Below are 204,251 nucleotides of genomic sequence, written 5' to 3' on the forward strand. Positions count from 1 at the left end.
AAGTAAGTAGAGACGGGTGGGGTTCAGTTGGCCCCCAAAAGGTCACAAATGACCGTTATTTTCAGAGCGGGAAATATTTTTTGAATGGAGCGGTTTTTCACGGACTTATTTCATTTCATCATCAATATCAAAACAACATAAAATTTTTATTACTAGAGGTTGTGGTGGGGTGTAAGTACCCGAAAATGAAGTCATAAATATTGACAGTGTTTAATCCGTCAATATGAAACTTTCAGGTATAAATCCGGATTAGTTTGGTTCAAAGACGTAAAAATAGAATATATAATTCTGATAATGGGCTAAGTTATTACCTTTTTAGCCACGGGGACCTTGCTAGATTCCAACTCTAAAGAGTCATGTCGTTTTAACGTTTTGCCAGAAAGTTTCTTTCCTTTGAGTTGTTGTTGAAGAATGTCTTGATTTTGCTCATTGCCTGACATATCTTTAATCTATAAAAAATAAATTATAATAATTTCCCTTTCTTTTGGAGAAAGTTGATTATTTTTTTTTACAATTTGAGTAATCAAAAGTGGGAATTTCCTCAACATTTTGTATGGAAGAAAATGATGTTCCTTCAATAGTCTCACACGTAAATGGTTACATAGATATATTAACAACAAACATGTCAATAGACTGCCGCAACTCACGCTTCTATGTGTATCTTGATGATCCATTTAGTTAAATTTGGAAATATATACATTATTTCTATTAATGGAGTAAAAAATAGATGATCCATTTAGTTAAATTTGGAAATAAATAGATTATTTCTATTAATGGAATAAAAAATAGATTGAATTATTTTTGCATTTAGTAAACAAATGTAGTTTTATGTGGAAATAAAGGTGGATTCAAGATTAGGAGTGTGGGGTTCTAAATTTTAGGATAGAAGAGAAAAATATTACAAAACATGCTCTTAAACTTTTGTTGATATAGTGGGGTTCAAACCCATAACACTAGTGTGGAAAGCATTTTCACAACCCCTTTCTTACGAAAAGTATAGGACCCATAGTTTTTTATTGAGATTCATAAAATTAAGACACGAGAGAGAAACAACAATATTGAATAGAAAAGGTGGGATCAATGGGTGCGTAGCTAGTGGTTTACAGGTTAGAAACCTTCTTGCCCCAGGAATATTCCAAAAATAGGAGGTTATTTCGAATAGAAGAGAGAGAGCTACACATTTTTTTATTCAAAAATAATCCCTCACATACCAAGTCATACTTCGCATCTCCCACCGGAAAAATTTTCTACACATAAGTTCACATGAATTTTGTTGGCAGTAGTAGAGGTTTTGAGTCTTTTGACTCCATTAAGATTCGTAAGGTCAGGTCTAATCTCCCTTATTTATATTTATATTTTTATATTAATAAAATTGTCATTCGGATAAATACTTGAATGGTTCAATATTCGCTTAAGAAATCTCCCTTATTTATATTTATATTTTTTATATTAATAAAATTATCATTCGGATAAATACTTGAATGGCTCAATATTCGCTTAAGAAAATAACAGGGTAAAAAAAAAAAAAAAAAAAAAATAAATAGGGAGAATGTATTAAGAAATAGGTCACTCTTATCTAGATACTAATTTGGGCTTTAGAAAATATTGGATATTAATTTAAGTACTATTTATATGAGGATTATTCGAAATGTTATACTATCATCTCTATTATAAACAAAAAAGTTTACAATATACAATATATGCTATAACTTTTTAAGAAAGTAATCTTATAACTACAACTAAACAAAATCCAGACGATAACTCTCTACATATTCCCAAGACATTAATACTGAAATTGTTCCTGAGACATTAATACTGAAGCAAAAATAAACACGAAATGGAGAAAGCAAAGATAAGAAAGGAAAAATTTGGACAAAAATATTATATTGGTTTAGTACTCATCTGTGTATAAATATGTTCCTAATATTAATTTTTGTGCTATTTCTAGAATTATGTGATAATTTTTGCATGGTTATAAGTATCACTTAATGTGTTCAGTAATCCTCCATATTAGGGCAATTCCACCTCCCTTCACCGTCTCCACCTCCTTTCACCACTTTCGGTCAATCAAAAGGCCACTTCCGGTCAATCAAAGGAAGGCCATCATTTATTCACCACTTTCAGTCAACCAAAAGGCCACTTCCGGTCAATAAGAAGAAATCCGTCATTTAAAAGTAGATAAGTTTGTATTTACAGCTGATATGTGGTATTGGACTGTGAAATCGAGGTTGAAATTTGGTAGGCTATTCTTAGCTACCGAAAAGGCTTTAGTTGATGAAAGGGATAGACTTGAAATTAGGTTAAAGCCCGATGTTGAAATTCACCATATACAAACAGAAGTTGAAAAAAATATTATTTAGAATTCACCGAGTATTATTAATTTCTTATATTTTTAGTGAAGACTTTTATAAGGCAAAATATTACTATTTTATTTTAGGATTTTCTATAATTTAATAATTAGAATTTTAGTTGATTTCAAAGTCCTAAATATTATAAAAGTAATTAAATAATAATTTGAGAATAATAATAATGACATTTTTGTCTATTGTGGAGCGTCTTAATGAAGGAGAAAAAGTTAAATCAATATTTTTTAATGGAGTATTTAACGAAGGAGAAAAAATTCAATCAATATTTTTAAGGAAAAAACTTACCTACACCAGGTGTATACACCAAATTAATGCAATTTTTATTATTATATGATTTAATGAAGAAAAACACATGTTAATTAATTAAGGTTAAGTAAAATGAACTATAAATTTAAACACATGGCATGCATGTATTGAATTGGTGTATAAATCTGGTGCGGGTAAGTTTTACCCATATTTTAATCCTTGTATGTAGTCCGAGGTTTGTGAAGTGGCCAATTTTGCTCTTCATACTAACTGGTTTATGGAGTCGGTTTAGTCCGGAACCTACGTGTCTATGACTTTGTTTCTCAGGAAATTCCACAGCGAAAGATCCCGAATTTGAGACTTTCTATACCAAAAGTACTCTTCTAAATAAAGGTATTCACGCTTGGATGGCGGCTCAATATAAGCCTCGTGAAAATCTTATATTCCCTGAAATGGTTTTACCACGTGGAAAGGCTCTTTAATGAACTTTAGCCTTAGTTCATACATTGACAATGTTAAATTTTTAATAATGTTTGCAAAAGACAATTTTGCACTTCATAGACTCATATTGTGGTAATAAGCCAGCTTTATGGTACAAGCACAAGTGCATTATATATAGTTTATTTTAATATTTCAAGCATTGTTTAAAGACATGTGGTTGCTAAAGCTTGTGGAAAGGCGATTAAACATTTACAAGTAGCAAGGGAGAGGGGAGGGAACCATTTGATCCATATAATTCACTAAAGCAAAGTGCATTCAATAAAGTCTAATATATACTAGTAATACTTTTATTTGTATAACAAAATGACCTAAATTTGTACTGGATACTTTAATATATAGTAGAATCTATCTTTGGCAATATCACGCTATATTATCAACAATACTTGATTCTAAGTTAGCGTAAAACAGACGAATTGATACTTATAAAGAGGCAAATAATACGCAAAATGAAAAGCAAAACATGTTTGTGTCTGAGAGGATCGAGTTTTTAGGTTTCCAAAATGGTTGATAGCAACAAAATATAAGGGTCATTTGACTCGAGTGAAGAAGGTGGAATTAAGGAGCAAGATAGGTTATTGCCAATAGCTAATGTGTGGTGAATTATGAAGCATATTCTTCCTCAAAACACCAAGATTTCAAAAGAGGGGAAAGAAACAACGTCGCTAATCAAAATAAGGTTGTTACTAGAAAGTAGAAACATTACTGAAGAAAAGGAAATCCGCAGCAACTACCTTCAGACCCACTAATCAAACCAAACATTGAACTGGAGGAATACAAAACAAAATGCTATACTAATTCTCTCTCTACATTGTCACATTCTGTCACGCCCCGAGCCTACACCCTGGGCGGGACCGGCACCCGGAGACCATTTCTAGCCCCAAGCGAACCCTTGGCCTGGCTTTCTTAACTCAGCGGAAACCTCAACAGAATAACTCAATGCAATGCAATATTACAAAACAACTTAACTTATAAAATATGGCCATAAAGGCAACTCGAATCTCAAAATAGAATATTTACATATATATAGATGAGAGACTCAAAACTAACTGACTGACTGTCTGTCTATGAAGCCTCTAAAATACTGAGATGGATGTTGGGACAGACCCCGCAACATCCTAATAAAACAAAAACTAAGAACACAAAATAATTGAGTCCTCCGGAATGCAAGGAGGCTCACCACTGACTCTGGAGTGCTCAGCTGGATCAACGACGTGCAGGATGCTGATCCGGGGTACCTGAATCTGCATCATCAAACGATGCAGGCCAACTGGCATCAGTACATGGAATGTACGAGTATGCAAGCTGGAAAACTAAGCAACAAAGGCTAGAAGGAAAACTGGAAGAAACTGAATAGCTTACCTGGCTCAACTTAACTCAACCTGACTGACTTCTTTCAATATAAGGCAATTTAAAACAAGTGCGATATAAAGAAAGATTGCTTAAAACATGCTATGAACTCTGTGTGTATACAAGGATACAATAAGCCTGAAATGTGTATAAAAATACAATGAACTGATGTATATAAAAAATACAATAATCTCTGTGTATGAAAAATACAATAACTGCTGTGGGAGTTTCTCTAACCGACAACCATCACATAAGAGCTATAGTGATGATACAGCGATCGACCTCACGCTGCCAGAGCATCTTATACCCGGCCAAAGGTATAAGACCTGAACTGCCTAATGGATCCACTAGTCTAATCTGAAAAGGATTCATCTAAAAAGTATGATCCTTTTCTACCCATGGTGGCTAACATGGTTCTATGGGGGCTGTGGGTTCTTTGAACGCTCCCCCAATTCGGTGCTCGATACTACTCCCAAAAATGTACTGGCTCTTATGTTTTTAAAACATATTTCTTCCTGCTGATATGAGATAATTACTCAAAAACTAGCCCGAAGGCTTTTTGGAAATCTCAGTTTCCAACCTTGTTTAAATGTAAAAACATTTCTTTAAAACTTCTTTGGGAATACATAGTTCCCTAATAACTTTGAGAAAAGAACTCAACTTTAAACTCTTTACTTTACTTGAACTCTTGGCTTGATGTGAAACTCTTAACTTAACATGAAACTCTTAACTTTTGACTTGACTTGAAACTCAATACTTAACTTGGAACTTGAGCCTTAGAATGAAGTTAAAACGCTCAATGAAGACTCTTGGAAAACCTTAAAGACTTGCTTTGACTTACTTACTTCTAAGCTTGACTTCACTTGACTTGGAAACTAACTTCACTTGAATTGGAAACTAACTTCACTTGACTTGTAGTTTTACTTGACTTTTGGAAGTACCTTGGAGTGTTGGAAACAACTAGGAAACATAGGTATAATACCTAGGAACATGTATAAAAAAAGAAATGGTGAATGAAAGGGAAGGATTGGTGTCCTTGGCACTAGGAGAGGTGCAACAGCCCAGCCCCTTTTTCCCCAAAAATCCGACTTTTTCCCCTTGTTTCTTTCCAATTCTAAACCCTCTCAACCTCAAGGTTTCAGCAGCAACACTTAGAATCATAAAGACCCTTATTATACAATAGATTCAACTCAAAAATCACAGCCAGAAATCTGTACTAAATCAGCAAGAACTTCAACACAACACCACTACAACTTCAACAACCAATAAATCTTCTCTTGGAATTAAAAACGAGTTGGTGTGTGGGGGTATGAACCAACCAACACTAAGGATCATAAAATCCCTCAATATACAATAGGTCACAACTCAAATACACAGCCCAATCCTGTCCCACAACCAACAATAACTTCAACAACACAACTAACAACATCAACAACAACTAACAACTTCAACAACTTCAACAACAAATCCAATCTCTTCTCAAATCATAAAAACGAGCTTGGTATGTGGGGGGAAAGGATAAACCCACACTAAAGACTCACATACCTTGATAGGGATCACCCCCGACGAAAATCCACAATGATCTTGACAAATCTTGTTGATCTCCTCTTTCTTCTCTTCTTCTTCTCCTTCTTCTCTTCTTCTTCTCTTGAACCCTAACTCTTTCTCTTTCAAAATGGGACAAAATGATCCAAATATCAGCCTAATACAACAATATAAGCTCAAAAGAAATTATTTGTGAAAAGACCAAAATGCCCTTAAATTTCCGGAACGGAATCCCTGCCAACTGCCCAACTTTCAAAGATCATAACTCGCTCATACGAACTCGGAATCGAGCAAACTCAGTGGCGTTGGAAAGATCGTTCCACAAGCTTCGAAACCATAACTGGAACTACTCCTAAATCATCCTGAGCTAGGAGTTATGACTGCTCAAAGTTGGCCAAAAACTCACTGATTTCCACACTTAGCCAAATTTTCCAGATTTTAAATTTTTCCAAAAATGACTATTTCCAAATTTCAAGCTTCTTCATATTCATTTTTAAATTGTCGGATGTTACAATATCTCCCCCTTGGGAACATTCGTCCTCGAATGAGGTAACTCTTACAAAGCTAAGGGTGTAACATCAACTCAACACCCAACAAACAACCATGCAAACACAACAACAATAACGACATGCTCATTATAATTTATAGAGCACTAAGAAGGAAATTAATACCTTAATCTGCGGATTCAAAGAGATATGAATATCTCTTCTTCATGTCTTCTTCGGCTTCCCAAGTTGCTTCCTCAACAAATTGGTTCCTCCATAGGACCTTAACTGAGGCTACATCTTTCGTTCTCAACCTACGAACTTGACGATCCAAAATTTGAACAGGAATCTCCTCATAAGATAAGTTATCCTTGATCTTGATACTTTCAGTCGGTAGGATCAATGAAGGATCGCCTATGCACTTCTTCAACATGGAGATGTGAAATACCGGATGAACCGCTGCTAGTTCCTGTGGTAACTCCAACTCATAAGCAACATTGCCAATCCTCTTGGCTATGCGGTAAGGTCCAATATACCGGGGACTAAGTTTCCCCTTCTTACCAAACCTCATAACGCCTTTCATGGGTGAAACCTTCAAATATACCCAATCGTCTATTTCAAATTCTAACGCCCTTCTCCTAACATCGGTGTAGGATTTCTGACGACTCTGTGCCGTTTTCAACCTCTCTTGAATCACTTTCACCTTCTCCATAGCTTGGTGAACTAAATCTGGTCCTATCAACTGTGCTTCACCAACTTCAAACCATCCAATAGGAGATCTACATCTTCTCCCATAAAGAGCTTCATATGGAGCCATCTGGATGCTAGAGTGATAACTGTTGTTGTAGGCAAACTCAATGAGAGGTAGGTGATCATCCCAACTCCCTTTGAAATCGATCACACAAGCCCTCAACATATCCTCTAAGGTCTGAATAGTGCGCTCTGCTTGCCCATCCGTCTGAGGGTGAAAGGCAGTACTTAAGTTCACCTTTGAACCCAAGCCCTTCTGAAAAGATTTCCAGAACTGTGCAGTAAACTGTGCACCTCTATCTGAAATAATGGAGATTGGGACTCCATGAAGTCTCACTATCTCTTGAACATACAACTTGGCATAATCTTCTGCTGTATTGGTAGTCTTTACCGGTAGAAAATGAGCTGACTTTGTCATTCTGTCGACAATCACCCAAATAGAATCATGTTGTCTGCGAGACCTTGGCAACCCTGTGATGAAATCCATATTGATCATCTCCCACTTCCACTCTGGAAGTTCTATCCTCTGAGCCAAACCACCGGGCCTTTGGTGTTCAACTTTCACTTGTTGGCAATTTGGACACTTAGCAACAAACTCAGCAATGCCCTTCTTCATGCCATTCCACCAATAAACTTCACGCAAATCACGATACATCTTGGTGGAACCCGGATGAATAGAATATCTGGAGCTGTGAGCTTCATCCATAATCTTCTCTTGGAGTCCATCTACCATAGGTACGCACAATCTACCTTGAAATCTCAAAACACCATCTCCCCCTTGTTCAAAAGCTAATACTCTTTGCTTTTGAACATTTTCCTTCAACTCGAGCAAAATGGGATCTTGATCTTGCTTCTCTTTCACTTCTGACATTAATGATGACTCGGCCCTGCTCGTCACCGCTATTCCTCCTTCTATGGAATCTGTAAATCTGACTCCCAGGCATGCCAGTCTGTGCACATCTTTTGCTAACTCTTTCCTTCCTTCTTCAATATGGGCGGTGCTACCCATAGACAACCTGCTCAAAGAATCAGCAACAACATTAGCCTTACCTGGGTGGTAAAGAATACTCAGGTCATAATCCTTGAGTAACTCTAACCACCTCCTCTGTCTGAGATTAAGCTCTTTCTGAGTAAGCACATATTGAAGGCTCTTGTGATCAGTGAATATGTCGACATGCACACCATACAAGTAATGACGCCATATCTTCAAAGCAAATACTACAGCAGCTAGCTCTAAGTCATGGGTTGGGTAGTTCTTCTCATGAACCTTTAACTGTCTGGAGGCATAAGCTATAACCTTGCCATTCTGCATTAAGACACAACCCAAACCAACTCTAGATGCATCACAATACACCACAAAACCTTGAGTACCTTCTGGTAGCGTCAAAACTGGAGCTGTAGTCAATCTCTTTTTCAATTCTTGAAAGCTTTTCTCACAAGCTTCAGACCATTGAAATTTCACTGTCTTCTGAGTCAACTTTGTCAAAGGAGATGCAATAGTCGAGAACCCTTCAACAAACCTTCTATAATAGCCAGCTAATCCCAAGAAACTCCTAATTTCAGTTGGAGATGTGGGTCTAGGCCAATTCTGCACTGCCTCAATTTTCCGAGTATCAACTTTAATTCCATCACCGGACACAATGTGGCCTAGGAATGCCACAGACTTAAGCCAAAACTCACACTTAGAGAACTTAGCATACAACTCCTTGTCTTTCAAAGTCTGAAGAACTGTTCTGAGATGACTAGCATGATCTTCTTCATTCCTTGAATAGACTAGTATATCATCAATAAAGACAATAACAAACATATCTAAATAAGGTTTGAAGACTCTATTCATCAAATCCATGAAAGCTGCAGGCGCATTAGTCAAACCAAAGGACATGACCAAAAACTCATAATGACCATACCTGGTTCTGAAAGCTGTCTTTGGGATATCACTTTCCTTTACCCTTAACTGATGATAGCCGGATCGGAGGTCAATCTTTGAAAAACAAGTGGCACCCTGAAGCTGATCGAAAAGATCATCAATCCTCGGAAGAGGGTACTTGTTCTTGATGGTAACCTTGTTCAACTGGCGGTAATCTATACACATTCTAAGGGAACCATCTTTCTTCTTCACAAACAAAACCGGAGCACCCCAAGGTGAGACACTCGGTCGAATGAAACCCTTCTTTCCTCTTTCACTCTGTGGTGCCATTCTATATGGCGGAATAGAGATAGGACGAGTATCTGGAATGAGATCTATGCCGAAATCTATCTCTCTCTCAGGAGGAATTCCGGGTAGATCATCAGGAAACACTTCTGGAAACTCTCTTACTATAGGAACTGACTGGAAATGAGGTATCTCAACACTAGAATCATGAACTCGGACTAAGTGATAGATACAACCCTTCGAAACTAACTTTCTTGCCTTAAGGTACGAAATAAAACGACCCTTAGGCACTGCTGAACTGCTACTCCACTCTATGACTGGCTCATTCGGAAACTGAAACTTGACTGCTCGAGTTCTACAATCTATCGATGCATAACAAGCATGAAGCCAATCCATACCTAGAATGACATCAAAATCTACCATGTCTAACTCAACCAAATCAACCATGGTGCTCTTGTGATTGATAGAAACAGGACAATCACGATAAACTCTTTCCGCTAGAATAGACTCCCCAATAGGTGTAGAAACACAAAAGGGTTCACAAAGTCTTTCAGGAAGAACCTCAAACTGATTTGCAACATAAGGAGTTACAAAAGATAAACTCGCTCCTGGGTCTAGCAAAGCATACACATCAAAAGCAAAGACTTTGATCATACCAGTGACAACATTCGGAGAATTCTCTTGCTCATGGCGACTGGTGATAGCATAAAGGCGGTTTGCTCCTCCACCTACACTAGAAGTAGCTCCTCTAGGTGCCGTCCTGTCTGGTGGAACAACTGAAGAAGACTGTGCTTTATTGCTTCCATTACCCTGCCTATTCTTTGGACACTCTCGCATGAAATGTCCATTCTGACCACACCTGAAACAACCAATGGAGCCATCTCGACAAATACCTGAGTGGTTCCTACCACATTTGGCGCAAACAGGAGGCTTACTACTCCCTTGCGCCACACTACCCGAAGATTGTGCTGGTCTAGCCCTGAAGTCCTTCGAATTCTGAACATTAAATTCACCTCTGTATCTGGGTGCAGGTGCTCTAGCAAATGATGGAGCAGGTCCCTTTTGCCTTTGCTGAAAGGAGGAACGGTTTGAATTACCTCTCTGCTGCCCGGACTCGTTCCCGATCTTAGCTCTCTTATTTCTGAACTCTTCTCTGTCCCTCAGCTTCTCTTCCTCAACCTGCTGCACATAAACCATCAACCTTGATATGTCCATGTCCCCGATAAGCATTGCAGCCCTACCTTCCTTGCTCGACAACCGAGACAACCCAGCAACAAACAAGCTCATTCTATTCCTCATGTCCGCAACCATCTCCGGAGCATAGCGGGATAATTGTGTGAACTTCAAACTGTACTCATGAACACTCAAGGACTCCTGCTTAAGTGTGAGGAACTCACGTACCTTGGCCTCTCTCAATTCTCGAGGAAAGAAATGCCCCAAGAAAGCTTCCTCAAAATCGGCCCAACTTGTAGGTGGTGCATTCTCAGCTCTGCCCCCTTTCCACTGGTCGAACCAAGTTCTAGCAACATCCTTCAATTGATAAGCAGCTAGTTCAACCCGCTCAATATCTGCCACATGCATCACATCAAAAATCTTCTTCAACTCCTCAATGAAATCCTCTGGATCCTCAGTAGTGCTCAAACCCATGAAACTCGGAGGATTCATCCCCAAGAACTCACGAATCCTTGAAGTGTCAGCTCCTTCATGTCGAGCTCCTCTTTGCTGACCAATCTGATTTGCTACAGCTTGACTCAACATTCTAATTGCCTCTCTGAACTCGGCATTAGAAACTTCCCCTTGATCTTGCACTCCCGGTGCATAGGGTAACTCTTGCTCATCAACATAACGTCTAGGAAGACGCCCTCTACCAACTCTTCGTGGAGGCATGACTATCTGAAACACGCGCAAGCATGGATTAGAAAGAAACTTTTTAGAGATCAACTCTAACGCATGAAATGAGTGTGAAAGAAATGAGAAATCTTCCTAAATGTTGCAGCCTCCCAATTATAGATGTGGCGCGCTTCACACCGATAACTAGGACTCTACAGACACGGCTTCATAGACTCCCTAGGACTCCTGAACTCTGTGCTCTGATACCAAGTTTGTCACGCCCCGAGCCTACACCCTGGGCGGGACCGGCACCCGGAGACCATTTCTAGCCCCAAGCGAACCCTTGGCCTGGCTTTCTTAACTCAGCGGAAACCTCAACAGAATAACTCAATGCAATGCAATATTACAAAACAACTTAACTTATAAAATATGGCCATAAAGGCAACTCGAATCTCAAAATAGAATATTTACATATATATAGATGAGAGACTCAAAACTAACTGACTGACTGTCTGTCTATGAAGCCTCTAAAATACTGAGATGGATGTTGGGACAGACCCCGCAACATCCTAATAAAACAAAAACTAAGAACACAAAATAATTGAGTCCTCCGGAATGCAAGGAGGCTCACCACTGACTCTGGAGTGCTCAGCTGGATCAACGACGTGCAGGATGCTGATCCGGGGTACCTGAATCTGCATCATCAAACGATGCAGGCCAACTGGCATCAGTACATGGAATGTACGAGTATGCAAGCTGGAAAACTAAGCAACAAAGGCTAGAAGGAAAACTGGAAGAAACTGAATAGCTTACCTGGCTCAACTTAACTCAACCTGACTGACTTCTTTCAATATAAGGCAATTTAAAACAAGTGCGATATAAAGAAAGATTGCTTAAAACATGCTATGAACTCTGTGTGTATACAAGGATACAATAAGCCTGAAATGTGTATAAAAATACAATGAACTGATGTATATAAAAAATACAATAATCTCTGTGTATGAAAAATACAATAACTGCTGTGGGAGTTTCTCTAACCGACAACCATCACATAAGAGCTATAGTGATGATACAGCGATCGACCTCACGCTGCCAGAGCATCTTATACCCGGCCAAAGGTATAAGACCTGAACTGCCTAATGGATCCACTAGTCTAATCTGAAAAGGATTCATCTAAAAAGTATGATCCTTTTCTACCCATGGTGGCTAACATGGTTCTATGGGGGCTGTGGGTTCTTTGAACGCTCCCCCAATTCGGTGCTCGATACTACTCCCAAAAATGTACTGGCTCTTATGTTTTTAAAACATATTTCTTCCTGCTGATATGAGATAATTACTCAAAAACTAGCCCGAAGGCTTTTTGGAAATCTCAGTTTCCAACCTTGTTTAAATGTAAAAACATTTCTTTAAAACTTCTTTGGGAATACATAGTTCCCTAATAACTTTGAGAAAAGAACTCAACTTTAAACTCTTTACTTTACTTGAACTCTTGGCTTGATGTGAAACTCTTAACTTAACATGAAACTCTTAACTTTTGACTTGACTTGAAACTCAATACTTAACTTGGAACTTGAGCCTTAGAATGAAGTTAAAACGCTCAATGAAGACTCTTGGAAAACCTTAAAGACTTGCTTTGACTTACTTACTTCTAAGCTTGACTTCACTTGACTTGGAAACTAACTTCACTTGAATTGGAAACTAACTTCACTTGACTTGGAAACTAACTTCACTTGACTTGTAGTTTTACTTGACTTTTGGAAGTACCTTGGAGTGTTGGAAACAACTAGGAAACATAGGTATAATACCTAGGAACATGTATAAAAAAAGAAATGGTGAATGAAAGGGAAGGATTGGTGTCCTTGGCACTAGGAGAGGTGCAACAGCCCAGCCCCTTTTTCCCCAAAAATCCGACTTTTTCCCCTTGTTTCTTTCCAATTCTAAACCCTCTCAACCTCAAGGTTTCAGCAGCAACACTTAGAATCATAAAGACCCTTATTATACAATAGATTCAACTCAAAAATCACAGCCAGAAATCTGTACTAAATCAGCAAGAACTTCAACACAACACCACTACAACTTCAACAACCAATAAATCTTCTCTTGGAATTAAAAACGAGTTGGTGTGTGGGGGTATGAACCAACCAACACTAAGGATCATAAAATCCCTCAATATACAATAGGTCACAACTCAAATACACAGCCCAATCCTGTCCCACAACCAACAATAACTTCAACAACACAACTAACAACATCAACAACAACTAACAACTTCAACAACTTCAACAACAAATCCAATCTCTTCTCAAATCATAAAAACGAGCTTGGTATGTGGGGGGAAAGGATAAACCCACACTAAAGACTCACATACCTTGATAGGGATCACCCCCGACGAAAATCCACAATGATCTTGACAAATCTTGTTGATCTCCTCTTTCTTCTCTTCTTCTTCTCCTTCTTCTCTTCTTCTTCTCTTGAACCCTAACTCTTTCTCTTTCAAAATGGGACAAAATGATCCAAATATCAGCCTAATACAACAATATAAGCTCAAAAGAAATTATTTGTGAAAAGACCAAAATGCCCTTAAATTTCCGGAACGGAATCCCTGCCAACTGCCCAACTTTCAAAGATCATAACTCGCTCATACGAACTCGGAATCGAGCAAACTCAGTGGCGTTGGAAAGATCGTTCCACAAGCTTCGAAACCATAACTGGAACTACTCCTAATCATCATGAGCTAGGAGTTATGACTGCTCAAAGTTGGCCAAAAACTCACTGATTTCCACACTTAGCCAAATTTTCCAGATTTTAAATTTTTCCAAAAATGACTATTTCCAAATTTCAAGCTTCTTCATATTCATTTTTAAATTGTCGGATGTTACAATATCTCCCCCTTGGGAACATTCGTCCTCGAATGAGGTAACTCTTACAAAGCTAAGGGTGTAACATCAACTCAACACCCAACAAACAACCATGCAAACACAACAACAATAACGACATGCTCATTATAATTTATAGAGCACTAAGAAGGAAATTAATACCTTAATCTGCGGATTCAAAGAGATATGAATATCTCTTCTTCATGTCTTCTTCGGCTTCCCAAGTTGCTTCCTCAACAAATTGGTTCCTCCATAGGACCTTAACTGAGGCTACATCTTTCGTTCTCAACCTACGAACTTGACGATCCAAAATTTGAACAGGAATCTCCTCATAAGATAAGTTATCCTTGATCTTGATACTTTCAGTCGGTAGGATCAATGAAGGATCGCCTATGCACTTCTTCAACATGGAGATGTGAAATACCGGATGAACCGCTGCTAGTTCCTGTGGTAACTCCAACTCATAAGCAACATTGCCAATCCTCTTGGCTATGCGGTAAGGTCCAATATACCGGGGACTAAGTTTCCCCTTCTTACCAAACCTCATAACGCCTTTCATGGGTGAAACCTTCAAATATACCCAATCGTCTATTTCAAATTCTAACGCCCTTCTCCTAACATCGGTGTAGGATTTCTGACGACTCTGTGCCGTTTTCAACCTCTCTTGAATCACTTTCACCTTCTCCATAGCTTGGTGAACTAAATCTGGTCCTATCAACTGTGCTTCACCAACTTCAAACCATCCAATAGGAGATCTACATCTTCTCCCATAAAGAGCTTCATATGGAGCCATCTGGATGCTAGAGTGATAACTGTTGTTGTAGGCAAACTCAATGAGAGGTAGGTGATCATCCCAACTCCCTTTGAAATCGATCACACAAGCCCTCAACATATCCTCTAAGGTCTGAATAGTGCGCTCTGCTTGCCCATCCGTCTGAGGGTGAAAGGCAGTACTTAAGTTCACCTTTGAACCCAAGCCCTTCTGAAAAGATTTCCAGAACTGTGGTGCACCTCTATCTGAAATAATGGAGATTGGGACTCCATGAAGTCTCACTATCTCTTGAACATACAACTTGGCATAATCTTCTGCTGTATTGGTAGTCTTTACCGGTAGAAAATGAGCTGACTTTGTCATTCTGTCGACAATCACCCAAATAGAATCATGTTGTCTGCGAGACCTTGGCAACCCTGTGATGAAATCCATATTGATCATCTCCCACTTCCACTCTGGAAGTTCTATCCTCTGAGCCAAACCACCGGGCCTTTGGTGTTCAACTTTCACTTGTTGGCAATTTGGACACTTAGCAACAAACTCAGCAATGCCCTTCTTCATGCCATTCCACCAATAAACTTCACGCAAATCACGATACATCTTGGTGGAACCCGGATGAATAGAATATCTGGAGCTGTGAGCTTCATCCATAATCTTCTCTTGGAGTCCATCTACCATAGGTACGCACAATCTACCTTGAAATCTCAAAACACCATCTCCCCCTTGTTCAAAAGCTAATACTCTTTGCTTTTGAACATTTTCCTTCAACTCGAGCAAAATGGGATCTTGATCTTGCTTCTCTTTCACTTCTGACATTAATGATGACTCGGCCCTGCTCGTCACCGCTATTCCTCCTTCTATGGAATCTGTAAATCTGACTCCCAGGCATGCCAATCTGTGCACATCTTTTGCTAACTCTTTCCTTCCTTCTTCAATATGGGCGGTGCTACCCATAGACAACCTGCTCAAAGAATCAGCAACAACATTAGCCTTACCTGGGTGGTAAAGAATACTCAGGTCATAATCCTTGAGTAACTCTAACCACCTCCTCTGTCTGAGATTAAGCTCTTTCTGAGTAAGCACATATTGAAGGCTCTTGTGATCAGTGAATATGTCGACATGCACACCATACAAGTAATGACGCCATATCTTCAAAGCAAATACTACAGCAGCTAGCTCTAAGTCATGGGTTGGGTAGTTCTTCTCATGAACCTTTAACTGTCTGGAGGCATAAGCTATAACCTTGCCATTCTGCATTAAGACACAACCCAAACCAACTCTAGATGCATCACAATACACCACAAAACCTTGAGTACCTTCTGGTAGCGTCAAAACTGGAGCTGTAGTCAATCTCTTTTTCAATTCTTGAAAGCTTTTCTCACAAGCTTCAGACCATTGAAATTTCACTGTCTTCTGAGTCAACTTTGTCAAAGGAGATGCAATAGTCGAGAACCCTTCAACAAACCTTCTATAATAGCCAGCTAATCCCAAGAAACTCCTAATTTCAGTTGGAGATGTGGGTCTAGGCCAATTCTGCACTCCCTCAATTTTCCGAGTATCAACCTTAATTCTATCACCGGACACAATGTGGCCTAGGAATGCCACAGACTTAAGCCAAAACTCACACTTAGAGAACTTAGCATACAACTCCTTGTCTTTCAAAGTCTGAAGAACTGTTCTGAGATGACTAGCATGATCTTCTTCATTCCTTGAATAGACTAGTATATCATCAATAAAGACAATAACAAACATATCTAAATAAGGTTTGAAGACTCTATTCATCAAATCCATGAAAGCTGCAGGCGCATTAGTCAAACCAAAGGACATGACCAAAAACTCATAATGACCATACCTGGTTCTGAAAGCTGTCTTTGGGATATCACTTTCCTTTACCCTTAACTGATGATAGCCGGATCGGAGGTCAATCTTTGAAAAACAAGTGGCACCCTGAAGCTGATCGAAAAGATCATCAATCCTCGGAAGAGGGTACTTGTTCTTGATGGTAACCTTGTTCAACTGGCGGTAATCTATACACATTCTAAGGGAACCATCTTTCTTCTTCACAAACAAAACCGGGGTGCCATTCTATATGGCGGAATAGAGATAGGACGAGTATCTGGAATGAGATCTATGCCGAAATCTATCTCTCTCTCAGGAGGAATTCCGGGTAGATCATCAGGAAACACTTCTGGAAACTCTCTTACTATAGGAACTGACTGGAAATGAGGTATCTCAACACTAGAATCATGAACTCGGACTAAGTGATAGATACAACCCTTCGAAACTAACTTTCTTGCCTTAAGGTACGAAATAAAACGACCCTTAGGCACTGCTGAACTGCTACTCCACTCTATGACTGGCTCATTCGGAAACTGAAACTTGACTGCTCGAGTTCTACAATCTATCGATGCATAACAAGCATGAAGCCAATCCATACCTAGAATGACATCAAAATCTACCATGTCTAACTCAACCAAATCAACCATGGTGCTCTTGTGATTGATAGAAACAGGACAATCACGATAAACTCTTTCCGCTAGAATAGACTCCCCAATAGGTGTAGAAACACAAAAGGGTTCACAAAGTCTTTCAGGAAGAACCTCAAACTGATTTGCAACATAAGGAGTTACAAAAGATAAACTCGCTCCTGGGTCTAGCAAAGCATACACATCAAAAGCAAAGACTTTGATCATACCAGTGACAACATTCGGAGAATTCTCTTGCTCATGGCGACTGGTGATAGCATAAAGGCGGTTTGCTCCTCCACCTACACTAGAAGTAGCTCCTCTAGGTGCCGTCCTGTCTGGTGGAACAACTGAAGAAGACTGTGCTTTATTGCTTCCATTACCCTGCCTATTCTTTGGACACTCTCGCATGAAATGTCCATTCTGACCACACCTGAAACAACCAATGGAGCCATCTCGACAAATACCTGAGTGGTTCCTACCACATTTGGCGCAAACAGGAGGCTTACTACTCCCTTGCGCCACACTACCCGAAGATTGTGCTGGTCTAGCCCTGAAGTCCTTCGAATTCTGAACATTAAATTCACCTTTGTATCTGGGTGCAGGTGCTCTAGCAAATGATGGAGCAGGTCCCTTTTGCCTTTGCTGAAAGGAGGAACGGTTTGAATTACCTCTCTGCTGCCCGGACTCGTTCCCGATCTTAGCTCTCTTATTTCTGAACTCTTCTATGTCCCTCAGCTTCTCTTCCTCAACCTGCTGCACATAAACCATCAACCTTGATATGTCCATGTCCCCGATAAGCATTGCAGCCCTACCTTCCTTGCTCGACAACCGAGACAACCCAGCAACAAACAAGCTCATTCTATTCCTCATGTCCGCAACCATCTCCGGAGCATAGCGGGATAATTGTGTGAACTTCAAACTGTACTCATGAACACTCAAGGACTCCTGCTTAAGTGTGAGGAACTCACGTACCTTGGCCTCTCTCAATTCTCGAGGAAAGAAATGCCCCAAGAAAGCTTCCTCAAAATCGACCCAACTTGTAGGTGGTGCATTCTCAGCTCTGCCCCCTTTCCACTGGTCGAACCAAGTTCTAGCAACATCCTTCAATTGATAAGCAGCTAGTTCAACCCGCTCAATATCTGCCACATGCATCACATCAAAAATCTTCTTCAACTCCTCAATGAAATCCTCTGGATCCTCAGTAGTGCTCAAACCCATGAAACTCGGAGGATTCATCCCCAAGAACTCACGAATCCTTGAAGTGTCAGCTCCTTCATGTCGAGCTCCTCTTTGCTGACCAATCTGATTTGCTACAGCTTGACTCAACATTCTAATTGCCTCTCTGAACTCGGCATTAGAAACTTCCCCTTGATCTTGCACTCCCGGTCATAGGGTAACTCTTGCTCATCAACATAACGTCTAGGAAGACGCCCTCTACCAACTCTTCGTGGAGGCATGACTATCTGAAACACGCGCAAGCATGGATTAGAAAGAAACTTTTTAGAGATCAACTCTAACGCATGAAATGAGTGTGAAAGAAATGAGAAATCTTCCTAAATGTTGCAGCCTCCCAATTATAGATGTGGCGCGCTTCACACCGATAACTAGGACTCTACAGACACGGCTTCATAGACTCCCTAGGACTCCTGAACTCTGTGCTCTGATACCAAGTTTGTCACGCCCCGAGCCTACACCCTGGGCGGGACCGGCACCCGGAGACCATTTCTAGCCCCAAGCGAACCCTTGGCCTGGCTTTCTTAACTCAGCGGAAACCTCAACAGAATAACTCAATGCAATGCAATATTACAAAACAACTTAACTTATAAAATATGGCCATAAAGGCAACTCGAATCTCAAAATAGAATATTTACATATATATAGATGAGAGACTCAAAACTAACTGACTGACTGTCTGTCTATGAAGCCTCTAAAATACTGAGATGGATGTTGGGACAGACCCCGCAACATCCTAATAAAACAAAAACTAAGAACACAAAATAATTGAGTCCTCCGGAATGCAAGGAGGCTCACCACTGACTCTGGAGTGCTCAGCTGGATCAATGACGTGCAGGATGCTGATCCGGGGTACCTGAATCTGCATCATCAAACGATGCAGGCCAACTGGCATCAGTACATGGAATGTACGAGTATGCAAGCTGGAAAACTAAGCAACAAAGGCTAGAAGGAAAACTGGAAGAAACTGAATAGCTTACCTGGCTCAACTTAACTCAACCTGACTGACTTCTTTCAATATAAGGCAATTTAAAACAAGTGCGATATAAAGAAAGATTGCTTAAAACATGCTATGAACTCTGTGTGTATACAAGGATACAATAAGCCTGAAATGTGTATAAAAATACAATGAACTGATGTATATAAAAAATACAATAATCTCTATGTATGAAAAATACAATAACTGCTGTGGGAGTTTCTCTAACCGACAACCATCACATAAGAGCTATAGTGATGATACAGCGATCGACCTCACGCTGCCAGAGCATCTTATACCCGGCCAAAGGTATAAGACCTGAACTGCCTAATGGATCCACTAGTCTAATCTGAAAAGGATTCATCTAAAAAGTATGATCCTTTTCTACCCATGGTGGCTAACATGGTTCTATGGGGGCTGTGGGTTCTTTGAACGCTCCCCCAATTCGGTGCTCGATACTACTCCCAAAAATGTACTGGCTCTTATGTTTTTAAAACATATTTCTTCCTGCTGATATGAGATAATTACTCAAAAACTAGCCCGAAGGCTTTTTGGAAATCTCAGTTTCCAACCTTGTTTAAATGTAAAAACATTTCTTTAAAATTTCTTTGGGAATACATAGTTCCCTAATAACTTTGAGAAAAGAACTCAACTTTAAACTCTTTACTTTACTTGAACTCTTGGCTTGATGTGAAACTCTTAACTTAACATGAAACTCTTAACTTTTGACTTGACTTGAAACTCAATACTTAACTTGGAACTTGAGCCTTAGAATGAAGTTAAAACGCTCAATGAAGACTCTTGGAAAACCTTAAAGACTTGCTTTGACTTACTTACTTCTAAGCTTGACTTCACTTGACTTGGAAACTAACTTCACTTGAATTGGAAACTAACTTCACTTGACTTGGAAACTAACTTCACTTGACTTGTAGTTTTACTTGACTTTTGGAAGTACCTTGGAGTGTTGGAAACAACTAGGAAACATAGGTATAATACCTAGGAACATGTATAAAAAAAGAAATGGTGAATGAAAGGGAAGGATTGGTGTCCTTGGCACTAGGAGAGGTGCAACAGCCCAGCCCCTTTTTCCCCAAAAATCCGACGTTTTCCCCTTGTTTCTTTCCAATTCTAAACCCTCTCAACCTCAAGGTTTCAGCAGCAACACTTAGAATCATAAAGACCCTTATTATACAATAGATTCAACTCAAAAATCACAGCCAGAAATCTGTACTAAATCAGCAAGAACTTCAACACAACACCACTACAACTTCAACAACCAATAAATCTTCTCTTGGAATTAAAAACGAGTTGGTGTGTGGGGGTATGAACCAACCAACACTAAGGATCATAAAATCCCTCAATATACAATAGGTCACAACTCAAATACACAGCCCAATCCTGTCCCACAACCAACAATAACTTCAACAACACAACTAACAACATCAACAACAACTAACAACTTCAACAACTTCAACAACAAATCCAATCTCTTCTCAAATCATAAAAACGAGCTTGGTATGTGGGGGGAAAGGATAAACCCACACTAAAGACTCACATACCTTGATAGGGATCACCCCCGACGAAAATCCACAATGATCTTGACAAATCTTGTTGATCTCCTCTTTCTTCTCTTCTTCTTCTCCTTCTTCTCTTCTTCTTCTCTTGAACCCTAACTCTTTCTCTTTCAAAATGGGACAAAATGATCCAAATATCAGCCTAATACAACAATATAAGCTCAAAAGAAATTATTTGTGAAAAGACCAAAATGCCCTTAAATTTCCGGAACGGAATCCCTGCCAACTGCCCAACTTTCAAAGATCATAACTCGCTCATACGAACTCGGAATCGAGCAAACTCAGTGGCGTTGGAAAGATCGTTCCACAAGCTTCGAAACCATAACTGGAACTACTCCTAAATCATCATGAGCTAGGAGTTATGACTGCTCAAAGTTGGCCAAAAACTCACTGATTTCCACACTTAGCCAAATTTTCCAGATTTTAAATTTTTCCAAAAATGACTATTTCCAAATTTCAAGCTTCTTCATATTCATTTTTAAATTGTCGGATGTTACACATTCTCTCAAATTATACTAAATTCAAACGTACAAAAAATGATTCAAAAAACCAAAAATCAAGAAATTTTCGAGTCCAAGATCTTTGGAGGGATGGAGATTAAGGGAGGAGCATACATTACATGCTTCACCATTATCTCCTTAATTCAACTAAAAATTTAAACTAAATCCTACTACTAGCATGCTAAATCTCATATATCATTCCTACTTTCAACATACGCTTATGAGGTATGTCGAAAACTTTGCTACTTTGCCTCAAATTTCTCTTCAAGAAATTAAAAGCATAATCGACACCACTCTCTTCACAATATTTTGCTAAACTGATAGTTTTATACAGGCAACAACATTTTGCAGTTGTTATCATGCTTTGGTGATGGTGCGAGACAACGTAATAAAGTTATGTTTTTTACATTTTATTATTCGGATGTACAGAACTGTCCCTGATAGTGTGGTAACAACAGAACCATCACTAGCATCAACAGAAAGTCTGACTCAGAACTGTCACTAGCAGCAACACAACTTATATGGCCCTTCAATTACCAAACAAACTCGATACACCCATATTGGACCTGTGCTAGCACGGGCCATGCTCATCTAGTCATTTCTACAAGCATTTGTGTTTAAAGTGTGCAGCCTACACATATAAGTTCACATGAATGATGATTCATGAGCTCCTTCTCTTCACCTATTTGTCGACTTAAATCTCTGACTTTCCATCAATGTAAAGTAATGTGGAAAAATGGAGACAAGGAAAATGGAGAGCTAGGGAGCCGGATCCATGTGTGTTGGTATATAGTAGTAGAGGTTTTGACTCCATTAAGATTTATAGGGTCAGGTCTAATCTCCCTTATATATATACACACACCTATGCAATCTTCTGTATTGCGGTTCTGATGGAAGTTTGTTTGAGATTAATCCTGATACCTGTGTGTTATCAGTTATTTATATATATATATATATATACTAGTTTCTGGACACGTGTGTCTCATGCAATATGTTATAAATTCGTTAGGACGATTAAAATTCAATAAAAACATGTGTGTAGTGAGTACTTAAATGCAACAATCTCAAATAAATGTTATGATAATAATTTATAGAAAATTAAATTAAAGAAGACTAATAGGGAAATATAAAAAAAATAAACATAGAAGAAAAAAATAACATACGCATCATTCTTAAGACTTTAATCATAACATCATATAAAGGAAAAAAGAAATACAAAATCGGTACATAATTTTCCAAGTTTTTATCGACACCTTCTCTCATATCCAATCAAAATTCAAAAGTCTTCTCCATCGAGTCAAACTAAAGCATGAATCAAATAGAAAAATCACTTTATTTTCGTAAAGTGATATATAATCAGACTAAGGTAGATATATCATATATTTAAATGTTGATGGCTTCACTACTTTAACTATAAAATGAAAGGATAATTTTGGATGTGAGTCTCATGAAACAAAAAAGATGAATCTATATTAGATAAAAATAGAGGAATACCAAAAGACATCTTAAAGTTTTAAATTAAATAATACTATTCGAAGGTTTCAAAGGGCCAAAATATATAAAAGAGAACAACTTTAAGAATATTAAATATATGCAATAAACCTCCATTAAAATCTGGAAGAGTAAACAATCCTCCTTTGAACACATGAACTCTCCATTTACTCAATGTAATAATTGATTATCACTACTATTTAAACATGTATTTAACTAAATATTTATAATATTTTAATCTAGTGTAGGGGCAAAATGGTATTTCAACTTTCAACTTTTTTTTGTTCCACTTTGAGTAATATCTGATGATATGATATACCTCAATATAGTTATGTATATATGGAATTAACTCACACTTATGTTTGTGTATAATTAATAACTAATAAATATATAAGTTGTTATATATATTTAGGGTATATACGAATACCTTGATTCTTCAGATTTATCCAGACCTAATGAACCACCTCTTGTTTCCTCCTTCAACTATTTTGATGTCGCGTGCCTTAGCATTATTCATAACTTGTTACAATGTCACTGGGTCATTCTTTTTCTTGTATTTCAACTCTTGAATATATTTTTCCTCTTCAATTTCTCTAGGTTTTGCAATAGAGCCTTTATTGACTCCAAATCTTGTATTAAACCCAGCGAAAATTTGGACGGCTACCTGCAAAATCTTGTGTTAAACCCGATGAAAATTTGGATGGCTACCTGCAATAGTGAAATGACTATTAGGAAGGAGAGAGTAAATTTTGAAATTCAACTAGGATGTGTATGAGTGATTTTAGGAGAGAATTAGGGAGCTAAGAGAGGAGAGATAAAATTGTGTTAGGATAAATGAGTATACAAAAGTAGGAAGGCTATTTTTGTTTCGGTATACAAAGTAGGCATGAGTCCCATATTAAATAGCAAATATATTAAATTGTAGTAATTAAGAAATAAGTCATTCTCATCTAGATACTAATTTGAGCTTTAGAAAATATTGGATATCAATTTACTATGTCTATGAGGATTTTTCAAAATGTTATACTATCTCTATAAAACTCATCTCTATTATAAAAAAGTTTACATGATATGCAATAACTTTTTAAAAAAGTAACCTCTTAACTACAACTAACGAAATCCAAATGATAACTATCTTGTTATTTCATGAGACATTAATATTGAAATTGTTGTCACAATGAGCAAAGATAAACACGAGTAACACTTTTCAATATGGAGAAGTCAGAAATAAGAATTGAAAGATTGCTTTGGGGTCCTCCTCAAGGACCCCTTTGGTTGGTCCTTGGGGGATCGTACCTCGACGTTTAGCCCCTAAAACCTCCATTCTAAGTACGGGAGTCATTTTATGATTTTTAATCCTCATACCACACTCCAAAACTCTTACAAAAAGCTTTAGAACTCTCTAGTTCAGCTTACTATTTTTCGAGGCGTTACAATTTCTCCCCTTTGGGATGTTTCGTCCTCGAATGACGATTCTAAACACTTCTTAAAGTCACAACGCTAAGCTAACAGCCCATCACGCATGCACTACATCTAAATGCACAAAACCAAGGAAGAAAACTTCAATTCCAAACTAATCATATTCAATGCAACACAAGGGAGTAGGAACTACATCTACCAACCTAAAATGGATGAAATTCTATATTTTACTCATTTCAAGGAGGAACTAACATCTCCTAACTAGAACATGCTTAATACTCCCTCATGGAGCCTAAATACATTTATTAAAGGAGGAATCTTTCAACTCCAAAACTAAGGCATGCTCATATAATCATCTCATGAAGTCTATATGCAAATTTACTCAAATGCACTACAACATGAGGAATACAATGCATATAAGTCATTTCTAACAAGAATATTATCTTGGTTCAGTACTTGTATACATATATGCCTAATATTAATTTTTGTGCTATTTGTAGAATTATGTGATAATCTTTGCATGATTATAATTATCACTTAATGTGTCTATTAATCCTCCATATTCGGACAATTCCAACTCACCCCAACTCTCCTCCACCTTCACCGTATCGCTTCACCTTCATCACCTCCACTCACACTTCCACCCGCTTCACCACCTCCTTACCTCCCTGCACACACCTCCTTAATTGTTTATCTCGCTTTTCATAAATATTGTATATACTTAATTATTCATCTTGCTTTTCATAAATATTGTGATTTGTGTACGACAATAATATTGTGATTTGTGTAAGAGCAACAATAATAGCAAAAAGTAAATAAGATTCAATTACATTGAAACAACCTTACATTGCAAAATAATAAAATTAATAGGGATGAGAATAAAAAATATAAAAGAACAAAAAGGGTTATGATGAGCTTGAGTCGAGTCACAAAAAAGGGTATGATGAGCTTGAGTCGATTATTTCCAAGATCGAATTCCAGCTTTTTCTTATGTAGTGTATTATTATTTTGCCTTTTTTCTACCCTTTCTATTCGAGGAGTCAAAACAAAGAGTATAAAATATCTTTTGGTATTCGTTCTTCTCCCTCTCCTAATTCTGAATTATTATTCGGGCGGGGCTCTTGAAGGCTTCCTTGCCGCGTGCGACACGGGAAGGGGTTCCCCGTATATATATATATATATATTGCACAGGGCCGGCTCTATGCTTTGGGAAACAAGGCTTAAAAGCCTTAGGCCCCCAAATTTCGGGGGCCCCAAATTTTTATCAAGAATAAATTATGTGTTAAAAATTCTATAGAAAATATTGATTATTTATGATAAAAGTATAATTTTTTAAAAATGTATTATTTTACCCACTTTAACATATTTTATACTTTGTTAAAAATAAGAATTAATAGTGAAAAGTGTTGAACAAAGTGAATTAAAAAAAATTTTATTTCTTTTTAAATTTTAGTTTCAAGCATTACTACAAGCATACTAAAATGGGGTATACCAAGTCATCAACTTGTTGCGTCAAATTTTATGGTTCTAACTCTTATCTTTAATTAATATTTGTCAACAATTCTTATCTTTAATTAATATTACTTATATAATTATGTTAACAATTCATATAATAATTGTCGAAAGGATATTTTTCAATGTTGAGTTGATAAAATCTTACCTAAAACTAATAACTGAAAAAACAATATTAAAATACTAATAATTTTCATCTAAATAGTGTAAGCAAAAGAAATTTTGAATTAAATATGTATATGGAGTTTGTTTATATTTTAGGCCCTGAATTGAAATTTCGCTTTAGGCCCCCAATCATGTTAAGCCGCCCCTGATATTGCATGTATGAGGATTATTACAAACCTTTGACAAAGCAACACCATATGAAACAAATTAACCTAAATATAGATTGCTTTCATTCTGTTCTGTATGTCAAGGTTAAGGTCTAGTTCCCCTGTTATTATGCTTTCATAATGATATGGGACACTCCAAAATCTACCCCTGTAACTTTTAAATAATAAATAAATCCTTGTATGTAGTCCCAGGTTTGTGGAGTGAACAATTTTGCACTTCATATTAACCGATTTATGGATGAGTGCTTTTGGAGTAGTCGGTTTAGCTCTGAATCTACGTGTCTATGACTTTGTTTCTAAGGAAATTTGCGCAGCGGAAGATCTTGAATTTGAGACTTTCTATCTCAAAAGTATTCTCCTAAATAAAGATATTCGCGCTTGAATGACGGCTCAAGAGCAGCCTCATGAAAATCTTATATTCCTTGAGGAGGTTTTACCACATGGAAAGACTCTTTAATGGAGCTTTAGCCTTAGTTCATACATAGACAATGTTGCATTTTTAATAATGTTTGCAAAAGACAATTTTGCCCTTTATACTCTAACAGGAGTCATATTCTGGTAATAAGCAAGTTTTATGAAGCATATTCTTCCTCAAAACACCAAGATTTCAAAAGAGGGGAAAGAAACAATACTAATCAAAATAAGGTTGTTACTAGAAACAATACTGAAAAGAAAATCCGCAGCAACTACCCTTTAGGTGCACATTGACAAACCCTCTAATCAAGTCAAACAAATCGAAACAGAGAAGTACAAAACAAAATGCTATACGAATTCATTCTCTACATTCTCACATTCTCTCAAATTATACTAAATTCAAACATAAAAAAAAAATATTTTGAAAACACGAAATTTTTGAGTCCAAGATCTTTGGAGGGATGGAGATTAATGGAGGTACACATATTAGATGCTTCGCCATTATCTCCTTAATTCAACTAAAATTTTGAACTAAACACTACTACTAACTTGCTAAATCTCATATATCATTCCTACTTTCAACATACGTTTATGAGGTATGTCGAAAATTTTGCTACTTTGCCTCAAATTTCTCTTCAAGAAATTAAAAGCATAATCGATTACCACTCTCTTCACAATATTTGATCCTTTGCTTGCAATCACATCTTGTTCTCCAACTAAATGAACAACCCCAACACTATAAGCTCTCTCCACCACTTGTATATCTCTCTCCATTGAACACGTCGCGACCTCTTGTATTTCACAATCACTCTCCAATTCCACATTGATACTCTGTTCTGTTGATACTCTGTTACTCTTTGCTGCATTCATCGAAAGAATGGAATCGTCTCGTATAAATTCCTTCAGCCTCTCCACTAATAATCTCTCGAAAGGCTCTTCCTCATTGCGCACATCATTATATCCGTATCTCACTGCACATCGAAACACATAGAGATCACTAGGCTTCACCCTCCGGAAGAGGAATCTTTCTTCTACGGGTACTTTGCTTATAGGAAGTGATTTAACTGAAACAAACACGAGAACAGAGTGTAACGCGGGCACATTCTCCACGTAATGTTTGAAGATTGGTGGAATTCCATGGACAAGTTCAGAATAGAAAATTGCAAGTCCGGGTAGACGATGGGAATTTGTTTCATCCACTGTTTCTTTAACTTTTAAGGGAGAGATCTTGTGTTCTAGCTCGAAATGATACTTCTTTCGATACACATAGTTCCATACGTACATGATGAACATTAGGAACATAGCGAAAGCTAGTGGAAGGTAACCGCCTTGAGTGAACTTGTAAAGAACCGAGCTTAGGTAGATGAGCTCAATCGAGCCAATGATTAGAACATACATGATTACGAAAAGAATGTGAGTTTTCCAAATCATGATCATAACTAGCACGAGGAAGCCCGATGTTAGAGTCATCACAAACACCACCGCTATTCCTGTGATCAAATAGTTTTGTGTCACGTGTTAGACACCATCGATAAGAAGGAAGGATTTAAGTCGTATACACTGACATGTAAGAAATGCTTACCATATGCATTGCTTAGCTTTTCAGTAGTCCTGAATGCAAGCGTGACAATGACACAAGCTAACATGAGAAGGTTATTGACTTCAGGAATGTAGATTTGTCCATGATACTTTGTAGACGTGTGCACGATTTTAACATGAGGAAAGCATCCTAACGCCAGGGATTGCTGGATTATAGCGAAAGTTCCAGAAATCAAGGCTTGACTTGCAATGATGGCTGCTAACACTGCCACTGCAAATACTGGCCAATATAAACCATCTGCACATGTAAAACAGAAAATGCAGCATCAGATGTTCATTTTCCCCCTCATGAGGCATAAAAGATTTAAGTTATATGAATCGACAATGTAAAGAACTTTCATCGTAGTTTCCCCCCTTAATGCTGATTATAGAGATGTGATACTTCTTCGTGATCTGATTTGGACATTAGTTTTTAAACCGTCATTGCATAGAACTTGAACTCCGGAACAATGTTATACTTACTAGGTATGGACTTGTAGAAAGTATCAGAAACATCATCAATGTTCTTTCTTAAAAAGGCGGCCTGACCAAGATATGCCAATATGAGCGCGGGGTATGTCACACAACACATACTTATCTGTATAGATCGAACACTAAAATGACCAACATCTGCAAATAGTGCTTCTCCTCCTGCAATTAATTATTCAATTATTTTACTCCAAGTAAATCAGAAGTTTCTCAGTACGTTTAAGAGTGTAGGATCAAAAAACACATCTAAAGTATCCCATTTTTCGAGTTCATACCTGAACTATCAGATGTACGAGTTTTCTACCTGAATGATGGTGATAGTTCAGGTAGAAAAAAGGAATAATTGATAGTTGAGTTGTGTTTTGATAAATAGTTGGTGATAGTTCCGGTAGCAAACTTGCACAACTGATAGTTCAGGTATGAAATTGAAACAATTGGACTACTTTAGGTGTGTTTTGACCATTAACTCTACATTTAAACGCTATTGGAAGGAAATGAATACCTGTTATGCACATAACAACCCCACCAAGTGAAATCCAAGCATTCTTTTTGTTTCTCTTGAAGTAATCTATAATGTATTTAGGATTAAGAGCTCTGATTACAGTTGGATCGTATTTGGCAAAGTTGTAAAGGCCAATACCAGCAATGAAAATGAACCACAAACAAAGTATAGGCGCGAAAGTGTTGCCCACTTTTTCAGTTCCAAATCTTTGAAACATAAACAACAATAATAATATGGCTACTGCAATCCAAACAAGTCTTCCTGCAAAACACAATATAAGCTAGCGTTAGTCGAGGTGTGTTTTGCTAACTATTAGATGATAGTTCAGGTAGGAAACTCCGACCCTAAAGTCATAAGTAGCCCCCTAAATTTATATGCATCTTTTACTTTGGCGCCTTATGTAAGACGTTCTTTCTATTGAACATTTATACTAAAAATATATATTTTTTGCTGACATGACGTTTGTAATACACCAAAATTCAGCGCATGAAGGGGATTTATTTAGCCAAATAATATGCAATAGATACCTTCAGTCAGCTGCGATGGAGCTGCTTCTTTGAGTCCTCCAACAGCAGACAAAACTGACCAAATTAAATGGAAAATTCAAATTAGTATCATAAACTCATTTATAATTATAGAAAAAAAAATAAAAAACAGAAATATTATTATTTTACTAAAATCTTCATTTTTTACATAAGAGAAGTAAAAGATCATTTTCTTCAGTTCATTTTGTAAGTGGTCAGGAGATCTTAATTTTGCTTGTGTTGAAACATATTCCATGTATTAAGGCAATTTTGACATATTCATAAAGACTCAAGAGATCTTTTAAGAATACACGAAAACATGTATCATGTATTTTATTAGATTAGTATAAACATCAAATACGAATAAATTTTTACGTGCCTGAAATGCAGGGAGTGAGGATACCATCCCCAATAACCATGGAAGTACCAAGCATTGTAGCAATTAGCAGAACAAACTTGGCAAAATTGCTGCTTTCTAGATTTGACTTAAGCTTTGAAGCTCGACGAGTACGTCTATCTGGTAAATCAAGTTTAAAAGTCGACACATCTTTGTCTTCTGGTTGTTGACTCGGAATTAATCCCACTTTTGAATATCTACATATCAATGAATATAAAGCAAATGTACCTCCTGCAATAAAAAGCAGAGTACTCTGTTTTAAAGTACTACTTTAAATATACTATCAAAGATAAAAAGACATTTTTATCATTTTTCCCTAAATAAAGTTACCATCTCCGTTGTCATTAGCTCGAAGAACAATGAAGACGTATTTGATGAGAGGAATCAAGGTGATAGTGTAAAATATAAGAGACAATGCACCAAGTATATCTTCGTCGTATGTTACACCATTTGGAAAAATAGATGAAAACACATACAATGGTGACGTTCCAATATCTCCATACACCACTCCTATGCTTTGAAACGCCAATTTCAATATCACTGTCCATTCTAATGCCTGGTCAATATTAAAAAAAAAAAAAAACATAAAATCATCAATTACAATCCAAGGTTACGTTGTTGTTGTTAGGACCAAAATAATCAGATGTCATGTGGAAGCTAGCAAAGCAAATCTCGAAAGACCATGAGTAAGAAGACAAACGAGAAATATACCAAAAGACACAGATATTTAACATGGTTCGGTCAATCGACCTACATCCACAAAGTAGATGAGAGTACAAAATATAGAGAGAAATAACATCAATTGATTCACTCGGAATACAAGGAGGTTCACAAATTCTCCGCCATAAGTAAAACTCTCAAAATCCTAGGACTACATTGTGAATGTTGATTAAGTTAGAAGGAACAAGTCCTAAACCTTTTTACTACAAGAAAAAGACTAGTCAAATCTTAAACATTTTCTTAGAAGGAAAACTTATTTATGATAAGAAACTCAGGACAATTAATACCCAACAGTTGTGAGGTGTTTGGTTCAAGCCCTGAGAAAGGAAGACACATATTTGATAGCTAGGGAGCATTTAATCTTTAAATGTGATACTTCTAGGCACGAATACTCATAGAGGATACCAGACATCTAACGCGGAACAAAAATAAAATCGTAAAAAGATTCAAATAATTTGGGTAAGTTAGGACCTTTTTGGCTCCGGGGACCTTGCTAGATTCCAAGTCTAAGGAGTCATATCGTTTCAACGAGTTGCCAGAAAGTTTCTTTCCATTGAGTTGATGTTCTGGAACTTCTTGGTTTTGTTCATTGCTGGACATATCTTTAATTTATAAAAGATTTATTTAGGAGAAAAAAAAAAGATCAAAAAGTGTAATAAAAAATGGGGAAATTCCCCAACATTTTGTTGGAACAGATTAGTTAACTAAGAAGAAGAAAAGTATTTTGAATAATAGAAGAACAGGTAGAGATTAACTCAATTTGTTTTAAAAAATTTAGAAGAAAATTTCAGAGTTAGATAGAAATGAGGTTTTTATTTGTATGGAAGAAAAACATGTTAATTCCTTCATCTCACACGTAAATGGTATAATTAGCAACTTGCCGCATCTCACGCTTTTATAAATAGAATTTATAATTTTATTTATTTATGATGTGGACGATTACATGACATAAAAAAAATGTATTTGTTGTGTTAAATTTATTTTAATAATAAATATAATTAAGTAGTTGAGTGACTTTTTAAGATAGATCAACGGATAAAGGATTGTCTAGATATATTAGCAACAACATGCCAATAAAGTATATATGTTGACTTTGATCCATTCGTTTATTTATGTAACATAGAAAAAACAATTTACTATTTCTGTTAATGGAATAAAATTGAATTCTTTTTGGCATTTAATAAACAAACAATTACATTACAAATAAGCCAATTTAGTCCGGACTTGGTTAAAGTAAATAGAATAAGTTCAAAAATACTTCTGAATTATGGCAAAAGGTCTAATATACTATTTATCTACCTATTTTTCTAGAGATATTTTGCTCATTTTTTGTCCCACTTATGTCATTTGACTAATGATAATAAAAAATATATATTTAAATTTTACGTGACATTTTATGATTGGTTTGATTTTAAAATCAGGCCCCAATTAAATAAATTTAGTACCCACCCAATTTTCTTACTTACTCGATCCAAGATCTAACCAAACATTTTTTTAATTTGTACTCTTCAAAATTTTATTTTTCGAACCTTCGAATGTTTTTATTTTTCGTAAAAAAAAAAAAAAAACAATTAGTATCAATGTCATTTTTCACCTTCATAAAATACTTCGTAAAAATAAAAGTTCAAATGAAGCTTATGAGTCATTCATAAAACCATAGAAGTGACCATTATCTCCAAAAGCGAGTTAGGGTCTTGCTTTATCCATAAATAATAAATAAGAACTACAAGCTTAAATATGGGTAAAGCAGGACCCTAATTAACTTGCTTACATACTGTCTTGCGTCTTCACCTATTTATCAATTGTAATCTTTAATTTTTCATCAATTTAAAAATACTACAAAATGAAATTTAGCCAATAAATAATGTTTGTCAGTAGTAGTAAAGGTCTCGACTCCATTATGATTTATAAGGTCAGGCCTAATGTTTTTTACTTGTACTCATTTTTTAAAAATTTCTTTTATTATTAATAATAATTAAAAAAAAGTCATTCAGGATAAAATTTGATGGTTCAACATTCACTTAAAAAAACAATCGTCAGAAAAATAATAGAGAGAATGTGGAATTAATATCTCATGTGGTCACTCAACTATGCACTTTTCTCTTAGAAAGTCACTCAACTTTGAATATTAACTCAAAAGTCATTCAACTATGCTTTTTTTTCTCAGAAAGTCACTCAACTTTGAATTTTAATTCAACAGTCACTCAACTATCCATTCTTTTCTCAGAAAGTCACTCAACCTATTTAATTGATATTTTAATTAAAATTTACTGATATAAATTTTTTATTTTAAAAAAAAAAAAACTCTAAAAAATAAGAAAATACCATTTAAATCATTTAGTGACCCATTTAATCAAAATTTGCTGCTTAGTTGTAGGACATGAAAGCTAACAAGCTAATTGAATTTGCCTTTCAAATTAAGAAGAGAAGTGTGATTACATCGTAGAACAGTGTTTTTCATCATCTCTTATTTTGCTGTGTTTCTGGCAATTCTGCTTTGATTGTGAAGAAGACTGATCAAAGTATCATCTAGTAGCAGCTAATTTTGCATCTTATTGATTTGATGGGTAAAATAAAATTAAATGGGTCACTAAATGATTTAAATGGTATTCTTTTTATTTTTTAGAATTTTGGTTTTTAAATAAAAAATTTATATCAGTAAACTTTAATTAAAATATCAATTAAATAGGTTGAGTGACTTTCTGAGAAAAGAATGGATAAGAGTGACTTTTGAATTAAAATTCAAAGTTGAGTGACTTTCTGAGAAAAGAGAGCATAATTGAGTGACTTTTGAGTTAATATTCAAAGTTGAGTGACTTTCTGAGAGAAGAATGCATAATTGAGTGACCATCTGAGATATTAACTCAGAGAATGTGTTAAGAAATAGGTCACTCTTTTGTAAATGCTAATTTGGGCGTCAGAAAAATATTGAATATCAATGTACTATTTGTATCAGAATTATTCTAAATGTTATACTATCTCTATAAAAGTTATCTCTATTATAAAAAGTTTATATGATATAATTATAACTTTAGACGAAGAAAGTAATCTCGTAACAACAACTGAACAAAATCCGAACAGTTAATTTATTCTTATTCATGAGACATAAATATCAAAATTGTTGTCACAACACTTTTTAGTTGGGAGAAATCAAAGATGAGATAAGTGCAAAAATTGAAAGACTGGGACAAAAACATTATATTAGTTCAGCCATTTGTATAACAGTAACGGTATATATGAGTCACTTTCTTCACGAGAGGCATATCAGCTCCAAACAACAAAATGGAGGGATGTATCAGATTTTTTTCCCAAAAACAATAATTAAAATAAAACATACTAAAAACTATGACGCAACTATCACACAAATACAAAAGAAGTTGCAAGGCAGAATAGAACGAGTACAGGGGTCTAGAAAGGCAAAAAATTGTCGAGGGTTGATACATAGGGTATGTCCAAAAAACTATGGGTATATCCATGAGCTAGATTGTAAGTATCTAGTTGTAGTTTCCGAGGTAGATTATAAGTAGCTAGTTGATGTAGTTTATTCTTAACACTCTTCTGCGAAACTCTGCTCTGCGAAGGTGATTAAGAGTCTAGATGCTCCATAATTTGTATTATTTTGACTTGACATGGTAATATTCACAGTTTATTGCCAAAAAAAAAATATAACGCATCTCACACTTACATACTAGAGTTTTAGTTTTAAGATAAATACATATGACGCTTCTATAATAGTGTTTTAATTTTTGAAGACTAACTCAATTTGTAAGTCGTTATTTGCAGTAGCTATGATTACCTGACATAAAAATATAGATAAATACTTTAAATTGAACGATTTTATTAATATAAAATAAAATTTAATAACCTTACTAGATAATTTCTCATCATAATTTAGTGATCTTTCAAGATATTAACTATGCTCCTTTATATATATATATATATATAGACGATCCATTTGGTAGTATATAGAAATAACTATGAGAAGAGCATTTTCAATATCAGTTAAATTGAACGATTTTATTAATATAAAATAAAATTTATTAACTTTACTAGATAATTTATCATCATAATTTAGTGATCTTTCAAGATATTAACTCTACTCATATATATATATATATTATTTTATTTTTTGATGATCCATTTGGTAGTAGTATATAGAAATAACTATGAGGAGGGCATTTTCAATATTGGTTAAATTGAACGATTTTATTAATATAAAATAAAAATTTAATAGCTTTACTAGATAATTTCTCATCATAATTTAGTGATCTTTCAAGATATTAACGTTGTTCCTCTATATATATCGATGATCCATTTGGTTGTATATAGAAATAACTATGAAGAGCATTTTCAATATTGGTGGACTCAAGTATAGTACACACCGTTTTATGATGACCGAACTTGATCCACGGGACTATTTACTACTATGGTAAAGTATTAAGAAGGGAGTGACGATCCATGGGACTATGGTAAACTATTGAGAAGGGGTCAACTTATCATAATACATTTACTTAGGGGTGTACATGGTCGGGTTGGTTCCGGTTTTTCAAATATCAAATCAAATTATTTGTGTCGGATTTTAAAATTTATAAACCAAACCAAACCAATAAAAGTTAGGTTTTTCAAATATTTTTGGGTTTTTTTGGTAAAGTATTCATACAAATATATAATTTACTTGTACTTCAAATATTTCTTTAGTCCTACCAAAATACAACTATCTAAGGTGTTTCTTAAAAAAATAACACAAAATATGATATGATTAATGACACTAAAATATCCAACAAAAATAATAATAATGAAATCGCGTAAAACAAATCTTGCAAATTAACAAGTCATAATGAAAATGATCATAATTTAAAAGTACTAAATCATGCTAAAATAAGTTTAATAAGTATTAGTTACATGACTAAATATTAAAGGAAATTAAAATTAGATTATGTATTTTAATTGTCTAAATCAATGTAAAACTAAAGAACAAATATTCAATATTATTGTCATTCTTAGTGTTGAATTGATTTTCTTTTTGCATTAGTATTAATTTGATATTGATTATACTTTAATAATTACCATCATGTGGACTGTAATCTTTATTGGACCATTCAGAATTCTAAGTTTCAAACTTGAAATAATATATTAAAAGATAAAAACTATATAAAAAAAAAAGTATAAGAAATATTTAAAAATTAGATCAAAGTAAATATTTTTATGTATAAAATAAAATTTAAAAATTATATATATAATGTCAGGTTGGTTTGGTTTTTTTAGTTAAAATCAAACCAACCCAAATATAGTCGGATTTTTTTTTCAATACCAAAACCACTAGTCGGGTTTTTTTTTCAATTTGACTCGGTTTTCGGTTCGATTTTGTACACCCCTACATTTACTTATGGTGGAAGTTGGAATGTCAGTTGACAATTTTATTCGAAAATCAGTTTATTCATATGTGTTTTTTAAATCGAGATCGAAGGACTATGAGTTTAGTTTCCAACTCACTAAACTGTTTGTCTATATGACTTCTCCGCTTCTCTCGCGCTTGCTTGCGTGAAGGCTTAGAGCCCTTTTCGCTAAGTCCAAAAGCTTCCCAAAAGATCTTATCCAACAGAAATCCCGCATTGAACGTAGCTGATATGCGGCTACGGCTAGCCGATCATATCATTCCATAAAAAAAATCTATATGTATAGAGAGATCGGGATATTCACGTTTTCCTCCCTACTTCTTCCAGAGCTTTGGACATAACATTCGAAATTGGAGAATCAAATTAAAAATACTCTTATTTTATCAGTAGGATAATACATATTTTTAGCCACACTTTTTCATCAATCTTCTGCACTACTAATGAAGAAAAAGGACTACGTACATTTTGTGTGAATTATAGAAAGTTGAATGAATTTACCATCAAAAACAAATATCCAATTCCCATTATTTACTTGTTAAATTTCGAATGAACAATGACCGCAATTAAATAATTTAATAAATAAATTTTAAAAGCTCGATCAACATGTCAATTATTGCCCTAAAAAAATGGGGAAAAATATTGTAATGCATTATATTAAATATTAGATAATGTAGACCCATCATTATATAAATTGACTGTAAATTGGAACAAAATGTCTGAAAAGGTTATCAAATTCCAGGTTTTATCTCATCCTATTATAAATTAATATTTGTCCCAGATAGTCGTGGCATAACAAAATAATTAATACACATGCAATGTATCTTCTAGAAAACACTTGAAATTATTTAATAAATTTCCTTAACTTCTTGAATTGTATTGATTATGAAAAAGAAAAAAAAAACACATATAATAACACTCATAACTCTTTTGCACCTCACCTAGCTATATTATTATATTTTACTTATTTCACAATTTTATTCTTTTAGTGTTTTCTATTTCTACTTTCTGAAAGGAAAAAAAGAATATTTATTAAAGAGGTATTTTTTATAATCTTGTTGACAAAAAAACTAGGCACGAAAATACAACTTTGTACATTGCATTCAAGGGATTGCTTAGTGAATAATGAAGCGAAAAGAAAATTACTATATCTCGATTAAAATTTTAATAGGGGAAAAAGTATATATTAAGTGCTTTTTTTTTCATTTTTAAAGTTTTAATAGGCAATATTACTTGATATCTATATTAATGAAAAATATAAAATAGAGGTTGAAATATCTAACTTGCTTACTTAAGCATCATAGTCATAAAATAAATTAAGAATCTTTGGCAGCTAGGAAGTTTATGCCAATTTAGATGCAAATGACTAACCAAAATACAAAACCAAATAAAATAAAGAGACAACGTCACAACTAAGCTTGTCAGATGTCAACGGACCCGGATCAGCCCAGACTTAGCTCATTGAACTCGATAAAGCCCGTTTCAGCCCGACCCAATTGGGGGTGTTTGGCGGGAGGGAGTACAGACAAGGGTCTGGGCCGGTCAGGCCAGCTTGGAGTTCGATCAATTTGAGGTCATATCTAATTCTTACATTGTCAATACATTTTAGGAAAAATTAGAGAAATCTCACATTTTGGTTTATTTATTACCATTATCTCCTATAGGTTTTATAAATCTCCAAAATCCCTTATTTTCGTGCATCAGATTAATGTATCAACGCTTATTTTATTGTATCTCGCACATCAGATTAGTGTATCATGTATAAAATATAATGTATCTTACTTAACGATTAATGTATTTCGCGCACCAAATTAAATGTATCAACGCTTATATTATTGTATCCGTTTGAAGGATTTCTGTAATTATAAACTTTTAAGGGATAGATTGTAATTTTACCTTAAAAGTATGTGATTTCTGTAATTTGCCCCACATTTTAATCTGTTGATCATAACTTACTTTTTAGATAATCTAATGATATAAATACTATTCTACGCTCTGTCAACATCTATAAAGTATTAAAAGAGTGAAGCTAAATAAATTAAAAGGCTAGTGTGAAAGCAAATGGTGGGACCAGAAGCGTAGATATTTTTTTTTATATATATATATTTTTTTTTACCCTCCAGGAGCTCTCACCCTTTTGCTCCCTTGGTGACTTGAACTCGCAACCTTCGAGTTGAAAGTGAAGGGTGATGTGAATTATATAAAGTATCTTTAGAAGAATATACAAGAGTTGGATAATACAAGAAAAAATATTATTTCATTGGATGATCAAAACAAAAGTTCAACAATTATTCGTACTTTTCAGCAAAATAATAATTGTGTCACAGTGAATAAATGTGAAGATGGTATGGAGATTTTGCTTAATGTCAATAATAGCCATAAAGAGGAAATATTTTCTTTGTCCAGAAGCGTAGATATGAATAGGTACCATTAATTAAAAAATCAAATAAACAATTAGTGTATTATATATCTTCTTGTTTATGAAGATATTAGGGAGATCTCAAAACCCTAACTAACGTATCTTCTTCTTTATCATCTTTCAATTAAAATACCAAAAAGAAGATCAAAATATATCCATTAGAGCATAATTAATTCAATGGACAATAATTATCTTTGGGAGATCTTCACTAATAACAAACAAAATATTAGTGAAGATCATGTTGATCATCACCACCACCTACTTCAGATTCAGATTCCTAATTTCCAATTAAATGGATTTTCCCAACAAGATAATCAAGATCTCATAAAGGATCATGTTGGTTCATCAGTTATTACGTCTCAATTCCAAACAAGTTGTGATCAGCTATATAAATCTTCAACCGTCAACACAAATACTTCAACTATTACGCCTCAACTCCAAACAAGTAGTGATTGTTTATGTAAATCTTCATTCAGTACGAAAAGTACAATTACGCCTCAGTTCCAGACAAGTTGTGATCGGCTGTATAAATCTTCAGTCAACAGAAGTAGTACATCAATTATTACGCCTGCTCAACTCCAGACAAGTTGTGATCGACTATATAAATCTTCAGTTGATACTGAAAGTACTAATCTTGATAGGACTAAGGAGGGGTTAAGAAGTCATGATGAATCAAATAAGCTCAAGAAAGCTGTGCATAGAAATACTGAAAGGCATAGAAGACAAGAAATGGCAAATCGTGTTACTTCTCTAAGATCTCTAATTCCCATTGAGTTCATCAAGGTGAGATAACTACTCCTTCCCTATTCACTTTTACTTACCACTTTAGACTTTGACGTTACGTTCCTTAAGAAACAATGATTAATATAGGTATTTTATGATAAAATTCATATTAATTGATGTATACTCTTTGGTCTCGAGAAATGATTTGGGAATAAGTAATTAATGTTAAGGTAAAAAAATTATTTTTTCTTGATATGTTATCAAAGTGACAAGTAAAAGTTAAAATCTATTTTGAAATATTGGGCATACTTTCATTTCCCTCTCCTCTTTTCCTTATAATATTTATTTTTTTGAAAAAAAATGTTGAATATATATGATCATTGAGAAAAGAAAAAAAAAAGGTTTCCAAGATTAAGTATATATATCAGCTTGTGTTATATATTAATACTAGTTTCTCTATATGTCGTTCTTTCTATGTTTTGGAAGGGTTTTATTGAGTAGAAAAAATAGAAGAACTTTTGCTCCAATAATATAAATTTTTACATTCAGTATAATTTAACATGTTATTTATCATTTTTTATCAACGCTTACTACTAAAATTATTTGCAATTACCTTCTAATTATACTATGTTATTTATCATTTTTTATCAATGCTTAGTGCAAAAATTATTTGCAATTATCTTTTAAATGACTTGATTGTATGAATATCTTTTACCTAGTCTGTGCACAGACCATGAACATTTTTATTTTTAAATCATAATATGATGTGAATTTTTGTTATAAATATAGGGTAAACGTTCAGCATCAGATCATATGCATGCAGCTGTGAATTATATAAAGTATCTTCAGAAGAATATACGAGAGTTGGATAATACAAGAAAAAAGATTATTTCATTGGATGATCAAAACAAAAGTTCAACAATTATTACTACTTTTCAGCAAAATAATAATTGTATCACAGTGAATAAATGTGAAGATGGCATGGAGATTTTGATTAATGTCAATAATAGCCATAAAGAGGAAATATTTTCTTTGTCCAAAGTGCTGAGATGGCTACTTGAACAAGGGCTAAATGTGGTTAGTTGTGATAATTCCAAACAAGATGAAAGGACTTTAATCAGGATCCAATGTCAGGTAAGAAATATTTAAGACATAAATTATATATTTCAATATTGCAAATAATAGCTTGGTTATTAGTATTTGATATACTAGTAAAATATACTCTTTTTGTTTCAATTTATACTACTAAAAAAAGACTGGAATTAACTACGAACTTCGTCACTGATTCATCATTATTTTACTTGTAGCTAATGAAAATATACCGTTAATTCGTCGCTAAGTAAGATTAGCAACAAATTTTTCTGTTTAGCTAAAAAAAAATTGTATGTCGCTAAATCCTGTTTTTTAGTTGTTATGTGTTATTTATTTTTCTTTTTTGTCTATTGAAAAAATATCACATTTTTAACTCAAGGCTTTCATTCTACCTTAAATGGCTTTAGATATAGAAATTGCATGACAATTGAGATGTTTCATACAACAAGATTCAAAAGATAGTTATGATATGTTATAGCATAAATGATTATAGTTTAACATTACAAGATAACAATCCCAATACAAGAATTCTAGACTTAGCTTGAAGACTGTAATCTTCCAAATATTCTTTTTAACTTCAAATATTTTATTTTATTTTTTCACTTTAACCAAAAATTTATCCAAATCTATAGTAAATGTACAGAATGAATACCCCACGAGTAACTTTGTTTAGGGTTCTTATCCGAAGTTTTCTCATTTACCGTCAAATCTCTATAACAGTCATTCTTTATAGTAATAATATTTCAGTATAACAAAAAAAAAATTAAAAACAGTATTTTATTTTATATTATATATTCTCTAAAATAATCAAAAAAATATTTGAATCAACGAGGCCATTATAATTTATAAAGAATTTTTGTGTTATATACCTTTAGAATTAAGGAGACAACTTGTTGTGCTCATTTATAAGGAATATATTTACTCTTCAAAAAAATTAATTAATCATTTTCTTGCAGGTGAGTGATATATCATCAGGTCTCACTGTAGTTGGGCTGCAAAAGAAACTGACTGATGTGATTAATTAGCGCAGAAAAAAAGGCGGATTCAGAATTTTAAATTTGGTGCGTTCAATTTTCAAAATTGTTAGCACTGATTTAGCTGTATTTTTTAAGTCATGAGTTCAATATCTATATTCCTTATCATTTGCTAAATTTTCATAGTTTTCACGTAATTATTGGATTCGATTCATAATTACGTGTGTACATTTAGTCAGTGGCGTATCCAAATGCAGGTTTGCGGGTTCAACAAAGAATCAGATCGAGATTCTAAATTAGTGTTGTATATATGTGTGCGAAAATTATAAGTATGTGATCGTTAATATATTAGATATGTCGTTTTTTTAACTTATAATTCAATAGCTAGCACCTAAATTGTGAATTCGTCACTATTGTATTTAGTTTGTCAGGGTGAGGACTCTACACTCAAAAAGTATTCAGTTGAACACCCTTTGTCAAAAAAACATAATGTACATTTAGAAAGTTTATAATATATATAGAGAGAGAGATAAAAAAATATTGAAAACTCTTGACAATATTCTTGATTTTTCCACTCACCCTTAGGGCTCCTTTGGTATATGGGATAAGTAATTTCTGTATTAATTTTAGGATGAGTTTATTTCATGTTTGGTTGGTAATAGAATTACGGGATAACTTTTTCGGAACTGTAATGTTATTTTTATCTTGAGAGTATGGGAACTAATATCAAGACAACTTATTCGTCAACCAAACGTTCCCTTAGTGTTATGTGTGTTAGTATTTGGACCTATTGTGGCATGCAGTTTTTTTTTTATTATTATTATAAGGACTTGATTTTAGTGCTAAAAATCATTGAAAGCATCTTGCTAAAAGTAAGACACCTCCTAGCTGGCTAACGTCCCTGCTTGCTTGTAAAGTTATATGAATACCAACTATATCTCTTAGAATTATTTGATTGCATAAGATATGGGCATATGAAAAATTAGTGGCGCACGCAATATTTGAAGAAGTGAACAACTCAATAAATCACTATAATGATAAGCGGTGTCATTTGCTATATTATTTATATTCCAATATTTTCATTTGGTACCAGCTATCGCGACCTGTTTGCACGGAACATAACTCTATGTTGCTCAGACTCTCCCCAAAATTGTTGCAGTGCCCTTGTCCGGCCCTCCAAAAATGTACTACTTTTGGAGGACCTGGCATGCATGCATCTGTCGATATTTTTGAAGAGTCCGAGCAATAGAAGATAAGATATCTCAATTCAAATTAAGATTGGTTCTAAACCAGTGAACGTGAATGAACGAAGCTGAATTAATACAAAATCTCCATTAACAAGGAGCTAACATTGAAGGAGAGAAACTCTCATTGTTTGAGCTCAAAGACTAATTGTTACAATTCTGAAAAATACAATTTATAGATTCTATCTTCTAACTAACTAACTTGAAAGGAATTAGTTATAACAAACAATACAAAATGTCTATACTACCCTTGATCATCTAGTGAATTAACTAACTACTCACTACATCACACTCATATCTCATCACTCCCCTTCAAGTTAGGTGGGGCAAAAATGTTCAAGACACCTAACTTGGATAAGAGATATTCATGTTGATATTTTGATAGCCCTTTTGTCAATACATTTGCAAGTTGCTCTTGTGTAGGAAGGTAGTTAACCTTGATCAAACCTTGTTGTAGTCTTTCCCTTATAAAATGACAATCGATCTCAATATGCTTTGTCCTCTCATGATATACCGGATTTGCAGCAATCTGTATGGCAGCTTTACTGTCACTATACACTTGCACTGGTAGCTGCACTTCAGCTTCTATTTCTTTAAGTAATCCAAGTAACCAAATTAACTCTGAAACAGTGGATGCAAGGCTCCTGTATTCAGCTTCAACTAAGCTCTTGGACACTATAGTTTGCTTATTTTCCTTCCATGACACCAAAGAGTTACCTATCTTAACCACATAACTTGTTACTGATCTTCTGGTAAGTGGACAAGATGTCTAATCTGCATCACAAAATGCAGTGACTACTTCATCAGAAGATCTAGAAAACAATAACCCTTGTCCAGGCTGTTTTTTCAGATATCTCACTACTCTTAAGGTTGCATCCATGTGGGATTTCTTTGGTTGTTGTAAGAACTGGCTCAGGTTCTGTGTGCTGAAAGACAAGTTTGGTCTTGTCATGTTCAGATACAACAATTTTCCAATTAATCTTTGGTACATTGTCTGATCTACTAAAGGATCTTCAGAAGCTTCATGTCCTTTCTCATGTTCATCATACTGTTTTGAGGTTAGCTTAACATTAACATCAATAAGGGTACCTGCAGGCTTAGCTGCTGACATCCCAACCTCAATTATAAGTTCCAAAGCATACTTTCTTTGATGCATTAATATGCCCTCTGCTGACCTAGTAAACTCAATGCCCAGAAAATATTTCAGTTCACCTAAGTCCTTCATTTTAAAAGCCTGCTGCAACTCCAGTTCTGTCTTTTCTATTAACTTCAAATTGCTGCCTATAATCATCATATCATCCACATATACTAACACCATAATAATACATGTTTCTGACTTATTGACAAATAGGGAATGATCATAATGACTTTGTTTGAAATTGAGGATAGTAAGAGCCTCAGTCAGCTTGTGGTTCCACTGCCTTGGAGCTTGTTTTAGCCCATATAATGACTTTGTTAGTCTGCATACTTTCTCCCCTTGACTAACAAAGCCTTGAGGGAGCTGCATATAAATCTCATCATCAAGATCACCCTGCAAAAAGGCATTGAAAACATCCATTTGATGAATGTGCCAGTGTCTTGAAGCAGCTAAAGACACCATTGTCCTCACAGTCACCATCTTCACAACAGGTGAAAAGGTTTCTTAATAATTTATACCTTCCAGCTGACTATACCCCTTACCAACCAACCTTTCTTTAAACCTTTCTATCTCTCCTGTGGACTTGTATTTAATCTTGTAAACCCAGCTGCAACCAATAGGTTTCTTTCTTGTTGGCGGATCAGTTATCTCCCAAGTCTTATTATCTTCAAAAGCCTGAATCTCAGCCTTCATAGCATCTACCCACCTAGTGTCCTTCACAGCCTCTGAATAGGTGGTAGGTTCTCTAACTAAAGATGTAGCAGCAATATATGACTGATAAGTAAGAGATAGATGATTGTAACTGATATAATTGCACACATGATAATTCACTTCTGAATGCATTTTTTAGGAGACAAAATCTTTGAGCCATGAAGGGGTATGTTTGGTTCTTGTAGATCTTCTAGGATCAACTGGCATAACAGTTTATGTGAGTGCTGGAACTGGTTCCTCAACTGGAGCAGAAATATCTGAAGAGATAACCTCAATATTTGGTAACACAGATGAACCTTCAAGACACGATAGTTCATCATTGATAGAACTAGGTGTTTGAAAGAACTGAGTAGTGGAGGTATCAAATAGAACAGCTGAGTCTGGTAGTGGATTTTGAAACAAGGAATGACTTTCAGGCATCTTGATCTGTGAGAAAGGAAACAGATCTTCTCTAAATATAACATCTCTGCTCACAAAGAATGTCTTAGCAGTGAGATCAAATAAAACATAACCTTTCTGTGTCTTTGAATACCCCATATGTACTGCAGACTTAGATCTTGGCATCATCCTGTCATGTTCAACTAGATTTTTGGCAAGACACAAACACCCAATAGTTCTTAAGTGTGTCAATCTAGGCTTACTTCCATATAATCTTTCAGAGGGACTTTGATAGTTAAGAACACCACTAGGAACTCTATTGATGAGATAGGTTGCAGCTAGAACACAATGTCCCCAATACTTCAATGGAATCTTACCCTGAAACCACAATGCCCTTGTCACTTCTAGTAAGTGTCTATGTTTCCTCTCTGCTACCCCATTTTGCTGAGGAGTATCAGGACAAGACCTTTGATGAATAATACCCAAATCCTAAAACATTGTAGTACAAACTGAGTTTACAAACTCAGTACCATTGTCAGATCTTATCACTTTGACTTGTTTAGCAAATTGAGTCTTAACATACTGTAGAAAAACCTTTAATGCCACACACACATCAAACTTGTGTTTAAGTAAGAAGAGCCAAGTCATTCTGGAAAAATCATCAACAATGGTAAGGAAATACTTGTTGCCATCAAAAGTAGATGTATTGTATGGACCCCAAAAATCAACATGAATCAAGTCAAAGTTGTTACGACTTTTGATACTACTAGATGGAAAAGTAAGTCTAGTCTGTTTTGCATAAGGACAGACTAAACATTTGGAAACTTTACACATACTATTGATATTCAAATCAAACATTTTTGCTAGTACTATAAATGGCACATGTCCTAGCCTTTGATGCCACAATTCCATATCAGATGATACTTGAGCTACTGTCAATACAGTATTCTTTTCATCACTTTCAGGACCTTGAGTATACAGACACCCTGCTTCTTTACCAACCACTATCACATTCCCACTGTAAAGCTCCTAGAGAATACAAAAGTTAGGGAAGAATGTAACTGAACAACCAAGTTCCTTTGTCAACTGACTTACAGACATCAAATTATACTTGAATTCAGGTAAGTAAAATACATTGGAGATAACACTCTTATCTGTTAATGCACAAGAACCAACATGAGTGACCTGAGTAGTACCCCCATTAGGCAGATATACAATTTTAGGAATCTGCAATTCTGACACAGAACCCTTTATAAACATGTTCATCTTAGAAACCATGTGATTTGTTGCACCAGAATCTACAATCCACACTTCATTGTTCTCAGAAATAAACAAGGATTTACTTGCAGTGTGAGCAGCAAAAGTGGTATTGCTCTCATATGTTGCAGTGCCTATGATCATATTGTTCTTTTGTGAATGTGCAACCCTTCAGTAATTGTTTCACATTCATCTCTACTTGACTTGTTGCTTTTCCATGCTCACTTTGTGCAGTAGCAGACTTCAGATCCCATCTTGCTTCATGCACATTAGTATTCAAGCCATAAGAAAAATGAGCCTGACCTAAATGAACACCTCCTGGAGCAGGACTGTTGTAGCCTAAAGGAACACCTTGAACCTTCTTTTTGGACTTGAAATCAGGAGGATACCCAACAATTTTGTAGCAAAATTATTTACTATGACCCTTACATTTACAGAAATTACAAATGAGAAGGGAGTTTCTTTTAAACCTTTGATTTACTCCTGAAATAGAACCAACAACATATTTAGAGTACATTGCCATAGAATCCATACTTTTAACACTCATCCCCATGTTGCTAATGTGTGAAACCACAGCCTTTTGACTCTCATCTCCTACTACCATGGCATAAGCATGATTAACAATTGGTAAGGGATTCATCATTAAAATTTGACTTCTAGCCTAATTATAGTACTCATTAAGCCCCATTAAAAACTGATACAATTTTTGTCTGCTCAGGTAACTTACAAAATCTTTCGACTTAGCACAATTGCATTCAGGAGAAGGAACTACAGCCTCAAACTCATCCCACAAGGTCTTAAGTTTAGTGTAATACGCAGAAACAGAAGCAGTCCCCTGTTGTAGTGACACAATGTCTTTATGAAGACTATAGGTTCTCGACCCATCTACTCTATCAAATCTCTCTTTTAAATCACTCCAAACATGAGAAACACTTGTAGCAAATACAATTCCACTTAGTAAACTTTTTGACACTGAATTCATCAAACAGAATAGTACTACAACATTCACTCTCTTCCATTGTCCCCACAATTCTTCACTGAACATCTCTTTACTACAGGTTCCATCAATTAACCCCAGTTTATTGCGCCCTAACAATGCTAGTGTAATCTATCTATTCCATAGAGAGTAGTTCTCAATTCCAAGTAATTGAAATGAAATAAATTTCACTCCACTTAAATCTGTAGGACTAAGAAAAAGAGGATGATTGTAGTCAATACCTTGCCCAATTACAGAATTAGGTATCGACATTGATACACCTGTGTTTTCACCATTGTTGCCTTGAATCGAATCTGCAGTTGTTCTCTCATTCGTCATCCTGATTCACTGTTGATCAACAATTGTTTGCGGGAGCTAATTACTCATCAATTACCTACAGATTTCACCCAAGAACTTGCGTAAAAGCTGTAGATCAACTGACGAACTGATGAATCTGTAACTCGATTCTATGATCCTCGATTGAAATCGCCTATCACAGTAATTACTGTGTGTGGCTCTGATACCATGAACGTGAATGAACGAAGCTGAATTAACACAAAATCTCTATTAACAAAGAGCTAACATTGAAGGAGAGAAACTCTCATTGTTTGAGCTCAAAGACTAATTGTTATAATGCTGAAAAATACTATTTATAGATTCTATCTTCTAACTAACTAACTAACTTAAAAGGAATTGGTTATAACAAACAATACAAAATGTCTATACTACCCTTGATCATCTAGTGAATTAACTAACTACTCACTACATCACACTCATATCTCGTCAACCAGCAATTGCAGACAACTTTCAATTTACACACAGAAGCTAGAAAAAAAACTATCAAGTGGTCGTTACAATACAGAAGAAAGAGTGCTACGCCCTTGGAGGACTTTCAAGGACTAGGGAAGACGGGTGGATTATAGAGCTACGGTAAATAAAAGGCCCATTGGGAATGCATGTATGACCCTCAACTGTACCAACATTGATGAAAAAAGAAAAACTTTCCCCATTGCATCATTAACCGATGTAGGATTCAAGATCAAGTTCAGGATTCGAGTCAAATCAACCTTTCCACTCATCTTAGGGCGAGGCAAGGAATTGTTTCAAATGTTTGTTGTTCAATATCTCGGTTGTTCAACAGAGAAAAGAAACCATTTGCACAACACAAAACAAGTTAGAAGCCAACAATTGTTCTAGCACATATTCAAAGGGGCCATAGTTCTATCTGAAAAACCAACCATGCAAGGACATACATAGAGCAAAACAGAGAAACATTTTTTTCTTAAAGATCTATCAATAGAGGGATGTTAGGTCAACATGCAGGAAATTAACACCTATCCCATCCACGAAAGTGATTCGTACAACTACTAAGATTAAGAGTCTGGCGCTATACAGGAGCGAACTAATAGGACCAGGTTCTTTGCCTTGCAACAACTACCTAACACAATTTCATCATGTTTGTTAATCATCAAAACTCAATTTTTAACACACAAACTTTGACCAGTAACTACTTGATCAAAAGTTACATGAATCTATGGTACTTATTTAACCTTAGTATTAGAGACAACTCTGTAGTTTAAACCTAAAGTCAACAATGATAGAACATTATAATAGAATCAAGTTTTTTCAATGTTTGAGTACTATTACTTCAATAAAATTTCAAATTACTTGCAACAAAGTGACAAATTTTGGAGGATTATTAAGTTTCTTCTTCATAACTTAAGCAATTCCATTAAATGAAGTTGAACTATCATCATATAAATAAAACAATACATGTTCTTCAACAGAAATAGAAAGTACACAATATAATTTTCCGGTAAATGATGTTTGTCTAACCACCCTTGTCACACTGTAGCTCCGCCCCTGTGCATTGGGGGAAAAATTAGTAAGGAAAAATTAGAACATACACATTACACACTAAGAGAAAAACACAAAGAAGATAGTATTTCTATAAACGATTTATTCTTAGATTAATTATCATATAGAAACGGACAAACGTTTACAAGATAGTACAAGATAATAACAAAAATGTTTTGCTAGCCAAAAACAACTACACCTATGTTGTTTTCTTATCTAGACATATCTTGATCTTCTCTTTTCTTTGAAACAAGAAAAAACAAAATACAAATACTTAGCTTATTCTCTTACAAAATCTCATAAGTACTTAGCTTATCTTAGCTTATCCCATACAAAATCCAAACAAACAAACAAATTAAAAACTAAGAAATTAACAAAAACATTATTTTTTCTTGTGCAAGCACCTTTTGATGATGGAAGTTGAAACATGTATGGTGCCATTCCTTGTTCTCCTTCAACTGAATGCACATTTATTTCAAACCTTTAACTTTTTTTTAGAAAAAAATCATCCTAAAGCTCACATGTCATTCCAACTTTCAGCATGCGTTTCGTTGGGATATCGAATACTTTGTTACTACTCTCTCTTAAGTTCCTCTTGAGGAAATTGTATGCATAATTGATCACCATTCTTTTTGCTACACCAGACCCCTTGCACGCGACAACGTCTTGTTCTCCAACCAAATGAACCACTCCCATGTTAGAAGCTCTCTCAAGTACTTCGACGTCTTTCTCAATTAAGGAAGCAGTCTCTCCTTGATTGCCTCCATTTGCTGCAATTGAGAACATGTAATCTTCCTTGATGAAGTTCTTTAGCCTTTCTACCAATAACTTCTCAATTGGCTCTTCCTCATTGCGCATATCATTGTATCCATAACGTACCACACAACGGAACACGTAGAGATCATATGGTTTCACCCTTCTGAAGAGGAACCTTTCTTCTAGTGGCACTTTGCTTATGGGAAGTGATTTGACAGAAGCGAACACGAGGACAGAGTGTAAAGCAGGTACATTCTCAACATAATGCTTGAAGATTGGTGGGATTCCGTGTACTAGTTCAGAGTAGAAAATGGCAAGACCTGGAAGGCGATGTGAACTAGTTGCATCCATTGTTTCTTTAACTTTTTCGGGAGAGATCTTGTGTTCTAGCTCGTAGTGATACTTCTTACGGTACACATAGTTCCATACGTACATGACAAACATTAGGAACATAGCAAGAGCCAGAGGAAGGTAACCACCTTGTTCGAACTTGTAAAGGACTGAGCTTAGGTATACAAGCTCAACCGAACCAATGATTAGAACATAGGCGATAATAAGAAGAATGTTAGTTTTCCATATCAAGATCATGACTAGTACGAGGAAGCATGATGTTAGGAACATCACAAACACCACTGCTATTCCTGTAATAGAACAATAGAGAGATCGAGTTAATAATTAATATGGAAAATAAGGCAAGTCCCCTGCATTTACATGTTTAGTTTACACTGTCAGTGTATATAAGTTAAATCCGTAGAAGAAATAGAGTTAATTAGTTGCCTTACCATAAGCATTGCCAAGCTTTTCAGTAGTCTTGAATCCAATAGTGGTAAGAACACAAGCGATCATGAGAAGGTTATTGATTTCAGGAATATAGATTTGTCCATGATGCTTCTTTGATGTATGCACGATTTTAACACGAGGAAAGCATCCTAACGCCAGAGATTGCTGGATTATAGCGAATGTCCCGGAAATCAAAGCTTGACTTGCAATGATGGCTGCTAATACAGCTATGACAAACATTGGCCAATATATAGTCTCTGCATTTATAAAGCAGAAAAACAAAGGAGCACGAGATGTTAATTCATTTCCCTTCATGAGAGAAACATAACTACACACAAGTAACTAAAATTATAAAGAACTTTTACACTATCAATGCAATTTTACTTACTTGGTATGGACGCGTAGAAAGTATTAGCAACATCATCGGCATTTTTCATTAAATAGGCACCTTGACCGAGATATGCTAATATGAGAGCCGGGTATGTGACAAAGCACATACTTATCTGAATAGATCGAACACTAAAATGACCAACATCAGCAAATAGTGCCTCAGCTCCTGCAAATTTTTTTGTTCAAATGTCATTTATTTCTCTTCTCAATTGATACTCGTAAAAATTTCAAGGTTGTTGGAAGCAAATTGTTACCTGTTATGCACATAACAACTCCGCCAAGGGAAATCCAAGCGTCTTTTCCATTTCTTTGGAAATAGGATACGATGTACATAGGATTAAGAGCTCGGAAAATAGCTATATCATAGATCACGAAGTTGTAAACTCCAATACCAGCAATCAATACAAACCATAAACAAAGTATAGGTGCAAATGTGTAACCAACTTTTTCAGTTCCAAATCTTTGAAACATGAACAGAACTATCAAGATGGCTACTGCAAGCCAAACAATCCTGCCTGCATCCCACGAAAACAAAACAAACGATTAGTAAATCGAGAATAAAAACAGATAAAGAAGTTGCAATTTTCATTAACAGATGCAAAATTTACCTTCAGTCATGGCTTCTGGAGCAGCTGCTTTAACTCCTCCAATTGCAGACAAAACTGATCACATCAATTGGAAAAATGAAAAAAAAAATTAGCTTATTAGTATCATAAACTCTGTAACGTTCTGTTAGAATAAAAGAGAGGGAAATCAACGACGTGCCTGAAATACAGGGCGTTAGGACACCATCACCAATAACCATGGAAGTACCAAGCATTGTTGCAATTAGCAGAAAGAACTTCGCGAATTGGCTGTTTTCTAGCATCGACTTAAGGTGTGATGCCCGACGTGTACGTGTATCAGGAATATCAAGTTTAAAAGTCGACACATCGCTGTCTTCTGCCATTGTACTCGGAATTAATCCCACCTTGGAATATCGGCATATCAATGAATATAAGGCGAACGTACCACCTGAAATTAAAAACAAAATCATGAGTTAAAAAGGAAATTAAAGCATTGTAAAAATGTGTAGGTGAAAAGTACTTACCATCTCCGTTGTCATTAGCTTGGAGAACGATGAATACGTACTTGATGACAGGGATCAAGGTGATCGTATACAAGATGAGAGATAGAGCACCAAGTATATCATCTTCGTGTTTTACTCCTTCAAGAAAGATGGATGAAAACACGTACAATGGTGATGTTCCAATATCTCCATACACCACTCCTATGCTCTGGAATGCAAGTTTTAGTAGCACAGACAATCCCACTACCTGCTCAACCACAAAAACATAAAGGGCTAAATCTCAGTGGATCATAACAGCAAGGCCACTCTGCTACTTACAATACCATTTCTCATCTTTCATTTCATAATGGATTAGGAAGGAGGTAGCTAGCACACCTGTTTGGCATTGGGCATCTTGCTAGCTTCGACATCTAAGGAGTCATGTCGTTTCAACTTCTGGCTCGAAGCCTTCTTTCCCTTGAGTTGTAGCTCCATAGGAACATCATCTTGGTTATCCTCAATGTTGCTCCCCATTTTATTTTTTTTAATTTATGAAAAAAAAAATATTTTTTTTCCTTTGTTTTGAAAACTGATCAAATCATGCAAAGTTAAAATTGGTTGAGTTCAAATCAACATGTAAACTTAATCACCAACGAATTGGCTGCTTAAAAAAAGAGAAGAGAAAGAAAAAAACGAAGAGAAACGTAGGTGGGAGACACCAACGAATTTTTTTATGAATGATTGATTGAGTTTGAGATCAAACACCTCAGAACTCAATCAATTACAAAATTTTCGCACAAGCGTTTCCCAACACTACAATTCTCTTATTACACCGATCTAGGAAGTTGATACCAAAATCGACTTATTTAAAATGTGTGAAAAATGTATCTTATTTATAAGAGAAGAAAATGGCCTAAGAATCCATATTGATCAATAAACATATCAATGGACAAACGCGTCTAACGCATCCTCTCTAATTTCTCAAACCCACATATGTCCTGTTTTTTCGAATCTCATCATATGTATTGTTTGTTAACTAATGATCAATATACGTAACTAAACTTTGAAAAATAACTAACTTATTTCTGTAAGGATGTGGTTGGGTCGATAAAAGGAGATAATTTCGGGATAAATTTTTAATACCATTTAATATATTGTTTGATTATAAAGTTTTGGATAACTTATTCCATGATTAATAATTAGTACAGTCTTTGGGTAATAATATGGGATATTATCTGGCAAAAATACCCCTTTAATTCTTTTTATACATCATTTTTCACACTTATGGTTATGGAGGGTATTTTTGTAAACAAACAACTTACTCTTAGAAATTATGCAAGTTATATTATTTTTCATACAACAACCAAACATTCACTAAAAAATAATACCCGGATACCTAATCTCATCATAACTAAGTGTTGCATAATTAATCTCATCGTAACTTGCATTCAAACCAAACAACCCCTTAGTGGTATATATTCTAGGTAGAGAATGGGCGCGTTTGACTGAATTTGGGCGGGTCATGAAGATGGGATTGAGTTTATAGATGGACGGGTTATTGACCAACCCAAAAGCTACTTGAATCGAAATGGGTTAAAATGTGAGTCAAAACTCAATCATGTCAATTCTTATTAAGTTTTAATTTATTTATTTGTGCTTAATTGTTATATATATGATTTTTAGTACCTAACATATAATTTTTTTCGTTATAATGACTTTATATAGAACATGTCAAATATAAAAGACCTACTCTAGGGGTGGACGTTTGATTCTTCGGTTCGATTTTGTTAAAGTTCAAATCGGTTCTTCGATTTTGAAAAAACGTGCACCAAACCCCAAACAAAACTAATTCGATTTGATTCAGTGCCCTTATGAAAGTAATATGTTTCAAATAATGAAAATATTAAACTTTCAAATATCTCTTCTTCTTTAAAGTAGTTGTGAATTACAAATTCTTCACGTATATTGTGCATTATTTGCGAAATCTTTAATTGTCCAATTAGGTCCATTTATTTTAGCTAGCACTTTTTCATGTTCTTCTTCTTTCTCATCAAAATAATAATTGAGGTAATTAATTGTATTGATTAAACAAGTCATCAAGTTCGTGGTAATTATCTAGATGCCTTATAACCTCCCCATAACCAAATAAACACAACAACAAACATCTCACATGCATTAAGGTTTGTTAAAATTAAATTGAAAAGGTATCTTTAATCAAATCAAATTTCACACATAACTAATATTAAAAGTGTCACAGCCAAACTAGAACCCTCATCTAATTACATTTTTTTTCACTTTGCAATTAACACATTACAACTAATTAAGAAGTTCAAGCACTAGAACATTACAAGATTGAAAACAAAAAAGATCACCTATTTAACATAATTTAGAAAGAAAAACAATGAATACTCATATAATTAAGAACACTAATATCCTCAAAAATCAACACTAAAGAAGTTCATTTTAAAGTCTCTTTTAAAAATAGTACAGAACAATAGAATCAACTTTACTAGTTATAAGCAAATAAGCACAAGTAAACAAAAAATAGAAAACAGAAAGAAAAAAAAATCACAAAATATTTGAGATATAAATAGAATTGAGAAAAAACACTGACCTATTATGCCTATATATGCTATGGTGGAGTTGTTGCAAGGAAAGTTAGAAGTTATTTTTTACCCTTTTTTATACCAAGGTAGAGGGCTCAATTTATATATATTTGTTTCCTCCTTCTCCTTCTTTTTTCCCTTTATCCACTCTAGGTATTTTGAGATATTTTTGTTAAAATATTAAAAAAGTGATCAATTTATAGAATTTTGTGGGAAGTAATAACGCGTATTGTTTTAAATAAGTTTGAATGGTGTTAAGACTGTGTGTTACATTTAAGGAAATAAAATAAATGCATGGTTAAACCTTAATAATTAAGATTCAGATCATAAAACAAACACATTAAATAAGTTGAATCTTAATAATTAAATTTAAAACCTCTATTAAATACAAACAAACGAGGCCTAAGCTCGAGACTATGTTCAATTCATGTGTGACAATTTTGTTTTGTTTTATTTCCTTGAGCTAAAAATATTCCCTTGATAAATGAAATCTTTTACCTATAAAAAAAAAAAGGACCATGTAGACAAAAAATGTCCTTGCAACAACGAGTGCATATCATACATCCTTGGGTTGAGATCGTTAAAAGGAGGTAAAAGCTATGAAATAGTCAAATATATGGGATAATTAGGATAAAATTTAATTAGGTATATGTCGAAATAAAAGGTGTAAAGTTCATGAGAGTCGAGAAATATTATATTTTTTCTTAAATATAAAAAATTCGTAAGTGGTAAAATTATTAAAATTGTCCTAATTTTTTATACAATCTTTACCAAAATAATCAAAAGTTTATAAAATTGCATAATACACTATCACAATGTTATTCTAAAAATATACAACATTTATTAATCAAACTTTAATTCAATAAAAAATAAAATTGAACATAAATTGTAGTGTACTAGTCTTTAATATAATCCTCTCACATAGTACAAACTATCTTCTCACGTTGAACTTGCATTTCTCGATTATATGACTGAGAATATAAACCAATGTTGTTACTTTGAGTCATTTGTTGATCAATTTGGTTGGTAAATAAATTTGACAAAAAATAATAAAATTGGTGAATATAAATGGTAAAGTAGAAATTGATTTGAAATAATAATAAATTCTTTGTTAATCGTTATATGAGATATAAATGGTTTAAAAAGTAATGATATGAATTATAAATTTTATTTATATATGAAATAAATGGTTAGTAGATATAAGAGTTTGTTTGGCATTGCTCTTGGGACGCCAGAAATACTTATTTTGAGGGGGGAAAAACACTTTTGTTGAAAAATTAAGTGTTTGGCAAATCAATAATAGTGTTTTTAAATGGCGGAAGCAGTTTTTCTGTTGTTGGAAAGAAGCTAACAATTTCTGCTTTTTAAAAAAAGCAGAAGTAGAAAAAAAATTATTTTTCTCAAGACTAAAATATCATTTTCATATATACATATTTACCAATATATTTCTTATTAATTAAGTAGCATATTTCCTAAATTTGGTCAAATTTCATTTAAGAATTTTATTTTTATCTTTATATAATAAATCTTATAATTTATTTTACGTTTATATATTATTATTTAATATATTATATATTATTTTATAGAATTAGAAAAAAGGTAACAACAATATTTTTTCAAGCTTAGAAAAAAGAAAAAAATAACAATTAAAGATTTCAGCCTCTCAAAAAGGTATAATATTGATTGAAAATTTAAACATGTAAATTTTAATTTAAAAAAATAAAAAATTAATTGTATTTTTATAATAGATATTTAAAATAGTTTATCTCTATAAAATAATTTTAATATTAGAAGTACATTAACAGTTGTCTTTTTTGTAATTTGACTCTTAAAAGCATTTTTTTAAAAAGATTAGTCAAACACAATTTGCTTATGAAAAACACTTTTTAAATGAATTAGTCAAACACAAATTGTTTTTTTTCTAAAGCACATTTTTAAAAGGCATTTTAAAAGAGTGCTTCTAAAAGTAAGTTGTTTTTTAGCAGCAATATCAAACAAACTCTAAATGTAGGGTTGTTTTTATAAAATATAAATTTGTGGGTCAATTTTTGGAAAATTCATTTGGTATAAAATCATGAGATGAAATCAATGTGAAATTACATATCTAAACGCTGATTTCATTTCATGATTTCATATCGATTATATATCACAATATGAAATCACATGTCTAAAAATAAATACTATGATTACATAAACAAGTATATTAGTTAATTTTTATTTTAATATATTTATAAAATTAATGAGTTTCACAGCGATTTTAAATGTGAAACTGTAATTTCCTGTTGAATTTTGTAGTATTTTCCATCTTGAGAAATAGCAAGTGAGTCTAAACTTGCCATGATTATGTAATTATTTTACTGGTGATTAATACAAATGTGAGTTACCAAAACCAAAAACCAATACTGAATTAATCAGCTTAAAACCACCAAATACCATATTTTGACATACAAACCACAGTTTGCAGGTCAATTAGGATACAACATTTCCTCTTGATACAATATTTGGCAAAAGTAGCACCATCAAAATGGGAAAATTTGGTGCATGAGGCTTTATCTTTATTAACAGATATGGCTATAGGTCAACACCAGAATGCTGCATGAGAAACTGCAGCTTTGGCAAAAGTAGTTCTCGACAAATCCGAGAAAACAGTGATTTACATGGATATCTACTTGTTAGCATTTCCTTGCCATCTTTCAAAGATTGGATTATCCACAAGGCTTTTTGCAGAAGGACGGCGTGTTGGATCTGGGTCCATCATTGCCTGAGAACATTTACAATTTGAACATACAGAATCAGCAATTGCTTCTACAGAATACTATGGATTAGCTTTATCATACATGGACACAGACAACGAAATATATCATCTACCTAATTACAGCTTAATTATATTGAGATATACTCGAATTAAAATATATGGTATATTGTGCAGATTACAGTTGATACCTTCAGGTACCATGCTGGTTGTACAATATGAAAGATGATCAAGTCATATGAATATGAAGCATATAGGAAAATACCATCTACGGACTTCTTAACATAGTAAAAGGGAAGAAGTTAGCACCTTGAGTAGATTCTGAAATTGCAAGGAGTGACCCGGAAGAAGAGGCAATTTCCCCTCCCTAAGGTTTAGAAAATGAAGGCCTGATTCTGGCAGTGAAGACCCTCTAATAAGTTCATATATTGCAGCGCCCAAGGAGAATATGTCAACTTTGTCAAGATGATCATAGTTCTCATTAAGTATTTCTTGGGGCATATAACGTGCATCACCCTCTTCAATAGGCTGGCTCTTATCAAGAAGAGTTGCACATCCAAAATCACCAAGCTTATATACACCATTTTTCACATAAATATTATCTGGCTTTACATCTAAATGAGCTACCCCTCTCTGATGTATAAACTGCAATGCCTTGGCTACCTGCATATCAGAAAGCATCTCAAGTATCAATATTTTGACCTCAATTTGAAAAACCATTTTTCCTCAGCCTTCCCACCCCACAAATAAAATACCCAGATACACAAACAAAAACAAGCAAAGGGAAGTCAACAGCAAAATGTGGTTAGTAGACAAAGAGTGAACTCTAAGCATTTCGAAGAAGATCAGGACTAAAAGCTCAAAATATTTTACTATACAGGTCTTCGGCATCTCAAAATTGAAAGCCAGTTCCAGTCATATCTCAAGCTAGAGGATAGTAATAAATCCCAGGATACATGATATAAAACAGCTTCCCTACCACCTAAAAGGGGGTTATTTGGATCACATATACAGTCAATGGTATCAGCTTCTATAACAGATATAAGGCTGATCCTCTCTTCTTTTTTTAACAGCCTATAGTCTGATCCTCTTTTCTCATGTGAAATCAACAGGCACTAACTCAATGCAGGATATTTGGGGAACATTATGCATTTGAATGAGAATCAAGTTACAAAAGTAACACCCTTCCAGTGTAAATAACAAAATGGAACTAGATTTGAATATCGTATTTCCATGAAACGCCTTAAAGCATTATGAAATGTTGCATGTTGTATGCTGCATGTTGCAAGTATTAGGAGGGTGGATTAGGTACTGACTTTGCTACAGTTGCTTCCCCTAAATAACAGATGGAAACCACAGTTATTTTAGCAGTTGAAGTTTCATAATTGGTGATATGATCATTGTTTATGTATATAGTCAAAAATTATCTCTTTGGTCGATGAAGTATAATTGGTTTGCAAGATATATATCTTCCTTCTAACTTTTTTTCACAGACTTATAAGACGGTCATACTCAGTACATGACACAAAAGTAGCTCTTAAAGATTCCAACAAGAGCCGCACCTGATACATGGCTTCCAAAACTTCTACCTCCGAAAATAGTTCAGAATATTTTTTGTTGGATAAGCTGTGGTCACAGAGCTCCATTTGGATGTAAAGGTGTTCATTTTCAAACCAAGATGAATAATAGCCAACTACGTTCTCATGAGGTCCTGTAATATAAAAGCAAAACATGTTGAAACAATAATCTCTGGGGTAGTTCAAATGATAATATCAGCAACAAAAGTAGACCAGCATGCTACCTAAAGCAGCCAATGCTTGCACTTCCATCAAAGCCTTTCTCCTGGAAGAACACAATTTAGATGCATAAATATGGCTGAACTATATTGAATATAAACAGCATGTTTGGCATCACATAAGATTCACCTTGTGAAGACATTTTCCAAAAATATGTGCTCAAATCTATTGAAAATGTCATCTTGGAGAAAATACGGTATGACAAATGTAAGAAACAGTACACATACACTATGGACGTAGGATATTTTCTATTGCATTCTTAATTCGTATATCATGAAAACCCCATAGCAATACCACTCTAGCCTCACCCCAAACTTCCACCGCTATTAGATGCTACCAATTATATGGCCAACAGGATATCAGAAAATAACTAAGGAAATGTTTCTTTTAGTTATATGATATGTCAAGAAAAATACACACTCTGATTTCATATCATAAAGGCCAGAGTGTTGAAAGAAAGGAAATATCACCTATCTGTGTCTTGATGTAACTGTTTAGTGCTATGTTTCACTGCATACATACATCCATCAATTCTCTTAAAGACTTTGAAAACACGGCTGAAGTTCCCACTACCAATTTGCTGAAAGAATAAAAGGGTCTTAGATAGGTCCAGAAAAAAAATTAAGAAAGTATTAGTAGGAGTCAAGAATACAAGCATCAAACATACCTCAATTTCATGGAAATCAGTCCGATACCGTGACAGACCATCATTACCAGAAATTGCAGGGTTAAAACCTACAGATCAAAGAAAGAGTACCATTAGGAATTTAACAGAAAACAACACAATGATTCTGCCACGAAGAACAAGAGATCACACTCTAATTTTCTTTTGAAGTACTAAACTGTTCCAAAGAAAATAGAATCCACCAATTATTCAAATTCACTGACCAGTACCTGGGTATTTGGATCTCCTGTTCCCAAAAGGATCAGCATCTATCCCGGAAGCATCCCCGAGATAAGGGTTTCTAATGCATGGAGGAGGCATGACTCGATATCTTAAAGCAATAGCAGATTGTGACACATAACTGGGACCCTTTTCTGACTCACTTATCTTTTCTGATTTCGTTTCGTCTGTCCCAAAAGTATCTGTAGGAATATCTACTGGCTGCTGCTGTCCAGATAAATCGGAACTAAAAGGCCTTACCGACGCTGTAAAGATGGGCATCATGAAAGGAGACCATAAGAAAGTTAATTTACAATTTTCCGATTAATTATGGAAGATAATTGTGCAAACAAACTTCAAAACATGCTAAAGTGGAAAGAGAGAGAGAGAGAAAGAGATCTCGAGATTCAAAGGTGTCTGACACTAACAAAAAGAACGGCTAAAAATAGAAGCTTGATAATGCAAGGGATATTCATACACATTATAGTGTCTTAAACTTTCAAAGATTATTCTGTTCTAATTTTCTTCAATATCCGAATGTGCTATTAGTTTGTCACCTCACCTTACTCAACGCCTTTGTTATGCCTCAATAGTAGAACAAAAATAAGAAAAGAAAGAAGAGATTTTGCATGATAAAAGTTAAAAACTTGACAGAGCCAGTAACGATTCCACAAATGAAAATTGAAGTGAAATGGACACCAAAGAACGAATTCATACCTAGTCGCGGCCTCTTTCTTGATACACTTTGAAGCTTCTCGGGTGATTTGGGACAAGGAGTATAATCTTCCTAAAAAAATAGAGGGAAGCGCACAGTATGACATACTGAAACAACAGCCTGTCATAGAGAAAAAAAAGTCACAATTTTTAACACACTCTGGTAAAGAAATTACCTTATCACCATCAAGCCCATTACAAATTGCAGGTGCATCTGGCGTTAGGTAATCCGGGGTACTGCATTCCAAAAAATTAATTATAAGTAGAAAACAAAACTAGAGGATACAATGTGAAGATATGATCTTTTATATTTAAAAAATCGGGGGAGGGGATTACAAGTTGGGGAATCAAACCCTTACCAACAAGGTGCGAGTTAAGTTAGGCAACCAACAAAGCTACTAAGATCCCCAATACAAAGATATGATCAGGAATTAGATGTAAGAGTTTAAAAATCAAAACCTAACTAATGTAAAAATTTGGGCAGTAAGCAATCAATAAATTACACCATAATCAGTTCCCCGTCCCAATTGGAACATCAAGGGACCAAAAAGGGCACAATCGGAACCAGTTCAAATCCCAGTGGCTACTCTACATCTTATTCCATTCAAACCCATATCTTTCTAATCGAAAGAAAAAAAAAGGAAAAAAAATTTACCAGAAGAAATCTTGACTGAGAATGAAATCCTTTTCAGCAACATCGGCAACATCAGCATCAGCATCGAGATTCAACGACAAAACTGAAGAGAACTGAGATTGAGCTGGCGGAAGGTCATCAGAATCCTGAAGTTTCTGGAATCGAGAAGGATTCGGTAAAGTAACATTAGAAAATAAGGAATGAAGCTGTTGTTGATTAGGAAGCGGAGGTTTGGCAATCCCAACAGTGAAATGCCTGGAAAGTGAACCCTTGTTCATCCTCTTCTTGCTTTTTTGGTTGCTTCTCTGCTTCCTCCTTGTTCTATTTGGAGTTTTCCTCTCCATCAGCTGGAAATGGAGCTTCTTGTAGAGAGAATCTGAAGAGAGTTCGTGCTCGGTGCTTCACCTCTGTAATGGTGTCAGTGTTTTGCTGAAAATGGGGATTTGGGAGATTTCAAATTTGAGCGGGTTTATATATTTGGGCTACTATAGTATCTATGGGAGCCAGGCGTGCTGTGTAAGCTTTTTTCATGGGCCAGTAAAGCAACTTTTAGGCCCAAGGCTTCGCTTGGGGCCCAGTACCCACTACACCTTGTCTTGATTTCAAGTTTTGCACAAATTGTCCTTATTTCGGGGTGATCTTTAATTTTAATCTCTTAAAGTTGTGGTCTTTAATTTTGTTCATTTGGTTGATGTGTTGTTGAATTACCAAGAAGTTTTACCGAATTAACAAGATTTTCTTGAGTTTTTTTTTTTTTGTCTTTGTTGCTCATTTGGTCGATTTGTTGTTGTATTACCTTGAAGTTTTATCGAATTGACAAGATTATTGTTCAATTGTTCACAATATATATTGATTTTTCAAGTCTTGTAAATGTTTATAACATATGTTTATAAAGTGTCTATCTTGAAGTCATGTTAATTATCAAAAATTACTTGTAACGCTTTACAAATTACAATGCATATTATTGAGTTGCCTTTAAATTCAACTAGATTATCAAGACTTGTAATTATTTACATTAAATGTTGTGAATTAACTTGAAATCTATCATATTGGTAAGACTTTTAGTGCTTGCTCATTTTGTTCATAGAATTTGAATTGGTAGGATTTGTGTTTTCTATATATTACTTATATTGTTAACTATTCACAAATTCTATCGAATAAGTATAACTTTGTGTGTTATTGTTATTCAATAAGATATTGTTTGAAAGTTTGATTTCAATGTTAATAAAAATATTTCAAAAAAATTCAAAATCTACTTCAAATAAGCTCACATTTAAAACAAAACTTTTGCACACCACCATTAGAATGCAAAAGCAATTTCTACATATAATATAACACAAAGTGAGGGAGGAGTAGGTTTTAGAAACTTTTGAATATCAACTTTTTATGTAAAAAATTTGAATGTTGGATTGAGTTTAGAAGTTGAAATTTTGTGTAATCATCTAATTACCTCAGTTGATATGTAAATCGAGATTATGGTATTGTTACATACTTGAAAAGTTTAGTTCTTAACTCTCATATTTAAATGCTCGAAAATTGGAAGGTTTAAATATGTTCAGATTTGAATTTTTTTTTACTTAAGCTGACTCTAACTATCATTTGCTGGTGCTGTTTGGAAAACTAATTTAAGAAGAAAATATTATATTTTTCATAGGAAGTGTTTATGTTATATTGGATAATTTAAGTGTCCAATTTGATTATATTATATTCAACAAAATCTCTTCACTACTTGGCTTTATTTAACAAAAAAAAAAAAAAGTAAATTACAGTAGTAGTATCAGTATATATACAGTTCAACTCCACTCCTCACTCTTAACTTCCCGCCACTCTTGCCCCAATTAGCTCCGTAAAATTGCTTCTCTGCCTGTTACCGGCTATGGAAGAGAAAGGCTCAGCTGCCACTAGAGTTTATCTTCAGGTATTCCAGATTTTCCGAACAATTTTCATCATTTAGCTCAAAGATCGGAGATTATCTCATCAGAATTGTAGTTTTAGGTTACCTGCAATTGTTCAGACGATTTTTGTGTTGATTTTGAATGAATTTCGATGTTTTCCGTAGAATTGAACTTGATTTCCTCAATTATAATGTAGGAAAAGCAAGATTCGGACCAGAGTTTTTCCGGTACCTTTCTTCTCCTTGAAGGAAAGCTTCCCAGTAATAACCTAGGTTTGTTTGTTTGTTTGCTTTAATTGAATCTTCTTTGCCTTGTTTGAAATTGTTAGAAGAGGAAGAAATGGACGATGACAAATGGATGACAAATGACAATTGTCTTAGTGGATCCTTAGAAAACAAGGTAATGCCTAGTTAATTTTCTTGCTTACATTTTCAAATTCCTCGAGTTAAAACTCCAGCTGCCTTATATAATGTTCTTGGTAACCCGTACTATATCTTTAATCTAAGACAAAATTTGTTTACTGTTATAGTGAAAATGAGCCTGAAGAATTGTCTTATTGGCTGATTGATTGTTAAAATGTTATGACATAATTGTCTTGCTTACTATTCGTAGAAAAACAAATTTCAAAATGCTTTGGAGGGTAAGGGTTTATGTTTTGGCTTTGATTGTTAGCAATTAAATTATAGTTATGAGATAAAGTGTTTAGTGTTTATTCACACAATGCAGGCATGTTCACTGCACAAATTTTCTAGTTATCGGTGAACTCCCCCTTATTTTGTATATGAATTTGCTGATGAATACTTTATAATGCCCAAGAGTTTGATGTTGCTTGTTTGTCAGGGAGGTTTAGGAGTCCTTTCCCAGCTTGAACTGCTCACAGGTATTCCCAATGAAACTTCTCCACTTGAATTTTCATTCATCAACACCCCCATGCAAAATATTCAAAAAGTTAAGGACATTTGAGAAGTTATCCATGTTAATCTTCTGCAGATGTCAAAAGACTTCATCATTCAACCGATACAGTGAACTCTGATATGCTGGTACTGGTTTGAATTCACCTCCTTTTTTTTGTCATACGACCTACCTTCATTTCTTCTTTCTATTGTTCCTTTGGTCCTTGTCTTTTCCTCTTCTTCTTTTTTTGTTGGGTTAAATATGTCTCAAAAAGTTCCTAGTTGACTTTAATGGGTCATGGTGGTTAAGAATTCAACATGGAAATTGACTTTTTGATGGGGAGTTCAACAAAAAATTGCTCTCCACTTTTCCCATTTCTCTGGAATCGTTCAGTTTAAGGAACAAAGTGTTGGGCTAAAATAACCTGAAGATACTCTTAGCATGGTGTGATATTGTCCGCTTTGGGCCAAAGTCGCATGGTTTTCCCAAAAAGGGCTCACACATTAAGAGTATCCATCCCTATACCTTTTATGTAGCTTCTTTTTCCTTTCAGCTACCTATGTGCAACTACCTTATCAGAAAAAAGAAAAAAAAGCTACCAACGTGGAACTTTGTTCTCATACGCAACACATAGCTTATTAATTGATGGGGGAGGCCTGTATTATCATTATGTGTATCCCATCTACAAAAGGGATCTATTACTAAGTGGAGATAGACAAAAGTGATAAGCAGTAGAAGGTTCAGATGACGACTTCCTCTTACAGTTGCGGTTGCATTCTTGTCAGCAGAGGCGGACAGGTTTATGCGAAGAAGATGACGTTGAAGTTCCTTTGTTTAAGAGTCAGGATGGTAGCTTCATCAACAAAAATGATCATCGGATGGCGTTGTCCTGCTCCTTAGATGACGAATTTTGTCACGTCAATAGAATGGCATCCACTTGTAATTCAGAAGAGGAAATTTTGTCTGATGATGAGGTATGACTGCTGATCTCTATGTCTGCAAAATCGATGTCACTAGAATACTTAATATTTTGTCCAACCAATACTAAGTGGATCTTTGGAGGTTAAAAATCTGGCAGATGAGGCCTTCTACTGATGGAAATTTTAAAAGAGATGGTAAAAGTACAATGCCTAAAGTAAGTGCAGATTGCAAATCAGGAGCTTTCTTCAATAAAGATGCTGGGTGTTCATCGCAATATGGGGCCTCATCAAAATTGAACAGATCATCTAAAGGTATTAGTATTTCTGTTGACTTCATTTCCATATTTTGCATTCTTTGTCTTGATGCTAAAGATGTCGTCAACTCCACCAATGAGAAGAATGATCTTAATCAAGCATTTTTCATCATAGTTGGTTAAATTGTCTTGGACTAAGCTGTTACTGACTAGCATAACAATGTAATCCCCCACCCCACCCCACCCCACCCCCACAAAAAAAAAAAAAAAAAACTAACCAGCATAACATGTGTAGTAGTAGTGTTTCTCAGGAACAAGTGGACTCCAAGTAAAATAGAAAAGAAATGGATGCATCTCAATATTGAATCCTCAAATCTGACATCTCTGATGGCTCTTTTTCTTTACTTGAGATCTGTGATTGAGTTTTCAAGCTGTAAATTTGAAATGACTTTTGATATCAACTGCAGGAAGCTCGGGCAAATCTAAGCCCAAATTTTTGTTCCAATCCCGGCCACAGAAGAAAGATTATGCTTTGGTTGTCCATGATAATTGTGAAACCTGCACACCCTTATCTGTGCTTCCCCTAAATGCAGAATTAGACATGCAAAGAAAAAATATAGAGTCACTGGATGACTTATTGGAGAATTATGGTGGAAAAGAAGTACAACAGTTCGAGGAGAATTTGGTCTCATCTGAAGTAGCAGTTGTACATGATCCAAATGAGCATTCCATGGCTGAGGTTCTGGATCACTTTCAGCATACAAGTTCCTCACGAGGCAATCCTAAAACGGTTTGCTTTCTTCTTCTCCAGATCTCTTTTCTTAAAGATCTCAGTAGCGCTTCCGTATTACCATTTTTACTATTTCAATTATGTTTTTGTATGTAAGAATCATGCTTATCCAGCAGCTGCAAACAAAAAGACAAGGATCACGGTTCTTACGGAAGAGAAACTTATTGCTGCTTGGTGACAGAAACATGAGCAATGGCGACCAACCTGAGGAACTAGATAGTGATCCATCTAGTGATGAGGATGTAATATGTAGTTAATCTTTTATTGCGTAATCATCACGATCAATTGCCATATGTAGTTCTCTGAATTCCTTTCTTTTTGTTTCAGGAAGTTCCCCAGATTCTGAAGTCTGCTATACCTCAGAGGACCATGGCTGACCAATTTCATCTAGCGTTAGGAGCTGTATGCACAAATGAGAGGCTATCTATTGCAAGGCCTAAGCAATTCGGGTGAGTTATGGAACTAGAACGTATCAATTATGAGCATATTCTGCATGTTTTCTAGGAACAGAAACAGAAAAATATTCTTCAAAGTTTATCTTTTCTTACTTGTATTGATAAGTCATGCAGGTTATCTGGAAGGTTGCAGCACGTGATGCAATGTGAAAAGGACAGAGATACATATTTCTTGGAGAAGTCACAAACACATGCTGCTTCAAGTGGTAAAAGGCCAAACTGTGTATCTCCTGTCTCTTGCTTGTTTCTGACCTTCTCCTCTGCTGTTAATTCAGGTGAAGAAAGCTTCATTGATGTGAGAATTTTGTCAAGTTCTTTGGAGGCCAAGCTGACTGTTTGTTTTTGTGCTTTACATGGAGATGAAGAGGTACTTGAACTAACTATTGTACATTTGCTAAACAGAAGGTTAAAAGTATGAGTATGTCTACTTTATTGAGGATACAATGTTGCTTTCAACTTTTTGAAGGTCATGAGCGTGCTTTTCTTGCTCTCACTAGTTTCTGAAGTAGAAATTCCCAGTACTTGTTTTGATGATAGTCCAATTTTTACGTGGTGCCTGGGACATTTACCATTCTCATATAAATGGGCAACTTTTAGAAATTCAGCATGTTGCATGGCACAGAAAGTCGGGTAGGGTGCCTAGGACCATGGATACTGCAGGTGGAGAACTTTTACTTTCCATTATAGGTGGTAGCTTTTGGGTGAAGTGTCATAGTTTCTCAACTTTCTATACACCATTTCCCTCCGAAGCAACAAGCCCTGCAGATTAAACAAACAATGTGGTAGTTGGTTTTTTTGAAGTGTGTAATCAGTAAGGAACTCCCGAAATTATATTCATCACAGTGTTTTCATTTTTTCCCGATAATTGCTGTCGTTTAATAATATGGTGTTTACTATGATCTGTGTAAACTTATTCAGAAATGTATTCCTTGTAGTATCTACGACTTGACCCTTAGGAGATTCAGATAACTGAGGGACCATGGAGACATTTATTTGTTCTATGATTTCTTTCTTCTTTTGTTCTTTATCAATATTTTTCATCCTTTGTGCTTAAACCACTTCTTCGTTTCTTCTTTACTTCTGCTGGAATCAAAATGTTCATCCCTGGGCAGTTGATTTGGGTGTTAGACCCTCTGGCTGTATCTATCAGTCATCCTGGCTGCAGAATCAGCAGAATCTTAATTGGGAAGTGAATTTGGGTTTTCTGATACTGAAATGTGTACAATATAGTCTTATCAGTCTTAGTTTGGCAGATGGAATGAGGATCATAAATTCAGTATGAATGGCTATATGGGTTTGGTTATGCAATTATTAGGGTTGACACATGATGGTAAGTTTACACAGAGACTTAAAATGAACTGTGTAATGTTTTTTTTCCTGGTGTAAAGAGAACCTTGTAGAGGATGCTGAATGTCTGTTAGATTTTTTGGAATCAGTGTAAATAGTTTTGTATCATTGTTGTTACTGCTCTCATTTTTGTATTCTCTTTTTCAAGAAGCTTGGAAATGCTTTATTTTAAGCCGAGGGTCTATCTGAAACAACCTCTCTATCTATACGAAGTAGAGTCAAGGTCTACATATACTCTACCTTCCGTGTGCTCTACTTGTGGAATTACACTGGGTATGTTGTTGTTGTTGTAGTGTAAGTAGTTTTGTGTCTATTGGAAACAACCTCTCTACCCCACAAAGGTAGGGGTAAGTTCTGCTTTCCCTCCCTCGACCCCACTTGTGGGATTACACTGGGTATGTTGTTGTTGAGTATAAGTAGTTTTCGACTTTGGTAATCTAGTAAGAAGAGCAAGTTTTTGTGTATGGAAACTGTAAATTTGCTTTCCAGCATTTTCTTAGTGCTCTAGCTGGATATTTTCACTTTGGTCATGACGCCAGCCTTAATCACTTCAGCATGTAAACCAGTAATTTTTAAAGATCATAACTCTCTTGGTCCAAATATTCATATTTATACTTGGCATTATCTGACGCATGGAAAAAATTGTATTGTTTGGCAGGTTGAATCTTCTAAGACGTTAACCTATTTTTCTTTTGAACACTGACGGGAAAGTAGGTCTATTAAAAATTTCACAATCATATGGACATATTATAAAATATCATTCTCAGTAAAAGAAGGAAAAAAAGAGATACATCTTTTCTTCCAAGGAAAGTGATTAATTTATATAGTCCAATAGGAAGAGGTGAAAATCCTTTTGGGACGAGGGAGTACATATTTAGATCATTGATATTTTGACACTTAATTATTATTTTTTTAATTCACAAAGAAGCTTGCAAATTTAGGGTCAGAAATTGTCCATGATCCAAATGTCTAACCAAGGACATTCACTGTCACTTATGATCCATGTACGTTGTTTGTACTGGAGGATTATCTAATGCAGATTGAATAAATTGATATATATTTATGTTTTACCTGCGTTGTTTATATACAGGAGGGAAAAAAGTGATCTCGAAAAACATTAATCAGTACTCATTCCCCAAGCACATAGGTCTAGAAGGGGAAAAAAGAAGTTCCATACCATCTAGCTAGTCATTTCGTCGTATGGGAATGTTTAAGAATGAAAGTTGGGGTCTAACATTTATTAACTGTTTATTCCTACTCTTGCTGGTGTTGATGGTTTCATTTATCAAACAGAATAGATCTGTGGTGTTGGGTGAATGCGATTGTCAATTTTATTTTTTTTGGCAGGGTTCTGAGTGCCTGAGCAATCCTCGAGAAAGGAAGGGTACTGGTAGAAGGAAGTTTACTATCATTTTTAGCTCGAGAATTTGTAAAGACGTCGAACTTGAAATAGGGAATGTTATCCGCATACATCAACCTTGGTAGGAGCAGCTCAAATATTTTCTTTTTTCAATATTTGTTGTTTTTGTTTGTTTGGAATAATACTCTTTTCTCGGTACCCGTTTGAGTAAGATGGCTCTTGGCACCCAACCTAAACTATTGTGATTGAAATGCCTAGAACACCTTTTTGGTAGAAATGGAGTAACTCTATACTTAATTTATAAAAAAAAAAAGAAGCAGACAAAGCTAGATTGATTTTATCCCCTCATAGCCCGGAGGAAAGTTCTGATTCTGTCCTTGTAAATTATTCTTTATACCATTGTTGTGCATATGCCAGTGTCTTCAAGTTGGTAAAAGCTGTACCTTTTACTAAACTTTCTTGTATTGCTTAACAAATACTAAGTGATTCTTTCCCAGACTGACTTTTTCTGGTGCAGGAAGGAGGTACATGTGAACGCGAAAGACGAGGCCATCATTTTGTGTGCATATTTCTCTCAGATTTAGTCTTTGGATCACATTTTATACCAAGGTAATAGCAAGGTTTCTAGAGAATTCTTTATTGTTGTACTTTGCACTTGCCCTATATTTTCCAAATAGAAGTCTAATTTATCCCTTTTCGCTACAAATTTCACTCAAGACTACTGCAAAATATATGAATGCAATCAGATCACTTTATTTGTTCTGGAGCCTCATTGGATTGGTGGATTTTTAGTTGACTTCCTATGCTCTTTAAGTAGTCTCATGATGGATCTTACTCGGTACATTGCCTACATACACAGAAAGGTCAATAAAATGGCCATCATGCCTGTGGATGGAGTTTGAAAAAACAAAATTTGATCCTGTTGCTTCCAAATGGTGACGGACAATGCAGCTCTAGCAGAGAATGAAGACAAACTTGGAACTATTTTTGATGTATACTAGGTGACACTGAGGGAATGAAAATACTTGGGAGGAGACAGTTTCACCCGGGCAGGTTTGCACCATATTCCAATTATGCACTACTGATGGGAATTATATATATGTTTTTCCAGAAGCATTTGTGTCTTAATATGTTGTGTTTTCTGTCTGAAGTTGTTGTCTTAATATGTTGTGTTTTCTGTCTGAAGTTGTTGTCTTACTATGTTGTGTTTCCTGTATGAAGTTGTTGTCTTGCATTACAATAAACAGTGATCAATATCTATGTGATTTACTAGTTGTACTGATATATATTTATATATATATATATATATATATATATATGGTACATTCAAGTCATTTATAAAATGATTATATGCTAAATCTCTTTGATAACATTTCTTATATTGTCAGTAGATATAACTTAATTCTTATAATCATTGGTGTTTCTAGACTCAACCTCATATCCTTCCCCTTTCCCGGTAAACAGACCAATTGTTAGAGTTGGTTATAGTCCCACATTGGTTGAGGAATGGATGGGTAATTTGTTTATATGTACTTGGGCAATTCCCTCCACCCCCCTCTCATGTCCCTCACACACAACCCAATGAGCTAGCTTTTCAGGTTGAGTTAGACCAAACTACCATATCTTTACATGGTTACCAAGTTAGGTCCTTCCCCATTTGGACTTCTGGTCCACGTTCCATTCAGGTCTAGACGTAAAGAGGGTGTTACACTTGGTTACAGTCTTACATTGATTGGAAACCGGTGGTTTTGCTTATATGGACTTGGACAGTCCTCCCCTCATGAGCCAACTTTTGAGATTTCTACCTCTATCCACTTTTAATTGTCATAATTTTCTTTTTTAGAGTCAAACGATAATAACTTTGACTAACATTTTACGGTGTATTTTTTGGTCATATTGATATGCAAAAAATTGGAATATATAGTACTTTTCGTATAGTTTTTGAATATCTAATTTTTTTTGTTTAACTTTGAAAATTAGTCAAATTGACTTCGAAAAGCGCAACGTGACAAATAAAAGTGGACAAAGGGAGTAGTTATCTAGTGGTAAAACTGACTTTGTAACCCCTGCTCGAAGTGTTTTTGGTTTTGAACAATACTAAGGGTTCGTTTGGTTGGGAACAAGTTATCTGGGATTAATTATCTTGGGATGGGATAAGATATCATGTGATAAGTTATTCCACCATGTATATGAGATCACTTATCACATCACTAAGATATAAATAGTAGGATAAATAATTCCAGAATTGCCTAATACCTCCAATCAAACACAAAATTTTATCTTAGTATTATAATATCTTACACCGAACGACTCTTAATCAGTTAGTTTACTCAACATAGAATTGACAACTGTACTTTTTTATTAGAAAAAAATAATGTAAGTGTTGAAGTTTACACATCTCCCATAGTTTGAAGTGGTCAGTCTGTACTATCCAACCTGTTTGTTCAACTTCAAAATACACTTAACAAATAGGTTTAGTCAACATATAAGAATAGTTGTGAGGTCATTAATTACCTAATTAGATTATTAAATTGTTCTTTCTCCATCTTAAAATCATGGTATTACTTAGCCTCTAATCTTAAAGCATTAAAGGGTTTGCTTCGGAGCCAAGACTTTTTGGATATATTGATTTTTTTAAGAAAGAAATCAAAGAAAATTTTACCCTATATATACCCCTCCATATTTCTTCATTTCATCAACTTGAAGCAATCCATCATAATCCTAATTTATTAGTATTCTTGAAATAATGGCAATCAAAGTCCATGGTATCCCCTTGTCAACTGCAACCATGAGAGTTGTTTCTTGCCTTATTGAGAAGGATTTGGATTTTGAGTTTGTCTTTGTTGATATGGCCAATGAAGAACACAAGAAGCACCCTTTCCTTTCACTCAATGTAAGCATAATTAATTAATTATTAGTCTATTTGATCAAGTTTTTGAGAAGCTAGAAGTATTTTTTTTTTAAAATGTTTATTTAGAAATTTGAGATGTTTTAGTGTTTCAGTAGTAGCTGGATCTGAAAAAAATACTTTTTGTCTTTCAAAAACCACTTTTTAGACTTTGGTCAAACACAAATTGTTGCTCTAACACTGACAAAAATATTTGTCAAATTAATGGCAAATTCAAATTGTCATTGTCCAAAATATTTTTTCGACAAACACTTTTAACAAATACAATACTTTTTAAAATTAATGATTTATAAAAGTTTGGCTAAACAGACTATAAATCTATTTGATAGTGATTTTTACACATAAATAAATTTATATTTCGTGTCAAAAATACTCAGATCGGTTGACTTATGCTTATTATCAGTCTAGGTTTTTTTTTCATATTGCAATTTGAAATCATGGATACATATGGGATATTAAAATGACATTTTCAACAATTGGTGCAGCCTTTTGCTCAAGTACCAGCATTTGAAGATGGGGACTTAAAGCTCTTTGGTAAAGTGTTTTAGCTATTCTTATAATTTGTAGTATATGTCAGCACCAAGGTGGTAAATTTGAAAAGATTTGAGTCATACATACACGGATATTGTAAATAATTTTTATATTATCAGTGTAATTTATCATGTTATAGTAACTCATTATACTTACTAGTTTACTAATTATTAATGCTTATAATCGATTTTTTTAGTATAATACATAAAAATGTCCTTTAACTTGTCCTCATCTGACATATGCTCTCAAATTTGGGATGTGCACAAATAGACACTTAAACTTGTATATAATTGAATATGAAGACACACACTACCTACATGACAATTTGCAGTCTTACATGGTGTCCTACGTGTATTATGTCACGTAGGACATGTGTGTCTACTTGTTTAACTTTATACAAGTTTAACTGTCTATTTGTGTACATCCAAAATTGGAGGGTACAAATATCAGTTGAGTCCAAATTAAAGAACACTTTTATGTATTGTGCCATTTTTTTTACATTATAATACAAGTTGGGCCAGAGCTAGTAATACAGAAGGGGTTCAACTAAATCCTCTAGTCAACAACAACAACATACCCAGTGGAATCCCACCAAGTGGGGTCTGGGAGGGTAAAGTGTACGCAGACCTTACCACTACCTCGTGAAGGTAGAGAGGTTGTTTCCGGTGGACCCTCGGCTCAAGTACATCCAAACCAAGTAAGAGAAGAGGAAACATTATATAAAACATAACATCCAATAAGAAAACTAGTGCATAATCAACAACGGAGACAACTAAATCCTCTAGTCGAATAGTTATATTATGCAAATAGGGTAAAAACAATTGTTATATCCAACCTTAATCCCCTTGACATAAAGGGAGATTTTACTAGTGGTAAAATGGTTCATAAGTTCAATCTTTAACTTTGACATCCTGATATATATTTTTGAATCCTCTTTATATATATAAAGAAGAATTAATTTAAATAGTCGTCACTTTAACTGTTTAAACTAATAGTCAGCAGATGTATAATACGTTTATAATCACGTATAATTTATGTATATCGGCTAGAAAAAGTAAACAAGTGAATCCAACTAGCTATTTATGTAAGTTTTTTTTTTTATAAATTCTTGATTCCACCACTACTGATAAGTGACCTGTTTTTTTTAAAACTATCAATTTGATATGATAAATTGTGCACTTGTAATGCAGAATCAAGGGCAATCACTCAATACATTGCTCATACTTATGCTAGCAATGGCATTCAACTAATACTCCAAGATCCAAAGAAAATGGCCATTATGTCAATATGGATGGAAGTAGAAGGCCAAAAATTTGAACCACTTGCTTCAAAACTAACATGGGAGCTAGTCATAAAACCAATGATTGGCATGGGCAGTACAAATGATGCTATTGTGAGAAAAAGTGAAGAACAATTGTCTAAGGTTCTTGACATCTACGAAACTCGATTGACAGAGTCAAAATACTTAGGTGGTGACTCCTTTACACTTGTTGATTTGCATCATATACCAAATATATACCATTTGATGAATACAAAAGCTAAGACAATGTTTGATTCGCGCCCTCGTGTGAGTGCATGGTGTGCTGATATATTGGCTAGACCAGCTTGGGTGAAGGGCTTGGAGAAGCTGCAAAAATGAAAAAAAAAATGAAAATAATGACCACATATATCCATGTTTTTTCAGAAGCATTTCTGTATTAGTATGTTGTGTTTCCTGTCTGAAGTTGTTGTCTTGCAATACAATAAACAGTGATCTATATCTATGTGATTTTACTAGTTGTACTGATGTATATATGGTACATTCAAGTCATTTATAAAATGATTGTGCGCTATATTTTTGTGATAACATTTTTTACACTGCCAGTGTATATAACTTAAATCTTATAATTATTTGGTGTTTTTAGACTCAACCTCATCTCTTTCCCTTTTTCTGAGATAAATAGGCAAACTTTTAGAGTGGGTTACAGTCCCGCATTGGTTGAGAAATGGACTGGTAGTTTGTTTATATGGATTTGAACAATCTTTCTACATAAGTATATTTTAGAGTTGAGTTAGCTCAAAGTAGCATATTTTTATATGATATCAGAGCCAGATACTTCACCGTTTGGACTTCTGATCCACATTCCAATCAAGCCCGAAGCCCGAATATGAAGGGGATGTTAGAGTGGATTACAGTCTTTTGAGATTATGCTCTTATCTGGTAGTCAGATCTGGTGGAATCTAATCCACAACAGCATCAATTGGAAATAATATTCTTGTTCCACTAAAAGTACTTTTCCTCCAACTTTGTTATCTGGAATCCAATATGTTAAAGCAACTAGACAAATAAATCATCTAAATTTATTGCTTCGAACTTATATTATTTTGCTCAAACACTCATCAGAGGAGATGGGATTTTTCCGATCGTAAATCAATAAGAAATTTATGCTATAAGACATAATTTTTTCACCGTACTTACTCATTAGGAAAAATGCATGGTGGAATATTGAAAAACTTTCTTTTTTCTACGTGGAAATACTACTATTTTTTTTCTCACTGAGCTCAATCCATGGAAATGCCCCTTAAAAAAAAAAATCAATGGGAAATTATAATCCCAATGATAAAATAGTGATTTTTTAGTATTGATAAAACAAAAATTTTCCGACGAAAGAGGTTCGAAGACTAGTGATACGAGCAAAAGCTGATATATACACCATCCACATCAACAGACAAAAGGAATATATGCTTAATAAGTGGACATATCTATCATATATGCCATCTCTAATGCTATTCTCATTTCATGAAGTTTTTTTTCTATAAATTTGCTTGTATTTTGTCCTCAATTTATAAGAAGCTTCAATATCTTGAGTAAATATTTCAACATACCAAGATATAGAATGAAGCCTCACCATTTCTCTGAAGATAATAAATCTTTGATTCACAAATCAAAGAGAACAACCATAGAAAAGCTCTCAAAATCAAAGCAAACTTCCAAAGAAAATCAAAATCAAAGAAGAAAGAGTTCAAACATGGAAGATCCCATTAGAACTATCATGTTCTTGGGGTCTTGGACCCATTCTTAAACACATCCCCTTTTCACACTGTATTGCCACCATCCAAAATAATAATCTGCAAAAGTATAATATACGATAAATTATACATTATTAGTGTATAATTTATGTATATTTATAAGTTGTAACTAACAGATGTAATTATTTTCGGCCTGTATTCAAAATCTGTACTTCCACTTCTATTTTGTACAGTAAAACTGTGTTCATTTCTTAAAAACACTCTTTCTCTGTAATTTTCAATAAAAAATTCATTATACAGTGAACATATAGACTTCCCATCCTGCTATGACAAACAAGTGAATAAAGCATACAAAATCAGGAAGCTCTAAAAAATCAATAAGATATCAACAGATTAAAAATAAAGCACCTAAAAGAGGGTAAGAAACCTTTGATTTGTTATCACAAGTCAACTAATACAAAAACCTAATTATTCCATAAAAATTACTCCATCTGTTTCAATCTACTTGTCTTGTTTGACAAAAAAGGGAATATAGTTTCTTTTTTAAACAGATAAAAAAAAGTAAGACAAACAAATTAAAACAGAGGGAGTATGAATATGATAAAGTTGCCGCATGTTTTTGATTACGCATAGATTAACATGTTGTAGTGTTAGGTGAACACTCCATCAACCATTTCACGGGATACCTATTACCTCTCCATCAGCCAAATAAGAAGACAGCCCAGAAGAAAACCCACAAATACAGTGAGGAACAGCATGCAGCTTAACACTAGCAGTTGACTGCACCTTCACTTTTGTCTACTCTATAACTCATTTAGCAATATTATCTACCTAAAGGGTTGCATGCAAATTTTAATGCCAACTAATTCAGGACTATTAACCACAAAACAACCAAAACTATGAAGAAATGAGCTTAAATAAATCACTGATTTATGACATTTCCTCCCACAAAGAAATTAGGGACCTGGGAGCATATGACAGCGCAAGAGAGAACAAAAATCTGGGAACAACATCCGCGGGATTTTCAATCATTTGACCAAATAAAAGTGTCCACAAAATTTAACCCACAAGTATCTTTTATTAATCACTTCTTAAGAATGTGCATAGTACAAAATTTTCCATGCGGCAACTAAGTTGATTGAAAGGATTGCAAGTCTGTAGCACAGGCTTCAACAACGAAAAAGCAAGATAAAATCGCAATGGATCAACAGCTTATATCCTTGCTACTTGAGTTTTACAAATAGCTTTGGGGCAACCTGTGTAACAATTCCACAAAAAGATCAGAAAACAAGAAACAGACAAAGGTTACACCCCCACCCAAAAAAATGAAGAAAATGCTTAACAGAGCAACAAGGGAGAGTAGAGAAATAGAGCTTACACATTTGTCAATGCATTGCCAATAATCAAAATACTGTCCAGTGCAATGCTTGCTCCCTGATTCATCACCTTCTATCCTTCTAGTACATGCCTGTAGGATGCAAAATTCCCAAATAAGAGCCACAAAGTGAGAAAACCACTACAAATTTTGAATACATTTGCAAAAATTCAGAACAAATGAACGAGACATAAATGTTCAGGAAGTGCACAGAACAGTTAATGCAATTGTTCTGAAGATCAAACGAATGCTACTGTACAGTTATCTAAGGTGGCAGTTGTCACAAATCAATTAGATATCATCCTTCAAGCATAACACACAAGAAACCCAGATTCCCCATGTCCGAAGCACATCCTTTACACAAACAATTAAGTTGATTACAAAGATATAGGCAGAGGGAGTAGATGAACAACAAGAAGTTGAAAGCCAAAAACTAACTCGGAAAAGGTTTAACGGGATCGAAATTAGAACTCGGAGTCTTTGATAATGAAAATCTTACAGCACAGTGTTCTTCATAAAAAAAGGTTACAGCAAATTGTTGGCAATACAAAGAACAATGGACCCGATAGACAGCTATGAAACAGAAAAATGAGCAGAGGAAACAAAAAAGAGCATACAAATACTAGCATTCTGCTGACCAGTTGAATCTGGAGAGCCAATATGAGAGGAGGTCGGGGGGTGTACTTGGAGGCCCATAAACATGCCTTTTTGGCTACTTAGAAAGACCAAGCAGTTTCAAATTAAGTCCCTTAGTCACTTGTTGGTTCATCCCATTAGAGTGACATAACAAGAAAATTCTCCTGACTTACTATATTAGTTGATTTGGTAATTAGAGTAGCTGAAAGTTTAAGTGATACATACTATGTTAGATTGTTAGGTCATATGTCGGCCATACTATTTGATGTTTTCCAAATTTACAATTTTCAGGTCTAACATGACATCGCCCAAGACATTTTTGTGTCACTCTGAGTTCTTGTGGAGACCGTACATGATAATGTTAACAATAATAAAAATTAGCCTTCCACCACCGTAAACAATCAAGTCCAGGTTACAGCTCACCCAATAATAATTATATAAGAACGAGAAAATCCCTTTGATATAACTGAAAGGCTGTTTTATTATGGTGGGAATCACCTGATAATCCTTTAGTTGCCTTACACACTTAGGCTTGCAAGATACTTCCATTGTCACCTTTGGGTCAACAACTTCCTCGTCCGACCTGAACAAAGGAAACCATCAGCAATTTATCTTCAAAGAGATGGCAATATTAGCATAAGCTCACACTTTCTTATTTTATTTTATTTTTGTGTGTGGGGGGGTTGCTGGGTGTTACACTTGTCATTAATTACAACAGTCTAACTCTGTGTTTGTAACATGAGCTCAATATTTGTAAGTCATTGAGATGATTATCGTCTAAGAATATTATCAGATGCTTCTGACATAATGGTTATTAGGGAAAATAGCATGAAAATGTCTCTCCACCTATTCGTCTGCAAGGAATACAAGCTTACGAAGAGGGCCAACACTATTCACAAACATCTCATTGCAGTGCTCCTTCGTTAAACTTAATGTAATCTAAGTAAAAATGGACAATGGTGTTTTTCGCCAACTAGTTACATCAACAGGCACACTGAGAAGAATAGGGTATATCAAAAGCAAATACTTGTGCATAAAACAATATTTAAAAAAAAAAAAAAGCAATTAAAGAAGTTGAGCCTTTGACAAAGCACTTATGGAAGGTTTCAACACGGAATGTACACTCGAAACCTTTGCTTTACACTAAAAACACTATAATACTATCCACTACGGGCTAATAAATGGATAGAGTTGTAAACCAATCAAATAGGGTAGAATATGTAGTTGCGTACAAATTATTAGAATTGAAACATGAAAGTATTCTTTGATACATGAAGTTGCACCAATGAACGAATAAGGTTAAATAATTAGCTGTTGCATTAGAGGAAGGATAAGGATTGTGTCAAAGGCTCAAAGCACTTCTGATTAACACATGAAATCAAGTAGAATTTGTAGAAGTTCGGTAAGTGTGCATTTGCTCAGCATAGCGCCATATACATGCAAATTGCCTGATATGCGCGCGCATACACATATATATGTGTTGGAATCTGCGGCACACTTGAAGGCTGTGCATATTATTAAGGAACTTCTAAGTATTTTTCATTTTTAAAGAGAAATGTCTAAGATCTAGAGAATTGAAATTTTAAAATGATTTATGCAACAAAGAAATAGAAGATAGCAAGCTAACATGGTTGAAGACTTTAGTCCCATGACATTGATGTTGGAAGTTTAGTAACCGAATCCAAAAATAACAGAATAAATTGGTTCTAGGACGCTCACACCCACTCTCCAATCAGATCCCACGAAGGTATTTCAATAAATGACGTATTGCTTCTCGAAGAGATACATAATTCAACCGTCTACTTGGGAATATTAGCTCGCTAGTCAATGTGTTTTAAACATACATACTAAAAATGGTAATTCATTGCACATTAGAAAGCTAACAACATTTTGAGTATAATCAAACTACTACTTCCTCTCCTTTTTGTAGCCGCAAGCATAATTGAACTACTATTTTTCTACATTATATAAACAATGGGAAAAATCACAAAAAAAAATAATAATATTACAATAGGATTTCCAGAAACTTCATTTCTCTCAACATAGGGGCCTAGGGGTTCATTAACACTTTGCTCTTTGACAAAATAAAGATGACTTCTATTTCTGTTTTTTTACTGTTCCAGATAGGATTTACAGCAACTTCATTTCTCTCAACATAGAGGTCCAACTAACACTTTGCTCTTTGACAAATTAAAGATGACGATTTTATTTCTATTTTTTTACTGTTGCAGATCAAAATTCTATATAAATTATTTAGGAAATCTCAATTTCCAGTGTATAATTGAAAAACTAATTAAAAATCACACTCACATATATAGTAAGGAGAACACCATCATCTATAGTAAAATTCAATAAATTACTCGTAAACAGTGAAATCCTATCGATTGTACAGACGAAATGAGACACATAAATCACATCAAAATTAAATTACTTTAATAAAGAGAGAATAGTTTCATTATCAATAGATCAACAGTACTCACATGGCAAAGAGATATTGGATACGAAGACTTTGATTCTACAAATTCACCTGCAAATGCAATTTTTACACTTATCAATACAAAATTAACCAGAGAAAAACATCCATAATTCTCCATGACAAAATAAGCAGATCGGAAGAAATCAGAAGCAGATCAAATGCGTAGAAGAGGAGCAACCTGACTTTTCTTAGAATGAGGTGGTGAAGAGGAGACAGAAGAGGAAAGACATAAATTAAAAAGGCTTTTCTATTGGGCTTTTTGAATTGGTCTTCTAGCTTTACCCATGAAATGAGGCATGGTGTACAAAAAGTGTCCAATTTTGTGTTTTTGTTAAATTCTTAAAAATATAACTTTAAGTTCAAAAAAAATTGCAAGGAAGAATTTTTGTTGCCTATAAAGTCAAATTTATGGTCAATTGAGCATGTTCACTATTTTGAAATAAAAGAAAAGGTTATGGTCAATTGAGCACATTCACTATCTTGAATTAAAAGGAAAAGTTGGAACTTTTGATGGACAACAAAAGTTTTATCTATGTTGTCTATCAGACATAAGTTTTAACTTATGCCTGTAAGACACAACTTATGATCAACTTAAGTTCATTGTCCTGAAATATAATAAACTTACTAATTTATGTCCGATGAGCAACCGAAACATTGCCTAACGAATTTTCTAAAGCAAGAGTTCTTGAACTTCTTATTATATGGGGTTAAAAAATCAAGAATACGTTACGAAGACCATTTGTGAACTTAATCCTTTATCGGGTATTAGAGGACTAGACTGGTGACTATTGCGGTTATTGTCTGCAAGGTATGTGATAACCAACAAATTGATTAGTATTGAATGGTTCAAGTAGAAGCGAAGAGATAAGAAGTAGAAAGCCCCATATCAGTCCATCTCCATGGGAGACAATAGTGCATTCAAATCATGGCCCAATTAGGATTGTTAAAATGTATGGTTACTTGTTCTTTTTAGGTATCTAAACAGAGATCATTTGCGTTGTACTAACGATGTTACATTACATCAATAGTCTTGTCTAAAGATTTAAATTATTTTTGTAACACCCCGACTTTTAAAAACGTCTAAATTAACTCGTATCTTCGTGGAAAGACAAGGAGGGTAAGTAATAAATTAAAAATGATGTGTTATGTGATATTTTAAGTGTTCAATTGTGGTATCTCAAGTTTTGAGGTTAGGTAAGTGACAAAATAAAAGTTGGCGAAAGTTACCGTAAATTCCTTTTTAAAGATTTGTCTGAAATTTGAGTCAAATGTCTCGGACGTTTTCTCCCAATCTATTAAGAGTTATGGAAGGTCTACGAGTCTAGTTGCCAACGCATCAAACCGTTCGTTCATACGACTTCAGAATAGAGAGATATTCACATTTTCGTGGGACTGCGCAAGCAGGGACGTGAGGTGGGGCCCTAAGTCGGTGGAATGTTACATATATCTTCTCCTTCGACCTTTTTCACCATTTTAAAGCTAAAAAAACAGAGAAATTAGAGAAACCCATTTCTAGGATCAAGTAAAATATAGATTTTCTCGACTTAAGTCCTTGACGAAAGTTGTTCTACGCGTTGGGCTCATCATTGTGGTATAATTTGTTTTATCAATTGCGTAGCATATCACACTTTAGTGTTGGGACAGCAAGGGTTTGGATATATTTGAAGGTTTTGAAGCGTATTACGACCTTAAGATCGAGGTAAGACCCTTCTTTCATTGACTCTAGCTTTTATAAGCAGCAAATAGCAATTTGCAACAGAAATACATATATTTTATCGTATTGTCATGGTATCTTTTATTTTTGTGTGTTGATTATGGTCCTACCTTGTTGTAGTATCGAGGGAGTATTGAGTAAAAGTCATTAGGCCACGTGAATTTAGCGAAAAAGGTATTTTAAGACTATTCCCTACTTACGACATGTTTCCTTAAACCGTGATTGTTGATTGTTGGCTGCTCGAGTTGATATAATCCTCCCTTGTCAGTATTCTTATTCAGTTAGTAGCGTCCCTATGTTGGACACGACTTAGAGGCTATTTGTATATGTTGCTTATGACTAAATTGCTCGCTTTTAGCGGTTGGATTGTTATTATTGTCGTTGGGGCTATTGTGGTTAGCTGCAGGAATGTGATATATGCCTAGAAGGGCTATGTTCTGCCTACAGGGCTATATGGATGCCTAACAGGGCTATGAGTTACCTATAGGGCTATATTGACGCCTAAGAAGGCTATGTGCTTCCTACAGGGTCATGTTGTTGCCTAAGAGGGCTATGAGTTGTTTATAAGCTACGTTGATGCCTAAGAGAGCTATGTGCTACCTACGGGGCTATATTAATGCCTAAGAGGGCTATGTGACTGCCTACGGGGCTAGGGGACTACTGATAGGGGTATATAGACTGATTGGCACCTTCCGGGCTTATGGGGGCCTGAGTATGTGGTCTTGTGTGCTGTTTGTACCTGTCGAGCTTATGGGGGCTTGGTTAGGTTGTTGTTTTATTATTTTTGATAAGTTTAGATTTAGGAGCAGGTCAGTACACTTATCTTAGCTTTATTTATTTATTAGATTATTCCAGTATATCAGGATACCTCATCATAGTCTATTGCCTTTCATACTCTGTACATTATTTTGTACTGACGCCCCATGGCCTTGGGGGCGCTGCATTCATGCATGCAGGTTCTGACAGATGATTGAGTAGACCTCCTCAGCAACAGGATTGACTTTTATCCGGTTGGCTAGCCCCTTTCCTCCGGAGCTGCTAGAGTTGGGAGATTTGTTACCTTTTGTTGTATATATCTTTATGGGTAAGCTGGGGCCCTGTCCCACCAATCTTTACTACTCTTAGAGGCTTGCAGACTAGTGTGTGGGGTTTATAGCTACGTTATGGCCATGCTGGCCTATGTTGTTGGTTTGCGGAAGCTTGTGAGCTGTTTGATGTATTGTATTGATATATACCTGCTTTAGTTTTGGTATAGATATCATGGTGGAATCGACGGCCCAATTAGAACTTCTGTGCTAGTTGACTATTTATTTATATGATCTCCTGGGAGTAGCTATTTCTTTTATAGATCAGTTGACAGGAGCCTTGCCGGCCGATGGCTTAGTTTTAAGCCGAGATATACTTGTTTGATTTCTTGATTGCGTGTGGCTGCCATGCGCTTGTAGCAAATGGTTCAGCAGGGTCGGCTCGGGGTTGAGTTTTGGCATTAGGAGCCAGTTGCGCCCCTCGAGTTTGGTGCATGACAATTTTATCAATTAGAGACGAGACAATTTTATTTATTGATTTGCCACAATTGCATTTCAAAACCTATCATGTGAGGTAAAGTGGATGTCCGTTGAAATTTGGTACTTCTTAGGCGTTTATATGTATTTCCTATCAATTTGCACTTTTCAACCATTACTTCAATATTTTCCTTTCCAACATCAGTGAAGTTAGTACGTAGGCAAAAAAAATTATTTTTACCTGGCCATATTTTTAGCCATTTTTAAGACAAGACTGAACTGATTCATTTTGGATAAGATGTCTCCTCTCTCTTCATAAACTCTAATGGCCATACCCCTCCCCAGCATAGTGAGTGAACATAATCACATAATCATTTCGCTCGATACTTGTTACCTCTCCATCGACCAAATAAGGAACATACAGTACGAGTAAAGTCCAAACGAAAACCCACAAATACAGTGGATAGAACAAGCAGCTGACTGCATTTGCACTTCTGTCTACTCAAAATAACTCATTCATCAATATATGCGCAGGATTCAGTGAGCACCAGACAAGACGTTTTCCCCCATGAAGCCATCAGGGAATAACATCCGAGAGATCCTCAATAATTCGAACAAATAAAGGGTTCAAAAAATTTAACCCACGAGTATAATTTATTAATCATTTTTTTAAGATGTGCATAGTTCAAAATTTTCCATGCAGCAACCAAGTTGATTGAAAGGGTTGCAAGTCAGCAGCACAGTGAGGAATAATATGGTAATGACTTGTTCAACAACAAAAAAACAGATAAATTGCAAGGGATCAACAACTTATATCCTTGTTACTTGAGGTGGTCAAATAACTTCGCAGCAACCTGTACAATCCCACGAAAAGATTAGAAAACAACAAATAAAAAATGGAAAGAAACAAGACGCAGCACACCCTAGAAGGGAGCTTACACATTTGTCAATGCAGTGCCAATAATCAAAATACTGTCCAGTGCAATGTTTGTGCCCTGATTCATCACCTTCTACCCTTTTAGTACATGCCTGTAGGAGGCAGAATGAGAGCCATAAAGTAAGAAAACCACTATAAATTTTGAAGCAACGAAAGCTTGCCTTCTTCAGCATTCATTAACCCCCCCCCCCCCCCAAAACAAAAGACAAAGAAAAAAGGGGGGGTTGTAACAAACAGAAAGATGAAAATAATCAAATATTGCAAGTTAAAAATTTATTGTGACTGCAACTAATGACAAACTGCAAATAATCTTGTCCCATTTAATAAACATTAATGTGACATTCGCCCAAAAAAAGAATTGTCAGATCAGATAAATAAAGCAGATCAACAGTTAACCATCATAGAGCAGTGGGAACGATGTGCACCCGGGAAATAACAAGCTCTAACTAGACAGTCTCCAACACTTAATGTGTTTCTCAACATAGAAAATGATACACCAAGTGGACTAAATATGCATCGTTCTTAATCCACAAATAAAGTCCCCTCTGCCTGACAAAACAAAAACGCAAAATATACATGTATGTCTTGATGAAAGTAATATACACATCCCAGGGAGGTTAGTGAAGGAATATCACCTTCATTCTAAGGTGCAATACTTCCACATCCATTAGTTAAAATCTAAAAAACAGATCAAACGCAATTGTTCTGAAGATCAAATGTGTTACTGTATTGTTATCTTAGGTTGCACAGTTGGCACAACTGAATGAGACATCATTGCTCTGGAATCCTTCCAAAAAGAGAACTTTTTCACTTTTTACAGAAAGAGAGACCAAAATCCTTCCAAAAGTTAGAAACTCAGACTCCCCATCCGAAGCACATTCTTTGCACAAATAATTAAGTTGGTTACAAAGATGTGGGCAGAGGTAGTAGATGAAGAACAATAAGTAGAAAACTAAAATGGGCTTGGAAAATGTTTAATGGCATCAAAATTAGAAATCAGAGTCTTGGAGAAAGAAAATCTTGAAGCAACACTCTTCTTCATCAAAAACTCTTACAGCAAACTGTTGGCAATACAAACAACAAAAGGACCCCATAGAAAGCAATCAAACAGAAAAATAGGCAAGGTTGAAGTAAAAATCTGATTGAAGTTTCCCAGTTCCTCTTGGATCTAAGAACATGCTACACACAAAACAAAGAAACAGAAAAACATACAAATACTAGCAACCTGCTGACCAGCTGAAATCTAGACTGCCAAGGTGAAGTAGAGAGGGAGAAGTATTTGGAGGCCAGAAACATGTTTTTTTTTTTTTTTTTGGCTTCTTAGAGAGACCAAATCACAGATTAAGGCCCTATGTTGGTTCATCCCATCAGAGTAACATGCAAAGAAAATTCTCTTGACATGCTATTTTAATTGATTTGGTATTTGGAGTAGTCGATCCTGGAATCAGTACATATTATGTTAGGTTAGGTCGGTGAATATAAATAATATTTTCCAAATATAAAATTTTCAGGTCTAACATAACATAATCCAAGACATTTTTTGTGCCACTCCGAGTTCTTATGAAGATCATAGACCTTACAGTATAGAAGAAATAAAAAATGAAACTACACTAGATTCATGAAAAATAGAAATGGTATTAGCTTTCTTAATTACAGATTGGTGTTTTTGTTAGAAAACACTTTGTTTTCTTTGTTTTGGGGAGGATTGTTTTAGGTCTGATTTTTGGAAATAATGGGTTTGGGATTCTTATTTTTAAAAAAATTATGTGTGTTTGGATTAGTTCAGAAGAAATGGTTTTAAGGGAAAAGTGAACTAAGAACTAATTTACAAAAATTGAGGCAGAAAAGAATTTAATAAGTTTGTTGTCTTCCATTTAAAAAAACTAGAGGGTAGTTGACATAAACAGGCCCACTTACGACAGCGAGCCCAGAGCTCAAGGACTGCAAATCCTTTTCTCCCTGTTCAAATCTGAGTGTCGCATGATCAATGAAAATTTGTCCACAAGCAGTCCATGTGATATCCATAACTGCCCAGTAACAGTCGGACAAATGGGGAATGTTGGAATGATCGGAATGGAAACAAAGGATTGGGCCGAACTCTTCTTTAATGTCAAGGTAATAGATATGAATAATCAGACTTCTGGAGAAGAGCAGAACAATGAGACCTATTATGGGACATACAATGCACTACAGACATATGATCATTACACTTCAACCGAGTTGTTCTATTAGGATCTTTTAAAGATGAGTCAATTTATAGATCTAAGATGTGAACAAAATTTTGGGAAAAGAAAGGAATTTATACCATAACATCTATGTCAGCTTTTGGCCTGAATACACTTTAAACGAATAGCTTTGTAGATGATCCTTCTAGAAGAAGGGGATTCTTACAACCTTTCTAGTTATTTTTTTTTTTTTGTTGTTCTATGTTTCTATTTAATAGGATCCTGAGGGAAAAGATTTCATTTCCACCAAGCTAAACATTATGTTGATGTCTCTAATAAACGATGGTTTAAGGCTAGACCAACTATACCAAGAGCACTCATCCATAACCGAGATTACTGATACATTAATTCATTCTTTTTTTTTATAATGATGACATTGGTTCATTCTTAAGTTCTTGAATCGAGTGTAGTGGAATGATGATACAAATATGTAAAGAAATGTAACCAATATTTATTGAAAAACGCAACCCAGAAAAGGCGACACAGATAAATTCATCATTCCACTATACTCAACTCAAGCACTTAAGAATGAACTAATGTCTTCATCATCAAAAATAAGAATGAACTAACTTGTTCAGGTATCTTGATTGAAATCCTCGTAAATAGCATTTTTCGTTGAAATAGTATTCTTGCATATTTCAATGATCCTTGATACATAAGAAAGAGTTTAGGCATTACTAAATCGTGAAAAAGCTCGTCCTTGTCAATATAGGATTGTCTTTCATTCTTCTTTTTACTAATTTTTCAGAAAATCTCTCATTTTCAGATTTTTTTCATTGAACGTTTGTTATGGAACCTTTGAATTGTAGTAAAAGGTCATATGCATTGTTAAGAAACATACCATTGTGTTCCATTTGAAGGCACTTATCACTAGAATGCCCCGAATTCTCAAACAAAAAGAAGATTCAACTGCTATACCCATCTACGAAACAGTGCATGATGATGCTAAAAATTACAAAAAATAGCCTTTCACTAACATAAATGATGTTATAGCTCATCCTGATAATTAGCTTAATCAGTGGAAGTGTTGAACACCCAAAATAAAGGAGATAAGTAATAGTTCCAATAATTAAATTAGAACCAAAAGCTTTTGAAATAACTGAAAGGCTATTTCATTGCATAGGGAATCACCTGATACTCCTTTAGTTGCCTTACACACTTAGGTTTGCAACTTACTTCCAGTGTTGCCTTTGGGTCAACAACTTCCTCGTCCGACCTGAACAAAAAAAAACCATCAGCAATGTCTCTTCTAAGAGATGACAATATTAGCAAAAGCTCAAATGGAAGAAACTATCCTACATGTAACTATTCTTTCATGCAGGATTATTTTTTTTGGTGCATATTAAAATATCCTGCATGTAAATCACAATATAAACCAAGACTTGAAGAGTGAAGCATCCTTCAAAAATTTCTTACCCATATAAAATTACAGATACAACTAGAGAAGTGGTATTAGAGGATTGTAGCCTAATCAAATTTGCATTAAAGCTTTTTTCACATATCTTACCAAAAAAAATATAAAAAAATCAGCAGTGACTGAGTTGTCACTTGTCATTAATTACCAAAACAACGTCTTAATTCCCATTTTGTAACAACGGCTTAATATTTGTAAATCATTTAAATGATTATAGTCTAAAAGCCTGTTTAGATGGGCTTAGGCTTATAAGCCAAAAATCATAAGTTAGGAGTTTTAATAATGGCTTTTTATTTTACTGAAACACAACAAAAGTGCTTAAAAGCACATCAAATAAGCAATTCAAACAGGCTCTAAGAATAATATCAGATTCTTCTGACATAAGTTAGTTATCAGGAAAGCAGCAAGAAGAAGAAGACTCTGACAAAGCATCACTAATAGATTTATCGGAAGTTTCAATATGGAGTACACTAGAAAACGTTGCCTCTCACTAAAAACCAATAAATATAATAATATCTACTAGATAGGGGAATCATAAACCAAACCAGACCCAATCTAATAGGGTAGAATAATATGCAGCTGTGTCCAAAATATTAGAGTTGAGACATGAAAGTATTCTTTAATACATGAAGTTGCACCAAAGAAAGGATAAGTTTAAAAATAAGCAGTTGCATCAGAGGAAGGATAAGGATTATGTCAAAGCACTGCTGTTTAATACATGGAATTAAGTAGAACTTGTGTTTTCAGTAAGTGCTGCATTGGCACAGCAGTGCACCATATTTCCTGATGTGTATACATACATACAGATGCACGCACCGGGGTTTGTGGCACTCTTCTGTGCATATTGTTACAAAACCTTTTAAGTATTTTTCATTTTAAAAGATATATAGCTAAGCATTTAGGCCAAATTGAAATTTTAAGATGTTTTATGTGACAAGAAATAGGAGCAGGCTACCATGGTTGAAAGATTTTACCCCAACAACATTGATATTGAAAGTTGAATTTTGAAAAAGATTTGACCTCTAACATTTACAGATAACACCAAGTTAGTTAATACAGTCACGACGTACAAGCTGATAATTATAAATTAAAGGTAAAGTAAGTTAAGCTTCTAATTGTTGAATGCTATGGTGAAGTCCTAAAACTAGTAACAATCCAAATACAACAGGATAGGTTCGGGAATAGGACACTCACACTCACTCTCCACTCAAACAATTTCCATCCATGACAGAGAACATAATTCATCCATCTACTTAGGACTTGGCACTCCTACTGCTTACAAAGGACATGACTCTAGATGGGAAGATATGAGGTTAAGGGTAGAAGGTAAGTAGGTGGTCTAACGTTGTCTAATTCCCTTATCTGTATTATTATTATTACTTTCCTATTTTTCGATTGTGGTATTATTGTTATTTCCTTTGCTTCAGTTATCATATTAATTGTTGTTGTCTCTTGTTCTCTTCTTAATTGTTTTTCAGCATGACCTTTCGCTATTGTATTTGTCTTATATACTTGCTTTGATAAGGTTGTGTAAACATCACCCTCCTAGACCACACCTATGGGATTACACTGGTTATGTTGTTTTTGTTATTAGGAATATAAGGTCACTAGTAAAGCTTAAATAAATGTGTTAATCTGGTAAGTATTTGCACATTGGAAAACTAACAACAAATCAGTATAGTCAAACTGTTGGTTTTGCTATATTATATAAACAATGGGAAAAAATCACAAAATATTATAATATTATTGGATTTCCAATAACTTCACTTTCTCTCAACTTATAGTTCCAATCTACAATAAACCTCAAGTTGATTAAGTCAAGCACTTCACTCTTTGGAAAAATAAAGATGAACTAATGATGATGAGCTTGTTATCTTTTTAATTGCTCCAGATCAAAATTTTCTGTATTATTTTTATTAGAATCTCAATTTTTAACAACCTAAAAGCCGCAGCCCACAGTTTAAAATTGAAAAACTAACTAAGACATATGGTATGGAGCAGTGGCGGACCCAGGATTTTCACGAAGTGGGTTCAAGATATAAAAAATAAAACTAAAATGTGGCAACATGGATTCGAACTTGGGCTGGCCGGGAAAATTGAACCCTTTTCACCACTCTGCCAAGGGTCACACTTGTGTTAGTGGGTTCAAAAGTTAATATATACATATAAAATTTTAAAAACTGATCAAATATATATATATATATATACGGTGTTATTTTTCAACGAGGTGGGTTCCGCCCCTGGTATGGAGAACACAAGTGATATACTATTTGTAACTTACTATTAGAGTAAATCGATTGTACAAACTAAATGAGACACATAAATCACATCAAAAGTAAAACTAAAATCAAATTACTAATGAAGAGGGAATAGATTCATTATCAATAGATCAACCGCTACTCACATGGCAAAGAGATATTGGAAACGAAGACTTCGATTCTGCAAAATCACCTGCAAATGCAACTTTTATACTAATCAATACAAAATTAACCAGTTAAAACACCAAAAATCCTCCATATGTACGAAATAAACAAAAATATTGAATAACAAAACCTAAATATGCAGATCGGAAGAAAAAGGTAAAGAGTAAACAGATCAAATGCAGAGAAGAGGAGCAACGGGTAAACCTGACTGTTCTAGAATGAGCTGCGGATGGCGAAGAGGAGACGGTAGAGAACAGAGAGTTTTAAAAAGGCCTTTTCCATTGGGCTTTATGATAGTCCGTTTCTAACTTGGGGCAGGTAACGCCGGGTTTATTCCTTTATGGCCCAAATTGTTGTAGGATATATATAGGCAATTTACATAAATAATACTTATACTATATAACTTTATTTACGAATTATAATATATCTTTTACTCTTACACAGATTAACCTTACTTTTCTTACCACAAATAACATGGCCACTATCACTGTTTTTTTATACAACTTTAATACAGATTTTTCAGAGCTTCACCTTTTCTTTTTCGGTAAATCACCACCTTCAAATTACCGATTGTTTATATTTAATATAGTTTTAATATAACTTTAATACAATTTAACTTCACCTAATATATAACTAAAGCATTTCTAATACAAATATATTATATGTAAATTTCAAACATTCTGGTACTATTTAAATTAGTTTACATTGTTAGAAATGTAATATATTTGTCCTGAATAATAATTATCAAATTTATAGTAATGTATATTATCAAATTCGAATTGTATTATAACTATCGTTTATATTTATACAATTTTAATACAACTTTAATACAGATTTTCAGAGCTTCACCTCTTTTTTTCGTAATCACCATCACCAGACCACCGATTGTTTATATTTAATATAATTTTAACACAACTTTAATACAATTTTCAGAATTTCACCTAATATACAACTTTAATACATTTTTATATCAAATGGCTATTAAATCTAAAATTATGCCATACATGGTAATTAAAATAAATTAGCACTTAATAGCATAATTAATCAAATAAAATATATTATTTATGTAAAAATTCCTATATATTAGGTGTGGTCGAGTCGTAGAATTATCCAAAGTTATAAAAAAATGATTTGATTCCAAATAGCTACATCTTTTGCATGAGTCAAGCGTCTTTTGAAATAGTTTCTCTACCTCGAGAGTGATAACAATAGTGTACGTTATATCCTCCTCAAACATCGTTTTTAGAATTATATAAGGTTGTTGTCGTCCTCGGATATCTAACAAGAACATTGAAAATTTTCTTTTAGACATGTGTATTACTCTTTTCGTTTACTTTTATTTGTTCACTATTTAAAAAATATATATATATATATAGCAAAGCAAACATGTGATATATATTTACGATAAATCACTATAATTTAAATAATTACAATTGTAGCTATAAGTATGGTCTTATAACAAATTTATCTCTCTTCTCTCCCTTGCCTCTCTCCTTCCACTGCCCTCTTTCTCTCGTTCTCTCGTTCTCTCGCCCTCTATGTCTATCGCCCATCCCTCTCTCCATCCTAAACAATTACAACCCAAAAAACATTCCACAAATATGACAATTGTATTTTGTATCATGTATCAAATGTATTTGTATTCTATATCAACTGTATTTGTACTATGTATCAATTGTATTATGACAATTTATATTTTTCCAATTGTATTCGTCGATTATTGTGTTCGTTAATACAGTTGATACAATTATATTTGATATATGATACAAATCAATTGTATTTGTAATATAAAAAAAATGATACAACGAATACAATATGCATTCATCCTCTTTGTCAAATCTAAAATGTATCAATTGTATTCAACCAAATATATGTGAGAGATTTGTATTAAATCAATTGTATTCAGATAACTATATTTGTATTTTGTATCAATTGTATTCGCGATACAACAAATATAACACGTATTCATCATTTTTCCTCCCTAACTCGATATCGCTCGTCTCTCCTCCTAATATGTAGCTAAATACAATAGTTTTTGATACACTTGTATTCATTTTGATAAAAATTAGTTGTATCAATTGTTTTCGTGATACTACATAATACGACAAATATATGAGATATTCAAACTCTCTTGCCTCTCTCCTCTCTATCCCATATCTCGTTTCTCTCTCTCTCACCTCTCATATTAGGTTGTTTATTGGTCGGGTCAGCTAGATAATTATGCTTAATGGTTTAACTTATATCGGATATCGGATTTTAAATATACTAATCTGTTAGTCAACTAATAAGCTATCGGTTGATACATTATCAGATTAAGAATTAACGCACGGTTATCGGATGGTGTATTGGATCCACTATTCCATGCACCCTTCTTTCACTTTCACTCACCAATATATTAATCTCTATCAAACAAAATATTTTTTCTAGCCCTACTTAAGATGGTAATTTAGTAATTGTAATAAATCATAGTGAGACATAGGAATGTGCAAAAACCGAACCGATAAAAATGTTATTGATTTATTGTTATTGGGGTATTGGGTTAACGGGTTTTTAATGGTTTTATAAAAAAAAAAAATTGGGTTATCGGTTCGGTATTGGTTTTTAATGTTGGGTTATTGGGTAAACTGATAACCCATTAAGACTAGTAATTTACTACTTTTACTTGTACATAAATATTATATATTAATCTCAATATCTTACTAGTTACTATCTTTGTCCTTTAGCCTTCAATTCACACTTCACAATGACTTTGAGTTCACAATTTCACATTATACAAAACGTTAAAATCTAAAGTAAGAACCCTATTCTTCTTAATTTCTCTTTGTGTTGCACATGTATAGTTCGTTTCATGTTTGTTATTATTGTTCTATTTTATGAGCATTTGTAAAGTTACATTATTGGTTTTTCACATCAAATTTATTAGAAAAATCATATATTTATTTTATAAGTATTTTCTTATTGGTTAAACCGAAAACCGAATCGTTAAGGACCAAAACCGATAAACCAAAAACCGATTAAAAATATCTTATTGGTTTGGTTATTGGTTTAACATATTTTAAAATCGAAAACGATAAATCGAACAAATAATACATAAAACCGAATCGAACCGACTGTTGCACACCCTTAGTGAGACATATATGAAAGTTTAAATTTTGAGGGTGTATGCACATAAGTATTTACTTAATAAATATACTTACTGTAAAAATGTAACTACAATAAATCTTAACGTGTTAACGGTTTACCCAATAAGGAAATTGAGTAATCTGCCCCCACATCGATAAACTGTTAACTATGAATTTAATCCATTCACCAACTGTTAATCCGAAAATCCAATACAAAAAGTCAATAAGTCAATTTTGCAGTTGACTTGGACCAAGTGAAGTGTATCAAGGATGAGGAAGGCAAAGTATTGGTGGAAGAGTCCTCAATCAAACAAAGATGACGAATATACTTTCACAAACTTTTAAATGAAGAAGGGGACAGAGACATGGTGTTGGGTGATTTGGCGCACTCTGAAAGACTTCGGGACTTTGGGTACTGTAGGTGTTTTAGGATCGAGGAGGTTATACGTGCTATTAGTAGGATGAGCAGGGGAAGAGCGACCGGTCCCGATGAGATTCCGGTGGAATTTTGGAAGAGCACGGACAAGGCAGGTATAGAGTGGTTAACTGGGCTGTTTAATGTTATTTTTAAGACAGCAAAGATGCCTGATGAATGGAAGTGGAGTACAATGGTTCTGTTATACAAAAACAAGGGTGATATCCAAAACTGTAACAACTACAGGGGTATCAAACTGCTAAGCCATACTATGAAGATTTGGGAAAGAGTGGTGGAGATGAGGGTGAGAAGAGGAGTGTCCATTTCTGAGAACCAGTTTGGATTCATGCCGGGACGATCGACTACCGAAGCCATTCATCTTATGCGAAGAATGGTAGAAAAATATAGAGAGAGGAAGAGAGACCTACATATGGTGTTCATTGACCTTGAAAAGGCCTATGACAAAGTACCGAGGAATGTCCTCTGGAGGTGCTTGGAGGCTAAATGTGTCCCGATGATTTATATTAGGGCGATAAAGGACATGTACGGCGGAGCCAAGACTCGGGTTAGAACGGTTGGAGGAGACTCGGAGCATTTCCCAGTTGAGATGGGGCTGCATCAGGGATCAGTCCTTAGCCCTTTTCTATTTGCTTTGGTAATGGATGAGTTGACGCGGTCTATTCAGGAGAAGGTCCCATGGTGTATGTTATTTGCGGATGACATAGTACTGATCGATGAGACGCGGGACAGAGTTAATGCGAGGCTGGAGGTGTGGAGACGAACGCTGGAGTCCAAAGGTTTCAGGTTGAGTAGGACCAAAACGGAATATTTGAGGTGCAAATTCAGTGATGCGTTGGATGAGGCAGATAGGGAAGTGAAACTTGACACACAAATCATTCCTAAGAAAGAAAGTTTTAAGTATCTTGGGGCTGTAATCCAAGGAAGCGGTGACATTGACGATGATGTCACACATCGCATAGGGGCTGCTTGGATGAAATTGAGGCTTGCTTCTGGAGTCTTGTGTGATAAGAAAGTTCCACCTAAACTTAAAGGTAAGTTCTATAGAGTGGTAGTTAGACCGGCCTTGTTGTATGGAGCGGAGTGTTGGCCAGTCAAGAACTCACATGTTCAAAAATTGCATGTTGCGGAGATGAGGATGTTGAGATGGATGTGTGGGCACACTAGGAGCGATAAGATTAGGAATGAGGTTATCCGGGAGAAGGTAGGAGTGGCTCATGTGGTGGACAAGCTGAGGGAAGCGAGACTGAGATGGTTTGGGCATGTGAAGAGGCGGAGCGCAGACGCTCCAGTGAGGAGGTGCGAGGGGCTGGTGGTAGAGGGTACGCGGAGGGGTAGAGGTAGGCCTAGAAAGTATTGGGGAGAGGTGATTAGACAGGACTTGGCTCAGCTTCACATCACCGAGGACATGACTCTAGATAGGAAGGAGTGGAGGTCGCGTATTAAGGTTGAAGGTTAGTAGGGTTAGCGGGTTGTCTTTCCTTGTGAGGGTATGGGTTGGTAGGGTTTGTAGTAGTCATAGCCTGGCACTCGTAGTTCTTGTCTGTGATCCTATAGTCATATGTTGTTTACTGCGCTTCGCCTCTCACAATGTCACGACCCAAATTGAGTCATGAGTGGCACCCACACTTAACCTCCTAAGTGGGCGGACCAAGGAATCTAAACCCCAACACATACCAATAATTCAACTACTAATAGCAACAATAACGCGGAAGCTCCAAAACTTATTAAAGTAACCAATCAAATAAACCTCTAAAGTCTATTACATATTATCCCCAAAATCTGAAAATCATCACATCAAGGACATCTAATCTCTAAATACTAAGTCTAAGAGTATCAAAGACACCGAAATAAATGAAATAGAGCAATTTGTGTCCGAAAACTATGGACATCAAGTCATGACTGAGAGAATCCAACACAAGCTCGAATGCATAGCTCACCCTTAAACCCGATATTCTGAGACTGGCTAGAGCTGAGGGCTAGTCAAATTTGCTGGTACACTCGCTGCACTCCATAAAAGGAAAACAAAGAAAAATACAAGTAGGGATCAGTACGGGGCAACATGTACTGAGTAGGTATCATCGGCCAACCCAAAATAGAAACTAATATACAATGAATAATAGTATAAAGTCAACTATAGCACTGAGCAGGTGATAAGAAACAACAACATGAACAAGTGACAGTTAAAACAAGTACGTAATCAATCACAATATCAAGCACACACGCGAGGACTCATGCCTCCACATCACACTCGTTTGGGAAATGCGTTCATTGAGATTGAGTACATTAAGTTAATTCAATATCTTTTTCCTTTAATGTTACCGTGTCAGAACGTGACACTCCGATCCAAAAATACCGTGTCGGAACGTGACACTCCGATCCAATAATATTATTAATTTATCATTTATTATCACCACTTTTCAATTCATTAATAATATTACATCATGCCTTCTTTATTCAAGGCATCACTTCGATAGAAAAGTTTTCAGATTATAATCTCACGGTCTCAGGATTTTAGACCAATCACAAACCACACAACCAAGCTACACAATCACACAATCAAGTACATAGAGAACTTCACAGTATCATTCAATGCATATCAATCGCTATTAAGAGTTTATCTATCAAATAGAATAAACCATAACCTACCTCCACCGAAGAACTGACGTCAGGCAAGCTACTTCTCCAATGCCTTTCCTTTCCTTAACACCTTCGAACGTTTCCAATCTATCAAGTATGCATAATTTGTAAGTTAACGAATCTATAGACACCACCCACGTTACTATATGTCTAGCCTAGACCCAAAATTTCACCCGATTCCATAATCAATTTTCCTCCAATTTGCATAACTTTCAATTAATATATTATGCCTTATATTTAATTACCTATCTCAATATGTCGAATTATAATTTATAATACGAGAACACAATACTAATATTAAATGTTTGAAGCCACCTGTTACGAAACCAGTGGCAGCCAACCCTCAACCATACTCCTGCATAAATATTGCACGATGGCAATACCCAGATTCCATGATGACCTTACTCCTATAAAATATTCTCACAACCAGTACTCCAATCAGTTGCCCCAATTAGGAACTTTAGTTACTGATTATATTTTCCATTAGTCATATCAATACACACACCCTTATAAATACAACACCTCAATTTTCTTGCCCCCAACATTATAATAATAATAATAATAATAATAATAATAATAATAATAATAATAATATGAATTAGCGCCTAACATTTACTAAAATTGGACAACAATAGAATTGAATATATAAGACTAATGAGTAATTAATGCATTCCAAGGATTTCCACCCAACTTTTCCTATCATTAATTACCACCCAAGTTCAAAGCAGCACCATCTATATATCTGTTTCTGATTCTTTCACCCCATTATTAAATAATTAATCATACAATCTATGTTCATACATAAAATACACAAGAGTTATGATTTGGTTGATTCTTTACCTGATTCGCTGGTACTTCTTCGACGCCGCAGGTAAGGATTCGCTCGGTTGTAAGTCTTCTTTTCTCCTCTTTTAATTATTTAGGGTTAATAATTATCCACTAATTAATAATTACATAACTACTAAACCCTATAATTTATTTCTACAGAATATTTACTCCTTAATTATTATATAAGACCAACTATAAAAGTGTGAAAGTGACCCACTATAAATTTTAATGTTATTTTCTTTAACCACCAACTAAATAAATTATTAAAAGCACCCCATTAATTCTATAATTGTAGTTATGAATAGTCCAAAATATCCATTTAGAATCTATCGAAAAGTATTTTTTGAAATAAAAAGCTCTAGCACTCAAAACGACCAAATGGGTCGTTACACACAATACTTGCTTGATGTTATTGCCGCCGTTGTTGATTATGCACCTTTTTCCCCTTATTGGATGTTATGTTATATATAATGTTTCCTCTCCTCTTGCTTGGTTTGGATGTACTTGAGCCGAGGGTCCACCGGAAACAGCCTCTCTACCTCCACGAGGTAGTGGTAAGGTCTGCGTACACTCTACCCTCCCCAGACCCCACTTTGTGGGATTTCACTGGGTATGTTGTTGTTGTTGTTGTTTTACTTATCGATTACGGTTCGATTTTGAACAACCCCATTTTCCTAGTCTCGCTTGCTCTCTCCTCCCCCAAACATGTAGTTGTAATTCATAAAGCAAACTATAGCTATAGATCTCTAATCATTTTTTAAATAGATTTTCATTTTTTCTCAATACTTTTGACATATCAAGAAAAAAAAATCATGTTTTATCCTTAATATTAATTACTTATTCCTCAAATCATATTCCAAGATTTAGTAATAAACATCAATTAATATGTGTATTATGGTCAGTGGCAGACCCATGATTTTCATTCAGGGGGTTCGAAAAATAAAAGTATAAACGTGTAAATAAGCCAACAATTTTTTTTCAAGGAATGGGACCCTTGAATTCTCTTGGCTTTAAAACCACACTTTTAGCATGTTTTATTTATATATATATATATATATATAACGTAAAAAAGGGAACTAGAACTTAAAAAAAAAAACTGAAACTAAAAAAAGTAAAACGCTAGCCAGGGGATTCGAACTCTGGACCGTCACGCTTAGTTTTGAAGGAACTTGCCGCTGGGCTATCTATTGAGGGGGTTCATTATATATATAAATACATAAAATTTACCTTATATATACAATGTAATTTTTTAACGAGGGGGTTCGGGTGAACCCCTGGAACACATGTGGGTCCGCTCCTGATTATGGTTAAATACTCATATCAATAATCATTTCTTAAAAAGTGTGCAAAATCTAAAGCGAACGAAGAAAGTATTTTGTATAAAATAAACAGACTTATTACAATACATAAATAAAATAAATATTTAATAAAGAAACAATCAAACATTCTTTTAATTGATGTTTTTAAAAATGGCATGTAAATGATTTAACACTAACTCTAAAAAAAGTCCATATTTTAAAGCCTTTTATGAAAACCACAAGAAGTGTAAGGCGTGGTGCGAATGGATAAATCTTGACATGGCCATTGCAACTCTTCCCTCCTCCCATCACCTCCTTTTCTGCTTCTTCTCTTCAGCATCTTCCAAATTCTCAATTACTACACAACTATGCCTAAATTCCCCCCCAAAGAATCGTATTTCACTTGTCATTTGTTCTTCTTCTACTTCGCCCCCTCCGCCATCATCGTCGTCGCCCCAAGTCAGTGAACCCACTCCCACTGCTGAGTCCTGCGTCAATGCCGGCCTCGACCTCTTCTCTAAAGGACGGGTATTTTCCTAATTCTCTTTCAATTTCATGGCAGCAGAACCTCCTTAATTATTTTATGATTGCATTGTTTTTCAGGTCTATTAGAAACTATGATAAGGTATACACATTATGCTTTATGAGACTACACTAAGTATGTTGTTGTTGTATTGTTATTCTTGTTGATTTAGACAGAGAGAAGGTGGATTGAGGTTCGTGACCATAATTCTTTTGGTTTATTTATAGATATTTTTTTAACACAGATATACTTCATGTTGTAGCTCCGCCACTCGTTGTAGACATCAAATAAATTAAGCTAGTAAATAAAAGGGATTTCTCTTAATTCATGCAATTTAATTTGATAAATGACAATAGAAGTTTTGATTTCAAGTTTTAATAGCCCCATCATTTGATCATTTGCAGTCATATTATTCCCTTGTATTTGTTACCTAAGTTTCCTCAAGTGTTCTCCAAGAGTCTGCTGTTGGATATTTGACTGAGTTTCTTATCATAAATAGGTTTATAAAGTGTCTCCATATTTGGCTAGTCCTTTTCTTGTAGAAAAATGTTTAGGATTCTATAAATTGAGGCTCGTTCCTTCTAACTTAATCAACATTCGCAATATAGTCATAGGGGCTTTGAGAGTTTTGGTTAGGGCAAGTGTTCTCCAAGAGTCTGCAACTTGAGCAAGTTTACTTGTTTGACATGTATATTAAAAAAATTTCATGTTTTGAGTAAATCTTATGGTAACAATTGCACTCAGAGGTGGAGCTAGGATTTAGGATTTTTAGTTTATGAGTTTTGAATATATTATTTATACATAGCAAATGAACTTTTTAAACATAACTATGAGGTTTGAGCCAAAGCTACTGGGTTTTGTCGAACCAATAGCTGAAGGGGTGGCTCCGCGCCTCTGCCCCTACACTTAACACCCGCCCTAATCATGCTTTGTTGGAAAATGGCCGAGAGTGGACTTTTGACAGTGACTTGAAAAATTGAAAGGTACATTCAGATTTTATCTGCAACAACAACTAGATTTCAAAATGCTTATGACTGGAACTTTATAATAATGCTAAGATTGTAAAAATGACATCAAACGAGAAAATGTGTCACATAAATTGAGATAGATGGACTAGGAAGAACTACAATCGGAAAGAAAATTACAGTAAGCTTTGATGTCTCTTCCTCAAATAATATTGTTGGTGTTTTGTCACAGTTTAACGTGGCATCCACATTAAGCATGCTTGTTTTTGCTGCAAACCGTACCACTATCTGTTTCATATAATGGAATCAAGAACACATGTGCACCATGAGATTATGAACTGTCATTTCTGTTGTTTTACCTAGTAAACAGTCACAGCATTTTCTCTAACCTTTATGGATTTGCTGCAAATAGTTCTTTGCATTCATCTTTATTTTATTTTATTTTTCACTACATCAAGCACACTCTGTCTAAAACTAAAAATTTACCAAAAGATTGATGATTCGAAGATTTTCCTACTCAACGAGTTTTTCTATTTATAATCTTGTACACGTCAGAAGCTTGAATGTCTGAGTTATAGTTTCTTGTGTATCTCTATTTGATCCTGCATAGCAAGCTTAAGGATAGCCGATAGCATCTAGTAGGTTGAATCACAATTATTACCGGAAAAGGCTATCGATTTGTTAATGTCTGGTCAATTATTTAATCAATTTTTTTTTTCTTTTTAATCAACAATATTTCTTTTCTGAAATTACCAATTTAAAATCTGTTCAGTTGGCTTTTCTTGTTATTTCTCACTTACTTATGTTTCCAATAATCTGCATTTTGGTTTGTGTACAAACCTCCCACAAGTTGGTTACGATTTCAATCTGCAATATGGGCAAAATGCACTGTATTGTTCATTAAATTTGATATTTTCCAGGTGAAAGATGCTCTTGTGCTGTTCGACACAGCACTTACTTTAAATCCCAACCCTGTGGAGGCTCAAGCTGCATTTTATAACAAAGCATGCTGCCATGCCTACAGGTATATTTCTCCTTTGCCTCTTTCATGGTTGAATTGATTTAGCTGGATAAAGACAAGTAGTTATTTGCTTGAAACCATGTTGAGACATGGAGGAAAAAAACATATTTGTGGCTTTCTTCTCGTGTAAAATGCAATATTGAAACTTTAATGAGCGTCACAAAGGAGCTATATGTACTTATTTATTCTTCTTCACTCGCTTATTACTTCTCTATTTGTTTATTTATTTTCTTTATTTACTTAAGGGGGGAAGGAAAGAAAGCTGCTGAGTGTTTACGCACTGCTTTGAAAGAGTATAACCTCAAGTTTGGCACAATCCTTAATGATCCGGATTTGGCTTCCTTCAGAGCATTGCCTGAATTTAAGGAACTACAGGAAGAGGTTTGTTTCCAACTGAGGGTATAGTTCTTTAGTTTTCGTCATGCTTGGATGTCTAAATTTAATTCAGCTCCTTACCACATTGACTATGTTACAGTATCTTCAGAACTTTGCAAGGCTCTAGCTTTGCTTCATTGTTTCTGAATCTCATAGTCTTCTATTTACCTCACAGGCTAGGTTAGGAGGGGAAGACATAGGGTACAGTTTCCGTAGAGACCTTAAGCTCATCAGTGAGGTACAAGCACCATTTAGGGGGGTCAGAAGATTTTTCTATGTGGCATTCATTGCTGCTGCTGGAATTTCTACATTTTTCACTATACCCAGGTTAATCCGTGCAATTCAAGGTGGAGATGGTGCTCCTGATTTTGGGGCCACTGCAGGAAATGCTGCTATAAATGTCGCTGGTAAATAACGACTACCTTTGCTACGAATCATTTAGTTCACTTCTAAAGTTTGGTAAATTATATTTGCTGGCTATATTAACTTACGCTTTTAAATGAAAAGAACTATTTCTCAAAAATGATTAACCTCTTGAACCAGCACTCTGCAGGTATTGTTGTTTTTGTGGCGTTGTTGTTTTGGGACAACAAAAAAGAGGAGGAACAGCTTGCACAAATATTGCGTGATGAAACACTATCAAGGCTGCCTTTGCGCCTTTCAACTGATAGGATTGTTGAACTCGTCCAGCTAAGAGACACCGTGAGGCCTGTTAGTGAGACAACTTCCCCTTTACTCTTCCTGTTTTCAATTTCCAGAAGTTGAGTGGAAAACGTCAGGAGTCCTTCAATTTTACCTTGAAGAATGAGATGTCCTGTATAACTTTTACTGGTGTCACTTGTCTAGTTCTCGTTGCCATGTATTCTGCTTAATAGATCAAAAGATATGGTTTACCTCCCTCATTAGAAGAATCCATTTCCATCACATTTACATTGTCGGAGGGATGATTGAAGACAGAAAGTTAGTAGCATTTTTTGCTAGGTTTGCAACAAATGCCTATATTTCATGAGAAAAAAGATATCCCTTTATTTGTTCTCTCTGTATCTCTATTTCTTTTTCTAAAATGCCTGACTCGAACATATTGTCTCCTCGTATTTGGAGTTTGACCAGTTGCTTGTTGTTAGGTTATTTTGGCTGGAAAAAAGGAGACAGTCTCTCTGGCTATGAGAAATGCTGAGAAATTCCGTACTGAGCTTCTTAAACGCGGAGTCCTTCTAGTTCCTGTTATTTGGGGTGAAGGCAGGGAAACAAAAATAGAGAAGAAAGGTTTTGGTCTTTCGCAAAAGGCAGTTGCTTCCCTCCCATCCATAGGGGTAAGATTGAAAGTAGCACTTAATGATCATTTTTAAACAACATGATGCTATAGCATGCACGTCAAGTTCATGATTCTGCTTTCTATTTGCTCAAAGTCCAAAATATATTTTTTACATGCTACAGGATTACTGAAAGTCGTTTCTTGTTGCTCAACAAGCATAAGACAATAATCTTAATGGTGCATGTATCTCGTTCAGGTTTTCTTATTTTTGTCCAATCTGTAGGAAGATTTTGACCAAAGAACTCAGTCAATAATTGCAAAATCAAAACTGAAGTCAGAGATCCGGTTCAAGGCGGAGGTCGTTTCACCTACAGAGTGGGAAAGGTATATCTACCTGTTCCGCTTACACTTGAAAACTACTCATCACATCATAGTCATGTGCATTTATGTTTGTGCCACTTTAATTTTTGGACATCCTATCACACAGTTTGATCGACTGAAATTTTTTCCCTTGTACCAGATGTATTGTTTGACTTCAAATCTATTTCAGGTGGATAAGGGATCAACAGAAGTCTGAAGGTGTGACTCCTGGCGAAGATGTCTACATTATACTTCGTCTAGATGGTCGTGTTCGACGATCAGGAAAGGTCAGTACTTGTTTAAAAAGAATTGCTGCAATTCTCTTCTTTGCTCCATTAATCTTGACTCAATGATGTGCTTATATGCACACATAATCAGCACATAAATTGCTCATGACATGACATAGATGACTGTATCCAGAAAAGTATAATTTACTATTCTTATGGGTTAATTCTTCGATTTTAATATTGACCAACTCTGCAGGGAATGCCTGACTGGGCTCAAATTTTAAAGGAACTGCCTCCAATGGAAGCAATATTAAGCAAGCTAGAAAGATAATACAAGTTTCTCTTGCTGAGTGCTAAAATCTTTTCACTACCTGGTGTATTTTCGGTCAGTCTCCTTACTTGAAATATAAAAGGCACTAATTGATGCCTGTCGAGCTTGTCTGTTTTACGTTCCATTTTTTCACGAACATATACTGTACTATAATTCTATAAATTGATATTGATATTTGCCAGATGAATATCCAAAGGAAATGAAATTTCATAGGAAATAGAAATCCAAACAATGGAACTAATAGTTATTCATCTATTGTTGAAGCTAAAGGTGGAGTTACCACTATTCGTCACTTTTTTATGACACGATCAGATATGTAACTTTGGTTAGCACTTTTGTCATACAAGCATAGGCCTATGTATGCAGAAGGATGGTCAGTTGAACCCCTTCACCGGAAAATTATACTGCATATGTAGGTCAAAGATAATCAATCTCACACACACAAAAACACGCATTAAATCTTGAACATCCTTACTGGAATTTCTAGCTTCACTACTGCATACAACTTTGAAGTCTTGGTTTTTGTATCTTTATTGAATGTTGGGACAATCAACTGGACAAAGAAGGAAAAACAAGAGAAAATATTTCTAATGAGCTGGGAAGTAATTTCTGCTATGTAGTTGACTTCTTTGAGAAATAATATTATTATTTAGTTTCTTGCAGACGTTCAAACTGAGTTTTAGTTCATAATTTGTTAATGGATCCATCTGTTTCTAATATTAACCTAAGTCTTTTTTAATAAAAACGAGAAAAGAAAAAACTATTTAAACTGGAATGGTTCCAACGAGAAAGATATTCTAAACCTACTCCAATAAAAAAATACTGTAATAACTTTGCCAGGAAGACTTTTGCATATTAAACTACAGTATAAGGTGAAGGCAGACCATGAATTTCAATATATCGAATTTTAGTCTTTTTGAGTTACTGAATTCTAAATTAAAAATCTAGACGTATTAATAAATTGTTTAAAATAAATATAACTTTAAACCAAAATTACTGAATTCCGTCGAATTGTCTTGGTTGAAGAGACCAAGATGATTGCGCATTATTTTATTCCTTAGAAAATTTGAGTCCCTCCTTTGCCTGCACGGTCACTCTGCTTGATGCATTTTTTTTTAAAAAAAAAACTTGTGTACTCAAATATTTGTGTAATTTTTATTAGATTATGAAAAATTTAAAATCTCGAGAATAGATGTGATGATTTACTATTCTACAAGGCACCTAGACATATTTTCTTTCAAGGATTTCTCCTGGGACTTTATTCTAAAGAATAGCCATGGTATCAATTTCTTATTTTTGCTTTAAGTAACATTTGACATATTTTAGCCTATATAAAAAGTACTACTATTAATCATAACATTATTTAAAACATGTTTGAAGTCGGTCAATTTCGGGAAAAAATTGTTTGACTCGGTAAATAATATAGTGTTTTTTTTTCCGGACAAACTTTCTCGTACCTTAATTAATTTTACGGGATATCTATCACATTCCACCATAAACAAATATCAGGTAACGTCCACCAAAATTAAAACAAATGGGAAGAATTTATTATTGAAAAAACCAATTTGCCCTTGAACTATCCAAAATTAAGCAATTTTGCCTTCTCTTTGATTTTTGGCCTAATATTCCTCACTATTTGAAAAAGTTTTTACCTCAGACCCTTTATAGGACTCTTAAGGATAATTTTAAATCATAATTAAAGTTAGGGAGAAATTAAGATTTCTTGACCATTTAAAACGAATGGAAGAAAATGATTTTTAAAAAATGTTTGTGTAAAAATGAAAATTTCTAGAAGAAAAAATATGCTAGTGAATTACAAAATCAACTCTCCTTGAGTTGAATTTTTTCGTTCTTTTTTAATTTTGAAAAATTTAGACACATGGAGTATCTATTTTGCATTGGAGCTACGTATATAACAAAGGATAAATACGAAACAATTTGCTAACTACTAAAGTATGAAAAGACCAAACAATTCTTTAGAAGAAAAATTTTATAACAAAGAAAATATAATAAATTAATCTATAATAATAATAATAATAATAATATAGAAAGATTGGCATCATTTTCTTTGGTAGGTTTTGAAAGGTTCATCTATTTTGATGATGACTTGAACTTTCCAACAGCAATGAGTAACGCGTTTGAACTGGTAAATAAACGAAACCCATTACCAAAGAAGCTTCATTTTTCATTTGAATTAATATCATATTATTATTATTATTATTAGTAGTATTATTATATCCATTGAAATTAATATTATTTCTTCTCCGACCACCATAATCCTTGATTTTCCTTACGTCCACTATCATTATATATTATGATTAGGTCTAAGATTAGGACAACTAAACTCTTATACTAAATCAATATGACCATATACTTCTAATAATAAACTCTACTTTCCCCTAAATTTCATTATATTTTATTTTTCAAATTATAATGAAAATAAATTTTAATATAAAAAAAGAAATTGTTCACATTCAATGTGTATGCTACATGCATGAGAATACACATTATTCAATATTTGATATCTGTGTTGATGGGAGAAATCAAATAATTGAGATGTACATAAAATGATCTGAACAATATTAATATAATAAAATTACGTAGAAGACATGATTTGTGTTTTTTTAAATCATGAGCAGCTCATAATTAAGTTGGTGCAAACACCAAATGTAGATAAATGATTTTCTTTCATATACCCTTAATCTTGGATTTTTTATTTTATTTTTGTAATTAGTAACACGTTAATTATTGATACAAGTGGTTCATGTGCATTCATATGGTGAAATTGTTTTCGAGAATGTTGGGATTATAACTATGACGGTGAATCCTTTGGATCACAACTATTAACTATTTTCCCACTATAAAAACTCAACTTTACACTTAAAAATCCTTCCCACATAATTATATACTTAGGAAAATTAGTTTTATAAATTGAGAAAAATGATTTATTTTTTCTAATGAACGTAGATAAAATAAGTTTTACGCAAGTAGCATTTTACATAATGTCCTCCCCATCATCCAACACAACTCATCTTCACTTCACCCCATAGCCCCTATCCACATCATCCCCACCTTCACTGGCGTAGCTACATGTAGTGATGGATGGTCAATCGAACTCTCTTAATCGAAAAATTATATCGTGTATATAAAAAATGATAGAAAATATATAGGTAAAAAATTATGTGTTTTATGTGCACACCTTCAATGAAATTTTTAGCTTCATCACTATCCACCTCTCATAATATTTATCTAAATTATGGTATGCAAATGTTTATTACCCTAAAAAATATTTTCCTTCCTACCAAACACATCTTAGCATATGGGTGTGCATCGGTCTGTTCAGTTCGGTTTATCGGTTTTCGATTTTAAACTATGCTAAACCAATAACAAATCAATAAGATATTTTTGTCGATTTTCGATTTATCGTTTTTGGTCATTAACGGTTCGGCTTTTGATTTACCTAATGAGTAAATACTCATAAAATAAATATACGACTTCTCCCTTCTCTAACAATTTGGCGCGATACAGTGAAACAAGCAAATAGTTGTAAATGCTTTGATATAGTGAAACAAACAAATCAGTTGTAAATGTTTTGATATAGTGAAAGTAGAAAGATAATATTTAATTATGTAGATTGTAGAGAGAGTGAACACTGATATAGTGTCTAGTTATGTTAATAATTACTCATATTTAATATTTACGAAGGGTAGAGTAAGAAATTACTATCGCCTTAATAGGTTTACCCAATAACACAATATTAAAAATCGAAACCGAATTAATAACACAATAATTTTTTTATATATAAAATCATTAAAAATCCATTAACTCAATACCCCAATAAAAAAAAATTTGTTCGATTTTTGCACACCCTTACTTTAGCACTAGAGTCAAATATATTTTGGACATGCATTAATTTTGAGAGTGGCACTTTGGTAAATACAGACAACATGGACACCGTTTCACAAAAAAGGCAAAAAATACTTTAAAATCCATATAGTATCCCAATCCCGCCCTATTGTCGTTGAGCTAAAAACAGTGAGAATATGGTAGCAGTAGCAGTAGTAGTTAGAACTTACAGAAAAAAATAAAATAATCCAGTTGTTGTTTTTTTTCTCTATATATATTGAGTAAGAGAGAAGGAAGATAACGCACCGATCAGCATTGAAAAATTTATCAACAATGGCGGTGAATTCCTTTTCCTCCATTTTCATCATCTCTTCATTGTTGATCGCAGCTTTGATTATCCCCGGCGATGCTACCGGCGGTGATTTCGACGTGAGCGGTTGGGTTCCAATGAAATCCGCCGACAGCTGTGAAGGTTCGATAGCGGAGTGTATGGCTGCCGGAGAATTCGAAATGGATTCGGAGAGCAATAGGCGTATATTAGCAACTACTGATTATATAAGCTATGGTGCGCTGCAGAGTAACAGTGTTCCGTGTTCTAGAAGAGGTGCGTCGTATTATAACTGCAAGACGGGTGCTGAAGCTAATCCGTATACACGTGACTGCAGTGCTATTACTCGTTGCCGGAGTTAAATTAATTAATGGTCGAATTAATCGATGTTAATTAATTATTAGTAAGTGTGATTGCTTTGATTAATTTGCTGTTTTGAATAATTTCGTAGTGTTTATATATACTTAAGTAGAAGTATTTTCTTTTCAGTTGCAATTCCAATGAAGTGATAGTGGTGCTTTGGCAGTGCTTTATGGTTAATAAATGAATTATTATGGATTCGGCTCCTCTCCATTTCTCTTCTCTTCATTTACCCCAAGCTCCTATTTGGATTAATCACACATGACATAGGTTAAAATAAATGGTTAAGATTTAATTTTTCAAAGTAAATCTCTAACCATGATTTAACTAATAAATACAATATATATTTAGTATTAAAAATTATTATAATCTCACAATCTTAGCAACATATTATCTTGTCCATAAATATAGGGAAAAAAAGTTCTTCCTAATTACTTTTTTTTTACGTGGGATCTTTTTTATTTTTCTTTTAAATATTGAACTGCTGCCAAATATAGCTAATGTTAATTTTGGAGGAAATAGAAAAAAAAAGGTGAAATAAAATAGAAAAAATAATACTCTTCAATAGCTATTGGTTAAAAAGAAAAATTCAAGGAAAAAATGCAATAAAAATATTAACTTAAAAATAAAATAAAATTAACATCCTAAGTAAAAAAAAATTAGGAAGAAAACTTTTTTCTCCTAAATTTATGAACAAGAATAATATGTTAAGATTGTGGGGTTTATAGTAATTTTAAAATTAAATATATAATATATTTATTAGTTAAATCATGGTTAGAGATTTACTTTGGAAATTAAATCTTAGCCATTTATTTTAATCTATGCCATGACCCATGTGTCATTAATTCAAATAGGAACTTGGGAAAAATGAAGAGAAGAGAAATGAAGAGGAGCAAGATCTAATTATTCTCTACTTGTTTCTGTTTTACTATATATGTACAAATATTGTTGCAAACTAAAGGGAAACATTGATGCAATTGATAAATTTGTTGTTATGTGACTAGAAGGTCATAGATTCGAGTTGTTAAAACAACCTCTCGTAGAAATTACGAGAAATGTTGTACAATGGACCTTTGTGGTCCAGGCCTCTTTTCATGAATCCCTCATGTAGCGAAAACTTAGTTTATTGATCCTTTAAAGATTATGGCAAACTAGTAGTACATCTTATCGAAAAGATTAATGGCAATATTTTCTTTTGACTACGATTTTTCCGGTAATTTGAACTAATAAGATTGTCATAGTACTATATAGTTTATGTAGTTATGAATATGTAGAACTCTCTTCAAGAAAAAATCAAATAAATTGTCAAAATTAGATAGGATAGTTTGCTAATTGAGACGGATCGACACGGAAAAATGAGCTAAAAATGCCTTATAGGTTTCCAATTAAAAAAAAGGGACAAGTGACCTCCTTTACTTTTTCTCTACATTTTTTTATTTTTAATATTAATAAAAGGACTAAATTAATAACATATTTCGTAGTTGTCAAGTTGTTTGGACAACTATTGAAGTTGTCACAACTACGATAGTTATTGGATAAAAGTGTAAAAGTTAAAAGTTTGGGACTACTGAGAAAACATCTTTTAACCTAATTAAATACTATTTGTCACTTCTACCCAATTTTTAAGACTTGAATAACTCTTACCTAATTGACTGACTAGTTTGTCCCTTTTTAATAGACCTTCCCGAGGTTCTCTACCCGATCCTATTCAATTTTATTTCAACCGTTTAACGAGTGGTATAAGGATGCTAAGAAAAATCTTCTATTTCAGTGGGATTTCAAATACCCTACAGACACGTCAAATTCAAAATCTGATGAATCGTGAAAAGGACGGTAACTCTATGTTAATTATACGTTGAAGAATGTTTCCGTGAGCAGTAAGCAGCGTTCTTGCTTAACTTCTTAGTTGGTGCACGCACAAACGAACAGCTAACCTCGACGAAAATGACTAAATGTCCTTAAATCAACTAAATCTCAATATCAACGACGTACAACATATTCAAGTCTAATTCAGATTTGTGCTAATGAAATCCTCAAATGTTGAAAATTAATCCTTGATGCCATGGGGATGATCTCTGTGTGTGGTTGTGACCAGCTTTCTGGTTTTGTATACCATCTAAGAAATGTAAGCATTATCACTACAAATAGAAACAGAAACAAAAACTACTCTCAGTATAATCAGACGACGCCTCTTGATCAGATCATCAGAGTTTAACACAATGGTGGTACGAGATGAGGGGAGATAATATTGTCATTCGCATGCATAACGAGTTCTCGGGCAATAGAAAACAAGTAGTGTTTTATCTGGCCTTCTTCTTAGATGTAGATTTATCAGTTGTTTTTTCTACATATGGATATTCTGGTGAACTTATCCATAGACCGCCCAATATGATCAAATGGACACAGAGGAGGACAAGTGATGAGTAAGTGTTGGAGGGGAAGACATTCCAGCAAAACTCTACAGCTGCAAACAAGAATAAGCTGCAGTACGACACAAAAACTTGTCAACAGAAAATACCATACAACTAAAGAAAACAAAGAAGTTTTGAGTATTAAATTGAATACCGTAGGAGGGTTGGAAATGGTATTTTCCACAATAAATATGGTAAGCAATAGAAGTACCTGCAAACAAGATCTAGGACATCAATGGTTTTATCTTAATTCAATTGAAACTTTGACACAGAACCCAGGAACACAGTGAAAGAGCAAATAATTTTCCAAATTTCCATTTGCTTGGCAAATGTTAGTCAAGGCCTTTATGTCTTGCTTTGGTGCCATGCTAGCAGCGGAGAGGAGCTGATTTTTGTGATCTTCACTGACTCACCGGGAAAAAAGTTCACACAAAGAGGTTGACAACGTTGACTCAATGAGCATTTTATATTTAAATACACTTCTCCCTTTAAGTACATGCTGCAGTCCGGTGAACTACTAACAAAATTCATCCCAAAATTCTCTGTTCTTCAATGAGATGCTGAAGCATCTCAAGTTATTACAAGGTCCGTCTGGAATGCATTATTTATTTTAGTGTGTCACAATGATTAAATTGGAATAAGACAGTTTATCATTTTTATAAAGTTCTGATTAAACATTTCAATTATGTCCTCTTGAAATATTTGTGGTACTTTTATGTGCAGTTACCACCAGAACTGAGCTCAATACAAACATAAGATCATAAAAGCATGCATCTATCTCAACCTGAATATTATGTTAACTATTCCAAGAATCAAAGTAAAATTATCATTTACTAAAGCTTTTCAAATGTCTAAAAATATGGAAAGTTGCATATTGAAATACTTAATGTGGACAATTTGATCTTTTTTTAATTCACTTTGAGAATTAGTTTAGCCAACCCTTAATAATCACATCAAGACATTTTTGTTGAGAGATGAGGAGTATGAGATAGAATCCATGACCTAAAGAAAGAAATAAGCTGCAAAACTTACCAAGAATAAAATTGGTAATGGAGGGATCGGGCACATATAACACTATTTATTTATTTGATATAGTGAAACAAGCAAATCAGTTGTAAATGTTTTGATATAGTGAAAGTAGAAAGATAATATTTAATTATGTAGATTGTAGAGAGAGTGAACACTGATATAGTGTCTAGTTATGTTAATAATTACTCATATTTAATATTTACGAAGGGTAGAGTAAGAAATTACTATCGCCTTAATAGGTTTACCCAATAACACAATATTAAAAATCGAAACCGAATTAATAACACAATAATTTTTTTATATATAAAATCATTAAAAATCCATTAACTCAATACCCCAATAAAAAAAAATTTGTTCGATTTTTGCACACCCTTACTTTAGCACTAGAGTCAAATATATTTTGGACATGCATTAATTTTGAGAGTGGCACTTTGGTAAATACAGACAACATGGACACCGTTTCACAAAAAAGGCAAAAAATACTTTAAAATCCATATAGTATCCCAATCCCGCCCTATTGTCGTTGAGCTAAAAACAGTGAGAATATGGTAGCAGTAGCAGTAGTAGTTAGAACTTACAGAAAAAAATAAAATAATCCAGTTGTTGTTTTTTTTCTCTATATATATTGAGTAAGAGAGAAGGAAGATAACGCACCGATCAGCTTTGATTATCCCCGGCGATGCTACCGGCGGTGATTTCGACGTGAGCGGTTGGGTTCCAATGAAATCCGCCGACAGCTGTGAAGGTTCGATAGCGGAGTGTATGGCTGCCGGAGAATTCGAAATGGATTCGGAGAGCAATAGGCGTATATTAGCAACCACTGATTATATAAGCTATGGTGCGCTGCAGAGTAACAGTGTTCCGTGTTCTAGAAGAGGTGCGTCGTACTATAACTGCAAGACGGGTGCTGAAGCTAATCCGTATACACGTGACTGCAGTGCTATTACTCGTTGCCGGAGTTAAATTAATTAACGATCGAATTAATCGATGTTAATTAATTATTAGTAAGTGTAATTGTTTTGATTAATTTGCTGTTTTGAATAATTTCGTAGTGTTTATATATACTTACGTAGGAGTATTTTCTTTTCAGTTGCAATTCCAATAAAGTGATAGTGGTGCTTTGGCAGCGCTTTATGGTTAATACAATGTTCATTTGGTGTTTGTTATTTGTTAATTGGTATGATACTTTGCTTCATCTTTTGGGTTAGAAACACAGAGAGATGCATGAATTATTCTCTACTTGTTTCTGTTTTATACTAGTACTATATACATACAAATATTGTCGCAAAACTAGTACTATATTCGTACAAAAATCGTTGCAAACTAAAGGGAAGCACTGACGCAATTGGTAAATTTGTTGTTATGTGACTGAGGGGTCATAGGTTCGAGTTGTGGAAACAACCTCTCATTGAAATGATGTCGGGGCTCCTTTCATGATACCCAGCATAGCGAGAGCTTAGTGCATCGAATTGTCCTTTGAAGATGAAATGATGTCGGGGCTCCTTTCATGAATCCCCCACTTAGCTAGAGCTTAGTGCATCGAACGGTCCATTGTGATCAAACTAGCAGTACATCCCTATCGAAAAATATTAATGGCAATATCTTCTTTTGACAACGATTTTCCGGTAACTTGAACTATAAAGATTGCCATGGTACTATAAAAATTGTATAAAATAGCAAATTATTAATTCAAATTAAATGCTATAACCACAGTTTGATTTAATTGTAACCCGTAGCAAATAGTTGTCATTCGCCTCTCCCTGAATTTCTTGCTCGCCACTCTCGATTTCTCGTTGAGCAGTCTCTCCCTCGCCTCTCTCACTTTATACAAATACAAATGTATAAAATGTGTTTGTGTTTATATAAAGTGAGAGAAATATGTATATATACATATCTTTTCGTTTGTCTCTCTCCCCAGAGAATCTCGTTCTCCACTGCTTCTCTCACTTTATACAAACACAAATGTATAAATTGCGTTTGTGTTTGTATAAAGCGAGAGAAAATTGTATATACAAATACATATATTTTCATCCTATACACTTATAATTATACAAATACAGATCTTCCCTACCCAATTTTCTTTTGTCTGTCTTTCTTTCTTTCTCGCTTTATACAAACACAAATTATACAATTGATTCTTTTGTATATGTATACCAAAACAGATTATACAATTGATTCTTTTGTATATATGTATACCGAAATATACATATTAATAGTCATAGCAAACATAAAATTTGCTATGAAACACAATTATACAAACTATAGCTATAACATACAAATATGATTTTTGTGTTTGCTAAACCTAAAATTAAAATTTACTTGTATGTAGTTATAAATATGTAAAATTATTTTCAAGAAAAAATTAGATATGGTTGTTTGCTAATTGAGACAGATTGACACGGGGTTTTCTAGTTCAGCACTAGTTAACTTGTAAGATTTCAATTTTCAAATACCCTACAGACACGGTCAAATTCTAAATCTGACGAATCATGAAAAGGACGTTAATTATATGGTAATTATACGTTGAATGTTCCCATGAGAAGTAAGCAGCGTTCTTGCCTAACTACTTAGTTGGTGCACGCACAAACGACCAGCTAACCTCGACGAAAATGACTAAATCTCCTTAAATCAACTACACCTCAATATCAACGGCGTACAACACCATGCTATAAGTAGTCCAAATCTGAGTTGGACAATAAATAGTACACCATACAGATTTAGATAAGTAAAAAAGGTTGACCTCCTAAAATATTCAAGTCTAATTCAGATTTATGCTAATGAAATCCTCAAATGTTAAAAACCCCATAAAATATTAATCCTTGATGCCATGGGGATGATCTCTGTGTGGTTGTGACCAGCTTTCTGGTTTTGTATACCATCTAACAAAAGTAAGCATTATCACTACAAATAGAAACAGAAACAAAAACTACTCTCAGTATAATCAGATGACGCCTCTTGGTCAGAGCAACAGAGTTTAACACAATGGTGGGTAGGAGATGAGGGGAGGTAATTTTTCCATTCACATACATCACGAGTTATCGGGCCAGAAAAAACAAGCAGTGATTTAACTGGCCTTCTTCTTAGATGTAGATTTATCAGTTGTTTTTTCTACGTATGGATATTCTGGTGAACTTATCCATAGACCACCCAATATGATCAAATGGACACAGAGGAGGACAAGTGATGAGTAAGTGTTGGAGGGGAAGACATTCCAGCAAAACTCTACAGCTGCGAACAAAAATAAGCTGCAGTACAACACAAAAACTTGTCAACAGAAAATGCCATACAACTGAAGCAAACAAAGAAGTTTGAGTATCAAATTGAATACCGTAGGAGGGTAGGAAATGGTGTTTTCCACAATAAATACGGTAAGCAATAGAAGTACCTGCAAACAAGATCTAGGACATCAATGGTTTTATCTTAATTCAATTGAAACTTTGACACAGAACCCAGGAACACAGTGAAAGCGCGAATAATCTTCCAAATTTTCATTTGATTGGCTAGTGTTAGTCGAGGCCTTTATGTCTTGCTTTGGTGCCATGCTAGCAGGGGAGAGGAGCTGATTTTTGTGATCTTCACTGACTCACCGGGAAAAAAGTTCACACAAAGAGGTGGTCAACTACTCAATGAGCATTTTATATTTAAATACACTTCTCCCTTTAAGTACATGCTGCAGTCCGGTGAACTACTAACAAAATGCATCCCAAAATTCTCTGTTCATCAATGAGATGCTGAAGCATCTCAAGTTATTACAAGGTCCGTCTGGAATGCATTATTTATTTTAGTGTGTCACAATGATTAAATTGGAATAAGACAGTTTATCATTTTTATAAAGTTCTGGTTAAACATTTCAATTATGTCCTCTTGAAATATTTGTGGTACTTTTATGTGCAGTTACCACCAGAACTGAGCTCAATACAAACATAAGATCATAAAAGCATGCATCTATCTCAACCTGAATATTATGTTAACTATTCCAAGAATCAAAGTAAAATTATCATTTACTAAAGCTTTTCAAATGTCTAAAAATATGGAAAGTTGCATATTTAAATACTTAATGTGGACAATTTGATCTTTTTTTAATTCACTTTGAGAATTAGTTTAGCCAACCCTTAATAATCACATCAAGACATTTTTGTTGAGAGATGAGGAGTATGAGATAGAATCCATGACCTAAAGAAAGAATAAGCTGCAAAACTTACCAAGAATAAAATTGGTAATGGAGGGATCGGGCACAAATAATGCCAATGAAATTCCCAACAAACATAGTCGTCACAATATCTGAGAATGAAATAGACACAGACCAATTCAGCAACCATAGATCATGCCAAATCAAGACAAAACTAGTGACAGTATAACGCTTGACAGCCTTTTTTAAGTATAGAAAATCACAAAATAGATTGTGCATGTTGCTTACGGTCAGCTTGAAGGACTTTCTTGGTTGAGGAAGGATTTCTCTGAGAAACTCTGAGCTTCAGTTGAATGATTTTTGAACGCACAACAGCAAACAGTCCCCCTTCATGCCTGCAAAAGATGAAAAAGGAAATATGCAGCCCAGTGGCCGCTAACTCATTACCTTCGTATGTAGAGAGGAAAATGATATAGTTATCATGATATGACTTTTCTTTTCCTACTTCAATACTGGAATATCAACGCCACTACACTAGATGTAATGATAATATGAGAAATACTCACCTGCACCATCTGTAATGAGCAAAGACCAATAGCAGACTAAGATGAGCAACTAGCAAAGAGAGAGCAAAAGCTTTAGAAACAAAGATGTCTTCAGGAACAAATTTGAAGTTGACAGACCTGCAACAAATCAGTGTGTTACGATAAACTGTTCTTTGTAAAGGATAGCACAACATCATGACATGAGCATAATGTTGCACTAACACAGTTGATAGAAATACAGTTTTCAGCGAATCAGATTATTCTAGAAGGCATACCAAATACAACTTAAAATTCAAAAGGATCTGACAAAACTTAGTTTAAAGATCAGAGTAGGCTTAGGGTCAGAGTGGATATTCAAGGGATATAGGGAAAAAAATACTTTTCTGTCTACGTCCACTGAAAGAAAACGAGCCCACTACCCACCCGAACTCCCAAGGGATGAGACAGAGAACAAACTACAGCCAGCAGTAAGAACATGCATCTCCTACATTTAGCAGACACCACCAAATACAAATGTATTGTTTGATGACATTTGAGGTAAAAAGTGCATGATAAATACAATAATGTTGTTTCATGTGATGATAATGCACGTTTATACAACATTGTGTCAAGTGAATAGATACACAATCTCTTATCACCATATTAATGCGGATTTCATAAATATCAGGGGTATAATGTTTATTTATTTTGCACATTAAAACAATTTTACCACAACATAAATAAATCAAGAAAGAGGGATGACAGCAATGTTAAAGACTTAAAAGTTGCTTGATATTTTTGACATGGTGCCTCAGAGTACCAATTATGCACACATTGTGTTTAAGAAAGTACCAGAAGTGGATGAAAACCCGACCAAGATTGAAAGCGTTCGATAAATATGAAGCTGGATGCAACAGGATAAAAGGAAGCCCTATAAGAATCTGCACCAATCACCAATCATCATGATCATTGGTAAACAATTTGATCAGAAGAAGCTCCATTCAACAGAAGTATACTTGTCACCCAACTCACCTATGCATATAAACCACAAATTCATCAGTCGATCTCTGAGGAAAGAATAGAAAAAATATTGTAACAGTTAAAAGAATGCCCAAGAGCATCAAGGATTGAACATATAGATCACCCAAAAGTTAAAACATCATGTGTTATTGAGTACGCAGAAGAAAGTGATGCCTTGATCCTGGAGCAACCATAAACCTTCCCTCCCCAACTAACGAAACATGCTTAAACTATTTTCCAAAACAACATTAATAAAGAACACAATTGCAGTCATGAAGACAATAACAAAAGTAAAGATAAGAAAATCATGCCGCCCGCTGAACATCATTGCATTAGAAATTAGAAAGGGAACTTGGAGATTACCCACCTGCACTAATGCAGCCCCTGCTAAAGCAGATATCACTCCAACAATATCCATTGCCTGTATTTCAAGTTTCCACCATATATCACAAAAGGTAATCAGAAATGTAATTCAACTTCCTACGGAGATTATTAATAACCTAAACTGTCCCAATAGTATACCTTCACCATCAGGAGCAACAGAGGTGGTGCATACAGGAGCACATTCATCTTTATGGAAACAGCTCCGCTGTACTAAAGAGAAGACCATTGATCAATCTTAACTGATGGTTTTTAATCAATGATATAGAGCAAAATTAATCCAACAATAAAAATGTCTAAGCAAGCAAGAATATACCTGAAAATTACCAACCCTAGATGCCATTTTTGGCAAATAATTGAGACCAATGCAGCATGGAGGAGAGTAGTGGCAAAACAATCATTAAATAATCGAAGAACAAAGATAGAGTGAACTCTTTTCGACAGAGAAAGCAAGGAGAGAGCCCACCAAGGTACCTGGAAAAATTATGTTTCCAATTACTCATAGCATATCTTAACTCCAAGGAAAAATGGTTTGTCCATTTAAAAGATTTTCTACTTAGTACAAAGTGGTCGAATTCTGAATATTTACTGACAGAACATAAATTAGAAGTTTCAACGGTAAAGCTAAATCAGAAAGAGAAATGGTTATCAGAAGAAGTAAGACATATTGCAGACATTCTTCTCTTGCTACAGTTGAAAGCCAACCTTGATTCAGTGTGAAAGATATACAAATTCCCAAAATTTTGGTCGAGACTCCGTCTTTTTAGAGATGCTCAGACAATTTTTTACAGATGTCCTCAATTACACATTAGAACTTCCTCTGAACCACACGTAATTATTTGAGCAAAATTCTTGATCTCCTAGGCATAAAATTTGAATGATATCGATAAATGGTCTAACTACAGTCCCAAGATTCACTGTTTTCTTTTATTTCTTTGTTTAGAAACACCTCCCAGAAACATAATAACTTCTCAGCTCCATCATATTTTTCCTCCATAAATCCCGTTGAAGTTCAATTTTGATTTATCGTTTACCAAGATACCTCCTTTAAATAAAGCTCATTTGTGTAAGCTTAAAGAAGGTGCATTCTGTCACCAGGTCTAAATTGATGTCTACCCTTCGGGGTGGCCCAGTGGTTTGAGCTTGGGACTTCCATGTTGGAGGTCTCAAGTTCAAAACCCCTTGCCAACGAAAGCAAGGGGTTAGCCTTCTGGGTCGAGCTCATCACACCAGGCTTGCCTGTTGCGGGTTACCTCTCCTATGTGGTTTACGAGCTATTGCATAGGAGTGGGGGTTTTACTGTAACACCCCAGAGAATTTTTCTAACTAAGACTCGTGCCGTCCTTCATGTGGAGTGAGATTTTACCGAGGAATAAAAAATTCTTGAGTGTTAAGTTAAGGTCCCTAGATGTAGTACATTGAGTTCCAAGAAGAGTTGAATTGGAAATAGTCATTTTTGGAAAGAATTCAAAAATCTGGAAAGTTTGGCTAAGTATGGAAAAAAGGTGAGTTTTTGGTCAATTTTGAGCAGTCGTAACTCCTAACTCAGAATGATTTAGGCGAATTTCCAGTTATGTCTGGAAAGCCCTTGGAATGATCTTTCCAACGCCGCCGAGTTTGCTCGATTCCGAGTTTGTATGAGTGAATTATGCCCTTTGGAAGTTGGCACAGGGCAGTTTAGTCCGAAAATTTTAAGGGTATTTTGGCCTTTTCCCTAGCCAATTCTTTTGGTTATATTGAGGTGTTAGACTGATTTTAAATCAGTTTTCCCTTTTTAAAAGTGAGAGTTAGGGTTTTGGAGAGAAGAGAGAAAGAGAAGAAGAAGCAAGGATTTCGTCAAGGTCGTCGTGGTTTTCTTCGGGGGTGATCCCTATTAAGGTATGTGAGTTCATAGTGTTAGGTTGGTTCTTTCCCCCACACGCCAAACTCGTTTTATTTCCGAGAAAAGATTGGTTGTGTTGTGATTGTTGAATTCTTGTGGTTGTGTTGTTGAAGTTTCTTGCTGGTTTAGTACATGTTTCCAGTTGTGATTTTGAGTTGAAATCCACTTTATGTAGAGGGGTTTATGATCCCAAGTGTTTGCTGATGGAACCTTTGAAGTTAAGAGGGTTTAGAGTTGGCAACATGAAGGAGAAAAGTCGAGCAGCTTGCATGATTGGTTCCCTCTGTGAACAAAATCTGCTCCGCGTCGCTGATAGGACGTGGACTCCACTGTTTTCAGAATTTAATTTCGTAATTCTTCTTAAGTTTAGTTGTCCTAAATTATTCCTAAACATCACGGGGTCCTTCCAAACCCAAATCATTACTCTTGAATCCATAATTCAATTCAAGAAAGTTTGGATCCAAGTCAAGTGAAGTTAGAGTCTAGTTTAAAAGTTAAGAAGCAAGTCTTTAAAGGTTTTTTTGCAAGAGTCTTTATTGAACATTTTAACTTTGTTCAAGGCTCAAGTTTCAATTTAAGTAAAGAGTATTGAATTTCAAGTTAAGTAAAGAGTATAGAATTTCAAGTTAAGTAAAGAGCATAAAGTTGAGTCCATTTCTCAAAAGTTATTAGGGAACTAAGTATTCCCAAAGAAGTTTATAAATGTTTTTACATTTGAAGTAAGGAAGGAATTATGATTTCCAAAAGAGCCTTTGGGCTAAGCTTTGAATAATTATCTCAAACTAAAGAAAGAAGTTGTTTTAAAAGCATGAGCCAAAGTATTTTTGGGAGCAGTATTGAGCACCGAATTGGGGACACGCGTTCATATTACCCTGGCTCTGATACAGTTTGTCACGCCCCGAGTCTACACCCTGGACGTGGCCGGCACTCGAAGACCATTGTTGGTCCCCAAGCGAACCCTTATCCTGGCTGCCTCCAAGCGGAAGACTAACTTAAGCATACAAGAGCTTAAAACTGAATAAGAGTTCTTTACAAATCTTTAACTCAAAAGAAAACTCTGTATACTAGAATATATATACAACTCGCCATAAAAGGCAACTTTAGTCTTCAAAACATTTAACAAAATAAATGAAAAGACTTCTGAAACTCTACTGTCTATCTATGAAGCCTCTAACTGATAAAGATGGAAGCCGAGACAAGCCCCACGACTTCCTAACAACTGATGCAACTGAAAGGTAAATGAAATCCTCCGGAAGCAAGAAAGCTTGTCATAGCTAACTGGAACTCCCGGATGTATCAACGAATCTTCTGTTGATGATCCTGAATACATGTGTTTGCATCATAAGAAGATGCAGGCCAAATGGCTCAGTACGTGGAATGTACGAGTATGTAAGCTGGGAAGCTAAACAACATAGGCTAGAAGAAAAACTGGAATAAACTGAATAACTTACTTCTTTGGGAATACTTAGTTCCCTAATAACTTTTGAGAAATGGACTCAACTTTATGCTCTTGACTCAACTTAGAACTCTATACTCTTTACTTAACTTGAAACTCAATACTCTTTACTTAAATTGAAACTCTATACTCTTTACTTAAATTGAAACTTGAGCCTTGAACAAAGTTAAAATGTTCAATAAAGACTCTTGAAAAAAAAACTTTAAAGACTTGCTTCTTAACTTTTAAACTAGACTCTAACTTCACTTGACTTGGATCCGAACTTTCTTGAATTGAATTATGGATTCAAGAGTAATGATTTGGGTTTGGAAGGACCCCATGATGTTTAGGAATAATTTAGGACAGCTAAACTTAAGAAGAATTACGAAATTAAATCCTGAAAACAGTGGAGTCCGCGTCCTGTCCGCAACGCGGAGCAGATTTTGTTCACAGAGGGAACAAGTCTGCGACGCAGACTTGTTTCATGCAAGCAGCCCGACTTTTCTCCTTCATTTTGCCAACTCTAAACCCTCTTAACTTCGAAGGTTCCAGCAGCAAACACTTGGGATCATAAACCCCTCTACATAAAGTGGATTTCAACTCAAAAATACAACTGGAAACATGTATTAAACCAACAAGAAACTTCAACAACACAACCACAAGAATTCAACAATCACAACTTCAACAACACAACCAATCTTTTCTCGAAAATAAAACGAGTTTGGCGTGTGGGGGAAAGAACCAACCCAGAACTCACATACCTTAATAGGGATCACCCCCGACGAAAACCACGACGATCTTGACGAAATCCTTGCTTCTTCTTCTCTTTCTCTCTTCTCTCCAAAACCCTAACTCTCACTTTTAAAAAGGGAAAACTGATTTAAAATCAGTCTAACACCTCAATATAACCAAAAGAATTGGCTAGGGAAAAGGCCAAAATACCCTTAGAATTTTCGGACTAAACTGCCCTGTGCCAACAACCCAACTTTCAAAGGACATAATTCACTCATACAAACTCGGAATCGAGCAAACTCGGCGGCGTTGGAAAGATCATTCCAAGGGCTTTCCAGACATAACTGGAAATTCTCCTAAATCATTCTGAGCTAGGAGTTACGACTGCTCAAAATTGACCAAAAACTCACCTTTTTTCCATACTTAGCCAAACTTTCCAGATTTTTGAATTCTTTCCAAAAATGACTATTTCCAATTCAACTCTTCTTGGAACTCAATGTACTACATCTAGGGACCTTAACTTAACACTCAAGAATTTTTTATTCCTCGGTAAAATCTCACTCCACATGAAGGACGGCACGAGTCTTAGTTCGAAAAATTCTCTAGGGTGTTACATTTACCCTGTGAGCACCCAAAGGATAACGGCTGCGGGTTTCCCTTGTCATCAACAAAAAAAAAAAAAAAAAAAAAGGTCTCAAATTGATGTCTAGAATCTTCCTTCTTTTTAAAATGATAAGGTTTCATTCATAAGAGCACTAAGATTATGCTAGAGATCAGTCTATCGTGGCAAAAGTGAGAAGATAAAGTATATCCCTGTCTAAAACTATATAGAGGGACCTAGAAACTCAATCTTTTGAAAGTGTACGCAGACCTTCGCTCTAAACACTCTACCCTCCCCCCCAAACCCCACTTTGTGGTAATACACTGGGTATGTTGCTGTAGTCAACACTAACAAATTTCACCACTGGATCCAGTCTTACAGCAGTCACAATACAACTCTTTTTAATGATATATTAGCCTACAACATTATCCATAAAATTCAAATGAATAGGACGCCTACCACATCAGTCTTCAAGTAGATGAACACGACAATTGCTAGATCCAGTATGTAGAGGAAGCCAAAGAGAATCTGCACTGACATGAGAAATAGAAATCAACAACTGGCATGCAAGTAACATGACCTTATACCGAAGGACATAATAGAGTGTACGGATTATCCAATGAACCAGCTGAATATGCCCACATTATTCAAAAGTCACAACTAGTTAACTAAACAATTGCCTACACCTTATTCTGTATCGTGTGAACCCTCCAGAACATGCAAAACCCAGCAAAAGGATACTAATTTTTTTCTCATGCTGGAATCTACTTTAAGCTTACACCACCCGCACAAGCATAGAAAGTCTTACCATTGCAATTTTTTCTAGTTAGTATAAAGTTAGAGGAAAAGAAAATATTTGCTTCAGATTGTCATTATTGGGAAAGAAACACTCCAGAAGATGGTATACTTCCCAGAGTAGTAGGCATCTTCAAAGAAAAATGCATCACGGGCATGAAGATCTAGCTGGAGTTCCAAAAATTATGAAACAGGGTCGAAGGAAAGCAAGAGTTAAGATTGTTAACGTAACTGCTTAGAAATCAAGCCCAGCATAGGAAAACACCTATCATCAATACAGATGCTATGCTTCCATTTTATTATTTGTCAACACATAAAACAGAAAACATGTATGTCTTATTGTTGTTTCTAGTGTATAGTCTCACTTAAAATTCAGTAGCAAAATCTATCAAATTTGGAAGGGGACAACCAATTAACTGCATTTACGTGCTCTTTCAAATCTAATCAAATTTGAAAGTAGACAATCACAATCAATCTAGCAACTCCTTATGCAAGTTCACTGGCGATCACCGCAAAAAAATGTACCTCCCGGAAATGGAAAAAGTAGGAAAATTACCTGAGCTGGATAGACTTGACCTCCAGTAACATATTGTATAGCAGAGTAAATATAAAGAAAGCCTGCTGGGTAAACTAGAGGCCCCGTGTCACCTTTCAAGTTACTGTAATCCCTCTCTCCTTCGAGAAAACCAGTAACCTATTAGACCAAAAATAACCAATCAATCAAAACTATATAAGCTGGATATCAATCAACCACACTATAATGTCAAATACTGGTAAATATTTTGCCTTAACTTGTCATTTACGCCAAATTACTGATCAAACTGAATTCAACTCAAATCTTTGTTACATTACTGAATAAGACAAACATACAGATCAAAATGTTGAACTCTCACCTGAGACATATAAGCATCCCAATCAATTTTCGTATCTAAAAAAAGAGAAATTAAGGAATTTCACAATTAATGAATTTTATGATTATAAGAAAACAAAAACTGGAAATGAAGTGTGGAAAAACTGAAACTTACATGGAACGTAAGCGATAATCAACGCGACGAGGATCGAATCAGCGATGAGTAATGCAATAGCAAAAGGTATTTTAGGATTTTTAACGAGTTTTTGAATGAAGTTTTCCGATCTATGTGAAGTCTTGCGTATAGCAGCTGCTTTGGCTGCCATGGCTGCCGGAGCAGGAGAACAGACGATCTCGGCGAAAAGACGACGTCTTAGGAATTTGGGAATTGAGATTTCTTTTGCTGTTTAAAACGCAGCGTTTCGTGGTTCTAAAAATATGGCGAAATAACCCTGATCTATTTGAAGTAGAACAAAGAGGTCCTATATTTGGTTTTGTGTTTAAAGAGGTCCCTGAACTATTAGAAATAGAATTATAATGCCATAGCTGTTAGCAAATAGCACAATTATGCACCTAATTCTAAAAATTAGACAAAAAGGACCCTGATCTATTAGAAGTAGCACAAATACGCCCTCTATTTGCTTTTTTGTTTAGAAAGGCCCATGAACTACTAGAAATAGCATTAAGCTGTTATACTAGTTGTTTAGCAAATAGCCCATTTATGCACCTGTCATGTTAGGGACCTTTATGTCCAACGCATTCCCTTTAAATATTAGTAACTTTTTCCCTTGATATATAACTAATCTCTTAAACTTATCACGATTTTTTATTTAGATAATTGAATTAAAACTTGTTTCAATTAAATATATCTCAACTACTAATAAACTATTTTAGTTAGATACTTTCAAATTAAATTTTAGAAATACTTTTTTCAAGTCAAAATTTGTACATCTTTTTTTTTTTAATGTTAGGAATGCATTTTTATTTGTATATTAGATAGTTAAGTTAACTATATAAAATATATATCATTTACTTTTATTATATCATTTGCCTCAATAAGATGTAAAAATTTCACACATATTATTTAAAGCTAATCTATATAACTAAAAGAAAAAATAAATTTTACTTGATTAATTTAACTATATAATAGACAAATAAGAATCCGCAACAATCTTTATTAGAAGTTAAGATATATAATTGAACATAAATTAATTTGAATATCTAAATAAAATATTCTAATAAATTGAGGAAACTAACTACGTTAAGTCTTAGTTTTTCAATTTTTTTTATTGTATTCGACACATTTACAACCTACTCATATCCAATCCATTAATCGTATACGATAATTGATGATAGGTACAAGTTTTTTTTTTTTTTTTTAATAACAGCAGCTATCAGTGTTGGCAGTGACTTCTGCCCCACGTGTACTACTCCTTTCCACTCTTCATAACCTCTTTCTGCCATATGTCAATTTTCTTATACTAGTCTTCATCTTTGCTTACACATATTTCACGCCTACAAGGGATCGAACTTACATGTAACAAGTGCGTTCTTATCACATCATAATTATTACTCTCTATTTCATTCTCTATTTAAAAAAGAATGATTTAATTTAATTTAATACGGAATTTTAAAAAAAAATAAAGACTTTTAAATTTTATGATCCTAAATTAAAGTTATGTCAAATGTATAAAATTGTCCTTTAATTTTGTGATCTTAAACATGTTACGTGAAAAACTGAAAGTAAAATGTTACCAAAAAAAAAAAGATCATTCTTTTTTAAACAAAATAAAAAGGTAAGGAGATCCGTCTTTTTTAACGGAGGGAATAACATTGATGAATAGCTTGCCTATATTTTTTGACATTTCATATTTGAATTATTGAGTATGTTTGTCAATTATTGAAATTAGAATTGTTATTATTTTAAAAGTAAAAATATTCTCGTTAGACTTGTGAAAAAATAATTGTGATAATTACTTGAGATAAGTAAGAAATGAAAAAAATACTAATTCATCCAGCACAACGAATTTAGGAGTATAATACTCACAAGACATAATTAATTTAGTGGGATTTTTATTATTCAAATAAATTTTAAATCTAATAATCCTATGTGATTAGTAGGTCATGTATTTCAAGCCATGAGTATGAAATAGTTTCCACTAAAGCAAAATAAATTTGTGTACCATAGAACCGTTTAGAGTTTGAATATTTATATTGAAATCTAATCAGTTTGAATTTGTGTTGCATAAAGTTCATTTAGGAGAATATATATGTTTTTTTATTTTTCATCAGGTGTTCAATATTAATATTAGAGTTAGATTATTTTAAATTTGTATCACATAGAATTTATTTGGAGTATTTTTTCATATCCAAAATTTAAATTCGAGACATCTGATTAAGAAACGAGCAACCCATCTGTCACACAACTTGCGTGGGTGATCAAACTTTATATTATAAAAAAAATTAAACTACTACTCCCTCTACCCCTAATTATTTGTTCATATTTTCTTTTTAGTTATCTCTAATTACTTGTTTATTTTGACAAATTAAGAGAGAACAATTTTTTTCACCTATTATACTCTCAATGAATTACTTTGAAAAAGGTAGAACTTCTTGAAAATCTTAAGTTTTTAATTCATCCACTTCATAATTAATATGGATAAAATGATAAATTCACTATGTCAATTATTGTTTTCTTAATAGATATGGTAATTAGGTACAAAGGGATATATAAAATTGCATATACTTTCTCTGTCCCTAATTACTTGTCCACTTTAAAATTGACACACCTATTAAGAAAATAATTGATATAGTGAGATTGCCCTTTTACCCATATTAATTATGAAGTGGATGAATTGAAAACTTAAGATTTTCAAGAAATTTTACATTTTTGAAAGTAATTAATAGAGGAAATAATAGGTAAAAATATTTTGTTCTTTCTTAATTTGTTAAAATGAATAAGTAATTAGGAACTAAAAAAAAATAGACAAATAATTAGAGAGGTAGGAGTATGAAAAATAAGAGTATGGATATAAATAGCGGATCCGTCTTGTTTCAAAATCATTCCATCACCTGAAATTCCTCCTGACCCTTCTTCTTCTCGAATCTACTTCCTTCTACCGTTTGCACTCAAAACTCTTCACTTTTCTAAAAGAAGAAAAAAAAAAGAGACAAGCTCTAATCGGAGATCATGGCTTCTCAACAAGATGAGCTAAAACACAGAATTACTACAAAATCACAACAAAACGAACCTCAACAAACAGAGCAACACACAAAATCTGCTCACGATAACGATTCAAAAACGAACAAAAACATCAACAAATCAACAAGAAAACAGATAGCCAAACGAGGACTCAAATCATTAACAATCGCTTTAACGATTCCACTTTTATTAACCCTTATAGACATTTCTCTTTTCGGATCAAGTTACCAGTACGTTTCAATGGAGAAGCCTTTCTGGTTCCCACGTTTATGGGCTTTACATTTAGCCTGTTTGGGTTCTTCTCTTCTTATGGGTCTTTCTGCTTGGCTTGTTTGGGCTGAAGGTGGGTTTCATCGTCAACCTATGGCTATGCTTTTGTATTTAAGCCAATTAGGGTTGAGTTTGGCTTGGAATCCAGTTGTGTTTAAAGCAGGTGCTACTAGAATTGGGTTGGTGTTATGTATGGCTTTGTTTGGAGTGTTGATTGCTTGTTTTAGGGCTTTTAAAAATGTGAATCCTATTGCTGGGGATTTGATTAAACCTTGTTTTGGATGGGCTGTGCTTTTGAGTCTAGCAAATCTTAAGCTTGTGTACCACTAGGAAGAAATAAATATATAGTTGACATATGCACTTGTTTTGTTTTGTTTTGGCTTGTGAGGCTTATGTACTGTAAATTTACATGTATTAGTGTTCTATATTTCATGTTCTAATGAAATCGCTTTTACCTCTTCTATTATATGGTTATACAACAAAGCAAATGAAGCAACAACTTATAGTGGATATGTTGAGTAAAATCTGTAAAAATGTGTTGACGCGTGTGCTTCAATCCTTCAAGCAACACGAATAATATAAGCCTCGGCTCTTGCTTAAGCCCTAGAAAAGGATACTTTAGCAAGAAATTACTGATGAGCAAATGTGTTGCAGCAGCAAAATTGCTAGTCAGTGCGACCGAGTTTCCTCAGTGTCACTGATATCCTCTTCTTCTGATCAATCTCTTGGCCTTCCCATATTTGGGACCCAGGTTTTCGATTTATTTCGTGTTTCCAAAGGTAGCGTGCTTCTCCCCACATCAAAATAAGACATCCCGGTGTCAAAAGCACAGGCGTTTTGTGTGGTGGATCTTGGCTGCATGTTTCATTTCCGACTCGAGAAAAATGCATCACGCAGGATGACTCTAGAGAAACGATAGCTATTCCATCCTCAAACCTCATTAGATCAACATGTGGACAGATGCCCTGTTATAAAGCAATGCAATAATTCATCACCACTAAAAACAGTTTTTAACGCTGAAAAAACAGTTCTGTGAAAGGATAAAGTCGCACCTCACCTGGTTGATACATGTTAGCTATAAGTTGATCAAATAGAGGTTCTCTCCATAACAGATCTTGTGGAAAGATACATGCTTCCTTGCCCTTTTCACAGTTTTCCAACTCTGCAGCATAACTACCGAAAAGAATCACCTCATGGATAGACCTGGAGAGCTCAACCGCCCATCCTGGTAGGTCACCAAATCTCATAGCCTGCAAGAGAAGAAAATACATGTGATCAAGTGCATTGATCAACAAACTACAAGTTAAAAGAGTCAAACAGGATGATCTAATTATGATTTATGAGAAATTCAAAAATTTGTAGTTGGTTTACAAAAATGCTAAACTAGTCACTTAAACAAAGGAAAAGAAAATGTTAAACAGAACCTACGGCCCTGCTGTCTTTCTTAGAGAACTGCAGGATGAACCTTTCCATTGTTCAAGTACATGACAGATATGCTTTGCAGTATGCTCATTCCAAGGCTATTTAACAACTATAGGGTAAGAATATTGTCTTTGATTAAAAGATAATGAGATTACTTTGAAGAACTACTACAAGGAGAATGGAGAGTCTAAAGTTTTTGAATTATGAAAGAAGGATATTTGGTTTGATGCACACCGTCGAAATAGCCTACGAATCACCATGGTGATGATTTGTACTTCCAGAATCTCTTTTTTTAAAAAATAAATTCTTCAGCATCCAGCACTTTTGGCTAATATATATTTATTTATCAAAAATCTCTTAGGGATTATTTGGTAGGGGATGGGATAGACAAAGTTATCTCATGAAATTAGTTATCCCACCATATAATGTGATAACTTATCTCATCATAGCAGTATAAATGGTGGGATAAATAATTCTGAGACTAACTAATACCCCTAATCAAACGCATGTCATCCCTTATCCCTCATACCAAACAAGTGAACAACCCCTTAGAATTCAAGTCCTTGTTTTGACAAGTCTCCCCAGAATGAATATTAATGTACAATTATAAACGGCATTCAAATAAATGAAAAACATCAAGATTATTCCATTCACGATATTCAGAGAGATATGAAAAACATCAAGATTATTCCATTCACGATATTCAGAGAGAAGTGTCACAAGTACATCTTTTGCCTCAAGTGGTAGTCATAGTATTCTTCAAGATTTAGTGCCAGTAAATAGAAAAGTTCACATTTTGACATAAAAATTACTCCTACATGCTACAACAATCATCTTATTTCAAATGAAACATATATACATTTTCTACACAGCTCAAGGGCATAAGTATGAAAACTAAAGATTTAACATATAGTGATAGTTAGGCAATATATCCTTCAGCCAAATGACACACAAAAGATTATTGATCCCACTTAATGAATGTACAATTTTCAAGTTGATATATAAGGGAATAAGAAATAACAAGTTAAAGGGAATAAGTGAATTATACAAGAATACTCTGAAGGTTTGAGGATCAAACAAAACCTGATTGCTTGAAGATTCAGCAAACCATCCTTCTGCAGCCACAACAATCAAGAAGCAAATATGAGAGCTCTGCCTGATCAAATACATTTGTCTTAATCCTTCGCCATAAGAACCATTGAAATCTCACTGATAAGACATGCACAACAGTAAATTTACAGGGAAACCCGTGATAAGGAGCTCCCTGATGACTGCTTAAACTGTTTTCTCTCAAAAGAATTGAGCTATAATTGAAACAAAAGGCAATTCACTACATTATTATGCTGAAACTTTATATACATATAGTTGAAAAATTCTTTAACATGCATGGATATATTATATATAGTTCAAAGAATCTTTAAAATGTGTGTGTATATGTGTTTGCGTATAAGTAAATTTAGAGGCAGGGCTAGAATTTTGAGTGTGTGGGTTCTCGATTCTAGAAAAGACGAGTTTGTTGGGTTCTGAATAAATTATTTATACATATTAAGTGGACTTTTGAACACTGTTTTCCGGAAAACCGGCATTCAATCTTTTTTTTTTTTTTTTTCTGATGACAGGGGAAATCCACACCGCTATCCTTTGAGTGCGCACAAGGTAAAACAATTGATCCTATGCGATAGCTCGCAAACCACACATGAGAGATAACTCGCACTATGCAAGCCCGGTGCGAGCTTGACCCAGAAGGCAAACCCCTTTGCTTTCGCTGGCAAGGGGTTTCGAACTTGAGATCTCCAACATGGAAGTTGAACCGGCATTCAATCTAATAATTGAATTTGTAAAAAAGGGTCAAAGGCAAGTGAGTCAAGGCCAATCAAGTTCATTTCCCTTATTACTAAAACGTCAAAGTCGTGATTTTTTACAAGTAAATAACTTCCAAAATGGGAAATGGAATGTGCAAGTGGGAGAGGTTCTAAGTCCTCTTTCATGGAGATGCTAAAATGGGGGAGAATTATCAAATAACTAAAGCTTCTTGGGGTTTTGTAAGAAACTATGCCTTCTATCCCCGCAAAACCTACTTTATAGGCCAAAAAACTGAATCGTCACCTCAATGTGAAACGATAGCACTCTTGGATACTGAAAAGACTATTTCATAGCACATGCGTATGTTCTAACTTCTCGCTTGAAGCTGATTGTGAGGCATCTTTTGGGTGTCCAGTCGGTCCCAACCAGGTTAATGTTCGAGGCTTCCTCCGACATACCGGGGAGAGCCTCACCAATCACCCATAGATGTTCCTTCGTATTTGATCTTACCACCTGTAGCGACGTGATTTCGCTCATTTATTAAGTCCAATTTTTCCCCATACAAACACAAATACAGGGTCTAGGCTAAAGCTACTTGGTTTCTCAGAACCCGTAACCGCCTTGTTGCTCCGCCCTGTGTATATGTAAGGCCCGCACACTAGTCTAGAAGAGTAGTAAATGAATTATTAAAAATTCTAGGTCTTTGTATGCCAATGGGTGGAGAACCAGAGATAACTCATGAACTATAACAATGGATTCAGAACGACTGCTATCTAATTATACATACATTTTACTTAATTTCATATAGATTCATAGTTTGAGCCGAAAAAATGAACCACAAAATCCGCCGCTTAAAAACAGAATGAATATGAGCAACACAGGGAGGGCTATTACCTTGTTGGATTGATGATAACAACTTTGATTGTTGATCAGGAGATAAAAAGTCTTTGCACAGCCAAAGGCCATCAATTTCACTGATTCTTTCCCAGTTATGAGTTTCTCCAAACACTGACCCGGTTAGGGCTTTTCCATTAACCTTATTCTCAGCAGAATGAACATGGAGAAATTGTTCTTCTTCTTCGCCTTCGCTGTTTGATGAATCGCCAAATGCTTCTGTTAGAATCGTCTGCAGCTCATCCATATTGTTGTTAAAATCTGCGGCTCTTTACAGTTCAATTTTACCTTGCAGTTTGCTGTTTGTTTATTTAATATCTATATTATAAAATTTAAATAATTAAGTATTTTATTTGAATAGATCTTAAGTAATACTTATGGGCCTGAACAATGTTTTAACATAATTAAGAGGTATTTTATGTGGAAGTTATGAATAAATATGAAAGTAACTGTTTCTATTTTGAAAACTAAGTTTTATAATTTCTTAATAACTTTCTGAAAATTCTTATGCTATGAATCCTAGAATTATGATTTATCAAATTACCTAAATGTAAATCTTATGATGCTATCTTATGTTCTTTAATTATAATATTATGATATGATAAATGTCTTTTATGAAATGTAAAATTGTGATACATAAATATAATTTTATGATATGATATGATGATATGAACTATGTTTCTTGAAAGTCATGAATATGAGTTTTTTGGGTAATCCGTGAACACATGAGCTAAAGAGAGTTAAATAGTTAATCGAGAGGGCATGAATCTAAATGATGAACGTATAAAACTACATTTGCCAACGCTATGTTAAGGATTATACCATTGATTTGGCGGGGGGGGGGGGGGGGGGGGGGGTATGTCCCTGGTAAGGGATAGTTATACTTATGGATCCACATGATATGTACACATATGTCTCACACCCAACAAGGTATGAGATATCTTAGTTGATTGGGTCGAGATCAAACTTCATGCACTCACATAGTATTTTATGTCGATTATACTGTTAGACTCTCATTATGATAAACAAATATGATAAAAAGATGTACCATTAAGGCAGTGTTAACGACCTTATCTCTTAATCTCCATATGTTATGACTATGATATATGCTTTTATTGATCTGGTATGTACCGATATGTTTCATTCCACCATTTTACATACAATACTATTTAATACGTACTTACGTCCCTTTTATAGAGAGTGTTGCATCTTTTTATTGATGCAAACTCAGATACACAAACACGTGATCAGATCGCTCACTAGGTCCCATATTATTTGCTATTGGGGACCCCTCTCTATTTCCTAAGACAGTCTACATATTTCTAGTACTTTATATTTATGTATTTAAGGTATACTAGGGGCCTTGTCCTAATAAATACTTCTCAGTTATGTTTAGAGACTTCATAGAGAGATACATAGTTATGTTTCAAATTGAACCTCCATGTCCTTTTTTAACAATTTCAATTCTACGACTTATGTGTTATACATGTGTTTTCTTTTACAAGTCTTGTCTTTTTGAATGCTTTTAAACTGCACTTATGTTTTGATGTATGCTCATGTCTAATGCCACGTTATGGGTACGCTCAGAGCAGCAATGACATTGAGTCTCGGTCATGTCTAAGGTGTAGGCTCGGAGCGACATGTTGAAAAATAAATAGTCTTAATTATTCAGTATTCAAATCTATATACATTATCTTAATTATTCAAATAAGTATATTAATATTCCGACATTTTCATCTTAGTGAAAACAAATGAGGCCTTAGTCCATTGTCCTAAATGTAGATGTCCACTTTTACTTGTTAAGTTTGAAAAATCAAGAGATAATTTACAATCTTCTTATGTTTAGTATGGAGGAAAATATTTTTCAAAAATGATATCCAATTTTCTTATGTTTGGTTGGTCAAAATATTTGAAAATATGTTCTCTAGAAAAATAAGTTCTTTAAAAATGAGAAAAGTGACTTCTCTAATGAAAGCAGAAAAAACTAGTTACACAAGTGTTATTCCAAATTTATCGTCTCCTCCCCGCCCATTCAATCCCCCAACTCCCACCCCTTAATCATCCCCCACCCCCCAAACACCAACCCATTCAACCTCTATCGTATTTTGCTAAATAACATATAAATGCTCTTTTGGATAATATTTTCTTGCTTAATTACCGACCACTAAAGTAATCAATTTTACTTGTTTTTCAAGATGACATTTGCTGGGAACAACTTATTTTTCATACCAAACACATTTAACCTGTTTTTCTAAGCATTATAGAAGCGTCTACATTACAATCAAAAGGTGGACTTATACAGAAAGAGGCCCTCCCAAACTTGAAAGTATTGGGTCCAACAAAGGCACAAAGCCCATATACTGGAATTTCATAAATGCAAGTGTGGTTGATAAAAGTACCACATCGTAATGTAAGTGAGTAAACGAACAGCTAGAAGCAGTATATAAGAGGCTCGTGCTGAATAAGGAAAAATCACGCAGCCACGCAGTGAGCACATAGCGAACTATTCTTTCGCCTTTTACTAAAGAATACCGTGTGCGCGCTGCAATTAGTGGCATATGCCAATTTTTGGAGGGATATTCTTAATTGAGAATCCCACAATACTAATACCAAAATTTTCTGGGTTGTTTCTAAAAGTAAGTTTAGCCCCCTCTAAATGTGGTTAAATTACTGTTTTCCTGCATATTATGTTGAACTACTCTTACCACTTTCTAGTGTAAGAAAGAGTATTGAGTAAATTTTAGAAACCACTAACATAATAATAGAAAGGTTCTATCACATTATAGTTTTGATTATTATAATTTTTCATAAATTGTATACAATTTAGCTAGGATAAGCATATAAATAAAAAATTCTGAGGCTCAAACCATTTCTTTTGACTCTTTTCAAATTCGATAAATATTGCCTTTGGTGTTCTATGATTCACCTCCGAATAATGAGTAGGTAGTTCGATTCTTTTTATATACAATCAGAAATCGAATTATATAATTTCAACATTTATACAAATCAAGCGAAATTATAAAAAAAATTAGGCGAATAGCAAGAATTGGGAAAACTATAGCTGCGAATTACAATTTTCTTAAACTATAGTTGTAGCACCTAATATAGGCTAAATGTTTGCTAAAGTGACAGGTAAATAATTCAATCTGATAACTAATTTTAAGTTAGTGTTATTAATAACCCAACGAATTGCGTTATTAGAAACTTAAATAAGACAATTTCAAAACTTATATACATGTAAATCTTTTTAATATTTGCCTTGATAGGTACACAAACCTTCATAGTTGAACCTATCAACAAAATTTAATTGACCCTCTACACCCTTATACCTATCAACATGATTAAAAAATTGAAACCATGCATCGTTGTAATTTATAAAGTTATCATTGTGATTAGAAATTAAGAGTTTGAATCGTGAAAATAACTTTTTGCAGAAATGTAAGATAAAATCGCATATAATAGACTTTTCCTCAAATTTCACATATAACGAGAGTTTAGTACTCTAAACTATTTTATTTTACCCTTATGTATCTTGACCTGCCAGCGACAATTGAAGTAAAATAAGAGTTTTTGCACGAAAAAATATTTCTTGAATCTTGCTAACTTAGGAGTTAGGTGCATGTGCATAATTCAACACAACTACCAAAATTAAATTAGTATGTCAATAACCCCAATTTTAAATTAGTGTTACTAATTAGTAATAATCAAACGAATGGCGTTATTAAAAATTCAAATAAGAGAACTAGAAACTTATATACATGTGAAAAATCTAATTATTTTTGCTCTATTATCAACCCAACTAAAGAATTGAACCCTAATTGTTTTTAACCAGTGGTGAATCTAAAGGTAAAAAATAGGGCATCAGAATCCGTGGTCTCTTCATAAAACTAGCTATTTTATGTATATATTTTCTAAAATTTGTATATTATTATAATCTGGCACTCGTACTATAAGAAATCTAGTTCACATGATTAAATGTTGAGCTTTTAACCTTGAGAATTAAGAATCAATTCTCACTTAATACATTTTTCTTGGTGCATCCATGTTTGGATCAATTCCCACTTAATACATTTCTCTGGAAAAATCCTACATTGGCCTCTATTTTTAACTATCAACAAAATTAAATAGAGCATAGGTAAAAAATAGAGCATCAGAACCCGTGGTCTCTTCATAAAACTAGATATTTTATGTATATATTTTCTAAAATTTGTATATTATTATATTCTGGCACTCGTACTATAAGAAGTCTAGTTCACATGGTTAAATGTTGAGTTTTTAGCCTTGAGAATTAAGAATCAACTCTCACTTAATATATTTTTCTTGGTGTTTCCATGTTCGGATAAATTCCCACTTAATACATTTTTCTGGAAAAATCCTAAATCCGCCTCTATTTTTAACTATCAACAAAATTAAAGAATTGAACCCCCTGCATCCTTATACCTATCAACACATTAAAGAATTGTCCCCTTGTGCCGTTATGATAACTAATAAAGTTGTTATCACGTAATCAGATGTCACATTTCAAATCATGAAAATAACCTCTTGCAAAAATACAAAATAAGATTGCATTTAATAGATACTTATGATTTGATTTGTCCTCATATTTCACACATAACGAGAATTTAATGTACCTTTTTTTTTTTACCCCTTTCACCCTTATGCGTTTTGGCCCCACCAATGATGATGATATTTTAACCTAATCGACATAACTAAAAAACTGGAAAGTGTACAAGACAGACAAAGAAAGAGATAACCTTATCGCTATCCTATGAGCAAAGAAAAGTTGGAAATGATCAAAATGAGCCCATAACTCTCCAGTAGGACATAATTCAAATACTCCTTCCGTTCCATTTTAGGTGTCACTTTTTAAATTTTGAGATTCAAATAAATCTATCTTTGTCCATAAATTTTTCATATATTTTTAAATATTTTGAATTGCCAATTATTATAACTTATAGTATTTTTTACGTAGTTTATAAATATATAAATTTCATTTCAAAAAATTTAAAAATTTCATACACAAATTTCCGATCAAACATAAATTATTTGACTATCGAAAAACGAAAAGTTTCAATTAAAAAATTAAGGAGATGGTGAGACATACACCAACCTCGATCACCGTGCCACGGAATTATATTCTACCCATTGTTCAATTTTCTCATCAATCAGTAGAGTACAGAAGCAGGTGATATATAGTATTCCCTCTTCTTTAATTTATTATTATATAACTTTGATGATCCCTCTTCTTTAATTTATTATTATATAACTTTGATGATGATCCATTTTAACCTGACATTCCTTTTAAAATAATATTTTTTTTCATAGGTATATTGTTAAATTAATTATATTTTGAAAACTTTAATTTAATTGTTAATACTTTATGCAGTCATTTAATAATAAGAATTGTATCTTTGATTTACTAAAATCTATAGGTAAATAATATTTTTTTTAAAACTTTAAGGATTAAATAATATAAAATAAGAGAGTATATATGTATACCATCTCATGTTCAAAATTATATTAGGGTTTAACTAATCTAAATTCACACGAAAAAGTCATGCATTAAAGAGTAAAACGCTTCAGAAGCATTAGAGTCTCATTAAATCCAAATTCACTTCAAATACTCTCTACCAAAGGTGACTCTGGATATTCAAAGAGATTCGAATCCGAAATCTTTGATTAAGAATGTAGAGCAAACGAAATCAATTAATCCCTCTGTTCTATATTAGTTGTCTGTTTTTTCTTTATACATACTCTCTTAAGAAATTATATATAAAAAAATGATGTCTTTACTAATTTACTCCTTAAGATTTTTTTTTGGAATTTACAGCTATTTATATTTTCAAAAAGAATTAATTTTAAGAATAAAATGATAAAAAACAATAATTACTTTTTTAATAAATTAACAAATAATTTAGGACAACTATTTTTAATAAGTCGGATGGGCTATAAATCTAGAGAAACTAAAATGAATACTAATATAAAGTTTTTTTTTTTTTTGGTTTCCCACTCGGTGTTTGGAGCCCACATTGGAGCTCCGACTAAATTCGGATCGCGCTTTGCAGGGCCCATTCGGGGGTGACTCTCCCAACAAGATTTTCTCCATATCCAGGGCTCGAACGCGAAACCTATGGTGGTGAAACACTCCCACCAGTGCACCACAACCCATGTTAGTAGTATAAAAATTAAAACCCGGGATCCGATCCTATTAAATTTAAATATTTCAATTGATAAACAAAAAATTAAAATAAACAGGTTATATACGTGATTCTGTCGAGATTTTGGAACAGCTAGCTAATCACGTGAGAATAACCTACTTACTGAAAAAGTGACATGCATTATGGCGTGACTGATAATAATTAAAAGGGTTAAAGAATAATACTCCTTTTGTTTTAAAAAAATGATTTAAAGAAAATAAAGAAGACTTTAAAATTTTATAGTTTTAATTAAAGTTATGTCAATTGCATCAAAAAAAAATTTGGTCTCGTGGTCTTAAACGTGTCGCGTGGAAAGTTGAATTTAAAGAATTGTCAAAAAAGGGACATTTTTATTTAAATAGACCAAAAAAAAAGTAGGTCATTCTTTTTTAAACGAAGAGAGTAAGTAATATTTTAAAGGGAAAAGAACATTTGTACCTAAAAAAGAAATTATTTACAAGTAACTATCCTCCTTACTTTCATACCCTTTATTTTTAACTACTATTGCGCGTTTACCTTTTAATACCATCAAAGTACTTCCTATATCCAATAATAGTTTTTTATTATTGACTTGGCATATTCCTTAAGAAATAATAAATAATAGGGGTAATATTACTATTGTATCCTTTGACTTTATTAAATTTAATGTTTTGAAAAATGTGTTAAATGATTAATATTATTTAATAGCAAAGGTAAAATAGATACAAAAGCTAAATTGTATCTTGATTTTCTAAACTAGATAAGTATCATTGAACAATTATTTTTAGTATAGTGAACAACTATTGTTGGACTGAGGAAATATATATACACTCATGGTATCAAAGAGGAAGAAGTGTGTAGTGATTCAATGAAAACACTACTAATTTACTCCTTGATACCATTAGAGTATATGAAGAAGAAGAAACAGTGTTTCAGTGAAAACACTACTCAATTAGTCTTTGATATCATTAGAGTGTATATATATTCTCGTGACATCAAAGAGGAAATTGCTCAATTACTAACTGATACCATCAGAGTATACTCTGATGATATCGATGATGAAGAAGAGTAGTTCAGTGAATAGAACAAGAAGGGAGTCAAGTAAATAATATGGACCATGAGTTCAATCAAAATAAATATATTGGGTTAAGTCTAATTTGAACATTTATATTTGTCTAATGAGTCTAATTTGGACTCTCTTCTAAACAAGCCATGGTTATTCGTGATACCTCTTTTGATGATTTAAAAGGAGAAATTGAACATTTGAAAGAAGAAATTAAATTTCTTAAATAAAATCATATTATTTATGATTACCGTCTTACTCAAATTGAGTCTGCTAATAGCAAAGGAAAAAATAAGACTGATGAATCTACTGCTGAAGAAAATACTCTTGCCAACACTTTGAATATTGATCCGAAACAAAATATGTTTTTAGGAATGATGCAAATTGTTACAGCTCATAAATGGTATGTTAAATGTACTAAATTAATTGATAATACTTTTTCTATAACTAACACTGTTATGATTGATAGTGGCGCTGATGTGAGTTGCATTCAAAAAGGTCTTGTACCTACTAAATTTTTTGAAAAAACAACTCATATGGTTAAATCTGCATCTGGTCATGCTTTAGATATAAAGTATAAATTATCTAATACTCGTATTTGCCAGAATAAAGTTTGTATTCCTCACTTCTTTTTCTTAGTAAAAAATCAGTTATACCCTCCTATTATTCTAGGAACTCCTTTTATAAATGCAATTTATCCTTTTACTAATATAAATGCTAAAGAATTTTCTGCTACTTATAAAAATCAAGATATTAGTTATACTTTTATCACCGAGCCTATTTCTAGAGATATTAATGCTCTAATTGAAATGAAACAAAAGCATGTTGATTATTTACAGTTTGAGATATTTAGTATGAATATATTCGATACTTTAAAATCTGCTAAAGTACAGGAAAAGATTAAACTCATTTCTGAAAAAATGGCCATTGATATTTGTGTTGATCATCCTAGTGCCTTTTGGAATCGAAAAAAGCATATTGTAACTCTTCCATATGAAGATGATTTCTCTGAGGAAAATATCCCTACCAAATCACGTCCTTGTCAGGTGAATACCGAATTGGTTGAATTCTGCAAAAAGGAAATTGATAATTTATTACAAAAGGGTTTGATAAAGTCTTCCAAATCACCATGGTCGTGTACTGTTTTTTATGTTAATTATGCAACAGAAAAAAAACGAGGTGTTCCCAGGTTAGTTAAAAATTATAAACCTTGAATAAATTTTTAAAATTGATTAGATATCCTATTCCAAATAAAAGAGATTTATTAACCAGATTATATAATGCTAATATCTTTTCAAAATTTGATTTAAAATCTGGATATTGACAAAACCAAATATTTAGAGACCATTCATTTAGAACGGCATTTAATGTTTCGTTTTGACAGTACGAATGGAATGTAATGCCTTTTGGGTTAAAAAATGCTCCCTCAGAATTTCAAAAGATAATGAATGATATTTTTAATCCATATTTGGATTTCATCATAGTTTATATTGATGATGTTTTGGTATACTCAAAGACTCTTGAAATGCATATTAAGCATTTAGACATTTTTAAGAAAATAGTTATTCAAAATGGTTTGGTCATATTTAAACCTAAAATGAGTCTTTTTCAAACAGAAGTTAGATTTTTGGGTCATTTGATTTGTCAAGGAAAAATGACTCCTATTCAGCGATCTATTGAATTCGCATCGAAATTCCCTGATAACTATTACAGATAAGACGCAATTACAGCAGTTTCTGGGAAATTTAAACTACATTTCCCCATTCTACAAGAATTTGTTTCGAGATTTAGCTCCGTTATATGACAGGCTAAAAAAGGATCATAAGAAGCCTTGGACTAATAGTCTTACAGATCTTGTAAGGACTATTAAAGAAAGAGTTAAATTTTTACCTTGTTTAACCCTTGCTAATCCTGCTTGACCAAAGATTGTAGAGACGGATGCGTCTAATATTGGTTATGAAGGTATATTGAAACAAATTAATCCGCATGATAAAAATGAATATCTTATTCGGTTTCATTCAGGAAAATAAAGCGATGCTCAGAAAAAATATGCAACGGTAGCTCATGAAATGTTAACTATCGTTAAGTGCGTTTTAAAATTTCAAGATGATTTATATAATAAAAAATTATTGATAGAAACTGATGCTCAGTCAGTCAAGTATATGTTTGATAAAGATTTTAAACATGATGCGTCTAAGTTAATTTTTGATAGATGACAGACACAATTATCCCCTTTTGATTTCGAAATTCATTATTAAAAGGGAAGTGATAATTCCCTTCCAGACTTCTTATCAAGAGAATATCTTTCTTCTGATGGGTTTTCTTGACCTCTTTCCTGATAAAGATTTGGTTACGATTTTGAAGACAGTTCCTCTTAATAGAGATTTAAAGGAACTTATATTATGGAAAATTATAGACGGAATGGTGATAGATATCGTCAATAATGACATGATTGAACAAGAGCTTTATGAAAGATTTTATTGTAATGAAGTTTATAACCTCTTGAATGATTAAAAATATAACCTCTTGAATGATTAAAACTAATTGCTATGTTTGAAGGATGGATCCTCCTTGGATAACCAAGGCTAGGGGAAAAGGCAGTTATACTCGCGGAAGGGAAAGATCATCCCCAAGTTCATCAAGATCATCATACGGATCTTCATCATCTAGTACTCCAATTATACAAAAGGGAGGAATGAGTTTATATAACTTAAACTCTAGAGCACAAGAAAAAGCTTCCTCATCAATACATCTGGAAGATAATCCAGAAAGTGATCCATTATATGCTAAACTACAGGAGTTTCTAACTCAAAAACAAGGTGATTCTTTTGCTTCAATCGCCAAAGAAGAAGTTGATGATATCAAAACATATGAAAAGGTAGAAAAAAGAGAAATGATATTTCTCTTAGAAAACTCTGACATACAGAGAAAAGAAGAACTTTGGAAGATATTCTAGAGATATTTAGTTAATGGGTTTTATTTCCCGGGTGAGTCATGCAAAACTCAAAAATATTATGAGACTCTGCTGATAAGCACAGGTGTTGAATTTCAACACTTTTCAGGATATAATACAAGTGAGAATGTTTATAACTTCTCTAAAATTATTATAAAACACTTCATTCATATTGAAGATTGGGGTATTTTCTCAATGACTGAAAGACAATTCAGTCTGAACAAAGTCATGATAAACTTTACCTATTGGGATTATATTCAGGCATTTAATAAAGTCCTCTATTATAACAATGAGAGGCATAAACATACTTGGTTTATAAAAGTATGTGCCAAGATATTGCTAACCCTATACCAAATTGGTTTTTAAACTGGTGGTCATACCACGGGCCAATCATAAAAATATTGCCCGAACCATTTCTCAAGTTATACAAAGAATGGGTCAAGATTTCCCCAGATCTCAACAAGTTATATCATCAAGAACGTATTTGTTATTTTCAACAAATTGAACATATATACTTTTTTATAGAATTCTCTGTTCAATGGATTCATAAATGGGTTCCGAAAGTAGATTTCACTGAGGAACAAATCCCTTGCCTATACAGAACTTATTATAATAATTTTTGGAACAAGTTGATGAATAAAGATCCTCAAACAAAGTCTTTATACATACAAGAACTGTTGGATCTAATAACAAAAATCATACACGATTATAAATCGATTCCTAATAAAGGAATTATGACTGATGACTCAACCTCCGTAAAACATATGGCTAGAAAAATTTCTAATCATGATGAAGGAGAACAAAATGAAATGATTATGAAGTATCTAGAAGAAGTAAAGAAAAAGATTCTTGTAAATATAAGTCATTACGCAAAATCAGATTCATCAATCCGTAGTGAAACAAGTGAAGATATGCACGAAGCGTAACCATATGAAGAAGAAGCACCGGTGGATACACTGAAGAAAGCCGAAGATTTTTTGGCAAAATTAATGGACAAGATATAAAAAGAAGTGCAAAGCTTATCCGCATCGGTAGCAGGCCCGCACTACTGTAGCAACACTGTTCACCTACAGTAAATACATTGTTCACCTACAGTAAATACACTGTTCACCTACAGTAGATACACTATTACCAGGACCCAGTATCCTGTACAAAGATGTTTTTTTTTCTATAAATAAGTTTGTTTTTCTTTAATTGAGGGCAGGTTTTAGAAACCACCTCTTCTTGTTTACATTTCTCTCTCTCTCTTGTAAAATCTTCTAAGTATTATAAGCTTGCCGGACTTTGGCCGGAGCAATAAAGAGTGGTGTTTACTATAAGGTACTTCCTTTTAGTTTCAATTTTATCTTTTTATCTCTGAGTTAAGCCGTGACTATGTCCGGCTAAAAAATTATATCTATGCCGGATAACTAACTTCTATTTTATATAAATCATGAACGGATCTAAGCTTTATTTAAATATAGAAGAATTTTAGTATGGTTTCTCGACTTGGTTCTGAGATTGAGGTACAGTCGGATCTAGTACTACTTTTATTGGCTTTGTCTTTGTGACTCCGTCTGATGAGTCGTGGTTTTTAGCCCGAAAAAGAGTTTGATAAGTAGGGCGCCTGATACCCGATTAGAACTATCAGAAACATGGACTCAATAAAAGTATGTATTAGCTTCTTGACAAGCCCTTTGCTTGGGTAAAATAAATAAACCATGCAATCTAAGAAACTATGTAAAAATTCTTGTGTATTTTGATTCTTATGTTGTTGGACTCTCTCTAAGGATATTAACTTGCTTGATCTATGACTGGGAGTCTAATTTGTGTAATTTTTCTTGTTTAAAATTTAAAAATTAGCAAAAAACATATCATTAAATAATTTCTTTCTATTTATGGTCATGAATATTATTCACTTTAATTAAGAATATTTATTCACTTTATTTTTGGGCTAAACATTAATTGAAAACCTCTCATAAGGTAAAATTTTCATCGACTTCTCCGCACACGATTATTACGTGCCCGGTCCGCTATAAAAGGGGACTTGCTAACGGCCTGCTTTTCGAAGCTTTCTTGTACAACTCCATTGTGCTTAGTTTTCTCCATCTCTCCCCCATCTCTACCATGGCCGACGCAGCTGCAACGCCGCCTACTGATCCAGCAAGCACCGCGCCACCTGCTAGTACTGATCCAGCAAGCACGACGCCACCTGCTAGTACTGATCCAGCAAGCACGACCCCGCCTGCTAGTACTGATCCAGCAAGCACGACGCCGCCTACTAGTACTGATCCAGCTGATCCAGTAAGTATACAATGCCTTCTACGTTTATCATGATATTATAGTTAAATCAATTTTAATTTTCAAACATCTAGAGGTAAAGCACCGTTGTAGCGTGGTTACGTTGTAAGTTCATACTCTGTTATTCAGGCTTCACATATTAGATCTAAGTTGTTCAATTACTCATATTAATTGCCAGAATGAATTGTTATCTTCTTATTTTGAGGTGTTAAATGAGGAATGAGCTGTTGCCTTCATGGTTGCCAATTTCATCTTCACAACACATGGTCACTCAACTCATAATAATTTATTTATTTTCGAGAAAGAGTAGTTAGATTTGATGAAGATGCATTGACAGGTTAATTTATGCATGCAATAGAGGTAGAGTACTAGTAAATTTGTCGATTTTAGTTTATTTTTTCTCGATGTGTTTTCTCAACCTATAAGCTGAGATTCAGAATTTTTAAGTTTTAAATCTGTACTTGATTTGTGCTTATAATTGAAGGTAGCAGAAGATGAGAGGAAACTCAAATATCTGGATGTCGTTCAAGTTGCAGTGATCTATGTGATTGTTTGCTTCTCAACTTTGTATGAATACGGCAAAGAAAACTCCGGCCCGTTGAAACCTGGTGTACAGGCCGTAGAAGCCACTGTTAAAACTGTTATCGGACCGGTTTATGAGAAGTTCCACAACGTTCCTTTCAATCTCCTCAAGTTCATCGACCTAAAGGTTCACCTTCTTTCTCCAAAATGAAGTTTACCCATACTGTCCACACCATACTTATTTTGCAGCTTGAAAGTTTGCTAGAATTGAGAACATTTAGAAATTGTCTTCTTCAACGAATTGAAATCCTTGATCTAATCTAGCTCAATTAGAGGAATGAGCCATAAAAATGGATGTGGACACACATACACATGAAATTCACATAAATGTTGTAAACTTTTGAACTCGAATTTCAGTAGCAAGGATTTGAAAGTTTGAATCTATGCAGGTTGCAAACTTGATGACAGAAGTTGAAAGCCATGTGCCTTCTCTACTAAAGCAGGCATCATCCAAAGCTCTGTTAATAGCTCAGAAGGCTCCAGAATTAGCTCGAGATCTCGCCGGCGAGGTACAGCACGATGGCTTAGTGGACACAGCGAGCAACGTAGCTAAAACACTCTACACAAAGTACGAACCCACAGTGAAGGAGCTATACGCAAAATACGAGCCAGTGGCCGAGAAAAATGCGGTTTTGGCATGGCGATCTCTGAACAAGCTTCCTTTGTTCCCTCAAGTGGCTCAGATTTTGGTGCCGACGGCTGCTTATTGGAGTGAGAAATACAATCAAGTGGTGACATATGCGTCGGAGAACGGCTATGTGGTGGCGCATTATTTCCCGATTATTCCCGTAGAGAAGATCGTGAAGGTGTTTGAAGGCGGCGCCGCCGCGGAGAACGAGCAGTCCGTTTCCTTGACCGACGGTACTGTTGCTCCGGCGCAATGACCATTTTACATTACTGTACTGGGGGTTGGGCCCATTGGGCTTAATGGGCCAAGGGGTTAATAACTTGGTTTATGTTTGTCGGTAGTAATTGTTCATTTTATATCATAAGCCATTTCTCAATTTCCTTAATATATTTTAATAATTATTCTAAATCACCAAATTTAAATTCGTGAACAAACCGTATTATATCAACTTTTAATCAAACACTTGAAACAAAATACAGTAATTTGTTAATTTTTAGTGAAGAAAACATTTTTAAAAAAATCATGTGACATGAAGAAGCAGCAAGAACATAAAAAATGACTCAAGATCCATCATGATCGTTAGTTATTTCTCCAATTTTGCGTACAACATACAAATAACTAGGGGTGTTCACGGTTTGGATAAAAACCGATCCAAATCAAAAAACCGAACCAAACCTATAAAATAAAACCGATTTTATTTGGGTTTGGTTTGATTTGGTTTTAGATTTTTGAAAACTGATAGTAATTGGTTTGGTTATGGTTTTATTCGAAAAAACCGAAGAAATAACCGAATCGAATCGATGAATTATATACATATATTTTATTAATATAAATACTTAATATATTATTTTTATAAACAACTTTAAAGATCTTATATATATTTTCATTAAAATTTCTATACAATTTACTTATTGAAAGCAAAAATGTTCAAGATGAAAACATTTATCTTATTGATTTCATGTATATGAGTGTCTATGATAATTTTTTGTGGGACAAAAAATGTTATTGTTTCTTCCTTGTAGGCCAATATAGTGAATTTTAAAGCTTTATTGATACTAAATTTAGTGATTGAAAGTTCAGTAATTAAGTCATTCTAACTATTTTTCGTTTTGAATGGATTGTTGTCACTTTTTTAACATTTTGAATGAATTGTTTCTTTTATTTTTTGTGTATGATTAATAACTGAATAACCAAACCAAACCAAACCGAAATCGATAACCACCAAACCGATAAATGTATATTATAATTGGTTTGGTTTGGTTTTGATAATTTTAAAACCGATTAAGTTGGTTTGATTTTGATTTTAACCAATAATCGATCCAAACCGACCCGTGAACACCCCTACAAATAACTAATGCTATCTACTAGTACAAGAAAATGATTAATTGCTTCTATGGATACTAGATATAGGACCCCGTGCCAGCACGGGGCCCAATATATATTATTTTTTTATTTTAATTTATGTCATATTATGGAATTTGAGAAGTTATTGAAATTTTTATATGATTTTAAAGATATTTTAATTTTTTAGCTATTGTGATTTGTAGTACTTTTTTTAAACATAATTTTGAAAATAATATTTATTACTCTCTTTGTTCTAATTTATGTGGCACATGCAGAATTTCAAATATTAACCATTCTTTATATGTCTCTTTAATATATTAAGTTGTTAGTTATTGTATTTTATAATACATTTTGAACCTAGTTTTTTAATAATATATGTTATTTGCCATGTCCCAATTTATGTGGCATTAATTGATAGATTTGTTGGAGTCGAGAGATTTATTTTGTTAATTATTGTAATTTATAATTTGTTTTTCGTCAATTTCGTCGACTATTTTTTTATTAATTATTGTAATTTATTGTTTCTTTTTCGTCAATTTCAAGCAATATATGTTTATCATATAATCCATTTTATGTGGTACCAATAGAATTTAGAGAGTCAATTAAATTTTTTATATAAGTTTTAAATAATTAAGCTGTTAATTATTGTAATGTATAGTATTACTTATATTATTTTTAAATATATTTAAATATTATATGTTAGGTTTTTTATCCTAATTTATATGGCATTGATAGAATTTAAAGTGTCAAATAATTGTAATAGATAATATGGAGTATTTAAGTCATTTATAGTATAGTAATTAATATATAATATGTAGTATTTAAGTGTTATATTATGGAATTTGAGAAGTTATTGAAATTTTTATATGATTTTTAAAATATTTTAAATTTTTAGCTATTGTGATTTGTAGTACTTTTTTTTTATACATAATTTTGAAAATAATATTTATTACTCTGTTTGTTCTAATTTATGTGGCACAGGCAGAATTTCAAATATTAACCATTTTTTATATGTCTCTTTAATATATTAAGTTCTTAATTATTGTATTTTATAGTACATTTTGAACCTAATTTTTTAATAATATATGTTATTTGCCATGTCCCAATTTATGTGGCATTAATTGATAGATTTGTTGGAGTCGAGAGATTTATTTTGTTAATTATTGTAATTTATAGTTTCTTTTTCGTCAATTTCAAACAATATATGTTGTTAATTGATAGAATACTTTTAATGTAATTTTTTTTAAAAATATGTGTGACTGTCCATGTCCCAATTTATGTGGCACATGTAAAGTTTTGACAATTAACCAAAATTTTAATACATTTTTAAAAAAAAATTTAAGTCGTTAAATTTTCAGTAATTTAAATTGTTGTATTATTTATTATAATTTATAATGCTTTTAAAGTAGTTTAAATATTGTACTATTTATTATGATTTATAACACTTTTTTTTAATTTATGTCATATTATGGAATTTGAGAAGTTATTGAAGTTTGTATATGATTTTAAAAATATTTTAAATTGTTAGCTATTATGATTTGTAGTACTTTTTTTTAACATAATTTTGAAAATAATATTTATTACTCTCTTTGTTCTAATTTATGTGGAAGATGCAGAATTTCAAATATTAACCCTTTTTTATATGTCTCTTTAATATATTAAGTTGTTAGTTATTGTATTTTTTAGTACATTTTGAACCTAATTTTTTAATAATATATGTTATTTGCCATGTCCCAATTTATGTGGCATTAATTGATAGATTTGTTGGAGTCGAGAGATTTATTTTGTTAATTATTGTAATTTATAGTTTCTTTTTCGTCAATTTCAAACAATATATGTTGTTAATTGATGGATTTTTTGGAGTGGACTATTTTTTTTATTAATTATTGTAATTTATTGTTTCTTTTTCGTCAATTTCAAACAATATATGTTTATTATATAATCCATTTTATGTGGTACCAATAGAATTTAGAGAGTCAATTAAATTTTTTGTATAAGTTTTAAATAATTAAGTTGTTAATTATTGTAATGTATAGTATTACTTATATTATTTTTAAATATATTTAAATATTATATGTTAGGTTTTTTATCCTAATTTATATGGCATTGATAGAATTTAAAGTGTCAAATAATTGTTAATTATTGTAATAGATAATATGGAGTATTTAAGTCATTTATAGTATAGTAATTAATATATAATATGTAGTATTTAAGTGGAAGGTGGTGGGGCCGACTTATATAGTTTGATAAATATATTGGATATTAGTTGTGATTTATAGTATAGTAATTAATAATATATAATATGTAGTATTTAAGTGGAAGGTGGTGGGGCACACTTATATATTTTATAAATATATTGGACATTAGTAGTGATCTTATTGGACCATTGGTAGTCATTCCTAGACTCTTCTATAATATAGTAATCTAGAAAGTTAAAATATGAATGATTAATTGGTAAAAATAGTAAAGTACTCCTTCTCAAAAAAAAAATAGTAAAGTACTCCTCCGTCCACTTTTATTTGTCATGTTGCGCTTTTCGAAAGTCAATTTGACTAATTTTTAAAGTTAAATTAGATTACATTAATTTGATATTTTAAACAAAAAATTTAGATATTCAAAAATTATACGAAAAGTACTATACATTGCAATTTTTTGCATATCAATATGATGAAAACATATATCGTAAAATGTCAGTCAAAGTTTTATTAGTTTGACTTTAAAAATGGAAAGTATGACAGTTAATTGTGGATGGAGGTAGTAACATGTTAAAATATAATGATGATGTGAAATAATTTTCACATTGATAGTGTATTATGATATTAAACATATTTGCAATAGTTTGTAAGTTCTAAATGCTTTCAAAGTTCATGCTTTATAAAAGCAGTAAAAAGGTCAGTTTTTCCCCCTACTTCCTTGTCCTTCATTTGACACAGCATAAACACCTTTTGAGAAAAGATTTACTAATAAATTGGCATTATGATTAAAAAACAAAACAGAAAGTCAGCCATGGCCACAAATATCATCAAACAAGTTGGGAGCGCTTTAACCCAAAATATAGGACTTTTCACCGTAAATTCAAATTTAGTCGGATTCCAATGTGGATACCAGACATCGGGTGGAAACAAAAAAAATAGTCAAAGAAATTCATGTACATCTTTAGCTCTTATGCATCTCAAGAGTCGAGCTTATTAGCTGCTTGCTTAATGGTATTCTGTTTGGTTGCACCAAAAAAAGAAGATCAACTTAGTTTTTCAAATGTTTTAGAAAAACATAAACGGCTCAAACATACACTTACTCGACAACAACATATTCAATGTAATCCACAAGTAGGGAAGGTAGAGAGGTTGTTACTTGTTTCCGATAGACTCTCGGCTCAAGTAAAACAAACACTTCCTCCAAAAAAAGAAATAATCAAAAAATGACTTCGAAAACTCGATTTTGGAAAAATAATTCAAGCAAATACTTCTACTACTATGAGACAATACATTTAACATGTCCTTGCCCAAGAATAAGTCATAGATCTACAAGACTTGAGTATCTGACAAGTCAAGAAAACCAAAACCACATTCTGCTCATATATTGAACCTTGTAATGTCACCACTCAAAAAGTGTCAATTGGTTCAATTAATATCATGTTATGAAACAATAAATATCAAAAGAATCAAGGAAACTCTGCCTTGTGGACCATTCTTTATAAGATGTATGTAGTTGAATAGAAGTACATTAAATGAGAAAAAGAATCACAGTGTTCAATATAATGTACGAAGCATTTAAAGCAACACAAACCTCTTCATTTCATCTGGCAAAAAAGTACATTCAATCACTCAAAATTGACTTATAACTCATAACAGTAGAAATCCTAAATAGATGGGAAGAAATTAACAGAAGCATTATTCAACGAACTGACAAAGATAATATGCCATCATATAAGGTCTAATGAACCAAAAATGCAATGCTGATATGAAAATGAAATTTAGTAGATTGAGTAATTCTCGCCAACATCTGGCCAAAGCTTCCTGTAGATGCCAATTGCAGTTGGAATAATAGCAGTAAGTGCAAGAGAGAGATGGTCTGAACTGCTTGTCCTCACGGTTACTTGCCCACTGAGCTTGTTATTGATTCCTGCTCGAACAGCTACCTTCGAATTGCGTCCCACAGCGAATTGTGCCATACTGTTGAAACCTAGAGCCAAATCACCTCTCCACTTTATGACAGACATAGACAATGTAGACTGCACCTGACCAATTGGGAAATCTGCCTCCCTCCTCTGCAGTTCAAAGTTCGCCCCATAAGCTGTGTCACTCTGAGATCGAACAGTGCCAGCACTGCCAACTAGAACGTATTGCTTGCCTAAGATGATCTGATCTTCAACTTTAAGTCCAGTGACCATATTTTCACCTAGAAATGTAACAGAAATTCCGCAAGCAGTCTTGTTCTTCTTCAAGTTTTTGAATTTGGTTTCTCCTCGGACAATATAGGCAAGTTGCTTTCCTATGCTTTGAATATCAAAGCCAGCCATGGTTGATCCATTTTCTCCGTGCTTGGCAGCAATAGAAGAGTCCAAATTGATACTGAAATCCTTCTTATCTTTGGTGATTTGCACAGTAACTGCAGCAGGGAAACGACTTGCAATGGCTAAACTCTGTTCCACATTAACACCATCATAGCCACAATCATGATCCCAACCATGCGTGTCCAGAACAGGCCTTGCAAGGAACTGTGATGTGGGCTCCAAGAAGCGGTACCTGTAGGCGGGATTATCACTATCAAAAGAAGGTGGGAGGGCCATGTCAGGGAGGGGAACTGCTACAGGAGCTGCTGCACCTGCATCAGCTTCTTCCTCTGCATAACCATAGTCAATTGCCGCCTCTTTTCCCTTACTTTTCATCTCTTTCATTCTTTTTAACTCTTCTCTCAACTGTTTCTTCTGAAGGAGCTTGACCCTATAGTCATACTCCTCAAAGTACGCCTTCCTCTGTTCTTTGCTGAGCTTAGCAAGCTGAGCCTTCCGAAGAGGCTTGAAGGGAGGAAGCTGGTCGTACTCATCTTCTTCTTCTTGGTCAGAGTCTGACAAATCATCTAAGTCAATGTCTGAATCACCGTTGTCACCACCCTGCTCAGCAGAAAGCTTTGGATGCGCACGTGACTGCAACATTGAAGAAAGCATGTACGGAAGAGGTGGTGAGCGTGTGCGGAAACCAAAGAGCTTACGGTGATCAAATGGATCTTCAGGCTTTGAAAGTGCACTTGCTTCAGATAAGATCTTCATTGAGTAGCTTAACAGCAGTAATTGAGGCCTCCAGCTCTGGCCATTAGGTAGTATCTTATGTCCATCCCTATTCCTCCTACAAGATGGATGATTTTCTACCAGAGAGACGGGATTCATCAAACTTGGACTCATCATTCGTAAATCGCCTACTGCTTGCCCGATAGACTGCTGAACAACATGAGATCTTTGAGTAACAAACACCTCATAACTTAAAGGGGATCCAGAAGGTCCATCTGGAGGTGCAGAAGCTCCATGTGTGAGGGTGACTATGGCACTTCGCCATATTGAAGGACCAAGACAACTTGTGATAGTCTTCAGCATAGGAAGATCATTGAGATCTCTAGTTTGGGCATCCAGTCGATCGACATAGAGGAAAATATCAGGGGGGTTCTTCTTAGTCAACTTCTTTACTGAAGACAAGACACTGCGATTGAAACCCTGTTCCATCGCAGAGGACTTGAGGCCAGGTGTATCAAACACCCGAATCTTAACACCATCTACAACACCACTGATCTCTTTCACACTGGTGGTAGCAGGTCCAAAGGCATCAATTGATGTTTTTTCCTCTCCAAAGATAGAGTTTATGGTAGCACTCTTACCCACCCCAGATTTGCCAATAACCAGGATATTCACGGAGAAGTCCAGATCATCTTTCCCCTCTGCTTCAAGCTGGAAAGCTTTCATCTTGGCAGCCTCAATGCTAAAAAGTGGACTGTTTTGCCTTCGTGCAACAAGTGTCATCCGGTACAAAACTTGTGCAGCTATGGGCTCATCAGAAGAAAGACCCAACCTGTGAATAAGCCTCAAAAACTTGACCCTAATCTGCTGTAGTGTCTCCAGTTTCTTTTTCTCTTCTTCACTCAAGTTGTTCTCAGATTCTCCACTGTTCTGAAGACTGGAATGAGTAAAAAGATTGGGTTGGCTTGGTCGGGGAGCTGGCCTCAGTGACCGGAGTGATGACCCAAGACCAGCAGGACGTTCAACAGAGAATAGTCTTGATCCATCTTGAGACGTGATTGTTATGTTGCCACCATCAGAATCACCACCTGTTGCTGCTTTTAAAAGAGCAGCTAAGGCAGCTGAATCAAACAACTCCTTCCCATCTCCTTCTTCATCAGTATCAGCCTCCTCATCTGAGTCAGTGACAATCTGACCATCAATATCCTGCGAAACCTCAGCACCAGCATAAGAGCCACCACCGGATTCCCTTTCCAGCTCCTCCATAAACTGTTTGGCAGCTTCAGAGCTTCCAAAAATCATACCATCTGTCTCTCCATCTGAAACTGAGCCTTCAAGGTCAGCTTCTTCATCTATATGATCTTTAGCTACTCCTTCTTGCTCTGAGCCAGTGATTGACCTTGATATGGCAGATGTTTGACCAGAGACTTCAACTTCCACTGCATCTCCCTCGATGCTTTCTCCGGAATGGTCACCATTGGCATATATAGTTCCAGACACTGCCTGCTCAGGTTCCACTTCAACATCCTTGGTGTCCAGCCTTTTATTAACAGTTTCAGGATCAGCTTCTTTAATTTCTTCAGTAACAGCTACCACATCACTAGTCTGAACATCTCCAGAATCTAGTTTTCCAGCACCAACAATGTTATCCACAGGCATTGATTCTGCAGCTGCAACAGTATCATCCACCACAGGCTTAGGGTCTTGTGCATCTACTTCATCAACTGTCATATTAGCCACTTCTTCAATAAGTTGTCTGGTCTCACCAACATCATTTACTGATGTCACATTCTCATCAGTAGTACCTTCAATATGTTCTTCCACTTCCTTGCTCTCTTCCACATCTCCAACAACAGCAACCCCTGGCCCCGAGACATTGACTTCAATGGCATCCACAACTGCATCTCCTTCGGAAGTAAATTTCTCACCATCTGTTTCAGCCAACAAAGATTCTGACGGTTGTTCAACAACCACCTTATTGAATTTTTCGGCATCATCACTATGTATAGCTCTCTCTTCAATGACCGAGGTAGGTTCCTCGGCCTCCTTCAAATTGGATGAAGCAATAGCACTCTCTTCAATGACCGAGGTAGGTTCCTCAACCTCCTTCAAATTGGATGAAGCAATAGCACTCTCTTCAATGACTGAGGTAGGTTCCTCAGCTTCCTTCAAATTGGATGAAGCAATAGCACTCTCTTCAATGACCGAGGTAGGTTCCTCAGCCTCCTTCAAATTGGATGAAGCAATAGCACTCTCTTCAATGACCGAGGTAGGTTCCTCAGCATCCTTCAAATTAGATGAAGCAACACTAGTTAAAGCTTCATTCTTTTCATCCTCCACAATCTCCTTCACCTCCTCCTGAATGGACCTATCCTCACCCCCTTGCAATTCCATCTTTTCATCCTCCACAGTCTCCTTCACCTCCTCCTCGATAGACCTATCCCCACCCTCTGTCAATTCTATCTTTTCATCCTCCACAGTTTCCTTCACCTCCTCCTGAGTGGACCTATCCTCACCCTCTTTCAATTCTGCACCTACTGCAACCTCACCACCACTATCTTTCACCTGCTCAATCGAATTCAACTTATCAGCTGAGTCAAACTCTTCAGTATTTCCCTCCGAGCCTTCAATTCCCGTCCCCATAGATTTAGTGGCATCAGAGTCAGTAGAATCAGGTAAACTATTCCCAATAACAGGAACAGAACCACCAACATCTTCACCCTTTCCTCCCCCTAAAACCTCAACATTTTCAACACCCTCACTCATAGAAACCTCAGAAACAGGCTTCTCTGACTTCAACATCGAAACATCCGCAGAACCCACAACGGAATCATTCAACTTCTCTTCACCAATAGTTTTTTCTAGGGTTCCCTCATCTGGGTCAGCAGGAATTGGCAATTCTTGCTGACCACCCACAATAGTTACATCACTAACGCTTTTACCCTCACTATTGCTATTACTATTAATATCGGAATCAGTGATTTCTACATTAATTTTGGAGACATTTTCAGTTTCAGTATGATTAGAAGAAGAATTGTTGATGGGAGAAGAACCTGGAGAAGAAGAAACAGCAGGAGGGGAAAACGTCGCTTCTTCGGAATCCATGGCGCCAGCAACAACAACAACTCCGATACTCAACTGTGACAAATGGAAGGATTGAAAAGTGGAAAGATAACAAGTTCTCTGTGGAGAGAACAAAGAGGGGTTTGGTTCTTGTGAGATAAGAGTAGACGATAAGGTTTATACTACTAGCTGCATTTCTATTAGGCACACTGTGGGCTTTGGGGTTTTTGAGAATTTTCATTCTTTAGGGGTGTTTTGGTTCGGGAACAAAGTTATCCGAGATTTTTTATTTATCATACGTCAATTAAATTTAGATTACGCATTACAGAACACGTCAGAGGATGGCGCTCTTAATAGAGTTTTCTTCATATTCGAGATATTTTGGGATTATAAATTTGAGGTATAAAATTATGAAATTTATTACTACCTATGTCCCTAATTACTTGTCCACATTTCCTTTTTTAGTTGTACCTAATTACTTCTCCATTTTGACAAATCAAGAAAAGACAAAATAAATTATTCATTATTCCCTCAATCAATTACTTTGAAAATGGTAGAACTAGTTTTTAATTCATCCACTTCATAATTAATAGGGGTAAAATGATAAACTCACTATATCAATTATTATTTTCTTAATAGGTGTGTCAATTCAAAAGTGGACAAGTAATTAGGGACAGAGGGAGTATTAGTAAAATGATTGAATATATTTTTAATTAAATAAAGTATATGTTTAATCTTAACTATGATGTTTTTGTTTTGTAGAAAATGTGGAAGAACAAGAATTAGCTAGAAATACTAAAAAAATGTCTGTCAAATCTCACAGATTATACAATATAAATTATACTAAACACCAAAAAAGATGCTTTCTCTACTTCATATCATGAATTATTGAAGAAAAAATGTTGTAGTTCAAAATAAGTGATTTTTTTAAAGTTTAAGAAAATTCTTGAGATTTTTTTAAGTATTTATTCTTAATTTAATGAGGTTGTTAACTATTTTTCTTTTTCTAGTAAGAATAGTTTGAAAATAATCAAAAGAATAATTGTGAAAAATACTTTTTGATTTATGTTCTTAAATGTTTTTCGAAGGAATGTGTTAAATCCCTACAATTCACTCCTAATATATATATATATATAACAAATGGTCTATTATTTTTAAATATTTCCTAAATGCTTTTTTAATTATAGAAATCGTGATCTACAGTAATTTTATTTACTTAGTGAATGTGTTAAAAAAAAAAACAATTAAGGAATCAACGTAGAATTTTCTCATTGGTTAGATATATTTGACAAAACACCATAAAAGGGTACACTTCTAATTGTTAATGTGAGTTGAATTTCAAATATAAAAAGTGAATTTAAAACAAATAAGTATTATTAGAGAGATATTAAAACATTAGCGCGAATGAAGTATGGTACATAACTTTTTTAATATTCAAAAAAATTGTTCTTAATTTTGAACATATATGTCTTAAAATTCAAACATACATGCATACCTCTTTCCGTCTACTTTTAGTTGTCATGGTTTCCAGTTTTTGAGTCAAACAATAAGAATTTTGACAACATTTTACGATATATTTTTCATCATATTGATATGCGAAAAATTATAATTACAGTATATTTTGTATAGTTTTAGATATTTAATTTTTTGTTTAAAAAAAATGAATTAATATAATCTAATTAACTTTAAAAATTAGTTAAACTAATTTTTGAAAAGCGTATCATGACAACAAAAAATAGACGGAGGGGTAGAAGTCTGGCCTTAGCAACATTAATGACAAACCAAATTTCCAATGTGTATGTCGAAAGTCTACTTGTATAAGAAAAAATGCCTAACTTCAATTAAAACGCATAATTTTGGTTTAAATGGAAAAAAGAAAAAAAACATGTGACGTGTGAATTAAATGCAAGCCAGGAGTTCGAATTTGACACGAACTAAAGTCTAATGAGGTAGTAGGACAAACCTATTTTATATATATATACATATTGAAGTCTTGGATCGAGCTTAATTTAAGCATAACTTTATTACTCCCTCCGTCCACAATTATTTGGCAGGTATACTAAAAATAGATGTCCAAGATTAATTGTCAATTTAAACAATCAAGAAATAATTAGTCACCTTTTTCCAATTCTGCCCTTAATGATAGTGTAATTCAATTGAAAAGTTATGTGGACTTTTGGTATTCTTGGTATAGTAGGGTTATATTAGTCAAATTACACCTTGTATTAAATTTTCCTTGAGGGGTGTGCATGACCTTACCCTGACAAACAATTGTGGACGGAGGGAGTAGTAATTAACTAATTATTTATTCAAGATTTAAAAGGTGCTTTTGGGAAAAAGATAGTATTAAAAAAAAACAATTTAGTATGCTATTTGGAGAATCACTTTCTTTTTCTTATTAAAAACATGTTCATATGCCTCAACTCTTTTTTTTTTTTTGGTAACCATGTAAACATTACCATTACTAAAGCAAAAACATACACCTAAAGAGCCCTTGAGCACAACAACTGCGACTCAAGCCTTCAACAAAACACAAAAAACTAGTTACACTTTCAGCTTTTGCAAAAAAAAACACTACATCTGCTATCTCTCTTAGATGAACTAAGTATGTCTATTCTATGTAAAATCTCCCTCTTAATTTGTGTGTGTATCTCAATTGTTTGTATATGTACTCCTTTGAAAATTTTCCAGTTTTGGGCTCTCCAAGTATGGTAGATCATTGCCCCCAACTCGCAGCTATCACTTGTTTCTAAAACTACTTCCATTTCTTCCTTTTAATTTTTACTATTACTTCCTTCACCTCCCCCAATTGTATCGGCAAACATGTCCATTGTTCAACATTCCTCTTGACCTCAATGAACCATGGACATTCACTGAACAAGTGTTTGGCTGTCTCCAGCTTCTGAGCATCACATAAACAACAATTAGCTTCCTTCACTGAGATGTTCATCTTCAACAGCCTTTCCTTAGTTAGCAATCTATCTTGGATAGCTAACTAGAGAATAAATCTATGTTTAGGTTGAGCCATTGCACTCCAAATACATTCAGCAATATGTACACGGTTGTGGTGCCCTCTAAGACCAATATAACTCCTTGTGATTGAGTATTCACCTCTCTTAGTCAGCCTGCACCTATCTTGCATATACCAACTTTGCATTTTTCCTTTCATTGTGTGAATCATCCTTCAATACCAGCTGCTATCTACAGGAGCTTTGTGGTTCCAAACATCCTCTCCTGCTTTCATATATACACCATGCACCCACTTGACCCATAGTGAGTCCTTCTTGACAATCAAATGCCATAGCAACGTTCCATAAACTACAATCTTTAATATTCAATCATCCAAGCTTCTTAGGCAGACACACTTTACTCCATAAGACTAATGACACATTTTTCTTTTCATCAGACCCGCCCCATAAGTACTCTCTACATCTCCTGTCTACCAGTTTTCTTATACTTTGTGGAAGGACAAAGACTGATCCCCAAAAACTATGAATTGAAAAAAAATACTGAGTTTATGACTTGAAGCCTTCCAGCATATGATAATTGCTTGGTATATGTCAATCTGATCTGGATTTGATTTTTTCCACTAACTGTTGGCATTCTAATTTACTCCATCTCTTAGATGATAGCGGCAATCCCAAGTATCTAATAGGGAATTCTCCGAGGGTAAATCCAGTCCTTAACAGTAGCTCATTTTTCACATGATCTTTCACTCCAGCTACAAAAATACTTGATTTCTCCATGTTAGCAACAAGTCCAAAAACATTGTTAAAGTGTGAAAGGGCCTTCATTACTCTATTAACAGAATCACCATTTGCTTTACAAAATATCATTAGGTCATCGGCAAATGTCAAGTGTGTAAGCTTTAGTTCTTTACCCATTGAATGGAACCGGAAATCAGGCAGCATGCTCATGGTCTTCAATGTTCTAGACAAATATTCCATCACAAGTACGAACAGAAATGGTGAAGCAGGGTCACCTTGCCTTAACCCTCTTTGCCCTTAAAAAAAACCATAACTCTGGCCATTAACTTTTACTGAGAACTTGGGAGTTTTTACACAACTGAGCATATGTTGAATAAACTGAGCTGGAAAGTCATATCCCTCCATTACTTCCTGCAGAAACTGCCAATTTACCATATCATAGGCCTTTTTCAAGTCTATTTTCATCAAACACCTAGGATATACTGATTTTCTATTATAGTGCCTCTTATTATATAACATTACAACATGAAATGGGTCTATACTGACTTGCAAATTCTGGATTGTCCACTTTAGGTATTAGGGCAATGATGGTGGCATTCAGTTGTTTCAATAACCTCCCATTCTGGAAAAAATCCATAATAGCTCTTGTGATATCATCCTCTATAATTGGCCAAGCTGTTTTGTAGAAACCACTACCAAACCCTTCAGGCCTAGGGCTCTTGTTGCTATCTGTCTTGAACATTATTTCCTTGACCTCTTTCCTAGAAAATGGTCTCAACAACTCTATCTGATGGTCTACAGTCAAACAGGGACCATTCTGAATGATCCTCATTGAAGCTCTACTCCTTCTATCAGTTTTGGTACCCAAAAGCTCAGTGTAGTACTTAACAAATATGTTGGCTATTTGTGTAGGATCAGTTTGCCAAGCCCCTTGATCATCCTTCAGTTGAGTAGTGCCCTGATGCAGTCTCCTATGCTTGGTTATTGAATGAAAATACTTTGTGTTGTCGTCATCTAATTTGATCCATGTCGCTTTACTTTTCTGTTACAAATACATCTCAGCCATGTAAGAGGATCTCCTATACTTCTGGTACACTATATTTTCTTCCATTTGGATCTGCACATTTGAAGGATCAGCTTGAAGTCTCCCCTGTACTTCTTTTAATGCTTTTCGATCATCACTTGCCTCCGAGACAATGTTCTTGAAATGTTAGGAGTTGAGTTTCCTAAGCTTCTGCTTCATTAATTTCAGCTTCTTTACAATCTGAAACATCTTGCACCCTTCTACATCTTGGGTGTGTTTGGTATGAAGGAAAATGTTTTCCTAGAAAATGTTTTCCTGGAAAACAAGTTGATTTTTGACTTATTTTCTCATGTTTGGTTGGTGAGTAGAAAATAAAAAATTGAAATTAGAAATATCTTTTAAAAATAATTTTTAATATTTTTTTGGGAGGGGGTGGGGGTAGGGGTAGGGGTGAGGGTGGGTAAAAAAATTGAATTTAAAAACAAGTTTTAAATTATTATTTTTTTGGGGAGGTTGGTTGGGGGGCTGGTTTGAGGGTAGGAACAAAATAAATTGATTTTTTCAACAAAAAAATAATTGTAGTTTGAAGTTGGAAGAGAGTTTTGAAAAATGTTTTCCTTAAGTTTTGAAGGGAAGTCATTTTCCTTAAATTTGAGGAAAATGAGTTGATTTGGAAAACATTTTCCAAAACATTTAACCCAACCAAACATGAGAAAATTGGAAAACATTTTCCGGAAAATTTTCCTTCATACCAAACACACCCCTTGTCTCAACTCTTTGAATTTATTATTTTTTTTACTTTCAAAAACTTGAAAATCGAACAAACTATAACACGATAGAGTGTTGGGACAGATTTAGGAGGGGGCAAAAATGTTCACCCGAATCATTTCGATAAAAAATTACACTGTTTATATAAGATATTTTTTAAAATTTTAATAAATATATAGATTTTGAATTTCCTAAACACAAGACCAGAAGTTACTATAATGGTTTAGGGGGTTCAAAATTCATATTAAGATAGGCATGGTATATTTATTTTTCGAACCTGTTTAATGAAAATTCTGAAGCCACCATCGAGAGTGGGACTTAAGAAATGTCACAATCTTACTGAAGATTTTGGATTTGCATATTTGTTTGGTTGTAACTGCAGGCTTTGGATGGAAATGATGATAATGATAATATCTTGGGTCTGACCAAATTATTTTTTAGAAAAAATGATAATATCTTGAGGGATTTGAATTCCCCACAAAACACTTTTTCTTTTTTTTTGTTTGTTTGAATATGTTCCATTTGCTTTTTAAAATTTTGTCAACATTGGGTTTTACTGATTTTATGTGGACCTCAACTTCCTCATCTTTAATGTATGGCCTTCTCTTTTTTTTAGCGTCCATATATGATATTCCAATTCCCTAAATTATCTATAAAATTATATATTTTATATTTTAAATGAATTGATTTTTAACTTTTTTTAAATTTTAAGCAATTGAACTTATGTTTAGTGAGCTGAATATAATTTTTTTAAAATTAAACTCATGGCCGAGCATAATTTTTGGGATATCATGATATGATATGCACCTACGTCCCGCTAAAAAGTTATTCTTGTCTCAATTTATGTGAAACGATTTTCGAGAGTCAAACAGTTTAATTTTGATTGTGAATTCGGACATGAAATATGTAAAAAAAATCAAAAAAATTACATATTTGAAAACTACTATAAGTCACAATAATTGATATTTCAAGTTATTTAAAAAATATATGAAAATTTATAATCAAAAAAAGATTTATTTGAATCTCGAAACTCGTAAAGTACCACATAAATTAGGATGAGAAAATATTTGTTATGAGGGGCCTAAATTAAAAATCAACATAAAATTATGGGTGAAATTGCAAATGACCCTAAATTATCTTTCCTTGAAAAATCTTCAACTACCCCCCGCCCCCCCTCGGGCATTTTAAAGCAATGAGATCTAGGTCCAATTTAATTGGGCTTTCTTTCGGTTTGGGCGTGCAGCGTGAGACTTTTCTTTTAAAAAAGTGACGTTTAATATATGGAAAGAAAGGACGAATATATTGTCGAACTATGATAAATGACACGTCAATATTTTTCATTATACTTTAGAGCGACTTTCACATATAGCAAACACAAAAATCATATTTGTATGCTATAGCTATAGTTTGCATAATTGTGCTCAATAGCAAACATAAATATGTATATTTCGCTATACATATACAAAAGAAAGCAGTTGTATAATTTCGCTATACTATACAAAAGAAAACAGTTGTATAATCTGTTTGGTATATATATACAAAAGATTAATTGTATAATATGTGTTTGTATAAAGCGAGAAAGAGAGAAAGACAAAAGAAAACTTGGCAGGAGAAGATCATATTTGTATAATCATAAATATATAGGACGAAAATATATGCATTTGTATTTGTATATACAATTTTCTCTCGCTTTATATAAACACAAACACAATGTATACATTTGTGTTTGTATAAAGTGAGAGAGGCGAGTGAGCGAGCGAGATATGGGAGAGGGGACAATTTTCTCTCACTTTATACAACACAAACGCATTTTATACATTTGCGTTTTTGTACAAAGTGAGAGAGGCGAGTGAGCGAGCGGGATCTGGGAGAGTGGCGAGCGAGATCTGGGAGAGGGGAGAGAGGGGAACGAAAATATATGTATATATACAATTTTCTCTCACTTTATACAAACACAAACACATTTTATACATTTGCGTTTGTATAAAAAGCGAGAGAGGCGAGGGAGAGAACGAGAGTGGCGAGCGAGATTCACCAGAAGAGAGGCGAAAGAACAACAATTTGCTATGGTGTACAATTAAATCAAACTATATTTGTAGCATTTAATTTAAATTGATAGTTTGCTATTATATACAATTTTCCCTATACTTTAAGGTTGTATATAACCTTACCGTCATACTTTTAAGTTATGTATACCCTTGTGACGGACAGAGATACGTGTGGCATCATAAATAAGTTTTACCCAAAATTAATTTAATTTTTACCTACCATTAAAAAAAAATCACCCATCTTCCAATTTCTTTGTACTCTCAGGTACTGAAATTTGTGAATGTCTAGAATACTCAATAGTCCTTCTGTCCCGATTTACTTGTCTATTTTTTACTTGACACGCCTATTAAAGCAAACAGTAATTGACATAGTGAATTCACTATTTTATCTCTATTAATTGTTAGAATTTCAAAATTAATTTACTCATTAAAAATATTCTACCTTTTTAAAACAAAATCACCCAATCGGAGACCAATGAACCGCTACAACATAATCACACATCGGAGAGGATTCGCGCATGGGAGACCAGCGAAACCTGGGAATGATGTGTGTATTTTTTTAATTGTGGATAAAGAAATTAAATTTGGATAGACCATTTAGATGATGTTGTGTGTCCCTCCGTTATACACAACCCCAAAGGTCAAAAGTATACGTATATACAACCTTAAAACATAACATATGGTATTGTCATATCATTTATTATAGTTCAACGGTATATTTGTTTAATATAAATTTGAAACATTTCATGAAGCAAGTTATTTTAACATGTATTTATTTTTAATGAATTTTTTGAATGTATGCTACATACACATGTAGAACACGATATTATGCCCAACTTCTTTGGTACTCTATAACTCTTGCCTTAGAGGCAAGACTTAGTTCAGAATTTTAAAAAAATAAATTACGCCTCATGAGCACGGTTTACACTATTTCACAAAGTCTAACTAATGTGATATCATATAATTCTTGCTCATGGACTTACAAAATGGCAATGCTATTCTAAAACTAGGAATATTCATTTACATCAATTTTCTAATATTAGATACAAAGTTAAATAACTTGAAATAGAAATCATAAGTTCACTTCTATGTCAAAGAAAGAAGATCTTCTTTGCAGATTATTTATCTTTCTATTTATTAACAAACAATAATAAAAGTGAAGATAAATAAGCACGAAGAGTTGTTTAAAACATTTGGGGTGTAGAGGGGCAAAAAAATATTTATTGTGTATATAAAGATAAAGAAATATTAGTCTTTAAAAGACTTTTCTTAAGGGAGAAAAAAAAATTAAACCAAACAATTTTGGGATACCTTATGTAATTTCTGGTATTTTAATAAGTTATATTTTCTTTGTGTAAATTTCACCGGTAGTGACACTTTGAATGCATCACATAAAAATTGTTTTTTTGATTTTCTGTTACATAAAAAGTATGTAACTTTAAACTTATCACAAAAAAAATATTTTTCTATTTTATATCACATAAAAGTCATCAAATTTTAAAGTTTATCACACAATTTTTTATTTCTTTTTGTCACCAAAAATTTGTGTGATAGTTAGTAAAGTGGAATGATTTTTATGTAACAAAAAATAGAAAAGTAACTTCTACATGATAAATTCAAAATTGAATGACCAATAGTGAAATTTATCCCAAAATATAACAACACATATAGAAACAAAACACACATAAAAACGCAATAGAAACTTCAAACTTTCTTTCCTAATCACCAAAGTTCCATTGTATATCTTTGTGTTTGTATGTTATATGCAAGTGTGGCATACATATAACGTACAACTTATATACACTTTTGATACACTAGTATATCATGTGTATGACAATTATACATAAATTGGATGTAATTTGTATGTCACCTGAATTATATTGTGATATCCATGACAGACAATTTATTTATATATACACAAGAGGAATCTGATTATATTTGCTTCCATTATTAATCGACGAATTGCTCTCTTAAGTCTGACGATAAACATCAGCAAAAGGTAGAGGAATTATTGGATTGAACAATCTTCTAGGCATTAGATCTATTGGTCTAGCATGGTGATTCATGTAAGATCAAAATAGATTGTCGATTTCTGATAATGCTTGAGACGATTGCTAAGATTTGTAATTTTTAGTCGTCGTGAGAATTTTTATGAGATATTATACAAGTAAAAAATAACCCTCTAACTGTAGTTGACATACTTAATCTGGTGAAGTCTTAATTCTATTTTTAATATTTCTATTACTTCTAGAATAATTTTAATAGTTTATATAACAATTGACTAAGTTAAAAATAGATTCAAAAACTAAAATAAATAAAAACTTACCTAAGATCTAAACACTTGTGATATTGTGTGGCGTACGATAATTTATATATGATTATTTATATCTTACGAAAAACTACACAAATTGTTATACTACCAACTGAAAAAATTATTATCAAATACAATTAACTACAGTGTATTATGAAAAAAACATCAAATAAAATATTTTTAAAAAAATATTATCCTTCCCTTTATAATGAATTTGTGCAACACTAAATATATATGAGATTAAAGATGGTACAAGGAGAGAATCATTTATAAAAAAGACAATATGTTGGGTGATAGTAACAAAACAGATTTTCCGGTAAGACTCTTCATATTATTCAAAAATCAAAATTCATTAGAGATTAATTTCGGAGAATGTGATTGTATTGTTATTCAAGTTGGTAAACAAGAAGTGCCTCGGAATTTTTGTGAAATCTTATTAAGGTGAAGAAATGATGTATTTCTATGATGTTGTTGTTATTATTATTATTGAAAGTTTATTTTGTAACTTTTATCGTCTCTTTCATTTTGTAGGGAAATGAGCAAACTCATATTTGAAGGAAATTTTTCAACAATAATATCATGAAAAATGTTTTTTTAAAAATAAAATATGTAATGATATTTGGTTTTGTAGCGACGGAAGTTACACTTTGCAATTTCAAGTGTAAAGCATATGCTTTTTTTCCTTTTTCTTTTTATCTAGATCTAAACAATTTAAAGAGTATTATAAATAATAAATTTTGAGTTAACAAAAATAATAATCAAGACAAAAGTAGTGAGTAACAAATAGTACTCTTCGATTTCTACTCACTCTAATGAGTGTTACAATTTCTATAATAATTTTCTATTCTTCTAACAATAATATAAATTATCTTGAATTTAAAAACATGTCACCTACACTTGGAATGACTTAATTAGCTCATTTATTTGATTTGTATTGCTACACCTGTTATATGATTTTACTTACACGTTCATCTCACTCCTATTGTTAATAGTTATTTGGATCTAAAACATACTTATATTTTGCTGTTCAATTAAATAGATCAACTCAACGCATTTAAAATAAATAATTAAACTAATTATATTAGCCACAACACTTATTTAGACTATTATATTGAATTTAATGCCGTTCAAATTTTAATATTATTATATTATATTTATATATATCCCTACTTCAAACCTTATTGGACTATAGACTTGAAATAATTTCATAGGAGCCTTAAAGTAAAATTTCCCCATAATTTATTTGTAACCGCATAAACTTGTTTCACCTTTTGTTTCCTTCTCTTTTTATTTTGTGCCTTTTGATTGCAACACATCTATTTTATTTTGTTTTTCATATATATATATATATATATATATATATATATATATATATATATATATATATATATATATAATACCAACTAAGGCTTTGAGTGATTTTTACAAAAAAAATAATTGGGAAAAGGCTCAAATATGCCATCGAACTTTCAGAAAAGGCTTATTTATGTCATCCGTTAAAAGTTTGGCTCATCTATGCCATTACCGTTTAAGAAAAGGCTCATTCATGCCATTATTTTTTAACAGTGGTTTTGCAAAACCATTTTTTACACGTGACCAATTATAATTCGGCCACGTCATTATTTATTTTTTTAATTCAATTTTTGTTTAAGAATTTTGATTTTTTTATTAAAAAAAATTAATGATGTGGCCGAATTATAATTGGCCACGTGTAAAAAATGGTTTTGCAAAAATTGAATTAAAAAAATAATAATGACGTGGCAGAATTATAATTCAATTTTTGTTCAGAATTTCAATTTTTTTTATTAAAAAAATTAATGACGTGGCCGAATTATAATTGGTCACGTGTAAAAAATGGTTTTGCAAAACCACTGTTAAAAAATAATGGCATGAATGAGCCTTTTCTTAAACGTAATGACATAGATGAGCCAAACTTTTAACGGATGGCATAAATGAGCCTTTTCTGAAAGTTCAATAGCATATTTGAGCCTTTTCCTTTTTTTTAATAAAAAGTTACATTTGAACAAGAATATAACCGAGCTACACATAAGTATAAAACATTATCTAGGATTCTCACTCCTTTTTATTTTAAGTAGATAGATAAGGGTTTTATTTATTGGTGGTCATTCATCTTTGAATGTATCACATAAAAGTCCCCTTTCCTTTTTAATATGGAAATCATTCAACTTTAGGATTATTAAAAAAAATAATTACTCTTCCATTTCCAATGGAGGTTTATGATTTATGACACATTTTTTGGCTATATAAAGTCATTAAATTTTGCCAAATTAATTAAAAAGTAAATTTCACCTGAAATTTTACATTTTGTGTTGAAAAGATGGCATGACACTCCAATACGAATCAATTACATATACAATGATCTTAGAAATCCCCCTTAATGTTTTCTAAATAAATTAGTAGCTATAATTATAAAAGGGAATCACAATTTTTAAATCATAAATTCGGATCATAATTTTTACTTATTAGATTTTAAATATATTATTTAATACATTAAATAATTTTTTAATATAGACTTTGAGCCAATATTATTAAGTCCTGCCTAAAGGTGTTAAGAAGTAGATTGAGAATTTTGCCGACTTAAAATAAGTTGGGTTAATAAATTAGCAGATTATTGACTTGCCTAAAAATTACTTATTTTGAAATGTCGTAAACCTTTATAAATGCGTATTTTTTTTCCGGACTAACTCAAAAAAATTATACACATGATTTTTCTTATTTGTTATACCTTTGGTTCACATTTGGGAAAAAAAAGTTCACAATTATAAGTGCACTAGAAGATCAAAACTAAGGAACAACACTTTACGCTAAAAAAATATAACTTTCTGAGATGAATTCGACAATTCTTTTTGCTATGATTTCAAAATTACAGTACGAATTGGGTGGTTCAATCAAACACAATTTGGAGCTCATTTAATTTGATATCATATGGTGTCATTTGCTCAAACAATGTCAAAACATCAAATCATCAATCAAGTCCACAGAACTCATCTGAGACCTCCATAATACAAATCAAATATGCAAATATATCATAAAATGCATTTTGAATTAGTTGTAATCATTAAATCACCAATCTAAGGTCGTCTTGTCTAAATATTGACCAAGACTAATTCTAAACTTTTAAAAAAATCTAAAAATCAACTCAACAGTCTAAATCACTCTCGAAATCCATGTAAACCATTCAATCAAGTTATAAATCATCTTCCGCATCTAGCAGAGCCATCAAAACTCAAATTCGAACCCATTAATTTAGAATGTTGACTTTGGTCAAATTTTTCATTTTCAAACTTCTAAAAATAAAATTTCTTCTCTAAAACTCATCTGAGCATCTCGAGAATTTCGTCATTTACACGCGTGAATCATAAACAACATAATGAATCTACGAGAAAGGTCAAATTGTAAAAAAAATATATATATGTTCAAAAGCACAAAATGATCATACAAATTGTTACAAAATCTAAAAACTCTAATTAAGACCAAAGAAATTTTAACTCTCCACCGAACTATCATCATACTCCTTAACTAGAATAATTTTAATATTTTACTATGATGCGTATTTCAATAATTTTAGTCTAATAGAAAGTACTATATGAATTACTATCAAAAATCTACTTTCTTTTTATCTTAGTTATAGATACACGATATCCGTTCATATCTATAAATAAATTCTTTCAGATTTATGGGTGACCTCTTTTAATAAAAACAAGATATAATTAATTCATCATACTGATGAGAAGGGGAACTTCATATAATCATTCTAAATTTATTGATCATATTAGAAAAAAAAGATACATCACAAATTAAATTTCTAAATAACCGCTCAAAAAACTTATTTATATTTTTTTCTAATTTGTCACTTATTCGTCCCTCTCTCGTAAAACTTAAAACGTGTACATTTTTAGTGAAATAAAGATGACAACAATTCTTCCTCAGAGCAGTTATCTTTCTAATTTTCCTTGTTGAGGCCAATCGATTTACATGCATGCTTTCACACAGAGCAAGTTGTGATATTTTTAATAATATAAAAATAGGTGTCAATATACAATGATTTTGACAATAATATTATATGAGTTCCATAATATAATGTATAATAATATTGTGTTCATGTTCATACTAAACAAGAGGAAAGGAAGTTCAAAGAATAAAATAAAGTAGTTATAGTTTTATTTAAAAAAAGGAATTTTAAATTTACAAATTCAGAAACATAATTTTAATTTATTATAAATTTATGGTTGGTTGTTTCACCTTTTATTGTTCACCGGGAATACCAAAAATAGAATAAAATAATGGTAAAAGTGTGTGTTTAAAGAAAGGCAAAAAATATATATATAATAAAATAATAGCAAAAGTGTATATAGTCCCCAATAGTTGTGTTTTCCATCTTTAACAACAAGCTAATAAAATATTCCAAAGAGGTGAAGACAATAAAAATTGGATACAATATAATAAAATGATTTAATGTTACTGGTCTCGTATTTTTAGACATTTCTTAAAATAGCAAGAAAAATTTATAAACGACAATAATAAGGTATATATATGAGTTATAAACCATGACACTCTTAATAGTTCTAATGCATCATCTGTCATTGTACCTTTCATTTAAAATTATGTTGTAGCTAAAAAATATGATGAAGTGTAATCTATAAATTTGTTTTAAAAAATAAAAATGATTTAATACGTAAATATTGAAGGATGTTATATTTATTTTGGTACATAATATATATGTTAAACAATTAGTGATGACATAAGCCTTCGAGATTTGACACGAGAAGCTTGTCCGCTAAATAATTTAAAGAGTAAATTTTAGGTTTAGCAAATATTAAAATCATATTTATATGTTATAACTATAGTTTGTATAATTGCACTCCATAGCAAACTTTATGCTTGTTATGGCTATTAATCTGTATATTTTGGTATACATATACATAAAAATATGTATTTGGGTCTATTTGTATATTTTGGTATACAAATGGGTCCTGCATTTGTATATTTCGGTATACAAATGAGTCCTGCATTTGTATATTTTGGTATACAAATGGGTCCTGCATTTGTATATTTCGGTATACAAATGGGTCCTGCATTTGTATATTTCGGTATACAAATGGGATGGTAAAAAACATGGAATGTTTGCTGCGAATTACAAATAAAAGAAATTATGGCTATAACATTTAATTTGAATTAATAGTTTGTTATTTCATACAATTTTCCCTAATTTAAATACTTAAATATATTCAACTTTTTATTTTTGTAACAATAACTCTAGAGAAAATCAAATAAAATTATACATAAAAAAACTAATGATATAGTTAAATTTTATACGATAAAATTATAATGGAGTAAATTTATTTCGATCAAACATATACTCCAACTTTAGGGGTGCTTAGCTTTATTAAAAATTTTGAGATCATATCAATCATCATGTTTAAAAAGTATAAACTTCCTCAATTACACGTTTAAAATAGTGTATACCACCTAAATATTGTGTATAATACCATCATCTCAATTACTTGTCAAATTATGTCATCGCTTTATTTTAAGAGGAAAAACTCTAATCCTTGCTAGTGTTATTAGTAATAATTTTCATAGTTATACTCTCACTATTGAAACAATAAATTTATTATGCAAAAAAATTATTGCACCAAAATACACCATTCAAGAATGATACAAGTAAAATTAAAAATCGAAAGCTACAAGCTAATATAAATATTTTTTTGGAATGTGTTAAATTTCAAGGTTCATATAAAACTAACAAAGGGGAAGACACTAGGAAGGAGAGTTGCTATTGCAAGAAATTCTTAAAATAAATATACAATTATGGACATATAGTTTTGAGTACAATTATGATATTAAACTAATAAATATATATCTTATTGTCTTTCAAAATTCAATGTTTATGCATATTCTTTTTATTTTGACAAAACTTGTAACGATCCATTAAATTAGTCCAGGTGAAATTCTGAACACCTAAACTTAATCTATGACCATTTGAATATCTAATTTATATTAAAATTAATGCAATCCGTTATTAGATTACTAGAATTATCAATCTTTCCTTTACTTATATCTGACCCCTTTCAAATAATATTCTCACAAATAATTTTTTTTAATTAACATTATAGTAATACTTTTGTATTTAAATTTAGTATAAAGAGTTAAAGTTGCCTACGCATAACGAATGTATCAAAAATCTAAGTAAAAACAAGAGAAATATAATTGTAAATTAAAGTTGAAAGTTAAAACTTATTTGTGCTAGTTACCAACTTCATCCCAAATTATTGAAATAACAATTTGCTAACAATTTTATAGAAGAGAATGAGGGATATAGTAAGATAGTTGTAAAAAATAAAAGAGATATAAGATATTTAAAGTTAAAAATTAACTTAGGTTAAAATATAAATTAATCAAATAAGGCTAAAAATATAATTTCGCGAGATTGAAATAAAGATATTCATTCTTAGCCATTGGCCAACAACTAAGATACTCCATTTGTAATTTATAATATTTTTGATTAAATTCAGTAAGAAATCTGAACACTCTGCTTGGATCATTGTTACTCATTGTATTGTAGTGTATCGTTATCATGCCTACAATATTTGTTTTGATTGTTACTTAAAATGTATTGTATTGTATTGTTAAATTTCGTTGTTACGTAACAATAAAAAACCCCATTTTATGGAACAACCGATTTGGTGTGTTCCCATTGTTACTTAATTTCTTTTTCCAATTATATCATGGCATAATATTTCATAATACTTTTTTACCCTTTACCCTATATTATTTAATTCTAGTCAAACCTCCTACCCTAGAATAATTAAGGATATTTTAGTAAATTTATAAATTACAATACAGTATGATACAGTCAAACCAAACAATAAAAATATTATTAAACAGTAACAGACAATACAGTCTAGCCAAACATTGTGCCTACCATACAGTACAGTACAATAGAGTACAATGCAATACAATATATTGTGAAAACAATGGATAACAATGATCCAAATAGAGTGGAAAGCAATTTTAAGGTGGACTAGTCTCACATGCCCAACGACTTATATCGATTCCTTCCCCATCCTGTCTTCCTAAGTCCAACCACTATCTCCTTTACAATTTCGGGGTCAACTCAATTGTCGGAACAAGCACATACTGATTAGTCTACTTGACTGATGTATTGTTACGAGGGGTATATGCATTGTTTGCATTTTGTATATGTATGTGTATATGAGATTTGCACCCTAATTTTATTACTTATGAAACGATATTTTTAATTACTTATATAGTAAAATATAAAATCAAATCAAATATCTTTGACATTAAGTTTATGTGTTGAAGGTTGAATGAATGTTTTTTTCTTCTATAATCTCTCATGTATTTATGTGAGATTAGATCAAGACAATGCAAGTATAATAAAAAGATTTTGAAATTCACATTCCAGTAAAGATAAATCTCACATATAGAGAATTAAGAGATATGTCTTAGGAGTATTTTAAAAAAAATGAAAAATAGATTGAGAATACCAAATGAGTTTTTATAGAATTGAGTGATATGTAGATTTGGTTCTTTTGTAAAGAAACATATTCAAGGCCTCTATCAGAAATTGTATGATTGGTTGAGTTCAATTGATTTGACGAAGAAGCAATGCCATTAAAGAATTCAATTCTTAGTAGCGATATATTCGATAGGTCCAACATACTATGATATTATTTATGTGACTCGTTAAAAACGTAAACTTATGAATTTTCTTTTCATTCAATATTTGATATGGACACAAATTTTTGATGCCCAAGATTTTTTTTCATTAGAACTTTAACCTCTTTAATTTTCTTTTTACAAGCGTGTCCTCATAAGTAACATAAGAAATGACCCTTTATATGATTTTGCAAAAAAATTAAAAAGTTAGAATGCAAATCATTTTTATATATATACAAGTGCATATTTTCAAAAAAAAATTAAAAAAACAAATTTTAAGGATGCAAACTGCAAAAGTATTTATTAAGTTTTTGGCCAAAAATTATCTTTAAACTATACTCTCAACTTGACTATATCCTTCAATTATTCATATGAACATAAAATGTCTTTAATCTATTTAAAATGTGCAATTTCATCCTATTGTTTAAACATATCAATGAACTAATAATTGTCATCAGTGCTCCATCGAAGGTCTCCAAACTTCACCATGATTAATCACCCACTTCCTTACTCAAACATATTACTTCTGGTCTGATTCAAAACTAATTCTCCTGCGGTAACACACACAAAGAAAAATTCAGTACTACTAATGCTCAAGAATAATTCTTTTCCATGATACCAAGAGTGATCTATATGCGAAGAAAATTAAGTTATCGTTTACTTTCAATTTTCTCTATTTCGTACTGATATCGTTATACACACTTATAAAATTCAGGGACCTTTAATGAAAAAGTATTTTAATAGTCTGTAGCTCAATTGATTAACTACACAAACTTTCATTTTATTAGAGAATGTTCGATTTTCCACCTGTCCCAACCTCAAAAAATATAAATAAAAATGACTAAATAGTCCAACCCCTATTTTGATAATTTTCTCATGGGTACGGAGTCCCTTTGTTAGAAAATGTTTTATCCTCAATGTGAGACTTTCCGCTGCAAATTTAAATTTAGTCAGACTCTAATATAAATATGAAACACCGAATATAAAACCAAAAAAAGACCTTTTCTCATTGAGAGACCTTATTTCCAAATAAAGTTCCTACTTAGTGCTAGCTGGTCCTTGCCAGTTGCCATTTTAAAAACTTTAGCTGCATATAAATTCAGCAACAGACGGAGCTCGATAACTGATATTCACGCAATCATTTCACCTTTTCCCCATTTTTTTCTCTCACACACAAACCCAAATCGTTTTTTTGCTTCGTTCTTCTCTAATTCTTTGGATCTGTAGAAGAAGAAGTAAAGAAGATCAACATGGTTGAGACCAGAAGAAGTTCTTCATCAAAGCGTTCGCTTTCTCCCCCATCATCTTCTCTTCAGAATAATGGCAAGCGCTCTAAGGTTAGGCTTTTTTTCTTATCTGATTATCAATTTAGATTTTGGGGGTCGGCCAAATCCAGTTCTTTCCGTTTGAATCGATGTTAAAACATGCAAGAAAGAATTGGGGTTGTTTGAATTTTGTTTATAATTTAACTAGAGTTTAAATCTTGGTTTTTTTTTGTTTTGGGGTTACTTTTTCTTGAGTTGTTCGAATTTTGTATGTAATTTGATACGCCTTGTAGGCGGTGGAGGCATTGTCTTCGACTAATGATACCCTTGGGGAGAAATCCCAGGGTGGGGTAAATGATTCAGGGCCGGAATCTGCTGAGCAAGAGGTTCGATCAGCTGATCTCGCTGGAGCCAGTGTATTGAAATCATCGGATGATGCCGCTGCTACTGCGGCTGCTGCTGCGCCACAGAAATCGATGGAAACTGAAGGGGCAAACGAGCCTTTGGTATCACCGATGACTTTAGGTGCGGTTTTTTTCTTTGCATGTGCTTCGATTTTATCAAAATTTTGATCTTTCTGATGTTTCTTGAACTTATGTGTGATGGGTTTAGGTGATTCTGCAATTGATGTGGAGAAATCCAAGTCAAATGGGTCGGCATTGAACCGGGGAAAGAAGCGGCAGCTGAAATCTAATGGTGCTGCGTGGGGTAAACTTCTTTCACAGTGCTCTCAGGTGGGTTCTTAAGCTTTCTGTATGTTTATCTTTGATTCTTGCAGGTGGGTTTTGCTTCTTAAGCTTTCAGTAAGATTATCTTCTACTCTTGTAACTGGTAAAGTAGTAAAGATTCCAGAAAATTTCGAGATGAATAAGTAGGACATATGTGATGGAATGCTGATGATTTGACACCAAAATTAGTAATCCATTAACTAGCTTACTGCCACGGGTAACAAGTGAGTAAAGTTTCAATTTTTGAGCAACCTTAAAAAAATTATGGATGTGGACAAGTGTAAAATCTGAAGTTGAGGGAAGGGAATGAGTTGATTAATCTTCTGATGTAATGTGGACAAGTGTAGAAAAGGGGGAACCCAGGGGAGGGGTAATAGGCTAAAGTGATCTGCTAACAGGTAGAGGAACATTTTGACGTCGAACACGAGGAGTGTAGATGATCTCTTGAAATGACTAGTAGTGAAAGCCACATAGAAGGGGGGCCAAATTTGGCAAGTCTGTGAAAGACAAACACTGAAAATGTATCAAATACAATAGTATCATCGTTGTGGGGGAAACCTTTCTTTTTTGATCCGCACATGTAATCGTTATGGGGAAACCTTCTTTTTTAATTGAAATCATTGTTATGGAAAGTTAGATTTGTGGGCTGGACTTTCTCAGTAAATAGATGTCAGCATTGTTAATAAAGTGGGACAAAAGGGTGCTCAAAAGTATAAGGTGCCTTCACAGACACATTCTTTTGAGATGCACTTTCAAACGTGTCAATTTTTTTTGTGGTTTCTCAAGGATTACAGCGACTGCATACATGGCCTGCTGATCAATAAGGAGGGAGATTTAGGAGAAACAGAGTATGAAGTATGTTGGAAATGTCATTCCTGGGTAGTGATGAGGGCATATCATTTTGTTAGATATGTGGAAGACAAGATTCTATGCTATCAACTTGCATTGAGGAAAGCCAAAATTCACATGGAGAAATGGGAGAGTCCATATCTTTACCATTTTTTTATCTCCACAAAATAGGATGAAAAGTTTCTCATTTTCATCCAAAAGGATTTACCGAGGCCTTTCAGAGCAATCTTTTTTCTTAATTTTGGTTGATAAGTAAATGTATTTCCTTAGCTAGTAGCATGAAGGTACTGCAGAAGTATAAGAAGGGGAGCTATGTTTTCACAACCATCTGTCTAGATTCATATACTCCAAATACTCTAAGAGAAGAGCCATAACAAGCATCATATCTCTTTTTTAAAGAGTACACGCTTACAGAGACTCTGTTTGTTTCCATTTATTAATAGAGTCATGCACAAGATTCTAGTCCTCTTTAGATCTGGAATATGTAGGTAGAACATCAGAATTTTAACGAGAACGTGAAATCTTGATGTGGTAGTTACTCCATTTTGTGATGACTGCAATGTATTGATGAGAAAAGTGAAGTTGCGGAGGAATGATTGAAGAAATGGAAGGAAGAGGCTTTTGGGATCTTTCCATTTTTTGAAATGGAAGATTTCAAACCTATTCTGGGCATTGAAGTTACTGGATTAAAAGGATGAAAGGGAAGACCTAAGTGGCGATGAGGAGATTACAAGAGAAATGACACATTAAATGGGTTATAACAGGTGATAGCGAAATGAAGTTCTTCTTTGGGATGACTAACACTCATTACTCATAGAAGAGATAATTTTGTGAAGTGTCTTAGTATTGATAGAAGGGAGGCATTAGAGCAGGAAGATATTAGGAACATACTCCAAAGTATTATTACAATCTCTTTAAGGAGATGGAAGATTTGGGGACCAATGTTGAACAAAGATACTTTTCAGACTATAGGGAAGATTTGGAGAAACTATTCAGCAAAGAGATCTTACTTTCAAGAGCTCAAGCTCTGGGAAGTTGCTTGGGAGCGTGCCTAGTCTGGATGGCTTCACAGTTCACTGTAGCTTTCTTTGACCAATGTGAAGAGTGGAATTAGTTGGGAAGAAGGTGGTAGAATGCACTAACCACTGATGTTAGCATGGACTCTTTGAAAGGAGTTTTAACTTTTCCATTTTAGGTTGTAATCGGAAAAGGTTAGGTGACATTTAAAGTTATTGGCCAGGCCAGTTCGGTTGAAAGTATGGCCAGATATATACAGCCTGACACTCAATCAGATGCAATACCAGCAGACTACAAAAATCAGGGTACCTGATGCATAACTTTTAGGAAAAATCTGAATGATTGGGATTTGGGAAGTCTGGTATAGGGATCTTACTACTTTTTGTTTTCTGAAAAGTTGTACAAAAAAGACTAGATGTGAATGCGTAGTCTGGTATGGGGATTTTAAATTTCTAAATGTTGCATTAGGAAAAATCTGAATGATTGGAAAGTCAGGTATAGGGATCTTGCTACATTTTGTTTTATGGAAAGTTGTACAAAAAAGAGTAGACATGGATGCGTAATCTGGTATGGGGATTTTAAATTTCTAAATGTAGGTGCAATGTTTTGATCTTCATTATTGATTAAAGGTGTTCTTTTTGTTTTTGTTAGGTTGTTCTTTTTGATAAATTTAATTAAAGACTTGTTCAAAGAAGCATTATGTGAAGAATCCATTTTTCTTCTGTGGAAGTTTGTGTTGTGTGCTCGAAAAGATCTTCTAGAAAAGCATAAGATTGTCTGAGGTAGTGTCTCTATGTTGTCCAACAAACCAACATGAGTTCCCAGGCAGGTGAGATGAGTGCTGAAGCGCAAGTTGGCTTTGTACCACAATTGTTTGTACCCTATTGTGTGGTCTAGTGGTCAATAAAGTGATTTTAAGAGGCATGAGGTGTCAAGCTCAAATTTCAGCCGAGGCAATAACACCAGGTGATTTATTCCCGTCTATCCCAGATTTGGTGGACAGAGGTACTCAGTACCTGAATTAGTAGGAGGTAACGGGTACCTCGTGGAAGTAGTCAAGGTGCACCCAAGCTAGCAAAAACACCACATTATAAAAAATGTTAAAAATATAAAAGATAGACATGGTAGGTTGGTGTTGGAAACATGTTGAAAGTTGAGTTAGACTTTACACAAAGGTGCACCTTATAATGTCTCCAGACTGCTTTGGTGTGATTCATTCACTTAAGTCTGGTTATAGTTCTTCTTTTGATATGGAATTTTGAGAGACAACTTTATTTTTTAGTGTGTCGAGGAGACGAGGCTTGGTGCTGGCCACTTAATTGGCTGTCTTTCAACATTAGCATTATGGAAGAAAGTTTCTTTATACTGTCAAACTTAAATATGCTGAAAATGGTTGCATGTAATATCAAGCTTTTCACTTTTTAAAGTAGGCGGGATCACTTTACATATTTACCATACCTTATATCAACAACATCCGAGATGCCAACTTGTTGATGGGCTTTCTTCTGAAATTAAGCCACCTAATACACTAATTAGCTTCTACTTGCTTTTGCAGAATCCTCATCTTGTCATGCATCGCCCAATGTATACTGTAGGTCAAAGTCGTAGCAGTGACTTGTGGATAGGAGATTCTACTGTTAGTAAAGCTTTATGTAATCTCAAGCACACTGAGACAGAGGTAAGCCTGAGTTTTTCTTAAGCCACTATTTTATCCTGGTGTAAAAGTAGTGTTTCTTCATCGTTTTAACATTGTTTTCTTTTGTTTCCCGCTTTTAGTAAAAAGAAAACCACATTATTCATTCTGTTTATGTTTTCTTTATGACTAGAAAGGGGTATCCATTACTCTTCTTGAAATTACGGGGAAAAAAGGCGATGTGCAAGTCAATGGCAAGGTGTACCCAAAGAATTCTACTGTTCCTCTCAAAGGAGGTGATGAGGTTGTTTTTGGCTCATCTGGTCAACATGCTTACGTATCCTTAATTCATTGTGTTTGAGAGTTAATACACATGTAAAAAATGTAAAATCCATTTGGATGTTAGAACTAGAACTACCAGCATTTCCTTGACTTATACTTTAGATCTTTGATAACGACTTATCTGCTACAAGTTTGGCCCATCCTGTAAGCATATTGGAAGCTCATAGTGGATCAATCAAGGGACTGCGTCTTGAGGCAAGGTCCGGGGATCCCTCCACTGTAGCTGTTGCATCGACCCTGGCATCTTTGTCAAATCTTCGGAAAGACTTGTCCCTTCTCCCACCATCATCTCAAAATGACAAGGATGCAAAACAAGGTTCAGAGGTGCCAATACTACCCGCTGCCAGTGGTCTGAGTCTGACAGAGAAAGATGATTTAGATACTGATATGAAGGATGCTTCTGATGGTAATGACGAACATGGTGTTTTGGTGGATGAGAAGAATGATGTAATATCTCCTGGCATTGAGAATGGTAACTTGAATCTTGATAATGTTGTACTAGATTCAGTTGATGCAGAGATTGGAAAGGTGCAACCTCTCCTTCAAGTGCTTGCTGGATCTTCTGCTTCTGAGTTTGATTTGAGTGGTAGCATTTCCAAAATTTTCGAGGAGCAAAGGAATTTCCGAGAACTACTCAAGGATATTGATCCTCCAATTTCTGCTTTAACTAGGCGCCAAACATTTAAAAATGCCTTACAGCAAGGAGTAGTTGATTTCAACACGATTGATGTCACATTTGAAAATTTTCCATATTACTTATGGTAAATATTGATTCTTATCCCCCCCCCCCCAATTTTTTGGTTGGTATTGCTTTTGTTTCTCTCTTCATTACTTTTGTTCTAGTTGAAATTGGCACTTATGTATTTCTGGAATGTGTTTCATTGATTTCTATACCACATTTTTATCTGACAGTGAAAACACAAAGAATGTTCTGATTGCTTCCACTTATATACACTTGAAGTGTAACGGGTTTGCACAATATGTATCAGATCTCCCCACAGTGTGCCCTAGGATTTTGCTATCGGGTCCAGCAGGTAACTACTGCTCCATAAAAATCACTTATCTAGTTTTGTTGAGTTCAATCCTGCCCTAAAAATCACTTATCTAGTTTTGTTGAGTTCAATCCTGCCCTAAAAATCACATTTTGGCTTGCTGCTCACAGGTTCAGAAATTTATCAGGAGACATTGGCCAAAGCACTTGCTAAATACTTTTGTGCTAAGCTACTGATAGTTGATTCTCTCTTGCTGCCTGGTGTAAGTATCTTCTGTTAGTTGGCTCATACGTGTCCTCATTTGAGGGGCTCATACTTTTTTACCACTTGTTACACCCAAGATGCCCCTTTATATTGGGTTATCTTACTTCCTATCGCCTCATTTCATGAAAAGTTGGAAATGTAGTTGAAAGCTATACTAGAAATACGCAACAAGCTAAGACTGTTTGGATCGCAGGCCATAAAAGTGGAAATGTAGTTGAAAGCTATATGAGAAATAGCAACAAGCTAAAACTGTTCGGATCACAGGCCATTTCTGGATTTCCAATTCTTTTCATTGTAATAAATGAAATAGGAAAGTCTGTTTATTGGGGTTGAAAAAAGGAAACTTCTATCTAATATTATTATAGACCATGAGCTCCTTTGCATAATGGCCAAATGTTTCTTTTTTTTCTAGTGTAATAATCAAGAGATAAACTACTACATGCATTAAGGTTCATCTCATCTAGATTTACTGACAGAATATATGCAAAATGGCTTGAAAATCAGGAAAAAAAAGCTTTGGGTAAGGGGGGAAAGAAAGGAAAGCATTTTGGTTTGAGCCTAGACCTCGAGAACAATAGGGATATCACTTTAATAGGGAGTTACAGAATGGGACAGGAACTTTGGCTGCAAATTTTGTTTGCTCGTGTAAATCAACAATTTTCCTTGTTTCTTTTGGGATTTTGTTAGTATGCTCCTGTAAATCAACGCTGAACATCCACAGTGCCCACTGCAAGCCAGATTAGAAGTAAATAGGGAAGTGCTTGACGGCTGGCTCAGGACAATACAATCTAAAGTTTTGCAAAATTTTCCAATAATCATATGGATGGTGGTCAAACTATTGGAGAGTATTTTATCAACTTAACTGCTGCCCACCTGAGAATTATTGTGCAGTGTTAAGTGAAATGGGAGGGATTGGTTCTTTGAAATTTCTGTTATTATTGGTGTAAGAACAGGTTAATGTGATTGAATTTTCATTATCCTCCAATTCATTTGCTTTTTCTTTAATATTATGTAGGGTTCAAGTGCCAAAGATGTCGAGCCTGTTAAGGTAAGTTCAAAACCAGAGAGAGCTAGTGTATTTGCTAAACGTGCTGCGCAAGCGGCAGCACTGCATCTTAATAAGAAGCCAGCTTCAAGCGTTGAGGCTGATATTACTGGTGGTTCAATTTTAAGTTCTCATGCTCAGCCCAAGCAGGAGGCATCAACTGCCTCGTCAAAAAACTACACTTTTAAGAAAGGTAATTGTTGCTTTATTAGTGAGGACTCCTTTTAGATTCTCTTTTTCTGTCTCTCTCTGATAAAGATAGGAACCATCACTTCATTATATACATCGGGCTAGAAAATATCCTTTTGAGGTGGCAGTTTTGTGCTTAATGCTAAACCTGTCATTTTGACAGGTGATAGAGTGAAGTATGTTGGATCCTTAACATCAGGCTTTTCTCCATTGCAAGCACCTTTAAGGTAACTGCAATAAGTTCTGTTAATTTATTTTCCAGTGATATTAGTTCAGTACGCTCATTAATTCTCATACATAGTATGCTTGATGATGCATTTTGAATCAGTTCTGAAAACTTGCTGTTTGAATAATGCTCTCTGCCAGGATTGACAAAACACGCTATTAGTCTACTTGTTATTCTCTGTGAACAAAATGCTCTCTGTCAGGATTGACTTGTTGTTTAGTTCATTTTCTTGTGAACAAAATGCTCTCTATTGAGATATGTCTGTCAGTCATTCCTTTACTTTAAAATTCACTAAACATGCATGAATGCAGGGGTCCAACATATGGTTACAGGGGCAAAGTGGTTCTTGCATTTGAGGAAAATGGGTCCTCTAAAATTGGTGTCAGATTTGATAGATCAATTCCAGAGGGTAATGATCTTGGTGGTCTGTGCGATGAAGATCATGGGTTCTTTTGTGCTGGTATTTCTCTGCTGGCTGGTTTATATCAGAAAGTTCCATCATTTATTTTTGTTGCCTGTCCCAGCTACGTCGAATAACAGAGCATGCCATTTTGGTGACCTGATCTTTTCTTTTTCCGCAGCTGACTTGCTCCGTCTTGATAGCTCAAGCACTGATGAAATTGATAAACTTGCTATTAATGAACTCTTTGAGGTATTTTCTAATATTCCTCTCCATGATACTATTCCACTTCTTAGCCGAGTGTGATTAGTTTATTTATACGTTTTATCTATGTAGGTTGCTTCAAAAGAAAGTAAAAGTGGCCCTCTTGTTCTGTTCATCAAAGACATTGAGAAGTCTATGGTGGGTAATCCTGAGGCCTATGCTGCTTTCAAGATTAAGCTCGAGCATTTGCCAGAGAATGTTGTTGCCATAGCTTCCCATGCCCAGTCGGACAGCCGAAAGGAGAAAGTATGCAAAGGCATAGTTATTTTACATTCCTTTCTGATAAAAAATTGACTTGTGATTCTGATGGCCTTACTTTATCTGGTACAGTCGCATCCTGGTGGCTTGCTATTTACAAAATTTGGAAGTAACCAAACGGCATTGCTTGACCTTGCCTTCCCAGTATGTAACACTTTCTCTTCCTTTTCCTTTTGTTTTTGGTTTTCCCATTTCTTGTTCTTAGTGTTGTACCCAAGAACTATGAGGATGTAAGGCACTGTACCTGCACGTCTTAGGGGAGGTTGTCAATGTGCTAATACCCTAATATGGATTTTCTTTATTTTGTTATTATCCATGACTGAAACTACGTAGTCTCCAAGCCTTTTACATTTGGTCATTTATGAATTGCATAGTTGAAGAGCATACAATACAAAACACTCTTTTTCCCCAATATGCTGAGGTGTAGGAGTCGTCAAAGGATTGAGTGTCAATTGGGTTTTAAAAATATAGGTGCCAGCTTTAATCCACAAAAACCCATTCCTCATACTTCGTTCTTATACAATACATTTTTCTCTACCCCAATGGGCCTACCACTCTACTCTCCACTTAAATGCCGGACTATTGTCTGCGGCTGGGTTCGAGCCCATAACATGCACCTAATTATATATCACCCACTGCGCTCTTACCACTAGACCAAAGCCCTGAGAGCTGATTCCCGTCCATATTTCACATTTCTCAATTACCCAAAGTACTTTTACCCATCTGTCTCTGTCTTTCAAGTACTCCACACACCAATTGCCATCAAAAAGTTATTTTTTTAACACACCTATGTAGATACATATATATGACGTGTCTACACTAGCAAATTGTTTCATATAATTATTTGAAAGTATTTTTGTGTTAAGTCACAAAATTTAAATTTATCTTCTATTTTCCTATGCTGACATTATGTTCCGAATAGTATTACACTCACATGTTTGCATGGTTGAGCTACAACTCAAACTCTTTCCTACATTACATGAAATTCTCAGGCATAGTGATCTCAAATTTATGGATTAGGTTGGGTATCGGCAGGAATAGATTGGGTTTTAGTAATCAGTACAGACATAACCAAGCCACCTGACACCCATTTTATCCATATCCTTCTTCTTTCTTCTTATACAGCACAGATGTTTCTGTTCTTACCTATCTTATACCAGGCATACCTTTCTACCCTTACTCATATCTGTCTTTCAATCACCGAAGCTACTACCACCCAGTGTATCAAAAGCAAAAAGCACAAAAAAGCTCTAAGGTCAGTAGGGGAATTAGGTGCAAATAAAGCGTGAGGCAGTGAGCTTTAATGAAAAACACGCGAAGGGAGAAAAAATACAAATATATATGTTTAGTTCAAGTCTAATAATTTATAAGCTTGAATGACAAATATATGAACAAAGAAATTGATTTCTTTAACATTTAAGAGAAATATCAATTGTTTAGTGTTGCCTCTTCAGAAGAGTCTTATTGTCAAGGAAAAGTATGCCTTAGAACCCTGATGATGACACTGAAGCGCACATTAAGTGAGGCAAAGCACGCCTTTGACAACACTGCTACCACCTACCAATGGCCTCTAGAAATTTTCTTTCATGTGTGGTGTTTGTAGTAGATGCTGCATATGTATGATGTATCTGTAAGTATGAGGTAGGGGAGTTACAGAATGAAAGGTTATTTTTTTTTGAGATAAAGGTAACTGAGAATGAAAGGTTATTAGGAGGGGTAGGAAGGAAATAGTATAGTTTTTTTTTCTAGAAGAATGAAAACACCAAGTTTCTTTCGCTGGAGTTGTTTGGGCATGAGAGGGTGCCAGGTGTGGTGTGCAAAGAAATTGACTAGAACATGTTTTTAATGTTTATGTGACTTTTTCCTTGATCTAATCCTTTAAACTTCCATTCTATCCCCAACCATCCCCCAAAAGAAACTTGGCATTTCTTAAACCCACACGCAGCTCAATCAAAATGGATTTTGAAACCTATTTTAACCACTGTGTGCTAAACCGTTTTTATGAACTAATATGGTTCATGTGGGTCTGGAATGGACAAGCCTAGCAGCTTGGGTTTAACTTGCTAGCTCTACTCGCAGTTGCAAAGTAGAGAGGAGTCGTTGTCATTGCTAATAATATTTTCTTGACAAGTTATCGTTATTATTGACTTATCAAAAAAGTTGTTATTGATGTTATCTTTTCCATGAGGGCTATTGTTGCTGATTCTTATTATTATTGGTGTCTCCTTGAAGTTTCTAGGTGAACGTCTAATTGCATTCTAGAAGTACATGCACCTGTAAAATGGTTGGTATCACTGCATTTAATGTCATTTCTTTCCAGGATAATTTTGGTAGGTTGCAAGATAGAAGCAAAGAAACCCCCAAGACAATGAAGCAGCTCACACGGCTGTTTCCCAACAAAGTTACCATACAGATACCTCAGGTAACTTTCAGTTTATGTTTAGACTGACAACTGCATTAATTTTGATGCAAGCATTTAATATAGGTCTTGTGGCAGGACGAAACCTTATTATCCGACTGGAAGCAAAAGTTAGATCGGGATATGGAAACTATGAAATCTCAGTCAAACATAGCAAGCATTCGCAATGTGAGTGCTATATACTTACCAGCTAAGGGGGAAAAAAACTTTTATCTTAGATCCCTTCAGTGTTCTCCAGTTGTGGATTATGTAGGACCATATGAAATATTCTATGTTCTGTGAAATTCTAATTACTTACATAGGCAACACCATGGACATTTCTTTAGCATTTCGATTTTCATTTTCTTACTGTCTTGTGCTGGATTCACCTGAAAGTCCAAAACCACCTTCTCATCAGTGCATCTCTTGTGAGAAGAAGCAGTTGATTTTGTTCGACCACTCATGGACCTAAAGCTGTAAAGCATAAGAATAATGTTTACAATTGACAGTTATGGTGATTGTGTAAGAAAGATAGAAGAGTATGATGCTCTTATGAAATTGCATCATCAATGAACTGATTTGTTGAGTTATTCTAACTGTATGAGTGATTTCAGGTTTTGAATCGAATCAAAATTAATTGCGATGACCTTGAAACTCTATGCGTAAAAGATCAAGCACTGACGAATGAAAGTAAGTAATTTCTCATAGCTTTAGGCCGTTTAGATTTGAAATGCTTTAATTGATCATAATAGTCTGTCATGTTTATTGATGTGGTTGTCAAGGTGTTGAAAAAATAATCGGCTGGGCTTTGAGTCATCACTATATGCATGAATCTGAGTCTTCAATGAAAGAGCCGAAGCTAATTATCTCCAGCGAAAGGTCAAATTTAATTCACTCTAGTTCATAATGTTGTAACATGTAGAATAAATGTTCTCTTGGTTCAATTGTCTAGGGGCGAAGCTCTTTCGGTTAGTTTACATGTCACTGAAATGTCTTTTTATTCGCAGCATTGCTTATGGGCTCAGTATGTTTCAAGGCATTCAGGGTGAAACCAAGAGTTTAAAGAAATCCCTCAAGGTGAAGGCTCTAAATTTTTTTCTCAACTGTGCAAATTTACTTATTTTGAAGGTGCTTCTCGTTCTGAATTTCCTGAATTGTGAGATGGGTGCTTGATTTTCAGGATGTGGTTACTGAAAATGAATTCGAGAAGAAACTACTTGGGGATGTAATTCCTCCTACTGATATTGGTGTTACTTTTAATGACATTGGAGCGTTGGAAACTGTCAAGGATACTCTGAAAGAACTGGTGATGCTGCCTCTTCAGCGACCGGAATTGTTTTGTAAAGGACAGCTGACCAAGGTAAAAGGAATTTGCTTTATGTTGAGGTGTATTGGCATCTTCATTTCCCCCTGTGTGTGTGTGTGTGTGTTTTTTTTTTTTTTTGGTTTTGGGGGGGGAGGTTTAGGTTATTAAAACTTGTTCATCAAGTATGCACTTGTGTTTCTGAATAAGATGCTATCTGCAGCCTTGCAAGGGAATATTGCTCTTTGGACCTCCAGGTACCGGTAAAACAATGCTTGCAAAAGCTGTTGCTACTGAAGCTGGTGCAAACTTTATCAACATATCAATGTCAAGCATTACATCCAAGGTACTACTGATATGTGATTTCTGCCATTTCTTTTCTGACTTGTCCTTCTTAAAATGGTTGACAACTTTTTCTTGCCAGTGGTTCGGTGAAGGGGAGAAGTATGTCAAAGCAGTCTTCACGTTAGCTAGTAAAATAGCTCCTAGTGTTGTTTTCGTTGACGAGGTTGGTGACATTTTCTGCACAATGCAACCATCGCTGCCCCAAATTTATTTCCTAAGTAGATGACAGTTTGATTTTCCTTTTCACATCCCTATAAAGTTATTAAATTTTCTTCTTTATGTCATTCTTGTTTATACTTTCCTTTTCCATCCATTTTTTCATGTCTACTAGGTGGACAGCATGTTGGGAAGACGAGAAAATCCGGGAGAGCATGAAGCTATGCGGAAGATGAAGAATGAATTCATGGTTAATTGGGATGGTTTGCGTACGAAAGACAAGGAACGGGTTCTTGTACTTGCTGCAACAAATAGACCCTTCGACCTTGATGAAGCAGTTATTAGGAGGCTTCCCCGTAGGTAAAACTTAAATTTAATTATTTTCTTGTGATTTATGTAACTGATTGATTGATCATGATGTCCAAGTGATTTATGGGTAGTGATGCCGTAAGTGTACCTTTGATGCAGGTTAATGGTAAACTTGCCAGATGCTTCAAATAGGGAGAAAATTTTGGGAGTTATATTGGCGAAGGAAGAATTAGCCCCAAATGTCAATTTAGAATCTATTGCTACTATGACGGACGGGTATTCAGGGAGTGATTTAAAGGTCTGGATCAAGATTACTTGTATTTCCTAATGCATTAATTTTTGCAATCCCTTCAAAATAACTGCATTTATTATTCCATGTTGCATATCATACTTACTGCCACTTTGAATTTCCTATCCCAGAATTTATGTGTGAGCGCTGCGCATTGCCCTATTAGAGAAATTTTGGAGAAGGAGAAGAAGGTCAGTCGACTGAGTTCTGTCTTGTTGTTCCTTATAATTCTGTAACCTTTCAACATTTGGTTGAATTGGTGACCTGGATCCACAACATACAAAAAATGCAACTATCACTAATTTTGTTTGGAAGTCGTTTAGTTATGCTTCATGATGTGTGTGTTTCATTTCGTGATGTTTGAAATTATTGGGTCATCATCATCTGCGAGGTGTCTTTACACTTTAATCTGCTAATCTATCGATTATTTTCTTTTTTTCTTTTCTTTTGGGGCATGATTTCAGGAGAAAACATCGGCAATTGCAGAGAACAGGCCAACACCGGCATTGCATAGTAGTGCAGACATTCGTCCTCTTAACATGGATGATTTTAAGTATGCACATGAGCAGGTACAATAGCACATACTGTGGTTTGTTAAGATGATTTTTATGTGGTGCATTCTACTTTCTTTGTGAAATTTACTTGGGGTTCAGGAGAAAGGTTGGTAACTTTATTTACTGCCAAGTGAACTTTGGGACTCTCAGGGATCCTTTCGGATGTCAACTTGTTGCAGATCGTCAACGTTAGATAGATATGTACTCAAGTGATTAGTTTTATTTTAATTATATATTTGTTGGTGGGTTTGGGAGCTGTCGTCATACAATTAAGGGTAAATCATATTAACTGGGTGAGTGTTGTTGGTTCTCACGTGTTATTACATGCTACTGGTGAAGTAGTTAAAACAGAATTCGGTTCATGTGGTTGCACAAGAGTCCAATCCAACATTTTGTGGTTTCAATGAGGTAGCCTGAATTCATCTTGAAAGATCAATAGCTCCTCCAACCGAGATAATTCTCTCTTTCTAGTGGCTTCTTTCCTGGGTTGCAAGTCTAAAGATTTTTTATTACAGTAACATCTCCTAGTCAGCCATTAGTATAGGGACCTTGTACCTGCACTGGGTGGCCCTTAATCTGACAAGCGAAATATAGAGATATTCCAATACTCTTCTCTTTTATAATGGTGCGTAGCCACGTTATATACCTTGCGTCCTAGTTTTATCAGCTAATTGCTTTGGCCCCTATACAGCATCACCATCTTTGTAACGGTGCGATGCCTGCAATAGTGTTGATACGAGTGATTAAGAGGATGTCCATTGGGTAAAGCCATGTTGGGGGTTCGAGGAACTTTGGTACTTGGACTTACGAGCTCAAATGCTATTCTTTAGGCAACTAATCTTATCCTTGTTATTATGCTTGCATGCTCCAGAATTCCCCCTTATCTGTAATGAAGAAGAGAAGTTGATATAATGCGATCACATGACCATCACTCTTGATTCCTCCATGATAGCAGCTAATTTGATAACCTCAATCAGATATCGATATCATGTTCCTTCTGAGAAATATCTTGCTGCATACGTGATGTTGGATGTTGATATCATTAGTAGATTCATGACTTGTTTGTGTGTTGACAAATGCAGGTATGTGCCAGTGTATCATCAGAATCTTCAAATATGAATGAGCTTCTCCAGTGGAATGATTTATATGGAGAAGGTGGATCAAGAAAGAAAACATCTCTCAGTTACTTCATGTAGAGGAGATATGTATAACTTTATAGCAAGGCATTGGTTTATTTGTTTCCCTGTTCTGCAACCCGAGATAACAGCGAGATCAGCATGCGTTGATAATCCATTTCAGGTTCCCCAAAGTCCAATTGGCCTTGGCCCCTGACCCCCTTGTGTATCATACTTAGTTGATAGGAGTTTTTCCAATTGCAAGTCCTGAAGTCTCACCCAATTTTCTCATTTGTAGCTCTCTTCTCTGTACATATGAGTTGAGTAATTTAAGAAAAAGCATATTCTAATATTCTTTTTCTGCATTTGAGTTTTGTATAGTTTGATTTCTTTTGATGGAGCAGGCCTTGTTCTATTGAATATTTTAGTTTACTTCGGATAGTATTTCGACTTCGTTGAGCACGGACACCACCTCAATCCCTGCTCTCTCTCTCTCTCACGAGATTGACTGCAAAATGCTTTCCTCTGTGAGTACGTCTAGCATAAGGTCACCGACATCACGTAAGAACTTATCTACCAAGTGAATTTTTTAGGTAGATTGTACCCATTTCTTACAAACATGAAAACAAAAGTGAAGGAACAATACATCCAGAGATCTGTGTATGTGATTTTTCTTCTTTCTATTTGGGTTCACGTAAATGTTTCCTTTTAGGGTATTCCTAGTTTCAATAGAGACATAAGAGTTAATTCCCTGTCCAGCAACAGAGATAGCGTGACACCATTAGTGCAGGTCGCTACTTATGCGATGAGGAATTTTGCTACCTTAGAGAATAGTGTTGAAATCCTAGCTTCGCCTTTCGGCTGCTGTGCATCATAACACAGCCTTCATAGTGGCAGTGATCTTAAGAAAATGAAGATAAGAGGGGGAAAAAAAGAAGGCAAAACTATCTCACTACCAAGTTTGAGAACATGATTGCTGCCTTGCTGGTAATCACGGTCTTCCCTGAAAATGAATATGAATTGTATAACTAATGGTATGTTCGAATTTGGCCTCAACTGGCAAGTAAATACAACAATTTTGAGTATGCATATTTAAACACGTCAATTTGTCTCCGTAGTGCCAGTTGAACACTCCAACTTAGAAAATGATCAACTAGGTACCTCTAAAATTTATATGTTACATCAGCATTGAGTGTTCATAAGACACAATGAGGACGTTGGAGTATTTAGTTGCCAGATGAGACCTAGTTAACATGTCCAGATCAAGTTTTTGAAGTTGTTTGTCCAGTGATGGTGTGCCTGATGCTGTGAATGATAAAGTGTGTAAAATCTGAATCACTCTGTGAGGTGTGTTGAAGTCCTGGAGTGATTAATTGTCATCCCTTTAAGTTCGATGACCTCATTTTACAAAGTCAAGTTTGTGATTAAACTTTTAACATGTCAAGTGTACGTTTTTCTTTCTTTAGCCTCCTTTGTCTTTCGAAAACAACCTCTCTAACTCCACAAGACACGGGTAAGATACACACGGCTAAGCCAAGTACACATTACTATCAATACAAAACATAAATCAAATAGAGCGTGCAGCATTTTGCTATGTAGGCAACAAAATAATAAAAATTGTCTATGAAAATGACCTATGAATTCGAAAACAAGAAGAATATATTGAAACACAACTTGTCTTAACGCTACTAAATAGTAAAATACCATACCTTAAAATAACATGTAAAGCTAAGCTGAAATAACGATTATCTGACTAAAATTTCATGCAAAATGGAGCTTTGGCACCAGCTAGAGCAAGAACAGATGCTGGAATTCCCCACAAGGAGTCACCACATATTAAACCAGAAGCCACTGCAGGTCCAAAATCTTTTGCCTTCTGCTTGTTATACATTTGCCAACCGAATAGGATCAATGACCCTAAACACATGTCAATGGCAAAGTACCCTCCAAGGTAAAATGGTATAGCCATACACATTGGACTCGGAATGAATCGATAAATTCTATACTTGGTCTCAAATTTCTCCAGCAACTGAGTCACTAGGTTGATGAGTATTGCAGCTAGAAAGAACCAAATAGAGAGGCTGAGGCAATGAGTGGGTAGACTATCAAAACCTTCAACTCCAAGTAAGGCGATTCCACGATACATGAGAGCATATGGTGCAGGGTATGGACCATTTGGATCACCTAAATGATAGGCAGTGTTGAAAATTGAGAAGACTAGAGGGGTTATGATGCAACCCATGGCAGTTCCAATGAGTTGGCTAAAGAACATGGAACGCGGAGATGAAAGGGTTAAGTAACCAGTTTTGAAATCTCCCATCAAGCCAGAAGCTGTGTCTACTATACACATCATCAAACCACATGAAGCGAGCCCAGCAATCACTCCACCGTTCTCCAAACCAACCCAATAACTAAACGTAAGGATTGCAATTTTTCCATAATTTGAGGCAAGGGACCAATCAGTAAGACCTGCTCCATAAGAATTGCAGAAGGCCAAAATAGGAGCGATTAAATAGGCAACCAAAACATGATACCATTTGAGTGAGGGGAAGATAATGGGTATCGCAATGATAGATACAACTACAATACAAGCGTATCCCACAGCTGCTGCCCAGTTAGGAATCTGGTCTTTCAAGAAGTACTCGTTTTGTATCTTATTGTCATCATCCTCTTCTTCATCTTCTTTCCGAGAACTCTTTCTCTTTGTGAAACTTAAGATTGTAACCACCAACATATAGGCAAAATGAAAAACACCATCACCAAGCATCATGGCAATCGCGATAAATACTCTGTATCCTTGAATACCATGAAGACTTGTCGCGGATAAATCAGCAGAGTACCAAACCCCTTTCTTTGCTTCAATCATTGGCCACATTATACCCCATGATACTATAGCACCAATTAGCAATGATATGTTGACCATGTAAGGGCAAAGCATACCAACTCCAACATACGTAGACGAGAAATCAAAATAGAACCTTTTAGCATAAGCTTGAGCACCAAATGTATGCAAGCTACCAAATCCACACCCTTCATCCCGTGCAACTAACCACTGAATAGCCCCGAATATAAAGCTGAACCCAAACGATTTGAACAATGAACCAACTTGTTTCTTCGCGAGCTTAGCTCCTTTTGGAGTGTGAAAACAGTTGATAAGGTATGCAGTTGCAGTTCCACTAGGATATGTCAACTTATACTTGATTATCATCAACTTTCTTAATGCAACAATAGAGAAGAGGCCCGCGAAACTAACCACAAAAAGATAAGGAAACATCCAACTAATAGAAAGTGTCTTAGTATTATTGGGGGTATTTCCTGCCCCTGATTGAGTTGCTATATACGGACTCATTCCCAACATATAACTTGTTGTCCCGCTGCTAAAAGCAATGCCAGAAGAAGCAACGACACACGTCTGTATAACAGTATTCTCCTGCCTTGTAAAAGGCTGCTTCAACATGCCAAACTTGTCAATAACAACAGTCCATGATCTAACCCCCGCGAACCCCAACAGTCCAGCTGCCACATTGAGAGAAGGGATAACACCAGTTGTGAGATTGAGTTTGCAAACGATGAAGTTGAAGACAACGCTCAAGATCAATCCGGTCAACATTGCCCTCAACGTTATTTGTTTCTGCCACGGAGGCACATATTCGTCCTTGAATGCATCCTCTGTTGATTCCACCCGCACACCTCCCCTTTCTTCATCCTCCTCATCTCTATTTCTCACCATTTGAAGCCTACATTGATAAATTATACTTAACAACATATACACAAACAAAGAAAGTGAAATGGTACGTTAAAAATCTAGTTTTTGGACACGTGTGTTACTACTCAAAAATTAACATAGGTAAATAATAAGTGATTAAAAAGTTGGAAGGAAGAACTCAAAGATTGCTCATGCTAATAGTTTTTCAATTGATTTCAAAGTTATAGTTGTTCATATACACAATCCAATCAAAATGTAAATGCTATTCAAAGTATATAATAAATAAATAAATATTATATAAGTAAATTTTACTCGAAAGCACGTGAATTATGACCTAACTTTAATATTTACCCTCATTTTTCGATCAACAACAACATAACCTTTGTTTAACTGCAGTAATTTCATATACAAAGAAGAAAGCATAGTGAATCACAAGAAAATGGTGCAAAGTCTACCGGAAGGAAGCAACAACTACAAAAGAATACAACAATCAAAACACAATACAAGAATAAAATATTATTCAAAGTATATAAATAAATCAATATTATATAAGTAAATTTTACTCGAAAGCACGTGAATTATACCTCACTTTAATTTTTACCCTTTTTTTTCGATCAACAACAACATACCCTCGGTTTAAATGCAGCACTTTCATATACAAAGAAGAAAACATACTAATCACAAGAAAATAGTGCAAAGTCTATCAAAAGGAAGCAACAACTACAAAATAATGCATTAATCAAAACACAATACAATAATAAAATATTATTCAAAGTATATAAATAAATCAATATTATATAAGTAAATTTTACTCGAAAGCATGTGAATTATGACCTCACTTTAATTTTTACCCTTTTTTTTCGATCAACAACAACATACCCTCGGTTTAAATACAACAATTTCATATACAAAGAAGAAAACATACTGAATCACAAGAAAATAGTGCAAAGTCTATCAGAAAGAAGCAAACAACTACAAAATAATATAATAATCGAAACACAATAGAGGAATAAAATATTAAAAACAATACTAAATAATGATGGATATCAAAAACATTTTTCGATCTGTGTCACATTAATTTATTATATTCTATTGACAGAAAAAACTGAGAAGTAAGATACAAACAAAATAACACAACATCTTTTTGTTAGAACTCTTAACAAAACTTTTCAATCAATTTATTTATATTATATTTCAAACATATATAAATAGGTAAAATTGAATAAAATGGTACCTTTACAAGTAGACAAAATCTTGAAAAAGTCTTCAATCAATTTTTCTGCCACCAACACTATTTTCTATTGTTATTAAAACTTCGACTTGTTATATTTTCTTTTCACTGAACAAAAAGAACATAAAAAAATTCAATTAAATTCAAAATAACAAAGGGAAAAAATAATCAAGAAGTAGAAAAATTAGGAGAATTTTGAAAGAACTTTTCTTTACCTTGATAGATAAGTGAAGAATGATATAATATTTTAACTTGGAATATATAAAGATAAAACCTAATTAAATAAGGGAAGAAGAGAAAATAAAATATTTAAAGGTGTAATCTTCTACTGCAATAAGGAGTGTTAATTCACCAAAAATCTGTACAGTCCAAATTCATTGAATTTCAAAACAAATATTAAATGAAAAGTGAATCTTTTTAAGAAAATAAATTATACCTCCATCCATATTTACTTATTTACTATACCAAAAATAGTTGTCAAACAGTTTTTGTCTTGTTTAGAAAACTGCTAGATAATTTTATCCTTTTATGTCCATTTTACTTTTACTATTCAATATTCAATATCTAATATATTTTTCAAAATGTTAAATTCAATTTATTTATTACTCTTATTATTTATTACTTTATAAGATATGTATCAAGTTAAAAGTGGACAATTATTATTTAGACAAAAAGAGTAATAGTTATGAGATATTTATGTAATTCACTTTTGACTTAAATTCTTATCACTTTTTCTATTTATAGAAATAGAAATAGAAATGTTTATTGAAGACAAAAAAAGAATAAGATAAAATTGTCCTCAACACTCTATCCTTATTGGATTCCACTCAACACGTTATTGTGAATAAAAATCAATTAAAATAAGTGAGTACTAAATTAACTTTAATGAAGAAAATTTGGTAAACCTAACAAACTCTTTTCTTATTTCTTAAACCCCATTCAAGTCAAATAACATCACATAAATTGAAATAGAGATTTCAAGTCAAGTCAAATAACGCTACATAAATTAAAATGAAGATTGCAATATTTAGAACTTTAAAATCGACTATAATTTTGATAATTTATATAGTAATCATTTCTTTATTAAACTAACTACTTATCCATTAGAATTTTTCAACTCGTGATACGAGAAGATATATTATAAAGTGTAACTTCATTTGGCATTAATATATCTCATAAGAGGAAAATGAAAAGTTAAAATTAAGTTATTAAATATTATTTTATTAAGCCAAAATATAATTATTTTTTATCCTTTTAAAATAGAGTTCACACTGAAAAAATAATCATTTAATTATTTATCTAATATTTAGAATTTTAAAATTAACTAAATTTTATGTATTAAATCTTTCCAGGTTTGAAAAATATAGAAATTTAAAAGCGACTAAATTTTAGTTTTTAAAAGAACAATTGCATATTGAATAAAATTATACTTATAATACAAAATAATAAGTTTAGACTTTTGAAAAAAAACACTTTTTTTTCAAACCCAATACACAAAGCATCCTAAATACAAACATTAATGATTTTTTGGGTAAATTAGAAACTGTCTGGAATATCTCAAAAATATAAAAACAGATGCAAATAAAATACAGCCCCTTTTAATACAACTCTTATAAAACCTTTCAACCAATTTATATTATATTTCAAAAATATATAAATAGGTAAAATTGAATAAAATGGTACCTTGATAAGTAGACGAAATTTTGAAAAGCCTTCAATCAATTTTCTACCAATAAATATAACATGTAACACTCTGTTCTATGTTTTTATAAAAAGACTTCTACTTGCAAGATCTTCTTTTCACTGAACAAAAAAGAACATAAAAAGATCAATTAAATTCAAAATAACAAAGAGAAAAAATAGGAATTAAGAAATAGAAAAACTATGAGAATTTTGTGAACAATAAGAAGGAGATTTTGAAAAAATAAAAATAGCTTTACCTTGATAGATAAATGAAGCATGATATAATACTTCATTTGGAATATATAAAGACCTAATTAAATAAGGGAAGAAGAAAAAAATAAAATATTTAAAGGTATAATTTTGCTGCAATTAGGAGTGTTAATTCACCATAAAATTCTACCGTCCAAATTCATTGAATTTCAAGCAAATATTAAATGAAAAGTGCATTGTTTAAATGATTTTAAGAATTAATTAATACTTAAAGGGTATTTTTATAATTTAATCTTTGACTAGATTCTTTTCACTTTTTCTATCTATGGAAATTATGGAATTATGGAAATGTTGATTGAACAATATAGGGAAAAAAACAATAGAGAAAATCATCATTTATCATCTTTACTTATTTGTAAGATGTAGTTATTTGAAATTAATTAGAATTCTACTTTATAAATTTTCCTTATTTGGACTGTGTTAAAAGTCTAATCTATCTCAATTTATGTAATATTCTTTTTTTTTATTCATCCAAAAAAAAAAGTCACCTTCCCTATTAAATTGCACCATATCCATTTTATTCTTATTGGATCCCACTCAACACTTTATTGTGAACAAAAGTCAACTAAAAGTAAGTAGTATTAAAATAACGGTAATAAATGCAATTTGATCTTTTGTATTTCTTATACTTCGTGTCCAATCAAACGACTTTACATATATTGGGGGAGATATAAACATTTAAAATTTTAAAATTAATTCTAATTTTGTTAAGTTAGAGAAGTTGTAATTCTTTCTTGGGATCCCTTCTTTCTTTATTGATTTAACTAATTATCCATCACAATTTTTCAATTCATAGTACCAGAAAATAAATTATAAAGCGTAACTTCAGTTTGTATTAATACAGTTCATAAATGTTAAAACGAGAAGTTTAAATTAAGTTACTAAATATTTAAAGTACGAAGCCCCATAGCAAAATATTTCTTTTTATGCTTTTAAAATATAGTTCACACTTGAGAAAATTATCATTTAATTATTTATATGACATCTAGAATTTTAAAATTAACTAAATTTTATGTATTAAATCTTTCCGTATTCGAAATATATATAAAAATGAATAATTAAAAACAATTAAGATTTTACTTTTAAAAAAATTATATACACGTTGAATAAAATTATACTTATATTACCAAATAACCTTGTGTCTAAGACTTTTGAAAATACACTTTTAAAAAAAGATAGCTCGACACATAAAACATTCGTGTTAATAGGATTTGAAAAAAGGTCACACCTCAAGTAATAAAAACAATTTACCTTAATATAAACATTAGAGATTGTTTTTACTAGTTTTGATGAATCTTTCTTAATTTAATGGTATAACAATTTTTTTAGCGATCAATTACAAACAAACAATTGTAATATGATAACAATTTATCAGTATCAAAACATGAAGTAACGCAAGTTATGGCATTTACCTATTGACACAGTAACTATTTGGAACAGCATATATGTAAAAAATGCACAAAATCCTGGTATATATATTTTGTCCTTATAAAATCCAAAAAGATTTTTTTGGATAATTTTATCATTTTTCTAATAAAATAAGTAATATATATTTCTATTTTTTTTAATGACATGTAGACTTATATGATTATTACTTCTTATGGATATTTGGAATATTACTTCAACAAAAACACCATTTTTATTGAAGTATGCAAAATTAATTAGTTTAGTATAATTAGTAGCTTTATTTTAAATAATTTGTTTATGTTTGAGTTGATTATTTTATCTTGTTAAAATTAAGATGCTATTTTTTTTAATAATTAAGTATAATTTTTCTTATTTCAATTTCAGTCAAATAATCTAATATGGTCATTTTTCAAATATCAAATTGGCTAAGATTGCAATCAATTGGACATTCCTTAAAGGAGAACTTTTGCAAATAGCCACTATAATAAATTTAATTACGCTTCATAGCTATAGTTTGCGTATTTACGGGTTGTAGCTACAGTTTAAGCTGTCTCGTTTGTATAATTTGCGGTACATTTGTGTAATTCAATTATATTTGTATAAACTCGAAATTACAAATTTATACAATTACAAACATCAAAAGTGTAAACAATTGTACAAATTCTGAATTATACAAAACTAAAAAGCTAAGCCGCATAATTACATTTAAAAGGTCTCAAATTTTAATTAAGGCAAACTATAACTGTGTTAACTAATTAGCTAGTATATAATTTGCTTATACGCGTAATTTTCTCTTCTCTAAATGCCAAATCTAGCCATTTTTACACCATCCTTGTAGACTAAATCTGGACTCTTTTTGTCTATTTTCAGGCCCAAACTAGAAGCCCAAATCTCCAATAACCCGGCCCATACTCCCTATTCTAAAACACTCACGCGTTCCCTAGATTCCTCACGCGCTCACTCTCCTTCTTCATCTCTCAAATGCAGCAGCGGAACCATAGCTCACCCAAAAACGACGCCGCTGCTTCGAAGCTGAAGTTCCCAGAAGGTTCTGGAAGACGAATCACTCCAACGGTATGAAAATCGTACATCTTCAAAATATTTTTATTCAATTTCTTGCATTTCCTTCACCTAATTGCAAATGCATTTAAGACAGAACTGTTTCTCCGGCCAGATTTTCTGCACCTCAACTAATTCCACGATACCTGCTACCTTCAGCCAAAAAAATCATTGAAGAAACACGGTGATAATTTGAATGAAATCATGAGTTGATTGATTGCATTATACTCAAAAGCGAACACTGATTTTGTGTACATAATTGAAACTTTGAATCAATCTTAAAGGAAAGTATAAAACTAAATTTTAAGTAAAGACTATTTATTGCATAACATATATATAATTTATTATTGGATTATCCGCCAATCCTTTAAGAATTGATAGTCTGATATAAGAAGAAATCAAAATCATTTCCAAATTAATTGTTTCTAAGTAGGCGTTTGGCCATGCGATACCATATCACGATATGGTATCGTGAGATGGAATTAGCGTTTGGACATGCGATTTTACGCTGATTCCATCTCACGATTCCATATCATGAGAGGTGATATCATATTCTCCAAAAACCATGATATGGAATTATATGGTGATTTCATATCATGATTTGAGATTTTTTAATACAATAATTGATCTATAAGTTTATATTTTGTTAAAATAACCTCACATTTATATCTACTAACCATTTGTTTCATATGTAAATAAAATTTATAATCACATCATTACTTTTTAAAATTTATTATTATCATCGACATAAAATTTATTATTCTCACCAACATATAGTCACTTTAACTCACACTTCACGATTGTGAAATTTTTCAACATTCACTTGAAACAATTAACCGGCATGTTAAAATAGTTGCCGAGGCAATTAGCAAGATGGCACCAACATTTATACAACCAAAAAATATAACTGGTGTACATTCCAAAATTCGACATAATACTCAATTTTGGCCTTGGTTTAAGGTAAAATTTCAATCACATTAATAAATTTATTTTATGGCCTTAATAAGTGAACATTTATATTTTATGTGTAAGTTATTAGTATTTAGTTACATATTTCCTATCAACTTTGTTTAAAGAGATAATATTTATTTTATGACTTTGCATTGTCTTGGAAGCACTATTTTTATACTCTTACAAACATTATTTTTATGAAGTGCATTCTATAATGCTTCCAATTTATTTTATGTTCAGTAAATTAATATTGATGTATTTTTTATTTGGTAGGATTGTGTTGGTGTGATTGATGGAACATATATAGAAGGGGAGATTCCTAAAGCGGTGCAACAAGCATATCGTAATCACAAAGAAAGAACATCACAAAATGTCTTATGTGCTTGTGATTTTGATATGTGATTTACCTTTGTTGCTGCTGGTTGGAAAGGTACTGCACATGTAGTAAAGTACTTGAGAATGCACTTGTTGAACCAACGTCACAATTTCCATTTCCACCACATGGTAACTTTAAATTACATCCTTAGAATAAATATTATTTATTTACACAAAGTTGCCTCATTTACGTCACATATGCTTTTTAGTAATTCTCTATAAAATGTTTTTTGGTAGATAAATATTATGTTGTTGATGCTGATTTCCGAAACACAAAAAGATTTTTAGCTCCATACAAAGGACTACGCTATCATTTGCAAGATTACCGAGGAAATGAAAGAGAGCCTCAAAATGCCAAAGAACTATTTAATTATAGGCATTCATCTCTGTGCAATGTGATTGAACAGACTTTTGGAGCTTGGAAAAATAAATTTAGAATACTGAAACAAGGCATGAACCATTATGATATTGATACACAAGTGAAAATTGTCATAGCTTGTGCAGTGTTACATAACTATTTGCGAGAATACCAAAGTAATGATGAAATATTTATGGTCTATGAACATGAAGATATAGTTGCGGAGGATATTGACCAACAAATGACTCAAAGTAACAATGTTGGTTCGTCTTCTCGGTCACATAATCGAGAAATGCAAGTTCAACATGAGGAAATTGTCCATACTATGTGGGAGGATTATATTAAAGACTAGTACACTGCAATTTATGTTCAATTTTTTTTTATTAAATTAAAATTAGATGAAACATTTACTTAAGTGGAAAACAAATAACTTTGTAATAATTTATTATGCTATTTTATATTTTTTTGTTTATTTGATAAGATTGAATAAACAATTGGGACTATTTTAATAATTTTTACAACTTATGGAATTTTTATGTTTATGAAAAAATATACAACACAAAAATTTCATATCGCATGTCCAAACAAACCTTCAATTTCATCTCATGATTCCATATCATGATACCATATCGCATGGTCAAACAGGCCCTAATTCAAATACTCCTATTCAATAATACTTATGCACTACTGATTTTGAACGCTTTAAAAAAATATATATAAATAGAAGGATATATATCACCCTTTAAATATAACAAATACAATGTCTTAAAGATAAATTAGAAACTAAGGGTGTGTTTGGTATGAAGGAAAATGTTTTTACATGAAAAATGTTTTCCTAGAAAATGTTATGCTGGAAAACAAGTAGACTTTGGACTTATTTTTTCATGTTTGGTTGATGAATAGAAAATATTTTTCGGAATTTTTTTTCTAGTGTTTGATTTATGAATGAAAAATATTTTTGAGAATTTTTTTTTTTTTTTAACAAGAGAGTAGAAAATCATTTTTAAATTGAAATTGAAAATATTTTTTAAAACTAAAACTTACATTCTTTTGGGGAAAGGGTGGGGTGGTGAGGCTGGCGGAGGGGAGGGGGGGCTTATATTTTTTTTTTGGAGGGGGGTCACGGGGTAGGGGGTGGAGTGGATGAAAAAATAAAATTTTGAAATTAAAAATATTTTTTAAAAACAAACCTAATTTTTTTTTGGAGGGGGGTGGAGTTGCGGGTAGGGGCTAGGGGGCTGATGGGGGGTCGCGGGTAGGGGGGTGGGGGCTGGCGGGGGAGGGGGTCGAGGGTAGGGGTGGGTGGGATGAAAATAAAAAATTGAAATTAATTTTTTTTTTAAAAAAAAACTTAATTTTTTTTTTTGGGGGTAGGGGGCCGGCGGGGGGAGGAGTAGGGGTGAGGGTGGGGTAAAAAAAAAAGGCTTTAAATTTATTTTTTTCAACAAAAAAAATTGTAATTTGAATTTGGAAGATCGTTTTGGAAACTGTTTTTCTTAATTTTTGAAGGGAAGTCGTTTTACTTAAATTTGAAGAAAATAGGTTGATTACATTTTCCAAAACATTTTACCCAATCAAACATGAGAAAATTGGAAGATATTTTCCGAAAAATGTTTTCCTTCATACCAAACACAACCCAAGTGTAAAATTATCCATTAATTTTATAAAGTGTACAAATATTATCAAACATTTGAAAACATTATAATGGACGATTATTATTGGATGGCGGGAGTATCAAACAGTAAATGTCCAATGACCGATAAAAACAATGGAGAAGGGTCAAAATTATCTCAAACTAATCGAAATAGCTCATATATATCCTTTAATTATGTTTGGATCAAAACTACCCTTATCGTCTATGTTTTGGACTACAAATACCTTTAAAACATTATTTTTGCCATTAAAGCTGGCATGACAGTCCACCTAGCCGTCCAACATGACAAAAATATCCCCCTCTCAATAATGTTGGTCTCCCTTGTTCATCCTATCACAAAAGAAAATCAAATATAATTATTTCATTATTCTTGTTTGAGTTATTGTTCGGACTTTGAAACTCCAATTTCAAAGTGTGCTGAAATTTGTTTGAGGTTGTAATTGTGTGTTGAAGGATCGAGTTCATTGTTTGGAATTTGAGGTCATAGATTAACAAAATCAATTTTTAGATTTTCAAGCTTTTAAGAACTCTTTCATATATTTTTTTGAGATTTCAACTCAAATCTTCAAACTTAAAAATCAGTTAAGTATTAAATATCAATTTCCAGCCTCATTGCAATATTCAAGTAATTTTTAGTAACATTCCGCTAAATCTTTTCAAATTTTTGCACTTCAAAAATCAACAAGGCTATAAATTTCTTCACCAACAAACTTTCAAATAAGTAACTATTTTCAAGTTTCAACACACAACTACTATCTCAAACGAACTTTAGCGCATTTTGAAATTAGAATTTCAAAGTCCGAACAATAACTCAAACAAGAAAAATGAAAGAACTATTTTTGATAAAAAAAAAAAAAAATTAAAAAAATTGTGATAAAAATGAACAAGAAAAGAACAACATAATCGAGAAGAAGAGATTTTTGTCGTGCTGGAGTGCCATGTCAGCACATATGGTAAAGATAACATTTTAAGGATATTTATAGTTCAAAACATAGACAACAAGGATAATTTTATTTCCAAACATAAATAAATAATATATATAAGCTATTTCTAATAATTCAAAAACAATTTTAACCTTTTTATAAACACACGTCAGATAATTAAATATTCATATGGTACTGCATTCATGCCCTCTGGAATCGCGAGGGGTATGGGCTGCTTTCATTCCAGTTTTCTTCCTGTATGAATATGACCCATTCCACCATGTGTTTCTATCAAGCAATTAAATTTCAATTTCTTGTACTTTGACATTCAACTTTGGAATTTTGTATTCTAAATTTTAATTTGAATTATCTTATTTAATATAGACTAAAGAGGGTATATATTATATATACTCCTTCAGTTTTAATTTCTGAGACACTTTTCGAATTTCGAAATTCAAATAAATTTACTTTTTTATGTATTTTTAAAAATTTTGAATTGTCAATTATTGTGACTTGTAGTACTTTTTACGTAGTTTAAAAACATACAAATTTCATTTAAAAAATTGAAGATTCCATGAGCAAATTCTTGGTCAAACTTAAAATGTTTGACTCTCGAAAAATGAAAAGTGTCACATTGATTGGGATAGAGGGAATAAATGAAAATAAAATAGTAAAATATATTTTTTAATTTCTTTATCCATATTAGTTTATTTGATTAATTTTGACTTGACACAAAATCAAAAAATAAAAGAAAAACATTTAAATTATATGATTTTGAACTAACGATTAAAAAAATTGAAATCAAAGAGTTATTTATCATCATGAGAGAAGAGGTATGACTTTTGAAATAAACAAAAAAAAATAAAAATTGAAATCGGAAAAATAATTATTAACCAACATGTAAATAAAAAACACAATATTCGCTCTGTTTGAATTTATATGTCGTACTTTCTTTTTTACTTCGTTAAAAAAAATGTCCCTATCCTTTTTTTTTTAGCAATTCTTACATGTTTAATACTATAAAATTAAAAAAATATTTTAATACATTTGAAATATATTATAAAATTATAAAATATAAAAAAGAGACAGTGGACAGAACATTTCTTATTAGAGATAATTGATAAGAGAAAAACTGACTTGATCTCTAATTTTTTTTAAAAAAATTTCTCCAAATAAACACATTCACTATAACACAATAAATATATTTATAACACATTTTAATTTAAAGTCAAAAGTAGAAGATATTATTACTTATTTTTTAAAATTTTGTATCAAATAAAATATAATAAATAAATCTAAACGGAAATCATCCCTTTTATTTCGACCTAAATATGTTGACTTTTATATCACTTTCCGTCTCCACCGCTAAATCAAAGAATCATCCAAACTACTATTCCTTTTGTTCACTTTTTACTACTTGTTTGATTTTACAAGCCACTTAAGATGTAATAATTAATACTGTAAATACTAATTAGGCTTTAGTCATCAGCTGCTCTTTAAAGTTGTTCACATAATTTACTTAGACACTTAAGCTAGGATTTGTACCTATTGAATACCTAAATTGTTTAAAATATGTGTCTATTAAATATAAAACGATGATATTGCAAAATAAGTATATATCACTACTACTAAGCGCGTGAATAGAGTCTAATTTTATTTTTTATTTATTTTTTGATAAATTGATACCTATTTTTTAACCGTTGACATGCACTAACTAAATAATTAAAAAAATAATATTAGTTCCATATTAATCTCTTCGTAAAAGAAAAACAACCCCTCCCACCCCACCCCCACATCCATACGGCCATACCCATGCACTAGTGGTCATCTTCTTCAACCCACCATTCTAAAAAAAATTAAATTCCTAGCCTTTTGTTTCGTTCTTTTTTTTTTTCTTCATGTTTTGTAAAAAAAAATTGAATTTGCTAATTTAATATG

General features: G+C 33.7%; 19 protein-coding genes, 1 long non-coding RNA gene and 1 other non-coding gene across 32 annotated transcripts in view; 9 read left to right on the forward strand and 12 right to left on the reverse strand.

The window, feature by feature from the left end:
• The window catches only part of LOC125808285 (potassium transporter 5-like), a 7,339-nt gene extending 6,899 nt beyond the window's left edge, over positions 1-440 (reverse strand). Inside the window, exon 1 of the mRNA XM_049488006.1 lies at positions 312-440. Within this exon, the coding sequence (XP_049343963.1) occupies positions 312-440 (129 nt within the window). The remainder of the gene's footprint in view (positions 1-311) is intronic.
• Positions 441-27,297: 26,857 nt separating this feature from the next.
• LOC125808284 (potassium transporter 5-like) lies at positions 27,298-31,599 on the reverse strand. Its single transcript, XM_049488005.1, has 8 exons — positions 31,471-31,599; positions 30,610-30,835; positions 30,262-30,510; positions 29,886-29,939; positions 29,359-29,619; positions 28,851-29,018; positions 28,372-28,626; positions 27,298-28,279 (listed from the first exon to the last, which is right to left on the reverse strand). Exons 1-8 carry the CDS (start codon positions 31,597-31,599, stop codon positions 27,342-27,344), a joined length of 2,280 nt encoding a protein of 759 aa, XP_049343962.1. The 3' UTR covers positions 27,298-27,341.
• Positions 31,600-38,898: 7,299 nt separating this feature from the next.
• LOC125808292 (transcription factor bHLH55-like) lies at positions 38,899-41,662 on the forward strand. Its single transcript, XM_049488014.1, has 3 exons — positions 38,899-39,594; positions 40,324-40,668; positions 41,583-41,662. Exons 1-3 carry the CDS (start codon positions 38,989-38,991, stop codon positions 41,649-41,651), a joined length of 1,020 nt encoding a protein of 339 aa, XP_049343971.1. The 5' UTR covers positions 38,899-38,988; the 3' UTR covers positions 41,652-41,662.
• Positions 41,663-44,906: 3,244 nt separating this feature from the next.
• LOC125808244 (uncharacterized) lies at positions 44,907-47,643 on the reverse strand. The gene is made up of 7 exons (XM_049487962.1): positions 47,547-47,643; positions 47,056-47,300; positions 46,810-46,989; positions 46,554-46,698; positions 46,167-46,462; positions 45,996-46,100; positions 44,907-45,560 (listed from the first exon to the last, which is right to left on the reverse strand). Exons 1-7 carry the CDS (start codon positions 47,641-47,643, stop codon positions 44,907-44,909), a joined length of 1,722 nt encoding a protein of 573 aa, XP_049343919.1.
• Positions 47,644-49,249: 1,606 nt separating this feature from the next.
• LOC125808299 (potassium transporter 5-like) lies at positions 49,250-52,676 on the reverse strand. Its single transcript, XM_049488024.1, has 8 exons — positions 52,532-52,676; positions 52,178-52,403; positions 51,853-52,101; positions 51,696-51,749; positions 51,342-51,602; positions 51,086-51,253; positions 50,700-50,954; positions 49,250-50,558 (listed from the first exon to the last, which is right to left on the reverse strand). The coding sequence occupies exons 1-8, from the start codon at positions 52,667-52,669 to the stop codon at positions 49,672-49,674; spliced, it is 2,238 nt and encodes a 745-aa protein (XP_049343981.1). The 5' UTR covers positions 52,670-52,676; the 3' UTR covers positions 49,250-49,671.
• A 4,445-nt stretch (positions 52,677-57,121) lies between these two features.
• LOC125808288 (wee1-like protein kinase) lies at positions 57,122-61,936 on the reverse strand. The gene is made up of 10 exons (XM_049488008.1): positions 61,542-61,936; positions 61,063-61,123; positions 60,890-60,959; positions 60,184-60,438; positions 59,957-60,024; positions 59,760-59,869; positions 59,295-59,335; positions 59,056-59,204; positions 57,803-58,156; positions 57,122-57,502 (listed from the first exon to the last, which is right to left on the reverse strand). The coding sequence occupies exons 1-10, from the start codon at positions 61,862-61,864 to the stop codon at positions 57,407-57,409; spliced, it is 1,527 nt and encodes a 508-aa protein (XP_049343965.1). The 5' UTR covers positions 61,865-61,936; the 3' UTR covers positions 57,122-57,406.
• A 1,460-nt stretch (positions 61,937-63,396) lies between these two features.
• On the forward strand, positions 63,397-70,480 carry LOC125808245 (uncharacterized). The gene is made up of 15 exons (XM_049487963.1): positions 63,397-63,438; positions 63,612-63,687; positions 63,744-63,814; positions 64,256-64,295; positions 64,406-64,461; positions 65,095-65,283; positions 65,388-65,541; positions 65,951-66,273; positions 66,390-66,525; positions 66,605-66,722; positions 66,843-66,934; positions 67,004-67,095; positions 69,423-69,556; positions 69,953-70,044; positions 70,295-70,480. Exons 1-14 carry the CDS (start codon positions 63,397-63,399, stop codon positions 70,017-70,019), a joined length of 1,590 nt encoding a protein of 529 aa, XP_049343920.1. The 3' UTR covers positions 70,020-70,044; positions 70,295-70,480.
• A 1,643-nt stretch (positions 70,481-72,123) lies between these two features.
• On the forward strand, positions 72,124-74,714 carry LOC125808293 (glutathione S-transferase APIC-like). Its single transcript, XM_049488015.1, has 3 exons — positions 72,124-72,328; positions 72,829-72,877; positions 74,065-74,714. Exons 1-3 carry the CDS (start codon positions 72,182-72,184, stop codon positions 74,511-74,513), a joined length of 645 nt encoding a protein of 214 aa, XP_049343972.1. The 5' UTR covers positions 72,124-72,181; the 3' UTR covers positions 74,514-74,714.
• Positions 74,715-76,941: 2,227 nt separating this feature from the next.
• Positions 76,942-90,878, reverse strand: LOC125808297 (cytochrome b-c1 complex subunit 6-like). Of its 2 annotated transcripts, XM_049488022.1 has the most exons (5): positions 90,790-90,878; positions 90,567-90,613; positions 78,393-78,477; positions 77,262-77,351; positions 76,942-77,139 (listed from the first exon to the last, which is right to left on the reverse strand). In XM_049488022.1, coding segments are annotated over exons 2-5 (210 nt in total). In that variant the 5' UTR covers positions 90,569-90,613; positions 90,790-90,878; the 3' UTR covers positions 76,942-77,106. The 2 variants fall into 2 exon arrangements, with proteins under 2 accessions (XP_049343979.1, XP_049343978.1); XM_049488021.1 differs by lacking the exons at positions 90,567-90,613; positions 90,790-90,878 and adding an exon at positions 80,375-80,450.
• Positions 84,220-90,850, reverse strand: LOC125808296 (cytochrome b-c1 complex subunit 6). The gene is made up of 5 exons (XM_049488020.1): positions 90,790-90,850; positions 90,567-90,613; positions 87,880-87,964; positions 84,526-84,615; positions 84,220-84,440 (listed from the first exon to the last, which is right to left on the reverse strand). Coding segments are annotated over exons 2-5 (210 nt in total). The 5' UTR covers positions 90,569-90,613; positions 90,790-90,850; the 3' UTR covers positions 84,220-84,407.
• Positions 90,879-99,130: 8,252 nt separating the features above from the next.
• Positions 99,131-106,109, forward strand: LOC125808290 (protein LOW PSII ACCUMULATION 1, chloroplastic). 2 transcript variants are annotated; one of them, XR_007441718.1, is made up of 10 exons: positions 99,131-99,434; positions 101,315-101,418; positions 101,661-101,796; positions 101,966-102,197; positions 102,344-102,501; positions 102,915-103,103; positions 103,329-103,429; positions 103,596-103,692; positions 103,889-104,017; positions 106,039-106,109. XR_007441718.1 is itself a non-coding variant. In XM_049488011.1 (9 exons), exons 1-9 carry the CDS (start codon positions 99,186-99,188, stop codon positions 103,961-103,963), a joined length of 1,341 nt encoding a protein of 446 aa, XP_049343968.1. In that variant the 5' UTR covers positions 99,131-99,185; the 3' UTR covers positions 103,964-104,150. The 2 variants fall into 2 exon arrangements, 1 of the variants encoding a protein (XP_049343968.1); XM_049488011.1 differs by lacking the exon at positions 106,039-106,109 and having other exon boundaries at positions 103,889-104,150.
• Positions 106,110-108,093: 1,984 nt separating this feature from the next.
• On the forward strand, positions 108,094-112,967 carry LOC125808295 (rapid alkalinization factor). 2 transcript variants are annotated; one of them, XM_049488019.1, is made up of 2 exons: positions 108,094-108,413; positions 112,815-112,967. In XM_049488019.1, the coding sequence occupies exons 1-2, from the start codon at positions 108,143-108,145 to the stop codon at positions 112,898-112,900; spliced, it is 357 nt and encodes a 118-aa protein (XP_049343976.1). In that variant the 5' UTR covers positions 108,094-108,142; the 3' UTR covers positions 112,901-112,967. The 2 variants fall into 2 exon arrangements, with proteins under 2 accessions (XP_049343976.1, XP_049343974.1); XM_049488017.1 differs by lacking the exon at positions 112,815-112,967 and having other exon boundaries at positions 108,094-108,677.
• Positions 110,507-124,674, reverse strand: LOC125808291 (dol-P-Man:Man(5)GlcNAc(2)-PP-Dol alpha-1,3-mannosyltransferase). Of its 2 annotated transcripts, none has more exons than XM_049488013.1 (13): positions 124,462-124,674; positions 124,330-124,364; positions 123,993-124,130; positions 123,101-123,169; positions 118,308-118,465; positions 118,133-118,199; positions 117,978-118,031; positions 117,443-117,531; positions 116,633-116,749; positions 116,355-116,461; positions 116,140-116,218; positions 111,063-111,119; positions 110,507-110,978 (listed from the first exon to the last, which is right to left on the reverse strand). In XM_049488013.1, exons 1-13 carry the CDS (start codon positions 124,610-124,612, stop codon positions 110,798-110,800), a joined length of 1,302 nt encoding a protein of 433 aa, XP_049343970.1. In that variant the 5' UTR covers positions 124,613-124,674; the 3' UTR covers positions 110,507-110,797. The 2 variants fall into 2 exon arrangements, with proteins under 2 accessions (XP_049343970.1, XP_049343969.1); XM_049488012.1 differs by lacking the exons at positions 110,507-110,978; positions 111,063-111,119 and adding exons at positions 114,706-115,182; positions 115,266-115,322.
• Positions 124,675-127,347: 2,673 nt separating this feature from the next.
• LOC125808260 (translocator protein homolog) lies at positions 127,348-128,224 on the forward strand. Its single transcript, XM_049487975.1, has one exon. It carries the CDS (start codon positions 127,477-127,479, stop codon positions 128,086-128,088), a length of 612 nt encoding a protein of 203 aa, XP_049343932.1. The 5' UTR covers positions 127,348-127,476; the 3' UTR covers positions 128,089-128,224.
• Positions 128,225-128,275: 51 nt separating this feature from the next.
• Positions 128,276-132,169, reverse strand: LOC125808258 (uncharacterized). Its single transcript, XM_049487974.1, has 4 exons — positions 131,878-132,169; positions 130,264-130,295; positions 128,811-129,008; positions 128,276-128,723 (listed from the first exon to the last, which is right to left on the reverse strand). The coding sequence occupies exons 1-4, from the start codon at positions 132,122-132,124 to the stop codon at positions 128,424-128,426; spliced, it is 777 nt and encodes a 258-aa protein (XP_049343931.1). The 5' UTR covers positions 132,125-132,169; the 3' UTR covers positions 128,276-128,423.
• Positions 132,170-134,355: 2,186 nt separating this feature from the next.
• Positions 134,356-134,472, forward strand: LOC125808328 (U5 spliceosomal RNA). Its single transcript, XR_007441722.1, has one exon. It is a non-coding gene; the product is annotated as a U5 spliceosomal RNA (small nuclear RNA).
• A 9,617-nt stretch (positions 134,473-144,089) lies between these two features.
• On the forward strand, positions 144,090-145,935 carry LOC125808264 (stress-related protein). 4 transcript variants are annotated; one of them, XM_049487982.1, is made up of 4 exons: positions 144,148-144,227; positions 144,261-144,352; positions 144,834-145,058; positions 145,321-145,935. In XM_049487982.1, the coding sequence occupies exons 1-4, from the start codon at positions 144,176-144,178 to the stop codon at positions 145,813-145,815; spliced, it is 864 nt and encodes a 287-aa protein (XP_049343939.1). In that variant the 5' UTR covers positions 144,148-144,175; the 3' UTR covers positions 145,816-145,935. The 4 variants fall into 4 exon arrangements, with proteins under 4 accessions (XP_049343936.1, XP_049343937.1, XP_049343939.1 ...); XM_049487981.1 differs by having other exon boundaries at positions 144,171-144,201; positions 144,235-144,352; XM_049487979.1 differs by having other exon boundaries at positions 144,090-144,352.
• LOC125808265 (uncharacterized) lies at positions 144,147-144,418 on the reverse strand. Its single transcript, XR_007441717.1, has 2 exons — positions 144,261-144,418; positions 144,147-144,227 (listed from the first exon to the last, which is right to left on the reverse strand). It is a non-coding gene; the product is annotated as an uncharacterized LOC125808265 (long non-coding RNA).
• Positions 145,936-150,672: 4,737 nt separating the features above from the next.
• Positions 150,673-155,274, reverse strand: LOC125808322 (translocase of chloroplast 159, chloroplastic). Of its 4 annotated transcripts, XM_049488049.1 has the most exons (3): positions 154,621-155,274; positions 154,280-154,551; positions 150,673-154,159 (listed from the first exon to the last, which is right to left on the reverse strand). In XM_049488049.1, the coding sequence occupies exons 1-3, from the start codon at positions 155,233-155,235 to the stop codon at positions 150,877-150,879; spliced, it is 4,170 nt and encodes a 1,389-aa protein (XP_049344006.1). In that variant the 5' UTR covers positions 155,236-155,274; the 3' UTR covers positions 150,673-150,876. The 4 variants fall into 4 exon arrangements, with proteins under 4 accessions (XP_049344006.1, XP_049344004.1, XP_049344003.1 ...); XM_049488047.1 differs by having other exon boundaries at positions 150,673-154,219; positions 154,340-155,274; XM_049488046.1 differs by having other exon boundaries at positions 154,280-155,274.
• Positions 155,275-173,804: 18,530 nt separating this feature from the next.
• Positions 173,805-189,048, forward strand: LOC125808206 (uncharacterized). 2 transcript variants are annotated; one of them, XM_049487927.1, is made up of 27 exons: positions 173,805-174,092; positions 174,314-174,545; positions 174,633-174,754; positions 178,170-178,292; positions 178,441-178,584; positions 178,692-179,350; positions 179,502-179,623; positions 179,752-179,843; positions 180,861-181,083; positions 181,243-181,306; positions 181,617-181,765; positions 181,887-181,957; positions 182,042-182,215; positions 182,300-182,371; positions 184,548-184,649; positions 184,725-184,814; positions 185,240-185,315; positions 185,408-185,504; positions 185,633-185,702; positions 185,806-185,985; positions 186,152-186,274; positions 186,353-186,436; positions 186,605-186,789; positions 186,898-187,036; positions 187,159-187,218; positions 187,492-187,596; positions 188,664-189,048. In XM_049487927.1, the coding sequence occupies exons 1-27, from the start codon at positions 174,006-174,008 to the stop codon at positions 188,775-188,777; spliced, it is 3,759 nt and encodes a 1,252-aa protein (XP_049343884.1). In that variant the 5' UTR covers positions 173,805-174,005; the 3' UTR covers positions 188,778-189,048. The 2 variants fall into 2 exon arrangements, with proteins under 2 accessions (XP_049343884.1, XP_049343885.1); XM_049487928.1 differs by having other exon boundaries at positions 173,806-174,092; positions 174,365-174,545.
• A 1,401-nt stretch (positions 189,049-190,449) lies between these two features.
• Positions 190,450-192,426, reverse strand: LOC125808246 (probable metal-nicotianamine transporter YSL7). The gene has a single exon (XM_049487964.1). The coding sequence runs from the start codon at positions 192,424-192,426 to the stop codon at positions 190,450-190,452; it is 1,977 nt and encodes a 658-aa protein (XP_049343921.1).
• Between the last annotated feature and the right edge of the window lie 11,825 nt (positions 192,427-204,251).

This window comes from Solanum verrucosum, unplaced genomic scaffold, assembly GCF_900185275.1.
Source record: "Solanum verrucosum unplaced genomic scaffold, falcon-dt-bn FXZP01000234.1, whole genome shotgun sequence".
In the NCBI taxonomy this organism is placed as follows: domain Eukaryota; kingdom Viridiplantae; phylum Streptophyta; class Magnoliopsida; order Solanales; family Solanaceae; genus Solanum; species Solanum verrucosum.

Bases quoted from the DNA above. Each gene is read 5' to 3' on its own strand.
- LOC125808293 (XM_049488015.1), top strand. From the start codon at position 72,182: ATGGCAATCAAAGTCCATGGTATCCCCTTGTCAACTGCAACCATGAGA. The intron at 72,329-72,828 runs GTAAGCATAATT...CAATTGGTGCAG, and splicing joins ACCCTTTCCTTTCACTCAAT to CCTTTTGCTCAAGTACCAGC. The intron at 72,878-74,064 runs GTAAAGTGTTTT...CTTGTAATGCAG, and splicing joins TGGGGACTTAAAGCTCTTTG to AATCAAGGGCAATCACTCAA.
- LOC125808258 (XM_049487974.1), bottom strand. From the start codon at position 132,124: ATGGATGAGCTGCAGACGATTCTAACAGAAGCATTTGGCGATTCATCA. The intron at 130,296-131,877 runs GTAATAGCCCTC...TTGTGGCTGCAG, and splicing joins GTTATCATCAATCCAACAAG to AAGGATGGTTTGCTGAATCT. The intron at 129,009-130,263 runs GTTTTGTTTGAT...CTTCTCTTGCAG, and splicing joins CTGAATCTTCAAGCAATCAG to GCTATGAGATTTGGTGACCT.
- LOC125808295 (XM_049488019.1), top strand. From the start codon at position 108,143: ATGGCGGTGAATTCCTTTTCCTCCATTTTCATCATCTCTTCATTGTTG. The intron at 108,414-112,814 runs GTGCGTCGTATT...GTTCTAGAAGAG, and splicing joins TGTTCCGTGTTCTAGAAGAG to GTGCGTCGTACTATAACTGC.
- LOC125808290 (XM_049488011.1), top strand. From the start codon at position 99,186: ATGGCCATTGCAACTCTTCCCTCCTCCCATCACCTCCTTTTCTGCTTC. The intron at 99,435-101,314 runs GTATTTTCCTAA...GATATTTTCCAG, and splicing joins ACCTCTTCTCTAAAGGACGG to GTGAAAGATGCTCTTGTGCT. The intron at 103,104-103,328 runs GTAAGATTGAAA...TCCAATCTGTAG, and splicing joins CTTCCCTCCCATCCATAGGG to GAAGATTTTGACCAAAGAAC.
- LOC125808291 (XM_049488013.1), bottom strand. From the start codon at position 124,612: ATGGCAGCCAAAGCAGCTGCTATACGCAAGACTTCACATAGATCGGAA. The intron at 118,466-123,100 runs GTAGGCGTCCTA...TAATTTTTCCAG, and splicing joins TCTACTTGAAGACTGATGTG to GTACCTTGGTGGGCTCTCTC. The intron at 116,750-117,442 runs GTACTTTCTTAA...GATTTGTTGCAG, and splicing joins CGGGTTTTCATCCACTTCTG to GTCTGTCAACTTCAAATTTG.
- LOC125808288 (XM_049488008.1), bottom strand. From the start codon at position 61,864: ATGGAGAGGAAAACTCCAAATAGAACAAGGAGGAAGCAGAGAAGCAAC. The intron at 60,960-61,062 runs GTAATTTCTTTA...CTATTTTTTTAG, and splicing joins ATGGGCTTGATGGTGATAAG to GAAGATTATACTCCTTGTCC. The intron at 60,439-60,889 runs GTATGAATTCGT...CCATCTTTACAG, and splicing joins AAGAAAGAGGCCGCGACTAG to CGTCGGTAAGGCCTTTTAGT.
- LOC125808322 (XM_049488047.1), bottom strand. From the start codon at position 155,235: ATGGATTCCGAAGAAGCGACGTTTTCCCCTCCTGCTGTTTCTTCTTCT. The intron at 154,220-154,339 runs CTCGGTCATTGA...TGAGGAACCTAC, and splicing joins AAGGAGGCTGAGGAACCTAC to CTCGGTCATTGAAGAGAGTG.
- LOC125808260 (XM_049487975.1), top strand. From the start codon at position 127,477: ATGGCTTCTCAACAAGATGAGCTAAAACACAGAATTACTACAAAATCA.
- LOC125808244 (XM_049487962.1), bottom strand. From the start codon at position 47,643: ATGACGAATGAGAGAACAACTGCAGATTCGATTCAAGGCAACAATGGT. The intron at 46,699-46,809 runs GTAAATCAAAGG...CCTGATTTCAAG, and splicing joins TTGTTGGTTCTATTTCAGGA to TCCAAAAAGAAGGTTCAAGG. The intron at 46,101-46,166 runs GTAAGTCAGTTG...TGTATTCTCTAG, and splicing joins TCAAGTATAATTTGATGTCT to GAGCTTTACAGTGGGAATGT.
- LOC125808297 (XM_049488022.1), bottom strand. The intron at 77,352-78,392 runs GTGATTCCCACC...TGCATCCTACAG, and splicing joins GGCAACTAAAGGATTATCAG to GCATGTACTAGAAGGATAGA. The intron at 77,140-77,261 runs GTAAGCTCTATT...ATTGTTACACAG, and splicing joins GGCAATGCATTGACAAATGT to GTTGCCCCAAAGCTATTTGT.
- LOC125808296 (XM_049488020.1), bottom strand. The intron at 84,616-87,879 runs GTGATTCCCTAT...TGCCTCCTACAG, and splicing joins GGCAACTAAAGGAGTATCAG to GCATGTACTAAAAGGGTAGA. The intron at 84,441-84,525 runs GTAAGCTCCCTT...GGGATTGTACAG, and splicing joins GGCACTGCATTGACAAATGT to GTTGCTGCGAAGTTATTTGA.
- LOC125808284 (XM_049488005.1), bottom strand. From the start codon at position 31,599: ATGTCCAGCAATGAACAAAACCAAGAAGTTCCAGAACATCAACTCAAT. The intron at 30,511-30,609 runs GTAACTTTATTT...TTTTTATTGCAG, and splicing joins AGCTAATGACAACGGAGATG to GAGGTACATTTGCTTTATAT. The intron at 29,620-29,885 runs GTATCTATTGCA...TGTGTTTTGCAG, and splicing joins TCCATCGCAGCTGACTGAAG to GAAGACTTGTTTGGATTGCA.
- LOC125808245 (XM_049487963.1), top strand. From the start codon at position 63,397: ATGGAAGAGAAAGGCTCAGCTGCCACTAGAGTTTATCTTCAG. The intron at 63,815-64,255 runs GTAATGCCTAGT...CTTGTTTGTCAG, and splicing joins GTGGATCCTTAGAAAACAAG to GGAGGTTTAGGAGTCCTTTC. The intron at 64,296-64,405 runs GTATTCCCAATG...AATCTTCTGCAG, and splicing joins CCAGCTTGAACTGCTCACAG to ATGTCAAAAGACTTCATCAT.
- LOC125808246 (XM_049487964.1), bottom strand. From the start codon at position 192,426: ATGGTGAGAAATAGAGATGAGGAGGATGAAGAAAGGGGAGGTGTGCGG.
- LOC125808292 (XM_049488014.1), top strand. From the start codon at position 38,989: ATGGACAATAATTATCTTTGGGAGATCTTCACTAATAACAAACAAAAT. The intron at 39,595-40,323 runs GTGAGATAACTA...TTATAAATATAG, and splicing joins TTCCCATTGAGTTCATCAAG to GGTAAACGTTCAGCATCAGA. The intron at 40,669-41,582 runs GTAAGAAATATT...ATTTTCTTGCAG, and splicing joins TAATCAGGATCCAATGTCAG to GTGAGTGATATATCATCAGG.
- LOC125808206 (XM_049487927.1), top strand. From the start codon at position 174,006: ATGGTTGAGACCAGAAGAAGTTCTTCATCAAAGCGTTCGCTTTCTCCC. The intron at 174,093-174,313 runs GTTAGGCTTTTT...TACGCCTTGTAG, and splicing joins ATAATGGCAAGCGCTCTAAG to GCGGTGGAGGCATTGTCTTC. The intron at 187,219-187,491 runs GTCAGTCGACTG...GCATGATTTCAG, and splicing joins TTTTGGAGAAGGAGAAGAAG to GAGAAAACATCGGCAATTGC.
- LOC125808264 (XM_049487979.1), top strand. From the start codon at position 144,176: ATGGCCGACGCAGCTGCAACGCCGCCTACTGATCCAGCAAGCACCGCG. The intron at 144,353-144,833 runs GTAAGTATACAA...TTATAATTGAAG, and splicing joins GTACTGATCCAGCTGATCCA to GTAGCAGAAGATGAGAGGAA. The intron at 145,059-145,320 runs GTTCACCTTCTT...GAATCTATGCAG, and splicing joins TCAAGTTCATCGACCTAAAG to GTTGCAAACTTGATGACAGA.
- LOC125808299 (XM_049488024.1), bottom strand. From the start codon at position 52,669: ATGGGGAGCAACATTGAGGATAACCAAGATGATGTTCCTATGGAGCTA. The intron at 51,603-51,695 runs GTAAATTTTGCA...CGTGGGATGCAG, and splicing joins TCCAGAAGCCATGACTGAAG to GCAGGATTGTTTGGCTTGCA. The intron at 50,559-50,699 runs GTAAGGCAACTA...GTTCTATTACAG, and splicing joins AAAGCTTGGCAATGCTTATG to GAATAGCAGTGGTGTTTGTG.